Source organism: Lipophrys pholis (assembly GCF_963383615.2).
Source record: "Lipophrys pholis genome assembly, chromosome: 16".
NCBI lineage: Eukaryota > Metazoa > Chordata > Actinopteri > Blenniiformes > Blenniidae > Lipophrys > Lipophrys pholis.
Genome location: NC_137634.1, coordinates 14,002,764 through 14,274,215, shown reverse-complemented (window position 1 = coordinate 14,274,215; position 271,452 = coordinate 14,002,764). Strand labels below are relative to the sequence as shown.

The 271,452-nt window shown below is 41.2% G+C and overlaps 38 protein-coding genes and 1 long non-coding RNA gene across 60 annotated transcripts in view; 27 read left to right on the top strand and 12 right to left on the bottom strand.

Moving 5' to 3' along the window:
- The window catches only part of heatr6 (HEAT repeat containing 6), a 7,393-nt gene extending 2,625 nt beyond the window's left edge, over positions 1 to 4,768 (top strand). The window contains exons 9-20 of the mRNA XM_080482684.1: positions 1 to 30; positions 109 to 315; positions 670 to 769; positions 860 to 1,260; positions 1,611 to 1,733; positions 1,870 to 1,956; positions 2,178 to 2,312; positions 2,396 to 2,518; positions 2,606 to 2,730; positions 2,897 to 2,993; positions 3,170 to 3,374; positions 3,502 to 4,768. The exon at positions 1 to 30 is cut by the window's left edge and continues 145 nt beyond it. Coding sequence (XP_080338810.1) covers positions 1 to 30; positions 109 to 315; positions 670 to 769; positions 860 to 1,260; positions 1,611 to 1,733; positions 1,870 to 1,956; positions 2,178 to 2,312; positions 2,396 to 2,518; positions 2,606 to 2,730; positions 2,897 to 2,993; positions 3,170 to 3,374; positions 3,502 to 4,070 — 2,202 coding nt within the window. The 3' untranslated portion in view covers positions 4,071 to 4,768. The remainder of the gene's footprint in view (positions 31 to 108; positions 316 to 669; positions 770 to 859; positions 1,261 to 1,610; positions 1,734 to 1,869; positions 1,957 to 2,177; positions 2,313 to 2,395; positions 2,519 to 2,605; positions 2,731 to 2,896; positions 2,994 to 3,169; positions 3,375 to 3,501) is intronic.
- A 1,552-nt stretch (positions 4,769 to 6,320) lies between these two features.
- Positions 6,321 to 11,674, top strand: ddx52 (DEAD (Asp-Glu-Ala-Asp) box polypeptide 52). The gene is made up of 15 exons (XM_080482861.1): positions 6,321 to 6,441; positions 6,651 to 6,879; positions 7,407 to 7,546; positions 7,669 to 7,854; positions 7,954 to 8,097; positions 8,618 to 8,729; positions 8,820 to 8,892; positions 9,294 to 9,497; positions 9,609 to 9,699; positions 9,783 to 9,905; positions 9,997 to 10,147; positions 10,491 to 10,566; positions 10,829 to 10,900; positions 11,003 to 11,272; positions 11,516 to 11,674. Exons 1-15 carry the CDS (start codon positions 6,355 to 6,357, stop codon positions 11,550 to 11,552), a joined length of 1,995 nt encoding a protein of 664 aa, XP_080338987.1. The 5' UTR covers positions 6,321 to 6,354; the 3' UTR covers positions 11,553 to 11,674.
- Positions 11,675 to 13,317: 1,643 nt separating this feature from the next.
- Positions 13,318 to 15,371, top strand: rpl23a (ribosomal protein L23a; the record flags this gene model as incomplete). The annotated part of the gene is made up of 5 exons (XM_080482783.1): positions 13,318 to 13,387; positions 14,262 to 14,442; positions 14,657 to 14,833; positions 15,033 to 15,102; positions 15,287 to 15,371. 5 exons carry the CDS (start codon positions 13,318 to 13,320, stop codon positions 15,299 to 15,301), a joined length of 513 nt encoding a protein of 170 aa, XP_080338909.1. The 3' UTR covers positions 15,302 to 15,371.
- Positions 15,372 to 15,811: 440 nt separating this feature from the next.
- On the bottom strand, positions 15,812 to 23,319 carry birc2 (baculoviral IAP repeat containing 2). 2 transcript variants are annotated; one of them, XM_080482781.1, is made up of 14 exons: positions 23,279 to 23,319; positions 22,734 to 22,818; positions 20,737 to 21,711; positions 20,364 to 20,644; positions 19,979 to 20,281; positions 19,533 to 19,821; positions 18,924 to 19,023; positions 18,728 to 18,806; positions 18,590 to 18,638; positions 18,151 to 18,393; positions 17,934 to 18,032; positions 17,528 to 17,683; positions 17,225 to 17,266; positions 15,812 to 16,482 (listed from the first exon to the last, which is right to left on the bottom strand). In XM_080482781.1, exons 3-14 carry the CDS (start codon positions 20,828 to 20,830, stop codon positions 16,289 to 16,291), a joined length of 1,929 nt encoding a protein of 642 aa, XP_080338907.1. In that variant the 5' UTR covers positions 20,831 to 21,711; positions 22,734 to 22,818; positions 23,279 to 23,319; the 3' UTR covers positions 15,812 to 16,288. The 2 variants fall into 2 exon arrangements, with proteins under 2 accessions (XP_080338907.1, XP_080338908.1); XM_080482782.1 differs by lacking the exon at positions 17,225 to 17,266.
- A 3,780-nt stretch (positions 23,320 to 27,099) lies between these two features.
- Positions 27,100 to 35,135, bottom strand: LOC308121742 (transcriptional coactivator YAP1-like). Of its 2 annotated transcripts, XM_080483182.1 has the most exons (9): positions 34,561 to 34,821; positions 33,946 to 34,206; positions 31,611 to 31,810; positions 30,662 to 30,816; positions 29,453 to 29,554; positions 29,103 to 29,203; positions 28,771 to 28,889; positions 28,434 to 28,534; positions 27,100 to 27,473 (listed from the first exon to the last, which is right to left on the bottom strand). In XM_080483182.1, exons 2-9 carry the CDS (start codon positions 34,147 to 34,149, stop codon positions 27,292 to 27,294), a joined length of 1,164 nt encoding a protein of 387 aa, XP_080339308.1. In that variant the 5' UTR covers positions 34,150 to 34,206; positions 34,561 to 34,821; the 3' UTR covers positions 27,100 to 27,291. The 2 variants fall into 2 exon arrangements, with proteins under 2 accessions (XP_080339308.1, XP_080339309.1); XM_080483183.1 differs by lacking the exon at positions 29,453 to 29,554 and having other exon boundaries at positions 34,561 to 35,135.
- Positions 35,136 to 39,665: 4,530 nt separating this feature from the next.
- angptl5 (angiopoietin-like 5) lies at positions 39,666 to 43,473 on the top strand. The gene is made up of 8 exons (XM_080483967.1): positions 39,666 to 39,935; positions 40,668 to 40,833; positions 40,936 to 41,039; positions 41,115 to 41,208; positions 42,104 to 42,207; positions 42,282 to 42,402; positions 42,615 to 42,800; positions 43,088 to 43,473. The coding sequence occupies exons 1-8, from the start codon at positions 39,879 to 39,881 to the stop codon at positions 43,405 to 43,407; spliced, it is 1,152 nt and encodes a 383-aa protein (XP_080340093.1). The 5' UTR covers positions 39,666 to 39,878; the 3' UTR covers positions 43,408 to 43,473.
- A 2,492-nt stretch (positions 43,474 to 45,965) lies between these two features.
- On the top strand, positions 45,966 to 54,818 carry trpc6a (transient receptor potential cation channel, subfamily C, member 6a). 3 transcript variants are annotated; one of them, XM_080482452.1, is made up of 15 exons: positions 46,019 to 46,224; positions 47,058 to 47,217; positions 47,293 to 47,386; positions 47,980 to 48,112; positions 48,921 to 49,221; positions 49,891 to 50,076; positions 50,712 to 50,876; positions 50,965 to 51,208; positions 51,288 to 51,515; positions 52,330 to 52,594; positions 53,289 to 53,484; positions 53,817 to 54,017; positions 54,181 to 54,237; positions 54,391 to 54,466; positions 54,541 to 54,818. In XM_080482452.1, the coding sequence occupies exons 1-15, from the start codon at positions 46,085 to 46,087 to the stop codon at positions 54,669 to 54,671; spliced, it is 2,577 nt and encodes an 858-aa protein (XP_080338578.1). In that variant the 5' UTR covers positions 46,019 to 46,084; the 3' UTR covers positions 54,672 to 54,818. The 3 variants fall into 3 exon arrangements, with proteins under 3 accessions (XP_080338579.1, XP_080338577.1, XP_080338578.1); XM_080482451.1 differs by having other exon boundaries at positions 46,011 to 46,224; positions 47,058 to 47,386; XM_080482453.1 differs by lacking the exons at positions 47,058 to 47,217; positions 47,293 to 47,386 and having other exon boundaries at positions 45,966 to 46,224.
- A 586-nt stretch (positions 54,819 to 55,404) lies between these two features.
- LOC308121386 (rho GTPase-activating protein 42-like) lies at positions 55,405 to 68,430 on the bottom strand. Its single transcript, XM_080482595.1, has 24 exons — positions 68,020 to 68,430; positions 66,388 to 66,483; positions 66,238 to 66,299; positions 64,292 to 64,363; positions 62,709 to 62,810; positions 62,412 to 62,522; positions 61,679 to 61,783; positions 61,436 to 61,565; positions 61,239 to 61,339; positions 60,897 to 61,006; positions 60,723 to 60,801; positions 60,583 to 60,622; positions 60,430 to 60,492; positions 60,268 to 60,342; positions 60,049 to 60,133; positions 59,903 to 59,961; positions 59,674 to 59,779; positions 59,380 to 59,539; positions 59,145 to 59,295; positions 57,322 to 58,026; positions 57,073 to 57,223; positions 56,786 to 56,857; positions 56,604 to 56,683; positions 55,405 to 55,994 (listed from the first exon to the last, which is right to left on the bottom strand). The coding sequence occupies exons 1-24, from the start codon at positions 68,171 to 68,173 to the stop codon at positions 55,906 to 55,908; spliced, it is 2,958 nt and encodes a 985-aa protein (XP_080338721.1). The 5' UTR covers positions 68,174 to 68,430; the 3' UTR covers positions 55,405 to 55,905.
- Positions 68,431 to 75,245: 6,815 nt separating this feature from the next.
- On the top strand, positions 75,246 to 77,500 carry LOC308121317. Its single transcript, XR_013936092.1, has 5 exons — positions 75,246 to 75,359; positions 75,449 to 76,117; positions 76,197 to 76,325; positions 76,399 to 76,442; positions 76,541 to 77,500. It is a non-coding gene; the product is annotated as an uncharacterized lncRNA (long non-coding RNA).
- Positions 77,501 to 81,745: 4,245 nt separating this feature from the next.
- Positions 81,746 to 85,466, top strand: LOC308122149 (uncharacterized protein). Of its 2 annotated transcripts, XM_080483817.1 has the most exons (5): positions 81,746 to 81,820; positions 81,934 to 82,635; positions 82,727 to 82,855; positions 83,651 to 83,697; positions 83,792 to 85,466. In XM_080483817.1, the coding sequence occupies exons 1-5, from the start codon at positions 81,766 to 81,768 to the stop codon at positions 83,909 to 83,911; spliced, it is 1,053 nt and encodes a 350-aa protein (XP_080339943.1). In that variant the 5' UTR covers positions 81,746 to 81,765; the 3' UTR covers positions 83,912 to 85,466. The 2 variants fall into 2 exon arrangements, with proteins under 2 accessions (XP_080339943.1, XP_080339944.1); XM_080483818.1 differs by lacking the exon at positions 81,746 to 81,820 and having other exon boundaries at positions 82,012 to 82,635; positions 83,654 to 83,697; positions 83,792 to 85,431.
- A 1,733-nt stretch (positions 85,467 to 87,199) lies between these two features.
- On the top strand, positions 87,200 to 88,720 carry LOC308122150 (uncharacterized protein). Its single transcript, XM_080483819.1, has 6 exons — positions 87,200 to 87,272; positions 87,359 to 88,042; positions 88,124 to 88,249; positions 88,333 to 88,376; positions 88,464 to 88,573; positions 88,692 to 88,720. The coding sequence occupies exons 1-6, from the start codon at positions 87,218 to 87,220 to the stop codon at positions 88,699 to 88,701; spliced, it is 1,029 nt and encodes a 342-aa protein (XP_080339945.1). The 5' UTR covers positions 87,200 to 87,217; the 3' UTR covers positions 88,702 to 88,720.
- Positions 88,721 to 93,498: 4,778 nt separating this feature from the next.
- LOC308121425 (uncharacterized protein) lies at positions 93,499 to 96,733 on the top strand. The gene is made up of 5 exons (XM_080482655.1): positions 93,499 to 93,571; positions 93,661 to 94,347; positions 94,427 to 94,540; positions 95,535 to 95,566; positions 95,650 to 96,733. Exons 1-5 carry the CDS (start codon positions 93,517 to 93,519, stop codon positions 95,776 to 95,778), a joined length of 1,017 nt encoding a protein of 338 aa, XP_080338781.1. The 5' UTR covers positions 93,499 to 93,516; the 3' UTR covers positions 95,779 to 96,733.
- Positions 96,734 to 99,007: 2,274 nt separating this feature from the next.
- LOC308122077 (uncharacterized protein) lies at positions 99,008 to 101,772 on the top strand. Its single transcript, XM_080483702.1, has 5 exons — positions 99,008 to 99,116; positions 99,206 to 99,892; positions 99,989 to 100,114; positions 100,202 to 100,245; positions 100,371 to 101,772. Exons 1-5 carry the CDS (start codon positions 99,062 to 99,064, stop codon positions 100,488 to 100,490), a joined length of 1,032 nt encoding a protein of 343 aa, XP_080339828.1. The 5' UTR covers positions 99,008 to 99,061; the 3' UTR covers positions 100,491 to 101,772.
- Positions 101,773 to 103,780: 2,008 nt separating this feature from the next.
- Positions 103,781 to 105,887, top strand: LOC308122287 (uncharacterized protein). Its single transcript, XM_080484030.1, has 5 exons — positions 103,781 to 103,853; positions 103,941 to 104,645; positions 104,721 to 104,846; positions 104,933 to 104,964; positions 105,049 to 105,887. Exons 1-5 carry the CDS (start codon positions 103,799 to 103,801, stop codon positions 105,166 to 105,168), a joined length of 1,038 nt encoding a protein of 345 aa, XP_080340156.1. The 5' UTR covers positions 103,781 to 103,798; the 3' UTR covers positions 105,169 to 105,887.
- An 890-nt stretch (positions 105,888 to 106,777) lies between these two features.
- LOC308121498 (uncharacterized protein) lies at positions 106,778 to 109,207 on the top strand. The gene is made up of 5 exons (XM_080482756.1): positions 106,778 to 106,856; positions 106,944 to 107,669; positions 107,737 to 107,838; positions 107,921 to 107,964; positions 108,065 to 109,207. Exons 1-5 carry the CDS (start codon positions 106,805 to 106,807, stop codon positions 108,179 to 108,181), a joined length of 1,041 nt encoding a protein of 346 aa, XP_080338882.1. The 5' UTR covers positions 106,778 to 106,804; the 3' UTR covers positions 108,182 to 109,207.
- A 1,198-nt stretch (positions 109,208 to 110,405) lies between these two features.
- LOC308122256 (signal-regulatory protein beta-2-like) lies at positions 110,406 to 112,920 on the top strand. Of its 2 annotated transcripts, none has more exons than XM_080483979.1 (6): positions 110,406 to 110,493; positions 110,584 to 110,928; positions 110,999 to 111,340; positions 111,469 to 111,591; positions 111,667 to 111,710; positions 111,820 to 112,617. In XM_080483979.1, the coding sequence occupies exons 1-6, from the start codon at positions 110,451 to 110,453 to the stop codon at positions 111,913 to 111,915; spliced, it is 993 nt and encodes a 330-aa protein (XP_080340105.1). In that variant the 5' UTR covers positions 110,406 to 110,450; the 3' UTR covers positions 111,916 to 112,617. The 2 variants fall into 2 exon arrangements, with proteins under 2 accessions (XP_080340105.1, XP_080340104.1); XM_080483978.1 differs by having other exon boundaries at positions 110,411 to 110,493; positions 111,466 to 111,591; positions 111,820 to 112,920.
- A 1,404-nt stretch (positions 112,921 to 114,324) lies between these two features.
- On the top strand, positions 114,325 to 116,932 carry LOC308122067 (uncharacterized protein). 2 transcript variants are annotated; one of them, XM_080483690.1, is made up of 5 exons: positions 114,325 to 114,472; positions 114,572 to 115,249; positions 116,223 to 116,342; positions 116,432 to 116,475; positions 116,577 to 116,932. In XM_080483690.1, exons 1-5 carry the CDS (start codon positions 114,418 to 114,420, stop codon positions 116,694 to 116,696), a joined length of 1,017 nt encoding a protein of 338 aa, XP_080339816.1. In that variant the 5' UTR covers positions 114,325 to 114,417; the 3' UTR covers positions 116,697 to 116,932. The 2 variants fall into 2 exon arrangements, with proteins under 2 accessions (XP_080339816.1, XP_080339817.1); XM_080483691.1 differs by having other exon boundaries at positions 114,346 to 114,472; positions 116,580 to 116,931.
- Positions 116,933 to 118,470: 1,538 nt separating this feature from the next.
- Positions 118,471 to 120,840, top strand: LOC308121503 (uncharacterized protein). Its single transcript, XM_080482761.1, has 6 exons — positions 118,471 to 118,572; positions 118,661 to 119,002; positions 119,081 to 119,422; positions 119,696 to 119,824; positions 119,910 to 119,950; positions 120,402 to 120,840. Exons 1-6 carry the CDS (start codon positions 118,506 to 118,508, stop codon positions 120,522 to 120,524), a joined length of 1,044 nt encoding a protein of 347 aa, XP_080338887.1. The 5' UTR covers positions 118,471 to 118,505; the 3' UTR covers positions 120,525 to 120,840.
- A 682-nt stretch (positions 120,841 to 121,522) lies between these two features.
- LOC308121470 (uncharacterized protein) lies at positions 121,523 to 123,239 on the bottom strand. Its single transcript, XM_080482713.1, has 3 exons — positions 123,168 to 123,239; positions 122,706 to 123,071; positions 121,523 to 122,051 (listed from the first exon to the last, which is right to left on the bottom strand). The coding sequence occupies exons 1-3, from the start codon at positions 123,196 to 123,198 to the stop codon at positions 121,603 to 121,605; spliced, it is 846 nt and encodes a 281-aa protein (XP_080338839.1). The 5' UTR covers positions 123,199 to 123,239; the 3' UTR covers positions 121,523 to 121,602.
- A 4,900-nt stretch (positions 123,240 to 128,139) lies between these two features.
- Positions 128,140 to 132,563, top strand: LOC308122156 (uncharacterized protein). Its single transcript, XM_080483824.1, has 6 exons — positions 128,140 to 128,266; positions 128,441 to 128,767; positions 130,079 to 130,414; positions 130,502 to 130,633; positions 130,719 to 130,765; positions 131,987 to 132,563. The coding sequence occupies exons 1-6, from the start codon at positions 128,224 to 128,226 to the stop codon at positions 132,113 to 132,115; spliced, it is 1,014 nt and encodes a 337-aa protein (XP_080339950.1). The 5' UTR covers positions 128,140 to 128,223; the 3' UTR covers positions 132,116 to 132,563.
- A 2,034-nt stretch (positions 132,564 to 134,597) lies between these two features.
- On the top strand, positions 134,598 to 138,633 carry LOC308122277 (uncharacterized protein). 2 transcript variants are annotated; one of them, XM_080484017.1, is made up of 5 exons: positions 134,598 to 135,128; positions 135,248 to 135,400; positions 136,063 to 136,158; positions 137,004 to 137,286; positions 137,372 to 138,633. In XM_080484017.1, the coding sequence occupies exons 2-5, from the start codon at positions 135,304 to 135,306 to the stop codon at positions 137,484 to 137,486; spliced, it is 591 nt and encodes a 196-aa protein (XP_080340143.1). In that variant the 5' UTR covers positions 134,598 to 135,128; positions 135,248 to 135,303; the 3' UTR covers positions 137,487 to 138,633. The 2 variants fall into 2 exon arrangements, with proteins under 2 accessions (XP_080340143.1, XP_080340144.1); XM_080484018.1 differs by having other exon boundaries at positions 135,030 to 135,128; positions 135,231 to 135,400.
- On the bottom strand, positions 138,156 to 139,717 carry snrnp35 (small nuclear ribonucleoprotein 35 (U11/U12)). The gene has a single exon (XM_080484016.1). The coding sequence runs from the start codon at positions 139,623 to 139,625 to the stop codon at positions 138,903 to 138,905; it is 723 nt and encodes a 240-aa protein (XP_080340142.1). The 5' UTR covers positions 139,626 to 139,717; the 3' UTR covers positions 138,156 to 138,902.
- Positions 139,718 to 141,277: 1,560 nt separating this feature from the next.
- Positions 141,278 to 144,774, bottom strand: bud13 (BUD13 homolog). The gene is made up of 10 exons (XM_080482483.1): positions 144,623 to 144,774; positions 144,389 to 144,476; positions 143,955 to 144,039; positions 143,469 to 143,714; positions 142,903 to 143,198; positions 142,714 to 142,822; positions 142,392 to 142,530; positions 142,095 to 142,276; positions 141,834 to 141,915; positions 141,278 to 141,658 (listed from the first exon to the last, which is right to left on the bottom strand). The coding sequence occupies exons 1-10, from the start codon at positions 144,760 to 144,762 to the stop codon at positions 141,565 to 141,567; spliced, it is 1,461 nt and encodes a 486-aa protein (XP_080338609.1). The 5' UTR covers positions 144,763 to 144,774; the 3' UTR covers positions 141,278 to 141,564.
- A 2,818-nt stretch (positions 144,775 to 147,592) lies between these two features.
- On the bottom strand, positions 147,593 to 149,644 carry LOC308122207 (uncharacterized protein). Its single transcript, XM_080483900.1, has 4 exons — positions 149,512 to 149,644; positions 148,941 to 148,998; positions 148,518 to 148,844; positions 147,593 to 148,261 (listed from the first exon to the last, which is right to left on the bottom strand). The coding sequence occupies exons 1-4, from the start codon at positions 149,599 to 149,601 to the stop codon at positions 148,164 to 148,166; spliced, it is 573 nt and encodes a 190-aa protein (XP_080340026.1). The 5' UTR covers positions 149,602 to 149,644; the 3' UTR covers positions 147,593 to 148,163.
- A 2,964-nt stretch (positions 149,645 to 152,608) lies between these two features.
- Positions 152,609 to 167,970, top strand: nectin1a (nectin cell adhesion molecule 1a). Of its 2 annotated transcripts, XM_080482934.1 has the most exons (11): positions 152,741 to 153,059; positions 161,774 to 161,886; positions 163,105 to 163,363; positions 164,360 to 164,477; positions 164,715 to 164,896; positions 165,010 to 165,127; positions 165,290 to 165,441; positions 165,533 to 165,665; positions 165,769 to 165,832; positions 166,096 to 166,176; positions 166,793 to 167,861. In XM_080482934.1, the coding sequence occupies exons 1-10, from the start codon at positions 153,008 to 153,010 to the stop codon at positions 166,135 to 166,137; spliced, it is 1,233 nt and encodes a 410-aa protein (XP_080339060.1). In that variant the 5' UTR covers positions 152,741 to 153,007; the 3' UTR covers positions 166,138 to 166,176; positions 166,793 to 167,861. The 2 variants fall into 2 exon arrangements, with proteins under 2 accessions (XP_080339059.1, XP_080339060.1); XM_080482933.1 differs by lacking the exon at positions 166,096 to 166,176 and having other exon boundaries at positions 152,609 to 153,059; positions 166,793 to 167,970.
- Positions 167,971 to 170,475: 2,505 nt separating this feature from the next.
- On the top strand, positions 170,476 to 178,868 carry vsig10l2 (V-set and immunoglobulin domain containing 10 like 2). The gene is made up of 12 exons (XM_080482916.1): positions 170,476 to 170,752; positions 171,844 to 172,200; positions 172,850 to 173,125; positions 174,537 to 174,812; positions 175,559 to 175,846; positions 175,930 to 176,184; positions 176,263 to 176,553; positions 176,658 to 177,011; positions 177,678 to 177,800; positions 177,894 to 177,918; positions 178,132 to 178,223; positions 178,548 to 178,868. Exons 1-12 carry the CDS (start codon positions 170,689 to 170,691, stop codon positions 178,685 to 178,687), a joined length of 2,541 nt encoding a protein of 846 aa, XP_080339042.1. The 5' UTR covers positions 170,476 to 170,688; the 3' UTR covers positions 178,688 to 178,868.
- Positions 178,869 to 179,026: 158 nt separating this feature from the next.
- Positions 179,027 to 183,335, bottom strand: chek1 (checkpoint kinase 1). Its single transcript, XM_080482935.1, has 14 exons — positions 183,202 to 183,335; positions 182,889 to 182,954; positions 182,130 to 182,244; positions 181,594 to 181,702; positions 181,390 to 181,454; positions 181,248 to 181,317; positions 180,954 to 181,142; positions 180,665 to 180,769; positions 180,504 to 180,587; positions 180,348 to 180,423; positions 180,106 to 180,271; positions 179,819 to 179,950; positions 179,537 to 179,638; positions 179,027 to 179,391 (listed from the first exon to the last, which is right to left on the bottom strand). The coding sequence occupies exons 2-14, from the start codon at positions 182,951 to 182,953 to the stop codon at positions 179,296 to 179,298; spliced, it is 1,374 nt and encodes a 457-aa protein (XP_080339061.1). The 5' UTR covers position 182,954; positions 183,202 to 183,335; the 3' UTR covers positions 179,027 to 179,295.
- Positions 183,336 to 184,668: 1,333 nt separating this feature from the next.
- Positions 184,669 to 191,998, top strand: LOC308121602 (complement factor B-like). The gene is made up of 18 exons (XM_080482917.1): positions 184,669 to 184,799; positions 185,321 to 185,521; positions 185,609 to 185,794; positions 185,968 to 186,144; positions 186,233 to 186,319; positions 186,491 to 186,630; positions 187,541 to 187,685; positions 188,007 to 188,132; positions 188,398 to 188,508; positions 188,651 to 188,785; positions 189,179 to 189,276; positions 189,488 to 189,620; positions 189,750 to 189,888; positions 189,989 to 190,065; positions 190,310 to 190,410; positions 190,490 to 190,619; positions 190,721 to 190,770; positions 190,871 to 191,998. The coding sequence occupies exons 1-18, from the start codon at positions 184,748 to 184,750 to the stop codon at positions 191,045 to 191,047; spliced, it is 2,265 nt and encodes a 754-aa protein (XP_080339043.1). The 5' UTR covers positions 184,669 to 184,747; the 3' UTR covers positions 191,048 to 191,998.
- Positions 191,999 to 194,391: 2,393 nt separating this feature from the next.
- On the top strand, positions 194,392 to 198,310 carry layna (layilin a; the record flags this gene model as incomplete). The annotated part of the gene is made up of 9 exons (XM_080483381.1): positions 194,392 to 194,454; positions 195,019 to 195,112; positions 195,255 to 195,275; positions 195,401 to 195,698; positions 195,830 to 195,987; positions 196,075 to 196,119; positions 196,200 to 196,256; positions 196,359 to 196,455; positions 197,611 to 198,310. 9 exons carry the CDS (start codon positions 194,392 to 194,394, stop codon positions 198,308 to 198,310), a joined length of 1,533 nt encoding a protein of 510 aa, XP_080339507.1.
- A 1,881-nt stretch (positions 198,311 to 200,191) lies between these two features.
- Positions 200,192 to 207,775, bottom strand: alg9 (ALG9 alpha-1,2-mannosyltransferase). Of its 4 annotated transcripts, none has more exons than XM_080482928.1 (15): positions 207,559 to 207,775; positions 205,014 to 205,149; positions 204,734 to 204,868; positions 204,286 to 204,356; positions 204,066 to 204,154; positions 203,206 to 203,341; positions 203,033 to 203,120; positions 202,768 to 202,873; positions 202,369 to 202,491; positions 202,050 to 202,204; positions 201,824 to 201,953; positions 201,583 to 201,730; positions 201,346 to 201,475; positions 201,120 to 201,250; positions 200,192 to 200,878 (listed from the first exon to the last, which is right to left on the bottom strand). In XM_080482928.1, exons 1-15 carry the CDS (start codon positions 207,696 to 207,698, stop codon positions 200,755 to 200,757), a joined length of 1,842 nt encoding a protein of 613 aa, XP_080339054.1. In that variant the 5' UTR covers positions 207,699 to 207,775; the 3' UTR covers positions 200,192 to 200,754. The 4 variants fall into 4 exon arrangements, with proteins under 4 accessions (XP_080339054.1, XP_080339055.1, XP_080339056.1 ...); XM_080482929.1 differs by having other exon boundaries at positions 207,584 to 207,775; XM_080482927.1 differs by having other exon boundaries at positions 200,197 to 200,878; positions 201,824 to 202,204; positions 207,559 to 207,772.
- Positions 207,776 to 208,519: 744 nt separating this feature from the next.
- On the bottom strand, positions 208,520 to 212,235 carry fdxacb1 (ferredoxin-fold anticodon binding domain containing 1). Of its 2 annotated transcripts, none has more exons than XM_080482932.1 (5): positions 211,942 to 212,235; positions 211,681 to 211,837; positions 210,374 to 210,577; positions 210,078 to 210,220; positions 208,520 to 209,982 (listed from the first exon to the last, which is right to left on the bottom strand). In XM_080482932.1, exons 1-5 carry the CDS (start codon positions 212,117 to 212,119, stop codon positions 209,948 to 209,950), a joined length of 717 nt encoding a protein of 238 aa, XP_080339058.1. In that variant the 5' UTR covers positions 212,120 to 212,235; the 3' UTR covers positions 208,520 to 209,947. The 2 variants fall into 2 exon arrangements, with proteins under 2 accessions (XP_080339058.1, XP_080339057.1); XM_080482931.1 differs by having other exon boundaries at positions 208,525 to 209,982; positions 210,062 to 210,220.
- Positions 212,236 to 212,502: 267 nt separating this feature from the next.
- On the top strand, positions 212,503 to 216,610 carry LOC308121610 (mitochondrial import receptor subunit TOM40B). Its single transcript, XM_080482939.1, has 10 exons — positions 212,503 to 212,838; positions 213,265 to 213,464; positions 213,598 to 213,665; positions 213,752 to 213,844; positions 213,978 to 214,079; positions 214,224 to 214,329; positions 214,502 to 214,624; positions 214,725 to 214,801; positions 215,276 to 215,378; positions 215,455 to 216,610. Exons 2-10 carry the CDS (start codon positions 213,281 to 213,283, stop codon positions 215,592 to 215,594), a joined length of 996 nt encoding a protein of 331 aa, XP_080339065.1. The 5' UTR covers positions 212,503 to 212,838; positions 213,265 to 213,280; the 3' UTR covers positions 215,595 to 216,610.
- A 240-nt stretch (positions 216,611 to 216,850) lies between these two features.
- On the bottom strand, positions 216,851 to 222,222 carry bicdl2 (BICD family like cargo adaptor 2). 3 transcript variants are annotated; one of them, XM_080482937.1, is made up of 10 exons: positions 221,926 to 222,166; positions 220,906 to 221,449; positions 220,145 to 220,360; positions 219,863 to 219,979; positions 219,325 to 219,471; positions 218,880 to 219,026; positions 218,558 to 218,632; positions 217,973 to 218,055; positions 217,728 to 217,842; positions 216,851 to 217,613 (listed from the first exon to the last, which is right to left on the bottom strand). In XM_080482937.1, the coding sequence occupies exons 2-10, from the start codon at positions 221,149 to 221,151 to the stop codon at positions 217,437 to 217,439; spliced, it is 1,323 nt and encodes a 440-aa protein (XP_080339063.1). In that variant the 5' UTR covers positions 221,152 to 221,449; positions 221,926 to 222,166; the 3' UTR covers positions 216,851 to 217,436. The 3 variants fall into 3 exon arrangements, with proteins under 3 accessions (XP_080339063.1, XP_080339062.1, XP_080339064.1); XM_080482936.1 differs by having other exon boundaries at positions 222,075 to 222,166; XM_080482938.1 differs by lacking the exon at positions 218,880 to 219,026 and having other exon boundaries at positions 222,075 to 222,222.
- Positions 222,223 to 222,226: 4 nt separating this feature from the next.
- mia (MIA SH3 domain containing) lies at positions 222,227 to 224,239 on the top strand. Its single transcript, XM_080482941.1, has 4 exons — positions 222,227 to 222,819; positions 222,970 to 223,103; positions 223,242 to 223,352; positions 223,481 to 224,239. Exons 1-4 carry the CDS (start codon positions 222,702 to 222,704, stop codon positions 223,502 to 223,504), a joined length of 387 nt encoding a protein of 128 aa, XP_080339067.1. The 5' UTR covers positions 222,227 to 222,701; the 3' UTR covers positions 223,505 to 224,239.
- Positions 224,240 to 224,939: 700 nt separating this feature from the next.
- On the bottom strand, positions 224,940 to 225,844 carry LOC308121611 (alpha-crystallin B chain-like; the record flags this gene model as incomplete). Its single annotated transcript, XM_080482940.1, has 3 exons — positions 224,940 to 225,131; positions 225,214 to 225,336; positions 225,665 to 225,844. The coding sequence occupies 3 exons, from the start codon at positions 225,842 to 225,844 to the stop codon at positions 224,940 to 224,942; spliced, it is 495 nt and encodes a 164-aa protein (XP_080339066.1).
- A 2,025-nt stretch (positions 225,845 to 227,869) lies between these two features.
- cfap54 (cilia and flagella associated 54) lies at positions 227,870 to 246,425 on the top strand. Its single transcript, XM_080483380.1, has 50 exons — positions 227,870 to 227,968; positions 228,129 to 228,278; positions 228,421 to 228,586; positions 228,754 to 228,812; positions 229,149 to 229,292; positions 229,737 to 229,850; positions 230,169 to 230,264; positions 230,359 to 230,551; positions 230,671 to 230,769; positions 230,889 to 231,004; positions 231,170 to 231,284; positions 231,525 to 231,610; positions 231,755 to 231,892; positions 232,039 to 232,186; positions 232,299 to 232,330; positions 232,481 to 232,606; positions 233,102 to 233,111; positions 233,695 to 233,822; positions 233,946 to 234,140; positions 234,269 to 234,361; positions 234,454 to 234,642; positions 234,720 to 234,838; positions 234,928 to 235,075; positions 235,202 to 235,357; positions 235,451 to 235,573; positions 235,735 to 235,821; positions 237,163 to 237,251; positions 237,334 to 237,531; positions 237,714 to 237,910; positions 237,995 to 238,146; positions 238,333 to 238,542; positions 238,621 to 238,820; positions 239,122 to 239,257; positions 239,608 to 239,737; positions 240,207 to 240,416; positions 240,615 to 240,702; positions 240,857 to 241,027; positions 241,128 to 241,194; positions 241,319 to 241,504; positions 241,609 to 241,695; positions 241,796 to 241,915; positions 242,169 to 242,216; positions 242,611 to 242,752; positions 242,925 to 243,091; positions 243,353 to 243,507; positions 243,703 to 243,811; positions 244,009 to 244,168; positions 244,429 to 244,586; positions 244,843 to 244,989; positions 245,102 to 246,425. Exons 1-50 carry the CDS (start codon positions 227,933 to 227,935, stop codon positions 245,246 to 245,248), a joined length of 6,540 nt encoding a protein of 2,179 aa, XP_080339506.1. The 5' UTR covers positions 227,870 to 227,932; the 3' UTR covers positions 245,249 to 246,425.
- A 160-nt stretch (positions 246,426 to 246,585) lies between these two features.
- On the top strand, positions 246,586 to 256,349 carry LOC308121604 (dixin-like; the record flags this gene model as incomplete). Of its 7 annotated transcripts, none has more annotated exons than XM_080482924.1 (21): positions 246,586 to 246,920; positions 247,774 to 247,903; positions 248,152 to 248,277; positions 248,485 to 248,716; positions 249,492 to 249,584; positions 251,377 to 251,462; positions 251,551 to 251,654; positions 251,759 to 251,842; positions 252,244 to 252,297; positions 252,427 to 252,477; positions 252,601 to 252,705; positions 252,838 to 252,891; positions 252,992 to 253,063; positions 253,167 to 253,238; positions 253,353 to 253,418; positions 253,820 to 253,972; positions 254,191 to 254,254; positions 254,345 to 254,441; positions 254,576 to 254,684; positions 254,839 to 254,918; positions 254,998 to 256,349. In XM_080482924.1, exons 1-21 carry the CDS (start codon positions 246,858 to 246,860, stop codon positions 255,005 to 255,007), a joined length of 1,905 nt encoding a protein of 634 aa, XP_080339050.1. In that variant the 5' UTR covers positions 246,586 to 246,857. The 7 variants fall into 7 exon arrangements, 6 of the variants coding, with proteins under 6 accessions (XP_080339050.1, XP_080339052.1, XP_080339051.1 ...); XM_080482925.1 differs by having other exon boundaries at positions 246,702 to 246,920; positions 251,383 to 251,462; XR_013936109.1 differs by having other exon boundaries at positions 246,731 to 246,920; positions 248,485 to 248,776; positions 254,576 to 254,635; positions 254,998 to 256,348.
- A 924-nt stretch (positions 256,350 to 257,273) lies between these two features.
- dlat (dihydrolipoamide S-acetyltransferase (E2 component of pyruvate dehydrogenase complex)) lies at positions 257,274 to 264,536 on the top strand. Its single transcript, XM_080483171.1, has 14 exons — positions 257,274 to 257,728; positions 258,584 to 258,685; positions 258,766 to 258,890; positions 259,224 to 259,377; positions 260,268 to 260,394; positions 260,509 to 260,690; positions 260,777 to 260,918; positions 261,204 to 261,271; positions 261,477 to 261,590; positions 261,912 to 262,019; positions 262,137 to 262,255; positions 263,145 to 263,307; positions 263,403 to 263,539; positions 263,627 to 264,536. The coding sequence occupies exons 1-14, from the start codon at positions 257,456 to 257,458 to the stop codon at positions 263,754 to 263,756; spliced, it is 1,944 nt and encodes a 647-aa protein (XP_080339297.1). The 5' UTR covers positions 257,274 to 257,455; the 3' UTR covers positions 263,757 to 264,536.
- Positions 264,537 to 265,980: 1,444 nt separating this feature from the next.
- Positions 265,981 to 269,712, top strand: LOC308121360 (immunoglobulin superfamily member 11). Its single transcript, XM_080482542.1, has 7 exons — positions 265,981 to 266,166; positions 266,995 to 267,149; positions 267,250 to 267,316; positions 267,403 to 267,534; positions 267,909 to 268,064; positions 268,710 to 268,832; positions 268,908 to 269,712. The coding sequence occupies exons 1-7, from the start codon at positions 266,103 to 266,105 to the stop codon at positions 269,111 to 269,113; spliced, it is 903 nt and encodes a 300-aa protein (XP_080338668.1). The 5' UTR covers positions 265,981 to 266,102; the 3' UTR covers positions 269,114 to 269,712.
- The last annotated feature ends 1,740 nt before the right edge of the window (positions 269,713 to 271,452 follow it).

Sequence of the window (271,452 nt, the reverse complement as noted above, 5' to 3'; positions counted from 1 at the left end):
ACAATTATTCTCAAAGACCCTTCGCCAAAGGTAAGCCACATCTCCAAGTAACTTTCAATCCTCCTCGGCTTGTATGATCGCGACATGGTCCATTCCCTCTCCCTCCAGGTGCGGCTGTGTGCACTTCAGGTGTTGTCGGGAATTCTGGATGGCTCGCGTCAGTTCCTGGCTGTGGCTGAAGACACCGCCTCCCCTCGAACATCATACACTCCTTTCTCGTTCACGCTGGCCACCACCATCAGAGAGCTGCACCGCTCTCTGAGCCTGGCTCTGCTTGCTGAGACCTCCCCGCAAACACTGACTCAGGTCATAAAGGTACAATATCCTGCTCCTCATTTCACGTCTATGTTTGAGGCCCACACATTTTTCATTTTATTTTCCATTACTGTCATTGTGATGAGCTGCATCTATTGACATGTGACAAGAGAGAAAAGCGCATACAGGATTACTATTGGAACACATCATCAGTAGGGTTAAACTAAAATGTCTCGCAGTGTTCATCTTGAGTCATTGTCAGCGGTTTGAGAAGAAACCATGTCAATTTGTGAGGTTTTGCTGTGTTTAACCAAACGTAGTGAACAGAAACCAGTACCTACTCTCCAGAAGTGAATCGAGGCCTGTGTTGTGGCTTTTGTATCACAGCTTGTTACCTCCTCCCTTGTCTATCAGTGTCTGGCCTTCCTGGTGTCCAATACGCCTTATAATCGTCTCAGACCGGGTCTGCTCACCCAGCTTTGGAAACAGATACGCTCTTACCTGCACCACAGAGGTTTGTATTTTTGTCAGTGTGTCTGCAACTGCACCCAGGTACTGGCGAGAAAGAAAAGCTTCTGATCTCAAAACTGCCCTCTGCCCTCAGACGTTACTGTCCGAGTGTCGGTCTTCACGCTCTACGGGGCTATAGTGACGACTCAAGCGCCGCTCCCGGAGGTGCAGCTTCTGCTGCGTCAGCCGGACGACAGCAGTGGCAGCAGCACAGGCTCCTTCACGCCGCAGAATCAGAACGCAGTCCTCAGCTGGAGACAAAGAGATGGGATGTCCTCGCCAGGCCGTACACCGGTCACGCCATTGCAGCAGAGATCATCCACACAATCCCCGCGTGCTCCTCGCACCCCGGGGGAGGAGGAAAGCTCTCCGCCATGGCTGCTGCAGCTGTGTGTGTCTCTTGTGACTCAGCCCAGAGAGGAGCAATCAGACAGCGAGGGAGCGGGTGGAGGTGCTGTGATGGAGGCCTCACCTGTTCGGCTCGTGGCTCTGCAGGTGAGAGGTGATGAAGAAAGGTGTGATTGTTTGTATCTGCCAGCGTTTGGGTTCACCATTATATGCTGGCCTCCCCTGAGGCTCAACCTGTAATAAGACACTTTCTGAAACTGAGAGCGAACCTGGAAAATGGCTCATTACTGTTTTTGCACCTTTTTATATGGACTGTTTTAAACACTGTTTATTCCACTTTTACTTTACATTTGTTACATGAAATAAATTGCATTGTGTATGTGCTGTACATATGACAAATATCTTAACACTTAGATTGTCAGGGCAGATCTGCTCGCCAGTGTCGGCAGGCCCAAAGTTGTGAAGTGTTGATTTTGTGTGATTCCACTGTTTTCCAGGCCTTGTCCCACTTGGTCCGTGGCTACTTCTCTCTGACCCAATCGTATCTGTGTGAGATCAGCCGGGTTAGCACTCGCTGCCTTGGGGAGGTGGACCCCTCCATACAGCTGCATGGAGCAAAGGTAGCATTGTCTGGTGAACATGTAGACATTAGTCTACCGTCACTCATGTAGTTCGTTGCTGGAAATCATAGTATTCATTCTAACTTGTAAATCTTTAGAAGTTACCCGAGCACTGATATCTCTGCTTGCCATTCAGTTGGTGGAGGAGTTTGGTACGGGGATAATCCAGCAGCACAGAGCAGAAAATAATGTGCCTGAAAGCTCAAGAGTTCCCATAAGTCGGGTAAGCACAAACTGTATCTGTACGATGTGTATTTAATCACAATACGGCTTTTTACACCAACATCTTCATATTGCTTTTGTTAACTTGCCAGAAATACTTTTTACTACTTTACCAGTAAGCGGGTATCTGCTGCATTTTAAACCACCTGAGAAAAGCAACTCACAGTCATAAGAATACGTTTTAAAGTGTTTTTATGTCATCAATGTATCTGCATAATGCAGGTGGTGCAATTTTGGTCCGAGGTGTTGAGTGGTCCCCTGAATGCAGCGCTGCAGAATGAGCAACATCCGACTCTGCAGGCGAGCGCCTGCGACACGCTGTCCTCTATTCTACCCCAGGCCTTCGCACAACTGCCTGTAAGTTCCCCCATTCAATAGACCTCTGCTTCCACATATGATACTGATGCTCACGCTGTTATTTGTGTGATGCTTTGTTCAAGGACAAGACCCAGCTCATGTGCGTCACCGTGCTGCTGGGGCTGACCTACACTGAAAACTATCTGGTGAAGGCTGCAGCCCTCAGGGCTTTAGGAATCTACATACTGTTCCCTTGTTTGAGAGAGGTCAGCACATTTCTAACCCACTGTAGGTGCACTAAGCATGATTTTGTCAGCGGCGTTAAAGTCGCGTAACAGCTATTTGCTTTTCAGGATGTTATGTTTGTGGCGGATACAGCAAACGCTATCCTGGCTGCCTTCGATGATCGGTGTACAAACGTCCGCGCCAAAGCTGCCTGGTCTCTTGGAAATCTGACGGATACACTCATTGTTAACATGTAAGATGGACACAAAAAAAAATCCAAGTGCGAGAATGAAGTAGCGTTTCACTTTTGCATAAAGACGTTGAGAAACGCAAAGACTCATGATATTCGTGCATTTATGAAATGGAGTCATGTATGAACATTTTCACATCAATTAGCGGACCATCATTCTTTTCATCAGGGAATGCGTCGGTGTGGAGTTCCAAGAAGAGTTATCGGACATGCTGCTGCTGAAAATGTTGCAAGCAGCCAACCGAGCTTCAGCTGACAAAGACAGGGTGAGACTTTAGGCAATTTCGCCCAGAAAAAAAAAAGAAATATGCAAGTTATTTCCATTTTCATGTTAATTCTGGAAGGGTCTGTTGGGAAATGCGTGACTGACAAGCATCATCAAGTACCACATAGTGTAATACTTCATTTATGTATACATTGGCTTCTTTTTCCTCAATCCCAGGTAAAGTCTAGTGCTTTGCGAGCACTTGGGAATCTACTTCATTTCCTGCATGAGAGTCAGATGACACGGTCTGCGTTTCAGCGGCCGGTGGAAGACGCAGTTCTTGCTCTGGTGAAAACCGTGGAATCACAGGCCGTGATGAAGGTTCGGTGGAACGCCTGTTACGCCTTAGGAAATGCTTTTGGAAACCCTGCATTGCCACTTGGTAAGTGTCGGGACCCACAGCTTCAGTCCCTGTTAAAATGGTCTCACAGGAGTCACAGTGTTGCTCACTCATGACTCATTGCAACCCCCCCCCCCCCCACCCCCGTCCGTTTGTTTCTTTCCATTAGATTCGGCTCCGTGGTCTCATGACGCGTTCACTACCCTCTGCAATGTCGTAACTTCCTGCAAGAACTTCAAAGTGCGGATCAAGTCTGCCGCCGCCCTGACAGTTCCCGCTCACCGCGGCTGCTATGGAGACGCAGGGCGCTTCAGCCGCGTGTGGTGCTCGCTGGCCACGGCTCTTGAAAACAGCGAGGATACAAACGACTTCCTGGAGTATCGCTACAGTGCCAGCCTGCGGCACACGCTCTCAAAAGCCCTCCTACATCTGCTCAGCGTCAGCCAGCTGCAGGACATGCCTGCTCTCGGGGCATCACTCACCAGCGAGGAGGGGAGGGGCATCAAAGAGCATCTGATCAAGTATCTCAGGGCGGAGGAAGGGGGTGTAGAAGAGGCAGAAGAAGAAAAGGACACGAGAAAGGACAATATTCATCCACAGCAGAGAATTGGAGATCTCGGGCAGACTCTGAACAGAATGAAAGACTTGAGGGCTGACGGAGGGGAAGAGGAGGAAAGCAGTAAAGAAGTGGTGGTTCATTTCCTGGAGGATTTGCTCGAGACTTGTGAAGAGGCTTAAAAAAGAAAAAACACATTTTGTTATTCTTACTTTGTGTCGAGAATCTGACATTTCCCAGATCACAGCCGGACTGACGGGCGGCGCGACGTCAATGCACAACAATTGGATAAAGAAACGACTAAAGCAACGCAGGACGGCCGTAAACTGTATGACACACGGCTGATTACTGTGAACAGCAGATTACTGATTCCACTTCTGATGACCACGATCCATACATAATTATTTGTGTGGCACAGTATTTATATTTTTATTTTAACCATTAATTGGGCAGTGTCTAGTTCTATTGTCCAAACAGTCTTAAAAGCTGCTTCTTTTTGGGGGGAAGCTGTCTGCCAGCTCACTGACTCAGATGAAACAAACTGAAGATCATTGAAAAGTTTTCAAACCCACTTAAGTGCCTTTAAATTGTGTCTGTAAAGTAATACAATGAGGTCATGAATACAACTTTAAAGGGTTTGTTTAAACCTACCCTATATTTTTTATGTTTCGTGTACAATTGTGTTCCGATTTAAACTCGTTCTGCTACAAATCATCGTTTATAAGCATCATTCAATGTATTTGTTTATTATTATTTGTATTTGTAGTTTATTTTCACTTGAGTTGATTAGAAATATTGGAATTACAATCTGCAAACAAGTGCCTGTATTTAGGTTTTTCTGTACTCCTTTAATTAAATTAAAACTAAACTAATCATACCTAATTGATCCCCTTGGGGAAATTCCTTTTCCTCATTGACCAGTCCTATTTCTAAGGTGTGGAGGTGCCGCCACATTGCAGCGCTTCAGGGAGCTGATGGCGGTCAAAGGTCGTGCTCAGGGACCTGCAGTGGTGACCTGTCTGCATCAAACCTGCAAACTTCCAATCTGAAGTCAGCCTCTCTGACCGCCGAGCCACCACTATCCTGTTACCACAATGTTTAATAAATCTTTGTTAAAAAATATATACAATATATCATTCGATATATAATGCTGTGAAACAGCTATGGTGTAATTAGTGCTGTATAAATGAAATCTAAAAGTACATTGTTTATCTTTTTTAGTAATATATTAATATTATATTTTAAAGGGGTCATATTATGCAAAATTCACATTCTAATGGTTTTCCAATAGTAATCTGCATCCCCATAGCTGGGAATGATGCCCCAGAAGTGAAAAAAGGCTTGTCATCTCTCACCCTGACTTGTTTCAATTTATAAAAAGGTGGTGTCGTCCAATGAGAAATCAAACCCTATATAGTGATATAGGGGGTTTAGCCAATCCCAATCAAGGTAAGCCCTCCCTTTGACCCTCCCACAGCTCTGCTCTGGCACATGGCACCACACAGCAGATTCTGAATGCCGCTCATATGATCAGCATATATTCAAATGGATTATAATCCAAGGAAGGAAGAAAGGAAAAGACAGATTTGGGGCAATAAACTTTGAATACAATGTTTCTGGACCAACGAGAAACCCATATGAAAACGTTGAAAAGCTGTATAATATGATCCTTTTAAGAGTAGGTATGTTAAATGTAATATCAATATTTCATATAAAGTGCAAAGTTGTTTTTTTTAAAGTGAGAATGGTGCACTTCAACAATAATAAGTGTGATACAACTGTAGTACTGTAGTGTTTACTGAGGCAAATTTTATTTACCAGAAGGCTGGAATGGAAAAAATCCAAGAAAAGGAAATAGAAAAAGGAGCCTATCCTTTACCATGCCATTCAATGTACTGTGTAACCTGAATAATCAAAAAAGCTACCTTCACAACAAGCACCTCTGGCGAAGTCATGACAGCCGCTCTGACCAGTAAGAAAATCTGTGTGATGGAAATATATGAAAAGCAGCATTTTCATCAAATTTCAACTTGGAGACAATAAATAATGCCAAAGATGAGAAGTTAATTGTCACAGAAATCAGAAAATGGGTTCCTGTATTTTCAAGTTATAGGCTATTGTGTTTTGTTTTTAAGGTTTGTAAAGCATGTTGTGCTACAGAATGGTTGAAAAGTGTTATATAAATATAGTTTGATTTGATGAAATTGATTAGATACAACTTGTTGATATTCTAGAATTGACAAATAAAATCACCTTTTAGGTGACCCTCATTCAAAGGCGTGATACTAAAGATACAATTAATTCATTCGGTTTTCCCCTCTTAAATATATCAACATTCTGAACATATTTGAAGAGGATTATAATGGTTTGTTCTACTCCGCGCCTGCAGGGGGCGGCAGAGCGGCTCTGTGGATAACCCGGATGTTGATGCGTGCCCGTGCGTTTAGCCGCACCACGCGCTGCGGAATGGACGCCTTCGAGTTATTTCGGAAACTTGGAGCTGGAGCTAAATTTGATTTGAAGAGGTTTGGTCAAGACGCCGCTCGTTTTAAGGTAAACTTAGAAAACGTAGTTGTATCCACAATGAGCGAAAAATGTTCATTTAAACCAACTGAGGTTCTACTTTGTCCAAATCTGACTTGTTCTTCTGTGAAAGTGTGCTGCCATGTTCCCGAATGAACATGAGAGGAGAGCTTGACCAAGGACAACAATTTACCCGACTAACACTTTCATAAACAAACACGCTGTGTTTTACTTTGTAGGTTTCTAAACCTCAGGGAAGCGACCCGTCCTCGGACTCTCTCTCTGCGATTGATTACTTTGGCACAAGTTCAGCTAATGGAGGCCAGAGCTTGATCAAAAAGGAGGAGGAGGATGGAGATGAAGAGGAGAGAGAGAAGGATGAAGAGAGCAGCGACAGTGGAGATTCTGGGACAGAAAGCAAGAGGAAGCGCAAAGGAGACACAAGGAAAAAGAAGAAAAAAATGACAAGTGAGTCAGAAGGTGAAGGATGTGTGCTGCTCATGTACGTTCACAGCAGTCCTTATATGAGATGTTGTTAGTCTTTTTTATATCATTTAAAGGTACAGGAGTGAAGTCTGGATATGAAAAATCAACTCTTCTATCATCATGAATGTCATCTATTTTCTGTTGAGTGACATAAACATTGACATTATTCACCTTCTATGCTACATCTTGAGGGCCGGACTGGTGGAATAGTATAATAACCTTTAAATTTAAACATAGTTTTTTTTGGTTGGTGTTGTGACGCATACATGTATACATTTTTTATTAAAATGGAAAAATGCTTGCAATCTCAACAGAAACTGGTTTTGTCCCACGTGTCTTATGTTTGACACGCCTGTTGTAGACACATTGTTGTAATTTCTATGTTTGTTTTGGTTTGTTGTGGGTTATTGTCACTGAGAACTCAACTAGATTCACTCTATAAAGTTGACAGTGGTATGAAGAGACTTAAAGTTGAGAGTCTCACTCCTTGTTCTTCTGTTCGACTGAAGCTGGTGTTGGACCAGCAAAGGACACGCGGGGAAACGGCATCACTTGGACCTCTGCACTCGACCAACCAATACAGAACAACCAGGGTGATGATAAAGACGATTCTTCGCTGAAAAGGCTAAAGCATCTTCATCAGGAAAAGGTTTGCACATGGACGGTTTATTTTTATTTAGATTTTTACAAATGCAAATTTTGAGAACGCTGCAACTGTTTGTCCCTGGAATTTGACCGCTGTAAACTTCTCGTGCGTTTGTTTGATTGCAGGTGAATCGTATTCGTTCGCAACACCGGATAAATGTGCACGGCTGCGACATACCTGATCCAGTGTGCACGTTTGAGGAACTGCAGTCTGAGTATCGCCTAAACTCACGTGTCATTGAGAACCTCAGAGGAGCCGGACTCAACTCACCCACGCCCATACAGATGCAGGCGATACCACTTATGATGCATGTGAGTTCGTGAAAACACATTCAGGGGTTGTTAGATAATGATTACGGGGAGGTAATGTCTCTTGAACTGCCCCCCCCCCCCAATCCTCCTCATCCCCAGGATCGGGAACTTCTAGCTTGTGCTCCTACTGGATCCGGAAAGACTTTGGCTTTCTGCCTCCCACTGCTCGCCCACCTGCAGCAGCCGGCGAACCTGGGCTTCAGAGCGGTTATCGTTTCCCCAACTCGAGAGCTGGCGAGCCAGGTACACAACACACACTCACACAATTACTCACCCCAGCGAGTTTAATGTTAATGTGTTTGGGTCTGACCTCAGCGTCACCAAACATTTAAAGAAGCGGAGCTGACACAAGTCCGACTCGCAGTTTCCAAATAGAGACAATGTCAAAAGATTATGGAGTAAAATCTGTCAAACACATTGATGGATGAAAAACTACTATTACGCAGATCTTTTACTCTGCAGCAGTGAACTGTGAAGGTGGTCGGGGCAATATAACTTAAGTTTCCATTAGTATGTTAAAAAGGAATCACTGTGTTCACATCCAGCAGCCACATCTTAACATTAATCACATTAATGAACTGATCAATATGCTTCTCCTAATAAACACATCAGTCTTCAGCTGTTATCCGTCCATCGTGTGCCAACTTCAACTGCATGACGCTTACATTTAGTCTTGAATTGACTTACAGACTTAAACAGGAGCTTTTTCTCGTATTGTTGTTTCATATTTCATATCTATAGGTGCTGTGTTACTGTGTTTCAGACCTACAGAGAGCTGCTCCGCCTCTCGGACGGAGTCGGATTCAGAGTTCACATCATAGACAAAGCTTCGCTGGCAGCCAAGAAATACGGACCCGAGTCGAACAAAAAATATGGTAAGAGGTTTAATAAATAGATTTTCTTTTTTAAAAAGTGACAGCTGATCACCTTTGCTCACTGTTAACATCCTGTGTCTCTGTTCATAGATATACTCGTCAGTACTCCAAACAGACTCGTCTTCCTCCTCAAGCAGGATCCTCCAGCTATTGACCTCAGCCGGTAACAGTCTGTTTATTTATAGAGTCGCTTCAATATTATATATTAGTCCCTGAGTAATCGGCTCAATTTTTAAAAAAAATTTTCAAAAGTTTTTGGAGCAAACTAAATCAAAAGTCTTGTTGTTTTTTCTTTAATGTCTATATATTGATTTCAGAACATGTAATTTTATTTTATTTTCAAGTTGTTGAGTAAAAAAGGTTTACAAATAAACTGGTAGTTTCTTTTAATCAATACAATGATGGAGAATGTTACCAAATCCTTAGTATGTAGGCGGGATTGCTTCAAGTCAGTCTTTCTCTTTTGTCGTCGTTTTTTTACATTCTCGCTTCTTTTTTTTGAACAAAGCTGAAATATTTCACTGTTTTTTGTTTTTCTTGTTTGTTTGTTTATTTTTGTTGCAGTGTGGAGTGGCTCATTGTGGATGAGTCTGATAAGCTGTTTGAGGACGGTAGGACGGGCTTCAGGGAGCAGCTGGCCACCATTTTCCTGGCCTGCTCGAGTGCAAAGGTGCACAGGGCGTTCTTCAGCGCGACGTGCACTCACGATGTGGAACAGTGGTGCCGCCTGAATCTCGACAACCTTGTTTCTGTCAACATTGGACAAAGGTAATAATCAGCCAGGAGAACTGATTTAATCCGAACCTTTCATGTTCCCTTCCTGCATTCGCTTGAGTTTTTTTTTTTTTTTTTTTTTCTTTCTTCCTATCTTCCACACAGAAACACTGCGGTGGAAACGGTGGAGCAGCAGCTGCTGTTTGTTGGGACGGAAAACGGGAAGCTTGTGGCCATGAGGAACATTATCAAACAGGTGCCGGCACTTTGAGGAGCTTCGTTCATTACAACAATACTTGTTGGTTTCATGTTGTGAAATGACTTTATGCCGTGTTTCAGGGTTTTCTGCCTCCCATGCTCGTCTTCGTTCAGTCTATCGAGCGAGCGCGGGAGCTGTTCCACGAGTTGGTCTATGAAGGCATCAACGTGGACGTGATCCACGCAGACCGCACACAGCAGCAGGTACACCGACACAACTAACAGGCCGACTCGCGGCTCTTCTGCGTCATGATTGTGTTGACCTTCCCCCTCCCGGTCGGCTTCTCCGTTTCAGCGAGATAACGTGGTGAACAGTTTCCGCTCCGGAAACATTTGGGTGTTGATCTGCACGGCTCTGCTGGCCAGAGGAATGGACTTCAAAGGCGTGAACCTGGTGCTGAACTATGACTTCCCCACCAGCTCTGTGGAGTACATTCACCGAATCGGTGCGTTTGGTTGATGGATGATGATGATGATACTGTATTAAGAATTTAAATTCTTTAAATAGACAAAATATACCTGTGGTGTCTTTTACTAATGGCCCAGTTTAGAATGATCAAAATAAGATGAGTATGATGAGTGTCGTCGTGTTTATATGATAGAACCGATCATTTAAAGTGTGTTGAGGCTGCTCAAGGAGTAAACGAACCTAAGCTGTTATTTATATTTGGACGTTGCAGTTGTGGAGAATTGTAGTTAGTCAAAGCCCCTCGTTTAGTTTGTTCTCTCTTCTTGTTCCTCCTGTTTTGCAGTTTGATCCTCAATTCTTTGCATCTTTGTGTTTGTCAGGTCGCACTGGCAGAGCTGGACATCAGGGGAAGGCCATCACCTTCTTTACAGAGAATGACAAACCGCTGCTGCGCAGGTACAAACTGATTCACTTTGCATGTAAATGTTGGTTTGTTCAATACTGTGAGATGACTTTGCATCATCTGAAGTATTGACTGTCGGGTCAGGGGACATAGAGGTGAGACGCTCGGTTTTGTGTTACAAAGCAACAAGGCAAACGGAACATTGCTACTTATAGTGAATCTATACCAATCTGCCAGAATATGAACGCCGACAGGTGAAATTACACTAGTTTTCTCAAGATCTTGACTGAACATGTCTCCCATTACTTTTCACAGCATTGCAAATGTTATAAAACAGGCTGGCTGCCCTGTACCTGATTACATGACTGGATTCAAGAAGATACACAGGTAAGATGAATTAATTCAACTATAAATGCCAAATTTATTGTAAAAGTGTTTGTCTCGTCAATAAAGTTTCAATCCCGGTAACCATGTTTTGTTTCTGTTCAGCAAAGCGAAACGGAGACTTGAAAAGAAACCTCCCAAGAGAAGCACCATTTGCACAACTCCTCGCTTCTTAATGAAGAAGAAAGGCAAACCGCAGAAAAAAACACAGAAGCAGACATCACATCCAGAGCAAGTAGAGGAAAGCAAAGCACAAAAGCAGAAAGTGGAAAAGAAGACAAAAGTCCAGGAGCCGAAGAAGAAACAAGCTGCAGAGAAACACAAGAAGGTTTCTCAGAAGACGAGATCGAATTCTTCAGGAGTCGCCGTCAAAAAGTAAGAAAGGTGTTGACAGAGAAACGAGCAAACCCCTCAATGACTCTCGTGTGTCAATAAACAAAAGTTTTTGCGTGATTTGTATTTCAAAGCTGCTTTTTAATGTTCATTTCTGAAACTTGATTCCTTAATTAAATTTGTATAATCAAAATGAATACATATTTCCTGTTAAAGGAAAATAGGCATAACATAATTCTGGTTACAAATGTAAATGGGAATTGTGATGTAATTTATGTTTTCCAGGAAATTTGTGAAGAAGAAAAAGACAAAGATGGACTAGAAGACAACGGGATGAACAGACTGGATAGAAGATTTTCAATGATCTTTTTTTTTTTTGGGGTCATTTTCATATTTGCTTTGTATTTTCAGTGTGTAAAATAAAGAGTTTTATATGAAATGGTGTTCAATTGTAAAGTCTTTCTTCAAATCTACTCACCTAAGAACAAGTTATAAAGCTTAAAAGCTGGAAATGTAATGTATTTTAATTTGTGCTGAATACTGTGCATCTACCTATAAGTATGTTCAGTGCAGATATTTTAGTTGTGTGTTTTGATGTTTTTTTTCTCCATTATACACAACGAAAACTAAACGATACTTATAAACAGACTTTACTATAGAAGAAAGTGCTAAGTACTGTTGCCTCACCGTGAAAATATCCTGGTTTTATTTTGCACTAGTGCCTTCCAGAGTGGAGTTGCATGTTCTATTGGTGGCATGACCCTTACCGGCTCCACCGCTCTGTGCTATGTATAGTTAAGATTAACTGAATAGAATGGGTTAAATGCAGTTGTTCATTGCTTAAAAATAAAAGATTGGTATCCAGTGCAGGGTGTTCTCTGCCCTTTTCCAACAACCAGCTGTGCTCAAGCTTCAACAATCCCAACATGGAGGAAACTGGTACATAAGCGCACTTAGAGGAGAATCTTGTGGGTAACTTTTGGCAAGTGGGGTGTGTCCTGGGTAAAAACTGAAATAATTATTTGGATATAGAAAGTATCAAGCATGTAAACAACAATTTTTTTTCTTCTGTCAAACTATAATCAAGGATAAAATTAGGTCCATATAATTTGCTTATTGTTAGAATTACATTTACAAACCACTACACTGTAATGAATACTAAAAGGTTGTCCTTGCACTGACTGGAAAAACCCTTTAAATCCTTTCAGTATGAGATAATAGTGAATAAAATCGTCCTTAAATATGAAATATTTGACATGCACTGAATGGCTAGTGTTGGACTGCCACGTTCCCTCGGGACCAGAGCCGGCCCAAGGTACAAGAGAACGTAGCGCCTGCTTAGGGGCCCGCGGGCACTAGGGGGCCCCCGAGAGCAATTAACAAATTATATACATAAATATTACTTTTTATTTTTTGCATGTATGCCTGATGATTTCAACGTGATCAAAGATATATTATTGTACACAAACACAATTTTTGATCAACAGAGTGCTGCTGCTGATGTAGCAAAGGATCTCATATAATTCTGTGGTTTCGAAAATATTAATGGAGCGTCTCGTGGTGGAGCGACTCAGCGCGTACGCAGACCTCAGCCTGCGGTCATAGCGCTTAACAAGACACTAAAGTGAAGTTGGTTACAATGATGTTACGATGAAAAGCTTGAAAAAAAACAGATTTTTAACTATATATCTCACGCAGCTGACAGCGCAGCGCTGCAGCATCTCGAGAGCCACGGCTCCACGATCACGGATTAAATATCGTTCCCTCGTATTATTAACTTCAGGTCCACTTCATTGTGGACGAGTTGTCCGAGCACTGCGTCATGTGCACAAAGACCATTCTTCGTGAGAATAAAAAGCCAGATGATGCCATACTCAATATATATGGACATATACTAGATATATGAAATATATGTAAAATATCAATCAGAAATAATATGTAAAACTACATTGTACAGGATATATTTTCTCCCAAAAATTCAGAAATTTGTCCGGGGTTGCAGTTTTGTGGACGAGTTTTCCGAGAATCCCTCTCCGTTGGGGTACTCGCCTGAACTATCGCGATACATTCACCTCAAAATCTCGCCCATGCTTGACACTGCAGGAAACCCCGTTCCTTCTTCCTTTCTCAACATGGCACCGAAGGTGAAGAAGGAAGGTCCGTCAGTCCGATCATTTTTAATCAATGAATCCTATAGTTAGCGCATCTTTCAGTCAATGTATGTTTTCGATATAGAGAGATGGATCGATTATGTTTTACTTTATGTTATTATATTGTTGTCAGCGGTGTATATATGTAGCCAAGGCTTCTTGCTAGGCTCCGGCATGTATGTAGCAACGTGATGCTAGCTGAGCTCATGTTGACGCTGCTTAACAAAACGTGGTCTTTTTAAGGAGGTCATTTTCCTCCCAAAGGTTCACTACATTTACCACGGCAAAGGTAGAATCACGACTCAAATGAGTTGGGTTCGTGCTGCTTTTTAATATCCAGCTACTATTAGAACACGTTGTGAATTAGCTTGTGTTGCTACTCCGCAGCTTGGGAGCGTCGCTTCAGCTGCTAAGTGTTTGACTTCCCTCGTGTTACATGTAAAGTACAACTACTGTAAACCTCCATAGGCTTTAAAAGAATCACCCTGTGTCGGGAACTAAATGTAATAAATTCGCAAGCAACATTAGCAGTGTTGAGGTTTTGCGAGGAGTAAATATCAGGAATGGGATATTGGATGTGACTTTTAGACTCACAAGATGCAGATTATTGAAAGTAATTGTTCATGACTTGATACGGAAATGTTTAGTTTTCCTACACTCAGATATCAGGTGTACTCCCATGCCGGAGTGAGGGCTTATGTATGCTTGTATTTCACACACAATTAAAGTTTTTCATGACAGCGCCACCGGTTTTTTTTAAAACTATTTAGGAATTCACTGTAGTAATCTAGCTTTTTGATATTCAACATTTAATTGGTACTACACTGTGCAGGTGTTCTCCAGTAACCCTGTGACTCACTTTTAATTTATTTCTGTCTTAGCTGTCCCTGCCAAGACTGAGGCCAAGTCCAAGGCCCTGAAGGCCAAGAAGGCTGTGCTCAAAGGTGTACACAGTCAGAGGAAGAAGAAGATCAGGACTTCTCCCACCTTCCGTCGCCCTAAAACCCTCCGTCTCCGCAGACAGCCCAAGTATCCTCGCAAGAGTGCTCCCCGCAGGAACAAGTGAGTTACCATGAATGTGTAGTGAAACGTTTCAAACCCGGTGCATGTGATGATTATATGCGATCAAAGTATGAAAAAGCATGAGTCCAATTTTACAAACTACTGATGCACCCAGATAGTAGTTCTTCAATAATTGATTCATCGTTGATGTCCAGTGAGGCTTTCGACCAAGCATTGCATGTCTGATTGTTTCTCTACATATTTGTTCCACTAGGCTGGATCACTATGCCATCATCAAGTTCCCCTTGACAACAGAGTCTGCAATGAAGAAGATTGAAGACAACAACACACTCGTGTTCATCGTGGACGTCAAGGCAAACAAACATCAGATCAAACACGCAGTCAAGAAACTGTATGACATTGACGTCGCCAAAGTAAACACCCTCATCAGGTAAAGATGTTGCTTTGGATTTCGTTAGTGCAGCTCAAGCAGGCAATACTATCAGTTTTCTAATACACTATTTCTGACTAATGTAAAATGTGAGACTTGTCTGGGAGCCATTATTGCAAGTGTTTGTCAAACATCTCTGGGATTTTTCATCCAACTCCTTCAATGACGTTTATAAATTCTTGTCTCAACCCATTTTCAGGCCTGACGGTGAGAAGAAGGCGTACGTACGTCTCGCACCAGATTATGATGCGTTGGATGTTGCAAACAAGGTGAGGATTCATTGATCCGGGAACTTGAGTTGAGCTTTTCATTTCTGTGCACATGATGTGAACTTTTTAATATGGTCTGAATGTCTGATGCATTTCAAAGGAACCACTGATGCCAGAAACACTGGCTAGAATCAACTTTCTTGTGTGGATGAACATAATCTTATTAGTACTTTTTCTTTTCCAGATTGGCATCATCTAAACAGACTGGGGAGACTTGTGGATGAATAAATATTTGTATAAACAAAAGTTGTAATTGTCCTTGAATTTGTGAGGTATCTTTACACACTGAAGCTGTTGCACTCAAGAACTATTATGATGGTTGTTCTATGGTTTGTAAATGTATAAAAACCTTTCTAGAAGGTACAAACGTCTTTTCTAAATTGGGCATGTTGGGGGCTTGAGCCGTTTTTGATTTGGGCTGGATTTTAGTCCGTTTATGCAATCTTACAGTATTCTGCCATACTGTTTAAGGGTTACTAGAAAAGACTATTCTAAAGTTGTAGGTTACTGCTTAAACAACTGGCCATGGTATCCATTTTATACTATGAAAGACTCCAGTAAAGTCGTTGGCGGTCTTACTTTAGGATTTTGCTACTTAATGTTAATTCTAAGACCTGCCACCATCATACCTTGACACCACAGGATGATGTCTTGATCTATTACCATGACAGCATCACTATTCAGAAAACATTTGTACAACAAGACACTTCACCAATTAATTGTCATTTTAATTTGACAGATTGGTGGTACATCAGAAAAGGACAATATGGCTTTCTAAATAGGTGAACAAAAAGCCATTTAACAAATTGATTGCCGACGGGTCACCATGCTCCATTATTTCCACAAAATGCAGCACAAGTGATGATAAGCATCCATGGAAATGTATACATGTTCATTTTAAACCAGATCACTGCAGCCATCTTTACCCAGAAATATATTTAGGTGGCATCAGATAATGTTCAGAACTCTGTACTGAATCAGACTTGACATCTGATTAGATTTGGCTGTCTAGAGTTTCATCTAATTCTGCATGAAATCCTGGGAGGCTTGAGGCCACAGAAGCCCTTAGAACAAAAACCCCTATATCTAATACTAGGAAAGAAGTGTACCCCTTCCTACATTAGTCGAATATATTGCTTACATTCAGTCACATTGTGACACAAAACTGGCACAAGTTTCAACCCTGTTATGAGAGGAAGGTTCGAACTGTGCCTTTAACAAGGCCTCTGCAGATTGGGCACTTTCGTAGCGATGGCGCACACTCTTTGCACACCACCAGGTGTCCACACGGGATGAAGACGATGTTGACCTCTTTGTCCATGCACACCTTGCAGGTTCGCTCTTCCTGCAAACGACGCAGCTGCTCTTCCATCGGGAGGTCTGCAAAGAAAGAAAAAGATACATCTAACTTACAATTCAGTTCTTATGAAAACCGTCTTAATGGATTTTATGTTTCAAGTTCCTCCTCCATCTAAAATACATCAAAAACACATTAAAAACTTTAGTTCATACAGTTCTTTACTAAGGTAGTAACACAGACAGCTGCTCTCAAGTTAAAATCTACAACTTAAGCTCAGGAGAAATAGAGGCAGCACAGGACTCAACTTTTAGTTTTTTTTTACAGAATTTTGTGAACTTCTAAATCAAGAGCAGCAAAAAGTAACTGTCATGTCTTAGTATTGAAATATACCTATTTTGCACGTTCCGTTCCCACATAACAAAATGGCACCTTAAGTAACATTTACACCAAATTCAACTGGAGAGTTGCCATCTTATACTCTCATTTTAACATGTACTGTTTGTAGTTTTGCAATACAATGCAATCATAAATAAGATATGCATTTTACATGCTTCTACAATGTAGGAGAGAATAAGTATAGCACATTAGGCCAGTAAGTCAAAGCAAGTATTTGGTTTTTTTTCCAATAATTGAGCAATTCTTCCAGGAAGAATGGTCCAACTTATGCTTTGTCCTGCAGGTTACATGACTATGACCCTCTAGAATCCAGAAAGCAATAACATGACCAGCGTGAAGAAAAGAAAGGCAATTAAAAGTGAAATCTTCTTGATCAGTCAGTCAGGCACAGTTTGTTCTGCCTGAGGCTCAGGAGTGTCCTCATACCTGAAAGATCTTGACTTGGTGATGCAGCTTCGTTTGACTGTGCTGAAAGTGTGAAAGAAACATGCACTTAGCTCAGGATCTGGTGAATGCACAATGGAAATAAGAATCTGTGTCTGGACTGCAGTAAAGCACGCGGCTACAGTTTGATCACAGTGCTTCTGGCGTCCATGACTGAACAGGCTCATCTGAGTACACAAAGTCCTCAATGCCCAAAAATATGTTAAGGTATCGAGTGTCAAAATTAACAAACACAAACGAGACACAGTGGTTTCTTTTTGTGACCAACAGAAAAAAAAAAAATACCCATGAGATCTCTGAGCAGGTGGACGTCATTTTTCTGGATCCAGTTGCGGAAGACCTCGGCAGCAGCGTTTCCCTTGGTGAGGACGAGCTCGATGAGCCGGGCTGTCTGCTGCTGGGCCGAGGTCTGAGCCTGAAGACCACTGAACTCCTCGGCAGCTGCACGTCAACAAGGAACAAACGTTCAAACACTAGAACGTACAGAGACCATTTCAGGGGTGCATGAACACTGATGGATACCGTTAAGATGGTATACCATCAGCAAGATCTGCAAACGATTACGACAAACAAAATCATAACTGTTGACTCACAGGTCTGTGCTACATCAGAATTTTCTTGAGTAATGGAAACAAAATTCTCGAAACGTTGGAACAATTTGCCAAACAGCCTGGAAAGAAGTTGAACATACTTAAGACGTTTTGCTCTCTCAGGTGGTCCAAGACCGGCTCGACGCTCTTCAGACGCTGGATCAATGCTGCCTGGTGCCTCTTCACAAAGGTGAAGCCATCTGAAGAAGAAAACAAAAACAAAAAAAATAAAACACAAATCAAGAAGACATTCTTGTTTGCTGACATAACGATATGGGATGATCTCTCAGCACTGTAGTGTCGATGTACGATGTGCACCTGATGCCATGGCCTCTGCCAGCATCTCCCGCTCCTCTTCACGTTTCTGGTCCTCGGCACTCAGCAGGTCTGACACCAGCTCCTGGACCGTCCTGTAGTTCTCTCCACTGGTCAGGATCTTGCTCTGGACCGTCTGCTTGACCAGACTGCGCTCGAAGCCCATCTCTAATGCGGATTTGATCACCGGGGTGTTCATCATGACGGCGTCTTCGGAGCGCTCCTCTCCTGGAGCGAGATGAACCACTGAGGTGGAGAGAGCGCAGACACACACATCAGAGTTTGGAACCTCACAACACTTCAGAGATGAGACATTATAAACCTTTTCATATGTGAATTTTGCAACAGATTCTGACAAACCTGAGCAAATAAACAATACTGCAGTATATTGTGATACGACGGTGAGATGCTATGTAACATACTTTGATTGATTCGGACTCACCTGGTGGATCCACAAACTCTCTGGAGCTGCTGTCTCCGTTTGTTAAAAGCTTCAGGGGAAAAAAAACAAAACCATTTAAATCAAGTAATTCTGAGCTGCATGACACAAAACAATCAGGAACCTCAGTTTTCTACCAACCTGCTCGAACAGGCGAGGAAAGCGAGCCTGGATCTGGTGAACAAAGTCTTGTCCCTTCTCTTGGAGCAAATACTCACACCTGCGATCCCACAAAAAACAAAAAAAACAAAAAAAAAAAAGACAGCAAATGTTTATTAACCAAGTCGTTTAACATCAATTCAAATAATACCCCAAAAAATTAAAAAACAGCATTTACCGAGGGAACCATTTGGCATGTTCGACCCACGGATCATCTCCAGACTCCCAGCATCGCAGACCTCCATCGCAGCAGAAACACTTGACATCGTCGTTGCGACCTGCAGGTGAAACCAGGTACTTTCAGTGTCTTTGAGCTTTAAGGGGAAAATGTGGTCATTTTGATCAAGATGACAACATGAAACTGACTGCTGTAAAAAACACAAAGAGGGGAAACCTCGTACAGCTAATAAAACAACTAGAAAAGTCAAAATGGGGGTGTTTTCCATCATGGATTATTAAATGAGTCACATTTCAGCGCATAGTTATTATTTGTCCACAAATGCATTTGATTGTATAATCCTGTAGTTCTCTGATGTATTTACCATCAACATTTAAACCGAGTCCAGATATACTGGATGTGCTCAAGCATCACGTCCAAAGTAAACGGATCCCATTTCTCTTGTATTAATTGAATTTTCAAAAAATGTGAGGAGGGCAAAATGAGCTGTAATACCAATCAGATAATACTAATATGTTAGCTGAAATGACTTTTAATCACTCAGACTAAGAACAACTTTTCTGTTATGCAGCATGAAGAACCGCTGCGTCTCTTTCATTCTGTCCGTACCGACATAGTAGAATCCGGCTTTAGCCAGCTGGTCCGGCCGCACGGGGATACGGGACGGCCAGTTGACGAACGTGAGCAGCCTCTCGTCGCTCTGCTGCATGGAAGGATTCGACACATTACTAAGGGTGACGACTCCAGATGACAGCTGCGAAGTTGCCGCCAGAGAGGCAGTTGCTGCGGCTCCGGCTAGCGACACATTGTCGGCTCGGTCGCCGCGGACAAAGCGGCAGTTTGGATAATGCCTCTGGTGCTCGGATACGGCTCTGTCGCCTGGTTCCCAGTTACTCAACTGTAAAGAAGAACAGAACCCTTTGTCATGTAACTGAATTACTTTACTGCCCGAATGAACAAACTCGTCCACTTGTTTTCCAAATATATGATCTCAAACAAGTTGCTTTAAGTAGAATAAAATTAAAACAAAGCACTGATGTGTGCTGGACACACACCTGCCCTCCGCAGCTGAAGCACGCCACGCGGTCGCCCTGGCCCAGGTAGTAGAAACCCGCCTTGGCGAGCTCTGAAGGAGTGATGATGGAAAGCGTCCAGGAGTGGAAGGAGTCCAGTCTGTCCTGCTCCCTGCGCATGCTGGGGTTGTGGCACGTCGGCCTCTGGTGAGACATGTCCTCGACACCGCGTGAGCTCAGGGGGCTGGAGGGAGGCGGGGCAGAGAAGGCCATGTTCAGGTAGCCCACTGGGTCTTCACCCTGGCTCACTGATGGGTTCGGAGCAGCCGGGCCTGGACCAGAAATCTAAAAGACAAACGGAAGCCAAATGTTAAGAATCTACACGAGAGAGTTAAATGCACCCCAGAACTCGAGCTTGTTTTCTTACCGGTATCGCCGGAGCAATGCGAAGTGGGGAGAAGGCCGAGTGAGAGGAAGAGAGCAGGCTGGCTGTGGTGGGGAGGCTCTGGATGAAGGAGCAGGAGGGAGAGAGCTGTCTGTGTTTCTCAGTGGGACAATCTCCGGCCTGCCAGCCCTCTGCAGTCACGTTACACCTGAAGCACTGAACACGATCGCCCACGCCAGTGTAGAACCAACCTGCCCTCGCCAGACTTCGCTCTGTCACTACCGATGCAGGAAAACGAGCATAGGTAGAGATGCGGAAGAGCTCTGGAAGATAAAAAAAAAGAAAAAAAAACATCACAAATAAGTTTGGTAACATAGGACCTTTGGCAAAAATCTAAATAAATGAAGATATGTACCTGAGGAGTTGTCATACTGTAGATCAGGCGGTGGCCCATTTCGACAAAGTCCCATCAGAAATGGGTTGTTTTTGAGTTGAACAAGAGTTTCCATTTTTGGGGGGATTTAAGTTATTTAAATCAAAAGAGAAGTCCTTCAAAGGGAGAGGGGTTTGAGAAAAGCCAGGGTCTTGTTCACACATACAGATGCACTCAGTCAAACAGAAAAGGACAGAAGACAGAAATAAAAGAGCAGAAGAGAAAGGTTCCCTCCGATGAAGTCTAAGAAGAAGAAAGTGATGTTCTCCATCTCATGCCGATGCTTTCTTGCTACAACTCTTCCTGTCAAACCTGCGGCTCCAGGTCTTCTTTTCACTGTTGAAACTGAGACCTGCTTAATACGACCACCATTTAGCAGTTGTCCTGTGAGCCGCCTTTCACACAAGCCGTTACGTCTCAGAAACTTTCTGTTGGGGCTCTGGGTTAGCCTGACATGTCCCTATCAGAGGTGTAACCAGTTTCTAAATGTCTTTTGATGGTGAAAAAAAATGTACTCACTCACGCCTTGACTTTCACTGTAGGAAAGACCTACAGTTTTAGATATTATGACAGAACACCTCTCCTCCACTGTTAAATGCCTTTTTCTTGCCATTTTTTATTTTTTTTTAAAAGCTATAAAACAATACTTTTTGCACACCAATACTGTTCAAGAGATACTCACAAGGGTGAGCTATTTAAACTCTGCTTTTATGCAGTTGTAAGTAATTCACAGTATGCAAGTAGGCATTCAAGCAATATACTACGATAAACACGTGGATGAAAGGTACATACACACAAACATGCACATACAGACCAAGGAATATGTGTTCTCAAACCCCTCCCCCCGAGGTGGACATCTCTTTTTAAGGTGTTTTAAGCCTCCATATTTGAATAGTAAAATCCCTATTAAAAAAAGTTTAAGGTAATGTAGTTAACGTCTCTGTGCAGTTGGCAAACCTGCAGAGAAAACAAAGAAAAGACATAATTATATAATGCTAACTATGCATGCGAATATGGAAAACACACAAAACAGTCCTTAAGAGACGTGGAACATTGGGTCAGGGGGACAACAACAAAGCTGAAAGATACAAAGAATCACACCAGAGAAACAAAACAACTCCAAGGAGACGTAAAATGACCCCCCAAAAATACAACTACATACACTAAACAACAAATGACACAAAAAGCAATCACAGTAAGATGAAAACAGAGATACACTGAACAGCCATGTCTCTTGAATAAGATCAGACTGTGGGCAGGAGTCATTAGAACACTTCTAATACGCCTATATTTTAAATTATTAGAGAAGACTGAATTTGATTATGACTCTTGGTATTGCCAAACAGCGTAAAGCCACACAAAAAAATAATCACATCCTGAAAAAGGTTTTTGAAAGAAGCTGCCAGTATCACCTTTTTTATAGGCGATATGTCTCCATACCAGGGCTGTGATCACATCCCAACCTTCTGACTCTATTGTTTGCAGAAAAATGAAGCTACACAGCTCATCCAGCTCTGAACCCGGCGATTACAGGTTAAATGTTTCTAAACATTTAATAACAGTTCACCCTCTCACTATCAGTCATAATAACATATTTATCAGTATAATTTGATGTTTACTGCTCTGACCTCACAGCTCGTAGCTACATTACTAGCAAACATTTTGTGTTCACGTCTGCTAGCCAAGCATCTGTCACATAGTATATAGTTATACATTTAAACAGTTTAAATTAATTCAACACAGTTGGGAGAATAGCTTCTGAGTGATAAAACCTTTTTTATATATTTCCGAGGCCGTGAGCGTGCTGACGTCTGCTAATGCTAACAACAGCGCGTTACAGCTCGTGACGCGCTGTTGTTAGCGTGCAGCTGCAATGTGGAAGTAAAATAAAAACCTCCAACAATGAGTTTCGCAACACAAAGACAGGCAACCTTTGAATCAGACTAATTATTTCTTCAGTCTGTCACACAGTCACTCACCTCTGTGTCGTATCGCAACACTTCGTTTCGTTCAGCCGGAAAGTCCCGAAGCTTCGTCACGGCCCCCCCCTCTTGCTGCCCGGAGCTGTGGGAGAGAATCGAAAACGGAACGAAAAAACACTTCAGAATGATTGAAATGTGGAGGAATTCCCGGGGCAACACATTATATCTCACCCTCACGTCCTTTCCGAGAGTTTACGAATTAGAACAGCACCCAAACGTCGACTCTTTAAATCAATGACATGAACATATCGGACGATACTCACTATGCTAAAACGAATCTAATTTATTAGAAATTATGTCTTTAAAATACTTGAATATCTCGGTTTGCTATGTTAGAATATATAAAACAACATCATTGACCTGCCATAGTATATAAAGTATATGGAAAGAAAAAAACGTTCATGATATAAGAACATTATCGCTTTTTCTAACACTAATTAGGATCACAAGGAACTATAATGAACCACTCCAACAAAGTTATTACGCTGTTATTGACGTTCATTTATTTTTAAAAATGTAGAGAAATTGAAGGAGATACTTACGGAGATGCTTGAGTAAAGGTCAGATGTTCATTGAGTCAGTGAACGCAGCACGCGAAGAAAAGGCAGCGCTTTAGAACTCCGCCTCAAAACTTTCCACTGCACTTAAACACCACATGACGTCATCGCACGCGCTTGGAAACGCACCTTTTCCCCTTCACGTGAAATACCCCAAGTTTTGTTATTAATCACCTCAAAACACCTAAACCCCACAAAACAGTACCAGGAATACTTTAGGTTTTTCTTTCATTTCTCGACTCAGTCAAACGAAGCAGAACATGATGGACGATAACCTCAAAAGGGGAATAATCAAAATGATCACCTCTTTGAATTTAAGTCACAGAACGGTGAATTTCCAGGTGATATAATATTTTAATCATTCAATTTTTTGTCTTTATGAAAACTGAAAGTTTCTGTAGGACCGAAAGTCCTACAGAGACTTCTTTTATTGATTTGCTGTGACCATGTTTGGCATAAATGTTATTTTTGTAGCATTTCACACCATAGCATAAACACTATAGTGTTCTGCCATTTGTTTTTACAATATATTTAACATTTCTAGTTAGTGCAGCTGATTAAATTTTTTTTTTTTCAAACATAGATCCAATAAGTTATACTAACTGTATATTTGTATTGAAGATCAGTTGTACTCAATGTATTGGTAGCCCTCAGGGACATTAACGCCCATGTATACCCCTTTGCAGGAAATTCCAAATGGCAGTCATACAAAAAAGAAATCCCCGAATATTTCTGCAAAGTTTGATGAAACAACTTTGAAGTTAGCATACTAACGGGTAGAGCAATGGCAATAAACAATATCTGACTATCTGGCTTTTTCTAATTGTATAAAGGTGTAATTTTACACTGAAAACCAGGAAACATTGCCTTAAGCCATTTTCAAAGGTTTAATAAAACAGAAACTCCTTAACACGATTACAATAAAAATGTATATAAACCACATGCATAAAAAGGTACAAAACAAGTCTGATTGACTCCAAACTCTCTGTAAATAGGATAATAAATGTCAATACATGTAACATACATAGCAAGTGTCATGCATGCTAAGATAAATAATAGGCTAGGTAGTGTGTTGCATTACGTGTGTGAACGGGAAGTTGCTCGGCAAGTTGTTGGGTACTTTACTTCAGAAAAAGCTTCCAAAAAGGGGGTCTTGGCTCTGCATCTGGGGATGTAGTGAATGAAGTGTTTACCTCTTTGTACGGTATCGACAACAAAAAAAGGAAGCTGGTTAGACGAAATGCTCTCATCAACAATCAAACTGCTTCAAAATCACATCGAATATTAACACACTGCAGAAACAACCTAGCAGATAAAAATAGATTATATACTTATATAGTTTTACCAAACAAGATTAAAGACCTCTCTGTATGGAGGTTCAATACTTAGTATGATGCTCATGTGAGGAGGAAGAACAGGATCTTTGCTTCGTTGTTGGCTGTGCCTCTCTGAACAGGCCTGAAGTCCATCTATAATGTGCAACCTTTTCCCCTTTCACTTACAGAAAAGTATTTAACGGCAGATTAGTGACAATCGAATATCATAAAAGCACTGAAAACTATAGTTCAGGAAAGGCTTTACAAATTTCGATTCAATTTTTTGTGCTATTTCTCACATCAAATGTATGTATTGGGGAACAAAATTAAAAATATTCTGATGAGACTGAAATTTGCTTCTCCAAAAGAAAACTTTTCAAATCTATAAATATAAATTATAAACTGAAACGATATGAAGACGGAATTTTGAGTAAAGGTGAAAAAGCTTTGTGTACCATCCAAATATTTCAATAATTTTTTGCATTGTTCTATGAAATTAATTGATCCATGTAATTGGAGGCTGTATATTCCAGGACGGGTGTTTGAATGAGCTTGCAGAACCTTAAGTAGTAATATCTGGTTGAATGCCGCGCTTCTTAATGTTTTTCACATCGTAATATTTTATGAACAGCTGTTGGGATCCAAAGGCGATGAAATGTATAACTTGATGATTGTTGCATTGACTTACTACTAATATGAATAATATGTCAAGATTTTTTTTTATCATAATTTCTTTTTTACCGTGGCTTTGTCAACATGATTTCCTCAATAGTAACTCGTCTTTCATGTGAATCGTTAGTAAAATTCAGATTGGGAAACTAAAGTTCATCCCAGACATCAGTTTTTAAAGTTTCAACTGATTCGGCTTCTCGCTGTGTTTGTGTCCTAAAACCTAAAATAAACACCCGAAACAATTCCTTCACGTGAACAACTGATTCGTTTCTCTTGGGACAATCATGTGATGATGATGATGCAAAATGTATCACCACTTCTCAATAAAGTTTCAAAAATGAGCATGTGAGGCGGCAGGTTTCAGACACCACTTATGTTTCTGGGAATACCCAAATGCCTAAAATGATGTGAAAAAGAGCATCTGAAAGAAACTATTTCTATCGCACCCCCTGAAGAATTGTCAGCATAAATTAGGAATGCACACCGATTTGCAGGTGAGGGGATAAAACCTGGCAGAGATGATTACGTACTCTTTGTATGTATTTTCATGGGGAAAGAAAGAAAACACTATGATGCCACTGAATGAATGAATGAATGAATGAATGAATGAATGAATGGACGTTATCGTTTGAATACAAAAGCATTAAGAATATACCAACACAAGAGAGAGAGAAGAAATTAATTTGATCTCGACGTTTAAGGGTGCACATCTAAATAAGTGAATTTTTTTCATTCATATTTCCGGGTGAGGAAAACCATCCAGCCTGTAAAGAGTTTAAAAGATGACGACTGTCCACCTTAATGCAATCTAAAATAACTAACCTCCAATCAATATTATATTTGTGAAGTTAATACTTAATGCTGGTGTGGACAAAAATCATTTGCCAGAAAACGCATACAAAAATAATATAAAAAGGTAATTAGCATAAACATCACCTTAATATTAGAAGCTTCAAAACCGGGGGTTTTTTTTTGTATTGCTACTGCAGTGTATCCTGCAACAACATACATCATGATCATTCAAAAATACAGCGCGCTGGTGGAAATCCTTTCGTGTCAAAAATATACTTTTGAAAGACTGCATTGTTAGTTTATTGTTTGTTTGTTTTCTAATCTTAAGTGTATTTTAGAAAGGCTTTGTTTTCAAAATGATTCTATCAGACTAAGTGATTGTGCTTTTAGCCCTTTAAATTATGTGCTTTTGGAGAGTTGTGCCTTATCTTTTGATTGTGTGCTGGCTCACCACGAGGGCGCGTCCGTTCCTGGTTTAGTGTTTTGTTGTGGCATGAGAGAGGAAAACTTTTAACGTTCTTTGAGCAGACATTTGGTTTTATGCAACCGATGTAGTGTCAAGGCAGATAACTTCATTGTTCTTTTCTTCAGAACTTGGGTTTTTTCATAATACGTGCATGCACATCACTTCAAAGTAACACCACTGAGAGCAGCCGTTTTCCTGCAAGTCATAACTGAGCGTAACTGGGGTTATATTATATATATATATATATATATATAGATATGTTTTTACCCCAAACTTAAATCTTACATTATTTTAGATACTGGTATTGACTATTCAAAATCGAATGCTTGCTGCATACCAGTTCTGAACGAGGAAAACCCGAGAAATCTGTGGTCTAAAATGAGCTGTGATACCGTTAATGACGGACATGCGGAGAATCATCTGAGGTTAAAGACTGTGTAAAAGGGAGTGTTAAGTAACGTGGATGCTCTGCCATGGGTCTCTGTAAAACCAGGTCCAGAAAAAGAGGAAAATACCAGCAGCTTACCACCTTCTTTGAAAGTCAGTTTTTTTTTTTTTTTCATTCCGACAGGGTGTGAGTAGTGATAAGGATCCATTGCAAAAAAAAAAAAAAAGTAGCATATAGTCTCTGCATTTTTTTGTTTTTTGTTTTTTTCTGTACCACTTTTGAAGCCCCCAAAATTCTCAGAAATCCTCAGTCCTTCTTTTGAAAATTTGAGGTCAAAGCATATCTGACCAGTGGCTGTTTGTGTCTATAGCCAGGTGAGCAGGCTGTCTTTGTCCATGTGCGACCCAGGGAAAACGGTCTCCATGTCCATCAAAAGGTCTGAACTCAGACCCTCGGGAATGCAGGGCATTAGCTCCTCGCCCTCAGACATGGGGAGCACCGGCATAGACTCCTGCAGGGACATCGAGGGGGGGTCGCCGCCCTCACCTGATAGAGAGAGAGAGAACAGTGTTAGTGGATTAGATTAACAAACAATTTCAGTTTTGCATGCAACAACCAAGGCCCCATCAGATCCCAAAAAGGTATTTGTCTGATATTATCCCAGCAGAACATTTTGTTCTCAGAGCGCTGGTTCAGTGGAGGCTCCCTTTAGTTTCTAAAAGTAGAATGGAAGGCAAGCGCTTTAAACTATCCAGCTCCCCATTTCAGTTCAGGACAAAAGCACACTCTCTACTTTAAATATCAAGCCTGAAACTTTGCTCTTCGATAAATCTTACAGTTCAGCCTGATTCCAGTCACATTTTCTTGTTTAGTGTCTTCTGACATCAACTTGTTTGTTTCTTGCTCCTCCTGAACCTGTTCTTTTCTCTCTTCCTATCTCCTCGTTGCCAACCAGTACGGTAGAAAAACCCACACATCTCAGTCTACATCTGATAGTTTCTTTAAAGAGAACTTTTCTGTTGCTTATGCCTGTTCATGTTAAAAAAATAATAATTTCCATGCTATTCAATGCACAGAAATACAACATTTCCAGTGCATATGTGCACAAATATAAGAGAAAACAGTGGAAAAAGTGTTCCTGCTTCTTTTTCCTTTAGCTTTGTATTAGTGAGGATATGTTTGGGATGCCAAAATCAGAAATACAATTATAATTGTCACTATTGCTATAAAACAAAGTTTGAACTTCAGTCGTTACTGGACAGTTGTCATTGCATATGACTAATATCTAAAGCATGGCACTGTTCTTACTTCAGGATTAAATGAAGTAACATCTTCAAGCTCAAAAGATCAATACTAAGGCATCATCTCTAGCGAGATCAGCAGGTTGTGCATCATTACACCAGAACACGACTGTGTTGTTTTGTTACTTTTGTTTTACGGATAAACACAAGCGTAGGAACATGTCATGGCTTTTCTTCTCTGTGGCTGCGTGTCCGTCAATATTACCCGTGTCCATTTGATCCACGGAGCTCAGCATGTGGTCCGACGTGCGGGGAAGACTGCTGACGCTCAGCCCACTGTCGGTGCTCTCATTGCGAGAGTGAGCGCTGCGTGAGAAAACACAGAAGAACATCACTTTGTACATGTTCAGCATCCGTTAAAAAAACACCCCAAATTGACACCCTGCCCATAATAGAGAGTAAATACAGATTAAAAACAACTCTGCTTTTTAAAAATGGCTTTCGTCTGTAAGAGAAAATACTTCTTAAAGCTTTTATTCTTCCAATGAATTTTTACAAATGACATTCTGTCACTTCATGGTGGTTAGGGATACTCAACACACCCATTGAGTGTCGGTTCATAGCTTGGGGCTCTAATCCTGACATCCAGGGGCGGTAAGAGTGTTTGTGAGCTCCTGTCATGGTCCATCCCACCGGGCATCTGGTTCCTTCCTCCTGCCTCCTGCAACACACACACACACACACACACATACACGTGAACACGCACACATACAAAGCCCACGTGTGTCACCTAATTCATACAGCAAACAGCCTCAGTGGTTTCATAGCACGAAACAAACTGATAGCAAAGGGAAGAATTCATCAGTGTTGCAGAAAAAAAAACGTGGGATGTTTTGGTGAGCACACTCTAATATTATGATATTTGACCTCTGACCTGAGTGACTTGTGGAGGGAGGCCTTGCTTGCATCGGAGCCTTTCCTTCTCCTGCCGTTGCTGCATTGCCAACCCAAGAAGACCAGGGTTCATTTTCTGGGCTGGAACACAAGATTAAGAAGAGAAAAACAACTTTTTTTTTTTAAACAAGTCTAAAAACATTTTAATGAGACATTTCAGCAATCACATATATGAGAGAAATATTTCAAAACTTTGCGAGCTTTTTTTTTTTCTTTTTTTTTTTGTCGTTGCCAAACAGCAACTTCTGATGGTGGACATTAGAACAAAAGGTTTCTCATTGACAAACAAAAATTGTCAATTCAGCAGACACAAATTTGATAGTGTGCTACCTAGACTCGGGTCGACCCATGTGGTGTTCTTATTTATGTGATCGATGTAGTACACCTCTCCATCTGCAGTCACAGCCTGCTCCCAGCCTTCAGGCAGTGGACCTGAACAGCAGTGAAAGTACACAGTGAGAAGGCAAATGGTAGATGGAGTGCATGGAGCGTTGAGAGAAAAAAAAGTAGAATGCGGCCTACATCCTCTAATGTCTGTGTACCTTCTGGTTTTTGGAGAGATTTCATGAACAGAAGTGAGGGTTAGTGGAAGATGAGGACAGTTTTTTTTGTTGTCTAATCCAGTCGACCTGAAGTGTGTATTTGGCCTGAATGTAGCAAGTGTAAGAAAGAGGAAAGGTAAACCAGCGGAGCTGCAATGGCTTCAGTCTCAAAGGGTCTGTTCAATTAAATTACAATACAGGTGCTTCACAGAAACCACCACTGCCTGCACTGATGTGGAAAAATCCACAGGATATTGGGATTATTTCTCTCGTTGAGTAGCTTGAATTCTATTTCTTGTATCTGAGTAGAGACTGTGCTTTTCTTTTAAAAACCTATTAACTAACTTTGAAGCATTTATTCACCAATATTAAGCTGCTTTGATAGATTATCACAATCATGTGCTTGTTCACTTTATTGTTATTTGACTCAGCTTTGGTATGTTATGTATGTTGGTATATTACTTCACCAACAACTGGGGATTGGCTTTGCTCTTCATTAGTTATACCAGGATTCAATGAATCCATGGAGGTGAACAACGATCATCAAGGATTATAAACAAAGATGTTTGAGTGTTTTTTTAGCGATATAATTATCATTTAAAAGGGACTTCCGACACAAACCACCACCTTTCTTGTAATTTAGTTGAACAAACCCTTTTAAAATTTTGATTCATTTCAAATCAGAACCGTTTCAGACAGCAGTAGGTTAGAAAAACCCTGTTTCCCTCAGTTTAGTGCAAATTTGTTTTTCACCACAAAAAATCCCGTAAGATAGAACGAGCTAACTTTTGTTAAAAAGTTTTTCCTTCATAAGACTCTCATCAGTGTTATTCCACTAAAGTTGGTCCGATTCTTGAATTCGTGCATGTGATCATTCCCACCAAGTCACCAGAGCCATGGGCGTAAAGGTCAAAAGGAAATCCTGAAGAATGAAACCCAGCAAAGACCTGACCCACTGGAGATAGGGCGCATTAAAATAGAAAGATTCAAGCGATACCTGTCTCTGGGTTGATGTTTTGTGGTTGCGTAGTGGGGGCTGGGTTGCTGAGGGAGTGGGCATGGATCGGGGTGCCAGAGATGGGATGCTGCGCTGCAGCCGACTGAAGCTGCGCGAGACGAGGGTCGTGCCAAGTGGTTGTCTTCTCCAGGTGACTGCAAAACACACGACAAGTCTCAACGCATCTGCATCTGTCAAACCGCTGCACCTGATGGATAAGACGCAGGAGGCACGTTTCGGCCTCGGACCTGCTTTACCTGTACTACCAGATGCACGCATGCATCTACACTCACACAGGCACATGCCACTGTTTGTGTTGTTGTAAACTGCAGTGACCTTTGACAGGAGAGGAAAGCCCGTGAGGCTGAAACCGCTCAGCTTGCAGAACCCACCCAAACACCTCTGTCCGACTGCATCAGATTGAGTCCTGGTTTGAGTGTCAGTGTGTGACAGTAAATGCTTCCCTTTCATTTTCGATGGTATATTATTTTCTCCATTAAAATGTATTTATCTATTTCTATTATCGCTACTCTAATTATAACATTTTGGAAAATTTGCTCTTTCAGGGCAGAAGTGGCTTTGATATCAAAGAAGCGAGCTGGTGATCAGAGGTTTGCGGGTTCGAATCCCACAGCTGACAGGTTGCCACTGTGGGTCCCTGAGCAAGACCCTTGACTCCAACTGCTCCCGGCGGCACTGCATAGTAGATGCCCACTGCTCCTTGGGCATAAATTAAACGCAGAGACTAAATTTCACCCTACATCTGTTCTACGTACGACAAATAAAGCATTCTCTTCCTTATCCTTCTCCTCAAAATAAAATGTTTTGGTCATTTCTGCTTTATACGACTCAAAATCAGGCTTAATATGTCATCTTAAGCTTTAAAAATTTGTGATCATTGTTAACCGAAACCCTTTGAGGAACAGGTGACATTTCTTGACGACCTTACTTGAGGAAATAACGTTGGCCAGTAGGCGTCTTGGCCATTTCCCAACCGTGGGGGAGCGGCATGTCATCCGGTATGATCGGTGTCGCTGCTACATCTGCCGCCTGAGTGGAGAGCGAGTTGACTGGCAGGGAGGCAGGCGAGGAATGGGCGCGGACGTGATGAGGAGTGAGGGAGCCGCACACGCCTCCATCCGAACTGGCCTGACGAGAAACAAGCAGGGTTAACAGCTCCGCCAGGAAGCCGCAAACGGCAATCAGAAACATAAACTGGCAGGATGAAAAGATTTGGATTTAAACCAGAGAGAGTGAGACGAGGTGAAAAGACACGCGCTCACAAGGAAGAACAGTGAAATTACTCAGTCTCACGCCCAGCATGTGTCACCTTTCATCAGGTTCTGGCTCCTGCTGTCAGTTATATGAGCAAAGCTGACCCATTTGCTTTCCTTAAAAGTTTGGAGAAATTCCGCCACAGGTGGCCGGGTCCTCGTTTTTTTGTGTCTGCTGGGCCGATTTTAGGGAAAATGTAGATATTATTGATGTCACAGTACATTGGGAAAGGAAAGCTAACCGATTGGATTGTAAAATCCTGCAGTTACAATATTGAAATCAAGGTTGAATAAAAAACTTTGATGAAACTAATAGGATTTCTTAGTTTAAAGTGAATAATCAGAGTTTGGACCTCTGGCAGCTTGGTGGTTAAATATCCATTATGCCAGGTATATTTATTGGTCATCACACATGCAGTGGGACAAAAATGTTAATGACTGACAGGTGAAGTCTGGATCATTCTTGATCTCACCTAGAGATTGAATAATGAGAATCAAGGATTATTTACTGTCGGGCAAATCAAGCATCTCTTGAAATAGTTGCAGTCAAAAGTCAAATCACAGTCGTGTGTCTTTTCTGTCAACAAGATTTTTTATACATTTCACCACTCTAAGCAGTTATTCAGAAAGTGAGTGTGACGTTAATAAGCAGCTACACTCGTGCTGCACAAAAGCCCTGACAAGTGCAAGCTTTGCAATTGAACTTTCAAAAACTGTCAACAGTGGCTGTGTGCATGAAAGCTGGAAGTTCACCGTGGCCAGAGGGACAACTACATAAAGGTACATTAACAGTGTTTTACTTGGTGCAGGAAGCTGATTTTTATTTTCCATTTATTCTCTGGTTATTAAAAACTGTTCACTGAACTGTAGCTATTCAGAAAGCAATTTATTATTTGATTCACATTCGATTTGGAAACTGAACTAGATAAAGCTGTAAAGAAGATTGATGGATGGAGTTTAATTTCTGAAATGTCAGTAATGAATGAACTTTTTTCGATAAATGGTTCAAACTACAAAAAAGCAGTAACCTGTCATATTTAAGATGAAACCTCTTTTTTATTAAATTCGCCCCAAGAATGACTCAAGAACCTATGTTAAGCTGCAATTCTAAACTATTTTTAATCTCTTTTAATAAATCCATAACACCTAGCATTATTCCCCTCTCTGTGTCATCTCAATTGTCAGACTAATTACTTTGTAATACACAATATACTTTTTTTTTACTTTTTAACATACCCAAAACATTTTAAGACCTTAGCTAGATACTTGGAAACACTAGAGTACAACTTCTGCCTATCGTTTAAACTATTATAAACCAAGAAGTTAAACACAAACCCAATATAAAAAACACCTCAAGCTTAAATTTTAACCTGTGTTTTGTTTTTTCCTGTTTTTTTGAGTCCATGCAGTGACTATTTAGGAAACATCCCACAGTATTTCTGACATCTTCCCTCTCTTTCTTCTATTCATATGAATATAATATCATACAAATACTTGTCCCATTAGATTTCCAATCTAATATGAAACTCTCAACACAGGAGGGATATAATTGTTTTGCATGTGAGTCATTCATAAAGATATAGTGAATATCATGAGCAGGTCAATTGTTTTCAATGTTATTCCTTCACACCTAACATAGAGGCCAGGATTCTTTGAGCAATATTGAAATTTTAAGTATTGAAAAACAGGAGAGCATGACATTAAATAGTATTGTAATATTTTGACACACTGTATTTTTAAATATTAAAAAAAGGGATTTGTGGGAGAATAAATGTAAAAATTTGTGGAAGCTCCACCATTTGAATTAAATTACAGGAAAATTTACTTTGGATTCCGTATGTTAAGCAGAGCTGTTGTGTGTGTGTGTGTGTGTGTGTGTGTGTGTGTGTGTGTGTGTGTGTGTGTGTGTGTGTGTGTGTGTGTGTGTGTGTGTGTGTGTGTGTGTGTGTTGTTGAGGGGGGACTGCTTTGTGGAGCAGCCCCGCTCCTGCAGCAGTTTTCTTTGCAGTACTTGTCTGGAGTGTCCGCGGGGATCCGGCTGCCTGAAGAAGGAGTCCGGCAGCTTCCTCATCCTCATGGGCAGGGAGGACGGCTGCCTGGCCGCCTTGTTGGGGTTCATCACGGCGCTGAAGAGGGCCTCCAGCTCGGTCTGCGAGTCCCCGCGGACGTGCACGATCTGCTGCCCGGCTGGAGGCGCGTCGCGGTGCGCGTCCATGTCGGCCCAAAGTTTTTTTTTTTTTTGTGTGTGTTTTTTTTTGGTGTCGAAGTGAATCTGTCCGGGGAAAAAGAAAACGTCCGAGCTCGGTAAACAAACTGGGAGTAAACGCAGTGCGTGTGCTGCAGTTATGATCGGATTTGTTTACACTTTTTTGCCCCCCCCCCCCCCCAACCACCCTGACCCCCCCTTCTCTCTTCCTCCCCACCCCCTCCCACCCCATTTGAACTTTTTTTTTTTTTTTTTTTTTATTTGTCTGACTTTTTCCAAGCTTTTAATATCTTCGGAAGTCATCCGGGCGTGAAAAGTACACCGAACAACTGCGTAAACAAAATCGAAGGAGTGCAAATTAAAAGCCTGGCTCGGTGTTCAAATTAAATCTCCGCAGAGTACAACATGCCTCCCACATACCTTCAAGCAGCCAGACCGTTTACCCCCCTCTCTCTGTATTCCTGCAGGGGGAAAAAAAAGTCGGAGAAATCACGGCCGGGTGAAGGAAAAAAAAAAAAAAAAACACTCCGCCGGGTCCCGATGTCCGATGTAAACCTTCACAGAAAAGACGCTCGAAGTGAAAAAACACACACGCATATGTGAACGTGACGGGAGGAAAGCGACTTGCGCGAGACCTCCAAACTTTTTTCTCATCCAGCGTTCAGTCCAGATTCATGTGATAGTGTGGAGGGGCGGGGTTGCGGGGTTTAAAGCTGCCGCAGTTTGCAGAGCAAATAATTCACTCTTGGGTCAGACATGTAAACTTTTTTTTTTTTTTTTCCTTTTTTTTTTAAATACAAAACTTTAGAAACTCTTGTTTTGACTGTTTTGGGTTCAAAAACATGTCGTGGTCATAATTGACGATTTAGGTGATGAAGTGCAGTTTTCAGTTTGTGAGGGTTTCTCCAGCTGAAGGAGAAGAATCTGACCAACTTCCAGCCACAGAGGAGACGAATGATCCGGATCCCTCGCTCATTTTACTGACTCTCTCGTCTGGGATTTTTTTTTTTTTTCTTTTTCTTTTTTAGGGGGGTTGGGGAGGGGGAATTGGGAAGTTGCACAGAGAAAACATCCGCCCCTGATGAGGCCTGTTTGTCCCGTGCAGGCGCACGCCACTGTCCCGCCCTCTGGTGGAAAACACGCGCACACTGAGCCGGAGCTCAGCTGGCCCAGAGCCTGCACTCAGGAAAAATGTCTGGCTGGACTGGAGCTGTGCATCCACACAGTCATTCACTTGTTTTAGCCTTCGTTTTCCTTATTTGACTGGTTGCAAAAGTCAGTCAAAGAAAACCATGGTACTGATCTCTCTCCTGTCCACCATATCAGATCAATCATATGCATTTTAGTTACATCTTTGAACTTGTGACATAAGAAGCATTAGATTTGAACACAGCTCATTGGGAATCGATGGGCACTGAAACGAAACTGCAAGTCAAATGAAACAAACTTGAAGTCCTAGTTAGATAATCTGCATATATCGTTGATCACGTGAGTGCAGATATCCCTCACAGTTCATGTGACTGTTCATAATGAAGATACCTTGTTAGAGGATGGTCCTTTGCATGTGGCTTTGGCTCTCAGAGATCTGGCATGCCTTCTGGTGTGGAACAGTTCAGACAGGCAGTGTGCCTGGTGTGGCAGGTCATTAGTGGCTTTACCTGCTCTCCTCCCGACCCTGGAGGTGTACAAGTTCTGACGAGAGGGGAGTACAAAAGAAAAGACACTTTTCCACTATTGTCCAAGCCTGTTCTTTTCCCATGTGATTGTAGATCCCGACCACAAAGTGGTGAAAGACCAAACAGCAGCCGTACAAAACGATGTGATGAGATCCTGTGGGAGCCAAATCTCCCCGAGGAAGTACATCCTCTGCAGAATTGGTGGGTGGTTTCTCATTTTAGATTTTTGGGCTGGTACCAGGAGTTTTGGACTAAACCATGGACGGTATTGATCGTGTGGGTGACACAGCTGTAGCTTTCCTGAAGTTAACTGTCATCTCCAATGGGCGACAGCGTGTTGAAGTTAATATGGTTTGAGCTGTACCAGATGATCCACCTCTCACTTTCAAACTTGTCCCATATGAGGCTGGTGAGTGTTTTTGTAACTGACTGCAAGAGCCTGGCAGGAGGTCCATAGGAAGTTCAGCCCTTTCTGAGAGAACCAACATATTACCTCTGACTGTGTTGCGATAGTCCAGATGTTCCCCGATGCGTTGAACTTAAGCACATCTTCAGTGGCTCCACTTGTCTGATAAGCAAACCAGAGATAATCAAACAGGGCTCTGGCCAGCAGTGGCCTCTCAACAATATTTAGCAATACGGGAGTCGGGGAGGTGGACTTGTGCTTTATTCAGTTGTTTGGTTTTCTCAAGATGAGAATAATGAGGAAGTCAATGTTTGAGACCCAAATAAACCCATAAAACACAAATCCACTGACTTGGCAGACGGCTTTGCCGGGATTTATCGACGCTTTGGAGTGGAGATTTTCAGACAAGATGAAGGCACATTATTGCCTAAGATGGGTACTTTGAGGCCATTTGTCTTTTAAAAACATCCTCCAGCGGGGTCACAGGGGGCAACCACGTCTTTGAATTTGTCTGATTTATTGAGGTCCTTGTCCAGCTTCTATTGCTAAAGTGTCCTTGTCTTCTCTGTGGCTGAAACTTCAGAGTGAGTCACAGCAGTTGCCTTTCTAGAGGGAGTGCACATGTCCTCCTCACGGTAGCTGACGTATTATGTCACAGTGTCATTCAGCTCTTCCAAGCCAGTGTCAGAGAGTTTACAGTTATACAGTCAGAGAAACACTTAAAACACTTGGATTTAAGCCAGGTGAGCCAAATGGAATGAACTGTGTGTTACGGGGTTAAAAGAGGGACAATCTCTATGAGTTATATTTAGGTTTTACATTTAAAAAGTTCATTTGTAGTACCCATCTCACCAAGAGACTCTTTCTAAACAGTCCCCTTTCAACATTTCCTACTGACTGAAATAAGTCAGCGACACAATGCGCTGTATAAATTTGCTAGAGTGTGACTGATTAAGTGCTGCGACGGCTTCCTATCTGAAGGAGTTGCATAAGATGAGGGTGAAGAGAAGGTCAGCAGACACTTTTCAGCTGCCCGGCCTGCTCTGAAACCTTCAGTCTGCGAGATGTTGATCCTTTGGGAGACGGTATAACCTCAGTCACCTCACCGGCTCATTTCAAAAGAACACTCCTCAAATAACACAAAATGTATAACCTCAAATGCTTCAAGAGAAAGGCGATCTTTATTGTTACTCGGCATTTTGCAATAAAACAACCCAGTGGCATCATTTTTAAATGTGTTGTTTGTTTTCCTGTGAAGTCTATGAGCAGTGTGTATGTCTTTCTATGGTTACTTGATGGTGATTTCATTGTAAATCTTCTGTTACTCACAAGTACAGCACACTATAATGCACACTTTCATATATTTGATCCCATCAGTGTGAATTACACAAGACTTGTATTTAATCAATGTCAAATTTAAGATCTGTATTTCATTGATTCTTTCAACAAGAAATTTGTCTTGAATTGTTTATAGAAATCACTGTGAAAGTCACGTATATAAGGTATGTTTTCACTTTTTCTTTTGAGTCCCCAAACCATAATATGTATTTTAATTTATTCATACATTTTCTGTTGTTAGGATGCAGATGCATAAGTGAATGTAATACACATAACTGCACTTCAGATGGCAGTGTCTCACCTCAACACTTATAACTAACCTAATTTGCTTAGCATCCCATTTTGGAAAAAATAAATAAATAAATAAATTGCAAAATAAGGGAAAAGGGTCAAAACTTGTCCAATAGATGTCGTTATTACTGTAGTCCTTTGCCAGGCCTGGAGTGTATTGGTATAAGACTACAAAATACTGAGCCATTAATAGACACTTATATATGAAAAATGAAATGTCTACTTGTAGAATACTTTGATAGTGAGTGTACGTACAGGAAGCAATTTGGGGTATTTTAGAAATTAAAAAATGTTAATTAACCAACAGTTTTATATCTTATTTTGATGTTGTTATGATGACAAATGATATTACCATGTGATTCATGCATTTTTACATGTGCTGGTACAGTAGATGAATTTCAATCAGTGTGAGCATTGATGTAATCGTCATTCTCATTCACACACATCGTTTTGCTCTGAAGACAGAAGACCTTTTACTTTCAGAACAACATGTATTACTATTGGATCCACTGCAGGAAGATCTTAATCTTTAACCTTTGTCTATATGTTGATGTCTTCAAAGTGATGTGATTTAGTTAATTTCTAACCAAATAGGTTTTGAGCAAACGTCCTGGTTTTACCTTGAATAACTATGTTGTGGCATTAAATGACATATGAAACAAAAATATATATTGATTGACTTTTATTGCCTCAATTGACCAGTGGATGAAAATGTTGTTTATCCTATAATCTTCATTGTTTTACTCATTTTAGTATTACATAATTTACATTCCAGCACATAAGTTCCTCTAGTGATGATTATTACAGTCAACATATGTGCTAACTAAAGTGTGGTGAAAATGTGGAATGTAACTGAAGTCTATCTTTGCAGTTTGCAAAATCAACATATTTACACACATTTACACCAGGATGCCCTGTGGTTTGGCTACTCTCACATCTGCCTGAGTAATAAGATGTTCATATTTACTGTGCAGACACAATAATGTGTTCATCTTCTCTTTCATTAAAGTGTTAAATGTGTGAAACTTTTGATAAAGATGATTAACGGCACGGTCTTGTCATTCACATGCACAGGCTGTTTTACGACAGTGTGTAACATGGGACAGATGTGGGGGGCCCTGAGGCTGCAGCAGCTTTTCACATTCCTCCCGCTGACCATGGCTGTAAACTCACACAGGTTGGGAACAACTGCAGATCTTTTCTTTGGCACTCCGAAAAAAAAAAGAGAAAAAAGAAGTTTTCCAAGAAAGCGACATGCTTGTCGGCTCCAGCTGGACCCTGAGTCCAATTCACTGCTGCTCTCTGCTGCTTTTCACCTTCTCCACTGGTTAAATGCCCAGTTAAAGTGGAGTAATTGGTCTGACCCTCTGGGAGGCTGTTTTCACCGGTATGAATCAGTGGTCAGAGAGAGAGAGAGAGAAAGAGGAGAGGGGACTCACTGGTGGAAATGTGAGCACAAGGAGCAGAGACACCCTGTTTTCACTGCACCCTACCTCCATTTGCAGCTGGCACGCAACAACACAGACAGAGGGAAAGTGTTTCTCTACTAAAACAAGCTTCTCATTTCCATTTCCACATCTGCTTCTCATGGAGGCGGCAAGATATACCCAGTAAAACAACAATCCCTGCTAATAGACGCACCAACTGGGAGGGTAATAACTCTATACCACAAGCCCAGAATCAGCACATTTGCCCACTTGTCAGGAGTCATTAGCCCACTGATCTGATCTCACAGGGCATGTTGCATGGGAATTTACAAGGAAAAGTAGGAGTGACCGTTAAGAGGCGGGGGAAAGGAAGCAATCAGAAGAAGTGTAGGGAAAGTGAAATTTGACAACTGAAAGGAAGAAATAAAGTATCTGGTAAATGAGGAGTTGTGAAGGATGAAAAGGAGGAGAAAAAGTGCAGACTTCGTGGAAAAATAAGTGTAAAAAAAAAAAAATGAAGGAGTGTCTGCCAGTGACGGAGCAGACCAGGTTCAGCCCCTTCACTCTTAGAGGAAATAATTACAGTCAGTCAGCACTGACATGATGTGGACAACAGCTGTCCTCCTGCTGCTTTCCCCCCATCTGCTTTCCTGCGCAGTATGTACAATATGCATGTCCTGAATGTTTTCTACTTTTTTTTTGGTTTGGTTTGTTATTCAAACTTAGTTTGTTGTAACTAAACTAACTTAGCGAGTGTAAATGTGTCACAGCATGTGTGACAGCGCACATAGAGCTGCTTGCTTTGTTGTCGTTGTGAAGGAATGCGAATTACTTCAAAAAGCTTTTCAGAGAGATTCAGAAATGAAAGATTCATGTATTTTCCACTGGTGCATTAAGAAGTGTGAAACTGTTTTGTTGCGTTTTGAATTTGAGCTAATTTAAACTACTTATTGATATTGAGCGAGCTGAAAAACAAACTACTACTATATGAATATTTCATTCATGGTTTGGTCTACACTAACATCTTGATTTTTTTGTAATGAGGTAGCAAATACAGGTCTTAATACACACATGGTCAGGACTATGTGTGACACAACAGTACGTGGGCATGAACTACAAACTTGTGTTATTTTTCTTCAACAAATTCACTAAGATTAAATATTTTAAAAATCTTCAACAATATAAATTTGCTTTCAAACCTGAATTTTCCTTTTGCTTGGTATAAACTTGACAACATATCTTATACAGTATTTAGGGGGAAATACAATAATAAAAAAATAAGTCCAGTCTGTAATGTAATGTAACTGGAGCCACATTGTTCAGCCCTGCTGCACATTACAGTACACACATGTCAACTTACCACTATTCATCAAATCTCCGGATGGCCAGGACAAAGGAAGCAGCAGCAACCTATCAGATGTAGCCAATGAGGACATTTTGGACGCTCCCGCCAAAGGCCACAAACCTTTTGGTGAGGTCAAAGGTCGGGAAACATGCTCCATCCCGTGTGACATCACAGTGAAGCTGCTGCGAGATGAGAAACACTCCATTTGCGGTAAAGTCTCTTCCCTCATCCACGCCCTCATGTTATCTTTTTACGCCACCATTCTCTTGTCTGGTTGCGACGGTGTACATGTGTGTGTCCGTGTGTGTCCAGGGCAGCTGCAGCAGTCTCTGTTGACGTTCGGACGCAGCACCCGGAAGCTGATCAGGGATGTGATGGAGGAGCAGCAGAGAGCTCTGGACATCCTCAGCACTCAGGTGAACAAAAGAGTCTGTTCACTCCGTTACCCAGTTTGTCAACATCTGATGGGCTGTTTGGGTTCACGTTTCCAGGTCACAGAGCTGATGACAAAAGTACAGACACTGAGCTCTGAGGTTCAAAGAAACAACGTCGAGATGTACTCCTTAAAACCTGTTCAGTCTCATGGTAACACACACGCACACACACACACACACGCACACACACACACGCACACACACACACACACGCACACACACACACGCACACACACACACACACACTTTTCGGCTCCATGACGATGTGTCACTGTCACGAGATGACTTTCATAGACTAGATTAAGAACCAGTGGGCAAAATACATTTCCGGAAAAGAAACTCTGACATGCAAAGAAATTCCACATCAATTTAACTTTTTTTTTTTTTTCTTAAATGGCTTTTGGCTCATTTGGTAAATTGCCTCATTTGGATCTTTTAAAATCTTTGAAATTGTTATTTATTGTTTTGTGACACACAAGCTGGATATTTCACATTTCGGCTAATTGTGTCTGTCTTCTGTTGCTTGTTGTGAATCTCTTTGTAAGTATTTCATCTATCTGAGGCCTCCTTGTTCTACAGCTCTAAATATATTTGTTTATTTATTTATTTTTTGTTATTCTAATTCTTTTTATGTCTGACTTTAGGGTTTATTATCTGAACTGTATAATCTGTGGATTGTTTGTAATATTAAAACAACATTACTGTGCGAAGAACACACATTTGAATTTAGTAGACTTTCTAAAAACAGAGTAAAACACATTTCCTCCACTATAACATTGATGTGTGAAATTACTACATTTATTGTTTAATATCTTCATATGCTTTATTAAGGTAAATTACAAACAGATGAAATCAAAATATAGTTTACAAAATCATTTAACAGTTGTCTGGAATAATTTGCTGACCGAGCAGGGAAATAAATCATTAAAATGTTCGTAAGAGTTTATTTCTTCTGTGCAGTTTATGATCATTAGAAACTGCAAAATGTAAACATTTTTTGAGGGTTTTTGTGTTTTAGGTGTAACCTTGTCGTGTGCTTTGATCAGGACGAGACTGCAGCGACATCAAGGACAGCCTTGTGTCTGTTGTCCCCAAGATTCCCAGTGGAATTTACATAGTCCATCCAGAAAACACTGACTACTCTTTTGAGGTACTTGGACATGATTCATTGAGTCAAACGTGCAGAGTAACCAGTCGTCACTCAACGCAGAGTTTGTGCGGCAGGTTTTCTGTGAGATGGACTATATGGGAGGAGGATGGACGGTGATGCAGAGGAGGACTGATGGATTAATGGACTTCAAACGGCCATGGGCGAATTACGCTGATGGCTTCGGACATCTAGCAGGTTGAACAACACAGCGCCGACGCAATGTTCTTACAGGGAGGTGTTGAGAACTACAGTGAAGTTAGGCTAAAGATTTATAAGTAAAAGACAAATGTATTAAACAGTAGACAATAGGTGTATTTCTTAAGTTCTCACACTATCCTTGAGAGATGATTCACTTATAACAAACTTGTACCTCCCAGTGACTCTCTGCCTTTTGTCTTTGTGTGTAGGAGAGCACTGGCTGGGCCTGAAGAAGGTTTTTCATATAGTCAATCAAAAAGATACTCGCTTTCAGCTTCACATCGTTCTGGTCTCCCACGATGACGTGACCTCCTACGCTTCGTACGACGACTTCCGCCTCGACAACGAAACACAGTTCTTCGGTATACACCTGGGCAGATATGCAGGCAGTGCAGGTACGGCCTGATGTAATATCAATGCAATCAATGCTGGGACAATGTGTAAAATATAACTAGGAGGATGCAATGGTTTTCAGTTCTCAAAAGGTCACAATCAGTTTACTAACATATCAGAAAGACTTTTATCCTTGTATATTAATCATCAGCTCTTTGTCTCAACCTTTTTGAAAATTGACTCTTACAAAATCACAAATCACCCTCAAGGGAATAAATACATCATGGACCTGAACTCAGGAACCAGCTTATTGTGCGTCAGCTGGATTTGTGTTTGCGCTTTGATGCAGGTGACGCATTTCGTGGCTACGACCAGGAGCAGAATCAGGACACGGCTCCCTTCAGCGCCTCGGATGTGGACAACGACGGCTGCAATCCCTCCTGCACCTTCGACAACTCCACAGTGGAGAGCTGCAGCCTTCAGCACAACCAGACGGGATGGTGGTTCAACCAGTGCGGCCTGGCCAACCTCAACGGCTCCCCGGAAGAAGCGGAGCAGAATCACGGCCAGAGGATGCACATTCTGTGGGAAACCTGGAGACAGAGTGGCGTACTATACAACATCAAATCAGTCACAATGAAGATCAGGAGGATTGCAACTAATAACTGAAAGGAAATGCTTCCTGGTGCAAGTGAGAGTTTTAATAAAGTATAATAAATCATTTTGGGGACTATCAAATTCATTGTTTCACTTTTGTTTTCAGTCTTTAACTCCCGAAAGCATAGTTGACTAAAGTTGGCTTCAGAGAAAGAAAGTTATCCTCTTGGTCCAGTGAAAATGCCTAAACAGACCACATCCAGTAGGTGGTGCTGTGAATCTCCCATTCAGAGAAATTGTCCTTTTTTTTTTTTTCCTGGAACTGCTTCTTTTTCTGCTTTCACATCCTTCTTCTTCATCTCCACAGGTAGAATTGATAGTGCTCAACAGCTTTCTTCTTTGAACTGTATTTTTTTAATGCAGCCACTTACATTATCAGTTTCAGAGTATAACAGGCAACTTTCATGTTTATTTAAGCTCAATACACTTCGGTCATACTTTATCAATCAAAGGTGTGAAACATACATTATGGTCCTTGGGACAAAACCTGGCCACCCCAGTGGGATGACCATGCAAAGTCCTGCAATTGCAAAGAAAACGATCCCAATAACCAAAACCTCTTTCACTAATTGACTCACTGGAGATTACAGTATTTTAGTAAAAGTGGTGCACATGATACAACTGGACACAAACCAAAACATCTGCGATGCAGCAGTTAAGTTTGCTGCTTTATTATGATCAAAGTGGTATTAGCATCAAATCAGTACAGTGAAAACAAGCATGCTGAAGGCTGCAGAAATTCGTTGCACAGAAACAAAACAGTAAATATAATTTCAGCCATTTTGGCAAAATTATAGAGCCAAATAAAGCACACAGTGACTTGTATTTTTGGAGGCAACAAGAGGACTTGACGTTGAATAATGCAATAGCATTGTTAGAATACATGAAACTCCTAAAACTGGAATAATTTTTCTATAATATTTAAACGAGTTTTGATGTTGTAAAAAAATTTATTTGTATAAATTCACAATATGTCATAATGTACTCAGAAATCTGTACTAAAATGAAGTCAATGATTTGAAGTTGCTGTTATTTAAACGTTATTATAGAATTTGTAATGTCATTATATCAGAACCAGGAAAAATCATGAGACAGTAAGTGATCTGTGTCGGGAAAACCAGTAGTGCCTCATATATGGAAGTAGTCAGAGAAGAGAAAACATCGAGCAATTAATGCCTGAATCAGTGTGTTACGTTTGGCTCATTTCTGCACAGTAACACACACACACACACACACACACACACACACACACACACACACACACACACACACACACACACACACACACACACACACACACACACACACACACACACACACACACGCACACACACACCACTTTGTTTGTGTGTTTCTGCATCACTGATTCCGGTGATAACACTGTAGGAGCTCTATGTGTGGTCTGGTATGTGCACAAAATGCCAAGGTACATGAATCCACACACACAGAAAAACGACTCTCAAGGTATTTGTCCTGTGCCCCCCAATAAGAGTGTGTATGTTTGAGCTGACAGTATTTACATCCATATCAGAGGTCTGTTCTATTCTGAGGAGAAAGTCTTAACAAAAACGCTAAATGGTGACATTTGTCAAGAGTTTACCCCCTTGCCCTTTTCTATCCTCCTTGTGAAATGTGACACTACTACGCCATAAAATGTCCAAAGTGCCAAATCTTCTGCAATCAGGCCCTTAAAAGGCAATTTTCACCCTTGCAAATTTACATCAGAGACTTGTATTTAGCAGATTCCTTTACATTGAGACATTGGTATTATGTAACGCAAGATTGTGGGTGAAATTAAAAACCAGGCAAAAAGTTGTTCAGTGGTGAAGAAGGGAGAACGAATGGACCTTAACAAACTTTGCTACCAGAAGAACGCTTCTTAAAGTTGCTCAAAAGTGGGTGCCAGTCTTAAACGTGCATTCACATGCTGTGTGTGTGTGTGTGTGTGTGTGTGTGTGTGTGTGTGTGTGTGTGTGTGTGTGTGTGTGTGTGTGTGTGTGTGTGTGTGTGTGTGTGTGTGTGTGTGTGTGTGTGTGTGTGTGTGTGTGTGTGTGTGCACTTTTCCCACACTGGAGGGGATTCAGTGGGGAGTGGGAGCACACAGGAAACAAAGTCTACTGGGAATTTAAACCCTGAGGAATCTCATCTGCTGTTCATCAGACATCAGTCACTGCTGCACACACACACACACACACACACACACACACGCACACAGTAAACATTGTGGTTTGAAATTGCATTTTACTACTGAACCTTTTAAAAATGTGGGTGCCTAATATTTGGACAATATTCGGCATTCACTCTTCTCATTGTCTCGAACAGATGAACCTGTAACTCTGGTGTAACACGGATGGTGATTTCAAAGAAAGAAGAAAAAGTCTCGGGAGTAGAAGTTCCTGAAATAGCTGAGACCAAAATTGCCCACCATTATCAGTTACTCACAACACTGTGGTCCTCTCCACATCTGTAAAGTTCAATGCGTCATGTAAATAAAAGAATAGTGGGACCCAGAAGGATGCATTCTTTCTCAAGGACACACACCAAAAAAAAAAAAAAAAAAAAAAAAACCCAGAGGGGAGGGCGACATTGAAAGGGGGAAGAGAGAGGAAGAGAGCGACATGCCACAGGCACTTGATGACTTGTTCACATGAGTTGGGAGCAGACTCTCTAGTGTTGGACCACCTTCAGGATGAACCACAGACCTCTGGCAGCCCATCGAAACAGCCGGTCTGCCGGGAACAACGACAGCCCCAGAGCCAGGAGTCGTGATAACCTGCTGGTGTGTGATGACTTCGGAGAGGAATACTGCTGCACGGGGCGATGCCTTGGGTAAGTTGTATATTTAACATTTTGACAAGTTATGGATATACTTATTTCATATCCATTTATTCTAAATCTAGAAAAAACCCTAAATTAAAAATAAAGTAATAGAAATCCTTGCAAGAGCTCGACTAAAAACCAAATCTATAGTATTTAAGTATTTAGTTTGCACAACTGAGCAACATTTCTTAACAAACTCACTGAACTTATCACCTCCAGCCAATGGGCGCTCTGAGTGATTCATGTCAGGACTCTGAGAAGACCACTTACTCTACTTTAGACCATATTTCAGTTTGCATCCAAAGTGTTTAGGTTTTGTGATCCTGGTAATGAAGCGAACCCTGTTGCTCACTCCCTTCTGTTTATCTTGATTTTATTTACAATCCACTCTGCAGCTGGACACACCCACTCCCAGTCACAAGCACTCAGGTTTTTCCTTCTGCCTTCATATTACATCTCTTGCCTGATTGTTGTAGTGATAGTGGATGTATGAATGAGTCAATCTTGCATTTCGTAAAGTGTGTCTGGCAGGTAAAACTCTCACACTTACATGCATCTTCATTGAATTTGGAAATGCTTTCTGGTCAAACATATTGATGTTTCCAAAATTAACAGCCATAATATGTCTTGTCTCAAAACTGAAACGTCTATCGTTTTCATGCTTTTTGCTATAAACTCACTTTTTGGATTGACACGCTCATGTTGAGAATGTTCAAGGCAAAAGTTGACTTGACTTTGAGACACAACTCGGAACAAGCGGCTGTGGGGCTGTTTTTTGTGTGTGTACATTCAAGTGGGGACAATATATACAGTGTGTTTATGTCCCCCCGACTCTCTGGCAGCCACAGCAGCACTGAGAGGCAGCTCATGGCTCGTCTCAGCGCTGTTAAGAGACGCCAGGCTCTGCGCGGCCCTGCCTACATGTTCTCGGCTCCCTCCGTCAGCCTGACGGAGGTCGAGCAGCGCTTCCTGGAAGCAGCAGAATACGGCAACATACCAGAGGTGCGTCGCATGCTGCTCCACGTGCCCAGCTTGAACGTCAATGCTGTTGACTACATGGGCCAAAATGCACTGCAGCTGGCTGTGGCCAACGAGCATCTGGAGGTGACGGAGCTGCTGCTGGGGAGGACAGATTTGGCCAGAGTGGGTGATGCTCTCCTCTTGGCCATAAGTAAGACCTGCATATTTTGTGTGTCTGTGAGTGTATGTGTGCATATACAGTATATATATAAACAAAACCACACTTACAGGGTTGATCACACATGAGAGCTGAGATTGGCTCAGATCCTGCAGACATGACATTGTTTTGCATCTAAAGGCATTCAAGGGAAACAATTAATAAACTTTTAAAATAGATTTTCCACCAAATACCCAAAAGCCTACAGAAGGTTTGTAGTTGTATATTCCAGCCTCTCACTCCAATAAAAACGCACATATATTCCTGTCAATAAGAGTACGCCTGATACTGTGGGTTTGCTCAAAGTGTGATGCTAAATCACTCCTGTTGGCTTGAGAATAGATTATACTTATTTATGTAAAAAAAACGTTGGACTTTATTGTTGCCAGATAAATAACCTAACGCTAATATACAAAACCCAACAGTGCACATGAAATGATGGTCCCTTACATAAAAGTAACACTTTAAGTTTAGCTGTAAACTGACGACAAATAAGTGTTGAGGAACTTTGCTTTTATCTCAATGTATTATAAATATTAATGAAAGATTTTAAAAAATCCCAAATTAAAATGTTTTGTGCATTGTAGGTAAAGGTTATGTCCGCATCACTGAAGCCCTGCTTGGACATCCCTCCTTTAGAGATGCCCGGCGCCTGACAGCGAGTCCTGCCCAAGCAGACATGCTGGATGACTTCTATGCTTATGATGAAGATGGGACAAGGTAAGAAAACTACAACAACAGATCTACTTCAACATCTCAGAAACTAGAACACTCAGGAAAGTGCTCATACAGCGACTTTCTGAAATAGTTTTCTAAAACTTACGTGTCTGTGGCTCAGTTGGGGAGTGAGTCTTCTTCCAATTCTAAAAGTAGGTGGTTCAATCTTTGGTGGTGGAAGAGATTGGCGGTCCAGTTGAAGTGTCCTTGAGCAAGACACTGACACACAAATTGTGAGCAATTAGCATGGCAGTATGTTGTGTCAGTATGTGTGAATGTGTGAAGTATTTTAAAATTGCTGGAGCGGAGGAAAATGGACTCTATAAGTGCCTTGAACACTTTACAAGTGAGGACTTGCTTGTAAAACTGTCAGTTTCACGTTTTCACTTTGGCTGCTACAAGTTTCTAACAAAATGTAATTTGGCATTTTGTGAGCTTTGGTGGTGCTCAGCTGGGTGCGTTTAGTCATTTCTAGGCATTTTGCTGAGCTGGTCTCATTGTTACAAACTGAAGTTACTTCACAGAAGTGCAAACCATATGTATTATAACTTAGCAAACTGATTGGAGGAGTAGTCTTCAAGGACTCAAGTGAAGGATTCAAGGAGGAGACCAGTTTGCTGCATTGTAAATGTATCCCTCTAAAACAGTGCTGCATTACTGTTCTCTCTAATGAATAATAGATACTGTAGCGTCGTAAGTGAAAAGTGAAAGTTGAATACACAGAGAAGGTGATAACCACTCAAAATGATAAAATCCTCAGAGGATTCTGATGTCTACTGTGTGAGCTTGCACGTGTTTGTGATTCCCACAGGTTTTCTCACGATGTGACTCCAGTGATACTCGCAGCGCACTGCCAGGAGTACGAGATAGTTTACACCCTGCTGAGTAAAGGGGCCCGCATCGACCCTCCTCACGATTACTTCTGTGGCTGCGATTCCTGTAACTACCAGCAGCAGTTTGATTCCTTCAGCCACTCCCGATCGAGGATCAATGCCTACAGAGGCCTCGCCAGCCCGGCTTACCTGTCCCTGTCCAATGAGGATCCAGTACTGGCAGCCTTGGAGCTCAGCAATGAACTGGCCATGTTGGCGAATATCGAGAAAGAATTCAAGGTAGCAAAATCATTAAAGATCTAGCGAAACATGCCCAATAACTCAGTAGTTCACTAAGAAGTGCATTTTCATTTGGTGTCTCTACTTATGCCCCGAAAACCAGCTCATTGTCAAACACGGAAAAGAAGTATATCTGCCATGTCACTGCCAACCAGATGCCAGTAAACGCTGCCAGTAAACACATGAACATTTTATGAGCATCAAGAGAGGAAGCAGAAACGGATCCTCTGGTCCCTGTTCACATTTGCTCACTTTACACATATATAACAGCTGTATTTTATTGCTGGGCTCACAGTAGGACAGTATCCAACGGGCCTGCTGCAAAAAATAAACAATCAAATGCTTTTGAGGGCATCGACGTCTGAATACACATAGGAATTAATCTTGTAACATTTCTTGGCTTACAGGGTATTCTCTGTATTTTTTTTTTCCAGAGCTGGGTGTCACTAATATCTAGGTTGGACTGATCTTTGAGTGACATTTCTTTTAAGTCCTGCAAAGCAAAACTAATTATTTAAGACAAAATGATAAAGATTTACAATCCCTGCCCGGCGATAATGTCACTGAAAAGCTGTTGAATATGAATACCACCCACATCTGCAACCCAGTCAGATGGAATTCATGTAAAGAATTCCACTAATTGGCAATTTTCCTTTATGATGTTAATAGAACGACTACTGCCGCCTGTCGGGCCAATGTAAGGACTACGTGGTGGGCCTACTGGACCTTTGTCGCAGTACAGAGGAAGTGGAGGCCATACTGAGTGGAGAAACTGACTCAGAAGACAACTACAACATGCCGGGCCGGCCTTCCCTCACCCGACTCAAGTTAGCCATCAAATATGAACTCAAAAAGGTAGAAGTTTATTTGTGGGGATATATTGACTGGTTTAAATACATCACCATAATGAGCTTGTCATCCAGCTCAGTCTTGAGTCTGAAGAATCCACTTCACTACAATGGAATCATAATAGCTGTTTAATCATTTCACAATTTTATTAGAAATTATGTAGCTGTAGAATTTTGTCCATATCAGTGTGTATTTAGTGGATATGTAAACTGACGTTTTCAATCTGAACGGTCTGGATGTTGCATCAATGTTGAGTGTGCAAGGAAAAAAAAAAGCTTTAATGCTGACTTACAATACTGCTCGATGACAAAACTCAGGTCAAAAAACAAATAAATGCATATTTATTAGGCAAATGCATATGTAGCCATACATGGCTGAAAATAATGATTACCTGAATCAATGTAGACATTCTGTCATTGTTTTGAGAGTTTGATGTACAAAATAGCTTTAAGCTCATCTCTCCTACTTGTTTTATCTGTTTGCCAGATACAATTTCTTTTATAGAATTATTTAGTACATTATTTGAAGCATATTCTTCATCTATTCTAATAATGAGTTGATTTAGTTATGGAAACATGCAAAGCTTTTACCTTGAATGAAGCTTTGCAATAAGAACCCTTCATTGTTCTTTTCTCATCCAGTTTGTTGCTCATCCGAACTGCCAGCAGCAGCTGCTGAGTATTTGGTACGAGAACCTGCCGGGCCTGAGACAACAAACCACCGCCATCAAGCTGCTGGTGGTCCTCGCCGTGGCCATCGGACTCCCGGGTCTGGCTGTGGCGTACTGGGTTGCTCCGTGCAGCAGAGTGTGTAACACCTGATGTCACTCACTTTACCCCCGAATCACTTCAGGAGACTTTCCTCTCATTCTTTTGTTGTTTTTCTCTCCTGTAGGCGGGAAGTGTTATGCGCAGCCCTTTTATGAAGTTTGTGGCCCATGCCTCATCCTTCACAATTTTCCTGGGTCTTCTCATCCTGAATGCTGCAGACCGCTTTGCTGGCACCACTCTGTTGCCAAATATGACCCACCATCAGCATCCGGAGATTTCAAAACTTAACCCAGACCCCCTGCTGCTCTACCGTATGACCACGACACCATTCACCTGGATGGAGATCCTCATTATTTCCTGGGTCATGGGTGAGCATGGAAGCATATGATGACAGATGAAACAAGACAAGATAGATCCCTTGTGTCATTTCTTTTCATTCTGCTGCAGGTATGATCTGGGCAGAGGTGAAGGAGATCTGGAGCCAAGGACCGGGGGAGTATCTGGTCGAACCGTGGAACTTCCTGGACTTTGGGATGCTGGCGATCTTTCTGGCCTCTTTCAGCTGTCGCTTCTCGGCTCTGAGACACGCTGACTTAGCCCAGACCTATGTACACGCACACTACACGACGCTGATTAATATCACCCTGCCGCCTCAGATACACTACTTTACTCTGGGTGAGCGTGCTCTCACACCTGCACAGACTCTCACACTGACTTCAGATACCATCGTTCACCTGATATGTAAACAGTTGAAGTGAGTGTGTACAGTGCGGAGCAGATCAGAGGGTGGAAGTCGAGTATCTGATATGCGTCAGCTTTCAGAAGTTACCCAACACACTGATGGCTGAGCACCAGCTGTAACTACCTGGCTGTTCCTGCTTTGATTATGAAGTGGAATAAAAATGCAGACGAAAGGTTGAACAGTGGGTTTTAAAGTATGGAAGAATGAGCTCACAGAGCGTGAACCTCATCGTACAGTGGGTCATAAGCTTGTTCTCACATCAGGTTCTGGATGAATGCCAGACTTCCTAATGTTTTTGCTATTATCAGACATTGTTAACAGCCATGTGGACTCAAGGGCAATAAAAAGCATAATACCCGCCCTGCTAGTTGGATGATGTTAAATTGAAATATCAGGGAAGTTTGTTGTGACTGTTGCATTATACAAACAATAACTAAAGTTCTTGGAATATCTATTTAAATAAAACATTTATTAGTTTTACCCTACATTTAATCATTATTTGTCATGATTTCTATCATGATACGGAATCCTCGGATTATTTTCAGCTGCTGCAACCTGTTTGTGGTTTTCACGAATGAAGTGAATAAATCTGAGCAGCAGTGGCCAAAATGTTCAACTCATTTAAGTTGAGGCTGATAAAATGGACACTTGAGAATCTAATATAGCCTCGAAAATGAAATCCTCAAATTCATCAACCTCAAGCTGTTTTCTGACGTTTACGTGCTGGTTTCCACTCTGTTTCCGCAGCACGTATCTACTGGCTGCCGTCAGATCCTCAGCTGGTATCAGAGGGCTTGTACGCCGTGGCCGTGGTGCTCAGCTTCTCTCGGATCGCCTACATCCTCCCGGCCAATGAGAGCTTTGGCCCACTGCAGATCTCTTTAGGACGGACGGTCAAAGACATCTTCAAGTTCATGGTCATCTTCATCCTGGTCTTTCTGGCATTCATGATTGGCATGTTTAACCTGTACTCCTACTACCTGGGAGCCAAGCAGAACGACGCCTTCACCACGTGAGACATTCACTTTGTACACTGCTGTTGGAAGTAGATCCTGGGAACACAACCAGACTGACTACTAAATATGTCTTTACGACACTGTGACAATTTTACATCAATAAAATGACAAAACTAAACCTTTTGTCGTCTTTGAATAGTCTTTAATGATGAAATACAGAGGAAAAAGCAAAAGTCGTTAAAAATGTCAAATTGACCCTTATGACTCCGAAGAGTTAAGATTCCAGAGTCTGTCAACATTTAAAACAAAACCATGCTTGTGTATGACTCATTGTTATGGTTTTAAGTGTGTTGCAAATAAATTATTGTTCGAGTCAAGTCAAAATGTTTACATGAGTTAATGCTGAATTCTCTAAAATATTTTATTTTTAGAAAATGATCAAATTAAATTCTAACCCATTGTGGGTACATACAGCCGCATTTTTAAAAATCATCATTTAGATTCAATAAAGTTAACTTAATCAGGAAGCACTTTGTAGTCTCTACAGGTTGCTTTCCATGTGGTGGTTAAACAGATCAAAACTCAAACTTCTATGTTAGCACTGCAATGTAAACTCGATGCTGAACTCCGTGAGAATTTTCTTCTTCCGCTTCTCTCAAAGAGCATCTTTAAAGTCTGATGATTTACTGTCTGTTTGAGCTCAGAAATAGTTTTTCTCCCCATGTCCCTTCTCTCTGTGCATCGGTCTAGACTGGAGGAGAGCTTCAAGACACTGTTCTGGGCTATATTTGGCCTGTCGGAGGTCAGGTCTGTTGTGATCAACAACGGACACAAATTCATTGAGAACATCGGTTACGTGCTGTACGGGGTTTACAACGTTACCATGGTGATAGTGCTGCTCAACATGCTCATCGCCATGATCAACAGTTCTTTCCAGGAGATTGAGGTTTGTGAGCGAAACACTGTGTCATCATCCACTTCAGATGCTGAGTCACTTATAAGATGAGTAGACTGACTGAACCCCTTAATTCATATGTTTTCTTTTTCACTGGCCTGGGTGCGCTGAAGTACAGTTTGTACTGTCATTCACACTGGAGTGTGTACAGAATTGCAGTGATATTATATATAAGTAATGTTTTTACATGTATTGCTGAGGTATAAATCGATTAACACCTCTTCAAATTGTTTTTTTTTTTTTTTTAAAGTAACTTTAAGGTACATTTTTATTATTGTCTTCTATCGTCTCTCCTAGTTTGTATTTTCTGTCCTTTCCTGCAGGATGATGCTGATGTTGAGTGGAAGTTTGCTCGAGCAAGGCTGTGGTTCTCCTACTTCGAGGAGGGCAGGACGCTCCCTGTGCCCTTTAACCTGGTCCCCAGTCCAAAGTCCATGGTGGGACTGGCCACCGCCATCAAGTCACTGCTGCTGCAGTTTGCAGAGCGGCACAATGTGGAGAAAACAGAGACACAACTTAACCAGGTGTCACACAATATGAAGCACAGACGAATTGATCCTCTCACAACGCTTTGCTTTGGAGCCTGAGATGTTGCCTGAGCACCTCCTGGTGGTTTCCATGCTGCAGTACAGTCTGAGAAATATCACTAGGTTGTTCACTAAAGAACATTCTATGTTTATTTTCCAGCTTGGTGAAAACAAAAATTCAGGATATGGTGCTTCTACGAGCCCAACCAGATATCAGGTGTGTTTGTGTTGCTACATTTCAGGCAATGTCTCACCTTTTACTCAATGTCTATGTATCTCACTATTGGGCAGAAGTGTTCACCACTATGTCAATGTGTATTACCAGTCATCAAGGTATTTATTGAACATTTTTCTTTGTCTCTGTTTGCAGAAGATTATGAAGCGTCTGATAAAACGCTACATCATCAAAGCTCAAGCGGACAAAGAAAGTGATGAGATCACTGAAGGTGCATTTCAATCAGTGATACTGGAAATGAGCTTCACTATTCCATATGACGGCTCTGCGTCTGTTTCCATCCAGGTGAGCTGAAGGAGATCAAGCAGGACATCTCCAGCCTGCGATACGAGCTCCTGGAGGAGAAAGCACAGAACATGGAGACGCTGGACGGACTGCTGAGGCGGCTGGGAGAGATCAGCACACCGGCACCATAGCACCGCCTGCTTTCGCACCCGACACAAAGGAACATGTACAGACCAGAGTGAAAGAGTCCTAAAGTACACGAAGATGGTGCAGAACAGTAGAAAATGCTGTATGTATGTGAATATGAAATGCAAATATAACAAGCAGATTTTATGATTATCGGCCTTTTGTCTTTATAACACTGTGCAATCCATAAAAGATCTGACACGCACGCACACACCCACACAGGATAGTTATTGGGTCTCCAATGACTATACTAACTCTCAACTAGGTTGAACCGTACAAGTGAAGCGTGCTCCCACTTTTTGAGCACCACAAAAGAGATTACAACCCTGCACACCTGCTTGTGGCTCCATCTTGGTCAGTTTCGATCATTAACGTGCATTTAACAGTCACTAACCTTTCCCATAATAGCTGAGGATCTTAACTCTAACTTTAACCTTAAACTTAGAATAAATATTGTCTTGAGTCCAGCTTGTTCCTGCAAATCAAAGACCTGTTTATTAACGTAAATTGTTGGCAATGGGTGCAAATATTTGTTATTTTCTAGTGCTTCTGCTTTGTCTCTGTGATATAGGAGTGTGCACTGGGGCTTCCAACCCCAAACAGTGACATGCACAAACAGACATAATTCACTTCAGTTCAGACACAAGTTGTTACTATTCCCTCGGAATATCTGTGATCGGAAAAGTTAACTCAAATGCATAATAAATGTGTAAGAGAAAAAGAAACCGTAACTGTTTTCACACAAACTCTTCTTCAGGAAAAAATATTTGTCTTTTATTTAGACGGCAGGAAATGTGAGACACACACAAAAACAAAGGTATTGCGGCAGGATTCCGTCCATAGTTCATACTTTTTAAGGCACAAAGGTGTGAAGACTTCCGTTCTGGACATACAGTTAAAAGATTAATAACATAAATTACCACAAGTGATAAAATAATGACTGCTTCTATGTACCTTGTACATAATTTTAAAAATGACAAAAACATTGAAGTGGAGCAAATAAGGCTGATTGTACATGGTTAGATGTTCACAAAACAAAGTAATATAGGATGTTAATAACATAAAAGGTAATATACAGTACACAAATGATTCACATCCTGCCACAGTAGTGAGTGATATTTGTCACAGTTATAAGTGAAATGTGAAAACTGCACACAGTTCTGACTGCATGCACTGAGGTTTACAGCTATGGAGGGCTCTTTGCAGTGTTCAGTGACCTGCTGCTGACATCATCAGCTGTCAGATGTATATGATGTAGTTTTCAGGTATGAGCCCAGTTTTGCCGTTGTATGTCGCCTGAAGCCATCCGGGTTCCACAGACGGGTAAACTGCAGACACAAACCAAATCCGCTCAACTCAGCACATCAACAAATAAATTAATCATAGTTTGTTTGTTTCTAACTTCTTTAAGCCATACATTTCTTTACCGAATGAAATCACTTTTGATTACACTGGAAACTGCAGTGTGTTCACTGGGTATGAAACAATTTGATCAGTCAACAAAAAGCCTTTATCTTACCATGAATGTGTAAGAAGAACGTTTAGTCATAAAATAGAGCTAAATAAGTTCATTTCTATCAGAAATGTCTGTATATTTGGAACTAATCAAGATCTGTTTTTCAAAGTTAATAACTGATTACACAATAGTTCTTGAAGATAAAATCTAGAAGGTAAAATGTAGTGTGGAAATTATCCAGATTAACACAGAGCTTTGCCTCAAATTCTATAATGTGTTCAAAATAAATTTTTTCCATCATTGGAAACACTAATCTACTGTATGTTGTTCTAAAATGTGAAGTTAGCCAACATGTTTTTTTTTGTTTTCAGATTTTTTTGGGGTGTCTCTCAAACATCCTGTCGATAATAAATGTAATCTGTCGTTCTTCCAATATATCACCAGTCACATCATGCCAGGGTAAAAAGGATTAATTTCTTACCATTTGAAAACAGCGCCCCCTGTGGAAAACTTAATTCATGGCTGTGCTCCGCCTCGCAGGAATAAAGAGCTTTGGCGTCCCTTAGAGAAAAATAAAGGAGAGGCAATTTTTCAATAAACTATCAGGGATTCATCTTTTAATGTGTTTCACTTTAAGAGAGGAGTAAGCAGATTATCACTTACCTTCCTGTGGAACACACGTCTAATGCTGAGGAGAATACTGAACTCTCACGCTGTGGCAGTCTGACTGACAATCTGTAAAATACGAAACAATACGTTATCTGCTCCACCTCAATACAAATTCAGAAAAATAACTGAGTGGGTCACTGAATTGGCCCTACAGCAGTATTTATCTATTTAGTTACAGTATTTATCACGTCGAATGGTCGTGAAATTACATACAACTTATTGCTTCTTGAAATAAAGCAATGATTTGTATGATAATAATGTGAATTTTTTCGGACACCCACATTGATCCAGGCCTCTGGTAGCCATTGCTGGATGGAGCTGCAGAGAGTTTTGTTGTCAGGTTGGGGCCACAGCGAATGCGTGAAGGTTTGCGCCCCTCATGTGGATCCAGAGACATTAGACTTTGCACCGATCCGTGGCAGCTTTTGTAATCTGTGACAGGACAAAAAAACAAAGAAATGAATAGAAAACGTGAGGAGCTAAGTGACTGCCTATTCCATATGACTTTGGGCTCATAAGCAAATACACACCTTCAGAAATGTGTAGAGAGGTGAGAGAGGAAGATGTGGAAAGCCGGTAAGGAAAAAGTGAGGAGGAGGAAGACGAAGAGGTGGAGGCAGTCCTGAAAGAAGTCCTGAGCTGCTGAGAAGAGGTAGAGTCCGTCACTCTGGGTTCTGTGACAGCGACACTGGAGGTATTTCTTTGATCCACCGAATGAGTGCTCTTCAGAGAGGAAACAGACGCTGCTCTCTGGACAGTTGCTCCCTCTTTGAAGGACGCGGCTCGCTCCACCGGCATGTGCTGGTTGGAGGTGGAGGAAATGGACGTCCTTGAAGGGGATCTCGACCCTTTCACAGATGACAGGGAAGCAGCTGAGTTTCCTCCGATGGACTTCTCCACAGCAGAGAGTAAAGAGGACGTGGAGGAGGACATGGAGGACGCCTGCTGGGTTGGAGTGAGCTCAGCAGACGTCCAGGAAGAGGACGCCTTGAGGAGAGGGGAGGGGTCGCTGTCTTCTGCCTGTTTCCCGTCTTTCACATTTGAGGAGTTGTGCGGCGGGGAGCAGGAGGAAGCTGCCGGAGGAGGGGACTGTGTTGTGGAAGGTGAGCTGGGCTCGGCAGATGGAGAAGAGGGAGACGAGGTCTGAGACAAGCCGTTCTTTTCAGAGGAGTGAGAGGAGAGAGACTCCCGGCTGCCCATCGGAGTCGTGCTGGGGCTGCTGCTGAACGTGTCACCTGGAGGGAGACAGACCGAGATTAGACCGCTGGAACCGCATCAAATACGTTTCGTCATTTAGTCACTTTTCCAATGGGGGGGGGGGGGGGGGGGGGGGGGGGGGCCTGTATTCCAGTCACCTTCATTTTCTCGGAGTGATATGATGACGGCAAAAAAAAATAAAAGACTTGTTGCATTATCTTTCAACTTAATGAGTGAATAAGCACAAGATAAAAAAGCCATGAAGCATCAATAGGTTTAAAAATAAATACGTTGAGACAAATTAAACTAAGTCATTCAACAGCTTTTGTGTTTGACTGGTACTTGGGCGGCATTTAGTGAACGTTGCTCTGTCTGTCGGTCTGTGACCTTAAAAATCCAGAACTTCCTGTCTTCACTTCCTGCAGCATTCCTGCTTAATCAATGACAAGAAAGTGTTCAAGAAGTACAAGAACGCAGTAAAAGTGTTTACTTTTACTCCCTTCTTTTCAATACAAATATCTGTATTCGTGATTTGTTTAGATTTTCTAATCAGATTTGTGAGTCTAAGCTGTCGCTTTGGTTTGCATTTTGGAAGAATTACAGTTTTGTATCATTGCATAACTTCTGAACATCAAGTGTGAACATAACTAGAAATGTTATGATCATGGCTGAAAGGGAACCAAACTAGATTTATAATTTAGAAAGCAGCAGCAAATTCCCCGTCCGTGACGTTAACCGTGGAGACCAACGTTTTGGAAAACAGAAACAGCCTCTGGTAATGTCCTACAAAGGGCTACTTTGTACTTTTTTTTTTCAAGAAGCTTGATAATGGCTGTTTTGATCCTCGATAATGAACTGAGCATGTGCTCTTTTATTATAAAACCCTAATCTGAACATTATTCAACTACAATATTAACAAAACTTCTCAAATGTCGTTCTGAAAACAAAGCAAAATGCTTATTTACACACAACAAAATAAGTGATTCCTCAGATTCTAAAAGGATGAATATAGTATTTTAACTTATTCTATGATCTCGTCCTCATGTAGTGACATAAACGAATAACAATAAATCACAGAATACAAATATTTCATAGAAAAAGAGTGAATGTATATAATTGCAGATGTGTCATTCATGAAAAACTGCAGAAAACTCACTGTCATTGTCTGCCAGGCAGAGGGTAGGAGGGTAGAGTCGGGCCTTTCTCTTCCCAGATGAAAGACAGATGGCCTTGCTCCTCCGTGGCGTCGACCGAGAGGAAGGAGCGGGAGGCAGCGGCACCGACAGGTCCGGGGCCTCACCAAAGATCTGACAGAAACAAGCAGTGTGAAACGTCTGTCAGCTGTGTGCGACCTCGCGCGCGTGTCTCTGTGTGAATGTGCACAAACACACCTTGTGGTGGTTTTCGATGATGATCTCCACTACGATGTTCTGAAACTTGATGTTCATCATGGCGGCCACCGTCTCCTCCTGCGACCTCATCAACGTGGGGCCGAAGATCATTCCCAGGTTGGACACAGTCATCAGGTTCTGGTTACAATGAGAGGACACTCTGCACACACACACCCACACACACACACAACAGGAAACCTGAATCTTACTGTCATTAGAAAACAGCATCAAATTCAAAAGCAAGCTTAAATATCACTGGACAACCTTTTCTAAATATGTGCAACAAAAACATACTTGAGCAGGTGGTTGGTTAGGAGGTCCAACATCGTTCTGTTTTTCTCTGGCAGTTTGTAAACAAGAGCATGAATTGCTCTCACTCTGTACTTCTGATCGTCGTACTCTGTTAACCCCCCCCCCAAAAAAAAGAAAGAAAGAAAGCACATAGAAGGGATTACTGTGGTCTTCTTGATGTTATGTCAATGAGTAAAAATTCAACCCAAATATGAATGAAAGCAAGTCTTACTTGCAGCCTTGATGAATTCTTTATGAAGCCTGTAGGTCAGAACCGGTTCTGCCAAACACCTGCATGAACATTAAAGTAAACTTAAACTTCTAATCACTGCAGTTTGAAAAAAACAAACAAACAAACAACCTGCTATGAGAAGTTACCTGAAATAATCCTTCAGACCGCTGGTTATGGTCTTGTTGTCCCAGGCATTTGGATCCAGCTGCATGTCGGAGGAAGCGGTGGAGGCTGCACAGGCGTCGATATTAAACATTATATTTGTCATGTTAGACGTCAATACGCCTAATTTCACGGCGCTGACACACGTTTCTCATAATCTAAAATACACATCATGCAGTAGAAAGCGCAGTAGAAAACCTTACCAAACACACTTGTCATGAGGCGCTGCACTTTAGAGTTGACACCTCCGGTCCTGTACAGCCCCAGAGTGGTGATGCCTGGAGAACCGTTTCAAGTTTAATTCCACAGCAAATTCATTAACAATAATGAGTTTTCCATGTGACTATTTTATTGGTGATAAATACCTCTGGATTCAATCAGCTCGATACACTTCTTGACAAAGTTGAAGCCTGCCTCGTTAAGAAATGCTGCGACAAAAAACACAGTAAATTGACACGTGAAGACCTCAAAAGCAATACTAGTCATTACGCAATGTTCTGACAGAAAAGTGTACTTACTCTCCTCTTTTTTACTGAGCAACGAAGGCAGAGTGTAGATCTGAACAAAGACACCACGAAATGTTAAAAACGTGTCTGTAAAACTTGGAACAGAAATAGAAGCTACGGCTTATTCTATCTAACGGTGTACAGATTCATACAGGCTCTTTTCCATCCATCGCCTCCATCCACAGTCGTCTGTTGGCCTCGGAGAGCGCCTGCAGGGTGATGACTCCATGTCTGCAGAGCAAGGAGAGAACATTTCACCCCCCAAACCTCGATCCAGCAGCCGCATTTCCATTCATAAATAAGGTTTGGTTGTCTCTCCTGCTCACCTTTCAACCACCTCAATGTCGAAGCAAAAGCGCTTGTCGATTGAATCGGTCTTCCTTCGGACACACGAACGCAGTCGGAACATCTCCGGTGCACCATTGGCCACGGCGTTCTGACAACAGAGAGATCAGAGGGTGAAAGACGTCATCAAGATGAACGGATGAAACTGTATTACTTATTATGAGATAACACTGGAACAAAAATAAAAAATAAAAAATAAAGTGATGTTTAGTTGTTTGAGACGCTTCAACAACCACAGTTTCACAGTCGACGACACTTGGAGCTTTGCTGCTACGACTCTTTGGGAAGTTTGCCAGAGTTACTGAGGTACGCTACCAGCTCACCTGTCGGTTGGCTGGTCTGGCCTCGGTGTTGCTCATGGTGAACATCTTGGAGCTCTTTTCATAAGTGCAGTAGTATCTTGTCCACACACTGCCCAATGGACCTGAAAAACACATTTCATGTAGTATTTTTTTGTGTGTGGGTATTTTAGTTCAGTCGATTTTCTCCGCTGCTTGAATGAAGGGGGGATTAAACTCACGTTTCTCCTGTATATAGAGAAAACCTTCCATAGTGAAACAGCTCGGAGCTTTGAAGTCCTCTTCAGCAGATCTGATCCTCTTCATCAGCCTCTCAACCTCAGCACGCGTACTTTCAAAGTTGTTGCGAGCCTTATCAACAAATACAAATATCATGGATTTAAAAGTCTGAGTAGAGGTTTACTCCGCCTCCGTTTCAAGAGAAACATCACAGCAACGGTTCTTCTGGAGTTTGACGCGCTTACGTTCTGCAGGTTGAACTGGAGCTGCTGCTTGTACGGTTCAAACTCACTCGCCAGCTCGTAGCCCTCGTGGTAAAACGTGAACAAGCCCTGCAGGAAGGCGAGTAACTGCAGAAGAGAGGGAGAAATCCCCAGGAAAAGATTAGGTGCTTGCTTGGGGGCGGTAGAAAACAACGGGAGGATTACAAAGAATGAACGTCAGTCATCTGCTCCATCTATCAAAAAACCTTTAAAGGAGAAAAAAAAAAAAACCCTTTCAACTCCTGACTGTTGTTTGGGTTGCTGCTCTTGTTGACTTTACAACAAAGAGTCCGCCCCCCCCCCCCCCCGTCAGCCGGAAGAAATCTCCATCCAGGAAGTGCAGTTCCAGCAACAGGAAGACGGCGTCACTGATATCCATCATTAAAACATGTTTATCACTGCCCAACAGAGTGTGTAATGTGTGTTTTTCAGAATGTGGCTTAGTTGTCTTTCTGTCATCGTGTGCTCACTCATATTTTCCTGTGACGAAACGCCGTGGAGGCGATGACCGGAGTTTCCCTGGATCTTATCAAACTCAGTCTGATGTTCCCTCCATCGGAACGCGGGAACCACAAGCGGCTACGCATCTTTGATTTTTTGTTTTATTAGAAGCAGTATGTCTTTTACTATTCAAAGGTAAACGTCTCCGGCCTTGGCGTTAATTGTGACAGGGCTGTGTATAATAACCCCGACAGATACTGTGAAGGCAACTCACCGGCTCCACAAACTCAAACTTCTTCCTTTCCTGCACTTCTTGGATCTTGAAGACGTACTGCAGAGACGCGTCGTAAAAAACCTGCCTGTCTTTGCTCATCTGTGAGTCAGCCTGCAACACACACGACCACAACACACACACACACACACACACACACACACACACACACACACACACACACACACACACACACACACACACACACACACACACACACACACACACACACACACACTGTACTTACAGTTGCCCAACGCGTCGGAGGCGCTCGTGTTTTGAGAAGGTGAGGGATTATACCTCGTGCAGCTGCGACTCCTTCTTTTTGGACGACAAGCTGAGGTGTTTCTCCAGAACTGAGTAGTACCTTTCTGTCTCCTTGTCAAACTGCTTCTTTCCTTCCTGATCAACACACAGACGCAGAAAGAACATGAAAAAAAAAAAAAAAAACACCCATACATTTCTACTCCACTTTATAAGGTTTGATATTATAATTGGTGTGTAATTCTGTGTAGTTATACCGACTTTTACTTGTTTCATTAAATAAAAAAAAAATCCTTCAATAACAGCTGAAGTAGTGAACGACATCTACAGGGTTAATAACAGTCTCACTTTGCTAAACACAATTTACCACAAATACCAGTGTCAAAATGATGTGCTGTGTGTGAAACTAGTGTTGTTTTGACACTGTTTCATTAAATTCTTGACTCTCCTGGAGAGGAGGAGCCATGAAAGAATCCAATGTGCAAATAAACCCTGATATTAAAGTCATTTTGCGAAGATTTCTGACTCTCGGATCACAACACAAATGAAGGCGGATCAAAGTAAAATGCTCATACAGTCACGTCATCGTCTTGGTGAGGTTGGACTTTGGCCCAGTGGCACTTTGACTTTATCACAATTTGTTCACGTGCAAAAGCAATCCCAGTGCTATCAGCTGACGTCAGCACATCACACATAAATCATGTAAACCTCATTTACTGGAGCCTGCTGGCAGAGGGAATCTGGAGTTCAGTTAGTGGATAAAGAGGAGAAAGATTTAGTCCGTCGGGGTCGGATATCAGGAAATGAAATAGTTTTCAAAATTAAAAAGAAAAAAAGTCAAGTTTTTAATCCTGTAAACATTGAGTAGTTTCTTACTAAATCTAACCTTTCAGAAGTGACTAACTATTAGTCAGAGTTAGGGAGAAAATCCCAACCCAGCTCTGGGGGTTAAGAAGCTTTGACGAATGCAGTGAGACTTCTAATAATCTAAACACAGAAGGTTCTGCCAAAATATCTAAGACAACAGCTCTTTTCCGTAACAGCTGCAGCTCCACATGTCTCTCGTGCTCAGTAACATCACAGTGACGACGTTCTGCTCTCAGACTCCTGCTACATTCTTTAGGCAGAGAAGTCGCTTCCATCAACACAGAGAAATGGGCTGTGGTTTCACTTTTAGAAAAAGCTATAAATGGGACTGGTTCCATTTCTTTTTTTTTTTTTTTTTTTAACTCTGCGCCCGAAACAAACCTTCTGCCTATATCCTCATTTCAGTCTGAACGAAAGACAAAAATAATGAGATAAAGTCAGATATACAACTGGAGATGGCAGCTGAAACCAGACACCAGACTTCTTTTGTGTTTATATTGCCTCTCTGAGTTCAACTATTCCTCTGTCTGTGACGTACGACCCCCCCCCCCCCCCCCCACCCCCCCAAGTGTCCGTTCCCATGACCTATGTGACTGACATTGGACGTTGATCCGCGGTTTATCTGAGCAAATTGGACTCTCTGATCATTGACGAGGAGAAGAACCAGAGCCAGACCACAGACAGAACGTCTGATCATCCAGGATCATCGTCTGACTGTCCTGCAAGGAAACTACTGGTTACTGCTGCTGTACCTTAACAGCTCCGATCTGTTCCTTTCGAAACCTCTCCAGCGGTGAGATCAACACGTCGTCGGCATTTTGGATCTGAAAGAAGAAGAAAAGACGCATAAGAAGCCGTGTTGACGTCAGTATTCAATTTTGAGACTGACTCTTTGTTTAAAAGACGCCACATGAGCCGGTGTCTCTTCGGGGTGCCGTCCTCAAGGCCACTTCTTTTCAACCTCGCTGGGAGTGCAAGTGCTTGTTATTGCACACCAGCCTCACAAGGTTACTATGACGTCCTTGTGGCAGCGGTGACAACATGACGCTGGCTTGTGCGAGTCCGGATTGAAATGACCTTTGACAAATCAAGATTTATGAGAAGAATTATATCTTTTATTTTGTACCTGTGATAATTTACTTTCTGTTTACAAACTAAAAAAAAATAAAAAATGCAACTTGAGTCTGTTGGAGTGGCTTTAACTAACCTGACGTCATCAACAATAGAGTGTATTTTGTTTTTCAACATAAGAGTGTATTTTGTTTTTTGTATTTTGTTTTTCAACATAAGAGTGTATTTTGTTTTGCTCCAAGCAAATACATACATACTATACACAGTTTATTTTTTCAGCTGGTACCACCATAAACCCTGCAAGGGAAATATGTCTGATAAAGAAAAGGATTTTACTATAAAGTATGCTTCAGACAAAGCTTTCGGAGTTTCAATGTTTCCAAATCTCTCAGTAGTTGGGACTCCTCGGACAAATCTTACGTTGTTCTGTCGTGTTGATTTAAGCAACAGACACAAATATCCTCCCAGCCCAGCTTCACTTTCACTTCAGTTTAGTGCCGCTTCAGCGGCCAGAGAAAGATGTGCTTTCTTTGTAAGTTCAGGAGCAGGTAGTGAGAGCTGGGAGACTGAAGCACATTGTCAACTCCTAACAATGGCCCATTCAAGCTGGACAGGTCGGTCCGGAGAGGAGCCGGCCCACCGTTTCCACTGAACCTAATAATACAGACGCTATTATTTCTATAATAGTTCAGATGTAGTGGTGCTACAGTGACAGCAAACACACACACACACACACACACACACACACACACACACACACACACACACACACACACACACACACACACACACACACACACACACACACACACACAAGCCTTTTATGGATTTTCCCAGGCAGTCAGGCCCGCGCTCGGTCTCACAGGGGAATTGGCAGAATAGGTTCCACATGGTTTCTCTGTAACCAGACCACGCACGCCACCACAAAGGCACTCGCACATACACACAGGGCTACACATGAGGTACGACGATGCTGCACATGCGCAGAGGTCTGTTCCCTCACGCAGACGGTGCCAGACTCCACTTACCGACCGCACAAAGGCCTCCGGTTCGTGGTGGGTGGTGGGAAACCTTTCCTGAATTGCTGCCGGTGTGGCTTCTGCATGAACGTGTGAATCAGACTATAGCCAGATACCGATTTCAGAATTGCCGCTTCAGGGCAAAAAGTAAATATAGAGTGATGCTTTCCAAGGGGCACCAGCAGTGCCATTTTTTGGCATTAAAACTTGCCAAAACCGATTTTTTGAGGCATCGGCGTGCATTTTGGCGTGACGCAGGTGGTGTTAAATGAGTTTTTAGGTGGTGATCACCTGTTCGTCTGAGAAATGAAGCGGTGTCATTAAAGGTGGTGGCTAAAACATCAGCAAAGAGGTTTGCACACATTAGATTTCTCATAGGTTGTTTTCAGAGAGCACACACTGTATCTTTGCATAATGTTCTTCTAATTGGAAGAATAGTATAGAAAGATGAAGGAAACGACAAAACTACTCTACTGCCGACCATTCAAAGTCAATTATTATTTTTTTTAAACGTAGACATAAAGGTCTTAGATGTGAACTGTACCATTAAGTTCAAAATCTGCACGTTCGTCACACTTTTATTCAAAGAAAAAAAGACATTTTCTTACCAGCCGTTTTCTTTCCTCCTCCATGGTGCTTAAAAGCTGAGAGAACTCCTTCAAGGACTGAGCTGCAGAGGAAATTAAACACCTCTGGTCTCATCTCACACGGCAAAGTAGCTTTAATGTCGCTGAAACGTCGAAGCATTTTTGTCTCACCGATGTTGACTTCATCATCAGTCTCAGCATCTCCGATACATTCGAACTGGAACTCCTGCAGCGACTGGGAGAAGCGCTGCACAGCGAGAGAAAGACCTGAAGGAAAGAGGCAGCAGCTCACTCAGCCATCATTTTATTTTTAGCTCATTTAATTTCTCTATTTCCACATGTTGCTTCATCACGGTGCAATGCTGCCATACTGGCTAGACATAACATCATCTGTTCCCTCCTCTAATAACCTTCTAATACTTTTTCCTTTGTCAGAGTTCGATAGAACCAAAATGCCACACCCTGCGAGATCCAAATAAACGGCGCTCACGTGTCCAAACACTTCAGTTTTGACTCATCAATCTGGATTCTGTTGATGGATGGACTCAGAACCGCGTTGACATATTTTTACACGGCAGTGTGCATGCTGAACCCTGCAATTAAAACGTATTCAGCAGCACCAGCACTGCAGTAATGAGAAAGATGAAGTGTCGGTTTGGCCGCCTATAAAACTTTTAATGAGCTTATTGTCATGACAGAGTTGTTTAGTCGGGCACTAATGGAAGCGGAACACCTTAAATCATGTTTCCAGCGGAGCTGAAATGAAAGTCAATGAAGGTGAAAGATCCCCTGAGATGACACTGTTGACACTTCTCAAATATCCAAACAGTCTGTCTCCAGCGTGCAGCAGTTGTCCACACTGATCGCCTCATGTTGCAGGTGAGTTACAGAAACTGGGAACGTTGTTTCCGACTTCCTCTCTCTCTCTCTGTTTCCTCATTCATCCGTCTTCTATACTTGAACCAACTGGACCCCAGCGTGCCGGAGCTGACCGGAGCTCACTATGGGTGAAGACAGCCTGGACACCAGACCATCACAGTGAGACAGACTGACAGTGATTTAACCTTGAATAGATATTTCTGGACCGGTTCAGGAAATCAGAGTATCCAGATGAGACGAACATACAAACATATTCTCCCCGTGATGTGAGCACACCAACCACTATATCAATTTCTCCTCTTTTTGTAAATTGAATGCAACTTTCTGCTTTAATATAACAAGTCAAGCAATATGAATAAGTCACAATCTTCTACAAGAAGTCCTGATGGACATTTCTTACCACATGAAATTATTGTTTATAATACAACTACTACTACTACTACTAATACTTTAAGGCTATAGTGCTGGTGGGGACCTTGAACTAGCACAAACAAGTTGACACTCTGGAGCCTGGAGGCTGTGGAATCCACAACTGGAATTTTTACAGCAATTCTTAAATAATAAGTTAGTGTACACCAAAAAAAACAAAAAAAACCCAAAACAAACAACAAAACCTCAATCAGATTATAATCCTAACTTCTGATGTGGTGCAAGGATTGATTAAACTTTGATTAAAATGTATGTTGAAGCCCCGGGAGGAGGAATACGTGCTGTAAATTGCTGTGGCACATACCAAAGCTATATCCTGAGCATAACACTGTAATTACCTTCCTCACTGTGCAGCACATCCCACCCAGACAGCAACAAGAGCAGTGAGCTGCAGTGAAGGACTGATGGACTGGTGGCCTTTGGCTGCTTCTTATCAGGGCACAAGCCTGCGCAGGAACCCAAACACACAAGGCAACACCAAAACAACCCACTCACTTCTCAGGGCCGATATGAGCATGTTTCCATCCTTGATGAGGTCTTTTATGAACCTGTTGGTGCGCTCCAGCTCGACTTCATGGCACTGCAGCCGCTCTCTGAACTCCGGACTGTCCAGGAAGGAATCACTGAACTCCAGCGTCGGTAGACCCATCGAGAAATCACCGCAGCGCCACCCGAAGAGAGAACCGCAACAAACAAACAAAAAAAAAAAAACTCCGCACCGTCAGATCGACACGATCTAACGGCGTTTCAATGCGCTCCGAGAAATACCACAAGTGGGGTTTTTTTTCCTCCCTCAGCTCCGTTCTTTCATGCCTTACTTAACTTTTCTTTTTTTTTTTTCTCCGCAGAACTTCCGGACGCTCAAACAAAACGCAGACAGCTCGAGCTACAGACGCTCAGTCAAGTGAGCCGCCACCAGGATTCCATCTGCCCGTTTGTACTGAGCATTAAGGTAGAACGACCGGAAATAGACCGTTTGGATAGGACATTTCAAAATAAGATAGATCGATAGATAGACAGACAGACAGACAGACAGACAGACAGATAGACAGATAGACAGATAGATAGATAGATAGATAGATAGATAGATAGATAGATAGATAGATAGATAGATAGATAGATAGATAGATAGATAGATAGATAGATAGGACAACTCGTCCACGGATGAGATTTATTTGTAATTTATATTGTATATATTTTTCCATATATCTAGTATATGTCGGTATATATTCATGATAGTGTCATAAAGGTTTGTTTCTCTTGAGAATTGCTCAAATTTATCTTATCACACCTCCCTCACACCTACACTGGCCTGGTTACACCTCAGATCTAAACCCTAACGATAACCCTAAAGGCTTCTTCATAATGAAATATATATCTTGTGTTTTTGTGTCAAATATACTTAATAATCCTTCCAAATGTTTCAAATATACCTTGAAAACTTTCTAATCAATAATGCTGAAAAAAACTTGTAGTGGACAAGATGTCCAGGGTTGCAGTTTTGTGGATGAGTTGTCCATGCACCGGATAGATAGATAGATAGATAGATAGATAGATAGATAGATAGATAGATAGAGAGAGAGAGAGAGAGAGAGAGAGAGAGAGAGAGAGAGAGAGAGATGGATGGATGGATGGATGGATGGATGGATGGATGGATGGATGGATGGATGGATGGATGGATGGATGGATGGATGGATGGATGGATGGATGGATGGATGGATAGATAGATAGATAGATAGATAGATAGATAGATAGATAGATAGATAGATAGATAGATAGATAGATAGATAGATAGATAGATATAGACATAGATAGCTCTTTATTGTCACTCAATACCACCATTGTTAAAAGTTGTAATTTACAACTCCTAGGGAGGCCAAGAACTAGTGAGCTTTACATGAAACATCCAAATCAGTCTTGATGAAGTCAGGCATCATGGAAAAAGACTGGATAACATTGGATCTGCTGGATGAAAACCTCCTGCAGTGTCTAAACAACAAAGCCATAGTAACTCAACTCAGCAAAAAACATCTTTATCTGCTCCTGCTACATGAAATAATTAGACTTCACCCTTCAGTGTCATTGTATCACACTGTCCCATGTCCAGACAGAATGATGGGTCATTGCAGCTTTCTACAAGAGAGCTGTCCCTTGTCTTGAAAGGCCAGTTTCTCCAAAACCTCATCATCAAGGCAGCCACAAACTGTGAAAGTCTGCACATGGTTGTCTGGCTCTTCCCTTATACGATAGAACCCAGTCTGACAAAATCTGGATATAAATGTATATAACAATGTGACCACCTTGGGAGTGACGTTCCTTGTCCATCAACATTTCACAGGAGGTGAATTTCTCGGGCCACAACTATTTGTAAAGGAATCAGCAACTCATAGCCAAGTGCAAAAATTCAACGACATTTTTCTTGCAGTCTGTGAATTTATCTGAGAGGTGAAACTGAAAACTTCCCTGACTTCAGAAGCTCAATGGCGACACCTGCTGGACTGTGTGTGGTTGTTGTAATTTAAACCTTGTTTCACAAAGTGTAGCTTCATGGAACACTTGTTTACTGCTCTAATAATCCAGTTTATTTTAACGTTGTTAGAGTTCGCTTCAACTTCCCTGCATGTAGTTGAGTTAGTGCTGAAAGCTGATTTGCCTCAACCTCAGTGCAGCACAGCAACATGAAAATAAAAACTTTGAGTTTTTTTGGATGGTTGGTTGGTTGAATTATGCGTGGAGGGAAACAGTGGGCCGCTACTGGCGGTCGAGGCCATGAAACAGGCACTCATGGTTTCTCTGAGCACATCTGTATTCTTCCTCCTCTGTCTTTGTCTCTTTTCACATTCTACTTTCATTAGTCGCTTTACGCTGTAAAGCAACAGCAGTAAAGATGCTCCACTTGGTTCTATTTGCTTTTTAGGGCCGCATGAGATCAGAAAATATGACATTTATGTCATTTTTTTTCTCTCACCGTTTTTTTCACCAGAATTAATTTGCTTGATTTTAAAGTTATTTACCTTTTGAATAAGAGAAAGTATGAAATTGCATATATAAATAAGAAACAAGGGGGAAAAAATAGAAAGAATATTGTATCATTGAGCACCAAATGTTATCTGATCTCTTAGTTGTAGCTGTATCCATAAGCTGCTCTTCTGTGTGGACCCTCAGGAAGCAGTTGCTCTTGGATATAAAACACACATGGACACTGCATTTCAGTGTCTCTATGCATCCTGGTGCTTTGGATCGCCGTCTATTTTCAGCAACGACAGTCCAGTGAACTGTGGCATCCAGGTGCACACCAGGGACTGGAATAGGTGTTGCAGGTCCTTTCTATCCCCCAGGAATTGGAGGAATCAGACGGCCTCTCTTACACTTGGTTGTCTTCACACTTCCACAGACTTTCTGCTACGTTTGACCTGAATATGTGAAGCGTCATCTTTTCTTGTCTTCTCATAGCAGTCATTGCAATCTTTCCTGTACATCAACCGTGTATTTATTTTAAGGTTTAAATGCATTGTGCATTCTTCAGTTCTAAAGTGTGAATGTTAAAGCATTACATCTTGCAATCGCTTCGTTACAATTTCGAAACATTTCTTGGTGAAAGGCAGTAACAAAATCCTTCACCTTCTTTTAAACCATATCGGAAAAATCTGCTGAAAGAAAAAATACACAGCGAATATACAATTTCAACAAAACAAAAAGCTCCTGTGCTCATGTTAAATGCACAAGGTCACATTTTCTCCAGAATGAATTAAAAACCACTCAATGGAGGTTTGATAGTGCAGAATTTTCAACAGAGGAGGTCAAAATACTTAAACATTCATAGTTACATTGGATTTACTCTCTTATTAGTAATATTCTTAATATTCTTATCATTATTGAGCCTTTTCAAAGATCACAAATGGACATAAAACACACTACTGAGGCACTGTTTTTTTTTTGCACATACAAAAAAATGTAATCTTTATGCAAAAACTTGTTGGAATTCACCTTAATACAATATATTAAATATGATGCAGTTGTCTTATCTGACTTGTTTTTTTCCTGCTTGTAATCGGCGCCTGTGTGCAGTGAAGCCGATGCTCAGCAGAGAGCAGCAGCCCGCCGACAGTAGAAAGTATAGCATGAAGTCAATCTCCAAAAACAATGCAACATATTTCACACAACACTCATGTGGGAGCAACCACCAGACAAGATATTATTAGCTATTCAAAGATTTGTGTTGCAGACGAGACACACATCAGAGTCGCTTTGAGACTGAGTGTGTGGCAACATGCAGATGTGTTGCTGTGGTCAAATGACAATAAGCTTCCTCATGCATGTTTCTGCCTGTAGATACCCGACAGCAATGCTTCTTTCATTATAGAGGGACTTGGCATTTTTTATTACCTAGAAGTATTTTATTTAATTATTTAAAATTGTATTGTGTTTTGTATGTTTAAACAAAGTTTTCACTTAAATTTCAATTAATTGGTCCCATTTGATATATTTCCTTAATTTTTATAGATTTTTTTAAACAATATTTTGTAATAATATAATACATAAGAAAATAGTTTACTTTAAAACCATGTTAAAAGTCAAATACAATTATAATGAAACATTGTAAACTAAATTACAATTCTTCCTCAATGTATTTGATTTTTTGAAATTCATTGTGTGAGGGTGGCCTCACTTTGATACACTCCTCACTGCAGAGCTGCCAGGCCATGAACCTTTGTGTATTTACCGTATTTTGCACCTCAATACACACCCATCAGCCCTTGTACTAACATCTACGGCTCATTCACATAATCCTGTGCTGGATAAAAGATTCTGCCTCTGCGGTTGGGTTCTTTCACCTTTTTGATGCTGCTTGTTTGTTCCAGTCGCTTTTTTTACATCTCACTTTTCACATCACACTGTTGCACTTTCATATGTCTGAGGCAAAAAATTTTTTATAAAAGAAATACCTGCACGCAATGCTGTAGCTTCATACAACACAAACACTCATGTAACTTGGGGCTGGGACCAAGGAAATAAGGAGGGAGGAGCTTTAAGAGCCCCTCAGAGAATGTGTTCACAATGATTTAATCGTTTACTTCCAGAAAAGATGGGGCATTGTGAATAAGAACAACTAAAACTAATCGTGTAGAAATCATTTATGACCTGTAACACATTTTTCATCCCTCCAAGGAAACCTGAGAAAAAGCACGTATGCACAGGAAGAACATGGATCCTCACACAGGACGGCCTGGCCTTCAGCTCATGACCCACTACAGTGCTGACCACTACACCACAGAATAGCGGTGGACTGATAAATAATAATAAAAAAGTAAAAGCCCTTTATCAATGTCAACTACAACCACAGTGGTACAGTGGTTAGCTTGCTCATCTCACAGCCATAAGTCATGTGTTTGAGTCCAGGCGAGGACAAGAAAATGAAAGAAGTGCGCCGTGTCTGACTTCGCAAAGCAAAAGAAGTCAATGTACTTTTGAAGAGCGCTGCACAAACACATGACAGCACTAAAACACAGACACTATTACTCAATATGTCAAAACCTTCTCCACCTTGTTCTTTGTTTTCATCCTCCATACACTCTGTTTGTATGAAGCATTTAAGATGCAGAACTACTTCCTGTTTTTGATGTAAGGTCTGACTCACGTTTATTTCAAACAAGGCCAGCAAGATCGTTTTTTGTTGGTTTTTTTCCCTCCAAATTTGGCTTCGATTCGTTAGAGAAGCGGTTGACTCAGGAAACAAGATAGTGGATTGTTGGTCAGCAGCTCGACTGAGTGAAATGTAGAAAGCATCACCGCAGAGCACATATACACCATCAAAGACTGCACGGCACATGAGAGACACAGGTAGCAGGCTGCTACTGCTTCCTAAACATTATTGCAATTATACAATCAAAAGCAGAAGAATGAATATGATCTACAGTGAGATAAAACTAAAGCAAGGAAGCAGACAAAAACAGTAAACCACAATTCTACTTTCTCATTCTGTGGTCTTCATACTCATGAACAACAACACATGAACATGCATTAATGCAGCGTTTGTTGTAAGTAGTGTATTACAAGCCGACATCCTGAATCCTGTAACAAAGAGGTCTGCAGACATTACGGCTGAAAGATCTGCTTTGGACCGTTTTTTCATCAAACCAAATCTGTCTGGAGCCACAAAATGTGATTGAACACAGTTTAAAAACGTATTGAAATTATTTCTGTGTATTAAACCCTTCCTGTATTTCTAGGAGCAGTGTCCTGCCACAGTCCAGCGCCCAGAGAGCTGCTGGGGGTCAAAGGCCCTGCTCAGGGACCTGCCAGCTGTTGCCTTTATTTTTTGCTATACTTACCATATTACATTGAATTTTCTTTCCATTTTAACTTGCCTACTTTATTGTTTCACCTGTTTTCTTTAGCATTCTCAACCATTTTACGATATTTTTATCTTATTGTTATTTCACCACTTTTAACTCTTTGAACTTTCGGTGTCACTTTTTTGTGTTGAGCTTCCAGATAAGAATCTCCCAGAAAGACTGATATTCATGCTACAAAATTATAACAAGATGAACAGGCGTCTTTATGCATCATTTAGTGAAAGGCTCAAGGAGCCACTACAGAGGTGCTGAAGAGCCATGTGGTTCTAGAGCCGCTGGTAGCAGGCCTCTGCTTCACTTATTCTCAGCAGAGTCTCCTGATGAGTTACTACTTTCCATTATAATAGCGTCTTTATGTTTCCGCTCCACAACACTTCAGGGTGAATTATGTTTGTACACGACGTCTTTTTAATAACTTTATTACAAAACATTTGATGCGACAGACAATAAAACAGCAGGTCTCACAGTTACTTCGGTTTTAATTCTTGTTGGTTTTAAACAGTTTTAAACAGTGTATAAGGTCTCGACTGATTTTGTGTTCCTTTTATGGTACTGAGTACGCTACGCAGATATTCATTTATCACTGTCCTGTAGAGATGGCTGTGTTGGAGTGTCACACTCATTTCAGTTCAGGTCATTTTTGTTGGCCACAGTTAAACGTTGCCAGAGGATTCAACACACACCTTGGGAATAGAACCGACAAAAGTCAGCTTAAAGTGGTAAGCGTCACCGAATGCAAATGGGTCACCATCAACTAATTATCGGGCAATGTTGATATGAAAACAATTGAATGGACACAGCATCGTTTCTGCAATGTTGCTTCAGAAAACTTTCAGATGTTCAGACGGCAATGTTTTGATAACAATCGCTGTGCTCATGGAAATGCAAGGAAAGCCAGAAATTCTGTAGAGAACTGTAAAGGTAAAGGTAACCTCGTTCTAAATTGGAGCTTATTTTCTTTAATCACACAACTTGACTAATGTAACTCCATGCGCTGATAGGAATATCATAGCTTAGTAATAATATCTACTTTGGCTGATGATGGAGCCAACAGTTTTCAACATAATTAAAAACAAATTACTTCAATTGACTTCAAATGAGTAAAAACTATCCCGACTCCTTGTTTACTTGCGTCTCCCACACAATTCCTTCCAACCCACAGCAAACACAATTCACACGTGTCACAACTGAAACGTAAAAAAAAAAGAAAAGTATGCTTCAAGCAACACATCTTTTTCCCCACTACCCATCAGCGTCTAAAGTACTACAACATGATATGAAAAAATTAGGAGATCAAATCAAAGTACTTGTGTCGATCAGACAAAACGCCAACCTGACTATAGGGCAAGCAACTCGGCTGAACCAATCACAGGCAGTCCTGGTCTTCTATATGAGTTCGCTGCATAAACTACAACACAGGAGGAGTCTGAAGAGCCTCAGAGATGATACCACTCTGCATGTTCGTTCTCAGTAACATATGTAAGTACTGCAGGGATTTTATTCAATTACTTTGTGTGAGCAGAAGTGATACGAGGCTTTAATGTTATTTGTTTTGTTTTTTGGTACAGGTCAGGTGGTTGCTGTTTCCATCTTAATTCAGGAGAGTGGGGTTATAAGAGCCAGGGTTGGAGAGGATGTGACTTTACGATGCTCATATCAAGGAGCTGCAGTCACTTATCTTTACTGGTTTCAGCAAATCCTGATGGACAAACCTCAACAAATAGCAATGAGGATGACATATAACACAGAAGCTACGATTTCTCCTGGATACCAAGACAGGTTTAAAATGTTTGTGCAAAACGAAAAACCCATCAATGATCTCATAATCTCAGACCTTCGTCTGTCTGATTCGGCAGTGTATTACTGTGGGATGCTCAGCTTGAATGTTTTTGAGTTTGGACAAGGGGTTTTCCTTCATGTCAATCCGTCTCAGTCCAACGTCTACATCCATCAGCCGGCATTGATGTCACTTCAACTGGGACATCCTGGAAATTTGAGCTGCACAGTTTACTCTGAACCCTGTGAGGGAGGGCAAACGTTTTACTGGCTAAAGCGAGGCGGATCTCAGCCTTTGGTCGTGTATCCCGACAAAGGATGGTGTGGGAATGAGGGTAACTTTTGTACTTCAGACTTTCTGGTGAAGCCTGCAAGGTCCTCTGATTCTGGGACCTACTATTGTGCCGTGGACACCTGCGGGGAGATCGTTTTTGGTAACGGAACAACGGTGGAAATCAAAAGTAGGCTGGAACCTCATGTCGAACTTGTGGAAACAGCCACTGAACTCAGCTAATAGGACTTTTCTTTCCGAAATGTCAGGGCCTACCAACATCAACCGTTTACTGGTGTTTCCACTGAGCATCGTATTGGCGGTATCCCTTGTTGTGCTCCTCGTCTTGGCTTCTATAATGTATAAGCTGAAAAATAAGACGTGCACTGACTGCAAAGGTAAGGCTTTCACAACAAATACATATTAACGTGGAATTAAATGAATTGCTGATTGCGATATTTTGACTTGCAGGAACTATTTCCCAACACACACGCCCTGCAGCCTCCAACGATCCTGTAAGTGATATTACAACAGACCCATAGAGTCAACACATCTTTGTTTATCTTGTTTCCTGTTCCATACAACTCTAAATTCATCTTTTTGTTCTTACTAGAGCCAAGACGCACACAGTCTTCATTATGCTGCCTTACATGTGGGGACGGACACCGAATGTCGTCATCCAGAGGAACTGGTCTGTGTGTACTCTCGAGTGAGGAACAGAAATGAGTGAAAGGCCACTTTGCAGTTTGAGAGGAGCATAATTAATCCCCAGGACATATTGACATTACATTCTTCCAGTACAGTGAAATCTTTTGAGGAAAGAAAATAAACACGTTCTTTGTCTTGTAGCATTGTGTGAAAAGGTGGAGTACTTCTTTTGGGGTGATTTTCCAATAGATCACAAGGCAGGTTGTTGAAGATTTGACCGTTCACAGTTTACATGTGGATCATTTTGTGCATCTTATTGGCACGCCTGCATTTACAAATTATTAAAAAAAGTTTGAGATTTGATTTTCCTTGAATGATGAATGGTGGTGACAAATCACCTGTTTTTCAAAATAAAGGAGGGTCTAAAATGTCCCTCCTACTTCGAATTGTACATCAGCTACGGTGCATCAGCACACCACAGTAACACAGAGAAAGTTCTGTCTACATATAATCTTCTTCTAAAAAAGACATCAAACAAGCTCATGAAAGTCCCTCCGCTTCGATTGCTGTCTTTGCTACGGCGGACTCTCGCTGTTTGCATTGCACTCATGTGGTAAAGGAGGTGAGAACTACAGAGTTTCCAGAGATGGAAACTTCACCCTCGGCACAGCTCGAGCACACGACGGGCCTCCAGGTCACATCTTCTTAAACCTCAGACAGCCTCATCTCTTGAAACTCTGAGCAGACCAAAGGAAAGTGACACAAACCGGAATAAGACTTTTCTCTTCCTTTCTTCAACATTTTAGCTCGTAGCAATCGAAAATACACAATCTTTATAAGATCAGATGGTTTGCCTACTTATGACAACTCAAATCTTACAAATAGCTGAAATGTTTCAGTTTACGTTTGAATTAAAGAAATGATTAACAAAACAATTGCCTATGAAATGGTATTCATATTTATTAGAAGGACCTGAACACCAGAAAAGAGACTGCAGGAAGTGAAAACACCACATTTTTACATAATCCCAGTGTCCCTACTTTCATTGAAGGTTTATGGCAAATTCTTAACCTGAAGCTCTGTTCTCTATGGAAATTCAACATAGCTCATAAAAGAATGGAAAGCTTTTACTCACACCAACGTTTAGGATTTGATGAGAAAGATGTAACCGAAACTCAAAAGGGATAGAACATCTCATTGGTCATACTTGTAACTACTTTGTGCACAAGAACGTGAACTGTCAAGACAAGATGACTGAAGGATCTCGTATCGTTTTGTGTTTTTTCTATTTGCACTATGCACCACTGACATGTTTCTCCTCACGAATGTGCACTACTTTGTATTTAGTGTATAGAAGAGGAAAGATGAGCCCAAGAAGTGATAATGTAGCCTCCAGAGAGGGGATACCTGAACAGGGTGAAATCTAATTGGAATCTATCTGGGGTTATAGAGAAATACACAGGTTTTTTCCAATCAAGACTATAGAGACCAAAGATCCTGGTTAATTTTCCAATATGTTTGGAACAACCTACTGACAGAGTTCCTTCAGAAATGGTCCCAATGTTCTGGGCAGTTTTGCACATTACAGTGCTTAGTTTAGTGACCCATCCCAAACAACAGCCAGCTTCTGTTTTCTGAGCTATGTTCCCTCTGAGTGACACAAGTGAGCAACTGCAACCATTTGCACTTGTGTCTACTACAGAAATGAGTCAAACTCAGACCGGACCTTCAGACCATCAGCAAGTGCCGTCAAATGCATGCAAAGATTTGTGAAGTGTGCATGTGACACAAATGCACATTTGTAGGACCTGCCCTGAATGTAGGACAGGTTTACTGTAAATGTGCAACACCTCAGTCTCCAAGCAGACGGGAGTTTTTAATAGCTGCTATGCGGTGGAAAATGTATCCACTCGAGGTGTTGGTGCACTTCATTCTGTGCTTCTCTCAGACCCTCTGTGTTGTTTGTGGTCTTATACAGGAAGTTTCTGCAAAGTTTTCATGCACTACACCCACAGAGTACCACTATTGTTGCCCAGGTTATTTTACAACTTAAAATAAATAAAAAACAAAAAAGTTGTGATGATGTATATGAAAATCTCTTTGGGTCAGAGGCAACAAAAGATTGAAAAATCAGGCTCATCAAAGTTACCCACCTCTTATTGAAGTAGTTTATTACTGTTCCAGATTAAGTCTAGTTTTGGACTGGCTTACACCTGCTTTTTTGCCCAGATCTTCACTGTCAAACATATAATTTATAAATGTAAGACTTTCAACAGCAATAAATAAATTGATGGTGATTTCTGCAGGGATGTCTTGTAAGGATTTATCCTTATGTGATGAATATGACATTTGGGATTGCGATTTTCTTTTCTACAGTGTAATACCGACCCTCCAATAGCTGTTAAATTTAAAGATATTGAAAACCATGCAAAGTCTAAAGCCTACAGACATTAAGTTATCAATTGTGTTTAATTTCTATATTATATTTGTGGCACACCGAGTCTAATTTACTGGACGTAAGTCAAATGGATGCATTTTAAAAATCTATGTTAGACAGAGTCGTCACCTCTTTTGCATTAAGAGTGAAACTCACATAATCAACCCATAACACACACTAACACACACACAGTTTGCCAAAAACACCCCAATATATAATTTTTAACAACTCCCTCATATTTCCTTTGAAAGAAAAGCCAAAGCACGTGTTTGCAACAGGTACATCTGTAACAGTTATTGTTGCATTCATAACATTACAACATTGATTTTTACTAAAATATAGCGTTTTGATCAAATTAATATTGTCTATATCCTCTTTGATACTGTTAAGCCTTTCAACCACTTACAAAGCAACCAATAAAATAAAGTGTATTATTTTCAACATTCTAATGAATTAGTTTCAAAGTGTCTGCAAAGATTACGTATAGTTAGAGACTGAGCTTCATCCAGGTCACACTTCTCACAGCAAGACTCTGAAAATAACAGTACACTCAGCACAACCAAACACCTTCAGCTGAAACATCAGCAACTTATTGCTGCAGATTTATTGAAAAGTTCAAGCCAGAGACGTGATGATCTTGTTTTATTCTCATTGGTGTGGTCAACTGTGAGGCTTGCTCTTTTTTTCTTTGTTTTTTTTAAAAGGAGGTCTCCGCAGTGTCGTCATGCGCTGCAGACAAACAGTGTCCCTTTGATGCCCAGGATACTACAAGTTGAACAGATCAACAAAACCACAAAATGCTAAATAAAAAGTTGTTGTTGTTGCCATTATTTCTTACGGTGCTCTGGCTCATATTGCTTTGAATGCGATGCAGCTGTATTGTGCAAAACCCTCAGTGTCAATCAACTTGCTGCGATATAAAAAGGTTAATGCAGATATCACTACAGAAACAAGAATGGTTAACAGAGCATCTAAACAATAGCCATGGTAGCTGTGGTTGAAGTAAACAAAATTAAAGAAGCTGCCGCACGTGATGAATTTTGATCTGTGAGATCACACTGTGACATCCAAGGGTCCATTTTTAGTCTGTGAGGTTTCACTGAGTTGAAATTTTCTATATAATATCAATAAATTAAAGCATTACACTAAATTAGATGTTCCTGCGTCCCGAGGTTGGGAAATTCCCCATGTTGAAACAGCGAAGGAGGAACTGCAACCAAAAGAGTACAGAAAATAAACTAAAATATTCTAATATGAAAAGATGTACAGCATACAGTATAGTATATACACATTATCAGGTAATGTATTCTTACTATAAAATATACCCAATGTGTTTATACATGTAAAATATACTCAATAGAAAAACAACCAGATCTACCTGGTGAAGATCAATCCCCTCTATGTTGATAAACAGCAAGAGATTTCAGTGAGATAAGACCATGACCCAGGTCCCTAAACCCCCCAAAGACTCCTGAACAGTGGGTGGCTGCACGCTGGCTCCTTTAGGAAGGGTTAAATTCAGGAGACATATTTCACTGTGCTGCTTTGCAAGTGTGAGCCTCATGTTACCCAACTGAATAATATTTAAATGCTTTAAACATATGGCAGAGGTAAAGTGGGGAACATAGTGCAGTGACCTTTATTTGAATTGTTGGAGGGTTTTTCATGATGTTAACTGGTCCGCTGCGACGCATGTACTTATCGAGCTGGCTATAGTGCTGCTGCCGCTCAGTCTGGCTGAGTTTGTCCTCTTATGTCACCAGATAACCTTCCCAACAGACCACCTTGGTCAAATATGGCTCAAACATTATCATCAAGACACCATCGGCAATAAAGTCAAAATATCAAATTCATACAACTTTCGCAGAAAGTATGAATCTGCTTTTTCAATGCAAATTTGTTTGTGTAACCAGGTACAAAAACGATATAAGCAGAAAGCTACAAAAAAGTTTTGAACACATTAGCCCATGAGGTGCAATGTTCCCAGACATCTGAACTCTTATTTCGTCATGTAGTCACGGCGCTAGACTGGATTTTGTAGTTATTCTGCAAATGAGCAGACCTCTGGGCAATTCACAATATCTAGGGGACCACTCTTTAAAGACTTTCGCACTTTATTCTGCTGGTAAGGTATCCAGTGTTATTGGTTTGAACAATATGTTGCTGCTCTTCCAGTGTCCACATGCTGAGACGCCACCCTCGCCACCGAGTTAACTTTTGATCTACTTCTCACAGACTTGCGCCGGGTTCAGAGGCAGGAGCACTGAAAGCTTTGAGTCTGGAGGGCGATGTGAGAAATAACAAGACATGAAAAACTCAGACAAATCTTTCTGCCCAGAGTTACCAACGTTTGTATTAAATGACGTTGATTATAGCTCTTTGATTCAGAACAGTTCGAGATAATTGACGAACCATAATCTTTAAAGTGAATATTTGAATGAAGGAAATAGTGTAATACACAGGAGCTTTGTTAGTCATAGTTCTACTACACATTTGGCCTTATGATCCATTTTTCGTACATTTGATCTATTTTACACTAATCTGAACGGAAATGTCTGTCTGATATCTTGTTTCAAACTAAAACAACATTTGATAGCAAGGTTTTTCTAAAATTGAGGGAACAACTGAGCTCACTGTTTCCATCACAAGACATTGAGTGTCACATCTTCGTGAGCCAATCAAATGCAGCCCTCTTTCTGAGGGCAGGGAACCAGTTTTAGACCCCTCACATTTATCAAGACGTCGACATCACGATGACATCTTTGGCTTTCACTCCTCATCTAACTTGTCTTTTTTTATTGATGATAGGTAAGTCTACTTTCTTACAAGTCCACATTTATTTTACAATTATCTTCACTGCAATCACTAAATTAAACTTAATACTCTGAATTGATTACAGATCTTTTTCTTTTTCTTTTCAGTCTTGGCAGCTGACCTGAAAGGTTCCTTACACATCTACCAAGAGAGGGATTTTATATCAACGGATGTTGGCGAGAATGTGACTTTGCCATGCTTCTGTAACCAAAGTATAGTGCTTATGTTCTCCTGGTACAAACAAACTCTCGGACAAAAACTAAACCTTGTCGCTAAGTACTACAAATATAATAACGATGGTGAATTCAGTGATGAATATAAGAACGATCGTAGGTACTTGTTGGATATTGCCGATGGAAAATTTCACTTGATAATCTCAGATTTACAAAAGACAGACTCTGCTACGTACTTCTGCATGGGCACTAGTGGACACGTGTTGGGATTTGGAGAGGGCACCACAGTCAGTGTGAAGGGTTCAGGTTTAAACATCAAAGCTTTGGTTCATCAGTCAGCATCCGAGCCGTTCCGGCTAGAAGATGATGTGACCTTGAGCTGTACAGTTCAAACTGGGAGCAGTTACGGAACACAGAGTGTTTACTGGTATAAAAGCTCAGAAGAACCCAGTCCAGGATTATTTTATGTCAATGAGGGCAACAATGATCAGCTTGAGATGAAACCAAATGCTCAAACATGCCTTTACCACCTGCCAATTGAGAGTCGGAATCAGACTCATACGGGGACTAACTTCTGTGCTGTTGCCTCCTGTGGACATGTACTGTTTGGAGAAGGGCCCAAGCTGGAATTAAAAGGTGAGTAGATAAGTACTGATGACCGTTGATGAGCATTTACATGAATACAGAGATGATTGCCTCAAGGTCTGCAATGTCTGTTTCCCTGCAGATGAGACGAGTTCACCCTTCTCTCAGGTGTATATTCTGAGTGGAGCTTTTGTGTCCACCACCGCTCTCAATCTTTTTTTGGCTTTCTTTGTGTGCAAGTTGAAGAAAAGGGACCACTGTCAATGTACAGGTAACTAACTTTCTGGTCACGCAAACTCTGAGCCAGTCGCTCCTCTCTGTTTATGAGATCAAGTAAAGAAGATGTGAATGGTGCCTCCAAACGCTGCAGCAAACTAAAAGCAGTCCAGGAGAAATAGATAGAGCTGCTCTGCCATGTTAGAGTTTGTATCCTGTCAAATCCATTTACTGTGATGATGATCCCACTAATTTAGGCACAATGTGCTTTTTTACATGACTTCAACAGACGAGAAAACACTTTGTAACTAACTTGAAACAATTAAAGTATTGGAGTTATGCGTGAGGACCCAGGAAGAACAGCCTCCGGGCATTAAAAACGCACATGCCACCAATGTTTCAATCTATAACTCATTTTAAGTGAATGTTCACACTTTGTAGCTGTGGTCAGATTGATCAAATTCTGGAGGGATTGCATCCTTACTTACATCTATTCATGTAGCATCCACACCCAAATGAATAAAACAAAACTGTAGTAACAAAGGTGAAAACAGCAGAGAAGTTTGACAAGGCTGTAAAAGCATTAAAAGTAATGGTGACTCTTTTATATGGCGGTTAAAAGGCTAAAAGCTTCACCTTTGCATTGATCCGTCCAATATTACATTTGTGGAACAAAGAAGTATTACTCCTTGATTCGCACTCATAAACGGCAACAGTTGTCAAGCATGGATTTAATTTACAACCTATAGCTTGGTACCATGTGTATTTTATTTTTGGAGAAACTTTCGTTAAAACCATGAAAACATAGAGAGCCTTTAAATCTTATGACCCTTTTATTTCGCTTTCTAAGCAGGATCGGTGACAACAACCTTGGCTCCTGCCACCACTAATGCAGAGGTGAGAATTACTTTTAAATATAAATATACAATTCTAACATATTTGTTAAAGAAAGACTTTGACTTTTGAAATGATTTGTGCTTTTGTGTTTAAGGGTAATCAAGATGCTGATCGCCTCCATTATGCTGCTCTGAAGAAACAAACATCTCATCGACCCAGAAGGCAGACGGATGATACCTTGACTCAATCCATGTACTCCAGTGTAAAGCTGTAAAATTTGAGTTGAATGGTTGTACTACGACTTTGTCAAGCTTCTAGTAATGTTGAGTGTTGGCAGTATTTCCTCAGCACCATACTTTTATTTGTCTCCAAGTGATTAACACTCATTGGTATTTTGCCACTTTACAAATCCAGGATTCGGCCGTAGGGATATTTCTGCTGTGTTTGTTTATGTGGTCAAATCTGGTGATGACATAATTGCTTGTACAGCTTTCTCTGACTCTGAAACTTTGCTCAGAGGTGGGGGACATTACAGTTTGCTTGTAAAAAATATTCATAATGATTGTACCTTTCCACATTTTGTCACATTACAGTCACAAATGTAAATGTAGTTCATTTCATCTCATTATGTAATAGACCAGCGCAATGTGCCATATAATTATGAAGAGGAAGGAAAACAATAAATGGCTTTTACATTTTTTACAAATAAAAATAAACTGAACAGTGTGGTGTGCAAAAGTATTCATGCCTTCTGAGTCAATAGTCTGTTAGCCAAGAGACTTTTGGGGTACATCGCTACCAGCTTTGCACATCTGGAGACTAAATTTCCCCCCATCATTTCTTGCAATATAGCTCAAGCTCAGTCAGATTGGATGGAAAGTGTCTGAACAGCAATTTCCAATTCATGCTGGAGATTTTCAATTGGACTAAGGTCTGGACTTTGACTGGTCCATTCTAACACATGAATATGTTTTCATCTAAACCGTGCCATCGTGGCTCTGGAAAAATGTTTCGGGTCGTCGTCCTGCAGGAAGGTGAACCTCCATCCTAGTCTCAAGTCGTTTGCAGACTCCAAGAGGTTTAACTCCATGATTGCCTTGTATTTGTCTACATCCATCTTCCCATCATCTCTGAGCGGCCTCCCTGTCCCTCCTGAAGAAAAGCATCCTGACAGCATGATGCTGCCACCACCATGTTTCACAGCGGGGAAGGTGTGTTCAGGGTTGATGTCCAGTGATAGTTTCCCACCGCTTAAAGTGTTTAGCATTTAGTCCAAAAAGATCCATTTTGGTTTCATCCGACGAGATTACCTTCCTCCACATGTTTACAGTGTCTCCAACATGGCCCGTGCCAAACTAAAAAATTTGATTTCTTCTGGTTTTGTTTCAACAAAGGCTTCATTCTTGCGATTTGTGAAGAGCACGACTTATAGTTGTCCTGTGGACAGATTGTCCCACCTGAGTTACACAGTACAGGTGGATTTATATTGAGATTAAGTTGCACACAGGGTAAAGGGGCATTAATACCTATACTTCACAATTAAGCTGCATGTTGTGTTGGCCTACTAGATAGAATCCCAATAAGATACATTGACAAGTGTGGTCGTAAAGTGGCAAAATGTGTAAAGCTTCAAAGGGGATAATTACTTTTGCAATCACTGTACATATTGACCAAGCTCTGCTCTGTTTGTTTTAATGTGATTTCATGTTGAAAGTCTTTACAGTATTAAGTAATTTTCTGCCAGTGCAACAATAAATGAAGAAATAATTGTTTTTTTTTTAAATAAACCGTGATTGTCTGAAAATAAATTGTTCTCCATATTGTGAAACAATTAAGAGAGTTTTGGAAATATTTTTCAAGTGTAAGTTACTGTTGTGTGTTTACTTATTATCAGTCTTTTCGATTTTTAATTGAAAAGGGAAAAATAGTCGAAAGAGTCATGGAAAACAGAATTGTGCATCGGATTTTCATTGACTGATTGATTGATTCCTCTAACAAACGTACATGTACCACCAGGCCAGTTTCACATTCTTCTTTCTTTCTTTCTTTCTTTTTATTTTTTTAGCAGTGGGAATGGTATGGACTAGCTGGAACCAGCAGAATATAGTAGTGCAACCTCACGGATGCCAAGTGCTGTTGAACCCAAGTGAAGAAGAAGAAGGGAAACAGTCATCAGGGACAAAAAAGCCGCTGATGAGAGATAGAGAAACAGTCATCAGGGATGACAAGAGTGGTGGGAAACAATGTGGATAGATAGAACCAGCAGATGGTGGTAATGCAACTTTATGGATGAAAATTGCTATTAAACCCAAAAGAAGAAGGTTCACATTCATTTGTTTTCTTTTCCTGCTGAAACTATAGTACAACTTTTGTTCTTTTGTAAATATGTCACTAATCAGGAATCATCACTTATAGGCAATTGGTCAAAAAAATGGTCACATTGGGTAAACATTTCCAGAAGAAAATGTATAAATATTTGTACTGACAAGCTGATTTGATGACAACATTGCTCGACACAGTTTTTTATTAACTGTTTCATTGAATACGTCATCATGACAGATTCAATCTAAAGCAGCAGGGAAAGTTACAACACTGCTCTTGTGGCATGGAGATAAAATGAGCTTGAGGTCAATTTTATCAAAGCCATCGAAGAACACTTCCTCTTCCTCAAATCGACATCATTTGCTTACAGTCAGGAAACCTCGACACTGTGGAGAGCGACAGCAACGCATTGTGATTCTGGTGGCCCACTTTCCACACCAGGGGTGTCTAAGCTCAGTCCGAGAGGACCGGTGTCCTGCATGTTTTAGCTCTCTCCCAGTTGCAGCACACATGATTGCAATGAGGGGCTCGTTATTGGGCTTTTTCACAACCTTGGTGATGACATCATCCTTAGATTCAGGTATGCTGAAGCAGGGAGAGAACTAAAACCTGCAGGACACCGGCCCTCCAGGACCGAGTTTGGACACCCCTGTTCCAAACCATCAGAATTTTGTCTCACCACCAAAGTTGCCCAGTTTCTTATAAATATTTTCCACATTTTCCAGTTTATTTGCAGCCAAATGCATCCCACCACTTACTTGGTGTCATTTACCTGGATGATCGGAGTTACCTGAGAAACATAAAGTTACGGTGACAATGCAAACACATTTAAACATTTCTTAAAAGTTGAGATTACGAGGCACAAAAAACAACATTGGGACAATTATATTAAGTACTGAGCACCCACATTAGTGAGTACATTGTTTCACCTATACTCAAATCGTACAAGTTACTTTGATTGTTCCACTGCTAAAATCTGGTCAACACCAATGTTGGCTTTATTTTTCATCCAGTGTACATGTTTGTTTTTTTTGGGGTTATTTTTTATCAGTTATTTTGGAGGTGTGAGGAGTTGTTGAGTGCGACAGGTAGCTCTCACCACAAGATTCCTTTTATAGAACAAAAAACGAGATTTAAGTGGCAGACATGTGACGACGTCCCCTTGTTAGCCAATCAGTACAGTCCCAGTACCCTCCTCCCTGAAGAGTGTAAGAATGAATCAAGAGGGTTTTTCAGTCAGCAGAGTATTTTCAGCAGGATGACTCCTCCAAAGTTCGTTTTCTATCTGACATGTCTGCTTTTGGGGAAACTCGGTAAGCTGCATTTTTAACACATACATTTATGGTGAACGTGTCAGTATATGTTTTCAAAGATTCTGTTTTCTTCTGCTTACTTACAGCCAAGATGGATCATTTTAAACAACCGGCAATGGTGCATCAAGATGGAAGTTTTATATCGGCTGACATTGGAGACAGCTTGAAATTAAAATGTTTTGACGACAGTGGGGCTATGAAAGTATTTTGGTACAAGCAGAGACTTGGTCAGAAGCCGCAGCTTATCTGTAGTAGCTATAAATATGGTGAAAATGATTGTTTTGATAACGAATTCCAGAATGACTCACGTTTTACTGTGGCGTATAAAGATAATGAGAGCGTTTTCGAAATTTCACAAGCCCAAGTTTCAGATACAGGGACTTACTTCTGTGCCAAAAGTATTTCATTTATGTTTGAATTCAGCGAGGCAACCGTAGTCAGCGTGAAGGGTTCAGGTTTGAACGTCGAAGCTCTTTTGAGAGCCGAGACCATCCAGTCTGAAGGGTTTGACACTTTGAGTTGTACAGTTGAAACTGGAAGCTGCGATGAAGAACACAGCGTATACTGGTTCAGGAACTCTGAAGAACTCTTCTACATACACGGGAGCAAAAACTCCCAGTGCGAGAGGAAACCCAGCGCACAGGCACTGACGTGTGTCCACAACCTGCCGATAAAGAATCTGAACCGGTCTCATGCGGGGACTTACTACTGCGCCGTCGCATCATGTGGACATATTCTGTTTGGAAATGGAACCAAGCTGGACTTTCAAGGTGAGACCCTGTTTCGATAGAAATAATCTCGTTTGTCGTACAATTCTGTCAACTATTTAATAAATATGAATGTTTCTTTAGGCGAGGCGAACTCTCCTGCTGTGGTGTATTTCTTGAGTGGAGCTTTGGCAGTGACCATCGTCATGAGTGTCGTACTAACGATCTTATTGTACAAGTTGATCAAAAGAAGCAGCTGCCAACCGACAGGTAACTATTATATGTAACTGGAAGCCCAAACCCTCTCATTCATTCAGTTTTTTTGATAATAGGATTTTCTTTTTCCGAATCAGAGTGTCAAGCAAGATTTTCATCTCCTTCGGTGGCCGACGCAGAGGTGACTATCATTACTGCAGTTTGACTGACATATAATAACCTTATGAAAAAAAGGATTCATTATCGACTGTCTATGTTTTGTTTCCAGAATCCCCAAGTCGCAGAAAATCTCCATTATGCGGCCTTAAAAGTACATCGAAGCAACACATCAAAAGGACAAACTGCCGCCAACAGTGAATGTGTTTACTCCAGAGTAAAGTAATAAAATTGACTTTTGCTTGTTACTAATTTCCCTTTTGTGGTATATTGTGGATTTATTTGTACATTTTCTTTAACAGGAACTTTTTTTTCTTTTTTTTTTTTCTGCCCTTAACAGGAACTTTTAAATAAAACTCGTCAGTGTGCCTTTTTTTGTACTTAATAATTTTTGTACTTAAATAAAAAGCTTTTAAAGAGAAAAAATTAGTCCTAATGAAACTTTTGTCTTCGTACGTAGTAATCCAATCAATTAAATTTTACCAAGACGTTCCACTGACATCAAGATCTACTTTACAACGGAGACCTGACCAAGGTAACAGGCACCACAACAGCAAAAGCTCAAGTCGTTTAGTAGATTCTTTATAATTAAATAGCGAATTAGTGTTTACATATTCAGATCCATTTCAAACAGACATTTTTAGAATAGAAATATGTTGTATCAACATAATTGCTGTGCGTATAACTACATAACTATGACTCTTGTGTGTTTGCCTCGGTGTGTGCGTGTGACTTTCTCACTTCCTGCAAGTCAGCAGTTCCCCGAACACCCCTTCTCAAACTAGTTATCCAACCCCTGCTTCTGTCACCGGTCTGGATTATTTCTTATATTTTATATTTTAATAAAAGATCAGCTGATCCACTGGTAATTTGATGGATGAATGGCTTCATAAAACCACCAACTGTAACCATGACGATAAATCTTCCCTCAAAGTGTCCCTTTCTATGCTGTGTGACATTTATTCTCACCTTTCACCACCCATTCCCATCAATATAAGTCTATATACTGTAACCAATATCGTGTTTAGACAGTTGATGAGGTTGAATCGATGTCATCCATCCATCTTTAAATCACTTTTGTCTGAGAAACGATGGCTTTGATAGGTTTAAGCAGCCACAGTCCATCACACAAACTAAATCACGTTAACATCAATGTAACGACACCTATCGACTCGACACGTCTGTGTTTGGATCCTTGGAAGAAACTGGAGCAACTGAAAAAGTACTAACACTGTACCACAATGCTCCCGTGTATCATAAAATGGTGGTTTGGAGGAGGTTTCTGCATATATGCCAAAAGGACGATGCACACTCTGCAGTTGAAACACAGTCGAGGCCCTGACTGATTACACTGTGTGCATCGTTGCGATTGATCATCCCTCGGTAGGGCAGGTTACTCGAGTGCTTCCACGAAAAGAGGCTTTCAAGACAGACCACAGAAGCTCTGCGTGACCAGATGTTCCATTCACAAAGGTGAATGCAGAAAAGCGTGAAGCAGGTACTTTCGGATGCTATAGATGTTAAAGTTAACCAACATGCAGTTTGCTTTCAGTCTTGGTCAGTGCAGAAGCTGCAGTGGTTTCAGTAGGATGCAGCGGTAGCTGCATCATCACATAAGTGCAACCATCTTCAAAGGTGCAACTAAAAATAATTATGAAGGCTGAGGTACCTTGTTATGTCACAGTTAAATGTTGCTGTAAAATTATTATCATAAACAGCAATTATACAGGTTGGTAGAGCAGTCGTCTCTCAATCGGAATGTTGCAGGTTTGATTTCTGTCTCTGCCACCCGACATGCCAAAGTGTCCTTGGGCAAGAAACCGAACCCCTAACTGCCTGTGTGTATGCAGTGTGAGAGTGTGTGGTTGGTGGTGGCCGATGGCGCCGCCTCGCTTCCGTCAGTCTGGCTGAGCGCAGCTGTGGCTACATATGTAGCTTAGGTACGTAGTGGCTCCGTATGGAGCAATAGTGTGTCAGAAAAAATTGTCTAAGAATCACCAATATCCAAAAACTATGTCTGAAAGTTATTTTTTACATTCAATATTTTCCTGAAATCCATGAACAGAAGAGCGGCAATCCCACTGTCTACTTAGCAACTAAGTCACCAATACAGGATTGTATTCTTATTCTTAATGATGAGAACAAAGCAAAACACTCGAAAGCAGGGTCTCCGACAACAATGTCTCCCCAATCATTTGAAATTAGTTTCAAAGTCTTGTGCTCTGATTCAATTATAAAAGGAAAAAAAGCCTGTTAGATTATCGTGTGTGTGGGAGACTTCACTCAACGCCAGTCTTTGCAGTTGGGCTGAAGCTTGCAGAGAGGATGGGTGTATGAACAAGATGGACGGATGAATAAAGAAATTCCAAGATGTCCGATTTCTAGAATTCAAAAAATTTATAAATAAAAAACAAAACAAAAAACAAGCAAATAATTGGGTGTTGTCTTGGTTGGGAATGTTGTTGTACATCTTTTAAAACAGTTCGAGAATTTTATAACAGCTCAGTCAATCAGCTCGATACAGATGAAGGCTGAAGTCTGTTGTTGACCTGTGTCTCTTGACAGATGAATTGAAATCTCAGGTCATGGTCTATTTCCTGATTGAGCTTTGACCTTCACCACCATTCTGGTAGTTTTACTGAGTGGCCCAGCATACACGATGAACCAAAAGAACTGCTTCCAGTTCATAGGTATATTATTTGAAACACGCTCCAATTTCTCAATGTGTCGGTTAAAAATGGCTTTTAAGTCAGTACAACTTTTCGTGACTTCCACAAACAGATGGGCAACACTCATCGAGGTAGGGTTTCCCTGCAGAACATTGTAAAACCTATTTCCAGTGCACACTGCATCACCTATTTTTGACATTCTTTGTTTGTAGGATGACAACCAAGGAACAGACAACCTCCATTATGCTGCTCTGAGCATGAACACATCCAAGAGGTTCCAACAACCACTGCGTTTACTCCAGTGTGAGGAAGTAGGGCCACACCAGCTCTGTTTGCAGTATTGTCTTGGAGATTTAAATGGTAAATGTATTTTCCTGACAGAGCACTTTCTGTTCACTGCTTCATTAGTCCCGATACGCTTTACACTGTTAATCACACTCACGATATCAGTGTTCAAAATATTGAGATTAAGAAATGACGCAGTCTATCAACTGACTATAAATGCATGCAAACAGGATGAAGACCGTGATTTCAAAATTGCACTGCAAGTCTGCAGTCTGTCAAAAAAAACCTTAAAAGAAACGTGAGATGAGCATGTTGAGTTGACATGCTTGTCATTGTAAATTCTGACAATGCCTTTGTCATTCCTTCATGGTAATGTATTGATTTTGTATAAATAAAGTCTCATAATTCAAATGAGCTTTAGATTTTGAGTTGCTAAAGTGACATATATGACAAATATGAGGGTCCACAGCAACAGGTTGTGCTTTTATCATCAACGATGACAAAGTAGGTTTTTCGGTGACAAGAATCATGTGATTGAGCTTGTGCATTAAAGTACCGTGTCCGTGTGGTTTCACAATGCGCCACAAAATATAGCGAGAATGACACGTCTCTGATAGAAACCTCACTGTGTCTGGTTACACTTTTGAATTGCGAAAGAAAGGAAAAAAAACCTCTTCACGTCCATATTTTGTAAGTAGGACATGGAGCGTGACGCGTTGCAAACCATTAGAACGCTGCCGATTGTTTGACGATTGCAGGGAAGTTTGCTTTGCTCTTTTCACACAGAAAGGTGAACACGATGGCATCTGGAATGATTACCGTTTACCTCACGTTACTGGTTATTGGAATATTGGTGAGTGGTGTTTAAATGAATTTGAACCTGAATAATTGATGGTAATCTGAGCAGTCTGTTGGACAGAAGCCAAGGCTCATCTCGTCTGTCAACTTCTATGACACGATGATCACTTTTAATGGAGGATTCCACAATAACTCACCTTTCACACTAGATGTTGAAAGTGGTTATAACCATCTGAAAATCACCAATTTGAGCACCTCAGACTGAGCAGCCTATTTCTGTGCGAGCTCCTACTTGAACACGTTTATGTTTCCAGAGCGCGTTATGGTCATTGTGACAGATTCAAGCATGAAAGCGTTGGTTCATCAGTCGAAGATGTAACTCTAAACTGTGTGCTTTAGTATCTTTCTCCGTATGTGTGATGATGAAGAAAAAGGACTGCCAGTGTCCAGGTGGTTTTTACATGTGTTTCTTTTACACCACACAGTTAATGTCTCGCCAGAAGAACTGAGGTAAAAAACATGAATATCCATAATGCATGATTATGGTTAAGATCAGTTTCTTTACTTTTTTCTTATTTTACATTGTTGATATAATAATTCATTTGTTTCTCTTTAGACAATTACATTATTCCTTTAAGAAGTTCTTTTATAATAAACGTAAGTACAGCTTAGAGACCACTGAGCTTGAATGTGTATGTTTTTGTGCGTTCACTCCAATATTATTTCTTCTATACATGAGCAGATGCTATGTTGATCAGAGAATATATTGCCGACCTCGCCAAAGATCCATAAAACATAAGTATTAACAGAAATCCATTCTGGTCACAGCATCTTGGTTAGGATCTGTGCCAAGTAATAATTAATGGACATGGACATCGGTTGCTATTTTTGTAACAATGCTCTCTGCTCTGCCCCTCTTAAATAAACTAATAATAAATAAATAATAAATACATGTAAATCCTAAAAACGACAATAAAATAATAGTAAAATATCAAATTAAATATTGATCTTGCAGCCAACATGATTGGTGAATGAAAATATCAATCAAATCAGGTTTTTAACTAGAAATGATAAATACACATAGATCAGACAGCACTTGGGCATCGATTCAAGTAAGTAGTTTTTCTTGAGCCATAAATCAGCATATTTTTGCATCTAGAGTTTTTTAAAAGACTCATTTAAAATTGGTGTTTTCACTCACTTAGAGTTTGAATTCAAGGTGTAAAATTGTTATATTTATAACGTATCTTTGACAAAGCGGATCTTCTCAAATTGCTACGCCCTTCAGTGGTCATGTGATCATGTTACACAGGACACACTGTCACACCTGGTTGGCCAATCAAACACAATATTGTCTCTGAAGAGGGAAAGAACGAGCAGCATCCTTTCACTCAGCCCAGGAAGTCGAACGTGATGGCGTCTCTGACGTTGGCTTTTTGTCTTTCTCTTCTGCTCATTGTGGAAATGGGTAAGCTTCATTTGTGACACTGGAACTTGTGATAAACCAATAGACGTTATATTTCTTTGAACGTGTTCCATTTTCTCTGTTTGCTCAAGTTTCTGGTCAGAAACGGTCTTCATCTGATCGTCGGGAGAGAAGTTTTGAATCGGCTCATGCTGGTGAAGATTTGACCTTACAATGCTTCTATGACACTCGAGTTCCTGGAAATATTTACTGGTACAAGCAAATTCTGGGACAGCGACCGAAGTTGATCATGACCCTTCGTACAGAGGACACACATTCTTTTCATAGTGAGATCAAGAACTATTCCCGCTTCAAAATGGAAAACAAAGACGGCAAAGCTCTTTTGACAATCACAGATTTGCACATTTCCGACTCAGCTATATACCACTGCATATTCTATTCTTATCTAAGACCTACTTTTTCTGAAAGCATCACAGTCAGTGTGAAGGGTTTTGGTTCAAACATTAACACATTGGTTCATCAATCTGTATCTGAAATCATTCAGCCTCAAGGCTCCGTTACTCTGAGCTGTACAGTGAACACAGGGAGCTGTGATGGAGAACACAGTGTTTACTGGTACAAAAACCCAGAGGAATCTCCTCCAGTGCTCTTTTACACCCACGGTGGCATGAATGACCAGTGTGACACACAAAGTAACACCTGTTTCTACGAACTGCCGATGGACAACCTGACTCAGTCTGATACTGGGATGTACTACTGTGCAGTCGCCTCATGTGGACAGGTACTGTTTGGAAATGGGACCAATCTGGATATCAGAGGTCAGTAACCTGAGAACTAAACTAAAATTGGGTGTTATGGAAAAAATTTAAATCTAAGGTGAATTCCCTCTCTTTGCAGACGATACTGTTGTTTATTTCTGGAAGGGTGGCTTTGCGTTCACCACCATCCTGAGTGTTTTATTGACTTTCTCCATTTGTATGATTGTCAAGACAAAGAGCTGCCGATCCCCAGGTGAATTTTACTTTTGTTTCTCTTCAATCTTTCAAGTGCTTTTCACTGAATTTAATTTTGTTTAAAGTACTTCTCTGTTTTCTAATGAATTGCTAAATTGTTTATATTTGGTCATAGTTGAATACATTTAAAATACAAACATAAACTAAATACTGTTCGCCTTAAATGACCGAGGAAAGGAAAAGCATGAAGCCTCTGACTTATTTATGCCAATCTTATAAATTCTATGAGAGAACCTACAATATGTGCAATTTAAATATTTATTATTAAATATTTATATTTGTCAGAAGTATTTTACAGCTTTTTTTGAAAGTTATTTAAGCTGCTACATTTAAGTTCATCACTCAGAGAATTCCACAGATAAACTCCCATAACAGAAAAACATCTATGTTGTAGATTAGTTTACCTTCTCTTAAAATAAAATAAAAAAAACAGAAGAGGGAAATGGCTAACTGAATACAAACAGGAAGGCTTTTATTTCCAATGTTTCAAAAACTCAATGTCTGAAATCTTTAAATGGTAGGACCATGTAAAGAATGGATTTGTAGATTCAAAATAACGCCCGTATTGATTAATGTGAATAAATAATCTTTTCTGTAGTTTGATTGGTGAATCTATATTAGTTTTCTACACATTTCCTCAACTCTTATCACATTAGTACACAGTTTTACATCTATAGTCACTCCTCAGTATTAAGTTTAATTTATTCTTTCAAGTTCACCTCAAAGTAAATTTTGTTTTATTTCATCATTTATTATAATTTTTTCGAAAATATGCTTGAACCGTTTTGTTATGATTTTTTATTCTATCCTGAAGCACACTGAAAACATAATGCTTTGCCTAATGAACATTGTCAAACATAAATACCATACCTGAGCATTGTATTTTTATTTCTGCAACACCTGGTTATAAAATAATATTTCTGTTCCAATTCCAAACTATACATCAATATGTTTTTTTTTAATATTTTTTAAACTTCTCCTTTTGATTTCAGGGTTATTTAGTCCTCCGAAAGCAGACGTTAAGGTAAATAATTGTAACCATTCGATTACGACCAAACGACTGTTCTAAATGTATTCTGAAATGAAAATATCTTATTGTGGTGCCAGGGTCAACATCCTGCAGGAAGCCTCTATTTTGCTGCTTTTAGTGTCAACCTGACCGACTGCCCAAGAAGAAAGACGGATCCCACCTGGAGCGCATGTGTGTACTACGGTGTAAAGCAGTCATACTATTAAAAGGTTCTGATGGTTTATTTGTTTGTTTTTTAACATTGTGCAGCGGAAAACAGTGAAGCATTTTCCGGCTTTTTGTTTTCTACATGCAAAGGCAGCAAGGCACATTTTAATGAAAATTATCTAAAGGTACGATTGCCAGTGAATGCCTATATAAGATATGCATTTAAGTGTTGGGTTAGAAATAAATTTCATGGCTGATATGTGTCAGAGATGTCAGTGTTATATCTTAGGAGGTAGAAATGATAAAAAATAAAGTCCATAAAGTCTGAGACTGTTGCTGTGAAACATTGTGTTGCTTCAGTGATCCGGTTGCTCGATGCAGGGAAAATATTTGTGGAGTTTGATTGTTGGTGTTAAAAAGTAACTTTTTGCTCCTTGACAAATAGCAGTTAAAAAGAAAGACATTTAAACAAAACAATAAAAACTATGGACAACTTTTGAATAGGCAGTGGTGGCGTTGGAGTTGGAGTTATTAAGGATCAGAAGTCTGTAGGTTTGAGGAAGACCCTTGACCCCGCTGTGGCGCCGTACTGAGGCAGCCCATTGCTCCCAGCATGTGCAGTTAAGGTTCACTGTGTATAGGATAAGATAAATGCAGAGAAGCGATTTCACCAACGGGATCACTAAAGTACACCTTCTATTTTCTCTTTTTGATGTGGGGGGTGGGTGGGGTTGAGGGCGGCGCTTTTGCGGTTCACAAAATTTGTTAATGTCTTGGCCCGGAGTTTAAGCTTATCAACCGATGTTGAAGTGCATAATGGTAATTCAAGATATGTGTCAGCTCATTATTTCTTAGCGATTCTATCGTTTGTTGAACAAATCATTCAATAGTGTTTTCTTAGAGTAGAGGTTGTGCATTAAAACTGTGACTGCCTATTTTGTGTCTTATCCTCATGTATATCCTTGTATGTCACCTTCACCATCAAAAAAATATAAATACAGTTTTAGACCACTGAGCTTGGATCTTTGTCTCTGTGTGCATTTAATCGAATGTTACTTCTTCCATACACGAGCACGTGTTTTAATGTTGATTAGAGAATGAGGACAGTCTCATCCAGTCCAGAAAATGAAGGAGTGACCTCATGATTGTAAAGCGAAATTATCAGAGGAAACTTTTCACCCCATTATTTTAAAAACATGAATCAAGTCTGATCTGTAAAGGTCATGTTCCTCCACAATGCTTCTGCACAGATCACTGCTGTGAGTGGAACAAAGGGGAAATTCCCTGTGAACCAGTCACTGTTGTGTTTAACAACATTTGACCATATGCATGTCTGGAGCATGATTAAAGCGTGACTATGAAGAAATATTAAACAGGTACTTCTATCCTAAATGAGCTCACGGGTGAAATACTTTCTATCATAACTTCAGGCAGGATTGTGTAAATGTGAGGGCTTACCTCACACATTGCATAAAGGCATTTAAGGTTTAACCTTAATTGAATTATTTTCCTTTCTTTAAGCAGTTGGGCGATCATGAAATATCAAATTAAACAATGTGCAACTAATCACTTTGTAATTATTTGTACAATTTTAAAAAATAAATTCATGTGTGTTGATTTGTTTGTGGTTTTATGTTTTCACGAGTTGGCATCTGGTTTTTCTTATTGGCATCACAAAATTTGCATTGGAGATCAGATCATATTGTCAGCATCACTTTATCCCTACAGGTTCATCTTAACAGCACAATAGAGATTCCTCTTTATGGGGTTGCTCATGTGGGCTTATGGTTTTGGATTAATCAAAATAAACAAATAAATTGAAGCTCCCATGCAAAGTAGAACCCAAAAACCCATACTACACTGCCCTTTAAACATAAAGGCACGTGCACAACCAAGCAGCAATAAAGGTTCACCACGAGGCCCTGAAATCAAATCAAATCAACCTTTATTTATATAGCAGTTCTCATACAATTGATTGTAGCACAAAGTTCTTCACATACTTTAAAAAGAGAAATAAAATACACACACACACACACACACACACACACACACACACACACACACACACACACACACACACACACACACACACACACACACACACACACACACACCACCACCAACCCCAACTGCCTGTATCAGAATATAAAAAAAACTGATGTAACAGTAGCCGAGCACTGATGAGCCAGAAGAGAAAACACCATCTTAGGGGGATATTTGCAGATTAACTGCATGTGTGTTATTTGAGGTCCTATTGATTTAAGACACTTCCTGCTTTTATTCCATAAACTGAAATAGCAAAACCAAATGTTTACTAGACCAACTGTCAAGATGCCCTTTCAACAACTGCAATAACTGCAGGCTAAAGTTGAGCTTTGTCATGAGGGGTTTGTAATCCACACAAAACCTTTTTCCGACCACGAGTACACATAGATAACTCATAATAGTAATGTCACTCAGACATAGGGCCACGTACTCTCTTCTTACAAGAGCCATCAGTGAAGCGGACATTGTGGTTTTCAGCAGGATGCGTGGTTTCACTCACACAAAGAAACAATCCAATCAAAGCACCAAACACCAAAACCTCTGGTTTATTTAAAGTTTATGACCATAAAAAAACATACTCTGCAGATCACTTTTCAGTGAATTTGCCTGCATACTTTTGAAGAGAACTGCATGTTGGCTTTTGTGTGTATGTGTTTAGTTTGCGCTCAAAGAAAGATAGTTATTTTATAAAGACAGAATATGCATTCACACAGGAGAGTGAATTATTATGTTTTGTTTTAAAGCTAAATATTGGAGCTACATGTCTATGGGTTTATCTCTTGATCTCTGCAACGTTTTGGAGGAAAAACTATTAATTAATTGTAGGAATTCATTAATTCATATGCTTATTCATGCATGTCTTCTATGTACCATCTACATTACTGACATTGGACACTGGCTTGAACTGTCGGGGAAGTGTAGATACAGCACAGACAGAACATGATGGGCAAATGAAGTCAATCAAATCTGGAACATGCCTCGTCTAAATATTTAAACCCCACCACCATTTGAAACACTCAGAGTCCATATGTTGATCATATTAAAGCATCACTGTATCTTTCAATTACAACATAAGAATTAGTTTGGATCTCAACATGTGTCTTTGACTTTGTAAATCTTCTGAAATACCATACTTGCCACTACTACTTCCTGCAGTGGTCATGTGATCATGTGATCATGTGATCATGTTACACAGGACACACTGTCACACCTGGTTGGCCAATCAAACACAATATTGTCTCTGAAGAGGGAAAGAACGAGCAGCATCCTTTCACTCAGCCCAGGAAGTCGAACGTGATGGCGTCTCTGACGTTGGCTTTTTGTCTTTCTCTTCTGCTCATTGTGGAAATGGGTAAGCTTCATTTGTGACACTGGAACTTGTGATAAACCAATAGACGTTATATTTCTTTGAACGTGTTCCATTTTCTCTGTTTGCTCAAGTTTCTGGTCAGAAACGGTCTTCATCTGATCGTCGGGAGAGAAGTTTTGAATCGGCTCATGCTGGTGAAGATTTGACCTTACAATGCTTCTATGACACTCGAGTTCCTGGAAATATTTACTGGTACAAGCAAATTCTGGGACAGCGACCGAAGTTGATCATGACCCTTCGTACAGAGGACACACATTCTTTTCATAGTGAGATCAAGAACTATTCGCGCTTCAAAATGGATTACAAAGACGGCAAAGCTCTTTTGACAATCACAGATTTGCACATTTCTGACTCAGCTACATACCACTGCATATTCTATTCTTATCAAAACCTCAATTTTTCTCAGAGCGTCACAGTCAGTGTGAAGGGTTTTGGTTCAAACATTAACACATTGGTTCATCAATCTGTATCTGAAATCATTCAGCCTCAAGGCTCCGTTACTCTGAGCTGTACAGTGAACACAGGGAGCTGTGATGGAGAACACAGTGTTTACTGGTACAAAAACCCAGAGGAATCTCCTCCAGTGCTCTTTTACACCCACGGTGGCATGAATGACCAGTGTGACACACAAAGTAACACCTGTTTCTACGAACTGCCGATGGACAACCTGACTCAGTCTGATACTGGGATGTACTACTGTGCAGTCGCCTCATGTGGACAGGTACTGTTTGGAAATGGGACCACGATTGACTTTCCAAGTAAGTACATTTTCTCACACATCCAGACATTTCTACTGTGCAACCGAAACCAAACAAAAACACTAAAACAAAATAAATGCTCTTTTGAATTTGCAGACAAGGTGAATCCTTGGGTATTGGTGTATTTATTGAGCGGAGCTTTGACATTCACCATCACCTTCAGCATTTTATTGGCTTTCTCACTCTACAACATGATCAAGAAAAACAGCAGCCAATCTTCAGGTAATTTGCATAAAATATTGGAGCTAAGATTTCATTCACTACAACTCGCTTTGAAATAAAATGAAGATTACTGTGTTGCATAACCAGGTGCCAAAGAAGGATTATCATCTCCATCCACAGCAAAGACTGAGGTGACTATCATTTTAAGAAGCTGTAAAACTACAACTAAAATAACTTCAAGCACATTTGTGAACTTTCAAACTTCTGTTAAACTAAAACCAAATTACAATTAACTCTTGACATGTTTTGTTAACAGCCTTTGCAAGAATCGGACAGCCTCCACTATGCCGCCTTAGGCCTTAATAAGACCAACAGACCAAGAAGACAGAGGACCGCTATCAACAATGACTGTGTTTACTCCACTGTAAATGCATAGATATACACATTGGTTAAATGTTAAAGGCTTGAAGTAAATGTGTGTTTGTAGTTTGAATGTTGTAAGTGATGGCAGTGTAGCGAGGCTCATTTAAAAACATTCACCCGGTGTTGGTTTTCTTTGTGTTGTACATTTGACGTTGAGTGTTATTCAAAACTTCTTTAACTGTTTTGTAGTGAGCACACTGACATGTGTAGGAAGGCCAATTAATTTGTACCACAAATAACTACCTATTGTTTTCAACTAGAGGACCAACTGCTGTTATTGCTTCCTCTTTTTAGGACTTTTATGCAATTATGTCCATTTCCGTGTACAATAAATAAGGGTTTCGTAAATCGTTCCCATTAAACACATGCACAGTAGTATATGCAAGGCAAACGATGCAGGAACTAAAAGCAATCAGAAAAAGACATTCTCAAAACTGTCAAAAACACCATAATAATAAAAAATACCAGAAATTAAAAGCTGTGACAAGCTCGGAAAAAGGGGCAATGGCACTCATTTCTACAACCAGAAAAATCCTAAAAAACAAAGGTAGTTGCATCATAAGCAGTTTATTTAGTAACGGTCCAGTAAACGCATCTGAGTAACTCATACTTATAATAAAACCTTTTGCTGGAAAGTTAAGTACAGCCATGTGCCGCCCAGATCATCACCAAACCACCTTCTTTTCATTATGTACAGTGACCTTGAGTGTCTTGAAAGGTGTTGAGAAACAGAATGTATTATTATTAAGAATGAACATCCCAAAAATTAGATTGTAAATTACTTCAGCTGCAATATGAAGATGGCAATAAAAAGACAATGACACTGATCACACTGTCAGAGAAACATTGAAATGTAAATGAAATCAAGCTTAGTACTTTTGCAAAATACAGCCTTAAAAAAGATACAAGTAGAATACATTTCATTGATAATCACAATAAAAAAAATAAATGTATATAAGTAAGTATATGAATAGTGGAAAACTACATAGTTTGACTTTGAATGGCAAAAGTCGTGTCTTGACAGAATGGCCATGCAAGTCAAATTATTGCATCATGTGAAATGCATGCACTTGGTGAACTCTTCACGCCTTTGAACGAAACTCAGAGGATCTAAAATGAGATGTTTTAAAAAAAACATGTTCAACCTTTCACTCACTGCTGAGGTGGCAAACTATGGCAAATGGTTCAAATCTTGTGCATTTGGGGTGCAATCAACGGATTATTACATTTTCTATTACCATATGCTCAGTTCTGTTATTCATCCATAATATGCAAATAAAATATTGATTTTAAGCAATTCAGCTGGGAAGGTTCATTTTCTTTCTTTTATTTTTTTTAAGGCAAACTTTCAGAGGGCTCCACGAAGGTTTAGTGGTTAGCGCTCTTGTTTTTCAGACCAGTTTGTTTCTAAGGATTTCTCAATAGAGTTTGCATGTTCTCTTTGTGTTTGTGAGTTTATCCAGGGTGCTCCCTCAGTCCTAAAACGGGTGACTATGAATTATCCATGGAGAGGAATATGAGAGTGATTGACTGCCTTTCCGTGACAGACTGTTGATCCATGGTGATGGAGGATTGATTAAGTTTCATAGAGGATAAAATATATTAGTTTCCTTGGGTGTGTACTAACTTGTGCAGAATTGTACCTGAAATACTTGAACTGATCACCGAAGGAAACCGCCCATTAAAACTAAGCAGTTGTAATGTTTATAGCTAGCTTATCGACCTTGAATTTAAAATTTTCAGTTACCTTGAGGTATACAACTAATATAAGAAAAAGAAAAATAGGATGGTGGACATCAAACAATGTGATGACTTCTGTTAAGTTGCTGTAGTAACCTAAGTATTGTCACAAACGTGATGAACTACGTTTTGGACAAAAGTAGTTTACAAAGAGTTTATTTTATCACAAAAAGTCGGAGGTGTGGAATCCATTAGGGCGAGGCTAGAGTAGGATCCAAAAACAGGCAAAGTCCCAAAACACGAGCAACTCGGGACACACTAGGGACATACCTTGGGAGTCTGCGGGATGTCTCTGCGCGAGACAAACTTAACGATCCAGCAGTGAATCAGCAGGAGAGGGAGGTACAAATAGAGAGTCATGGGCACATGGAGGAGAAGACAATTGGATAATTGGAAACACAAAGGAGCAGCAGACACAACAACACGTCACAAGCACACATACACACCAAGACACCCAGAACCAATTAACAAACACAAAGACACATGGGAGACAGACACTGACTTCACAGGGATCAGATTGAAGAAACGGACATGCGGATGCAGACGTGACAAGTATATTTGAACTAGTTCTGTTCATTTTCACCCGACCTCAACTTAAGCATCCATTATTGTCTGAATATATCCTTCAATGTGCTTTGCTATTTAAGGAAACAGATATCAAAGCAGATGTAGATGAAGCTGTGCTCATGCTTCCTATATGACACCTAAAGGGGACATTACCAATGAGTTAATCACTAAAACACTGTAATAGAAATGTTTCAAATCAGGTGCAATGAATTATGCTGAACTCTATTATATATGCCACTGTATCTGTCTTATATTAATGCGTTTCAGAGTCAGATAATAATGTATGTGCACAAAGGGTTCAATAAAATACCAGACATGAAGAACAAGTTACAGTCAGTGTGAATCAGTAAACAGACCGATAGAAAGTCCATCTACCAGAGATCCTCGCCTGTGTACACTGGGACCTGTAAAGAAGTATTTGAACATTCAATCCCACATCTTAGGCTTTAATGAACCAATAAAAACAAGAAGGATGCATTTGAGATGAAACCCTACTTCAAGAAAAGCCTGGCTTAGGGTCAAGGTCAGACTAGTTTCCTGTTGGAAATCAGGACCAAAGAAGACTTTGAGAGTTTCACCCCACAGCAGAATGTAGCACATTTGATTAAAAAAAAAAAAAGTCCTGGAAATCTTAGTTGTTGAACTACAGATGAAGTGTAATCTGCTGTCCCTTTATTCACCTGAATTTGAGTTTTGACATGTGTCCTCACAGAGGCTGCTGCAGTGCTCACTCAAAGGAAACAGCTGTCGATCTTTTTCAGGCAACATAGTCACTCAAAATCCAGCATTGTTTGTGTTGGATAAACTTAAACAATCTCATCCATGATGATCTCTACATAAACCATCACACATACCTTCTGTTGTATTTAAGTATGCTGGTAGCACCTCCTTTTAGGAAGCACTGCTGTAGGTGTGTCAGTCTGAGCACATTTTGACCAATCAAGATAAGTCTCACCTCTTCACAAAGTTGAGAGGATCGAGGAGTTTCTCATTCAACAAAGCACTTTGAACACAATGACATCTCCAAAGCAGTTTTTTTATCTGGCATGTCTGGTCTTGGTGGAAACGGGTCAGTTTAGCTTTCTGTTCTTTATATTTGTAGTTTTTAAGTTTCGTAGGCACTGAACTGATTTCTATTTTATTTCCTTGAATGCAGCCCAACCGACTGACCTGACGCCATCTTCACCGCCGCCTCAAGAGAGAATTTTCATCTCGGCTAACGTGGGTGATGAGATTACGTTGCGTTGCGATTATAAAGACAAGGCTTCAAGGTATTACTGGTACAAACAGAGTCCGGGACAGAAACTGAAGCTCGTCTCTTCGTTCTACAAGTTTCAAGAAACCGGGACCTTTCACGATGAATTCAAACGTGAGCCACGCTTCGCGCTGGAAACTGGAAGTCAGAACAATAACTTGAAAATCGCAAACGTACAGCTTCAAGACTCAGCTACTTACCACTGTGCAAGTAGCTTTGCAACTTATTTTGAATTTGATGAGAGCTCTACTGTCATTGTAAAGGGTTCAGATTTGAACTTTCAAGCTTCGGTCTATCAGTCGGGACCTGGCGCCGTCCAGCCACAAGGCTCTGTGACGCTCAACTGTACAGTACATACGAGCAGCTGTGACGGAGAACACAAAGTTTACTGGTTCAAAAACTCACAAGCTTCTCAGCCAGGACTTATTTACACTCATGGAGGCAAGACCAAACACTGTGAGAGGAGCGCAAACACTCAAACTCACATGTGTGTCTACAACCTGCCAATGAATAACCTGACTCAGTCGCACACAGGGACCTACTACTGTGCTGTCGTCTCATGTGGACACATCATGTTTGGAAACGGCACCAGGCTGGAGTTTGAGGGTAAGTCAGCCTCTTGTAGAGTTTCACAGAAAGAAAAAGTGAACAGCTTTGTGTCATCTCTGTTTGGATTGGCAGAAAGGACGGATCGCCTTGTCTCGGTCATTTTCCTGAGCGGAGCTTTGACTTTGACCTCCATCTTCAGTGTTGTGTCAATTGTCTCAATGTGCAGGATGAACAAAAAGAGCAAAAGCCAAACTCAAGGTGGGAACTGCAGATTCTGTATAATATTTCCTATTTAGGAAATCTGACTTCTACATTAAACTCATATTTTTGGATTTTCCCAAAAGAGACTCAAGCCGGATTTCCAGCCAACTCAATGGTAGGTTTGGTAATATTCTTTATGTCACATTCAGAATAGAGTCACCCTCCATTGATTGGTCGCTGTGATTTATTTTGTCACCAGAATTCCCAAGATGAGGAAAATCTGCATTATGCTGCTTTATGGATAAACAAGACAAAAAGGTCGAGGAGGCATACGAGTGACGCAAAGGATGAGTGCGTGTACTCCAGTGTAAAGCAGTAGAGCTGGACATTGTATTTGTCATTGTCCGATACGACTTAGATTTTATGAGGTATAGCGAGTTTGTGACATCAACATTTCTATTTATGTGCTTTTGTCTTGAAACCATCAGCTCCCCTGAGTATATTTCAGCAGCCTCTCTTCTTGTTTTAATCACTGTAGTGTTTCTGCTTTCTAATAGTGAAGGCATCAACGCAACGCCTTAAATTAAGTTGTGACATTTTAGGTACGCTTTAAAATAATTCTATATTTCTTGTCACTAATAAATGTGATTACTTCTCATTATCTTTAAAAGTTTTGACCTCAGATATTGTTTAAAGAGGCAGGCCGAGAAACTCATAAAGACGGCAAACTCTGAAATCCATCCCTAAACCCAATATTTGCTATGGAGGACTTTTTTTTTTGTCCTCTTTAATATTTTGGGCAAAATACTCAAAGACACAAATCAGACACAATACGGGCAACATCTTGCAAGCATTGGTTATCAAGTCCTGCACACTTTTGGAGTGTCTAGCCATTAGAAATAAACAATTTAAGATCTTCTTCACTGATTGGAGTATTAACATTTACACGAAGTTTCAAAATAGTAAATAAATCTGAAGATTTAGAATGAAATGTGTGATGAGACGTTAAAAGATGAGGACAGGAAGATGAGTAACATAATGTACAACATTTTCAATCGTTAAACTATATGACAATAAATAAACCTTACAAGGTACATCAAACCCTCTGTTGTATGCATCCTTTTTTTTTCTGGTATACTATAAACGTTTCTTATCAGCCAGTCAACAAACTAGTTTATTCTCTAAGGAAAGCAGAGCTGTAGTCTCACATCGCTTGTCTCCCACCAGCTAATCACTTTTGTTAGAATTTTGTGCTTTCTGTGTATTTTTCAATTAAAGATGTGCATACCAGGCGGTTTAATGAAGTGGTGAAAAGATGCTTCAGGACAGACTCTAGCTCATAAACATGGTGCAGTTATCATCAGTATCAGGACTAGAAGAGACAGAGCAGCCTGCTGCCTTGTTCCGTCGCGGAAGTTCGTCCAGTACGAAGGACAAAGGCACGGATCCTGGGCTGCTTATTTAAATGTGTTCTTATTAATCAAGGAAATCCTGTGTAAAATCACATGTCCATAGGCAGTAAGCAACCCGATATAGTCAGAATTAAGTGATTTAATGTGAATTCACATCTACAGGCAAATGATGAGGGATGGATAGACATCTCTCCGTGAAAAAAAAAAGCCACAAAGGTTTTTTTATTTTTTTTGCCTCCGAATAAAAAAAATCTTGACTTTGATTTTCGACTTTTTCTGAGGCCACGAAGGTTTTTGGTTTTTTTTAGCCTCCGAATTTATTTTTTTTTTCTTCAGTGGCCCTAAAACTCTTCCATAGTAAAATAATGCCAGGTTGACCTTTAAATTTAAATTTCAACAGGCCTTATGTTTAACACCCCTGATATCGAAGATGGGTGCATTTATCTTGGTGCTCTTTCCTCTTCAAGTTGTTTTTCTCAGAAAATGGGTGTTTCCTGAACACAACAGTCTCTCTTCTGCCAGCCAATCAAACAACATCTGCACTTTTAAAGTGCAGGAAGGTGTGACATTTCTCTCATTCAGAAAAAAACCTGTTAGTGCATAATGGCAGCTTTACAGCGCTTCTGTTTGATGTGGTTTTTTTGGGGACCACTGGGTGAGTATCTCCTCATAGCTTTCACAATAAAATGTCATGTTTTCATGTGTCCAATGTGTATTTGCCTATTCTCTCATTTCCCTCCAGTTCAAACGAACAACCTGGAAACTAAAAATATTCATCAAGACAGTGGTTTTGTGGCAGTTAAAACTGGGGACAACGTCACGTTGCGATGTTTCTATTACAGAGAGATTGCAGTGAGGCATTACTGGTACCAGCAAATTTTGGGACAGAATCCGAGGCTCATCTCCACCGTCTACAAGTATCAAGCAAAGCCCACATTTCATAACAATTTCATCAGCAATTCACGCTTCACGATTGATGCCGAGTCAGGTCAAAATCACTTAACTATATCCGATATTCGTCCATCAGACTCAGCAACTTACTACTGCGCATATGGTTATTCATACGAGTTTGAAATGGCTGAGGGGATAATCCTTGACGTAAAAGATTCTGGTTTGAATATCCAAGCTTCAGTCCAGCAGTTGGAGTCTGACACCGTCCAGCCAGGAGGCTCTGTGACCCTAAACTGCACGGTGCACACTTGGAGTTGTGAAGGACAACACAGAGTTTACTGGTTCAAAAGCTCCGACCAAGCTCATTCAGCACTGATTTACACTCACGGAGACAAAGATTATCACTGTGTGAAGAAAGCCGACATACAGACACGCTCCTGTGTCTACAGCCTGCCCATACTGAGCCTGAATCAGTCCCATGCCGGGACCTACTACTGTGCCGTCGCCTCATGTGGCCACATTATGTTCGGAAACGGGACGAAATTGGACTTCCGTCAGGAGCACCCCTCTACAAAAGGTCAGTATCTTCTTCTAAGTTTTTTATTGCCACTTCCAAGCTCTTTTATATTATTGTCTGTCTGCAGATGTGGTGGCCTCTTCTGTTTTCATATACATTTTGAGTGGGACTGTCACGTTGTCCACCATCCTCCTGGTTTCCTTGTTGTGGCTCATCAGCAATGTTGAAGGTAGTTTTTGCGGTGTTGTGTACATGATGCGTGATGTGGTGAAAGTGATCAGTCATGACCAACATGTCTTTCTGTCCTACAGACATCTGTGCCAGATTTTCCGATCCCTCCGCAAAGAGTTCAAAGGTAATTTCGGTTTTGGTTAAAAAGACAAGAAGTACATTTATGTTCATATCACAGATCTTATATACAAAATGATGTACTCTTTTGTTTGAATTATTGCTAGGATGATCAAAATAATGACAGTCTGTGTTACACTGCCGGGAGAAAGAAGAAGCTGAGAAGATCAAGAGGTCAGCCTGACGACACCTGGAGTGAATGCATCTACTTCAGTGTGGAGTAAAAGATTTCTGTTTTCCTTTGCAAAAGTACGCATGGCCTTTACCTGTTTTAGTAGGACACTTAAATGTACTTAGATATTTTTTTTCCATGTAATTGTCAGTAATCCGTGCGTTTTCATGCAAATATTTCTTTTTAACGGTACAGAGAAGATAATTTTACATTTGTGTGACGCACTTGTAAATTTCATACCGGAGAAGTCCTGAAGGCCACTATAATGACTGATATATAACCGGCTTCATTTCTCTGCATTCTGGTAGTTTGGAATTTTATTAATATCATAAAATGTCTAACTGGCATCCTCACCCATAGTGAGCTGGGATTGGCTCCAGCTCCCTGAGATCCTGAACAGGATGAAGCAGTATAGAAGGTGGATGGATGGATAAAATATCTACGAGTCATAGTTATAAGAAATATACATATCATATCCTGCAAAATGCAACAGGATGAAAATAACTTGAAGGCATCTTTAAATTATTTCTAATGAATACAAGTTTAGCAAAAACATTTTTTCATCTTACTGACTTCATTGTATTAAAGTAATACACTGCCCATATTTCAATTAGAGATCAGTGATGCATCAAGAATTTGGGAAAGGTGGATCTTGAACACAGTGATGAATCAAGTTATCGTGGCACAACACCAACCGTCTTAAAATTATGAAGCAAATTCAACTACTTCCTGATTTTTGCAGGAATGAAACTGCCTAACTGTTTGAAATAAATTTTGTTGGATTATTGTTTTATAATGGACATAATGTTTATCTGTTTAACACCCAGACGCATTCACATTTGCAAATATAACGCACACCAAGGCCTTTACTGAAACATCACCAGGATGCAGCATCTGTTGTTTATCAAATATACCCTGCATTTACTGGAAACAGGGTCCTGTGTGGTATATTGTGAAACGCTTCACTTTGTCAATGTGTATTTGGTTGACAGGAAGAAGACATTGTTTTGCTGACCTGTTAAAAAAAAAAAAAAAAACACCATTGTAGATACGTTAAAAGTGATAATAAATGTATTTCAAAGAAAAGAAAAAAGGACATTTATTTTTTGCATGACAGTTTTATTTAATTCTAAGCAATACCTCATACTTAAGTATCAGACTGCACTCATGAATACTATGTACAGTCAAAGGAGCTTTATTGAGAGGATGAGGCACCAAATAGATATTGAGAAATACTACAACATATATAAAACTACCCAGAACGGCAGAATGAGTTGTTTATTTGCTGCCTTCGCGATGTGCAGTTTTATTTTTACCTGCCTACGGCTATACTAAGAAATATGTTTGAGTCCTTCAAAGCTAGATGGTTTTTGTGTGTGTGTGTGTGTGTGTGTGTGTGTGTTTACTGTTAAAAATAAACAAACTAAAGCTGATTCATGAGCCATTAAAGGTACACAGCTCTATGTATTTAACTAGCTCTTTGCTCTGTGAGTGAAGGGGCCTCACATCTTTCTACAGCCGATCCAGTGCGAAGTGACATGTACTTCACGTTTTAATCAAATCAGCTGTGGTTTGCAGCGAAGCTGCTGATTCCAGGAATACAAGCAAGCTGAAACCAAACTAAATCTCCATCACACTATTTAACCCTTTAAGCAGCAGTGTTTCATTTTATGCCTAAAAAACATCTCTGGTCAGTGAATGTGGGTTGATAAACGAATTATAACACAATGTCGGCATTTTGGGGATTTTTAGTAGTATTACACAGCATCTATGTGTTGCAGAGGCAAACTTTAAAAATGAAACCACAGAGACTCAAGACAGATGTGAATGAGGTGTTGTTTCTTGTCATCCCAGTATTAAAGCCGACATGTGATTTGTAAAATAGAACAGAAAATAGATGTGTGACATCACATTGAACTGACTTGTTAGAATATGGAGAAGGAAAAGGCCATTCCAAGAGAAAGGGAAAAAGAGTAAAACAAAGGTGGTCTTAATGATTTAAGAACATATTCTGTATATCCCATTTCAAAAAGCAGCAGTGTTTTGAAAAAAGATCTAATCGTTAGATGTCAATGTTATATGCTTGTGTACATACTTTGATATATTTGTGATGATGTGCCACAGTTTTACTGCTATACAGAGTATATAACACTTGAAATCAAGTCACTGCTGCTGCGGCCAGTCGTGTTCTACAAAGCGACCAGCCAATCAGACCAGGCAGGATGCAATAAAATGTAGGACAAGTGGTCTACTGAGGAAAACAAAGCTGTGCTGCAGCTGTTGAAGAACTGAAGAAGAGACGGGATACGAGAAGCTTCAACATGATTTGGACATTTTCTGGCATTTTTTTGTTCTGGACTTTATGTAAGTAACAATATAAAACCAATCTACTTCTAAAATGCATCGATCAGAGCCTTGACAGAACGATGATTATTTCCCGTTGTTTCATTTCAGGTGTGGCTCAGTTAAATAAAGTCTCTCAGCCCAACGCATTGGAAACAGTGAAAGTTGGTGACTTGGCAACTATCCGTTGCTACATAATGAGCACAATGTCGAAAAGAGTGTGGTACAAACTGACTGCGGAGAGGAAACTGGAGCTTGTTGCTATGCTGGATGCTCGCTACAATCGCAGTGTATTTGCTGATAAATATAATAGCCGTTACTCTGCTAACTTTGACTGGGCCAACAACCATCTGGTTATTTCTCCAGTTTCACGGAATGACAGTGGGACCTTTTTCTGTGGAATCATGCACCTGAACGACATTCAGTTTGGATCTGGGACCCATTTGATGCTAAAAGGTTTTTCTTTTATTGAATATTTCTGCTGTGTCTAAATTCATGATTCAAATTCTCCTGGTTCTTTTCCAAGGTGTAGAGGTGACCAGTGGCTCTGTCGTCCAGCTTCCCGAGTCACAGCCAGTCCGGTTGGGAGACTCGGTGACGCTCACCTGCTCTGTTCACTCTGGTAAGTGTGCAACAGAGCACAATGACATCAAGTGGCTGAAAAAGTCCAATCTCTCAGCTACGGAGACGATCAAGTTCCTTAAAAATGACAAAACCACCTGTCAGTGGACTGAGAGTGGAGAAACTACGTGCATGTACAACCTGCTCATGAGCAACCTCAGCGCTGAAGACACTGGGACGTACTACTGTGTGGTGACTTCATGTGGACAAACATTGTTTGGAAGCGGGACAAAAGTCATTTTTGGGTGTAAGTGCATTTTGCTTGGACATTGTGTTTGATAACTTCGCCAAACAGAATTCTAATTGTCTATTTTTTTACGTAAAACCTTGAATGAACTAGAACAGTTGGCTTGTCTTTTTATATCCAAATAGCAGATGACATAGACGTTCAGGTGACGAGTGCCACTCTGAGTAACTCGTCGCCCATCATCATCTTCTGCCTTTTCCTGCCTCTCCTTGGATGCATGATCGCCACGGGAATCTGGTGTCTTTCCACAGGTACCGCCTCCTGTAGATGTATTTCCAGTGTGCTCACTGAAAACAGTATTACAAAGGTTTGTTATTGTCTTTCAGGGTCACACGCAGGATCACCTGCTTGCTGCACAGCCCGTGTTGAGGTATCTGCTGTTTGGATGATCATTTGAAGCACCTTTATGAAATAACCTCAGAATCTTGGATTTGTAAATCTTACAAAAAACCCCAAAACAAAACATTTGTTTTTTCCAGGGCCACCATACGGCACACCTCAAGATCAAGAGACCAGAAAGAAGAGACGACACATGGACTGAGTGTGTGTACTTCTGCGCAAAACAGTACAAGTGAAAGGGTTAACATCTGATGAAGGACAGAATCCTGAGTGAAGTTTCCTGTGCCTGCATTGTGATTTTTTTTTTTTTAGCTATTTCTTGATGATCTGGCTCTCTCCCAAACCTGAAAGTATTGTTGGTCATAGATCTGTATGTGTGTGTTAGTGAGTATTCCCTCCAATGGGCCCGAATGGAGTGCGCCGCAACCCTTATCTGGGTCAAAAAGTGAAGATTTCTTTGGTTTTCTCATTTGTTTGCATATTCCAAAATTGTAATTTATCTCCATATCTGACTTAACTTTTCGTCTGTATTTGTTATCTCTGTTTCATCTTAAAAGTATCAATCAACTTAAATTACTCCAAGGACTGTGATATGCAGTTTTATCCACCATCTCAGTGTCAAGAAACTCATCACAAAATCAAAAAGCATTTCAAAAGCGTATAAACCTTATAAAACCTTGCTAATGAAAGATGCTGTTTTGATCTCTCTGTCGTTGCCATTTCTCAAATACCACCTCAGTAACAACACATACAAAAAAATAAAAAATCTTCCTACGGGTATCAATAAAGTTACCTTGACTTTGACCTTGACCATAGGCATCCAGCACAGCCGAGATCGCTGTTTGTGGGAGGTATTGGACTTCAAGCAAGAACCATAAAATAATCCTTTCTGTCTTGTGTTGACATCAACTGATTTTGTAATAAAGAAAATCCAGTGTACACTGTTGGGCTGCATCCTGTTTCCTGTCAATGACAGGTCTCCCTCTTACCCTTGCATGTCGCACACATGAGGGGAGAAAAAAAGTCAAAAAGAGATGAGGCATGATGAAGTTTAGCCTGTATTGTTTTCTTTCTTTCCCCAAACAGCTTTGAATTCCCCTCCTACCATTAATTTGTGGTCTTGTTTTATTTTTGGGCTGTACTTAGCATAATAGTCCTATGTTTGGGTTCAGATCAGTGCTGAAATTGCTTCTTCTTCTATCAAACTTTCGAAGCAATAAAGCTTGTGTCTTTATAATTTTAACATTTTGTGTGGGATCCATTTTTCTGTTATAGTCGCTTGTGAGTTGAGCCTTATTAGTTGAGAGGCTGTTACACAAACTGAAATTAAGAGGCCATCTAATGACTATTTTACTGTTTTGCTTTGATAAACAGGCACAGAGGTACTTTAGACTTCTGTTCTTTTACAAAGCCATTGCAATGATTGATTCTGGTGTTGCCGGTGATAAAGATATGCATTTATATGAGCATGTTACCACACTCCTATGGGGGTAAACCCATATTGTGAAAGACGGTGTGTGTTTTTTGAAACTATGAACAAAAATGAAGCATGAGCAACAAACAGTTTCTACAATAGTGTGTACCTCAGCTCATTGCTTGGTCATTTTACAAAACCTCATCAAAAGATTTAGTGGCATACAGACATGGACAGAAAATAACTTTAATTCACTAAACCTTTAAGCTGGTGTTAAATACATGAACCACATTCTACTGTGAATAAAAAAAACTTGCAATTTGTTTATAAAAATAAACTACCACACCGTCAAGTCTCAGTTGAACTGAAAATCAGCGTACAGAAGCTTTTCATAGATTCACTGTGTTAAAAAAAAACCCAAAAAAACGTTGCCTCTATTTTTACCCTTTAGATAACCAAACAGATAATGGAACGGCAGGGAGGAACCTTTAAAGTCGCCAGCTCTCGGCGTTCAGCTTATGTTTTGAGATGTGTGGTGAACAAGGTGAGAATAACTGAGCAGGTTTCCGCTGGTGGAAACTTAAGTCCTGAATGTGAGCACAACAGGAAGACTGGCCTGTGGCTGCTAAACCACAGTGTACGACCATTTTGTAAATGCAGCCATGCAGAAATCGACGCCATCTCACAGAGGAAGAGAAAATACAGGTCACCAGCATGTTACGATTGTCACAATGTCCAATGCCTTTCATTGTTTGAGTGGCTTCAATACTTAGATTTATTTATAGCCTGTTTAATTATTTTAATTACTCTCTATGAGACTCATAAAACATTCAGTAACACAAATGTGTGTTTTAACAAACTATTCAAACACAAAAATTCCTCCTCCACTTTATTTTTTTATCAGAAATTCTTCTCAAATAATAAACAGAAAAATCTTGCTGGGAAACTTTTGATTAAGCGCATCAAAGGAAAACCACAGCAAAAGAAAACGAATGACTGTTGAGCAACTAGAATCCTACATCCAGCAGTAAGACCTGTCTTTCCAAACACACATTAGACATGGTTTAACCATTGCATCCCTTTTTAATTTACACTTTCCACACAGTCCCAACGTTGTTTGGAGCCGGCTTGCCATTTCTTTTGTGATTGTCTTTAACCAAATACCACTCTCAGCTGTCTGCTCGATGTCGAAGCTCAGGCATGCGCTCTGCATGCACTCAGTTTCTAGGACACTCACAGAGATCAGCCAATCAAAGAACATGTTCTCTATGAAGAGTGGAAAATATTAGAGATTCTGTGCATTCATCACAACATTTAAAGCAGAATGGCACGTCCAAGTGTTCCTCTGTTTTTCTTATGTTTCTTGGGGGCAAATATGAGTAAGTATTGTTTGTTTGTCTGTTTTTGCTTTTTGTTTAGTCTAAAACAATCATATTTGGTCATTACAGTGTATTGCATCATTTTCTTTCTCTCTGCAGCTCATCTGACAGCTTTAAAACTGGCTTTAAAGTTTGAATCGGCCGAAGTTGGGCAGAGCGTGACTTTGAAATGCAACTGCGACATCAAAGATTTGATGCTGTGTTACTGGTTTAAGCAAAGTTTTGGACAGAAGCCCAGGTTGTTGTCCATATTCTTCAGCCACAAAGATACAGGCAACTTCCAAAAGGAATTTAGCGACAATCTACGCTTCCATCTTGATGTTGGACGCAAAAAAAATGACTTGACGATATCAAATCTGAGAATCTCAGACTCGGCAACGTACTTCTGTGCGGCGAGCAATCTATACATCTTTGAATTCTGTGAAGGCATTACTGTCAGTGTTCAGGGTTCAGGATTGACCACCCAAATCTCAGTCCATCAATCAGTACATGGGACAAACCAAACATCTCTCAACTGTACAGTGCACACCAGGAGCTGTGATAGAGAACACACAGTTTACTGGTTCAAAAGCTCTGGAGATACTCATCCAGGACTCATTTACACTCGTGGAGACAGCAATGATCAGTGTGAGAGGAAACCCAGCATACAACCTCACACCTGCTTCTACAACCTCCCGATTCAGAGCTGGAATCAGTCTCATGCTGGGACCTACTACTGTGCGGTCATTGCATGTGGACGCATCCTGTTTGGAAACGGGACGACGCTGGAATTCAAGGGTAACTACTGAATGATGAGAAATTCCTAATACAGTCTGTTCATAACATTGAGAACTTTTGCAACTATTATAACTTTTTATGAAAATACTACATCCTGTTAATTTGCGAATAACCTGTGGGCTTGAGATAATTTGAAGTCGTATTGTTGATAGAGGCATCAGCGACGCAGTTCAAAAGGAAATTATGAGGCAAGTATAATGCTGAAGTACCATTTCGAAGTGGTATTGTTGAGTGGATCGCGGCTGCACAAGCCTTGCCTCTTGGTTAGTCTGCTCATGACCTACAGCCAAGAAGCACAGAAATTTAATCTACCAGTGTGGGACTGTGTATCGGTTTGTGTATCGGTGCGTATCGGTCTTAGATAATCTTGAAACCCGTTTTCAGAAAGATGTGAATTAACATTTTTTTTCTCCTTCATTAGTTGCATAGAAATCATATCAAGAAAACCTCTGCTTGTGGCTTTTACGTCCATATTAATGTTCCTCTGAGAAACATTGTGATTCTATCACTTAGAACCAGAACACATTAAAAAGATGGCATCATTGTAGACACCAATGACCAATTGAATACATAATAAAATGTACAAATACACAAAGAATGCTGCAATAATGCCACAATCAGCTCTCAGAGGATCCACACATCCGTTTATGAACTGAATACTTATCAGGAGACAAGTTGCCTAGAGTCCAAATGGGTTAATGTTGATTTTTTTTTTTTAAAAAGGAGATATATTTATTTACATAACCAGGTTTTGCTAAATCTGCTTTGCACAATTGGTTGCATTTATGGATTTTTCACACATGGACATGTCGTGCAAGTTGCTTGCACATTATTGACAGCAGGTTGGGGTTTATTGTTACTCCCAAAGATCCACAGATTGATGAGCGTACTTCTATTGGGGTGACACCCTCTACCAGACTGAATATGAACCACAGCTCTAAGTATGATGTCTGCTTGTGTCCAACTCCTGTAGGTGAAGCTGAATCTCCTCCCTTGGTGTATTTTCTGAGTACGGCTTTGATATTCACCACCATCCTGGTCCTTTCACTGGCTTTCGCAGTGTACAAGCTAAGTAAACGACTCCAATGTGCAGGTAACTGCTCCAATCAGAAGCTGATTTGTAAAGAATTTAAGACCTTTTCCATCGGATTTGACATTTTCACATGCTGGTGTGTCCAATAGATTCCAGTGCAACATTTTGTCCAACTTCTACCACAAACACAACGGTAAGACAAGTTTCAATGGAATAAGTCAGTATTTTTTCAGCTCCTGTGGAAGGTGTCAGTGTTATCTATGATGCAAAAAATAACATTTTATTCTCCCTCAGCAGCTGAGCGAAGATGGAGAGACCGTTCAATACGCTGCTGTGAAAGAGTTCAAAGGCAAAACCCCAAGAAGGAAAACAGCCACCACGAGTGAATGTGTGTACTCCAGTATTGTGCTGTAGATTTGATGGAGATGTCGCATATACGTTATCTTCCAAATCTCTGTGTTAAAAAAGAAACGCCATCCAATAAAGGCCTTCAACTGAACACATACTTTCCTCAATCATTTCGACAAGGTCTTGAAGATGAATCAGCCACATTATCACAATGTGTTGGTGTGTATTGGGTTCTAAAGACGTTCAAAAAATAAATCCCACCCAGTGTTCCACCATGTAATAAACTTCTACTACTTTCAATTGACTACTTGTTACGAAGTTTAATCTTCTCACAACACCTCTGAGTAATTTTGGTCAAGTCTTATGCAGTGTTCAAGACGGGACGATGCCTAAGATTTAAATCTATAGCAGGTTGCTTGTCCTGTGTGTTGCCACACAAAGATGTAAGAAGTTAAATGTAACCTCGTTTCTTGTGCGAGCAAAGAATGTTTGATGAAGCGACATCCTGCGACAAACCGCAACGAGCAGGCCGAAGGTGGTTTGTTTTCTGTGCTGTTACTATAGGCATATCACCAGAGAGTCTCTCGAATCACAAGATTGAACTAAATCATGTTTGCATCATGTAACCGAAATCTTTGTGAATTCCTTCTAAGGTACTGTAGATCCATGTCTTTATGTTTGACTACAGAAGGTAAATCATAATTTAGGAGAGTGTTGGCTGTATTTCTGATGCAAAGCTAACCCTAACTCAGGAAAGTCCATTTATCACATGGTTGAATACATTGAACATTCACATTTATCTTGCTTCAGTAAGATAAGAGTGTTGGAATTTCATTTTTAATTTCTCAACTTTTGCAAACCATCTGTGGTTGCATGACAAATGATAACCCACCAGACTGCTATCGATGTCTGTCTCTGTGTTTGAGGGAACCTGCTTGGCTGGGATATTTATTTTGGGAATAATTCGAGTTTGGTATGACTATATGAATGCTCAAGCTCTGTTCTTATAAGGGATTTTTTGCGAGGAAGGATTTTTCTTACAGATTTGCAGTCAGGTCAGACACGGGGTACTGGTTGAGGCTGTTCTGTTGCTCGTCACCTTTCATTCAGGAAACTGTTGTTTGTATCCCACTAAAAGCACTATTAATTGAACATAATCTACCATCACACATTAAAGAAACATAAACAACTTCTCTCTACATCTTGAGAATACGGCTGTAAACCATTAACAACATCTTAAAAGAATAGAAATAGAGTTTGTACCCGTATAATAGCTGTTACAGTGGCATTCGGGACTTACAAAGTTAAAGAACCAAATAGGATTCTCCAGTTTGCCTGGTACGGTCATAAACCTGAAGCAATATAAAATACCCATCATTTATTATCTTTGAAAAATAGGCACAATCATTGCAAATTGTTGATTTTATCTGTATAACAACAAACATGGCAACAAATCCAGTTCTCCTATTTATATAGAGAATTAATATTAAGTATTAGGTAGTATTAGGATTAGTTTTTATGTTGCTGTTGTAGCATTTGTTACTCAAAGTTTCAAAGTCATTGCTGTCAGTTTAGTTTTATGAAGTGGAAAATATCACACGTTTTGATATATAAAGCCATCTACAGTCACGTAAGGACATGTGGTTTTCTGAAAACAAAAGAGATTCTATAAACTGATATTGAATAAAGCAACTTTGAAGATGTTTTTTTATTCTTCTTTCTTTGTTCCTTTACGTTTAACAAGCAGCCAATCAGGTGAAGCTGGTTGAATATGAAGAACCAATCAGAAATCTGACAGGTCAGGCTTGTTCTCACACTACTCCTCCAGTGAATCAGTTAAAACTGCTTTTATTGACACTAGGGCGGGAGCGAAACATGAGTCTCCCAGTAAAAAGGATTACGATGATGTCCCTTCTTCTCTCCTCCCTTCTCTGCTCTGTGTGTAAGTCAGCTTGAATACAGTTTTCTGATCTTGTCAGGAGAAAGTATTTCCTTGCAGTGATTATGCGGCTTGTTTTTTCTTCTTTCAGGTAAAGCAGAGTTAAGTGACATCTCTCAGTCTGCTTCTTTCCAAGTTGTGAATGTAGGAGACCCTGTCACTATCACCTGCCGTTTACCTCTTGTCACTAGAGTATCATTTTGGTGCAAGGTGACTACTGGGAGGAGACTAGAGTTAATGGCCATTTTGGACACGTTCTACAAAACAAAAAATGTCAAAAAGAAATCTGACCAATTGTCAGTGACATACAACAACAGTCAAACTTCTCTGAGGATCCATGAAACTGTGAGAGAGGACACTGGAACATACTACTGTGTGGGGATGGAAATAAATGACGTTTTTTTGGGAAGAGGAACTTCTCTAATGATTCAAGGTATAATTTAGGTGTTTGAATCTACATACTTTTTCATTGACATAACAGCTTTGTTGAACTAATCCTTTCTTTTCCGAGGTGTGGGGATGCTCAGCGACACGGTCGTCCAAAAGCCAAACTCTCTATCACTCCAACCTGGAGAGTCTGTGAATATCAGCTGCTGGGTTCGCTCAGTTCACTGTGCAGCAGATCACACCAACCTTATGTGGCTGAAAACCTCAGTTCATTCTGCGTCAGAAATAATTCACTCCTCTGGAAATGAAACCGGCACCTGCCAATCGACTGGAAGAGGTGAAACCACCTGCGTATATGACTATCCCATCCAGAACCTGACCTCTGACGATGCTGGAGCCTACTACTGTGTCGTGACTGTGTGTGGACAATTACTGTTTGGGAACGGGACCAGGGTCCAAATTCACGGTAAGAAAATAACAACACAAGTCCAAGATCTCAGTTTGAGAAAATTGTCATGATCTTTTCAGTAAGAAAGGTTTATGTCTTCTGCAAGAACATCATGAATAAAGAACTAATTGTTTGCAGTTTGCTCGCAATCACCTCAAACTGCAAACAATTAGCAGGCTGCGTTAAAGAGTTTGTCTTGAAGGAGGGAGAGAATTGCATGTTGTGAACATCCATTCATTCATTATTTTACTGAAATAGAAAGTTTGATGCAAATCTTTTCGGTTTTTAAAGAAAACACCAAACCACCAAATCTGAGCCCAGCAGTTGTTGCACTGATACTGTCGAACGGCATCTCGGTGCTGGTGGCACTTTTACTTGTGTGGAGACTTTGCAGGAAACACAAGCGGTCCGTCATTACAGGTTTGTCAAATTATGCATCAGAATCAACGTCTTCATGTACAAAATGTTCTTCGTACAGGAGGGAGTAACATTTTCTTTGTTTTAGCCTCGAACAGATCCAGTGAGGAATCACCAGAAGGCCGTCAGGTAACACATTTATTGCTTTGAGCTTTGTCTCTTTCTTTGGTTTGTATACTGCATGTCAGGGGTTTCCTACCAGAGTGCAGACCCCAGTGACGCACCCGGGGCGGCGCCACTGGGGTCAAAGGTCTTGCTCAAAGGGCCAGAGATTTGAAACTGCAAACGTAAAACACATGCTCGCCTCTCTAAACTTGCCTTTTTTCTTCTGGGGGCGCCTGCATCTGTTTGTTGGTGGCAGTACGTTTTAATACTAATGCTGACTTCACTGTAATGTTTTGACAAATCTGACATTGAAGAGGGGGTCCACAGCCTTTGTTTGGGGGTAATCTGGGAATGGTCCTTTGAAATACGCTTGGAAAGCTTTCCATTTGTCTTTAGCAGATGTAACATAACATGTAACGTCGCCTGAGCTCATATTTGTACAAATAACAAGTGTAAATTATTGTTCTTGTTTCAGTTGAGTGATGCAGCTTCATATGCCACAGTGAACTACACTTCCAGCACCATGTCATGCAGACCGACTCCACTGAAACACAACAGCGACACAATCATTTACTCTGATGTCCGGAGGAGCCAGTGAGACTGAGGGACACGCTGGACTTCAACAACATGATAGCAGCCGTATGCAAAGAAACCAAATCCATGGATTTCTTTTTAAAAGGTTAATTCTAAATGAACACTTCAGGAACATTGTTGTAATTTTTCGATTGCTAAAAAGAAACATTTATAAAAAGAAATCATAGTCTCCCGAGGTGTTTGAACACTTGTATATGTAATTGAGAAGAACTGTATTGATTTCCTTATTCATCTATAGAGGGTAATTTCAAATACAGCACTATTGTCAGTGTCATTAGTTTTTAAAGGGAATTCAATAAAAACATATTTTGAAGTTTCAGTGGTTGTGTTCAGTTTTGACAGATCAACGCTACAGGACAGTGGACTAGTTGATAAAACTCTCTAAATAACACAGAGAAAGTAAGGTTTTCAAATATGGCTGCAAGATGTATTGCAATTTTCATATCGCAAAAGACCGACTTAACAGCAATAGACTGTTTCCATGCACTGTCCATTCATGCTGTACATGTCAACATATTGTGTGAATCAGATGGCGTAAGATGCGATAAGTGTCTGAAAGGTGCTTGCGTCCCTTAAAAACCCATGAAATCGTCATTGCTGTGCATCAAGTCATGAAGTTTCCTTTAATGGTAATCATCTGCAGCAGGGACCTTGATTCTTGTGAAGGTGCCTTTTGTTATGCCTTTATTTTAAACTTTGTGACTGAGCACTTACACCAGTAAACATTAGAAAATGTGGCTTAAAGTCATTGAAAATAAGTGCTTATCTCCAATTTAAGTATATTAAACTAATATGGAAGCATTTGGTAATTTTCACCCTAAAATATGATAAACTTGGATAATGTAATCCTTTCTTATGTGATGGAATACTTTTTGGGGATATTGTCCCACTGGCCACACAAAGTGGGTAGAGACTTTGGGTAGGCCGCCAGTTGCCCATCTCAAAAAATGAAACGTCACTTCTCAATAAAATAACATTGTATTGAACCAACAACACCATTTTGACAAATTTGCACCGTTTAATGGATGAAAAGAAGTTCTAACAAAGACAAACACAACGTGCATTAGCAAGGCGAATTTCCATCACAGATTTGAACACTTCGTTTTGACACAAACAAAGAGACAAACCACCAGCAGGAGAAAGACGACTCCCGTTCTGATGATTGCCAGCCTGGCTAGGATTTTTATCTGCTCCTCGTGGTCATTGCTGATGAGCAGCTCGCTCCCTCCGCCGAACAGTATTTTCCCACAGGAGGCCACGGCGCAGTAGTAGGTCCCAGCATCAGGCAGGCTCACGTTCGTCTTCTCCAGGTGGTAGACGCAGCCCCGTGAAGCAGATTCTGCTGAAGAGGCGGGCTCACTCTGACTCCGGTCTGCATGGAGGGCCCCGAGAAGAGATTTGTACCTGAACCAGTAAACAGTGTGTTCTCCATCGCATGTCCCAGAGTGGACGGTACAGTTGAAGGTCACAGAGTCTCCAGGCTGGATTGTATTGGAGGCGGGTTCCTGGACAATTTCCTGGTGGTTGGGTCCTACAGGAATCAAAAACTTTGTAAAAAAGTGAACTTTTTAAATATCAAGTTTATCAGATGTTTTGTCCATTGTTCTCTTTCAGGGAAAAAGCTTTTGTCTGTGCTTATGGAGCTACTTTCTGAACTATTCGCTCATGCAGACAGTAACACATTGTCAGTTTAAGAATGTGTTGTAATGTCCCACTTAGAGGGAAAAATGACAAATATACAACATTTCTTTGAGAATGATCAGATTTCATGTGTTTTAGTATAATGGGAAAATTGAACCACCTCAGGCGGAAATGTTTGTAGAGCCAGGGTTATAATTTAGTCTATCCAGCATGTTCATGGAGGGTGACTGGGCTCTGTGTAATGTTTGCATGTTCTCCCTGTGCCTGCATGGGTTTTTCTCAAAGTGCAAAGACATGCCTGTTATGTAAATAGCCGACTAAATTATCAGTGCGCATGTCTGATATTGTCTGCGTTTCTTGTAATGTGTAAGCCTCCTATCTTTTTGCAGTGGATTTACAGTCTCACATCTTTATATTTACATTCATTACAAATAGTAAGAGCATGTTCCTAATATGGAAACGTTCATACATCTGGGACAGGTATGAATGGCCTTTTTGAAATTGAGTGTTAAAAGAATTTACATAATACAGAGTGTCACACTACCTTCAACGCTCAGGAAGACACCTTCTCCGAACTCCATGACATTGTTCTGCGAGCTGCCGCAGTAGTAAGTGGCTGAATCTGACAGCTGGACATCAGAAATGTATAAATCATTCGCCCCGTTGTTCTTCTGCACAAAGAAACGTGGGTTCTTCTCCAGCTGGCTCACGGCTTTAAATGTCTTGTCAAATTTGTAAAAAGAGGACAGGAGCTCTGGTTGGCCTCCTACAGGCTGTCTGTACCAGGAGAAGTGCATCGCCACTTGGGTATCGCAGAAACAGTGCAAAGTCACATTTTGCCCGACGGCAGCGGCTCTCAGCCCCGTGTCCTGCTTGATCCCCCTCGACTGGATCACAGCTGACAGGTGAGCTGAGGCAAAAACATACACCTGTCACTATAACATAACACATCATTCAGTGTTTTCAGTGGCACCATGTGTTCAATACATGTCAGAGCAATACTTACATATTCCACAGAGAATCGGGAACAGTTGCATCGTCTCGGAGTTCAGACTTACTGCATGTTTGAAACCAAACAACACATGACAGCTTAACAACGGGGTCACACCTGATTGGTTTAGAACAGGGTCAAGCAAGGTGAAACATCCGTCCTGTCTTCCTCAGAAAATTAATTGACCTGAAGTGAAAAAATAAATAAATAAAAGGTTAAAGATTTCTTATGCTTTAAAGTATCGAACACAAGCAAATAAACTAAAAGTCTGTTGGAGCGTATTTCTAAGGTGCAACGCCAACATTTTACTCCTTAGCTTAAGAAGGAAGCTTTAAGCAACAACACAATAGTGAATGTTAGTGAATGTGAACAAGTTCACTCTTTATGTGTGAAATATGTATATTTCTAAGTATAATACTAAAATGTCTTCATGCATTTGAAGGTATTTCTACAAATTGTAACTCTTCTGTCATATCCAACAAGCACATTAAAAAAAATTGTAAGTGACAAAGTATTTGTACTTTACTTGAATATATTTCTAATGATTTTACATTTCTTCTTACTTTTGGACACAAATATCTGTGCTTTCTCCTCACTAAATTCAAATGACAGGTTCCGATATCCACACTCATGCTAATTTCAGAGTAATCAAATTACATCAATAGTGGCCTAATGTGTAGACTTCTCATTTCTGTATAAATAAATCATGGTCCTCACAATTTAAATGTTTTACAAGGAATTCACTCTGTTTTATATAAAGTCGAGCCACATCATGACAAGGTTTCATTCATTAAATCCAAATTTCTGTTTATTTAAACTGTGATAAACGTCATGATCTGTGTCAGAGCCGAAAAATAAACGGACGCAGTACTATATATAATTATAATGTGTGTGAGTACACATGTACATATGACACCCTCCCACCCCCACAATTATCCCTACTTCAGTAAAGGATCAGATTACTTCACCATACTACAAACTACACACATGAATACACAGAAATGCCCAGATGAATCTCTCCATTTAAAGGTTGAACTTAAATCAGTCCCAACACCAACAACACGTGTGAAAGTGTGTCAGGAAACTAAAACTGTGCCTTTTGGGATAAAATATGATTAGATAGATTTCAGTCTGGTCTAGTCTAGTAAACAGAGTCCTGCAGCGCCACCTTGAGGAGGTTGGCTGAAGTATGTGGGGATTATGATGTAATTTTATATTTGATCTGTATTTTTGTTTGTTTTTTACTGTGCAGGGATTCAAGTAATTAGTGAGTCAGATTATGATGAATGACTCTTGTGATAAAGTCACCAGATTTTTTTTTTTTAAAAAGAGGAAACTTTAAGCACACTTATTCTCTAAATAAAGTTCAGTTCCATAATCAGTACTCCAAAAATAATGTAATAATCTCTGGAATTAAATAAAGCTAGATGGGTGGCGGGCCTTTTTGTCAAGATTGCATTGTTCTATTGCAATAGATCTGTAGCTGTGATGGTTTTTAACTGTAAAAACATGCCATCATAGCAACTGCTGCATTTACACCATCCTCTGTTTTGCTGGGTCTAATAAAAACGGACTCTGTGCTCTGACGTCTCCAGCACCTTGGCTACAAAGGTGCTGCACCTCATATTTGTTCCAACTGGATCTGAAAAGCTGTAGGTTTGACAGGAGGAGTTGCAGCAAGAAAGGCGTTGCTAAGACATCAGAATAAGACAAAGAGGCAGAAACACCACATTTGAAGCACTGAAGACTGGAAGAAGGATTGATGAATCAAAAATATTAAATCTGTCATCAGGCAGGATCTTTGTACGCCATCAAGTAGGCAAAAGGACGGTTCCACAGTGTGTGACATCAACTGTCAAACATGAAGAGGGAAATGTGATGGTCTGTTTTACTGGATCCAGGCTCAGTGACTTGTACAGAGTGAGAGGCACAGTGAAAGAGAACGACCACCAAAGCATGCATTTTGGTTTATAAATTGATTCCTGAGTTTGGTTTTGTCTTTAACTCAATTTGTTTATTTGTTGAATGCTCTTTGTGCAATGAAACATTAAACGGAATAATGCTCCATTCAAAAACTAACAGTGTTTACTGGCTGTAATTCTGATAAAAGCTGTTTCACTTTGGCAGATGATTTAGACCAAACCCAAATGCTCAGCTCTGCATGCCCATCCCACAGATGCATGATAATTTCAAATGTGGCACTATTCAAAAAGGGCAATAATCAGGCTTTCAAATGGTATCAGACTTTTGAGAATAACCATGGTCACAGAGAAATATTCTATCAAACACAAAGTTCCTGAATCTTTGTGCTTATATTTAGTTTGCCAAGAGTTTTTTCAGAGATTTTCGTCACTTATCTTTGCTCGGTAAATATAAATGAACGACGCTCTACATACAGAAGCATTTTCCATTGTGGTGACGGCTCAAAACAGAAGCAGTGCCTTCAACAACAGGGCCATGGCCCCTCAGCTCTCAGCTTCAAAACCACACAAAGCTTTGAAATTCAAGTCAAAGAATGAGACAAACAGATCATCTAGGCCACTTGAGTGAAGCTTCCTGCACATTCTGCAGCCCTGTAAGTTCTAGCAACAGGTCCACCTCCAAACACAACATCATACCTGCAGGAGAGCAAACAATGCAGCAACTGTCCAGAACAATGCAGAGTGACACCAATCCACAGCAAACACCATGATCAGTCATCGTAGAAGCAGCATTTAAAATGACTTTAAAATTTGTTTTTAAAAAAGAAAAAGAAAAAGTCAGAGTGAACTGTTGAAAGTCTACATTTAAAAACCTACAAAATTCAGCTCCAGCAGCATTTGAATGATCAGTTTGTTGGGGGGGGGGGGAATGTATGGATGAATCTGCATATTAGTTAGGCCTGCCTGCATCAGAAGTGCACTTTTTTTTAAAGTTGATATATGTTGAATTGGACCAATTCTTTCTGGTGTTTGTGTTCTGAAGTGCATTTTTTTTGCGCTTTCTGGATTCTTGCTAATTCTATTCATTTCAATGGTTATTTTATTTTAATTGTTTCCATTATTTGACCACACAGTGGAGTAGTGGTTGGACCTGTCAGTCCAGGTGTGGGAAGCTTGAAAGGAGAGTTTGCCTGTTCTAGTTGAATGGGTTATCTCCCAGAGTCCAGAGTTCTACATATGAGGTTCATTGTTGACTGTAAACTCACCTGTGGGTGTGAATGTGTGCGACTGCCTCTTTGCATTTGCTCTGTAATCAATTTGCATGTCTAAAACTGTGAAAAATGAATCTTAAATAAAAATGAATTAGAGGAATGATTACTCCAATCACAATACCAACACTTAGGGTGGCGTGAGAATTGCAGTGTGAAACGTACACACACACACTGTGTGAGGTTGGTGTGAAACATGAGAGACCACAGGAAAGTGTTAGGTTCCGTTTTCTGTGGGAGACTTAAAACACAGTTTCAGAGTTGCTCTGCATTTAAAACTAGACATTATGAAACTGATGGTTAGAAATCACAGAAGGAGGGATGTTTAAAGGATAAATAAGGGTGTTTAGGGTGCTAAGATATAAATGAACACAAAATACATAGAAAACTCACTCCATATACCCTCTGATAAAAGCTCACTGTTGTAGAGCTCTATCACAGAGTCCCGATGGGGAATGGGATCTCCACAGTGTATTTGCATCTCCGTTGCCTCAGTAAAAAAAAAAAAAAAACTAGGTAGAGAGTGGACAGGCCAAAAAAGTCTGGGTTTCCATCCAAACACAATCTTCAGACGAGGAACTGACACAAAACAGGGCGAGGCTTGGTTTAACGGGATATGAGAGCACTTTTATAAGATAACATCAGTGGCATTGCTCAATCGTGTATATTAGATTCCATACCTTTGCTGTACGGGAATTAAACGTTCAGCTTACGATAACTTGAAAGGTACATAGCTGTCCAGCTTTGGGGACACAGATAAACTCGATAAAACAATGTGAGTAATCAAGAGTAACAGACACAGCTTTGACTTCTTTTTCTGCTGAATTGCAACCGAAGTGTACAGGGTTATGAAGTAATTCTCAATCCAGGCACACGCTACTCTATGCCAGGTGTGTCAAGCATATGGTTCATAAACCGACCCACCAGAGGGTCTGATCCAACCCACAGGAAGACTTTGTAAAGTGTAAAAATGACAAATGAAGTATTGATGGTGATTCTTCAATCAAAGTAACTGCTGTTGCTAATTTATGTACCAGAGAAGTTGCTGTTTTAGTAAACTGGAACTGGATTTCACTGTATTTTCCTCAAGGAGGTAAAATATTGACAGTGTGCTCATTTTTCTTTTAAATGTCAAATTGCTCAGGGTTTGTGCATACACGTGAAATTAAAGGTAAACCTTTGATGCCTATTGTGCTGTGACGTGACTGAGGTACTGATCAACACACCTGCTTTTCAGATCACAACATACAGATGGGTGTGAATACATAATAGTTCAAGAAAATACCAATGCAGTTGCAACTCGATGAGAAGACTTCCATTAACATTTATTTCCTGTTTCCACTTCTGGAACATCTGGTGTCTCGCCGAGCCTTGCCTAGTAAATTATGTTTCTCAAGAATGAAGTACTGGAAAATCTTCACGAGGTCAAGAAAGTCCAGTTGTCAGATTTTGTTAATGACAGAGTGGATTTTAGAACACTACTATTGTTTTTTTTCAGAGACTGAATTTGAGACCTCACAGATCACTGTGCAAGCACCTCTGGAAGGTCAGCAAGTGAAAAACTACCTTGCATGCAAGTCTGCTGCACTTCATGCATTTAGAAAACTAATGACACAGGAAAAAAAAAAAGTGTTGCAATGTATTGCCACAGGTCAAAGAAAAGTATAACCTCAAGAAGAGATTTCAGACAATTTTGTATATAAAATATCTTGTTGAATGTTGAAACAGGTCAGATTGTGTCAGTGTCTCACTTCCTTTGGTATGTGTATTGCCACCCACAGTTCTGAGACCAGGCCTACATAATAAACAGTTTTCAGCAGAAGGTGTTGCTCTTGTGTTTGACACTGTTGCTGCAAGAGTCTGAACGCCGCAAAGTGAACGATGCTCAGGCTCATTTTACACTTGAATCTCCTCCTCGGAGCCTGTAAGTATGCTTTATTTAATGATATTTATGAAATTTACAGTATATGTTTATGGTAAACTGTGGGCCAAAGAGCCTCAGAAAAGACTTTAATCAATTGAAGAAAAAAACTATAATAAAAATCCGTGATATTGTGTGAGCCAACAGTGATCACTAACATCTTTTTTTTCCTTTCAGATGGCAGTTTGCTCTATGCCAACCCCGGGGACAATGTGACTTTGCCTTGCTACTATGGTTCCAGGGATACTGCTAACTACCTGTGCTGGTACAAGCAGGTCGCAGGGGCATCGCCTCGGCTCATTTTCACCTTCTACAGACATAGAACAAGTATTCTCACCTTCCAAAACAGCTCTGATAATCGACGATTCTCACTTCATGCTGGAGATGGGTTCTACCATCTGAACATCTCCGATGTGCAGTACTCAGATACTGCCATGTACTACTGCGGACAAACCACCATCCAGGTCACTAAATTTAACGAAGGGATTTTCTTGGCTTTAAGAGGTAACTCATCTATGAATATTTGTATTTTATTGTGGATTAAGGCAATAAATGACAATTGGTTCTTATCTCTTTAAGATATGATTACAAAACCCTGGATCCAAGATACCTCACATGGCTCCCCATACTTTGATTAAATATAAAAACTTACCAAGAGAGGAAATCCAACTTTAATCTGTCTCTTCTGTCTTGTGAGGGGGACCAGACCTCCTTTTCCCCAAGATTTATTGACAGTCACATATTCTCAAATACACTTTTCCCATTGTGTTCTGGAGAAATGTGGGAATTACAATAGAGATGTATTTTGTTATCATAGCAACTATTTCTTTGATCACTTCTATCAATCTTTAACTAGACATGCTACCATATTAGAGAACTCACATTTCTTTGTTTTTCTTTAAAACTTGAAATTGTAAAATGACTTACCGTCACAAAATGTATGACTGAAAAGTTGCGGTTAAATGGTGAGATAGATATTTCTCATGCGCAATGTGTAAAATGCCTAAAAAACTGCACAAAAATAGATTCGCTGTAGTGTTACATTTAGCAAAACACTCCAAAACGCTCTAGTCCAAGGCTTAGCAATTATAGTTCTTTAGTAATAATGATAAAAAAAACATTATGTGAACTTCTTTTTTAGACTGTCTAAAATAAAATAAAAGTATTGATGGGCAATATAATATATGTCTTAGAAAAATAAATCCGCCACCTAATTTCTACTGCAGTCATTATACATATATTTTTCTTTCGATAAATAATTTCTCGCTGACTTTATGTGGTCCGGGACACGTATCACATACAATGCTCAGATCTGTCCTACAGCTCTCAATGACCATAAGTGATGCATTTATCTTGTTTTATAATACATGATATTATAAAGGATGTGGAAACATACTTTCTTCACTTTTTTAAATACAAATCTGTGATAAATTAGAGTCATTATCTAGATTTTTTTTCTTTAGACTACAAATGTGAATTTTGACCATTCAACCCTCCCCAACAGTTTGTGGTTTATGCCAGTGATGTGTGTGGGTGTTTTTATGAAGTACCAAAAGTAAAAAAAAAAAATGGATAAAGAATATTACGAGCCTTGAAATATCCATTTAATCATAATTTTTAATTAGTAGCCACATGAAGAATTAAGTGTGATATACTTGAGTTTATGTAAATTACAGAAACACGCCTTGATTGTCTCATAAAACTAAAGCCTTTTCTTGGTTCTCTGTTAACATGATTTCTTTTGTTCTACATTTGTTCGCCATTTCTACATTTTAAAAAAGCTATTCTCCATTTGAATGTGATTCTGTTTTCCAGACCAGAGTCGCATGTCTTTCCTCCAGCAGTCTGACTCGCTCTCCGTGGCGCAAGGAGCTTCTGCCACCCTGAAGTGCACCGTGCTGCCTGGGAAAGTCGACGCCGAACACAGTGTTTACTGGTTCAAAAAGGTCTCAGGAGAGCCACACATGGGCATCCTGTCTGTCCACTCTCACGGCGGACGATGTGTGCAGAGCTCTGGCTCCGCCGCACAGAGCTGTGTGTACAGTTTATCCAAGAGCGGCGTGAAGCGGTCTGACTCGGGGATGTACTACTGTGCCGTGGCCGCCTGTGGGGGGATCGTGTTTGGGAAAGGAACAAGACTGGATGTCAGAGGTTAGAAAAGAAAAAAAAAAAATAGTTATTGATGCCATTTGTATTTTCATTCATACTAATGTTTCTAAATTCTGTGTGATTCCACAGAGGGTCGGCAGGAGGTTTCCCCCGTCCACATGCATGTTGTCATTGCTGCTCTGCTCATGTCTGTGATCTTGAACCTCATCCTGTTTGGTGTCCTTTGTCAAAAGATGAAGAGAAAAAGTCTTCAATCTAAAGGTGTTATGATTTGTTCTTTACCAAAGAAGCAGTGTGCTGTTTCCACTATTTAAGTGAACGATTACGAAATCTCACTTCTTTAAAGGGTCACAGCGTCAGCAGAGTGCTCCTGAGTACACCACTGAGATCCAGGTCAGTTCAAGCACACTCGTGAAGCACTTACAGGGGGCGGGTGGGTTATTAAAAAAAACAGGCTTACATGTTTAGAATTGTGCTAAACACATTTAAGCCTCCTCAATCAAGATGATTACCATGGTTTGTATTAACTTGTGCCATGACTTTTTCTGTAATTGCTTACATAGCCATAAACAAACCAATATATACACTCACCAGCCACTTTTTCAGGTACACGTTGCTCGTACCAGATTGGTCCCGTTTTGCCTCCAGAATTGTCGTTTTGGCTCAAATTGACATGGTAACATCACAGCATGGACACCCGGTATCATCTGCTGCTGTAGACCATCAGCTTTAACTGCTTCACCCTGTTGGAAAAGCTCAGAGATGCAGTTCTGCACACTTTGGTTGTAACTGGTGGTTATTTAAGTTCCTTTTGTTTTCAACCATCTCCAACCAATCTATTTATTCTGCTGGTGTCAACAAGGCATTTCCCCCCCAAAGAACTGCTGCCCACTGGATCGTTTATTTGGACCAACCTCTGTCAAAGTTGGAGATGAATACCAGTTTGTGAAATATTCAGACCACTTTGTCGAGCACCAACAACCACGACACATTCAAAGTTACTTAAATCACCTTTCTTCCACATCCACTGGCCAAAAAAGAATAGCTGGGATCGACTAGTTTTCAACCCATTATCTCACAAGTGATGATATATTCTCTTTCTTCAACATTTCTTCTTGGTTCTTTCAAAACTGATTACAGTACATTGACGACAATCACATAATAATTAATTACATTGTTCTGCTAATTGATCTGTCAAAATATTTTTTACCGACCATCAGCTCACCCCATTGATGCACTTAACTTGCCTGAGCATACAATGTCTATTCTAAATAGAAAACTATGAAAAATATGGCTCGTGCTCTCAGGAAGTCACATTTCGGGTACTTTTATGACACGATATAGTAGAAGAGGGGTGTTAAATGCAGACAATCTTTTATAGAAATCAAATTATGAAGGTTTCCTAATTAGACTTTTTAAGCTGCAAATGGTGAAAGAAGTGTGATTGTGGTCAGTAGAATGCTCTTCAATATATTTGATCATATCTACAAACTTTAATATCTTTAGGTGACACTGAGTAGTCACAATGAATGTCCTGTAAAGGGTTAAAGTTCTTACCTTTGAAAATACAGTATTGTGGAGTGCCTCATCGTCAGCTTTCTATTTTTTTTACAGAATGAGGAAGATACTGCCGTCCAGTACGTTTCTTTGGACTTCAAAAAGGGCCGTGGTACAAGCCGAAAGAAGAAGAACACGGAGGAAGAGACGATTTACTCTGGCGTAAAACCGTCAGACATGGACTGATTTTACTGTTCAATCATAGCCTCATGTACTGTATGTTCACCTTTGACCCCGTGCATTTTCATTCATCCTAAAAGAAGTTCAATAAATCCATGACAAAAGCAATTGATTTCATCAAGATCTGGATGTGCAGAACTCTGAACTTGGGCTGCTTTTCTTACTGGAATAAATAGTTTAAAACTCTTCTGCTGTCTTCAAGAATCCTGCTTCCATCACATTGCCTTCCCTCGCCTCTTCCGTCCCTGTGTCCTGTCATCAGTCAGTTTTCAATAGTTTGTGTCTTCCTGTCCCTGGTGCCTCGGCAAAACTGATACCTTTTCTTCCTGGATGGAGGAAAGAAAGGTGTTTTTATTACAGCAGCCCAGGACGGCAGAAAAGCAAATTTAAGACAGCACACAGTTATCCGCTACAAGAATTGTTTGGATGAAACAATAAATCACTAAAAACCCTCTGTGTGTGTTATAAACTGGGTATTTGTTTTTACTCTTTCCAATCAGATAAGTTATTCAATAGTTTGGAGTGACTGAACTGCCTTGAATGAGTCCATTGCATAGGATGGCTCAAGATCGTATTGGATGTGTCATGTCAGTCTGTATTCAGAGGAAAAACTGGAGCTATTATATAATGTGTCAAATTATTTCAGCTGGTATGAGTCTGGAAACTCAAAACTTAAGTAAAATTAATCTGAAATCAAGTGGATTGAAATTACAAAAGTCTATCTAATTGTGAAATCTATCCAAATTATCTCCTTCCTGCTGTTTTACCGTAATATTTTGTATAAACAGGCAGATGGAAACCTCGTGGCGGCTCACTTGACTGTGTTTAACTTTTTTTTCTTTTTTTCTTCCTTTTTTTTTTTATCGCCAACAAAAAAAGCAGTAGTTGCAGAGAGCTTGGAGAGGGACAAAACTTTGGAGGCAATAACTCTGTGGGCAAAGACCGTGAGGATCGCTTGTTACTCTTGGAAGCAAGGACTCCTGCTGGTTGTTGAACACCGGGAGAAGTTAGTGTTTCAATTATTATAATAACAACGTAATAACATTAATAATATTAAACTTTATAATATGTATATTTTAAGCTTCCTAACCAGTCTGTTCATCCTTCTCCTGTCGCTCACAAAAACAATATTGAAAGGGTACCCCTGAATACTCTAGTAAAATGGTGTGGAGCCAAAATGAGTTTGAAACATTGTGGAAAATATATGTTTTAAAGGGTTGTATAAGGGAATAAAGAAATACATGTGTATTAGAGGTTTATGTGAAAATCCATGCCAGACAATCTAAATAGATTTAAGAGTTTACATCCATCCCTTCATATTCTACACCACTTTCTCTAACTATAAAAAGGGTTGTTTGGAGCTGGCAGTGACCTCGGGGTGAAGCTGTGGGAGGAGGCCTGTGTGTCTGGAAGAAAACCAGCTCATTTACAATGAGACCCTGTAAAGGCCAGAAATACCACCAAACCAGACTCCAGCCAGGGACATATTTTTCTAGTTAAAAGTGGTTAAAACTGCACCACAAAAACAATTCAAATGAAAACAAGTTGTAGTATTGTCCAGATTAGCATTAATTGCAATATTAGCAGTAATATTCTAAAGAGGGATGCTGCATCATTGATTTTAAATGTGGGTGCACATAATGTTGACAGGATTGCACATAATGAATGCAATCTACAAATGATTATAATGAGTATAACGACTTAATTAAAAAACAATAATTTGATGTATGATGGGATTGGAAAATGACACACAGAGAAGAATATTTAGTCAGATGTCTGGTGTGCCTTGGTTTTCACTGTAGCTGCATTGATATGTCTCAAATAGGGCTGGCAGAGGGTTCCATGCATTATTCAGAACATTGTCTAGGTTAATCCACAATGCTACTCAGATATCTTTATGGAATTACTCCAAATCAAAGTGCATAATCTTCTTTATTAAGGCTCACGTCAGAAAATGACCACGGTATGCCCACGGAACACAGAAAACAACAACGAGACTCACATTGACCATAAGCTGAAGGGGGTTCTTTGGGAGCTGAGAGGCTCACGGTTGTATATACTGTATACTTTCCCTACAGACATGGATTACTTTTACATTTTGAAATGTCTTCTGATTACTATGGTTGAAATTAAAGCATTCAAGCAAATTAAATTACTAAGAAGTGGCAGGTTTCATTTAAAATCCAGAGTCCAGAGGAGAGCTTCAAGTTTAAAACAATAATAAGTATAGAAAACTGATCTTATCACAGCTACTGAGAATAGCTGGCAAATTACGTGTGTGTGTGTGTGTGTGTGTGTGTGTGTGTGTGTGTGTGTGTGTGTGTGTGTGTGTGTGTGTGTGTGTGTGTGTGTGTGTGTTCGTTCTCAAGGATAGGGTTACAAGATTGTGAAGTTACAGGTCAAAACAGGCCCTCTAATGTGAGAAGGAGAGAGAGAGAGAGCGAGAGAGAGAGAGAGAGAGAGAGAGAGAGAGAGAAAGAGAGAGAGCAGTACATTGCTGAGCAGTAGCCAAGTGCTCCAGGGTAACAAGAGAATCAACCAGAAGCACTCTTTATTCCTTTTAAGTTTTTGTCCTTTTTGTCAACCCGGTCTAACTCTCTTCCAGCCAGATTTATTTCATTATGAGACTTTCCCCTGTAAATTTTATACGATTCTCTCATTTAAGAAATGACCTTCACAAGTTGTCTTGAAAAAAATCCACAGCTCAGAGGCTCAAGCTTGCCGGGAAATGTTCTTTCTTTTTGTTCCCCAGGAATTCGTCTTTCAAAGGGATCGTCCAGAAAAAGAAAAAAAAAACAAAACTTACTTTTTAAGCCTGTATGTGAGCAGCTACTACACACGGTTGCTTTATTGTCCCAGTTGTAACTACTGTAGCTGTCACTCAAAGCAGGAGGATAAAACGCCATGACTACTGCAGTAAACAGGCTTTAAGCAGCTCTGTTCACAGCCTTACACACATTCCCACAGTGTGCAGAAATGTCAGCTTGTGCAACAACATTTGTCTTTTTCGACTCATAAGGTAAGTAATGCAGGAAATTCCTTAGAGCAGCGATTACAATTCCAGATTTTAATCTGAAAAATCCTATCTACAAATGAAACTATTATATCTTGTAACTTTCAGAGTGTTTGTGCCATCAGACAGAATAGATTAAAATCTTCTGGTGAAGCCAGTGATCCCGGAGCCAAGAGACAAAATGTTCTTCGAAAATGCCAACCTGCAACACCCTCGTCGACACCATGAATTCTTCCTGCGCTCTCGGCCCTACAGGGGGGAGCTACCAGCAGTGGCAGGTAAGGGTTTGTTTCTATTTCATCCTAAAGTCTGTTTAAATTGTTGATATTCTGAGCTCATTACCAATTTTTAGATTTAGTGCTTCAGATTGATGTGTTTCCATCATAAAGTCGTAATGTCTTTTTCTTTTACTTGTGACTTCGGGCAGCATTCAAATGTTGATGTTCAGCTCCCATCAGAGGAATAACCACAATAACATTGTACTAAAGCAGCCTCATTATTTAATGATCTGGAATTCTGAGGAAATTATGACCACACGTGTGGGAAAAATTCTTCAAACAGAAATGAGACCTGTGGGAATGACTGAGTATCACTGCAGTTACATTCTTTGTAAGTCAAAGTAAATTAGGTTTGAAGCTTACGACCTTAAATTCTTAGTAAATGAGTTTGAGGGTTATTAAAACTGAAAATAGCCGAAAATCAGCCTGATTGGACAGATTTCAGTAAATGATGAGGTGTGTTTAGCAATCACCACAGCAGTGTGCAAAACAAAAGGGGAAAAAGAAAAAAGAGAAAAGAAAAGGCTTTTAGCAGCATCAACAACAAAGTCTAACGTTTCTAAATGGGCTCAACTGAACTCCAGTATTTCCATGACATAGCACAGAGACGGTCTCCAACCAGACACTGTTAATACCCACGTTGCTGCCCGTTGTTTCCTCAGGACTTCTCCTGTACCCAGACACTCCTGCGAAAATGGAAACCACATCACGCGAGGCCTTCTGCTTCAGACCCATCCCACAACGAGACAGAGAGCAAGGTCTACCATCCGGTCTCACCCGAGACATAAAGCACGCTGTTTTGCTTTCAGAAAAGACTGTGGCAGTTTGTGGCGTTTTAATCAAATATGAAGGGGAAGTCATTAAAACTGAAAAAAAAACCAAAAAAAAAAACCACTTGAGAATACTTTGGTGATTACGCTGGGGTAATCATAATATGCAGAAATGACTGCATCAAATCGAGCAAACTACCATCCATAAAAGGTAGTTGATTCAATTCTATCAATGGTACATTGAGGAGAAAGTAAATATGGGCTAAAACATATTAGCAAAATGCCAATAAAAGGTAATATATATCAAGAGCAATACCTGCATGCAAAAGGAAAGTTTTTAAAAAGTGCCCCAAAGATTTTGTGGTATCTGTGGAGGGACACATGGTTGCTAAATGAATATCCTCCACAGATCCTCCTTGTCCAAACACAAGAGAACTTATGAAAACAAAGCAGTGCAATTTGGTGGGATCCATGGAAGATAGCTGTGTCAGTGTTTCGACATTTTATTAATGGCACATTTTAGGGTAACAAAAATAAATGGATTGATACTTCGAAGGCGGAATTAGTTTTCAGTCGCCTACTTGCCAAAAGATAATCCAAATCCATCACTTTGGACCTTTTTGTAAAGCTGATATTGCTGCTTTGTTGATTCCTGTTCTCTCTGTTGACTGAACTAGCTACAGATTTAGAAAAAAATAAAAATAAAACTTAGATGATGAAATGACTTAATCCCACTTTGCTTGAGATTCTATGGAAAAACATCAACACAGCTTTTTTCTAATAAGAAAATTAAACTTAATGCAGCTTTTTAACCTGTTATGGTTACACTTCAGGACACCTGATTGGCCCGGATACACAGCAAGACTTCCACCACTCTCGCTTCACATCCTCAAGACAAACAGACAGGAGAAACAGCAGCAAGGAGAAGGAACTGGGACGGGGTGATGAAGAAGGAGACTATGATCACACAAAGTCAACAGCAGTGAAACGCCAACAAGATACTACAGAGATGCAGTCTCAGTATCAGAAGGATTTCCCTCCTCCGTCCTCCTGGCGCAGGAGGCGAACGCCGGCCCTCCCTCAGCCCGACAACATTGGCATCAACCCTGCCTTCAGGTGAGAGTGGGCCGGTCAACATTGCCGTATCCTGCTGCTTAAAACAAGGAGTAACTGATCCGTTGCTGTGCGCTCTGATTCACAGGATTGAGTTCAACACAGTCCAGAGAGAGACTTACCCCGGTTGGCCTATTGTGAATCGCCGGCTGGCTGGCAGGCAGAGAGAGGCTTCACCTGGACAAAACAACACGACTCTTTGATGGGAGTTCATGCCAGACAGTACATAATCAAAGGTTGCATGTGCACCAGCTTTCCACCTCAGACTGTCATGTGACATGTGTCCCTGGACAACACTGGACATCAAACTCTTTTCTCGTTGTTACTTTCTGTTAGAATAACATTGTATTGGATTTATCCCAGCTCGTTCTTGTGAGCATGTTGTAATTAAGACACATTAGAATCAGAATAAACAGGAAGGGGTCATTATTTTCGTTGCTTTGCTTTACAGCTTCACTGTGGATCAGTACTTTTCAACATAAACTCTTGACTCATCTTGAATTTTACAGCAACAGGTGGTGAACTTCCCGGCAGCAAGTCTATCTGATGAGCTAATGGAGCCATAATGCTGACAGACAGAAAAAAACAAAAAAACAAGAGGATGTGCAGTGGAGTCATTGGAAATAACTTAATAAGCTAATGCTCATTCCAGACCATTAGAGCTGAATATTGATGACTTCAAACATAGTTGAGGTCAGCTTGAGAGAGAACGACTCACCCACTGAGTCACAACTGAAATGTGATCTGCTCTTAATGGCGGATCGAGACGCAAGACACCAACCAAACCAAGACATTTGCTGAAACACAAGAGCAATGACTGTACAAATCTGTGATTTGATAACTCTACAAATAAATCAGAGGCAACTCTGTGTGCGATAATAAATATTTAATATGAGGTGCAGAACAGTACTTTCGCACGAGTGTTCAGCATTTAACCAATCCCCAAGGAGTTTAGGACAGGCAGTATGCAATGATTGAGGAGCATTCAAGGGTTTATGGGCTTTGCTCAGGGGCCCTCAAGTAATGGCAATCAAGGTGGTTTTGGTTTTATTTTCATCATCAAAATCTGCTGCTGGACCAGGGTTGAAACCAGTGACAATGAATACAAGCTGGCACCACTTTCCTCGAGGCAACTATGTGAAATCTTAATTCAATTAAAATAAAACTGAATTACCTACATTTCATTTGCAACCACAAGAAGCAAAGCAACTTAAATTTTGTTTTAACTGCTCTGTAAATACTGTACTGAATATGCTCACTTGGAAAAAAAGGTATGCCATCCTTTCAATAAAAAGGCCAAATAAGACTTTTATTGAACGAGAACATATAATTAAATAAGGTTTTCTTGTGTGTGCGTGTGTGTGTGTGTGTGTGTGTGTGTCACCAAAGATGTTGCAAGGCATTCAAACGTTGGTGCATTACAAACTAAGAACATTAATCAGCATATGAGGAATCTTACTCATTCATTCAGGCTGTGTTACATCAGTTTGTACCACAATGAGAGGAACATGAAGGTTGGAACACATTTCAAACCTAAACCTCAAAAGTGTGACTTTACATCTGTAACAAACTTTGATTTCAGACTCGGAGCTCCACCACTGTTCTCATCATTCATTCAGTCATCTGCGGTCCCTGTGTCTGCTCCTGTCTCTGTACCGGTGCTCCTCCCGCTCTCTGTCTCTGTGTCGGTCCTCTCTCCTCTCTCTGCTTCCCCAGTCAGCCTCTCTGTACCGGTCCCCGCCCTCCCGGTCTCTCCGGGCTCCTCTGTCCCAGTCCCTCCCTCCACCTCCACCTCCACCTCCACCTCCACCTCCTCGCTCAGGCCCCGGGCCAGGACCGAGGGTAATGGGCTTGCGGAAGGGCCTGTCCCGGCCGCCGAACCGCAGCTGTCCGGACTCCTTCTTCCCCCCCAGTCCTCCCCCGAGCCGCCTCGGCACCCAGCCGCTCAGCGTCCTCTCCTGCTCGAAGTCCACGAACACTTCGTGCTGATCGACCAGCAGCTTGTCGGCGTCCCGGCGGGCCCGCACCACCGAGCGCTCCTCTTTGTACTCCACGAAGGCGTAGCACTTGGAGAAGCCGGTGACGATGTCCCGGACCAGCCGGAGCCGCCGGATGTCACCGAACTTCGAGAAGACTTGGTGCAGTTTATCCTCGGTGGTCTGCGGGTTCAAACGGGCCACGAAGAGGGTCAGCAGCGGGTCTCCCACGACGCCCTTGTTGGGCTTGTACCGGGCGCCCATCGCCCTCCACACCGCCCGGTCATGAGGCTCCACGTCCGTCCCGTCGATGCTGCCCGCCTTCAGCGGGTCGTACACCTTCGCAATCCGGTTCCAATCAACCATTTTTACCAGAAAGAGTGGGTCTGGTTTCAAATGTCGATTTCAAATTGCCTGCAGAGTTCCATCAAGTTTACCAACAACATGAGACCGACTGGTGCATCAGGAAAAACACTCCGTAATCAAACGGGAGCATTGCGCTTTATTGGTTCCGACCCCGAGTGTGTCTGAGTGGGACATGCGTGTGCTTTTTATTTTAATGTACAAGTAGGATACATAAATGCACATCGGATTAAAAATGGTTTTACGATATCTCAGGTCCTCTGTAATTTCTTACTCTAGAAACTCGGCTGACGACTGAAAGACAAAATGAGGCTGCAAAGCAAATGGATTAAATATGTACAATTTAATAAATAAAAGTGCAAAAAATACTTTCAATAAATGCACGTGTAGTCGCAATTGTTGCAGAACTCAGTGACCCACGAGCCACTCCTCAGCACAAGAAAAGCACTTAATATAAATAAAAGCATTATAAATGCTATATATAATTATAACGTTGGACAACTTGAAACTTGTAAGGCAGTGGTAATGTTAAGTCCTGCGGGCCAAAACTGGTCCCCCAGAAGATTTATTAAAATGGAATTCTATTTCTATAGTCATGCCAAGGATGACTCCCATAAAGAAAACCCATTCTGTCAATAATTCAGATCTTTCAGCAGATTTTCAAAATTCCAAGGAGACTCTAAAGTGACACTAAACTGAACAAAAAATATTGTGACACACATGTTTAAAGTCTGAGAGACCAAGTGACAAAAAAAAAAAAACCCAACTTTAATTTAACCTTTTCTATATTTAGATGACCTTAACTACACATACTAGGAGTGGTGGCCTGTCATGATGCAGAACTGATCATGGTCAGGGGTCCTGCTTCAGGAGTCAAAGTTCCAGCGGTGGGATTCAAACCCCAAAAACCTACAACCAAAAGCTTGAATCTCTAACCTCATTGCTCTCAAACGTGCACAGCAGTCATGAGAAAACCCTCAGAATACAAATAAAGTGATAAACTTATTTCTCCTTTTGAATACAGAATATACATGATATTTCCTAATGACATGACCAGGGCTCTTGGAAAAATGTTAAATTAAGTTTACAAGTTAAACACTGCCAGCATTTGTGTAGGGCTGTATACGTTTGTCATGTCATTTCTTCAGTCGACTGTTTTGAGATGCAATTCAAAAAAGCTGACCAGATTAAAAAAATGTGACATCTACTGAATCCTAAAGTAGTTATCATTTATATCTCATTAGAGATTCCATGTACTTACCAGAACAAGTATTAATTTGTACACGGTCAATGTATTCATTTAAAAACAGGTTGAAAGCCATGGTTGTCTGTTTGATGGACTACTATGGGTTTCAGTAATGAAAGACTGACTGGAAGCTTTAATTCTGTAAATTCCAGTGAGGTACATCAACAGTTCTCGACAGAAGGTCATCAGAGGTTTCTCCTATGAGATGTGGTTCACGTCATCAGATGCTTCTTGTAAATACCAAACAATTAGTTCCGGTTAACCGACATGCTCAAGTCTGGTTTTATCCATTTGGCTGCAGCGTCACAAACTCAAGACTCCGCTGACCTCATTTTTGAGGCATTAGCTTTTTTCCAGCAGCAGCCGCATGAATATTTAATGTATATGTGCAATGAGGACACCAAGTGTTCAACACTGTATAAAAAGAATATTTAATATTCTGTGAAAAAACAACATTGTTCCAGTTTCACATTCAGACATTACAAAATCATAAAATTCTGTTACTTCACGACTATGTACAGTTCAATCTGAAAACTGACGTACAGTATCAAACCGGTGTGAAACAGTAGAAAAAGCTGCTTCGTTCCTTTTTCAAAAATTAAGTCCCATTTTCCAAGCATGTCTAATCTAGAGGGAGTTTTACACAATATGGTAATTCAATGTACAGTGACACTCTTTAGCTCCCAAGTCTTGGTTTTACATGTCCTCGACACTCCACTTGTAAGCTGCCTCCTGTACGGCTTTTTTATCCGAAATCCGCGTGTAGCGTTTCTTTTCAAATCCATTTGACCTGCAACACACAAAAAAATGATCACTACTATACTCCAACCACACCTAAATTCCCCTAAACGTATGCACCCGACGAGGTTCAACAACAGCTAAAAAGCAGGTATTTGTGCCGTAATGCAAGGCAACGTTGTTTCCAGTGAAACTGCATCTCAAGTATCATGTGTGCATTATTGTACCTGTCAACTCCATCCCAACGATAGCCAGGCATAAGATTGAACCTGTTTGGAGGTGGTGGAGGGCCTTTATATTGAGGTTTTGCTGCAAAAATAAAAAAAAAAAGGCAATTTTAAAAATATTATACTATAAATGGCATGAAACGAACATTCTGCATAAATGATCTTATATTCAAAAGGCAACTCATGCTGCCGCTATCCCACCCAGCTTTCCTCTGAGAGACTGTAAACATATCTGGCTCAAGTACAAGTGATGTTTAAAACCTGGTGTCTTTGTGCTGCGGTCCTTTTTCCGCCTGAGCATTGCAGCCATTGGATCTCCTTCTCTTTCCTGTTCTCTCAACATGCGATCAAGATCCTCATCATCGTGGTGACGTGCCAGCGGCTTCTGGGCTTCATGCAGTGCATCCTCAAGTTTCTGCTGTTGCATCTGGCCCTGGGCCAACCTGTGAACACAATTCAGCTTATGTGAAGACGTATTCGATACACTTCAATGTTTTTATATGCACTTGTCCAAACGTCTTTGTTGTCTTGATATGTGGAAGAATGACATAGATTTACCCTTTCCCCCACTGAGCATATTTCTCATCTTTAGCTGCTTTTTCTCCAGCTTTTTTCTTCTGTTCTTCTCTCTCCGTATCCAAATCCCTCCTTTTGCCACTTTTGTCTCGGAACACCGTCTGGGCATTGCGGGATTCATCTAGTCACAGCAGATCATTGGATCACAATGTCGTCTCAACAGAATGACATCAACTTCACAAAGACTAATCAAGCTATAATAAAAACCCATTTAATGGATGAATCTTGTCAATTCCATGTGGATATGGGTTTGAGCTTTATTACTGGTGTGGGCAGGAAAAATATTTCCAAAAAGTGATCAAACCTTCTAGTGGTTGATTGTGTTTTTCTCTTCGTCGGTTATCTTCATGCTCTTTCCTCAATACATCAACAGAAACCAAACCAGCCTTCCCACCAGAAAGCATCCTGTGGCCCTGGAAAACCAAACAAAACACTCAGCAATTTCAGCACAATTGATACTATATCAACCTCAAAATTAATATGGTTAGCTTACCTGTGGCTGGCCAGATCTACGAGGGGGTGACAAATCTCCATCTGCGTCTCGTCCTCGCCTCCTAGGCGGCGACTGGTCAGAATCTGAGCCTCGTCTGGATTTGGAGTGCATCCGGGGAGGAGACTGGTCGGAGTCTGAAGCTTTGCCTTTTGGTGGCTTTTTCCTCGGTGGTGACTGATCAGAGTCTGAATCAGCCCGAGTTTGAGTCCTCTTCGCCAGTGATGATCGAGAGGAATCAGATGAATGTTTTTTACTTGATAAAGACGAGCTGGGCTTTCTTCGGTCGGGGGATGAATCTGACAGAGCAACCGTTGAATTTGTTAATAACATATAAAATCAGTTTTTTCTTGGTGCTCAAACTCATACTGTAAAATATATAGATTTTTTTTGAATAAAATAATCATGTACACTGAGGTTAAAAAACCATTGGTGTTCCCATTATTACTTGTCAAGTACAAATGCGATGATATATGCTGAGTGAGCTTGTGATTGTTGGTTACGTTTTTCATTGTCGCCAAGGTTTACACAGACAAAAAATTCATTCCACCTCGTAAATTAGCACTCACCTTTACTTTGCACCTTTCCTGACTGTTGCCTCCGAGGCGACAAGTCAGGAGAATCATGGCGACTCCTCCTGGGAGGAGATCCATCAGGTGAGTCGTGGCGACTCCTCCTGGGAGGAGATCCATCGGGTGAGTCGTGGCGACTCCTCCTGGGAGGAGATCCATCGGGTGAGTCGTGGCGACCGCTGCTCGGATCTGCAGGTTGATGCTCTTCATTTTTTCCCTCTTCCGTGTCTTCATTTTCATCAGCTACATGGAGAAGACATATTAAATTAGGGCTGGGCAATTTGGCACATTTTTTTTAAAAGAACAATTCGAGTTTCGAGGAATTCTGGGGAAAAAAAACTCGAATTTGCAAAATAACAATCTTTTTTTAGCTACAAATTCGATAAATCAATTGAATTTTTTGCCCAGCCCAACATTAACTGAAACAAATAACAAAAAACTAGTTTTTACAAGCACAAATGATCACTTCTTCTGTAGCAATACCTCCAATCACTTTCCATCTGTTGCTGGTTCTGAATGCTTCCAGATGTTTTACCTCATCAGGACGATCATCAACCATTTCAGCAATCTGAGTAGACAGCAAGGGATAACGTTTTGAAATGGAGTGACGACTTGTGAAAATCAAAATCTGGCAAAAACTGTTTTTACGGAGTTATCTAGAATGTTTGTTTTCTTATAAAGATACAACAATTTTTGCAGAACTGATGGGAGTGGGAAATACAAACACGTTTAGGACTAAATTGGTATTAATTAGAACCTGAAAAAAATAACATTAATAATAGAGGAGTCTGAATCCAAAGATTTCCCATCATTCTTTGGCTACATGTTGATGCTACAAACAATCAGACAGGCAGCAATGTGTTTCTCACTTGTAATGAATGAAGCTCCTGTTAGCCTGTCAGCTAACGCAAACTTACCACTGGAGCTTCGTCCTCTTCCTCTTCCATCTCCTCCTGCGCTTGGACCAATTGCTTCCAGTCGATATCATCATCTACTATCTTCAGCCTTCAGGAAAAGAGAAGAAAACACGATTTTGTGAAGTTGGACCGTGAAAAGGGTGAAAACGCGCTCAGGGGTTACAGCCGATTAAAGTTAGCTTCACGGCTAACACGCGCAACAACAGCTCGGATTAATCGTGACTTTCCTCTCACCCTTTCTCGGGCACCTTTTGTCGCTTCTTCTTTAACTTCCCTTTGGATTTTTTAGAGTCTTCGTCGGCTGATAGGTATCTTTTTAGGTACTCAGCCTTGGAAAGCTCGAGTCCTTTCCTGCTACCTGTGGAAGCAGCCATAGCTGTGTTGTCAGAGGCTACGGCTCCCGCCAAGGGTCAAGAATACTCACTGTAAAGATGCGCATCAGAAAACCAGAGAAAAACACTTAGGATGTTTATCAAACTTTGATATTCGTCACATCACACACTGGTTACAACATCAAGATTACTTAGAGACACGTTTGTTTTTTAGTTTGATTCTCATAATGATCTTGTATGTATGTATGTATGTATGTGTGTGTGTGTGTGTGTGTGTGTGTGTGTGTGTGTGTGTGTGTGTGTGTGTGTGTGTGTGTGTGTGTGTGTGTGTGTGTGTGTGTGTGTGTGTGTGTGTGTGTGTGTGTGTGTGTGTGTGTGTGTGTGTGTGTGTGTGTTTCTGTTTTAGATGCCCCACAGTCTGTGTTCCCAGAATCCTCTCCTGAAATGTGTGAAAACTTCCTGCAATTCTTCATTGACAAGGTTCTTGTCACCAGGGCCCTGATTCCAGCTCCTGGCTCTGATCCTTCTAACTCTGCTCCTTGTCCGGTTACACTTGACGAGTTTGAGCCAGTGACTTTGCAACTTTTAGGGGATGTGGTTGCACATTTGAAGCCCTCAGGTTCCCCCCGGGATGCTATCCCTCCTCATCTTTTTAAAGAAACCTTCCACAGCATAGAGCAGCTCATCCTCACTATTATTAACTGCAGCCTTTCATCTGGTGTTGTTCCTGTGTATTTTAAACATGCAGTGGTGCAGCCCCTTCTTAAGAAACCAGGCCTTGACCAGGCTGTCTTGGCTAATTGTAGGCCCATCTCCAAGCTGCCTTTTATCTCTAAGATTTTGGAGAAGGTTGTCCACGCCCAGCTCAAGGACTACTTAGAGGAGCACAACATTTTAGAAGTTTTTCAATCTGGTTTTAAACCCCTTCACAGCACAGAGTCAGCATTGCTCAGGGTTTTTAATGACATCCTCCAGGCAAATGATCGTGGTGATCATATGGTTCTGGTTTTGCTAGACCTGACTGCTGCATTCGACACCGTGGACCACAGCATCTTGATGTCCCGGCTGCAGCCCCTGGTGGGCATCCGTGGTACTGCTCTGGCCTGGTTTAAATCCTATCTGGCAGACAGAACCATGTGTGTTAGCCTTGCTGGCTCTGAATCCTCCTCTGCTCCTCTCACATATGGGGTTCCACAAGGCTCAATTCTAGGGCCCCTGCTTTTTTCCCTGTACCTTCTCCCACTGGGCTCTCTGCTCAGGAGACACGGTATCTCTTTTCACTGTTATGCTGACGACAGCCAGATTTATGTCCCACTTAATAAGAAAGATGCCTCCTCACTGTCTCCTCTCCTGTCATGCCTTAAGGACATTAAAGCCTGGATGGCTTTTAACTTTTTAAGTTTTAATGAAAACAAAACTTAGGTGATGGTGTTCGGGCCCAGTGGCTCCTGTAAACCCCCTCTTTTTGACCTGGGTCACCTGGCTCCACATGTGAAGCCAGTGGTTTTGAACCTAGGTTTTAGAATGGACAGTGATTTTAAATTGGACTCTCAGATTAGGGCAGTGGTAAAGTCCAGCTTCTTCCACCTCAGAAGGCTTGCAAAGGTAAAGACCATTCTGGCACGGCAGCACTTTGAAACAGTAATCCATGCTTTTATTACATCCCGGCTGGATTACTATAACGCACTTTATGTTGGAGTCAGCCAGTCCTCCCTCGCTCGTCTCCAGTTAGTCCAGAACGCTGCAGCCCGCCTTCTAACTGGAGCAGGTAAGAGGGAGCACATAACACCCGTTCTGGCGTCTCTCCACTGACTGCCTGTGCATTTTAGAATTCGTTTTAAGATTCTTTTATTTGTTTTTAAATCTCTGAATGGTCTTGCCCCGCCCTACCTCTCTGAGCTGCTCCACGCCTACACCCCTGCTCGGTGCCTCCGGTCAGCTGATCAGCTTCTTCTGGAGGTACCGAGGTCCAAACGAAAGCTCAGAGGGGACAGGGCCTTTTCTGTTGCAGCCCCTCTGTTGTGGAATGAGCTACCACTGCCCGTCAGACAATCCCCCTCACTGTCCACTTTTAAAACTAATCTTAAAACCCACTTTTATTCCTTGGCTTTTAACCATGTTTGAGACTCTGTCCCTGGTTTTATTGTTGCCAATCTATTGTTTGTTTATTGTATTTCACTGTTTTTACTCTTTACTCTTTACTGTACTTTTTTATTTAGTCTTTTATTGGAAAGCACTTTGGCCTCAGCCACAACTGTTTTAAAGTGCTGTATAAATAAAGCTGACTTGACTTGACTTGACTTGTATGTATGTATGTATGTGTGTGTGTGTGTGTGTGTGTGTGTGTGTGTGTGTGTGTGTGTGTGTGTGTGTGTGTGTGTGTGTGTGTGTGTGTGTGTGTGTGTGTGTGTGTGTGTGTGTGTGTGTGTGTGTGTGTGTGTGTGTGTGTGTGTGTGTGTGTGTGTGTGTATGTATGTTTTTTACCAGCTACCCATCGAAATGCATGACATCTTCAGGGATGATTTGTTATATTTATATCTATTAAAGTTACTTCCTGTATAAAGGGAGTTTTTCTTTTCCACTCATGTGGACTTGTTGGGTAAAAGTACCTAAAAATGTCTGTGTTATAATAATACAATTTAATTAAATTATTCTCGATATCATCAATATCGCTTTTCTATCAATGTCATGTCACTATTAGCTTACTGGACCACAGCCATATCTGAATTTAGTGTTTTTGGCACATTTGGGTCCTCTATGTTATGTTTTCTGTGCAACAGTGGTATGACAGTATTTAGTATGTAGAGTTGAAGGTAAGTTGAATCTGTCCCGCTATGACATATGAAGTGTAATTTAGATCCACATGGCAAATGAGGTGAACAATGATGGTGTTTATTTCATGATTTAAACATACAATAAATAAGAAATATTAACAGATATGGCCTTTCAATTGCCAATGAAAAGACACGTGAAATCCCCTCCTTCAACCTTGTGAAACAACAAACAGACCAAGACCAAATATCTATATGTTTACCAACATCAATTACACATTTATTCAAAGTCTGGTAATCTTGACACATTAGCTTTTATAATATACATCACACACACTGTTGGAAAAAAAATGGCTGTGTGTCCTTATTGGAAAACAAGTGCATTATTTTCCATATATAATATACATGTTTTGCAGTGTACTAATACAAACACAATCTCTGTAACTCTCAAGCACAAATTTCTAAACATTCTTTTTGAACAATTCATGAGACATCTTTACAAGTGAAAATAATTCTGCGTCAGTGCTTGATCGAGGGAAACAAAAGGAACAATTCACAAGCTGCTGACAGCTTCTTTTCAGCGTGTTGATGTGGGTATGGACAGAAGCAAGGGTGGCGGCTGGATGTGCGCGTGCCTTCGCATGCCTGCTTGCTTTTCTTAGTTGTTGTCTTTTAGCTGCGTGTGTAATAGAAGAAGAGCAGCACACAAGCGATCCAAGACCAGGAGCTTCTCAGGAATACACTGACAGCAGAACAGAGAAGGACCTGACCTGCAGAGGAAGGAACGTTTAAAGAGAAAGTTTTCTTTAATAAAAATGCATTGGATTACTCAGGGATTCACATATTTTGTTCTTCAAATTTTTACACCATGGACACACACACACACACACACACACACACACACACACACACACACACACACACACACACACACACACACACACACACACACACACACACACACACACACACACACACACACACACACACACACACACACACACACACACACACACACACACTTACTATTCTCCACATTAACTCTAGCAACAACACCAGACATTTTGCACAAGTACGTGGTGTTGTGCGGGAGTGTCTCGGTGAAGCCTTTTTGGGTCATTCTGTATCCATGAGGTTGCAGCTCCTCCACATAGGTTTTATCTTTGAACTGGTTGTCTGCTGATGCACCGGACACGTTGGTGTTAATGACGATCTCCTTGGTTCCAAAGGACCTAGAGAATTCGTAGCTGGGGTACTTGTTTTGCTTGGGCTCAATAAGACAGTCGACTCTCAGGTCGTTGTCTGCTTCTAAGCACACAATGATCGTGCCAGATTGGACCGGGACCAGCAGTACTGTTGCAAAACACACAGAGTTAAGATTAGGACCAAATTATATTGTTTAAATTGGAGCAGAATTATTTATGATAAAAAATAAATATATATTCTCACCTCCAAACACTCCGAATATTAACACAGACCTGAGCATGATGGAACAGTCCCGGTACAACTTTGAAAAACATGCAAGACATGAAAAACTAATAAAAATACTCAAACAGTTATGGCTGTTGGTGATGAAGTGTTTTTGGTTGAGGTCATGTCAGTGTTACATCACAGCAAAAAAAGAACACTGTGCCACCATATAGTAAGGAGGCCAGTATTTCTATTAATAGTTTCAGGTTGTCTCGATGACAACCTGAAAAGTTTGAGATCCTCTGACCTAACGGATCCAACTCTGGCCAAAACTAAAGACAGGAAATGACTGAAAGCAGAAGGTGACGGTCATTTCACTGCACTATTCCTATCATTTACAAAATAAATCCTCTATCAAAGTTTGTGTTTATCAACAGACCAAGCTAAATAATACTACTTTAATGGTAAGTGATGGACTGTTTACCTTCCCTGCAGGGCATTCTCTCTAATCATGTCCTACACATTCCAGCATATTCCATACCATCTTGGTATGATCCAAGCTGTCCCATCTACCTCCTGATGTGGTAGCTGAGCATCTTTGGAGTCTTACCTCGTGCCAGGTCAGGATGATGGAGCAGCTCCTTCCTGCTTGCTCTGGTCTTGGAAATAAACAGCTAGTAGCGGTCGCCTCAGTGTGCATCACCGCAGAGCATCACGCTTCTAACACAAAGTGGGAGTGATACAGAGGGGGAGGGATGGGAGGTGGCCCAGAGAGTGCTGATTCGTCTTTCTCCTCTGCAGTACCTAACATCATAAGCTGAGCAGGCTGTCTGTGAGAGCCAGGGCAAAAACATCCGTTTTTTTTTTTTTTTTTTTTTTAAATTAGTCCATGCTCTGTGACCTTGTCTGTTTTCCTCTCAGGTTCTCTCCTCACTTGAGTTTCAATTGATGTGCCCTCTGGGTATATTGTGCCCTTCGTGCTTGCCATTAGGTGATGATGCACTATAAATAACCCAGGGAAAAAACTAACAAAATGGAGTCATTTTTGTGACCTATTCTCAGAAGTACAAACTCAAAAAGGTATTATAGCCCACTAACTTTTATTTCCCACTGAAAAAAATGCACACATGCATCCAGGCTGAAATTTCTCGCACTGTCATACCGTGTGACTCAGTTACAAAAACGACTCAATATCGCCATCCTAAGGTCAGTGTGGAGAATTACACGTGTCTATGTGCACTTCACTCTGCATCACAAGGTACTAACTCCCAATACTTTGTTACTCTTATCCACTAATGTACACTTTTAACCTACATTTCAACAAATATATACACTTTTATTTGTAGTCTTATTACTATTTGTTAAGCGAATTTCATATGTGTCACACTGGAGCCAAACAACATGAATACTAAGCAGAGTAAAGAATGAGATTTTACCACCAAGAGGCCTTTACTGAATGTGATGTCTGTAAGAGAGAACTCGCATTCACATGGCTGAATGAGAACTTGGATAACAATGATAGAGCAGTTTCTAAGCCAGAACACCTTTCTTGTCCATGAAGAGAGGTTTTAAAATAAAATAACATTTTAAATATGTCTAGTCTCCACCAACAGCAGACACAGATAAATAATAATGTTAAAAATGTGCGGGAAAGAGCTACTTCAGTTATAAACGATTGCGTTTTATTTATTTACATAGTCATTACTGACACCGTACATTGGTTAAGTATAAGGTCACAATGTTGAAAAAGTAGTATGACAGAGTTTTGTGTGGAAGAAGAAAGAAGGATAAAGACCTTTAACAAATGCTTCCCCATGAACACAGCAAGTTAGTGAAATATGCAAACCCCTAAAAATAATAACTAGTCAAAAGGGTTACGGTCAGATAAAAATATGCTGGTCACATGAGAGTCTGTGGAGATAAAACACAATGCACACATGCGTAACAAAACCTGTGTATAACATTTCACTCAAATACATGTAAAAAAAAACCCTCACTGTTTAAGCATGTGTGATTCTGTGAAGTGATGTCACTGAGTAATAAAGACCTACAAAAAAACGTTTACAATAAAGACTAAAGTGTTATCTACCATCAGGGGGGGGTACTTCCTGGTCAACAGGATTTCCTGTAATGACTTCATAGCTGTTTGATTTGCTGATAAGGCCTGTCATAAGACAAAACATCGAAAACGTTTTCATTGGAAGAGGCGGCTCGGCTTTACTTCTCGCTCCTCCTGTGTAGTAATTTTTAAGGACTTCTACCATGAAATGTGCCTATAGGTTTTAAATATACAGTATCTGAACAGAAAGGCCATTAGTTATTCAAAGACAAGGACAGATTTCTCACATTCACACTAATATCGTCCATTTTTTGACAGCATGTCCGAATAGGAATGTTCCGTGTTAAAAATCTCTTTCAAACACATTTTCTGACACTTTCCTCCTACGTGCAATATGTCCATGGATTTTTCTTTTCTTTCTTGTGTCAATCCTCACTTGCCAACACTTGATCTCTGTACAAAACTTTCCTCCTCTGCAAGTCAACTGGGACACCTGGACATACTGGCAGGGACAGAACCTTTAATATCAACTTTATCGCTACTTTTCAGCACAACTCAGACTTTATAAAACAAAGTTTGACACTTTAGCATCATCAAAAGCCAAACCTAAACTACACAGCATACAATTTGTATGGCGTAAATTCACAAGCCTCATAGATTATCTTTGCAAAATGCATTTGCTTTGACTGGAGCTCAATGTGACTCGTCACATCATGAAAATCTTTTAAAGGCCATTTTCGAGTTATCTCAAAAAGGTTTGCCTTGGATGACAACATCTGAGAAGATCAGAACATCTTATGAGCAAATCCCCAAATTTTGTGTGATATTGCAATATTTTTACAATATCACAGGCAAATATTTTGAGTGTGAATGTTAGAAGGGTGTCGCAAACGTATTGCAAGGAAATTGCCAAGTACTGATTGACTACTGTCCATTTCAGGGTAAACACAGAGATACACACACACACACACACACACACACACACACACACACACACACACACACACACACACACACACACACACACACACACACACACACACACACACACACGCATGGTTTTCTACTTTGGCTACTTTGGTCTTCCGAGTAAACCCATGCATACATGGGGGGAAACAATGTGTGGCACCAGGGATTGGCAGAGAGCAGATTGATCTCTGTTTGACAAGCTCACAAGTGTGCCATCATCACACTATGCCTCCATTTATCTTACTCGGGAAACAAAACAGCCATAAAAAACATTGTGCCACTAATATTCAAGTGATTGATACATTCAATATTTGTAACTGGATCATAAATATGTTTTATTACCACTCATTTGTTTTTAATTCGTGTTTTCTTGAAAACATGGTAAAACACGAGTAGTAAGAGGTTGGCACCGATGTATCCAAAGCAAAATTAGTGAATATCACATCATTTATGACAAATTACTTTTTTTCCTTTTTTTTTTTTTTTTTAGATTCCTGTTTTTTATTTTGACCTGGTGCAGAGTTGATTTCCATTAGTGGTAAACTGCAGCTTGATTTAGGAGCAAACTCTCACTGGGACTTAATTCCCACAGATTCGCCCCAGTTTGGCCTCCTAGTTGCGTCCTTTGAGTCTGCCTGCAGTGAAATTGCCTGACTGACACTTTTCTCTCCAAGTGAGAACACTAACCGGCTGGCAGCATGCTGGGCTCAGCCCTCACACAGCCACAGATATTTGTGAGTCGGGACTGGGGGAAGGCTATCTCGGAAATAATCTGCCCACGCGTTAAGCTGCATTATCCCCGCTCAGCCTCAGAGGCGCACAGCGCACCGCAGCTCCGCCACCAGTCAGAAGGACGCGACGCGCCGGTGGCAGAGGAGAAGTGGCCCAGGACCTCTCAGACTAGCTTGATAAATCTTTTTCTCGATACTATTACTATTTTTAAGTCGGATTGATGAGCGGACCCTGGCCGGTGGTCCTCAGGCTGAACCTACGGCGGTGTGAGCGGTGCGGAGGGGCGTGAAACAAGTTCACTCTGGGAATTTACGCACAGCCAGAAGCTGGCCAAGGGTGTCTGGGCATGGAAAAGACTGGACTTTGGATATTCCTGATAACAACTTCTGTTATTCTAGGTAAGATGCTCGACTTTATTGGTGACATTGAATCCTGGAAAAAAAAAGCTTTCATTTTCTTAGCATCACTTCAGATTGCACTGATAAAACTGCACAAATTTACAACAGCAAACATCTTTTTTACACCATTTATTTAACATACACAGCTCAGCTAAGAGCCTACATTGGCAATTGTACAAATCTTGTCATTCACAAAACACCCATTTCACCATTGTTCGTTATTTTATTCAGGTCTATTAAAGAATAAAATATATACTTTCCTATTTAATGCCAGTTATCGATAATTTATGTGAGCCATTTAATTACCTTGCGGTTATTAAATCTTGCCGTTTATTGATCTGCTATCATCAATTATTAATAGTAACATTTCAGATGGCATTGTTGTTTTTTACAAGAACAACTCTGGTTGTTTGTTATTGTTCTTAAGACCTTTATGTCAATGGCAAGACAACAGTGTCTTTTCAAAGTTTGCTGATGAGCTGGTGGTTTAATGAACATGGATGGCAACAAAGGAAAATAATGTTTCAAATTGAGGTGGAAAAGTTAATATTTTGTGACAGTATCAATATGTCCAGATCCGCTGTGTTGGAATAATAGACCAGTCAACTCCTCATTCCAACTGAACTGTGTCAGCAGGTGTGCTGCTGTAGTCACACTAAGATGTGACTGCCACTCCAGATGGTGGTGGCATGTCTTTAAGTGTGCGTGTGTGTGTGTGCGTGTGCGTGTGCGTGTGCGTGTGCGTGTGAAGTGCGTGTGCGTGCGTGTGCGTGTGCGTGTGCGTGTGCGTGTGTGTGTGTGTGTGTGTGTGTGTGTGTGGTTGTCTGAATGAATGAACTAACTTTTGCCTGGCTGTGACAGGTGCAGTTTGTAATAACACTAAGCTGCAGCCAAACATGCAGCTTGCAAGCAGAGTGTTGGCAGTGTAATGATGGAGGGTGGGTCAGTGGGATCCACATTACGCAATGACAAAAGCGATTGTGGCAGCACACGGATGTGCTGAGCTGCTGTGACATCTGCTGTGATTGCTTTTTTCACCCGGTCAGTGATAATGCCGCCTTGTGCCAGTCGAGTAGTAATTTGCTGGTATGCATACGTGTGTGAATGTGTTATTAGTGAGTGTGAGGCCAAGCCATATGTGTAGGATTGTCATGTTGTAGGACAGAGCGGTGGATTAGAGCTGTACAGGGAGCAGAAGGGTGTAACAAAATGACTGCTGCCAAGTCTTGGCCTTCGGCTGATTCAGGCTCCGAGCACCTACACAACTGTCAGAGTGTGTTGGGGGTGCCATCGGGCAGTAGTGGGTAACAAGGAGGTGGACAGGGAAATCTGAAACCCCCTTTCAAATAACTGCCAATATATAATTTTACTATATTACAATGAATTTAAGTCTATTTGATAATCATCTTTCTAAGCAATCAATTAGTGGACCCCCCCCCCCCCCCCCCCCCCCTTGAGAATATTTCTCTGTGCATTGCCCCTCACAACAATGTCAGGATTCCTGCAGTTACCACACCCACAGTGAGTGCTGTCACATGCAGTCACTGATACGTTTCCCCCCTTTTGCATAAAAAGTTTGAAATCCTCCTTTGCAGAGAGACACAGTACAGGCTGATTGAGACCAGCAGACAGACATCCTCATAAATTTTAGCATAATCCACAGACCACAGCTGGAACACACAGACGCTACCCCGCAGAAATAATCCAGCACAAACACACAGCCCTTCTGTCCTATCTGCCTTTTGTCCGCCTCTTTTGTGAATCTATCTCTATCTCCATCGCCCGAGAGTCTGCAAATTTGCAGCTTCCTCTTCTTCGTTGCCTCTCAGCCAGTTGACCTTCCTCGCTTACAGTTTTCCCCATCTCAATCCATCTCCATCTCTCCAGACTTTGTATTCTCCTCTCATGTTTCAAAACACATACAGCAGTCATCATAATCCTGTGAGCTGCCCGCTGAACATCGGCCAAGCCCACACTCCACGTTCCTGCAGTGCCACAGAGATTACACACCCACACAAACACAAGTGGGGTGTGGGTGCATAACTCTCACACACTAACATAAGTGTGCACCCAGATCCCAATCAAAAACAACGAGAGATTATCATTGATTTAGGAGGAAATGAGAAGACAAGGCTTTTTTTTTTTGGGGGGGGGGGGGGGGGGGGGGGGGGGGCGTTTTAATCAGGCTGAAATGGAAAGGGACACACATAATTTGGTAAAGTGGATAAACAAACTCAGCTCCCTTGTTGGTCAAGATTATTCATAAGCTGACAGATTGTGCGATGTCTTTTTAAGGTTAGAACAATAGAAAGACATACAGTAGTGACAACGACTCCTCGGCTGAACCTCAGTCCCTTGAAGTCCATTCAAAGTTATGCAATGGAAGGGTTTTAGTTTTGTGTGTTTTAGTGTGTGAGCCAACGTGACTTCATCCTGCCACAGGGTTTTCCTGCATTTTGAAGACCAAAGACACACTGGGTGTATAATCCCAGATCAATCACAGATTTGATGGCCCGAAGATTAAGTTAATCTTTCTGCCTCTCTTTCTCTGTGTGTTTTTTCATTTTCTCGTCTGACACGAGGTCACTTTTTTCTTCTGGCGGAGAAGTGAGTGAATCTAAAGGAAGATGATGTGTGTTTTTCTGCCAGTGCTACATGGAAATCATTGCAGATTAGAGGAGTATTATTTATTATTATTAAAACCATCATTTGCGGATATAATTCTAACCTTACATGTTCATTGTTTTCGTTCTGTATTTTCAATAATTGCATTTCTTGTTTAAAGCACTCACTTGCCTTAATGTTACATTGTACGAATACGCTGTAATTTCACTCCCATGTAGTAAACAAGTTCAAATAAATTAACCTCCAAATGTATGTGCTTTTAAATTGTGTGTTGTAAATCAATAAATGTTATTTCCTTGTAAGAACTTTCCCAAAATATAGGCAGATTTTTTTTTCCTTCCTTCCTTCTACCTTAACCTTAATTCTAACATTTCACATTCATTTGACTTCTGAGGCTTTAATCAAGCTACATAAATGATTCAGAGAATAACTCAGTCAAAATCACGCATACTCATCATATTTGAGTCAGTCAATAAGTCAAATACATTTCAAACATAATTTCCTCAACTTCACTCATTCGTTTTCCTCAAAATGTGAATATATTTTGTTCTCTTCTACAGGCTCAATTGACTAAAAAACACATTTTGTGAGCACCTTATTAGACAAAGCATATCAGTGTAGACCACTATGTGCAAACTGGAAGGAAATTAATTCTTCATTCGTCAATTTTAATTTCCAAGTCATTTGTGACCTTTTTCTTTTACTGCTTGTATACTCTTTTTACTGTTTCATACAGTATTTTTGGAGAGAATCATTTAAAAAGAAAACAGTCTTAGCAAAGGTTTTTTTTTTAAATATATTAACTAAATGTTTGTTTTTTTCTTTATCAGTGTGTAAATAAACAGTACTTGTTTCCAACAGGATTAGAGATTTATTTGGCTTTTTTTTCTGACATAGTGAAGCAACACCTGCCACTTCCTCTCTGCCTCGCAAAGAAGAAAATGTTAAAATTAGATTGTAACATAATGACAGAGACAGGCAGAGGATATCCACACAGGGGCACGAACAAAAAGTCCAGTTCCGTGCTGAGCTACTCCTGCAGTTCTTGCATGTTGCACGTTCAAGCGTGAAACAATATTCCTATTGTGTCGTTCCGTTCTCATGGCCGCCTCTTGTCCGCTCATGCTGCTGTTTATGGATCATTGTCCCGCTGGCTGCTGAGGTCATTTCCCATACTCCAAACAAAAGAAGAATGTGAGTGGACACAGTGAAAGAGAGGAAGGTGGGAGAAATGTGGGGCAGAAGAATTGTGAAAGTGTGGATGTCACAGACGTAGCCACTCTATGTGCTCGGGCTGCACCTTGAGTTTCTAATCAGCTCAGTGAGAGAGCTCGGTAGGGGGGGAGATTCTCAGTGGGATGTGCGTGTGTGTGTGTGTGTGTGTGTGTGTGTGTGTGTGTGTGTGTGTGTGTGTGTGCGTGTGTGTGTGTGTGTGTGTGTGTGTGTGTGTGTGTGTGTGTGTGTGTGTGTGTGTGTGTGTGTGTGTGTGTGTGTGTGTGTGTGTGTGTGTGTGTGTGTGTGTGTGTGTGTGTGTGTTTATAAGAAAACAAACAAGTGAAAGGTATTTAGGCTTTCTGATGTAAGCCAGGCACTACGTTTGACATGTGGGAGACATCACTGTGCCACAGATATGATCCAAAAGAAGTTGGCATTTTGTGAAGGTACATGATTATGAAGTGAAAATTGAAGCAGCGAGAAAGAGAAGTGCATCAAAAAAAAAAAAAAAGTATAAGTAGATGACTACACGTTGAATACAAAAATGGCAAAAACAAAGGGAAATTGCAATTTAAAAAAAAGGCCAAAACTGATACAATAAATGTATTAAAAAGTGTTTGAGAGGTAAAAGAACATAAAATATCTGAAGAATAAGGTTTTTATGCAGATTCCCCCTTTGAAGAAATAATGAGGTGAAAAAAACTGAGACCAATATTATGATAGAAACATCCAAACAATAAATCTTGTGGTAAATTATTTTTATAGGAAATAATGAATCACATCAAGATGTTATTTTCCCAATTTGCACATTAACAACAAGCTGTCATGAAGCATCAGGAAACACGAGTTGAACTATTTCTTTTGCTACAGGACTGTAAAAACACACATGAACAAACACAATTGAAATGGTTCAGTCAACGTGATCGCAGCAAAAATGTCTTTGTGATGTTGAGCTTCCCATACATAAAGCAGCTGATGCACCGGATGCAGATTCTCTTTAATATCCTAAATGCTGTAATCTACTCCCACTGATGACCCTCTTTCATCCCGGTGACCCACACCGACATACAGTCAATACATTAAAATATGCATGAAAAGCCTGTAAAATCATTCAGTAGTCTTAATTATTATTAAAAAAGACATATTGTTCAGGTTTTCAGCATGACAACGCTCGTCATTATGAATTATTTAATGTCCTTGCCAAGCTTTCTGTGTGTGTGTGTGTGTGTGTGTGTGTGTGTGTGTGTGTGTGTGTGTGTGTGTGTGTGTGTGTGTGTGTGTGTGTGTGTGTGTGTGTGTGTGTGTGTGTGTGTGTGTGTGTGTGTGTTTGCATGCGCAAAAGCATATTAAATGTTTTTTCCTGCTAACGCATCATAGATGTCGTGACCGAATAAATCTGTCCAGTACACAAATTAAAACGATCTCTATCATAGGCTTTGTTCTGTGCTTCGATCTCTCAAGTGATGAGAAATGAGCCAACATGTTTCATGATCTCTTTTCTGTGAATTCCTACATGCTAAGTTGTGTACAATAACGCAGTATTCAACCTCTCTTATTTTTACCCCATCTAAACCTTGCAGTTCTAAAAGCTGAATCTACTGGCATTTAAAGAGTACACGGTGGCATTTTAGCTCCACAGAATAAACTTTTGTTTATCGGAGAGTCGGAAACGCCTGGTGCCGGAGGGCTGCGGTCCTCCGTGGCTTTGACGTGACCCTGCATCAGCGCAGCTAACGGGAATCAAGAGGCTTGTTATCAGTTTGTGCAGAGCTACATCGTGACATTTTTAAGGTGTGTTGGAGTGGCAGGACATTAAATCCATGCAGGATTGTGACCCTCCGGGATCAGGGGTGCCCACCTCTGGTTTCTAGCATTAAATGTTTGTCGACAGACAGAAATGTTCAAACTGTTTCAAGTGAAACATTAAAACGAACATGGAACTTGTTACAATTTGTTTTATTGATAATAAAATGCCCCTTTCTGCTGGTGATCTCCTTTGGGTTTCTTTACAGAAGTCTGTCTGCTTAGTTTAAACATAAAGACATAACAGAGATATGTTGTGTATTCAGAGGCATTTGACTACAAACATGCTTTGCTGCACGAAATGCATTATGAAATAAGTGTGGTTTGAGATCATTTACACCTCCGATTCTGTTTCTTTTGTAATTTAATGACTGAATATTGTTATAATTTCCAGTCTTAAAAAAAGGGGTTGCATCTTCTATGTAATTACTTAAATCTACTTTTTATTCATGTTTCTTTACTGAATTGAAACAAGAGTGCACCAATGGTTTCCCATGATGTTTAAACACTATTTAACATTAAATACAGGCAGGTGGTCCTGCACATGTGTGGTACCCATTAACGTATTGTCATATTTATGTTGGAGGGCTCATTTTTAATATAGTTTCGGTCTTAGCCTACATCCACATCAGGGGGATCACTGGGATTAAATGAGATATACAGCAGTGTGTCATCAGCATAGTGATGCTAAAGCAACAGTGTGGTAGTAGTAACACAGAGTTCAACACTGGACAGAGAATTAACCCGGGGCCACACCACTCATTAAGCTTTGTCTAAGCCTATCAGGCGGCGGACAGACAGCGTCTCTGAACTGTGAGGGGGCTTATGGCTTCATTCGGACTAGTTATGAGTCTGAATTTATAATTGCTCTCACAACAAAAAATAGCTTGAATTGTTCTAATCACTGCATTTCTATAGCAGTGCCACAATAATTAAAAGTACTTTTAAAATGGAATTAAATACTATTCATCCTGCGGGTCACTACATTTATAAAGAAACCGACTTTCTAATCCGCACACCTCATTTCACATTTACTGACTGTCTGATATTGACTTTTATTTCTATCAGATGGGTCTTTTTTGCTCGCGCATAGATTTTCTCACAGCGCAAAGAAATATGTGTGTTTATGAACAGGCAACCTTATCATTGTGTATCCTGTCTTCACTCATAGTCCTCTGGGATGAGCTCCAGCCCCGTCACCCTGAATTGGATAAAGCATTATAAAAGATGAATGGATAGATAATATTAGCTAATGGAGGAAGCTGCTTTCTTTGAAACAGGGAGCTCACTGCTTTCTCCCCCAACACTTTATACCATACTTGTTTCTTTTTTGTTTTTTTTGAAGCCTTCCTGTTGGTGACTATTTTCTCTGTCAGACAGGCCCTTTTCTGCTGTCCCTCTGTATTTGCCCTGTACTAGCTGGGATAGGCTTGAGCCTCACATGACCTTTGTCTGGATAAAGTGGGTTTAGAACTGATGGAAATTAGTGATGTGCTCCACGGATTTTCTGCTTTTCCAATATCAATAATAACGATGATACTATGTACAATAATGTTCATGTTAAAAGATGGAAACCAAAAAGAGACCGACTCTTCTGTTTTACACATATTTCACAAATCGCTGCCTTTTGTCTGAATTGTAAATAGAGTAATATAAACATTCAGTGATTCAATTTTATGGAAATGTATAAACATACATTTCCCTACAATTGCTATGTAAAGTCAAGTGCCATTGTATTTCTTTTAACACAATAATTTATCATGAAACAGACACATTTGCATGTAGCAATATGTTTTGTGCCCATCTGAACTTTGCTTATAGGTTGTGTAACTAATGTGTACTTTTCAAATACTTAAGCTGATTAAATGACTTCCATATGTATCCATTTTTTTTAATGACTCAAAATTGCATGTTTCAACAGTGATAGAAGAATATCTAAGAAGATGTATTAAAGTTTCAATAATTCCATCCATCCATCCATCCATCCATCCATCCATCCATCCATCCACCGACTGGTAAACAGAGAGCATTGCTCAGATGGTTCCCCAGAACCAAATAGATTTTGCTTCTGCAACCGCGACAGCTGTGGCATTTTAGCCTGCTGATACCTGTGTGCTGAGCCCGGAGTCCCCTGCGCCAACTAGGCCCCAAAGGCCTCTTCTTTCAGCTTGACAGCTTCCCGGACTGCTGTTTTTACACCTGCATTAATAACTCCACTTAAAAATCGTTATATTGCTAGATCTTGGACAGGTGTACAATGAGGGATACAGAGAATGACATTTTTTTTGTGTCTTTCAATATACTTACAAATAATCTGGAGATTAGTTTTGGATTATTTGACAGTCTTTACATATTTGAAACACTGAATTTAAAGAACAGTCTATAGATATTTTGTTGGGGCCAAGAACTTCAGAACTAAACGTGCAAAGTTTATGATTATGATGGTGAACTGATGTACTTGACAGCATGATCATCCATTGGTTAATATCGATACCTAACAGCACAGAGGTCTGAGCTTGATTTTTGGCTTGGGTCTTCCTCTGTTCAGTCTGTGTTTGTGGAAATCAAAAATATATACGATATATTATTATATGTTTTTAATTACTGTTTATATCTTATATATATATAGCCACATTTGTTGTGAACTGAATTCATTATATAGTCATTGTTCATCTAAATCGTCAATTATTCAGGAATGCCACCCACAAGAGTTGATTTCATTGCTTTATTTCTGACTGATACATGTAAACACACGTGACTCGTGTACACTCAGTGGGTGTGGATTTGTTAAAGGGGATCAGTAAGTCAGTGGGAACAGGAGCCAAACAAATCATGCTTATTTATACCTCACTTTAATCTGAAACCTTTGACCTCATCTCACCTCTCACGCTGCTGAAATGTATCACCTCTGACAGCTCAGCTCACTTTATAAGCCCGGCCCGCTGCGCTGAATGTGAACAAAGCGTGCCAGTCTGATGCTGCCAACACGTGTTGTCCTGTGTGGGACTGTGTGCCTGCATTTCGTGGGTGAAAGTGTTATCTTGTCTTCATGTCGTGCGCTTCTTGTATAGGGATAAATGGACAGACGGTCGAAATGGACGATGGGAAGTCGGGGTACGTTGGCTCCAAGGTGGATCTCCGCTGTCGGTTCATCAACAGCTTCCCACCTGTGAAAATCTCCCAGGTATTCACCGGCATAATCAACTGTGAACAGGTCGTAATAATTCACTTCCTTTGTGTTCAGAAAATAGCCTTTAAATCAGTGGGAACTTCCAATTACTTTTGAGCTGTCCACAGCTACGCTTTAGACAGAATCTTTTAGTCATTTATTTGAATGAGGAAATTCTAAAAACTTTTCAAAGGAAAAATCCAGCGTGATATTTTTAGATCTTCACCTTCTGACTTCTGATTTTCAGGAAGTTTTTCACATTTTGTCGTGAAGTGTATATTTGTTGTATCTGTAAAATATCAAAACAAGTAGTAGTTAAATAAAAACCGTCTAAATCTGTAGGCATAATTTTATGTGCACATAACTACAAAAAGTCCCCATAGATTTCTGATGAGTTATTCGTCCTCATCTTACCTTTGAAGTCATCTGGGTTTTTTGTTTTTTAAAGTTTTCACCCGCTGCTTGATTTTGATTTCTTTCAAAGAAACCTTCAGCTTTCTAATTTCAACACATTTTCTGCTATTTAATCACCATATATTCAAATACGGGGTGGCCCTAACAATCATATGAAGAGAAACACTGATTAGCAGTGTGGCACTGATTACATACACATTCCTAGTGTTAGAAAATTACAAGTTTTAACATCTCATTTAGATTACACCAGGCATGTGATAAGGAACACATCTTGTGTACACTGTCAGTGCAATTGCTGAGGCCCATATTTAATGTTTTAATCAGTGTGCTTTATATAATCACAACATACACTTATAGCAATACAGACATTTCTTTTTTATTACTGATACAGTCACATCATAAATGTGTTTTTCCCATCATTTAGTTCAAACAATAAAACATACTGAAAAGCCAAAATAGATTTTTCTCAAGTAGTAGAATATTTCACAATATCAAGTGATATACATTTTTTTTTGACGTAGGTGTATATACAATACAGATAAAGCATATCAATTAACGAAAAAGGTATTGGACTATTACCTATCATTTAAAGCCATCAGTCAGAATTAAATGACAAAACTCTTGTTTGAAATCATTGATAGTTGTGCTTGTTATTGTCAGTAAAAAAAAGAGTTATGTGTAACAAATTGTTCATTTGTTCAGTATACTGGCATGCATCATTAAGGTTGTGAGCTCCATAGCAGCTCATCATCCTACCTTTTTTTTAGCCAGACGTCAGCCTTCTTTTCGCCACAATTACCCCCTTTCATCTCTCTGAAGGTAACATGGCAGAAGCTGGTGAACGGCACCAAGCAGAACGTGGCAATCGCCAATCCGTCCCTGGGCGTGTCGGTGGCTCCACCCTACAGGGACCGGGTCATCTTCAAAAACGGTGCAGTGAGACGAAGAACCCCAAATCTCGAGGACACCACGATCACCTTCTCTTCGCTGCGCCTCTCTGATGAGGCCACCTACATCTGTGAATACACCACGTTCCCCGCGGGGAACCGAGAGAACACTGTGAACCTGACCGTCCACGGTAAGCCGGGTGTGCCAAGACATGACCTTTAGCTGAAATGTGAGCGTTTCGTGTGGAATTTCAGGTCTATTGAAAGTCTCATTATTGTCTTGGCGAGGTTTGTCAAGATCCCAACAGCCACAACGTCTTCAGGAAAACAGAACTCCTTTTAAAAGACAGTGGAAAAAAATACATAGCTGCACATAAAAAAAAATTCGGCATTTTCTCTGAAAAGTATTAAACAAGGGGTTGCATGGTGAAAATATCCTGGTTTGAGTCTTTTTGAGTGGAGCGCAGGCTCTCCCTGTAGGTTTTTTTCTGGTTTCCACTCACAGACCAGAAACATGTGATTGAGGTTCATTGGTGACTGTACATTTGCTGGTGATGGTTTGTTAACGCTGGAGCACTGGTTAGTGCGCTCGCCTCACAGCGAGAAGGTTATGGGTTCAAATACATGCCTGGGGCCTGTCTGTGTGGAATTTACATGTTCTTCTTGTGTGTGCCGTCTCAAAACATCCATGTGAGGTTCATTGGTGACTCATTGTGTTTGCCCTGTGATGGACTGACAACCTGTCCAGGGTGTATCCTGCCCTCACCCATAGTGAGCTGTGACCATGAACCAGGGTTCATCATGACCTTCAATCACTGTCACGTGGTTGCAAACTGAAAAACATTTGAATTGTGGCTTGATGGAGACGACAAATTTAAACGCAAAACTTTTTGCTGTGACAAACTCTAAAAAAAGTTTAGTTTGTCCAATCTTTGTTCAAAATTGTTCACATTTTTGTAATGCTAAGCGTTGCTCACACATCCATTGCTGGAAATAAAATCAGAGTCTCTAAATTTCTAAAATTAAGGTTTAAAATGTTCATCTCAATCAAATAATACCTTGAGACCTCAGTGAGAATTTCATTAATTTAAAATGTATTTGAACACACCAATTTATTTCTTAGTTATATATATTTTACATGATTCCATCACATGCGCTAATTTCTTTTGTTCGTTTGATTCTCTCAGTTCGTCCGACTACTCAGATGAGTCTGTCCACACCAACTCTGGTGGCTCGCTCATCCAATCTGAAAACCCCGGTGGCTACCTGCGTCTCTGCTAACGGGAAACCAGCTGGTACCATCAGGTGTGTGTGTGTGTGTGTGTGTGTGTGTGTGTGTGTGTGTGTGTGTGTGTGTGTGTGTGTGTGTGTGTGTGTGTGTGTGTGTGTGTGTGTGTGTGTGTGTGTGTGTGTGTGTGTGTGTGTGTGTGTGTGTGTGTGTTAGATCTGAATCCACAATTACTTTATCTGAGCGAGCAGAGATCTTTATTCAGACTTTTTCATCTCAGTACTAAACCCTTCTCTTGTTCTTATTGTGAGCAGGTGGGAGTCGAGGGTCCCTGGAGAAGTGACCACCAGAGAGTTCAGAAACTCAGACGGGACAATCACTGTTCAGAGCGACTATATTCTTGTGCCCAGCAGAGAAACGCACAAGGAGACGCTCACTTGCGTCACTTCATACAACGAGGAGATCTACACAGACAGTGTGACCCTCGATATCCAGTGTATGTTCCCCCCGCTCACGCCCGACAAGTCTATACTAATGCAGGGGAAAAAACAAGGTGAGATTAAATGTTGCAATATGGGCAGAAAGTAAGGTTTTGCATTTGTGCATCAGATGAGCCAGATGTGTCCGTGGACGGATACGATGGAAACTGGTATCTGAATCGTGAGAACGTCCAGCTGTCCTGCCAAGCTGATGCCAACCCGGCCGTCTCTCTGTATCAGTGGAGACTGTGAGTACACTTCCTGAAATGCTGTCACGGTGTTTGTTTGTGAATATGACTAACTTTTGTAAAGTGCTATATGGGTCTGTTAAATCTTTTTTTTTTGGGGGGGGGGGGGGGGGCTATATAAATGAACTCCATCCACCATTTAAATGTCATCATAATCCACAGGACTAATGGATCCATACCAAGCAATGCTGAGATTCGAGAAAATGTTCTCACCTTTAAAGGGCCGGTCACGTATGACCTGCAGGGAACATACGTGTGTGATGCAACAAACAGCATTGGGACACGATCGGCCTCTGTGGAGATCAGCATTCTAGGTAAAGTCACCTCACTTTATGGTTTATGTTTCCAGTCTGACTGTTATCCCTAAATATATCGCTTTAATTTAGTTGTTTGTTTTTTCTGCAGAAAAGCCTCTCCCACAGATTGCTACAAGTGATGTGGTCAGTGTGATCGCCTTACTATTGGCTGCTGGAGTGCTCATGGGCATTACTATCACAGTTCTGGTGCTGAAAATAAGAAGTAGAAAAAGCAACTCCTCGTACGTAACAAGGCCTTTATGGCTCCACCCAGTGCTTTTTACATATCAGGCCACGTGATGTGTGTCAATATTCTATGTTTAATTCTCTTGTCTTTCTGATCAGGAGAGACTCTCCATCCAAGAAACTGTCACAGCCAGTAAGAAAAAGACCTGCAGACGACATCCAGGTAGACCTTTTTTAAGTGCATTTACATACTGCATATTTAAAGGTACACTTGTTCACGCTCATAATCAAACTTCAATCAAAAGTGATTTCTATGTGCCCACACAGTGGAGAAATCACAGGTCTGTAATGTCATTAGTGGCACTCAATCATACAATGGTTGCAGGTATTCAAGATTAAATGTGCATAATTTCACTCATATATTATGCATAGATTTAATGCAGAATTTGTCAAAGGTGATTTATTTATTTGTTTTATTTAATGTAGATGCGCAACACTTTGAGTTTGATGCCAAGGCTAAGCGCATGACCACTGAGATGTGCAGTGGAGTGAATTACACCGTCTTCTGTGAGTTGGTGTTATACACTGCTGCTCGTCAACATTTTGTTCACAAAGTTGAAATATGGAAGCTGAAAGATGTCAGGCAGCTGCTGTCGCTTAGATTTCTTTGGAAGCTTATGCTTGTTCTTGTAGAAATTCGGAGGAGTGAATGTCTTGATGTGTCAGGGCTGTTTGGGCTGGTATGTCCATAATATCATGACTTACAGTATATGTATATAATAAATTATTTATCTAAGGAAATGACCTTTTCTTCTCTTCCACTCATTTTACCGCAAAGGGTCATTGTGATAAGGTTGTTACAGACTCTGTGTTTCTTTATAAACTATATTTAATATCACCAAATCACAATGTGCGTGTAGCTTGAGGTCAAATAATTGAGATGAATAGATTGCCTTCTGCAGAAAACATTAAAAAATCCATTCGCTTATATCTTTAAATCTCTTTTTTTTTTTTGGTGTATGTGTTGTGTCCTGCATGTGTGTAAGCACAAAGGAAAAATCCACTTATATTTGACATTGCTTCATGGCATTACAGGCGGGCCAGGGACCCCACGCATTATATTGTTTGTGGTTCATGTCAGTCTGTGATTAAAATTTGATTCTGATTTGTCGTTTCTCCACAGCATTCAGGCCGGTTTTATGAAGAGCTTCCAAACACCGCAGACTACGTGAGCTACAGACTGGCCTGTAACAAGGAAGACTACCCGGAGCCCTACTCTCCTCCACTCAACCCCCCTCTGTCGTTCCTGCCCCAACACCCCTACCACTCTTCACAGCCAACGCCCGCGACAAGCAGCAGCAGCACGACCACATTAAAGAACACCTTCTCTCCTCCCTCGCACACCACGGCCATCTTTAAGTACCCGTCTGTGCCGGGTCTGTCCTCCCCTCCTCCAGGAGTGGTGCCGTACACTTTCCCCAAAGAGCAGTACGTCTGAGGCGACACGTCGCACACTGGATCCTCGCCTGCGAGCTGAGAGACAAAACACTGTCTGAACTTCTACATCTCTTTTGAAAAGGCTGGAAAAGCATCATTTAGCCCAGCTGGACTGTCGGCCAGCAGCTCTGCACCGCCTGCCTCGCTGGGGACAGCTCTGAAGGTCCTCTGGAGGACAAACGCAAGCTTTTGTTGTTCTCTCTTTCTTCCTGTCTTATACCATGACGTCTACTGTGTGAAAAGGAAAACCTCCGCAGCATGTTGAAGTTTTAGGTTTGAGGGCGGTCGAGTTAAAGATGATTGACTTTCAGTCGAAAAATGTATATTACATCAGACTAAGAGTGAGGGTCCCTCTTGATGTGGCTGACTCCTTATTTCATCCTTTTTGGATTTTTTTCTTTTCCAAAAGAAGAAATCTAGAAACACTAAATACAATTTCATACTCTTTCTCTGATGCCCACTCTCTGTATCCTGTGTTGTGCACGCTGACGACTTCTTTACTGAGGAGCAGCAGATGGATGTTACTTTTTGGATTTACCTCTTGATTCAATGTACTTATTTTATTGTCCTTGTATTTTGTATCCTTTACCTTTTTTTTTTTTTTGTAAAGAAACAAATGCATTTTTATGTACTGATGACATTTTGTGGAAATTGTTGTTTTTATTTGTGGTATTTGTTTGTTTTAGTATTCATTGACACTGGCTGTTGGATGAACTTTGCATTTTTAGCATTGAAATAAAAATGATTATGTAAACTAATGTTGACAGTTTCAAACTAGACTAAATCTCTTTATCACATATTCATGTTTAATTCAGGGAAAATACTGAAAAGTTTCTAATAAATATGAAGTTATCAACTGAAATTACACAAAACTGTAAATAATACCAGAAGCCTGCACATTAATGAAAATTACAGACATAAGTCATCTTGAGTAAATTAACTGCCATCATACTCATAGATGCTTGTAATAGATATATTAGTATATTAGAATAGTTTTATTACAATTTGTCCCTCAGAGTGATCACAGTTTCAAATCCTCAATCTACTAAAAGGACTGCCATGAATTTTTTAGCAGACATTGATGGCCCTCAGGAGAGAAATCCTGTCTTTTTTTTTCTTTTTTTAAACGAGTGCAACCCACTGTTCAGCTGATGCCTGGAAGTCTCATTCAGCGCTATTGAGTACGTACATTCAGGTGACCACCGTCGACATCGCAGCTTGTTTAACACCGACATCATTTCACTCACAGATCTGTCGCTGAACCACACGACACATCCACTCATTGGCTTAAACTCCCAAAGCCTTAGCCAATTATTTCTAATTTCAGTATCTGTCTCAACAACGACGGGATCACAAGCTGCCTGGACAGCCTTGCGGCAGAAATGAGAGTAGGGCTAGTACCTGCTGATGTTTTTTTTATTGAGGTCCATATGTCGGGCACATATGATATGAGCATGTGTGTACACAAAACATGTCTTTGGACCCATTATAGACAGTTATTGCTACATTTTCATTTGTATAATCTGTGTCACAGCAATCCAAAGACATTTAGCTGAAAATCAATTATCTAAAATATCCACACAGACATACAGAGTATTTTCTATAGGACCTGTCAGTGGCCCAGATTGCCTTGCTTGCACACCGCTGCCTTTGTGAGCTGATGAAATAACCGCACAATGATTTCCAACTCCCAGAGCAGAGGAGTAGCTACAGGTTCAACGTGTCCACCTCTCAGAGGGAGTTCATGAACTTTCCGGTGTTGAGGGGGAGCTTCAGCTTTTGAGGACAGCTCCGTTTGCCCCCGTCACCCTCTACTCGGCTCCTCCAGCTGCATACGTCGATTACATGGGAGGCTTTTTCATTGCAACTGTTGCAGAGTATTGAGTCAATATCAGGAGTCCACTGCTGCCACTTGATGACGTCCAAGTTTCTGGTTATTGCTCTATGCTCTATGCTTTCATGAGTTGAATACGTCATATTTGATCTGAGGTTCAACCCCTTTGATATATCTCCACCTGTAGTCATTCTCACAGGAGGATCATGTGCAGGGACTCATTTGAAGTTTCTCATGATTTAAAACTGGATTTCAATATAATACACCAGTGAGAAAAAAAAAAAGAGAAAACATCCTGTGTTTGTTCAATGGTGGTGTTCATTTTCTTCAAATTTCAGGGGAGCTGATGGGGGTCAAGGGTCTTGCTCAGGGACCCACAGTGCTTGCCCACCAGTTGTGGGATTCAACCCCCATTCCCAAATACACTTACAAAAAAAAAAAAAAAAAAAAAAAAGAAGATTTTTCACTAATGATGTATTATTTACTTTGGTCTCTTCTTATGAATCGCTGAGGTCAGATCAAACTGTGGGCCGTATCGTCTCCAGGCGACCTTCTGTATTTCAGCCATTGTGCATGCCAAGAGATAGAAACTGATCTCTGTCCTGCATTCATTCATGACAAGCGTCTCACGTTACATACTCAGGGCTCCACTTAACAGTCCACCCTCTTGTTTCCTTTGCAATGAATTATACATTCATCACTAATGCCAAGAATATTTCAAAACACATAATGTGAACAAAAGGAACAGGAATTACAGACCATCTTGTATACTGGAGCTCTCCATGTTTAAATGTTGGCATGTATATTTTCTAAATCTATTTTAATCCTAATCCCATTAGTAGAGTTTGCTCTGCCCTTTCAGTCTTTGCATGACCTTTGAAATTAAACTCAAAAGTACGATTCCATGTAAATAATGTGGTCCGTTATTTCTACCACGGTAATATGAATGTTTGCCTGAGCTAACCTCCTCCTCTTCCTCTGATAGCTGCACAGGATAACATAAAAGTGTTTGCTGTTGTTGCACGACATTACTGTTTGAATAAGATCATAAACGCCACAGCAAATATTCAAAAACAGGTGAAACCCTTTGTGAAATTATCTGTGGATGTTGTTTTTATCAGGAGCACTTGAAATAAAAGTGAAATAAATTGTTGAGGAATGTTGATTAAACGTGGCCTCTCTGCTTCATACAATCGTGCCTTTGTGTGTTAATGTGCAGGCGTGTGTGTGTGTGTGTGTGTGTGTGTGTGTGTGTGTGTGTGTGTGTGTGTGTGTGTGTGTGTGTGTGTGTGTGTGTGTGTGTGTGTGTGTGTGTGTGTGTGTGTGTGTGTGTGTGTGTGTGTGTGTGTGTGTGTGGAAAGCTAAACCGTCCACCTGTGTGTCTGTCCTGTATAATGGATGAGCTCCATATCACTGTGTCATTCTAACCCTGCGGCAGAAAAGAAAGAGGGATGGAGGGATAAAGAGAAAGGAAAAAAAACCATTAATTATTAAACCTAAATCAGTTTTAGTGACCCTCCATCCCTTCCTACTCTCAGTCTGATGAAGTCAGTGCCTTCAACTGGATTCTCCAAGAAACCTGTGGATCAGAGACACGGAACAACAAAGTTGTTCGACACATGAGAGACTCGGCAACCAAGAGCAGTTTTTTTCTGAGGACCGAGAACTGAACCTTTTTGATCAGAGCACATTTTTCTGTGCCGGGGTTTGCTTAAAGAGGTTGTTGGACTGAGAATCATCATGATACCATGGTGGCCCGACTGCTAGGGCTGGCCTTTTTATATCTAACTACCACTGTGGACATTACTCATGGTAAGGGCTCAGCACACGCTTTACATATCTTCAGAACAAACCATGGAAACACCATGTTGGATATTTTGAAAATATGTTATGTTGAACAAAAATACAGACTGATAGAAGCTTGATAATGTACATGTCAGTGTTTATACCAAATAGGATCACATTTCTTACAATGTTGAGCTCAAAAGCTTAACGTTTAGACTGTTCTGGAAATTGTCTTTCACATCTTCTGTACTGCCTTTTGTGACCAACATGCAGGTGCATGTCAAACAATTACAACATGATTGAGAAGTAATTTTTTTTCCTGTTATTTCTAAACCTATACCGTACGAATTGAAACGTTTCGAGCATTTTATGAATTTGCAATTGTGCTAACTGTAGCTTCCATTGGAAAAAAAATCAAATTTCAAATATTTGACTTTATTTGTGTCACAAGCTAAAAATAAATGAAAGTTTCACCGTTTTGAAATGAATTATGAGAATAATGAAAGTTTGAATGCTACATTTACAATTTATTGCTACGCACCGGTGTGTTGCAAAAAAAAGACAATGAGTTCAGAATTACAAAAGTATGTTAGTATTTTCATGATTATACTAACATTATACATGCAACATGAACAAAAAAGTGTATTCAGTGGCGCTACTAAAGAGCTCATTGTAGTGACGCTACTATGTTGAGCTCTTCGGTAAACAAATACAATAACTTTCTGACTGATTTTGCACATATCTTGTTGTGGCCAACAACGGTGCATCAAAACTTCACTTGTGTATATGTTGTGTATCTGCAACTTAATAGGGAATACATGTAGATTCCCGACTCATTTATTGTTTGGGTGTAAGAAGAAAAGAATGTGTCCATTGCAGGCAGCAGACTATGGGAATAGATAAGGAAGAAATCATAGCATGTTAGGTAAAACCAAACTAGAAATGAAGAATCCATGTCTTTGAAATGCCTTAACAAAATGCCACGCTATGCCTGAGACCTTTGGTGAAATCAATCCTGCAATTCAACACTGGCAGTGCACACAACACCGTCATCTTCTTTTCCATTGCAGCCACACGCACGGACGGATATTAACATGCATGTCTCCTCTCTCCTTCAGCCATCGATATCAAGCACAATGGAGAGGTGCAGTACCAGAACAGCAGTGTGTATGGCGTGCTGGGCAAAGCGGTGATCCTGGAGTGCGGCCCCTCTGTACCCGACATGTACTTGTGGAGCTTCATCAAGCCTGGAACTGAAACCATAAGAGCTGTGATGATTAACGTGGGGAACGGACCAAGAATCCAGAAAGTGGCACAAACTCTGGGGCAGCTGACCACAATTTCAAACAGCGCAGCTTTGAACATTGACAAGCTGTCTCTGGCTGCTCACGGCACGTACACCTGCCAGGCCTTCTATGAGCAACAAGACGCAGAACTGCTATTAATTTGGTACTCTGTGAAGCTCTTTGTCCGAGGTAAGACACCCTGCACACAAATATACGTTCTCTTCTTAAGCAGGGCCGTAGAACTGGACAATCGTCGGCTATATTATCGATCACTGCAAGCGAGTCAGAAAAGCTTGTGCAAAGAACAATTTGCTGTTTATCCTAAATGGAACAGTTTGAAATATCTTTCTCCAATTTAGATGATACAACTCCAAGCCTTTATCTGAAACCAGGAGAAGTTAAAAGTTGCTCTAAGCGGTGTTTCTCAGCACACTATAATCTTTGTTATGGAAGTTGATTCAACATAGATTAAATCCAGATTAATAGTTCAATTGTCGGATGCTCATTATTCAGTTTGATGGCCCATGACATGGCATCACGTTCACATATAAGAGCATTTTAGATTCGTCAATTAATTTCATATCTATGGAGGAAACTGGGGTACCTGGAGAAAACCAATGAATACACAGGAAAAACATGTAAACTCCACACAAAAAGATCCCCAACACAATCTGGACTTGAAATGGGGACCATCTGGTAATAATAATAATAATAATAATAATAATAATAATAATAATAATAATAATAATAATAATAATAATAATAATAATAATAATAATAATAATAATAACTTCACAGCATTATTCTGTAAAAACACCTGCCTGTGTGTCTGATGCAGTCCCGGTCAGTAAGCCTCACCTCCTGGTGAGCGACGCCTCCCCGGTGGAGGGCTCCAACATGTGGATGCGCTGCAGCCTGGACAACGGCACCGGGCCCATACAATACGTGTGGCAGCACGAGACCCGCGAGGGCAACGTCACCTTCTTCGCCCAGGGCAACAGCAGCGTCATCAATGTGACCGACGTCAACCGGAACCACACCGGCTGGTACCGCTGCGTGGCCAGCAACTCGGTGAACCATGAGACGTCCAACCGCCTGTGGCTGGACACCATCTGTAAGGACTACATTTAAAGTTTCACTTCTCCATGATTTAATTATGATGAATTAATTATTAACGGAAAATAAATGTGTATGTGTTTTATCCGGCCTGCTGGTGAAAAAGCTTTGGCCAGAACATTTTTAGCAAAAAACCTTATTATAGGGATTATGTAATTTTCTTGGGCTTTGACTTTTTTTCCATCAGCAAACGTTTATTTTTTCTGTCATTTGATGTGGGACTCAACACAAAATTAACCTCCTCAGAAAAAGTAACATGTCTTTGATCTATAGGAGTGTTATGCTTCTTTTATTTGTGTAGTCACATGGCACACATTTAATCTTAAATATGACCATTAAATTGCTACCATATGTATTATAATATATATATATATATATATATATATATATATATATATGTATTTTGATTTTATATATGTATTTTGATTTTTTCTTTTTTAAAGGTCTTTGTTTAATTAAATATTGTTTACCAAAACCCAAACATAACGTTTTTTTAAGAAAAGAATCTAATAAATTGTCTATATTTTTCAAAAGATCAAAATATGTAAACTGGACTGATGTTTTGAAAAGCCCAATCCTTTTCAAAGTACAATTTGTGCTGCCTTCAGCGTTGACGTCTTCACAGCTTCACTCTCACAGTATATCTATAAAGTAGTTAGGGAGCAGACGTCCACTGCTTCATCATTGATGTCTGGATTTGGGTTTCAAGTGTCTTGTTATGCCCAACATTATTAAAACAGTGTGACCACCAGTAAACAAGTTGGTAAAACAGTCAATACTTTCATTGGGGGGGGGGGGATGGAGTTAATGTTTTCCTTGACCGTTTTTACACAAGACTGAAGGTCATCCCATGAACTGGGATGGACCCTTCACTTAAATTGTATGATATCTGGTCATCTGTTCTTCTATCATTATCTATTCCTGAAGACTCTTTCTTCTTTTAAGTTGAAACTTTGAATGACTGACTGAAATGCACTTCTCAGGCTTTAGCCACCCCGAAGGTCACTGGCGAGCAGAAAAAAAAAAGCTCTCTTTTGATTACCACACAGCAGCAGACATTTTCTTAAGAAATTCAAGCAATTAGCAACTGAAAACTCAGAAGTCTCAGAGCTCTAAAAGATATTTGATCAAGAATTAATTAACAGCAAGCTGAAAGCCAATCTCGACCAGGATAAAGCTGTCTCTTGGTATCCCTGGCTATAACATGTTTGTCGTTGAGTTTAGTGACAAAAAGCCCCAAACTTTCATGTTCATATCTCATCTTTGATAATAGGCTGTATGCATGAGTTAGGAACACTTCAAACGGCTGCAGGAAGAACGAAGGAAAAACGAAGCAGGAAGTGGTGTTGTGCAGATTACATGTTTGTGTGCTTCATTTCTTCTGCGTGTCCCTGTTTTTCTCTCCTCAGTCGGACCAGATGTGCCCCACATAAACGTGACTCCATATAGTATTACAGAACGCGGCTACTCGGCCCTGGAGAGAGACACTGTTTCCCTTCTGTGTCAAGCCCAGTCCAACCCACCCAGTCAGTACGTCTGGTACTACAACAACAACCAAGTCAACACCGGGCCGCACTTCACCATCACCAAGGTTCTCCGCATGCACACCGGCGACTATGCCTGCCTGGCGCAGAACTCCTACCTCAACACTCGCTCCAAAAAAACCATCAGCCTGACTGTCTACTGTGAGTGTGACCTCTGACCTCGGACTGCATCGACCACCTTTGTCTGTTAAACCATGAGCTTGACCCCTGACCTGCGCTTCTCTGTCTTGGTAGTGAAAATTACAAAGAGACACAGTTAAATCTTTCTCGTTTGTCATTTTCATTACAAGACGATGGGAAGTCTATCCATCTTTGGTTATCATTCATTATCATTAGCTTTGAGTCTCTTCAATACATTTCCCAATCATTTCACTTCCAAATAATCACTGTGTTTGCTGTGCAACGCAGAAACTTCCTTTGCTTCTTTTGTTTTCCTTTTTTTCCATACACCAGTTATCCACACAAAGTACACTTAGAAGCAGCAATTTACACACTTCACGTCTGCATAGCAACACCCAGACACACACAGCCGAGTTTGGAAGTCCTGCAGAGCTATTCTCCTGTTGGGACCGTTGGAGAAGTTGATGGACTCTCTGGCAGGTACCTCGCTGTGATGTCACAGCAATGGCAAGCGTTGGTTGTCTCGAAAGCTGGTGCTTGTCATTAGTTCTCCTGTTTGGATGCTGCGCTTCTAACTCAGAGCATCTTGTCACTCGGATGTTTGATGTCTCATGATAAAGCATATTTCATCTTCTGTAATATTGGTGAAATGGTGCACAACTAATTTTGAATACTCGCACTATAGGAACTCTCTCTGGCCCTAATGACCTCATGTAACCTCCAGTTTGCACATTACTATCTTGTTACTCTGTATTTTATCACCACAGACCCACCTGACGGCTCCCCCTCCTGCTCTGTGGAGCCGGCTTTGAATCACACCTCTCTGAGGCTGCTCTGCTCCTGGCCCGGAGGATTTCCTGCCCCTTCCCTCCACTGGACTGGAGACTTGGTACATGCACAACAAGACGATGCCGACAAAGGGCAGCAAACAAATCCACTCACCAGAACTGCCATGTTGCTGCCCTCTGGAGGCCTGACTCCTAACAACAGCTTGTTTACATGCACCGGCTCCCATAGTGCCCTGAAACAACCTGCAGAGTGCAGCACGCGCACATGTGAGTGCAGAAATCACAGCAAAGAACAATGTTGGTTGCGTTTTCATTTGTTATCTAAACCTTTTACACTTTCCTTTCACCAGATATTCCCCCTGCTGAGCCTGTGTGTTTGGCTTATGTTACTAACAGAGAGTATCTGATGCTCTCTTGCTCCTGGGATGGAGGGGCCCCAAAAGCCTTGCTGTGGTGGGAGGGCCCAGGCGGCCAGAGCAAAGGCGGAGAAGAAAACTCCAACATTCTTGTTCTGCGCTATGGCACTGCGCGCAATGGGAAGCCATACACCTGCCACGCCATGCACCCACTTCTAGTCCAACCGAAGACCTGCAACCTCACACTGGGTCCGTGCCCATTGTCTCAACGTCAACAAATGCCTCACTTGATTTTCAAAGTAGTTAATCGGAGATTCTCTCGTACAGAGGCGCCGGTGTTGTTCACGCAGCGCAGAGTGGTGTCTGTGTATGAGGGAAGTGACGTGCAGCTCACCTGCAGTCTGAGAGCCAACTACCTGCCCACTGACGAAATCACCTGGTTCAACAACCAGGGCGTCAACATCCGAGACACCTCCAAGTACAGGCTGCTACAAACCTCCGCATGGGCCAATCTGACTGTGAGAGACACCGACGAGACCCTGGACAGTGGTGAATACAGGTGCACCACCCACAATGCAGTGGGAGGAACCGACATCAACATCACATTAGTGGTTAATAGTAAGATATCTTTTACACAACGTATATTTATTGTTCAGCTCATAAATGTAATGAGATGCATAGACAGAAGGTGTATATTTGTGTTCTGCTTCTTTCTTTTCCAGGATACCCAATGCCACCCAATGCCACTCTGATCAGGGTGATGTACAGCAGCAAACTCCGCAACGAGGTGGAGCTGGAGTGGCGGGTGGAGAACGAGGAGCAGGGAGGGTGGACAGGCTTTGTGCTGGAGCACCGATGGGTGTCCGAGCGGCCGGGAAGGAGGGACAGCAGGAATGAGTCTGAGGGGCAAGGAGTGGAGAGGATGAGTACTCCAGCCTGGTACCATACCTTCATCCAAGATCCCGATGTCAGGATTCACATAATCGGAAGACTGACGCCAACTGTCAAGTATCAGTTCCGTATCAGACCGATTAACCGCCGCACCATCGGACATCCGTCCTCAACAAAGACTCCAGGTATAGTTAGCAAGTGAGGGAAATATTTATTCTCTGAAAAAAAAAGAAAAAGAGAGCTAAGATTGTGCTACGAAGCAGAAGTTATAATGGATAAAGGCAGAAAATGTGCAGAAAAAAGTTTTATTTTACTTGTTGCTGACAGGTGAGTTAGGACATGTGATGTTATGCTACAATTGCTGTTACACTGACTCTTATGACAATCTAACATGTTTTCTTTTTTGTTGTTGTTGTTGTTGTTGTTGCCCACTTAGGTGAAAGACTCATAAACAAACAAGAAGCACATACAAACAAACACACACAGCTCATATCTTCAACTTCCGCCCTCTATATCTTCTTCCTTTTCCTCTGTGTGTTTCTCTTTGGAAATTCCTTGTGATGATTTTAGAGCTAGATTGAATCATTTTAAGGAAGTTAGTTGTTTAGGTAGTGTAAAGGGTGTTGTCTATCAAAGGTCAGAGGTTTTCAACTCATGTGCTGTTGATTTAATAGCTAATCCACAGCTTAATTTATCATCAAGCGCATTGTATTATGGTTTGTATGGCAAAGAGCTGATGCTCTGAGAGCAGCACTGACATGGGTTGAGAACCACTCCAGATGTTCATAGAACGTGACAGCGGTGTTGTTGAGGTGTACTATTTTGCAAAGTGTAACTGTGATGTGTTTCAGCGGAACCACGCTCCAATTTGTACCCCGCTGTGATCGGATCAGCGATCGGTGGGATGCTGTTTGCAGCCATTCTTACGGTGCTGCTGCTAATCTACATAATCCGCAATCGCAACAACAATCCCAGTGAGTCCCTCGCATTATAAAGATATGCCCTGCAGACCTGTAAAGTCAGTTGTTGTCACATTAGATTATATTATTGTTCTGTGTCTTCCTCAGGGCTGCATGACATGCTGTTTGGCTCGTGAGTATTTGTGCATGTTTGATTTGTTTGCATTCGTGTACCAAAAATAGGAAAAGTCCTGCAAAAGTTATTCCTTTCCCAAACTTATTTACACAAAAACTAAAAGAGCTGATACTTAAATTTTCTTCCTTCATTTCAACCATTTACTTTCTAGATATTGTTTATTACTAATTACCTGGATAAATAGGCTTTCTATTCTTTTGGTGTTTTCAGGCAGCTCAGCCAGTCGAGAGAAAACATAAATTTCCCAGAGGACGAGGTCCATGGGTCGGATGGGGGACGGATTGGTGAATCACCCAGTCCAGGCAAGACAAACACACTACACTTAATTATTCATTTATCCTTTAAGCTCCAAGCATCTTTTGTCTAGACTTGTTTTGGAGAAACAAATGCTTGAAAGGCTGCCATGAGTACCAATACAAGAAAGTAAGTCATCGTCTTGCTCAAGTTTAAAGGTATGGTCTTATATATTCACCATTAATGGCAGCCGCAGTTCAGCTAATGTTCATTCCATCGATACAAATAAAGCGCTTAATATGATCATTTTTCCCATACTTCTATACCAACATGCTATTGTGTTAAACCATCAGCAGTCCACAATACTGAAACATGACTTTTGTCTCTTCCAGGTCCAACCATTCTACCCCGTGCTGCTTCCCCCTTCACCACCTCGCCCCTGAGTGTCCCCCCGACCCCGACAGCCCCTCCCCTTGGAGATGACAACGAGCCCGTTAATGTCACCATCACTGTCAAAACTACTGGCTCCTAATCAGATGTGAGACAGTCATTTTTTCTGGGGTTGACATTTTGGCTGGTTGTCTTTTTTTGGGGGGGGTTCTCCCCGGCTTCAATGACTGCTACTTCCCCTCAACGCCCCCCAAAACTGAGTCATTTCAAGTCTGGATATAACCTAACCAATAATCTCTACAGTAAAGTACACATGTTCATGGATCAGTCTAGTTTCTTTTCTTCCTTCAAAATGGTAAAAAACTGGGTACATGTTTCAGACTGAGTTATTAAGCCTCCATGTTTCCAGGAAGTGAAAACTAAACGAAACACAGTTCAGATAAAACAGTTCGCTCTTCATAATGACTCCTATTGTGTGATTGCATTGCCTGAATCAAAACATTTAATGTACAATGAATGTCTTTAATAATATATTCTTGAAAGGGCTTCACACCAATATGAACACACACACACTAAAAGAACAACTACATAATATTAACCATCACATGAAAAAGACAAGTACTTGGCTCAAGTTTTGCCTCTTCATCATCAACAACACAGAGTTTGCACACAGCAGTGTACAGAACATGTACAATATACAGGTCATCACTTCAATGTCCATTGCAGGGTGCATTTGTTGGAAGCAGCTGCTCAGTTGAGGGGAAGTAAAATCTTCTGAGTGCTGACGATGTCACCGAGCTTCTGTTTTATCTTCACAAAAAGCCGCTTGAACTCCAACCCGTCGCCCTGGAAAAACACAAGAGAGACAACTTAAACAAAAGCAGCGCTTTTTTTTATTTTTTTTTTACACACATTTAATTCAAGTAAACTGAGACAGTAGTTTTACTTTCAATGTGCTAAATAGAAATAGAACATTTATTGTTAGTCTCACCTTTGACAGTCTGAAGTCGAGCATCACCCGCTGATTCATGTCGAGCAAATAAACTTTGAAGATGAGTTTATTGTTGCGTTTGTCCAGCGTGCTCACCGTCACCTAAAGGGGAGAGAATACATTATTATAAAAGGAAACCATATTGGTGGATTATTATAGCAGCTAAAGGAACTTTGGTATATGTGACCTGAAATGGATTTAATAAAAAAAAATAAAAAAAACAACAACATGCATATACCTGCTGAAAACCTCAGAATTATGTATACGTCAGTATGAATGTACCTGTTTGCTGCAGGTAAGTTTGAAGCCAAGTGCCAGGCCTTCACAAGTGTCTTTCAGGGAAGATAAGGAGGCATCAGCATTTACAGTGGTGAAGAAACGAGTCATTCTTCGCACCAATCTCTGCCAGGGTGACTATTCAAAGAAAGAAGGATGTTAGAAGAAGTGGGGGGGGGGGAAAACAACATGTTTGTTGATGCAGGAAATTAGTTGTTAGAATTGTAATAAATATTTATACATTACTCAACAAAAACAACATTAAACCAGCATCGCACCAACTCTGGATTTACCTGACTGGCTCCTGGCGTGCAAAGTAACTGACTCCCCAGCAACATGTGCTCCGGTTTGGTCGGCTGCGAGAAGCTGACCTGGCCTCCGGGTTGACCGATTAATAAGGCTTCTAATCCAACCGCAGCAAGATCAGGCTGAGAGCTGGAAAACTGCATCCTGTCGTCACTACAGAGAGAAGAAAATGGCTGAGATGAGCGAAGAAATGAGACTGAAATAACGCAGGAGGGACGGGAGCTCGGACCTGTTGGAGCAGGACGAGAGTCCCACATCAGACCGAAGACTTTTGTTCCCTCCTGAACTTAAAGGATCCCTCACGCCTACAAAAAGAAACACACACACGTCAGTCCTGTGAGCTCATCATCTCGTAGGGACACGTCATACTAGACTTGACACTCGCCTTGCGTGAACCAGCGGTCCTTCTGTATGTCCGCGATGGTGATACGCGCATTTGGACTCGCCGTCAGTAATTTAGACAACAAACCTGAGGAGAGAGGGTGACTAGAAGGTCACAATAATTTAGAATTAGAAGTAATTAAAGTCATGTGAGTTGGGACTTACTAAGAGGCATTGGTTGTATTTTCTTCCAAGGAGTTAAGAACGTTTTCTTCTGCAGCCAGTCGGAATACTCCTGACAACTCTCAGTCGGCTGGTCCCACGGCAACTCTGGCAAGACAAGCAACACAGACATGGTCAAACAGCCAAGAGAAGTTTCATGAGCATTTTGCTTTTTAAGTAAATGCAGTTACTTTAAACTGACTGATTAACAAGATGGTCAGTGTTATCAGGTGAACAGAAAACATGCATTTCTGAAAGCAGGTTTGAAGGCACTAGAGAGACGTAAGGTTACCTCCAGCCAGCATAGCGGTGAGGACGATCCCACAGGCCCAGATATCAGCAGGCTGAGCTTTGTACGCCATCTGGCTGAGCAGCTCCGGAGCTACGTAAGGTAGCGTTCCACAGAGTCGACTCAGGGGACGCTCATTTCCTTTGAAGCGAAACACGGTGGCCAGACCAAAGTCTGATAGCTTCAGGTCATCTTAAAAAACAAAAACAAACAAACCAAAAAAAAAAAAAAACAGTTTGTGGGTATAATTATGAAAACATGATAGTTTGAACAATTCAAGACAAATCAGTCTCCTACCTTTGTCATTCAGCAGAATGTTTTCTGGTTTTATGTCTCTGTGGGTGATGCCAACACTGTGGAGGTATTCCTGTAAAGGTGGAGCAGGTCAAGACGCGCAGAAACAAAAGCATGAAGTCCCATTGAGATACACTTCACTCACCACCGCCGCCATCAGCTGCAGGAAAAACCTGTGAGCGTCCTTCTCCGGCATCCCCACATCAGGCTCTAACCAGAAAACAAAGCAAACCCAGAGAGGCAGCTTCAACGGCCAAGATGATTTTAATTTGCACATTGCTTCATTTTTGGTTTTAATACATCAGTTTATCTGCTGATAAGAAGAGAAGATTTGTGCCATTTGTTTTACCGATTCTGTCGAACAGCTCTCCTCCGGAGCAGTACTCCAGGAAGAGGTAAACAGTGGGTCCTTCCTTCCGATGGCCAAAAAAACGAACAACGTTGGGATGGCTGAGCATCTTCCAAAGCAAAAATATCAAATGGAGACATCAGCGTGACATTACAATTCAATTCAATTCAATTCAATTTTATTTGTAAAGCGCTAAATCACATCAAACATCTCAAAGCGCTCTTACAATGATAGAGTACAACAGAACCCAACTAAACCCTTCCAAAGCAATCAGATGTAACAAGCAACAGTGGCCAGGAAAGACAAGACAAGACAAGAGCTTCATTGTTTTGAATTGGACTTGATGAGAAAAGCAAATGAAGATTGCTCATTAAAACTAAACATATGACCGTATGCTTTGTAAAATTCTGTACGCAATCTTTCACCCTTTTTTTTTATTTTAATTTTTTTTTTATTTAAATCAACATATATCTCACTACCACAGTGAACAATGTCTTATTTAGCACCAGTTTAACTGAAGGTTAAAGCTGACCTACCTTGTGGACACAAATTTCCTTCCTGACATTTTCACTGCACTCTTTAGCCTGTGAGGTGTCGATCACCTTTAAAGCCACCGCCTCCTCAGTCTGTCTGTTTACCAGCAGCCTCACTCTGACACCGGAGACAACAAAAGGAATGATCAGTTCCAACAGCAAAGACGAGCGAGGGGAGGTCAACAAAAGCAAGACCATGACATTTTAGTTTATTGTATTTATCAAGGACTAAAGCAAAAGTGGAACTGATGAGATCTTCCGAGAAAAACTATTATGTTTGAGTCGAACACATTTATTTAATGGAAGAATTCATTAATAACAATTTAGTCACTGATTAGCTTAATTTGCATGTTCCTTAACTGTGGGAGGATGCTAAGCGTACCCACAGAAATGCCAAAACAGAGAACGTTGCAGAAAAAATTTAATAAAATTACAAAAACTTGGTCCTTACAACAAACAGCATTTTCTTATTCAATGAGCTGAAATGTGAAATTAGTTGTAAAAACAGTGTATATGTATAGTGTATATTTAATCGAATTTATTAAATTGATGTGGGACAAATAACTGAGGTGTGCCACCACAATAGTCTTTATAAATAGAAAGTTGTTCATGTTTTAAAGTTTTAAGTTATGCAGCTTCTTCTGATGTATTCACACTGAAGGCTGACATGTTCTAAACTCAGCAGCATCGCGCTGCTCGAATTCTCTTGTATTTGCTGGTTCTTGTGAAAACATTCTGCAGTGAACAGAGGAGGACTCATACTCTCCGTAGGCTCCTTCTCCCAGAGTCTGGACCAGGTCCCAGCCCTGCACAAAGGGAACCGCCATGCTGCGGCACAAACACACACGGTGAGACTCAGGCGAGCACAACGTGACACGATCTAATAATGATGTATTTATATTATTTTCCACAGCATAGTAAACACCATCAGATCTCCACGTGGAGCCAGATCTCCCTAAACCTGTCAAGATGTCGCTCTCTTGGAGGAGACAGTCAGTTAAATTCCATGATGCGCCACAGGAGCCAGAGAAAGTCGTAAAAGTTACCGACACGCAGTTGGAATAGTCTGTCTCACCTGCACGGCGTTTATCCACAGCAGATGTTTTCCACAGCAAACTTCGAGCAAATACTACGCACACGGTTTCAAAGTCTGAAACTTCAAGATCTCTGTCACGAATCTGGCGCGGGAATGTTTCATTGAGGGTCACTTCCGCCTGGTTCGTCACTTCCTGTTTATATTTGGCGCCCTCTTCTGTCGAACATGAAAAACACACCCTGACCAACGCCGAAACAAACGAGAATGAATAAATTCAAAATCGACGAGTTGAGGCTTTTACAAACTTTTGGACACAATTGTGTTTAGTATATTCACGAGGGATCAATTGATTTTTGTTGATTTGTGTCAAAGTTGAGACACTGAAGACACAAAAAAAATGAAGATTTTCTTACAGAAAACAACTATGAACTTTTCTACATTTTCCTTTCTCAAATACGTGTTTTTTTTTCACAACCTGCTAAGTTGAGTATAAAATACAATCCAATTTAATCTCGAAGTTTCCATTTCAAAGTAAAATGTGTCTTTTAAAGTGCCACTTTCAACCAGCCCCTCCAGTCAAAGCAGTGCAAGTTTACACAATAAGATGGTGTACCGTGTCACTCAAAGAAGCAGCAATAGGAATAAGTTATAAAGCAATGACTGGGGCTCATTACTCAATGGTCTTTGCTGGTTTACACTGTGGCCTGCAGGCCTAAATGAAACTGTTTTTTTCAGTGTGAATACACAATGTGTCACTTTGTAGGATTTCAAATGGCCCCATATGCAAAACTTCTGTAAACAAGAAGAATAGAATAGAACGACAGACTAGAATGGACACATGACTTCGGGTTTCTTCTTTCTGGCTCCCTAAGCTCAGTTGCAAGGAACCCGTTGAAAGTGCTACATGAATCAGCCACAATCACAGTTCAACCAACCTTCTATGGCTAAATAATCAATAGATGAACCAATGCGTCAACAACTAATGTCTCTGGGTTTTGGGAAATGATGAAAATAAATGTTTGTCCTTCTCCTCATTTCCCGATACTCTTTTGGCACCATGTGACTTTGTGTGTCCACATAGCGGAAAATCCAGTTTAAACATAGCAAAGCTGTGCCCTACTTAAATCCGAGACACACTAGACAGTAATATTTGAGAAACCGCAGCCACATTGAGCAGGTAAACAGTACAGCATTCATGTGTTCATAATGTTATTAGTTAAATCTTTTCATTTTGGGGGGGAAAAGTTTCAACATTTCTCTTCAGGTTGTATTTATTTGTACATGTATATCTATTTAACCGTGGGTTCTAAATATGTACAGTTAAAATGTCCCTCCCTAGTTTTTAAAGAATCATTGTTGAATAGTAACTTACAACTGAGGTGACGGTACATTTATAGGAATCTTTCAGTTTTTGTGACTTTTTTGGCATACATTGATCTGCTTTTATTGGTTCTATCGTTAATGATTAGCAGGATGTTTGTTGTCCAGCCTCTTTCTATGAAGATCACAGTTCATTTTGTAATATATCCACAGCTTCTCTGGCCCTCCGTCTTTTATAAATAAGTTTCTCACTTTGAGGTTCAACATGGAAATTTCATGGAGTTTATTTGTTGTTATCTCAAGTTTCCTCTTAATGGGTATGTATAGACTTTTTCCCTTTAAATTAAAAACATATATTATGATTTCAAATGTAAAAATTTCAAATACTGTTTATTTTTCTGAGTTCAGAAGTAGATATTCTATATGATACAGAACAACCATATAAGAATCATGCGAAACAATCATGTCTTGAATATATATGTTAATTGTGAACATTTATTTGATGTGGAAAAATATCAGACTTAATAAGATTTCAAGTCCCAAATTTTCAATATTTCAAAGGCCACTTCATAATGACATTGTATGGTTATTTTAACAAGTATATAACTACATACGAACTATATATATTCCAGTTGAGACGTGTACTTTGAAAGCGGTGTAGTGGTTAGCGCTCTTCACTCATTGAATGCCCCTGGTTCGAGTGTATGTTTGTGGTTTGCCTGTTCTCCCTGTGAGCATTTTAACCTCGAACTCTGCCTTTCCTGCAACAGGAAACATGTATTTGAGGCTAAGAAGTGATTCTAAAATGCAATCGTATCATACAATTTCTTCTTTGGAGGTGGAGAGGTTCAAAGTGACTGCAGTGAGGATGGTATTGGAATTCAGGGGGGCAATTACACACTAAGCAAGGAGCTGCAGACCGGCAGCATGTTGGTCTACCACTGCCCTGAAGACTACTACCCCTACCCGGCCTTGATCCGTATGTGCCAAGACAAGTGGAGACCACCACCCAAAAGATTCACACCGCAGAGTTGCAGACGTGAGTAACATAACAGTAATTCTCACCTTTTTTTTTTGTCCCCCAGGCTGCATGACGACTGACCACTGTTTTTATTTTGTTTCACAGTTGTTGAATGTCCTGACCCCAACGTGCTGGAGTCCGGAAGTGTGTCACCTCCTCAGGAGAGATACTATGTGGGCAATGTGACCACGTATGAATGTTACTCTGGATACGCAATGCGAGGCTCCTCCAGGCGTGTGTGTTTGAACAATGGGAAGTGGAGCGGGCGCACCACCATCTGCAGCAGAGACAGTAAGTCCTCACTTGGAATTGACTATAATTTCAATTCAGTTCAATTTTATTTATTGATTTATTGATTGATTTTTTTTTTTTTTTTGAAAGGTACTTATGTCTCATTTGTGCTTCTTTTATGACTTATTCTGGACATTTCTTCTCATTTATATATGTTTGATCTCTTGTTAAAGCTACAGGTATCTGTGCTGACCCAGGTATTCCACCCGGTGCTACAAGAACAGGAAGCATATTTGAATTTAATGACGTGGTGGAATACCATTGCAACGGCAAATTGTTTTTGGTGGGATCCCAAACCAGAGTGTGTCAGGAGAACGGCCAGTGGACAGGCAAAGAGCCAGCGTGCTACTGTGAGATAAACGCCTGCACATTGTTCCGCATTATTCACCTTTTCACAATTAATGCAAACTTCTGTTCTCATCTGTTTATTTCTTGCAGACAAATACACTTACGACACTCCGCTGGAGGTTTCAGAGGCATTTGGGAGTGCAATCAGAGAAAGCCTCACCGCTTTAGAGTCCACCGGTGAGTTTTCCATGTTGGTCGAAATGTGTGGGTATGCACCAGCATTGTTATCTTTGTTATTCTCGCTGCCTAAATTATAAATAAAACTGGTGGGATCTTAATATCTTCTCATGAGATATTATAGACAAATCATATCGATCTTGTATTTAAGAGTCTGTTGTTGTTGTTCAGATGACACACAGGATGGAAGAATAATCAGAATTTCCAAAAATGGGACGCTGAACATCTACATCGCTGTGGACATTTCGGAGAGCATTAAAAAGGACCAGGTTGAGCAGGCCAAAAAGGCTGTCTTGCAACTTATTTCAAAGGTGAGAAATCTCAGCTGCAACACATCCTGCAGGTTTGTATTGGAATTGTTATTCCACTCAAAGATATAGGATTTCAAATTCTTAATAATGGAAAGGCAGACTGCCACAGAGCTCTGTCTTACAATATGCTGAACTTGCAGTCGGTACCACTGTACTTGGACCAGAGTTATATTAGGATAACTCTGCTGATTGTGGGCTCAGTTTAAGGGCCTGAGGATGCAGGCTGGGTGAAACTACAGACGAGGGCTGGCATTAAGTTTGCTGACTTGTTAAAAAGCATGTTAGAAATACTGCAATCGGTCAGACTAGTCTGGACATTTAATCAATCATTTGATCTTATGAGGAATTAACAGACACAAGACATTGCATTGAACAAGACAGAAGCAGCCAATCATGTATCTGAGTCAACATTGTTATGAAGCGGCTGGCAAACCTCAGTATTTATTCGTTTTTTTGTTTTTCTTCCTCAATAGTACTCTCCATGTGAAACAAGGGGAATGCCAGCAAAACAAACTGAATAATGCATGACGCTTCTTGACACCCGACACACTTTTAGAAGCACATTTGGCACACTGTGCACATGACATGTACACACTTAATCTCATTCAATTTGGCTGCCAGCAGGGCAGCCCATTAGAAGTAAATTTCATTATGAATTACAAATCATAATCTTGACTGATGCCTTTTGGCTCCGGTCCTTTTTTGGCTCGGTGTCAACGCACACTTCAGGAAAAGCTCTCTGCTGATAAATGGATCAATTACTTTCACAAAATAACAACCATAAGCAGTTTGAAACACACAGAGGTGTTGCGTTAACAAAATACCTCACGGCAGTTTCACAAGTTAAACATGTGTTCACAAAATAGTGTCAAGAGTTCGAAAGAGATCATTTTCTTTTACGTGTCCACAGATTTCATCCTTCAGTGTGACTCCAAACTATGAGATAATCTTTTTCGCCTCTGAAGCATTTGAAATTGTCAACATTCTTGACTTCCTTGACGACGGAGTGGATCTGAGCGCCGTCAAGAAGAAGTTGATCGAGTTTTCAGCAGACGGTGAGACAAACACTCTGAGCTCAGATGTGGACATTTTAATCCCAAACTGGAAATTGACGCTTAGTTTTACATTGTGTGTGTGTGTGTGTGTGTGTGTGTGTGTGTGTGTGTGTGTGTGTGTGTGTGTGTGTGTGTGTGTGTGTGTGTGTGTGTGTGTGTGTGTGTGTGTGTGTGTGTGTGTGTGTGTGTGTGTGTGTGTGTGTGTGTGTGTGTGTGTGTGTGTGTGTGTGTGTGCGCCTGTGTGTGTGTGTGTGTGTGTGTGTGTGTGTGTGCGCCTGTGTGCGCCTGTGTGCGCCTGTGTGTTTATGTTTTGGCTCATAGGCAGAAACCATGGAACAGATCTGGCCAATGTCTTCAAAAAGTTCCTGGAGAAAATGGCGATCATACAGATTCGAGCTGGAGAAGCTTTTAAGGAGCATCGCCATGTCTTTCTCATTTTCACAGATGGTAAGGTCAGACTTTCGTTGTCATGCTTGAGCTTGTTTCCTTGAAATAGTTTGTTGGTAACAGGTGTTGGGATCCAGGATTGTGTTAGACAGTGATTCCCAACCTTTTTCCTGAGGAACTCAAATTGTTACCATTGTAAACGTGATTCTATAAAGTTATGTATATGTAAATGCTATATCTGTAGGAATCGAGTGGGCTTCGAGACCTCTCATGAATCTTCGGCGCCTGCGTGTCATTTTAACTCATTGCTGTGTCTCCCTTGCAGGGGGGTATAACATCGGGGGGTCACCCGCACCAACTGTGTCAAGGATAAAGAACATGGTGTACATGAACCACACCTCCAAACATGAAAAGGAAAACAGAGAAGAATATCTTGGTAAGTTTAACTTCTGATTTGTGCACGTTTTGTCCTCCACCTTCTTCATTTTATGGTTACACAACCATCGTTTTGCAGCTTCAGTGCAGATCAACTCGGCAAAGAAATCCTTACTCATCTGCTTTCTACCGTCGTCTTACAGATATTTATGTTTTTGCCATCGGAGAGCAGATCTTGGACAATGACCTGCAGCCACTGACTGCAGGGACCGGAGGCAAACATTACTTCAGAATGAAAAACATCAACAATCTAAAAAAAACTTTTGACGAAATAATTAGTAAGTTTGTTTCCGGATGAAATCTTCTGTTTGTTCTCCATCTATTTGCATGTCAGAATTCACTCCCGCCTGCATCACCCAGCATCAGATTGACACAAGGGAGAGATTATGTTTACAAGAGGAGGCCTGCAGGGCTCTCTTGTTTCCTAAAGTACCCTCTATTATTAATCTGACACCTCTGATGTATCAGAGAGGAACAGATATGATGAAGCATCCCACAGGACATATAATCTATTGTAATGGAATGAACTCCCAGAGCTGACTCTTTAAGTGAAGTAAATGTTCAGTTTCAACATCAAGGTGCTCCTGTACAGTGATGTGTCTATATGTGTATTTTCTTTGTAGAATGTGGGGGGGAAAAAAACAACTTAGTTTGATTTTTGTTGCGTGCAGATGAGGAAGACGTTAAAGGACTATGTGGTCTTCACAAAGATTATGAGGTAGACCTCGACAGGGAACAGTATCCGTGGTACGCATTCATCACTGTACAGGTAAGCGTTATTTCACTCCCGATGTATTTTCATGAAATGTTTCTGGTGTCACAGCAAGGGCATCCCTGGCGCGGCCCAGCCACATGTCCTCTTTTTGGAAATCAAACTCTCTCTATAGCAATGTCTTACGTAAGCTTTGTCTCAGATCCACTGTGCAACAATTTGCCTTCTAATTCCTTTTCACATATTTCTTCATCATTTCACATTTAAGAATGAAGGAGCTCCGAGGAAGTGCTTCGGCTCGCTCGTGACGCCAGAGTTTGTCCTCACCGCCGCTCATTGCTTCAAATTTGGTGATGAACCTCGTCACGTCACAGTTGAAATTAATGATGGACAGGGCACAGGTAATCCAAAAAAAAAAAAAAAAAAAAAACCCTCTTCAGTAAATGGCATCAGTGTTTTCTTTCACACTAAAACAAATTAATGTACTTCGATTATGCGAATATTTACAGTTTCCACTTTTTTCTTTGCAGTCAAAAAAGTCATAGACTTCAGGGAACATCCGAAGTACGACGTTAATGCCAAAGTGAAGGAGGGCGTGAAGGAGTTTTACGACTACGACGTAGCCCTCATCCAGCTGGAGGAAGCTGTTCACATCTCGTCTTTGGTGAGGTGAGCTGCTGTTGCCACCTTAAAGTTGTCGTTTACGCTCGGGTTTGACGTAACATGCACTGTCCTGCCTGCTATGGCGCCTCTTTCAATTCATTTGCAGGCCGATTTGCATCCCCTGCACTCAGGAAACCAGTGATGCTCTCCAACTGGTCGGAGCCTCCACTTGCAAACAACAAGGTGAGGCGATACCATCACATGTGGTGATGTTTTGTTGAACAATCTTGTGCATTCACAGCAGTGAGCTACTCTACAAGTAAGGATGTTGTTTTGGTGCCTAGAAATATTTATTTTCACTAATTATCTAACGTTAACCTAAATTTTCTGAAGGTATGTGAGTGCCATGTTCTCCTCTGGTAATTGTGTGGTCTTGCATTCCGATCAAGGAAAACATTGCTCTGTTCTGTGCATTCTTTGTTCACAGAACAACTTCTGTTAACTACCCATCTTGAAAAACTCAATTTCTTGACAAGGAGCAACACGGGAGTAAGCGAAAAGGATGTCTTCGCCAAGCTTGGCAATAATGTGAGTACTCCCACTGAGCTATGTTGTGCCTTTTGGGTGTGCCAGTACAAATTGAAAATATCTGATATCTTTGATGCAGAGAAAGGAATGTATCAAACATGCACTGGATGCACCGGGGGTAGATACGACTAATCCAGAGGTGGCGGTGACAGAAAACTTTCTTTGCACTGGCGGCCTATCCCATCACAGAGATCATATCGCCTGTACAGGTGTGTTCGTTTCCTGAGCAATATTCTGCCAGCGAATGATCTATGTTCTCATCAACAGTGGCTCATTCTTATGCTTTCCGTGTGTGTATTTGTTGATTCAGGGGACTCTGGAGGCGCCGTATTTAAGAACTATGAGCATCGAACAATTCAGGTGAAAACTATGTGCAGCGACATTCACACGGTAGCAAATATTCAGTGATTGCTCGGACACAAGAGAGACTCGCTGACTTCCTGGTGCTTTTCCCTCACAGATCGGCGTGGTCAGCTGGGGAACCAAGAATCTGTGCACGGCGAGAGGCATGGTCGAGTCAGACGAAACCTCCAGAGACTTCCACATCAATCTTTTCAGAGTTGTCCCTTTTCTCAAGTCTGTCCTCGGAAACGACACCCAGAATGTTTACGCATCGCTTAAGTTTTTGAGTGAATAAGTACACCGGTAGTGAGTAAAATGAATAAAGTAACAATAACTCATTGGCTGGATGATGGCTTGTTGTGAACTTCATGCCCCCTGTGAGCTCACTGCAGAAACGGTTTATCTCTTCGCAGTGGCGCTTCAGTTGAGGAAAGCATTCAGGGCAATGAGGCTGAGTGTATAAACCATCCCCTCCTCACTGAATAAACACGACGTATCAGTCTGGGAAACAGTGCTTGTAAAGCAAACATCATTTCAGGCAACAATTATTAAAACATTTTTATGTTCAAACAGCTTTTTTTGTGAAGCAAATTGCCTTTTCCAGAGCATTAGTTTCCAAAAACAAAGCTTTGTTTCATATAATGATGTATGTGGCACACAGTTGATTTATTCAGAATTGCAGGTTATTGAACGATTTCCCTCCATTAGGCTTTCCCCAAAGCCACATCAATGAAAAAAATGGCTTAAAGAATTACTTTGGGCATTAAAAGGTTTCATCCGAACTTTTTAATGGCCGCTCAGCTTTGCTGATAGAGCCGTCCAGCTCTCCTGGGTCAGTGACTCAGGGACGACTTCCAGCTCCATGTGCAGCCCTGCGCACTGCGGACACTCAGTCTGGAAACGTGCCAAAGTCACATCATTCACATTTAATCTAGTAGAACTTTCTAGATATATATTTTTTTCTTCTTCTAGTGTTTTAATAAAGTTGTTTCTATGTGTTTCTTCCTTTCTAATGAAAACAAATGGATTTTGTTGTTTTTTTTGCTGGTGGTTGTAGTTTTTACAGTCCATTACATTACAAATGATTTACTGCAGTCACTGCCAGTTTTCTGGCTTCAAATCATGTTATTTCACTGTGTAACAACCAATCCTGGGCCTTTTCTCTAAAAATGTGCATTTAGCTATTCTCTTTACTAATGCATATTGGCCATAACCATTATATATAAACATTAACGTTTGGATTGTCTGACATGGTGAACCGCCTCCTTCATGTGTAAGAGAGTTTCTGTGTGTGTGTGTGGGTGGGTGGGTGGTTGATGTACTGGCCTCCCTCTGGGAACATTCATCTAGTTTCCCTTTAATTGGGAGAGAGGGAGGAGCTCTTTGTGATGAGAAAAGAAGGCAGAGACAGAGGAAGACAGACTGTTTGAGGAGGAACAAATGGGGGAAGCTTAATTGAATGAAACCCTCTTCTGGTCTGAGATGCCATAAACAAAGAGGAAATTTAAACCGAGGTCCATTCCTTATTGAATCCCTCCTGAGGAGCCACTAACCCCTCTGTCTTCTCTTCGATTGTCCAGAGCGCCACAATAATGCTGGTGTCCTATATCAAGCCTTCAATTTAAACAAAGCTGAACCCTTCCACCGAAATCAATCCACAGATAAACTGATTAGCCGAATTTAAATAGAGCAGTTTTTCGCATGAGGATAGTAAATTTCGGGGCAGCCTCCCTCAGCATATTCCTGATGTGGCATCTTGCTGTTTAAACTCTGGCTGATCTGTCTCTCTGCAAGCTCTAAATCAACCTTATGGCCCATTTCAGAAATTACTGCCATTAGGAAATGCATACATCCACTTTTCCTCCATTTGTGCCCTGAAAAGCACATCACGTGTCCATCGTCGAACAGTTTCTGCTGAGCCCACTGCTTGAATATGAAATTACACAGAAGAACCAGGAAACCACCTTTTGTTGCTGAAATAGATCCATCTGAACATTTGGCCATAAGTATCTAAAATTAAAGCAAGCCAAGAAAAGACTCTTCTGAAACGTTTTTCCCATCATGAAGGAAGAGGGAGAAGATTGATAACACTGTTAGCCTCGCTGAGCTCAAACACTGGTGACTAGAGTCTATATAGAAATGATATCCTGTTCACCTAATGTGGAATAAAACATAGCTACACTTGGCAGAAGTTGATCATTTAAAGCCAATTCTGACAACGATGTATAACAACACAATGTGCCCTTCCTTGTTTATGATATCCTATTTTTATGTGCATCATTTAATAATACTTTTGGGTACTGCTTTTATTGATTCATTTCCCCTTATTGTCTATTATTGTCTGTAATATATCACTGTTGGGAATTTCTCATCTTATCTTAATTAATTACATTATCTTACCTTACATTCACCACAGTTTGATAGTTGCAGCTTCTTTTTGTCATCATTTATTTGTTAAACCGATTTGGAGAAGATGTTGTGTACAAATCTGCATGACTGCACAATTGCTTCACAGTACATGCAGTGAAAATACTGAACAGCAATAATAAATGTTTTACTCAAACAAAGTATCGCTTCAGCGGAACTTAATGAGAGAATTAGACCTTCCTAAACAGTGCTGACATTTCAGCTGAGCGGTCACAGCATAATAATACAACCATGTACACCTCACTAAGACATCCTGAGTGAGAGACTGTCATTAAAACACATAGGTGGGATTTCTCTTTGAGATGTACTGTAAGTCATAAATACAACATCCAAACATCATGGATGTGGCTTTATGCATCCACAAGTGTATTGTTTTTGATTATTTCTTTGTTGCGTTTATTATTTTTTGGAAACAAATGTGAATGCCATCTCCTGTTGCAATAAGATATCAACATGTGTGTGGCTCCTCCACACAAACCTGAGGTGCCCGTTTGTAAAATGAATAAAAAGTTAATTAATCAATATGTGCTGTTTCTGACTTCAAGCAGCAAACAAGAGTAAACAGCAAAGAAAGGCTTGTTGACTCTTCGTGAGCTCATCCGACATACTGATCTCTGCTGCTTATCCCACAATGGATGTTTTTTTTTTTTTTTTAATAAATAAGGCACCTTTTAAAAGAGAATAATTACAATCATAAAAGATGTATTGCCAAGAGGCATAGATACAACAAAGAAATAATCCATCAAACGTGAATGTTCTTCCAATGTATTTATCCAATATGTTTGTAAGCATTGCATTAAAAATAAAAACAAACATGGATTTTCTTGCTTTTTTGAGTTTAGATGTAATTATGCTTCTCAGCTAAAGTCCCAGACCATCAAACTGACATTATTTCTTCTTTACTTTATCATTCTAATGGACTCCCACTCTATGGCTGATGAGTAATGAGTACAAGACAAGAACAGCTTTGTTTAGTTTTTTAACGTTAAAGATCTATAGATGATTGAAGGCTCTAAAACAGAGGCTTGTCACAATGCAAGAGTTCGTTCGTTGACTTTTATCTTTACCTTCCTGGCTACAAGACAGTTCGAAAATATCATGAGACATAATATTATAAACGTCACCATGTTTGTTGGGCTGCCACAACAATTTTTCAAACTTGACACAAAGTTCCCACAGATTTCATTAACGACAGAAAGAATGATGTGCATCATGTCCCTCCGACTGAAAGTGTCGGCTGTGTTCAGCCGTCTGACTTTTTTCTACCAAAACTGGGTGAGTATGAATGTTGCAAGCCGGGGCTGGGATCCATTTGTTTTTTTCCAAGATATCCCTTATCGAGTTAGAGGAGATCATTTTCATGTAACACTTTAGTAATGATAATACCCAAAGCTCAAGTCATAAAGGAAGGAGTGAAATCTGCCTCTTGTCAGCGTTTACGATAAGAAGCACTTGCATGATTAGATGTCTTGCGATCGATGCAGCCTCTTCTTCCAATCATTAAGGCTGCTCTTAACAGATTGCAGCCCCCTCCCAAACACGCACACAGCGTTTTCTCCTCCTCTCGCTGCACCTCTCTCTGCCTCACATACTCGCTTTTTTAGCACAGTGCAGAAGACCTGCCTCTCTACCACCTCCTTAGTTTTCTCTTTGAATTTCAACTCTTTATAGAGAGTTTTCCTACAACAAAAGCTACAGTTTTCACTTTTTTTTTTTTTTTTTTTTTTTGAAGTTCAGGCAGATTTGATGGGTTTCACCTGAACTTGTCTGGGGAGCAGACTGACTAATGGACTGTGAAATGAAAAAGACTAAACTAGGATACAAGCTTTGGTGGTGAAGAGACATCAACTGACAAAGATGGAGCTGCCGTCTATCATCTTCCATCTCCTGTTTTTATGTTTTGAGCCTTCTACATCGACCAGCCTGATTACAGGTAAGTGAGACACAAAATGCAAAAAACAAACAAAACAAAAAAAAAAAACATAACAAAGATGTGAACTTTTGATTGAACTGCGGATCCATCTTTGGTTTCCTTATGGCCTCACTTGTTGACCCTGGACCTTTGGCTTTTGAAGCAGACATATTTGAAGCCAGGGGTAAGGAACACAATTTTCTTTTATTCCCACAGAATCAGAATCTACTTACTTTGCACATACAATTTCAAATCTACGACACTTTCATATTAAATTTGACTATATGTTGACTATATGTGTGTCTCCAGGTCAGCGTGTGTGCAAGGCGGGAAAAGGAAAGCCATGCTACAAGCTGGCCTATTTCTCGGAGCTCCGCAGGAGGCTGAACTTCATGGAGGCCGAGCTGGCCTGCAGACGGGACGGAGGGCAGCTGCTGAGCGTGGAGTCTGCAGCCGAGCAGAAGATCGTAGAGCAGCTCATCACAGAGCTACGCCCAACTGATGGAGACTTCTGGATTGGCCTCCGGCGTGGCAACGGAGAGGACGACAACAGCTCGGACTGCTCCTCACAGTATTATTGGCTGGATGGTAGCAAGTCCACATTCAGGTGGGAGCTGAGTGACAAAGCTTTCACTGTGTTAAAAGTGCCTTTTTGTGCCTCGTAAAGTGAATTGCTCTGTGCGGATGGTGCTATATATTAAATCTGCCTTGCCTCGCCTCTGTGGATGTTTCTTTCAGGAACTGGCACTGGGATGAGCCATCATGCGGCTACGAGGTGTGCGTGGTCATGTACCACCAACCGTCGGCTCCCCCGGGTCTGGGGGGGCTCTACATGTTCCAGTGGAACGACGACAACTGCGAAACCAAGAACAACTTCATCTGCAAATACACCGCAGGTGCCGCTGCAAGTTCAGCGTTTTTATTTTTTTCTCTCACTTTGAATTGACTCCGATACCACCGACTGTGATTCTTTGTCTCCCCAGACAAGCCACAGGACCCGTCTCCCTCTCCCAACTCCACGCTAACAGGTGAAATAACTGTCCAAATAATGTCTTCTTTACTGTACTTTTCAGCACATAGTAAAACAGTCTGATGCCTTTTATTACAGATATTCTTCCATCGCCTGTTTGGCCGTGGAAGCCAAGTGACCATGCCAGAAGAACAGGTGGCGCAAATATATGTTTTATCTCTCTGAACACGCACACGATAAGCCTGCACGGCGCTGACTAAATCTGTCAAATGTCTGTTGTTTGTGTCTGTCTTTTAGTTGTGAATTTGGTTTACGTCATCATTCCCACCATCCCCCTCATACTGCTGCTGCTGACGGTGACGGGGGTCTGCTGCTTCAAGCTGCTTGGCAAACGGTGAAGATCCCAAACAAAGCAAAGATTAGAGTCTAAAAAACAGTGAAACTGGCAATAAAAGCAAAAATATTGAGTATCAATCATGTTCACGTCACGTTTATCGGGCAGAGAGAGCATGAGGGATTCTATCATTCCATTATACATCAAATGAATTGGTAAAGTCATTTAGATGGTTGAAACTTGTCACTGTATTTATTCTTGTGACGTTACATGGCTTTTAGTGATGAGTAAATTAAATCACAAAGCCTACCCATCAATACGTTCTAACTTCACTTCTCTCTCTGAGGCGCTTGGCCCGTTTATTTTCCTGCCAAAGACAAAAAAATTGCTTCAGAAATAGCTTCTCAACGGGTAGTTTCATTATCTAAAAAGCCTCATCGCTTCTCCGAGACAGTGGGGAACAGCACTTTTTTATTAGCACTACTTAAGTACCAGTAAATAGCGCATTTGCTTGGGACTGTTTCAACAGAGATTCTCCGCACTCTGGCTCACATTTATGGCTACGGGGGACTATTGTGTGGTATGATTTACAGAGCACTGTAATTAAGGAGGACATTACTCAGTACATCAGTGTGGCTCGTTAAAGTGTTTCAAATTACTTTTACCGAACAGGATATATTTTTCGCAAAGGAATGAAATTCAACAGGATTTTTCTTGCTAATGTATTTCTAGGAACAGCTTATAAAGACAATAGCTTTTTCCTGACGTAAAAACTCTTTGAGTTACAGCTTCATCCATCTTCTATAAGGCCTCATTCATGTCAGGAGCTCAGGTTGCTGAGTAATAACTTACTCAAAAACTCTGTAGTCTAGTTCAGTTTTCGTTTTCCATTAATGTCCCAAGAGTCTTTTTCAGTTCAGTTCAGTACAGTTAACTTTATTTATCACACAAGAGGTAATTCATTCAAACATAATCAGTCAACAACATAAATAAATGATCAATCAATCTGTCAAGAAAATGTGTTTAAGCATGGGACAGAAGGAGATGTCCACACATTGCAAGTAGCCCACGTATACGAGTCGAAGCAAGATAAAACCGGATAAGATAAGAGATAAAGCATAAACAGTAAAAACAAGACAATTTTAATAATAAATATAGACAAGAAATAAATAATGTCCTCTAGACCTTGATTGTATTTCTTTGTGTGTGAAACAGTAGGAAAAAGCAGCAGAAGTCAGAAGTGTGCCAGACAGACCCAGGACACTGTCCCAGTCCGGCTCAAACCGACGTCTACAACGTAATTCGCTTGCAGAAAGACGATGACCTGGTTTCAGCTCGGCCAAACACCAAAAACACCTCCTTCCTGTGCTCCTCTCCTGACACACCGACCGGTGACTACGACAACCTCGGGGGTCGCGACACAGAGAGCGGCTTTGTGACACTGGCCAGCACGGAGAGCTGCTTCCTCAACTTTGACCTCAACGACCTGAGCCTCGGGCGCCGTGGCACCCGTGACTTCTACGACACCAGCTTGGGGCGACCGGCGAAGAGGGAGCTGCACGACAGCAGCCTGGGTCGCACTGGGCAGAGGGAGTTTTACGAGAGGAGTCTTGGCCGGCGCACCACCAAGAGTGAGCATTACGGCCCCAGTGTATACGTTGACCACGGACTGTATGACTCCAGCATCAGAGCAGGAAGTGACCTTTATGATCCCAAACTCGGGCCTTCAGTTAAGGGCGACCTCTATCAGACGTACGTCACCAGCAGCAAGGACGCCTACCAAACCAGTTTGGGAACTTACGCAAACCGAAAATCCTACCAGGCGACCTTGGATTACTACAGAAACGGACTGACTCTGGATGGGGGCAGCAGATACTTCAACGAGCAAGAGTGGATAAACAAAGCAAACTACTGATCGCAAGAACAGATTCTTCATTGAGTGTAGAGCAGCATGTGTGTGACGGTGAATGAGATTGAGAGTATTTGCTAAAAACACTACATGCACGTGGGTGCTGTGTCTGTTCGGGGTTGAACATTAGACCTGAAAACATCTTGAAGTTATATTTTATATTTGGCGACAAATGAAAGTACCTCGCTAGTTGGATGGGATCATGCGTCAATTGTGTTTCAGAACCAATGGAGAACCCTTCTCGAAAGAAAAAAAAAAAACAACCTTCTATTGATCGATGCTGGTAATCTGGGTTTAATTTCCTTGAAATTATTTGACACGTCTTTGAAATCTTTGCCTTCACCCGATAATTGCAAGGGTCAATGAATATCAGTTGGTCTTGTGTGCAGGATTCGAAAATTACATTTTAATAATAATGTGACAAAGATCGCGCTCCAGAAATTATGTCTTGTTTCCGCTGAATAATTGAGACCTACTGCTTTCTTTGTAGGTGTTTTCTACTTAAAGTCGTCATAAGATTATAGGAATGACTCCCTCCTCACCAAAGAAGCATCAAAAGATGTGCAAATAAAAAACAAAAAAAATACACAAGAGGAAATGAGAAAAAGCTCGTAATCTAGAGGAAAAAACACTTTGAAGCAGTCTTGGCATAGATTTCTAAATGGCAGCTCCACATGTCAGACAGTTTACAGTTGTATAAAACTCTTTTTATTGCTCCCGTGGGTGATGCATAAAATCTGTTAGAATTATGTCATGTCAGTGAAGCTATAAACTAACGAGTCCACTTGGGATTTTCAGCATGCAGCTCTTCTAAATGTGAATGAATTGAGGCTGTGTTACTTGATTTTAGTACTACAAACCCAATATCTCTGCCAGATGTTGGTTTGCACTGCGGGTAATGCAGTTTTGTTTAGTTTTTTTTTACAAAAAAACTTAAATACAAAAAGAGAACATCGTTTTTCAGATGCATCGATTCTCATTACTTTAAAACCTGTCCATAATCTGTCCGATCTCTATTCATTTAGAAATCTTTGAGGGGGTTTACTGCTGGGACTGTGTGGCTACTCAACATAACTAGACCCTCAATCAATTGCAAAACCGCAATCGTTTTGGACGATTTCCCATGAACAAGTTACTGCATGGGAAGCCTTCTGAGGCAGCCATGAAAACATAAGTACCCCGTAAGGGAACCTCAAAATAAAAATAAATCACATGGACCAATTTTAATTTTTTTTTCCTCCACACGTCTTCATTGAGCAGCTTTGATATTGAAATTGTGTGGGTGCGTGTGTGTGTGTGTGTGTGTGTGTGTGTGCGTGTGTGTGCATAAAAGCCTGTTTGCATGGTCTTGTCATGCTGCCCTTGCTTGATTGGGTGACCTTTAAGGTCACGGACCCTCGTGTTTGCTGCGCTTGGAAATTCTGTTTCAATCACACGTACGCGCCCTTCATAGAGAGACAGGTCATATCCAAGCGATTCAAACACAATGAACCAATACTGCTTGAAGGAATGCTTATTGGTTAGATTTGTATTCTGTATACGTGTTTGAATGTTGCCTTAAAATTGTAAGACGTCAAAATCTTGATACACTCGTTTCATTATTTATTCATGGCACTGTATCTTCTATGGAGGGAATCAAATATGTCAATGTGATATCAGCTTCAGTGCCTGCAGCCCGATGATAGAAACTGGCATGATATTGAAAAATGATGGAATATTTCATCATTATTATTCTTATCTATTCTGAATGTATAATGCCTTGAAATATCTCCTGAGAGAGTGATTTGTATGTTTATTACATAAGAAAATCTTCAAATAAAAGACTAGAACTTAACCTGTGTATGTGTGATGGTCTGATTATACAAACATAAAAAAAACAGGAGGGTCGCCATCACAGTTGATCATGTTTTTATTAACATTCCAAGTTAAATTACTTGTACCCTCGCTTTCATTCAACTCCGCCACTCAATCTGACCAGAGCAGACACTATGACACTGTCCATGTACAGACAGGAAAACACTGAAAGATTCACCATTGAGGATTTATTTTGAACAGGCCACAAATTCAATTGCCTTATAGTAAGAAAAACACTTGCGCATCCACTGTAAGCATTCAGCTGCACTCAGACACAAATTACACAGAATGTCCAGCTGATGCCTGCCAAAGATCTCTGCATACACATTTCCTCTTCACTCTCACGTTCACGCAAGGACACACAGACACACACAGACACACACACGCGCACACACGCACACACACACACACACACAGACACACACATAGACACACACTTGAGCCCAAAAACAGATGTAATGTCTTTAAAGGTTCTGAAATCTCCAAATAGTTCATGAGACAAACACAAACACTTCAAATCACATGCACACTGACAAATGTTACCAGCTGCTGAGCGCTTAGGATTTTGTTCTTGGGGTCGGTTTGAGGGTCAAAGGTCACCCGTGGGCCCGTTTACGCGGCTGCTTTTGCCGCCGTGGTTTCAAGATGACGTACCGCTTGTAGGTGGTGTGATGGTCTGATAAAAACGGGATGTAGAACGCTCTGAGGAGAGGGGACGACCTGGGAGACAAAATGTTTCATTAAATAAAAGCATACCTGTCACTTAAATCTTTTTTTTTTTTAAAGATGGAACTTAGCTGGAGCTCTTGATTTTTTATATTTGTTTTGTTTAATTAGATTCACACTCAAAATCTTTCAAAAGTTTAAAATGAGGATGTTTTTCCTCGTAGCTCTAGTCTCAACCTTCTATTTCCTTTAAGCTATACTAATCGCTGTGTAAACTGTGTGTTTGCAGAAATACCGTGATGCTTGCAAGAAAGGCTTGAAAGCTATGACGGTCCATTCCTCTTTGTTGGCTGAATAACGAGGCTCAAGCGTCGTCTCTTCATCGGTGTCGAGATCCACTAGGTAATGGCACTGCTTTAAATCCGCCTGCACGGAGCCAAAAAAACCCAAAACAAAGCCCACAGTGTCACCTTAATGCTAATAATTACAGAGCCAACATGTCCAAGATGAATGAGCCTCACATATCTGGAAGGCTCCTCCAGGTTCTGGTCGTTCATATTGGCAGGGATCATCTGTGTGGCCTGAGGACCGGAGGCGTACGGCTGAGGCAGCTGCCCCTTAAAGTCCGACTGGATGAACTGCAGTTGCCAGCTGGAAATATATATTAATAAAAATAAAAATAAATACATATTCATATTTTTTTAAGTGATTTCTGGTCCACTTGCGTCTCAGATGTGATTGCGGCCTCAGATACTGACCTATGAGGGAGGAGGAAGCTGCTGGGAAAGCGGTACCACTCTTTACCAACACACACGCCGACAGGTCTGCCTTCTGGGACCGAGTGCAGCGTTGGATCCTTGGCGATGCGGTGAAACTCAGGGTACAGGTCCAGAGGGGCATGGTAGCCTGCAGATAAACAAAGAACAAAAATAAAAAATCACTCCATCTTAAACTTCTCTTACTTTACCAAGGAGGAATATCGTTTGTGTGAAGACAAACCTCTGAAGAGAGCGACAGAGCGAGAGAGTGACAACACTGTGAAGACCACGACTGCACTGAGAGCTAACCAGTTGGATGACACTGTGTAGTGCTCCAGTCGGTACCGCTGGAACAGGAAGTGGTAACATTTCTGCGGAACAGAAGAACAAATTAATCCTACATGTACATTAATGGTGAATATGGGCCTAAAATGTACGACAAAATAAGAATGTGCAGGAAGCCACACCTGTAAAGAGGACAGCGCTACTGCCCCACTGAGGCAGATGAGAGGGTAAATCGGAAAGAGAAAACGTTCCTCTTTATGAGGTCGAGTGAAGAAAACCAGCATCCATAGGTACATGGGGGACAGAGTCAGCCAGTAGGGACGGCCCAGGTTCTGCACTGCAGAAACAAACAAATCCAATCGCAAGAGTAGCTGTTTCAATACATACACAAAGAGTATATACAAATACACAAAAACAATTAAAAAAGTAGAGTACATGGGTGAATATATCCTGACATTTTTAACTAGTGGCGCCGATATAGGATGAAGACATAATCCTCACCGTTGAACCTGTGCAGAAGAGTTTCCATGAGAGCAGTGAGCGGCAGGGAACACAGAGCCAGAGCGAACACCAGGTTGAAATTCAGGATCCCGTTGACAAAGTAAAAATGCCACGGCTCTGTACCTGAAGACGAAACGTCAGAGAGCATGCAAAGATAATACAGCTCAGGTAAACACAGTAACTACAAAAAGCAAGAAGTACATACAGGAACAATTACTGATTGTAACAGATTTAGAAAAAAAGAAAAGAAAAGTCTTTGTATTGCACTGTTAAAATAAAATTATGCCCCAAAAAAAGCCCAAAATGCTACAGAACAACTCAGTGTAAAGTGGCTTGTCTGGTTGAAAACTGCTTTCATGACGGTATAATGTGTCAAAAACATTGAACATGTGTACGTACCATACAAATCGGGACCATGCGGTGTGAATACATTATACAGAAGAATATTAAGAGGAGCTATGACCATTTTGCCATAAAAGAAAGAGTCGACTGCCACCAGCGGCACCTGGGAAGAAACAAAGGAAGAAATGAATGGACGCATTAAGTTAAAGTAGCACAATTGAACAAGTTCTTATTTTTTCTCCCCCCCCTAAAAAAAAAGATCCACACAGAAACTACAGGAGTTCTTGCTTCCTTCACAGGCTCTTGTAAGGAAAAGTCTCACCAGCAGAAGGAGCAGGGCGACAGCAGACCAGAGGAGGAAACTTTTCCATTGCTTCTTCAGCACCAGCAGGTCAAAAGCAATCGGTATACTAAAGGAGCAAAATATACCAACACATGGATTTTGACGAGACAGTTTTTGGGAGTCAAGCTCAAAGCTTCCGTGTCCGGTCGTACCCAATCAAAGCAGAGAATGGCCATCCCACAATGGCACCCGCTGCGACGCCGAAGACGGCCAACGGCGTCGAGTCCTGAAACCAACCCGTCATCGCAACCAGGGTCGTGTACATGCAGAAAGATGAAGGCAGGAATGCTGCGCAGAGAGAGACAAAACAAAGAAGGATGAGTAGAAAAAAAAAAAAAACTGTCAAGGACTCGCATCAGTCTTTTCCATTACCTCCTCAAAGCCTGATGCATAACGGCTTCATGGGAACTTGCATATGGACTATATGAACAATGACAATTAGGGTCAGAAACTACAACATTTCAGATGGGATTTAGTGGGTGCCTTCCGCTCGCTGCTGACGAGTATCCCTCCTTTTTTGAATTTTATTTTTTTTTGAGGAAACGGTTAGCTGAATCGTTAACAAGTCATTGCACACTTTTCCCGCATTTTCCAAACATTTCGATGTGCTTTCTGTGTACGTGCGCTCAACATTGTGGGACTAGATTTGCACCAGAAATCCAGGGGAAGGGGAAAAAAAAAACAAAAAAACGGGTGCCTAAGTTAGTAATCTTTACAGAATAACTTCAAAATGTAGACTTGTCGTTGGGAAAAAGATACACTAATCATTTAAACGTTGAATGCGAATGGGAAGGCAATTCAAAACTGTTCCATTTATATAATTTATTCCTCTATGTAAAATCTACAGTCTTTTATAATAGTACAATTGTTTATGGCACTTCTCTTTAGGTGACAAAGTACTAATGTCTAACTAATGTCTATATAAAGTAAATTATTACACAGTCCATATCCAAAACAATGAAATAATGAAAGACCAAATAATTGACAGTTAAGGTAAATAAATAAAACCAACCTGCGGATGAGCAGAACATGCCTGTGCTCAGGACAAGGAACGCCAACATCAGGCGGCCCACGTGTAAGCCAAACTTCTTACAAACAGCTCTGCACGTCACACAAACCAAGCGAATTGTGACTCTCAATGTGGCGCACACACACAACAACGCATTACGCTCAAGATTTCAAAGTCAAAGCAGAACCAAGCCCCGTTGCATTGAAGAGGAGGATGAACTCACTTGTAGAAATAGACCTCACAGAGACAGCAGGAGAACGCCAAGACACATCTTACAAAGTAGAACACCAACACCTGCAACACAGTCGTAACACATGTTCAAGCACAATGCAATAATGTGTGTGTGTGTGTGTGTGTGTGTGTGTGTGTGTGTGTGTGTGTGTGTGTGTGTGTGTGTGTGTGTGTGTGTGTGTGTGTGTGTGTGTGTGTGTGTGTGTGTGTGTGTGTGTGTGTGTGCGTGCGCGCGCGCGTGTTCTTGCAGGAAATATTACAGAGGAACATTTAGTGACTCGGTTTGTCAGCTGAATAATTGCATACATTTTATTTACGAAAATGCGCCAATGAACCGCTGTCATCCTCCAGGTAAACACACAGAGAAGGTATTAATCATACTGTTGTTCGCCACACAAATTACAACAACTCAAGTTAAGAACAAAGCTTGGAAAGGTTACCTTGTTTGTCTGTAGAACATGGGCATGCAAACAAGCAGGAAGCGCATGGAGCCATAAGTAAGCGTAGGACCTGATGGCATACAGCGGCGAGTATTCCCACGTTTGCATTCCTGTACCATAAAGCAGGTAGTGCATCTGTGAAAACGCAACACGTGAGGATTGTTAATGGAAGACAAGGAGTATCTTGCAGGAATAATAAAGACACACAACGAAAGCCCTCCGGGGGACTGTAAATAAATGCTGCATTAAAGAGACTGCTGATGGGGAGAGAAACACTCACGGGCTCCCAGTAGTTGAACGTCTCATCGCAGTCCGAGATGTTGCTCAGCAAAGCCGCACAGAAACGTGCGGAGAGCAAGCATTTGAATGCAGTCGAGCCTTCCGGAGCCCATACTTGCCCTCCGCGACTTATTGCCCTGTTAGAAAATAAAGCATGGCTGCTAGAAATTCTAACACAGCTCAAAAACGTGCTCATGCACAACAGCTTGGACAAGTGAAAAAGGTATTCATCAACAATAGAAGTAGTACACCTGTTAAGAGGATGTCGTATTCCCACTGTAATTGGGACTGTTATATACACAGTAATTAAAAAGCTCTCCCAGTAATCTTTTCAGGGTGATCCCATTAATATGCAACTAATTACAAAGGGAATCGGACGATGGCGGAACATGAAGTAAATGTCAGCTCCTCGCAGAGAGGCTCTGACCGCTAATTACTGCGAGCACTGAAAGACTGACCGCCACAGAACACAATTCAGCTCTGCCTGAGGGCTATTAAAGGCCTTTTTAAACTAATTACGCATTGTACACTATGCTACACTTTCCATTCAGTTTGTGTCTCATCTTATCCCGAAATGTCCACATTTCATTTTATTTGCATCATAAGAGCAACTGTTGGACTTTTTAACAAACGGTGTACTTCACATTATAAACACATTTAATACTCTCAATATTATTATATCATGACTTGAATTTTTTTTTGTACGAGGCACTTTCGCTGTGTAATATTGTGTCAAAGCAAAGTCATTGGTAAGGTGTGACAATACATTAACAGATTTTGTCACGGTATAAATATAAGGACTTGTTAATACAATCACTTGGTTTTGCTCATACTGCCAAGCCCTTTCTGTAGGAGGAATATTTTGCATAATGATTATTCATGCTGCTAGATTATAAAGTCAAATCAATTTCTAATCAAATTCAAAACTATTCTGTCAAATTTTGTACAAAAGCTTTAGTATTTAGTTTGTCTTGAACTTGTGACATTATCCAGATGTACTTATCTTCTAATTTGTTCTACATACATACGTATTGTTCATTCTTAATATTCTGCAAATATTTGTGTTGAAAATAATTGTGTGAAACAATATGAAACAGCAACATTTGCCGACCCTTTATTATAGTAAAATTCCCCTGAATTCAAGTGTGACGACAGTTTGTTTTCACACTACGTAGTCAGCTCAGACACAGCATACCATATCATTTCATTATCAGCTCATGTGCAGCCTTTTGTACAATCATTCTTTATCTGATTCCTTTGTCCATCTTCTACAAGGCTGTATTCAGCCCAGTTTTCAATCCCAGCTGACTGTGGGCAAAGGGCGCTCGCTCATCCCAGCACAAACACAGAGACACACAGTCTCCCGCAAACACAAAAAAACCGTGGGGGAAAGCATGCACGGGGAGAACATGCAAAACTTTAAACAACAATACTTCCCCAGGCAAGAGACTCATGCAAAGTAGTTGTTTGTGGTTAAACGCTGGACTTAGTTTTTTTTCCACATGATAATATATCATAGCCAATAAAAACGCACAACTCTTATCATACTCGTCAGCAACTTTTAAAGTAGAAAAATCTTTTGAGTCTTTATATCTAGGTTTTGCACTAAAGCCTATTTTATAATTCTTAATTAATCTCCTTTGCATCACAGCAGAGAGGTTATGGGTTCAAGCAGTAAAGTTTGCATGTCTGGTATCCTCCCAGTGTCCAAAAACATGTGTTTGACCTAACAATAGCCCACAGATGTGAGCTTGAGTGTGTCTGACACTGTAATTCACAACAAAATGTGTCTCTATGTTGGTCAAAGAAATCCAGAGAGCTTTTCAATCATATAAATGATAACATTTGCAGTTTCTACTGATATCATTTTGCATTATCAGAGGAAGAGATCCTCATTTCCTCCCATTAAAGAGAGACATCCTCCAGATGTGGCAAGCTGTCTACATGCTCCTTGCTCTTTAAATTTGTCCACAATGATAACAGTGATCCTTGTTTATTTCTGGCAGCATTTCCTTTGTTCACAAACATCATCAGAGTAGTCAGATTAGACGCCTGATCTGCTGCTCGGTCTCCAACCTCGGGTTACGTTTCATCATGACACGTCATCTCACACACTGTCAATATTTATCACGTACAGATCCAATAATGGATCAATAACGACAGCTATTAATACGAGTTAGGCCTCCGCGTCCCGTGTCCAGCACGGTGTTCCATGTCGAGATGTTGATCGTAGATGTGACAGAAGCACAGCTGAGCTGAATGAATGAAGCGGAGCCCCCCGGAACTCATCTATCAGCTGAGACATAAACACAACAGGCTGTGGAGGCTGAAACACCCCCGACCCGCGCGGGTGTTTTAGATCACAGTGAACACACGGATCCGAGTGTGGTTATATGGACGTTAGCATAAGTTAATGTGTCGCAGCGTCTAAAACTTGCTGAAGTAGCCAGCTAGCTAGCTCCCCGGTTCGGGCTGTCAGTCGCACCGGAGCATGGAACCCTCCGCACCGGAGGGGCTTAACGTCCGTCCTTCCGGCTCATACTCACTCTTGGCGAGTCTCTGTCGTCTTACTGTCATCGCTGACTTTCTCCTCTTTCGGGGGCCGAGCTTCGGCGGTAACGTTCACGTTGTTCGCATCTTGTCTGCTGCCTCGTCTGGTGCGCTGCCGGAGCGCTTTCGCCGCCATGTTTACCAAAGCTGCGCCCGAGAGGCGCTTCGTTCATTTTCGCCACTGTTCGGTGTTACGGATCTCCTTGCTGCGCTGTTAACTGATGACCTGCTCCTGAGCGGCGCTTCGTTCATTGTCGCCACTGTTTGGTGTTTCGGATCTACTCGCTTCGCTGTTAACTGATGACCTGCTTTCGATGGCGCAGGTGGTTACAGACAGAAAAACGTGTGAAAGAGGTGCAGTAATTCACGTAGATACCACTTTCTCTGCATATAGAAAAGCATAGAGCAAAATACTTTATTTTAGTGGTTTTCAAAGTGTGGGTCAGTCCTACTCTGGGAGTCGCCAGAGATCTTTTAAGGGTCCGCAATTTCTGTAAAATATCAATGGGATGTAATTTCCATTGATCTATGGAAATTCCAGCACTATTTCTATCCTCTTATCTCTTGATATGAAAGCCTGGCAAAAACAAATACATTGTCACATTAAAACACATTTCAACAGTGAGCTTATTGTATTTGTAATTGAAATGAAAATCCTACCTGAGTGAAATTAAATGCATAACACCAGACAGGTTATACTGTATTCTCAAATATGTATCCAACACCTCCAAACAATATCTGATGTGTAAAAAAACGTAGAAAGTCCAGCATTCAACAAAAACTATACAGCATTAGACAAAGCATGTGCAGTGTGAAGTTATGGGGACATATTGTTGAAGCTCCTCTCACATTTTGAATATCAACTGTCTATTTTCAATTTACAGAAACTATCTTTTACCAGCATTATTTTCTAGCTACATGTGACTTTTAACATGCATTGAATAGTGGACCACAAATGGCTGTTAAATAAGTTTATTATTTTAATACATACACAACACAGCATTTGAATTACATTTAGAAAGACGGTTTTAGCGAGCAATGCCTTAGTTACTGTAAACACTGTTTCACCACAGCTTGTTCGAATAAATGCTTACATTAGCAGTGACAGACTTGTAATAACAATGTCCGAACAATTATAGGCCGATTTCCTGTTCATAAGCAGGTTTCTCATGTTTATTTTAAGTGGCAGCTACCTGATGGACACCTGCAATCGAGTTGAAAGTAGACACTCCAGGTGTTGGTGAAACTGGAGGGCTCTTGTGTGTGACAGAGCATGTGTGTGCGTGTGATACGCGAGTCTGTAACAGTAGCTGGTCTGACTCAGATCAGGATGTGAGAATGTGTCCATAAGTTTAACTTGCTCCACGGTCCCACGACTGGCCTCTCGGACTGCGCTGTAAAACTTGTTTTCCTCCCACGTCGACCCTGTCCAGAAGCTGACATCGAAACTGAAGTGCTCGGGAAACAGGGAAAATGGCCGATAGGGAGTTCCTGGCGAGGGCCGGAGTGAAAACTGTTTCAGAAAACGGGGGTCATGTGACCACAGAAGCCGCCAGTCGGGGAGTGAGAACAGGAGCACAGCGAGGAGGTCCAAATTTAACGACACAGTGATGCTAATATGGCTGTTGTGGCCACTGGCGTTTCTTGCAAACACCTTACCGACTGATCCCACGGGCTGTGCTCTCAGGCACAGACCTCCTTCTTCTGGTAGCAGGGAGACTCCGTACGGAGCAAGCATGGCTTCCAGTTCGTCTCCAAGCAATTTAAATGGCTCACTATCTGAGGGGAAAACACCTTTGAGGAGAAGCTCATGAAAAACAGGCAAAGCCCAGAGTCCAATGGGTACATTTCTGAATACAACGCCACTAATACCAAACAAGAAGTTGGTCACGCCATTGCAGTCTCCACAGCTCTCCTCCTCTTGAATTCCTTCATGTTCCACGCTTTTATTATTCCCTTCAGTCTTGCAGTGGGACTCAACCTTTTTAATTATCTCCTCTTTTTTATTTAAAAGCTCTTCCATCTGAGGAAGCAGTGATGGGCGCAGCAAATAAAGACAATTTTCCCCTTCTGGATCGACATCAAGAGAGCGTGCAGACCTTAAGCATTGTGAGGCTTTGCTCCTCACCCTGTCTTCTTTATCTGTGATCACACCTGCTGCTGACTGAGCCACTTTTGCCTGGTGTTTCTCTCTGTCTGTACAGCTTTGCACATCAGAGGAGAGGTCCTTCTGAAGCAGATGGATCCAGTAGCAGTGTGTAGCGTCAATACCACAGCAGCATGTCTGCAGCTGCTTGGCGGTGAGGAGAAAGGGAATAGTCTCGGTCGTCATGGAGACTGACCACTTCTCAATTAGTCCTTGGAGAAGAAAATCTTGCACCAACTTCACAGGATGAACCGAATCGGAGCAGAGAAATCTCCTATTGAAATGCAAGAGACATTGACAGTACTTTTATGGATCATTATGCAGAGAGCATGAGAATTTCTGTGTTACTGTACCTAAATGTATAATCACTGAGCTCTGCTGGTATGTTGTACTGGACTCGCTCCTCTTCAACAGCCTCCTCAACTTCAAGTGTCTGAGGAGGGGTGTATGGATGGCTGCGCGTAAACGCATGCAGCAAAGCTTTCTCCACATGAAAGCCCTTATCCTGGCTCCTGCACACCAACCACAAATGTATTAGACACCTTCAACATGGAAACATGTCTCTCACACACACACACACACCCCCCCCCCCCCCCCCACACACACACACACACACACACACACACGATTCCTCTCAAACACTAACACTCACCTTTCACCCTTACCTGTATCCAGTGCACTTGTACTGCTGGTGCTTCTCGCTTTCAAAGGGACGGACGTCACTGAGGATCAGATGGGCTTCGGCAGCCATCGCAACCACCTGCCAGCTGTTGTGCCACTCGCGCTTTGGCTGGTCCACTGGTGTCCCACCTTGTCCATTGCACAAGGACACATGAACTTCCCCATCTTGAGCCAGCACATGAACACAACTGCAAGTAAAGAGAAGGGAAACACACATTAAGTATCGTGCAACATGAAAATCCCTGCCGACACATCCTCAGGCAGCTTCAAAGTGAGCAAGTGGGCAAATTCAGTGTGTTTCATGCAACATCAGCAGAGAGAAAATAATTTGGACTTAAATCCATATGTAGCTGGCTAATCTTGCTAAAATAGGCAATGCATTGTGTCTGTAGGACTGTGGTACTTTAAAGAGAAAGTTGGGTGATGTATGCTCTTCAGCCAACCAAACTGGTGTCAATAAGTTTCTGTGTCACTTCGAGTGTAGTAGAGCGCAACTTTGAAATAAGCTAAAAAGCATTACAGTACATTTACAGGCGTCACTGTAACTGTTAAAGTTGATATCGGATCATGGTCTGGTCTCGTTCTGCAATCGGTTTACACTTCTAAAATTTGTCTCCATTCAAAATGCTAATATAGAAACTCAAATGGAAGAATTAGCATTTTCAGACTCATTTAGGTTTAGAAATACTAAGTTTATCCATGAGCAGTGCATCCACTGTGAACAGACTGGCTGCTTGTAATCTGATTGACCACCCTTGTGTGACCCTCAGTTGGTAATAAGAGCGATTTCAATCTCTGAATAAAGTTGTCATTTTTTTATTGAGTTAAAAAATGGAAACAAAACTCAAATCTGACAGGTATGGATGACACTGATTATGGAAAAACCATCGAATAATTGTTAGACTACATGCTAAATGACAAGTTTTTATAGTTTTGTACCATTTCAATTTCTGTTAAACGACTTTATTTTGACAATTAAAAAAACCAGAATGCTGAAATAAACAATGTTCAAGTGCAAACTAATCAATATTGACAATGAAAATCTGAAACACGATGGATGTTAGAGAGAACAACAGAAGAAGATGTGAATTGAATTGAAAAGTTTATTTCTGACACGTGGGCACAAATGAAGTTATTCAAAACAAAAATAAATAAAAACACACAAAACAAATAAACAGAGCAGAGCAAAGCAAAGTAAAAAAAAAAAGTAAATAAATAAATAAATAATGCCCCAGCGAATCCGAAAAGGATGACAGGTGAATGGTATGGATGTGGTGTGATTCCTTCATACCTGAGGAAGAAGTTCCTGAGAAGCTCCCTGTTCTTCCTCACCCCGCTCTTCCTCCCGCAGTGGGGAAAGTTGAACACCACCCGGTCAAACACACGGCCCCGCAGGGACGCACACTCCCCCAACTTTGTGCAGTCCACCCCAAAGAGAACAGTCCCACCTGGACAACACATTTTAAGATGAGGAAAAAAAAAAAGAAAAGAAAAGTGCAGTACAACAAAGTGTGAACCTCTTAACATTCTCGGTCGCGGCAGCAGCGGGTACCTGAGTCCTTGATGATCTGGATGTTGGTGGCGGCCCTGTCGTGCCGCAGTGCCTCCTCCTGATGCTGCAGGCAAGTGGCCGTAACGCTGCTCTCACTCCCCGAGTAGCTCTGACTGACACAGGCAGAAAATGAGAAGTTCCCTTCTCCCACCAGCAAGATGGACCGTGAAGGAGACATATCCGGCAAAAAAAAGTGGAAATGCACACACACACAAAAACTAAAAGAAATCCCTGAAAAGTTGATTGAAGCTCGTCTCTGGCTGCTGTGTCCCAGTGCGACGGGAGGAGGAGACGCGTGTGTAGGAGTGACAGCGACCGCATTCGATCTTCTTCACGGTCAAATTGAATAAAACACGACGTGTTTTTCCATGAAAACCATGTCGTTCCGGATCTAACACGGTCTCGGCTGTGCAATAAACGCGTTTTGTTTTTTCAAGATTGTAGAGCGACGCCGGTGACCTTCTGCTGCTCTGGGATCTTATCTCACCTGTAGCAGCTTGTGCGCTGGACTGGTGTCGCACATACAACGGTCCGACAAGAAACACCATTCACCCCATCTTCATTCTGTAAAAACCTCAAAACAGCAATATGATATATTTAAAGTGAGAAACAGAAAATATCCATCCGTTATTTCAACCGTGTTATAACCGACCTACATCAGGATGCACGTTAATGTCGGGGTGCTTTTTACGAGACATTTGATTTCCCGTGGAGAGGGACACATTTGCAGGGCGGCGCACCTCAGCTGAGGAGGTATTTATTCGCAGCATCAGTTCATCCCAGCATCACTTAAGTACTTTATGAAACCATTTGAAAAAATCCACCTGACAGCTCAACTGATGTGCCATTCTCAGCGCTCCTCGGGGTTTTAGGGTGTCTCGATTACGCCGGAAGAAGGTATACTGAAATTTTCCTCACACATACATGACTTTATTCTGCAGATGCTAAGGTCATGCTAGCTAACGGAGCGGCTGCACCTGCTACTGGAAACTAATGGCCTCTGCATGATGTAAATAATCCTCATTAATGTAGCTTTAGAGTCAATTATCTACAAATCTGCGGTGATATATTAAAAAAAAAAAAAAAAAAAATTGGTCCCTTTTGGCATCTCAGCAGTATGTGTTCATCATGTGAATTTAATAACAGCAGAACTGGTCAAGAAAAGATGTAATTCTACCTAAATTTGTGTTTGAGTGGTGGTGGACAGGATTCTGTTGTGCGTCTGTTTTCCTCGAACAGGACATGCTTTGTGTTTAAAAGCATCATGCCCTGGCAGAAAAGTAAATGACCTTAATTCTGTTGTTGTTTTCCTGTCTTTTGTAGGAAGTGTTGTGCCCACATGGGCAGCGTTCTGGCTTTGTCTTCCAATCCTGGCCATCAGAACTGGCCTTTCTCTACCGATCCCCCTTCATCCCGCTGGGACGCACATCCTGCCCATTGGGACAGTCCACCACGCTGGGAGAGGAGGGATGGCCGCCTACCAAACCCAGGCAGCTTCCACTCTCTCCACAGAAGCTGCAAAGGTACTCGTGATCTAATCAACAAAACTCACTCATATTTGTATGTGTGTGTGTGTTTGCTTGCGTGTGTGTGTGTCGCAGTATGTGTCGATGATTTCACTCTCAGTGGTTTTTGTTCTTCTTTCTACTCCCTCAGAAGTGTTTCCACAACAGATTGAAGGTGTCAAGATGATCATCAATAAAACTCTCAGCAGCTTCTTTAAGGTGATTCTGATTACATTGCAGATTGTTACCTGTGTTTTAAGACGGGGACATCAGATCTATAACTTGATAAATGTGACTACTTCCAGGCCAGTCACACTCTCCACCTCAGCGCTGTGAGTCCTTCGTATTATCGATTCCATGTGGAGCATCTGCAGTCTGATGACTGCAGCAAGGACAAGGTAAAGCTTGAGCCATGAACGCAACTTCGTCAATAAAAGTATATTACTGAAACACTGGGCGGAAAAAACACATGGAACTTTTGTCAGTTTGTCACCATCTTCAACAAACTGCTCAATGCATTTTCATTTTTAGGATGCCCCAGCATTGATCGGTGAGATGGACTCCTCAGGTAGTCTGAATGCTCACGCTCTGCTTCATCTCACTGAACGTGTACGAGCCAGAACGGTGTTCCAGGTAGGAGCCTAACGTCTGGCGTTTGCTTCCAAGTGCAGCTGCTCCATCCCACATTCAGCCACTGTCCGTAAAATAACACAGTACCTTGAAAGTAGCACAGTACGGAAGTACATCGATGTTTGTATTTCTTGATGACGTTTTCAGACCCAGCAGTCCCAGTTTGTAACGTGGCAATTTGAAACTGAGTACCGAGGGAATGACTTCACTGCTGCTGTGACAGTCGCCAACCCCGACATCCTGAGAGAGTCAGGTGAGTAACTGAAGGAAAATACTTTAGTGTGTTAGAGATCCTAAGACATACCTCAGGTCTTTACTGTTTGTATTTTTTGTACCTTTACTTTTCATACTTCATATTAGCAGTGAGGACCTTTTATCTATATAATTTACATCATTCATCACTTTCGTGTCTTTTTCTTCCACAGTTATCCTTGTGGCACACTTCCTGCAGAGTGTCTCCTCCGGTCTGGTGCTTGGGGGGGAACTTGTGTACCATCGTGGGAGAGCAGAGGAAGGAGGAATTTTAACCTTGGCAGGACAGTACTCAAGTGAGATTTCAGTTTTGTGATTTGAATGGAGTTCGTAACTTCTTGATGTCTTGCACAGATATAAAGTTAGTTTTTAACTGTCTGTCGTCTTTCCATGCAGGACCAAACTGGGTAGCAACATTGAATGCGGGGAAAGGAGGCGCTCACGCCAGCTACTATCACAGAGCTAACAAACAGGTATAAACAAAACAAATGAATAGACCAATCAGCCACAACATTAGGAGCAGAAGTGAATAACATAGATTATCTCTTTGTCTGGAAACATTTTAGTAGTTGGGATATACCAGGGAGCAAGTGAACAGTTTGTGAATGACGGACATGCATATGGATTTCAGTGACTTTTTCAAGGGAAAAATTGTGACGTAGTATCATTAAAACTGCAGTTCTTGTTCCATCATCAGTTGTCACTCTTTGTCAAAAATAGTTTAAGGGCGTAAACATGTTGAATCAGGAGCAGGGTAATTGCAGTCAAGGTTCAGTGGTGTACATGGTCCCATGACATCACACCTTCTATTGAGGCCATGCAATGGGATCAAAACAATAATAGGCAGATGGTCATAATGCTAGAGCTGATCAGTGTATATATATATATATATATATGTTGTGTATTTATTGGTTCTTTGGACGCGTGTACAATTGTGTGTTTGTCAGATTCAAGTTGGTGTGGAGTTTGAAGCTAGCACCAGGACACAGGAGACCACAACTTCATTTGGGTACCAGATGGAACTCCCTGAGGCCAATATGGTGTTTCGAGGTACGCTCCAACTCTTGAAACTATTCAGGCCATTTACTGCCCAGCATAATAAGGTCTGTTGTTTGTGTATATGCAGGGATGATAAACAGCCGGTGCATCATTGGAGGCGTGCTGGAGAAGCGCCTGACTCCGCTCCCAGCCACCCTAATCATGGGTGCCTTTGTAAATCACAGAGGTGACAAGCTGCAAGTGGGCCTCGGCGTGAATGTTGGATAATCCTCCAGGGAAACTCCCAATGCAGGAGTTACATTACCCTGCCAGGACGTCCGTCCAGAGACCAGAGGCTTTAAAATGACCTGATCCTGAAAGGTGTGTCAGCCTCACCGCAACATTTCTACTGACTCTTCTTACAAGACTACCTCTTTATGGAGGGGATGTTTTCTGATTTGGTGATTAAAGGATCATTCACTACTGGAGCAGAGGAAAGTTTTAAAGGACAACTGGACCAGATCGCACATCACCTCCTGGACAGTGGAAACAGAAGGGATTAAAGGCATACTCTATTATTATCCTAAAAATGTATTTTATACTTCAGGTAGTCAGAAATTTTATGTATATAAATTGTATTTAAAAATGTTTTTTTTTATATATTTTAACCCCATGACTGTAGTTCATGTATGTTTGATCTGTTTGCCCAACATTTCGAATAATTGGTACATATGAAATCATACAAAAATCTAAATAAAGAAATTTCACAACTCCTCATCAATAACAATATATTTTTACTATTTTTGAAGCGTGGATGTACCAGCACGGTTGAGGTTTTAGTGCGTGTTGTTTTTAACTTTTTATTACATGATACAAAGAGCAAAACAACAGACATTAGAAATAAAACTCAGTGAATCAGTCTGGAAACACAGTGGTCAGCTGCCTCGTCAACTCTGTGTTTGCTTTAATGAAAAAAAAAAAAGATTGTTTGATTAAAATACCAGTATGTTCCCATAAGAATTCTATAGAAGTGTTAGTGTGTGCTTTTTGGGCATTATAGTGTGTGCGCTCCACATACAAACCTAATAGAAAAGGTGTTGCTCTGTATGTGCTAACACTCTGAGGGATGAGAGCGCGGTTAAACCGACCTGTATGCACTCTGCACTACTCACGCTCATTCTGCATCTCGGCAGTTTCACTAATATCGCATACGTATTGTTGATGCATTATGTAATTACAGCATGGTAACAAATGGAAGGGAGTGAAATTCTTTTTGAATTTATTAAAGATGTCATTTCTATCGTAGTCCTTGTCTTTCTTGGCTCCATGTGATAGAAACCAGCAGTGCGTGCCCACTTAAGCGTGAACTTAACCTCAGTAATTACTGCCATTTTTCCATGCTTCTTTAGCTCATTGTTTTGTTGCACTAAGTAAACTACACCCATATCATTTTGCCTGGAACAGACTTTTCTCTTTCCTCTGTACGTGTGTTTCATGATTTATAGACATGTCCATCCTTAATTCATAATATGAGAATTGCAAGTCGTTCCTCACGTTTTCATTTATTTTTTTACACATCGATTCAGCATTTTTATTAGGGTTTTATTATGTTTTTGTCAGTGTACCATCTTTCACAACCAGAGTCAAGCCTGTTTAAATCAGTGTCATTAAATGAACCTTTTTTATGCGACCAAACACTTCCTCTAGAATGGTCAAGTCAGTAATGCATTTGTATATTCATGAACACATCCACCAATTCTTTGAATTTATACAACTTCAACTAAATGTTTTTCATTTTTCCAGCTCACACCTTTGTGCAAATCCGTGTTTCAGTAACTTCACGTGCAGTCACACACATCAGTAGAATTATTTCTTTATGAACTGACAGAGCGATTGAACAATATAAAGTTTAAAATGAAAAACAATCAATAGTAAAAAAAACAAAAAACAACACAATTGTAAATCAATAGTGACTTAAAAATTATTATATACATCTATATAAAGACTGAAGTTACAAATATACTGTACATGTCTGTATACAAATATAAAATATTTTTTTTTTTATTCTGTTACCATGGTACAGTGTCCATTGTGGCAATAAGAGCTCGCAGTGTCTTGGATACAGTCCATTTAAACCGCCTTGTCTCTAAAAAAAGAGAGGAATCCTCCTTTCGCTCCTTCTCCTTTCAGTTTCAAGGACTTGCTTCTTTGGAGTCCAGCCCTGCTCTCTCTTTCTTTCTCTCTTTCAATCTTCCTATCTTCCTCCCTTTGTAGCACCTGTTGATTGATCACCAACCGCATGTCCTCCTGCAGCCAGACAAACGATTCGCATGAGGGGATTTAAAAAAAAAAAATCAAAACACTGATCTAATATAACTGACACAGACATCCACTAGATTGTGATCCTGCTCATGAACCTACCTGCCAGGCTTCTAACTCCTGAGACAGCGCCACCTTGTGTTTGATTGTGTTGAGAAGTTGCTGAGTCAGGGATTCCTTCTCCTGCTGAACCGTGGCCAGTTCACTCTCAAGAGCACTGGATAGTCACGAGAAAATAAGCAGAGCATGTTCAGTTCGCAGGTATAATATTACAGGAGCGAGAGGATAGGGTGAGATGGAGTCAAGGAATCTGCTGTGGCAACCTTTGAAGGGGAGAAGACCATTACCTGTAGCTTGGCTTTCCAGGATTATCAACAAAAGGCCCGATTTCCTCCCGCAGAGTGTCTAATTCTTCTTGTCTTGTTTGGAGCTGAAATTGAAAATTTTGTCAAACCCATTTTTATTTATTTTACATATTTGTTAAATGCTAGACGGAGATTTGAATTTTGGTTACAGTAGTGAGCAACATTCCTTCAGAGCTTCAGCTGTCAATGTATTTCTTGTTCTTTGATATTAATATTGATATTATTATTTTATTATCAATTCTTATTAAATTGATATTAAAACTCTGCAGAGCTTTCTTCAATTAGAAAACTAGGTCATGTGGCTCACTGCACTATCTTGTGGTAGGATGTTGCATTACAGGACTTAGTTGGCAAAGACTACCTGGTTTACTTAACATTTGGAGAGTTCTCATGAATATTTGGATGGCTTTGTTAAAGGTGGTTTTCATTTCAGAATATCACATTCTGTACTTTTGAGGTGAGTACATTTAAGGAAATACTGTGTCACCACAAACACAGGTTTCGGTTCTGATCCTTACAGCATTTGTGAGTGTTTGCATGTGTGTGACTGTAAACATTTGAACTGACCTCTTCTTTCAGTGCCTGAATTTCTTCATCTCTTGCTTGCAGGATTGTGGAGTGAGTTAAGAGAGCGTCTTTGACCTGGGTAGAGGGAGAGATAAACACCACAACAAAATGTGAAATTGCTAAAAAAAAATTATTTTTTTAAAAAAGACGATAACTTCATAATTGCAGTTCTAGAACAAATTGACTAAAGATTCAGATTTTGCAAACATCCAGAACTATATATGTACGGGATAAGAATTAGTACATTTAGTTAGAAGTTAGTACGCAGCTGCCTGTAGACTGTAATGTGTGTGTTTGTGTGTGTGTGTTTCTCTGTGGGTACCTGTGTTTGCTGAATTTCACTAAGCAGAGACAAAGGTGGTGTGTATGTACTGTCCAGGATGCTCTCTTCTCCCAGGTTCAGAGCTCTTTGCTGTAGAGAGTGATTCAAGGTGCGCAACTCAAACACCACCCCCTGCTCCTGCTCTATCTATGTACACACACACACACACACACACACACACACACACACACACACACACACACACACACACACACACACACACACACACACACACACACACACACACACACACACACACACACACACACACACACACACACTGTCAGTAACAGCCAGAAGCACACATGCAGATTAACAGTCTTAAACAAGACATGTTAGTGACTTCTGTTAGTGATGAGTAAGATCTCCCGTGGCAGATCTGAATGTGTTCCTGGTCCTCCCCAGATTCATCTGTGAAAATGGCAGTTAATGTCAGTCTCCTCACCTCTGCTTCTTTATCTTTCAGTTTGATCTGAAGCTCTGACAGTCTGTCTCTCAGTCCTTCCTTCTCCATGCGAAGTCTTTGACTGTCCTCCTGCGAAGCGTTCAGTTGTTTTTCCATGTGTGACAGACGCTCCTGCAAAACTCTGTTCTGCACGGGGAGGAAGGATGACACTGCATTAATGTGAAAATTGTATTTCCAGAATTTAAATATGCTTCTTTTTAACATATTTATTTACAGTTCTGTTTATCTACGTCCCAAATGTTCATGCTTTAGCAAATCTCCAGGAGTTTTCACAATTGTGTGTTGTTTGTGTTTAATCAGTGTCATATAAAAGCAGAGCAAACACAAGAATATAACATAGATATTCCAGCATATGTATTCTAGGACATTTAATTATCTGCTTGCAGATTTCTAAAACAACGTTCCTGCAAAAGCTCTGAAAATCAGCTCTGCATCATTGCATGTGGATCCTGGACAGGTTGGAAACTACTGAAGGTTTTCTTGTGCAAAACAAAAAGAAGTCACGCCGTTAATGTACCTCAGCTTGTATGCTTTCCAATTGTGTGAAGCTGACATTCCTGTTAAAAGATGATTCTTCCATTTCTTCCCTGAGGTTCCGAAGCTCGGTCCTCAAGGCGTGCTCCACTGTCACGGCCTAGCCAGTGAATGGGACAAGAACAAAGATGAGAACGGTTTTTCACGGCAGACTTGAATAGGACTCCCTCAACCTGCTGGACTGCATTGTTGCTTTGTGTGCGACTGTGGCACAACACACACACGCAGCGTGCAGAGGGAATCTGCCCAGGCTGAACAGACTGACCTCTGCAAGCTGCTCCACCAGGCGCTGGTTATGACCGGCGAGCTGGCTCATTTGCTCGGTCTCATCTTTCCATCGGTCTCGCCCCTGGCTGTGGTGTTTCTCCATCTGAGCACTCAAATGTGCCAAATCAGCTGTCAGCTCGGCCTCCCTCTGCCCAGACGTCAGTTCAATCATCTCCAGCTTCCTCTGCAGGACATGTTTCTCCTGCTGCAAGGCCTGAGATAATAAACACTGTGTTAGGTTGTTTCAAGACACAAGCAAAGAATGTAGAAATATTAGGTGGGTAAATTCTGTACATACTTCAATTTGTTTGTCAGTTTTTTTTTCTGAAATAACATTTTGCTATTAATATTCTAACCTCATTGACAGCACAGTCAGACCTGACCCTAACTTAAGTATATTGATGAACCGCATTCATTTCTCCATTTAGATGGGTTTTTTTTATTTTATTTCTTATAAAAATATTTTCACTTAATAATTGTGGCGTAACTACCAGATAATTAGCTTTCTGTGAAGATAATTGTAATTGTCTTGAGTGGAAGTGTTGTTAAGTTTAGACTTACAGGTTTTTCCACATGTATAATCTGAGCACTGCACGGTACAAATCCTTTTGAAGACCAGGTGCTTGTTTGCACCAAAAACATTTCAGTCTTCCTTTTGTCCCGACCAAATGCTTCATAAGCTGTGTTTATAATGTTGTTATAAGTTATATACATAAAAGAAAGAGCAACAAGCTTAGTGCACAGCCTCTCCGTCCTTACCTCAATCTCCTTGGTCGTCAGCTCCAGAGAGGCTGCCAGCTCCTCATTTTTCTCCAGTAAAGCCTGACCCAGCTCTGCGGCTAATATCAGGTCGGTCTCTATCCCTCCTCCACTGTCATTAACACCGGGAGACGATGCCGAGGAGGGGAGCGCAAAAGAGAGAGAGCCCGAGGAAGACGACGAGAGAGGAAAGAAGGAGTCCTCCAGGCTGGGTGTGGGAAGGCTACCTCTCTTGGGTGTGAACATGGCCAGTGACTTGCGGGAAAATCAATTAAAATGCATCACTCTTGACCCAGAACCTGTAACTGTTAACCACCCAGGGGCTGAACAACCCTTAACTAGCAAAAAATACAGACTAAAAAAAAAACAACTTCAAAAAACTCTTCACTTCTTGTTGACACTCCAGTGTAGAATGATTTGACTGGTTCAGTTTTATAACCCTTAAATACGTTTCTTCCACACGTCTTTACTGTGTTTCCAGCGACCGTGATGCTCGTGTCTTTTAAATCTCCCCCGCCTTTAAAACACTTGTTGACAGAGAAATCTGGGGAAAAGAAAATACATTTAGTCACATACAAAATACCATTGGATGAAAATCAGGCCAGTTGTTTTCTGGTAACATAAGTCAGCCTGGCCTATAAGGAGGTCTTTTGTCCGACAGGTGCTTTTGTTACTCCCACTGAAACATCATCTGCACTGTTATCATTCTCCAGCACTCCTCACCACATTCCGAAAGCACTGGACTTCACCTTTTCAGCAAATACAGTAGTTTTGAAATTATGCCAGAAGAGTCTAATTTAATCAGTTTCTGAAAAAGTCTTTAAAGTCCCTTTACTGCTTTGCCAGCATTATAGGGGCTGGTGAGACATTGCTGCCGCACATGATTTTATATCACAGTTGAAAACATTCCTTCCAATATTTGTCAAATAAACAAAATTTGGGTCAAGCCGGCATTGAGGTGTCAGTTTCACAACTCTCCTGCAAGACCTGTCTTTTGGCCTGACGCCACCACAGTCTCACCTGTTGATGCCTCCCATGAAGCCACACTCGTCCTGTTTTAAATGATGGACTGACAATTAAAAATGTGTTCTAATTTTGTTAATTAGAAAACGATGTAAATCCAAGTTCCTCTTATTTACTTTAAAGACTGAAAAGTAAGCCGATCTTACCTGATACTTCCTGGCCAACTCAAACCGAGCAGGTAAAACTCTTCCTGTCTGGTGAGAGTGTGCGCTTGGGAGTGTTTACGCAAGAGAGGCTCAGCTGGTTCCCTTGGCAGTGGAAACATACAAATACAGCCCGTGGCTCCACCTCCTCCTGAGCGCACAAGGTAAAGGGAGCAAAACACAGGGAGGAATGCAAAGAGTATAGAGGAGATCAGTGGAGTCAGACAGGTGATGCTCGGATACAGTGATTGAATAAAGACAGAGGGAACACATCAGTGCTGAAGAATTCACTGACGCAGTTAAACTTCATGCTGTTTGAGTGGAAGTGACGCAGGGCGAGAGATGGAAAATTCAGGACACAAGCAGGGGTCTGTCTAATTTAGCCCAGCAGCACCTCCTTCTCCTCATCTGCCCCCCCCCCCCCCCCCCCCCCCCCCCATCCTGTTTACCTGCTTGAAGGGATTGAAAGGAGCTCTGTGTGTGTTCATTAGGGGGCAGGGAGAGTAGAAAAGGAACGGCAGCAGCTGTTCCTCCTCCTCAGGGTCAGCAAAGAGACAAAAAGGACTAAAGAGCTTGTCCACAAACACCTTTAAGGAGGTTTTACAACAGGCGGTGTACTCACATGAAGACATGGCTTGCAGAACCATATTTGCTCTTGCTGTGTGGCTTTTGCTGGCGACCTCTGAAGCTGGAAGGCAGATGCCTAAACTGGCGGACAAGAAACTCTGTGCTGACTCTGAATGCAGCCGTAAGTAGCAAATTTCTTCCCGCGTTTGTGTCTGCTCTACTCACAAGTTGTTGCTTGAACTAATCTTACTGTACATCTAGGTCCCGGGTTTAACTGTGTCCATGTAATTTCCTTTCCCAATTCACATCAGTCTCCTACATTCTTCTCCAGATCCCATCCTGATAGCTCGTGCTCTGCAGGATTACTACCCTGGAGACTGCAGATTCATCCCTATCAGACAGGGGCAGCTTGTCTATGTTTATGCCCTGCTGAAAGACAGAGGGAACCTCTTTTGGGCTGGCAGTGTGAGTAAAACATTTGTGTGTAATGCAAAATGTCATTTGGTCAACAAAAACTCACCGACGCCACAGAGATGTGATCAATCATGTGCAAGACTAACAAAAGTTAAGCAGTCATCTGAGATCTCGAAAATGTGTGTGCAGGTACAAGACTCATATTATGGGCAACAGGAAGCTCGTGTTGGCCATTTCCCGAGTAGCGTAGTGGAGGAGACACATCCTCTCATGCCAGCCAATACCGAAGTCAAAACTACAGTAAGTGAAGATGCACACACATCTACACACATCTACACACATCTACACACATGTGCATGAGGATGTGTAGCTTTTATCTTCTTCTTTTATTTTTTCTAATTCAGCATCTCTTCTGTTTTTCTTTCCAGAAATGGGACTTCTACTGCAACTGATGTCATCTTTACTCATAAAGAGAACAACTTTCTTGTCAGCTATTTGGATTTGATTCAGATGGTCTTCCGATACATATTGTTGACTAAGTTTATTCTTCTGCATATAGCAATAGTTCATAAATATGAATGCTATAGCACAGAAATGTGTTTAGACTCTGTCGGCTTCATGCCCTGTTTTTCTCTTCTACGTCAGTTTCCACAGCATAACTCCAGACATACTCATCGTTCTATCTTTGTTCATTTTGCAAATATCAAGTTATGGATTGCAAAAATAATCGATCAGTTTTTTTCTTTAAAGTCTACAGTTTCTTTTTCTTCTTATTCAAGCACGGACGTTCAAGCACATGAAAGACTACTGAATAAATTGACCTGTTTGTAATAGAAATCAGTCAAATGTTTTAAGTCAAATAAAGCCTGACTTCATTGGCGTCTCTGAAATGTGCATTACAACTTAAATTGATTTCCATAGTGAAATACAGAACCTTCTAAATAAAGAAACAGAAATGACACGTCAGGCATTTGCATTTAGGTTTTTTCTTCTTTATTCTGTTAGTTTCCTCTGTGTTAATATGCCAAGGTTTTCTTGCCGATATCGCAAAATTATATTTTTTGCATCTACAAGTAAAATGCACTTACTCTCACATACATTCACAGACTCAACCCTTAGCAGCTCAGAGGTGACGCTCCCTTGTGGAAAAGGAGCCCAATAATAAACTCTTTCTGACTCAAAACATTACTTTCTCACATTGTCTGCTCCTTTCCATTTTTGCTCATTCACCCTCTTTCTACTTTCTCAGTGTAGAACAGACCTTTGGTGGCTTTTTGTGACTTAACAAAAATCACTGTAAATTCCTTTCAGAGAACCTCTTCCTCACACATACAGAAACCAGCATTAGATTCAACAAAGCACATTTGGCATCTTACTTGTAGCCACTAACTGTGCACTGTAGATTTTAGTTAACACATCCAGGTTTTTATCATCGGATGTGTGAAATTTGCATATTAAGTCATCACATTTCTAATTGATAAACTTGATGAAAATGGTGCTGCAAGCCAGTTGCAGCATGAAAATATGGAACTTCAGTGCAGGGCATTTTAAAACACCCAAATGCCTAATGAAATATGCATTTAATATATGTAATAAATTTGTGATATGGAAATAGCGCTCTTAACATCCATATACCTCAGATCACTATTATGTGGTTCAGCATTTTAGCCTTTGTTTTTTTTCTTTTTTAGAATACTACTGTTTTTAGTGAAGACACCAGAAAAAGAGTGATCTACAAGTTAGATTCTGTTCCGTTAAATCCCACCTGCACTTTTAGACATTTTTGCCTATTGTCCTACCTAATGGTGCAGACAAAAAGTAAGAGGTTAAATATAACACAAGGCAAAATTTGGGGTTAGTTGTAAGACAGAGTCTGGTGACTCAGCCTTACATTTTTTGCTTCTGTGTCCCATCTTCACAGGAAATAGGAATACCGCGCTCCGGACCAGGAGATGCTCGTGGTGCTGTGATTGTCAGCACACCGTCAGCCGACAGGCTGGATTTCACGTCAGCACTCGACACACCAGCAGGAAGTCTGTACTTCCTCAGAAACTCTCTTGATACATAGCCGTGGTCATCCTGGAAACAGAGTTAGGGAGTAAGATGTCATCAAATCCATCTCATCAATGTTTTTTCGGAAGGTCTCTAAAGTCTGTCTCACCTGTCTTTCTTCATGTTTGCCGTGTATTGTGATGAACTCGTCGCTAACATTGACAGACAGTTCATCGGGGCAAAAATGCTTCACGTCCATGTAAATGACGTAGCGATCTTTTTCCACTCGCATCTGTACAGACAGTGCAGCTGTTAGAAACGGCCTCGCAAAATGAGTCAGCAGAGCATAGGAACATACTGCAGGCTGTTACTGTCACACTATTTATACAAAACCTTGTTGTATCTGTCAAGGTGAATTTTCTCCAGTGTTAGATTTTTGTTACTGTAATGTAAATCAGAAATATGAATCTCACAATGAAGGTGTGTTAATCAAGGAAAAGCTGTAATATATTATGTATTGCACAAATGTATGCCAAGTAGGAGAAATACCCCCGGCTTACAGGTATTTCTTCAAAGACATTCTGGCATTCTCAAGAACATTAATGAATTATTTACCATACCTCACTGTGTCCATTGTCTGGCCAGTTAAACCACCGCATAAACAGAGGACGCATCCAGGGGAAGGACCAAGGGAAGGGCCACGCCAGTGGCCAATCAGTGAGAGGTTCTGCCAAGGAGAGGTCAGGGAATCGATGTGGGAAGCCACGGCGGTACCAGGAATACTGGATGGGAATATCCATGATAAGATTCCAGGAGTGGTGTTAGAGTAGTGTGAGGAAAGCTGATTCTCTTTGAGATTGGGTGCTGGTGTGCTGTCCTGTGCTGCATTTATAGGCCTTCCTCCCCATCCCACCCAGCCTGCATCCAAAACTCCCCATTGATGCACACATAAGATCTCCGACAAAAGGCTGATCTTTCTGGAACAATGATGTCAACTGTTTATCCCTCTATCAATCGCATTGTTTCATCTGTCTGACTTTGGCTGGCTGGGTCTCTCTCTCTCTCTCTCTCTCTCTCTCTCTCTCTCTCTCTCTCTCTCTCTCTCTCTCTCTCTCTCTCTCTCTCTCTCCCTCTATCAGTCTGTCCTGCTGGTCATGAGGTGGCATTGGCTTGTAATACTGCTGATGGCCTCATACTCATTCCCCAGGAAATGCCCCAGTCTGGCGTGTGTGTGTGTGTGTGTGTGTGTGTGTGTGTGTGTGTGTGTGTGTGTGTGTGTGTGTGTGTGTGTGTGTGTGTGTGTGTGTGAGAGCATGTGTGATTTTGTGAGCATTTGTTTGAAGAGTAGCTGCCAGAGCATTAGCCTGCTGGGCTGTGAGTGCCAGAAGCTTTAGGCCTGTGTGTGGAGTGGATGTGTGGCTGAATGGGAACTGATGAGTTCGTACAGGAAAGCATTAGGTGACACTCTATCATTTTGCTGTGAGCTCAGATGTAAAATATGAAGTCTTTTTCATTATTCATCCAATAAATTTATCACAGTCTCTGCTTCATCTTATCTGTCATGTTGTCAAATGAGAAAAGAGCAGGCACTAAGCCTGTATGATTGGCCAACACCAAGATTTAACTGAAATAAAAAAAACAAAAAAAAACCATGATGCCATTAGCTAAAGTTTTAGTGCTTTCCACTCATTTTTTAATCAGTGAAATCCTGGCATTGAGCCATACTATACCAGCCAATAAAGGTTTTATCATCACTGAATCATGTGCAGCATAAATGTCCAATGTATCTTTTAATGGAGTGTCATTTGAATCTTCCATTATGAGCTTTGCAACAACACACTAGTTACAAAAAAAAGAAAAAGCTTTTAAGTGAACGGCAAGCCACAAACCCTTTCCCTGTAGCCATTTCGATGGCATTATTATGATTCGAAAATTAAAGGTTTTTATTCTTGAATTATGGCACGGATATCTTATTTTAGATCGTTTTTTTTGATAATTATTTGATAATGATTTGCAATAAACATAACGCTTCAAAAAGTCACGTACAGACAAAAAGAGAAATGTGAAATGTTGAGAAAAAAAAAAGAAAATAGACTTTGTTCCTTAAATCTACATTGTTTGGTGAATTTGTTGATCTCTCCTCCTGCAAAGCTTCCGTGTGCGCGTGCGTCATGTCCTTCGCGTTGTCGCGAGTTGTCGCCTGTGCGTCGTTACCATGGATACGTGACCTGTCTCCACGGCCACTTTAGCGTTAGCGTACGGAAATGCGTTGGTTTGCTCAAAGTGCTTTTTAAATGGAGTTACCGGCTTCATATTATGGGAATCTTGATAAAAGAAACCCAGTTATTGCAGGTTTCAAACGGGACATGAACTCGTTTATGGCGTTGATGAGACAAATCACTTCAAACAACCAAGATCGCGGCTCTCACGCTAAAGGGTAAGACGTTCAAAAGCCTGTAACACATTACTTAAGTCAAAGTTGGCTTCTCAGTTTTACTCACTGTATTTTTATATAATCCATCAGAAAGTTCCAATGTATGTTACATTAAAAAACAGCAGCATGTTTGATTGATAATTAGCAAAGATAGAAAACAACGTTGTTCTGAACTTTTTATTGCTATGAAGTGTTGCTTGTAATCCCATTACTCTTGTCCTCAATAAATCTGCAAGCAGATTATTAAAACTCGTTTTCTGAGCGTCAGATGAATACATATGTATTGCATGCATAGTCTTACAGTGATTCACCACTTTTTAGTTTTTTTCTGTTTATATAGTCAATTTTAATAATTTGGTATATTTGTTTTTTTTTATTTCAAAGGATTAAAATCCTTGTGGAGATTGGGAGAAAGTACAAACATCGACTGCCTGTCAAGCTATTCCAGGAGCACATGTTGCAGATTGCAGATTTTCTTTATGGATTAAAGGTGAGTGGCAAATGTGATTGTTCAACGTGGTCTATTTTAGAATACCTGCTTTATTCTGCTTTGCAATCTCAACCCAGAATTTGTCCAAAGTGTCTTTTGCATAGCAAATCTTTCCAATTTCCTTTTTCAAATGTCTTCTTTTCCATGTCTTTAATTGCAGTTATTCCAGCTGGCACAGTGGCATGGCTACGGCCTCCATCTGCTGCAGGTCACGTCAGTGAAGATTACGGATATCACAGATGTTGGACACTTTATGGCCAGCTTCTTTCCGGAAGGTTTTGATACAGATCAAGATACCTTTGCTATGAAGGTACTCTCAACTCCGTGTCTGTGTGCTTATATATATATATATTTTTTTTTTGTCTTCTGGAGAAAGTGTTTTTGACATTGCAGCTTTGTGATATTAGTGTATGTGTGTGTGTGTGTGTGTGTGTGTGTGTGTGTGTGTTCAGATACGTGCAATGCTTGGCTGCGCCCTGTGTATTTTTGAGGAAGAGAAGAAGCACAACATCCTGAGCCAGGAGGGACTCAATAAACTTCTTCGTGTGTTGAACTTCATCAGGATCATGATGCAAGCTCTCCAACAAAATGAACTCTTCTCCCACCAATTATACGATGGTATTTTATTGTACAAATCAGTGTTTGTAGATTAATTAAGAAAAAAATGGATAATTTCTATGCTAATTTCAAATTTAGTGAGAAATCCTAACCTGATATTGCTTTGGAGGTTTTTGTCCTTGCTTACTGCTGCACGTCACTTTCTGTTTCATTCTCATTATATCTAGGTTCAGTCCACATTTACTCCATCTGCCGTTACCTGATGACCATGAAGTGCAGCTCACAGGTGCTTTGTTGTAACTTATATTGACAATATTCTTATTTTCAAGTTGTTATAGACTATTTAAATTCCAAGACCTGCTTCATTTCAGCTGTGTTTGCTATGCTTCAAAGAGTACAGGCAAAAAGGTTGAGGTTGCACATCTGATTAAAATACATGACGCTACGAAGTGTTTATTGAAAGTGAGTTGCAAAATTCTGCTTACTCGATTTTTCAAATATTCATTGACCGATTCACGTTCTTCCTGTAGGATTATTATGCTATAAAATGATATGAGATATATTTTCCATATATCTTTCTGTGTCACTATGATACTTTGTCACTTTTTATAATCCCATGCAGGCACTCGAGTACCTCCTGTGGGCAAGCATCAGTGTAGAGATGTCCATTCCTCTGATGACTACAAAGTATCTGCCACTGATGGTCACGCTTTACTGTGCCGTCTGCCACTGTTACTATGACAACCAAGCCGCGGTGCAGGCAGAGGTGAAAGACATCTGAAAGTAGACACCCACCAACACACAGTGATCAAAATAGGCCATTCACAGGCCGAACTAATGAGCCACAACTGCGACATGTTGCAGATCAGTTGGTTTCCTCTTATCCAGCGGGTTGCAGTCTGCTTTGACCAACATTAATGAGGATCATGCATGTGTACTTGCAATGAAATTGATCACTTTGTTGCATTAACATGTATTTCTTTCAAACACACATTGAAAAGATTATTCCTAATGCGTGGCTTGTTCATTGTTAGATTTATTCCTTGTGTATAGACTGTATTCATATTATCGTTTGGCATTCCTTTCATAAATACAGACAAAAAACTGAAGGTGATTTGTTTGAAAAGTCTGACTCCTTAAATTTTGCTTTATGTGTGTGCGTGTGCGTGTGCGTGTGCGTGTGCGTGTGCGTGTGTACATATGCTTTCAGGAATTTGCCAGAAGAGCCTTAGGAAAAATCAACATGCTTGCGAAGCTGGATGAGCAGAGTAAAGTTTCAGCCACCAGAGAGACTCAGAGAGCTTTTAAAGAAGCTTCTATCAAGGCAGGGGCTTTGCTTATGGATGTTTCTTTTGAATACAGTTAGAGTGTTAAAACATGTGAGAGATAATTAACTGTCATGATGATCCGTGTATTTCTCCATCAACAGGATACATAGAACATTTATTTCATGGAATTGTAAAAAAAAAAAAAAACATTTAATTGGGGCTCTGCTTTAACATATTCTACAGCATATTCACTGATTCACGGATAATTGCCGCTCTACTCAGTATAATCACTTCTGAAACTATATGAATATTTCTGTGATTAATGTTATTAGTTATCGTAATAATAGCGCTGCTGTTTTTGTTCTTTTTTTCAGCTGGGGGCCATGATATTTAAGCGGGCAGTGTTTGAAGGCAGAAAGAGACCCAAGTTCTCATTCAAAACCAAAACCACCTTAAAAGATATATCAAGTGTAAGATTTATAGTTTATTGTTAATATCAACCTACAAGTCTGCTTCTGTTTGAATAGACAGTCAAATGATTCTCTTTTTTTGTACATATTACAGGGGCCCTGGCCTCGGACCCAGACAGAGCGCATGCTGTCAGAACTGTTTGACTGCAGAGCAGGACAGTTTTTGGCCATTTTGGAAGCACTTCAGAACAGCAACGCTCGTCCACTTCAGGTGAAGGTGCCAGATGACCTGAATCTGCAGGAGGTGATCGTTGAGCTCCAGTCTGCTGCCATCTCCATACTGTCAGGTCAGCAAAACAAACACTGCAAAAAAACATGCCGGTGCTACAGATTCTTCATATGTCATGAAAGGCATTTAAAAAAGAGAATTTCTTTGCCTCATCTTATTGGCATTCTGTGCGTCAAGGAGTTGCAAGTAGTGGAGAGCAAAGACGTGACGACCGCCGATGCCTGTCTCCTATTGTACTGACACCAACTTCAGATCTCATTGATCAGGCGATCGAAGGCGAGTCACAGTTTCTTTGTCCTTTTTCTTTCACATCACAGTCATGTTGAGGCCTTATGCTGGATGGCCTTTGTTTGTGTGATTAAAAATCAATGTGAGGTGACTGGATGCGTTAGCAGGTGAAGACGCCGTGCCCATCATGTCTGCGGTGAGATTCGTCAAGCTGCTGTTTCAGTACAAGCGACCAGACTCATTCGTCACTGAGCTTGTCAGAGAGATGCTTCACATTTTGTCTGTGAGTTTCACGCAGTCTATTGCCATTGGAAATGCTTTGAAAACAGCAAACATGAAAAGGACTACTGGTCGTTTCAGTCATTTTTCAATAAGTTCTAATTGCGTTGTTGATTTTTATGAACATATTCTATGTGTGTGGGAGCTGATTTGTGTGTCTTGCTGTCAGGGTGTCGAAGGTCACTCGTTCAGGAAGGCAGAGCAGGAGCTTGCGTTGCTCGACAGGTTTAACTTGGTCCTGTCTTCCCAGAGGCGCCCAACTAGAGAGGACAGCAAGACCTCTGGTATTGAAAACTAACCCTAACCCTGATATCATTTACTCACTTAAAGTTCATATGAATAACCAAATGTAGAAAGTTGATGGAAACTGAATATAACTGTATCGCCCATTGACTATCTTTAGACTTTTTATGTTGTGTTTGTGTGGATATTGAAATGGTTACAGGCCTTATTCATCCAAACACTGTAAATGTAATTTAAAGCCATTGATGTTGTAAGCATATCTTTCTTGATGCTTCCATCAGACAGGCGCAAGTCTTCACTGTCCTTAGGCAATGAGCTCATTGGTCTGGTACACACCCTGCACAAGTCTGCCTGTGGCTCTGTTCCTGTAAGTCTGAAGGTTTTGTGTCAATCTGTAATGTGCAAGATATAGTTTTTGATTAAACTAAGTCATAACAAGAGCTAAGAAGAAGACTTTTTCAGTGTGTGCATTTGTTGTATATACTGCATGTCTGTGTTTGTGTATTTGTAGGACGAGCAGGTGGACGGAGACCTTGTTTTGGATGTTGTAGTTTATATGTGGCGTAAAGTGAAGGAGGTGATACAGAGGAATCAACTTTACACCACGGAGTGTACACACCACTTACAGTCCATTGGCAGTTATGATGAGGTATATATTTATTAAATGGTCAACACTGCTACAAGTTTAGTCACTTTTGTCAATCACACTTGGCATATTAACTTGGGTCCATTAATGTAATTTGAGGCTAAATTGTTACAGGAGTTTGACAGTTTTTGACATAATCTTTCTTGCAGTTGGTGTTGTGTCTGTCGATGCTATGCAAGGTGGCGTTGGCCTGCGACCTGGCAGTAGTTGACTGTGTGATGACGTTCGAGATGACCTCAGCGTTGAGGATTCTGTTAGATAGTGCACCTGAACATTTCACTGAAGCACAGCAGTCAGGTGAGACATTATTCCCTTAACATTTGTTAATTCAGTTTGTTTGAACACAAAACAGACCCTGTTTTCTAAACCACGCCTATGACAGCAGTCTTGTTTATAATTTGATTTCTAGAGGGCAGTGTCCAAAACCCTGCTGATGCCAAGGTGAGCCATTGTTCTCTTCTTGAGGTATGTGACTGGGTTGATTGTGTTGGCATTACTCCAAATAAATTCTCAGTGAGGCCAAAGCACATTACGTACATTTAGTGTCAGTGTGCTAAACTGTGCCTTTGTTTTGTTTGGGTGTCCCCTCAGTGCTCAGCCGTAGAGCTGCTTCAGAAGATACGTGAGGTAGCGGAGAGGGGTCGAGAGACTGTGAGATGGGATATGCTGCAGCCACCTCAGGATTGCTCAGCAGTCACAGATTTTGCCTACATGCAGGTATGCAGTTAACCTGCTTTGCATGCAAAATATTAGTAAAAGTCTTTTAAGGTAGGCAATACTTCGAAACAGGATCTCGGGACAAAAATGCCTGATGGAAATTCAGTTTCTCCTGGTTATTTATCTGTCCATCTGTCCATAGTTTTTATTTTTCATTCGATGAAGACATTTCATGATGGTGAAATGTCTGTGTTTTGAGATTAATAAAGTCTGTCTTATATGATCCAAGATAAGTAATCAGGAATCCTCTTCTTCCTATAGAAATGGAATCTTCTTTCTCCATCAACTACTTCAGCATTGTCCTCATCATTATCCGAAAAGGAAAATAAAACAAATGAGATTAGTCTGACGGAAAAAGACAAGATGGAAACGAAAATCGAAGCAGATTTTAAGGATTCTCAACAAAGTCATTCCACATGTATGTACCTGCTGGCCAAAGATCTGCATCTGGAACTTGACCTGATTTACCATAAGGCTTCCCTGTTGCTGCTGCAGCTAAATTCAGGTCAGAGTCTCCATGATACTAACAAGTTAGCCTAATGTTGTTTTTGATACAGATGTGTTAAATTAGTAAAACAGGTCCTTGAGGTAATATAAAGCCAATTAGCATACTGTCTGTATATCATTTAGAATCCCAAATTCAGTTAATTTTTTTATGAAGAATAAAAGCAGAAAAGGTCATACAACTGCACAAAAATGACTCCAATCGATGTGTCATTGAGTTTATTTCAAGGTGAAAATGATGAAGTCAACGCTTGGTTGTCCATTTCGGCTCTAAAACATGCAGGTTTGATATTGCTAGTTTTGTCCCCCAGGGGTCAGTATTGGGACCTAAACCTTTTATATTGTACATGAATTATGGTTGAAAGGTCTTTGAGGTATTTACCTTTGTACCCTTTTAAATAGAGTTACATTTTTTCCTGTACTGGAGACAATATCAAAGGATGTTTGAGATCAGAATTATTATTATTTTCTTTTTTATATTTCACATCTAATTATCTACATAAACTGAAAACAGCAAGAATGACTTTGAATATTTGGTTTGTTTGAATATATTCCAAGTGTTATTTATTTATTTGTTGGTTCAGTTTCTGAGGTTGAAATGTTGGACCGAATCAAAAACAACAAGCTGTCCAGAGCACTTTTCTTGATCCAGAAGGCCTCGCTTGTCTACAAAGACCCATCTGATCGCAGCAAAACAACTAATCTGCTACAGGTTTCACAAGCACATTCACTCATCAAATGCCTATGTATCCATCTACAATCTCAGTTGTGCTTTTGACATGTGATGAATTGAGCATTTGGGAACTGCGACTCGTTTGTTCATGTCCCCTGAAAGGAGGCCTCCACCTTGATTGAAAAAGCGGGCGTAGCGGAGAGAAAAGTGTACACGTCCACTTGTCACACGCCATCTGAAAGACGGAGTGAAAAGAAAACTGAGGGAGCAGAAAATCCTCCACCTCCCCCGATCCTACTCTCACGCACTTATCACTCTTTCACCTTTCTTCCTGCACCTTACAACTTGGAGGAACAAGTGAGATGTGTTTTTTTTTTTTTTTTTCTTCATTGTTATTACGACATTAACTTCCTTTTTTCTGACAATGAGCAAATAGTCTCCACAACATCAATTACTTTCTTTTACTGTGTCATTTTTTGTTTTAGGTGTGCTGGTACCAGCTTTCTGGTCGAGTAGCTGAGGGTATTATGAGAAAGGTTCACCTTGGCGATTGCAACCTGCCAGGAACTGGAATTATGGTAATTTATTTCTACGTACTGTAAACTATCAGGGCCAGTTAGACATATTGTTTGCCTGTGTATATCCTATAAGATTTGACCTTGTTTTTCAGGTACCGACTATATCTGGTGAGTGTGTCCTGAAGGTGGAGGGCCTGGAACCCAACCAGAAGTATGTGTTTGCTGTTGCAGCCTACAACAGCGAGGGCAAGCTACTGGGCAACACTATAGGTGGGACCACATTACCAGTGCTGGCCTCCGTCCCGGTGTCATTGCTCTCCTCATGGGCTCATTTGGCTCAGGTACAAAACACACTAGGCTAAACAAGCACTAGACAAACGGGGTAAGATTCCTACTCTGGCTTTACTCTTCCTTTCAGGTGGCATTTCGAACAGAGCAGTTTGCCATCGCGAAAAGAGCCTGCAGGGAACTGTGGATCCACTATACCGACACTGACTCTGAAGCCAACAGCCCAGAGGATGGATTTGCTACCACGCGGTGAGGAGGGACACACAAACACTGCAAAGATAATTCGAGTTTTCCATTTGGTTTGAAATGTACAGATAACTCTCTTCTCTTTCCCGTAGACTCCATAAACAAACACTACATTGCTCCTCTCCTCACCTGTGCCAGTTGTTCCTCTCATCCATCTTTATTGAAACTGAGATCAACATTCAGCAGGGATCACTGTATTGTAACTCATTCAGTGAAAATGGACCAGTTATCTGGGAGCAGGTCAAAGATTCTGTGAAATAACGAGATTGGCTTGTGAAAATAAGTTTAATGTTATTTTGCTTGACATTAGATGAATACAAGTTGTATTTATTTGTATAAATCGTCTGTAATTATTTGTGTATACAGGAAGCCAGACTGGCTGAATGTGAGCGAATGCTCGTCGCCATGGATTTGGCAATGTGTTTGAATGATGGTGGCGCAGCTTTACAAGCCGCTGTCGGCTGTTACGGCCTCCTGACACCTCTAATCTTCCATCAGATCATTTACCGGCCAGTGGTTCAAGTGTGTACAAATCTCATCCATATGTGTTTTGACAAACAGCGTGACACAAATGATGCACACAGTAAATGGCGTGTGTTTGGTTCTGATATTCAGGTGCTGAAAAAATGCTTGGTGGTTTTGGAAGAGAATTCGGGTCTGCTCAAACAAAAATGGATCGGAAACACCACAGAATCCATCATGCAAATGATAGCCTGCATTACTTACTACCTATCAAAGGTATATATGGTTGAAGAGATGTAGTTTATGCATTTGCTACTAGTTATTATTTTTGTGGAAGGCCCATGAGTAATTTCACACCATATGTCAGAATCTGAAAAAAACATATTTAGTTTTTATGTCTTAATTACCAACGATAACCATTCTGTACTTCCTGACAGGCTTTGCGGATACTACGGGAGCCTGAGGTAGCAGCTGCGGTGATGGACTGTGGCCGCAGGCTGCTGCAGGAAGTCTATGAGACCCAGGTGCAAATCAACACAACAATACAGCTCCTAAGGATGTACAGTGTGACACATCTGAAAAGTTGATATCTATTCCATAACTTATTTTAACTTCTCAATTACTGAATTAAGGGCCACATAGCGGTTATTGGATTAGTGGAGTGCAACAAATCTGAAATCACAACATGATATTACTATAGATAGCTAAATATGTGATAGTCATAGCCCCTTACAACTTTAATGCTCTCAACGTGTGTGTGTGTGTGTGTGTGTGTGTGTGTGTGTGTGTGTGTGTGTGTGTGTGTGTGTGTGTGTGTGTGTGTGGGTGTGTGTGCGTGTGTGTGTGTGTGTTGTAAGAGAGTATCTAAGGGTGTTTTTAAGGGTGACACAAAGATAGGTGTTCAGCTGGTGGCACTGCATATGATGGACAAAAAGGGAATTTCACCTGAAGCTGTTCCCACCGCAGAGGCTGGTAAGTTTGGTTTGACTTAAAACTGCAGTTGTTGATGACATAAATGTTTATATTTGAAAAAAAAACCATTTGACAGTGTAGTGATCTTATAATTTCCAAAGAATAGAAAAGTCACCTGCAAGAAGCTGAGAGTGAAGAACACAATGCAGGATTGTTTTCATGTTTATTGTTTTCCATACTACAATTCTCCCATTGACATATATCACACTGTTTTATTAATATTTGTCAAGCAAAATAGCCTTCATACTGAAAAAAAAAAAAAAAGTCTTTATTTCTTCAGAAATTTCCAGGCCACTGACTGGCTGTGAGGATCTCTCCTTGCTGTATGAGCTGATCTCCATTAGCACATTAAACGACGCCTATCAAGACGGTGAATGGCACATCTTTACGAAAAACAATAACAGATGAAAATAATAGATTATTGTTGTTCATTCATATGTGTGTGTGTGTTCGTGCGTGTGTGTGTGTGTGTGTGTGTGTGTGTGTGTGTGTGTGTGTATTCTTGACAGTAATGACGCTCAAACACGCGTCATGTTTTGCTGAGTTATCTGCACTACTACTCCAAAGAGCGCTGGAAGAAGGTCATCAAGATCTTGTGTTAGATTGGGGGAAAACCATAATCCAAATTCTTTCCACGTGAGATTTTGCAAATTTGAAAAATACATCATTAAAAATGTCAACTTAATTTACTTAATCGTGGAATTTATGAGTCTAATTTATTTCATAGTTCAAAGAAACATGTGGAGGGAAGCAACCAGACAAATCGAAGGAATGTCGTTCAGGCTTCAAAAGGAAATGATGCACCCCAGGTGAAAATACAAATATGCAAAAGTTACAATGCTTGCTACTTAATCACAATAGAAAACACATAAATCATGTTGTTTTTCGCCTAGCGGAACAAGGACTCATCAACTGATGAATTAAGAAAGAGACTAAAGCAGATGATGCCACATGGCATGTTGAAGAAAGTGAAAACGAACAGGTACAGTATGTCTGCCGGTGCCTGTCTGTTTATCTGTGAGATGACATGAACACGTAACCTGGACGTCTTTCTGTGTGCGTAGGGAGGTGCACCTCGTGGAGAAACTCCTCAACACGATGTCTTTTGCAGTGCAACGCAACAAAAATCAGCTTCAGCGGAGGAGGCTGTGTCGTGAGCAAAGTGTGTGGAGATCACATGTGAACTACGTGATGGCTCAGGCACATTTAGCACTTCTTTACCAAGGCCTGGAGAAGTCGCACGGAGGAGCCCCGCAGCACAGGTCTACACTTGATGCCAGTTACATTAAATGTTGAAATGACGATACGTTTTGTTACTTCTAGTCTCTGGTGTGACATACCGTAGTTTTAGTGAATATTCCCATTAATGTAGATCGCTGAACATGGTATATTCAGTGTGTGTATATACACCTTTAATCTGATTTACTGTTTTTGCTTTGCTCAGGTACAGCCAGTTAAACCCTTTGTACTTTTCTCTGGCCTATTCTGGCTTCATGATACAGAGAAACTCACTGGAATGGCAATCTTCTGAATATGCAAATGTTTTTGAGAGACCCTCCTCTCACTCTGGTACACTGAATGATGAAATGCGTGTTCACAAGAACAAAAAGAAGGACAAGAAAGATGGAATTATCAAGGAAGGTAGAGGAAGCAATGTGTAAACTTTCTTAACGCTCACATAAAGAGGTGGCCGTCTTTCATAATTTCTCTGAACCTCCCGTCCAGATGTCCATCGTGATGATTCTGTCAAGGAGGAGAGTAGTGACAGTGACGAAGGTTTCACTAAACCTGTGGAACAGCAGGTTGAGACACAGGAACAAACTGTTGCTTTTCTGGATTCACTCAACAAAGTTGCTTTACATCTTCGGAGAGCCATGGTATTGTTCATGCATGCACACACTAAGCATAGCACGACTTTCGGATAGAAACCACAACAAAGTGGTGCTATTATCTTATTCAGCTGCATGTTTTACAATATGTTCTGTATGTGATTTCCCCATATTATATTTTGTACATACGATACACAATTATGCATGCCGAGATGATTTTTCCATTCATTCCAGGTGCTGGCGCATCGTAGCAGCCATTGGACCACTCTGCAGTTGGTTTGTCAGACGATGTGGGACCAAAACTCCACAATGACTCTCCTTGTGCAGAGGACATCTGAGCTTGAGAGTCCCCCTCCTGTCACTGCAGATGAGCTCCACGGTGTCTTCACCCCACTGCTCGTGCTGGCGACTGATCTCATCATGGACATGCTGAACAAGCTCGGGGTTTGCGAAACTCACCGGTATTTATACACACGTTGATTCACCCAGTAAACCTTGCATCTTCTTATTTACTCCGACTAGCTCTGGAGCTTATATGACAGGGAACTGACCGAGGAGGAACTAGAGACTAATCTACACTTCTCAGCACCACTGCAAGACCACATACAAGTGGATCCGCGTTGGGTTCGGACCTTGGTTTTGCACACCCTGGAGAAGCTCCATGACAGTGGCAAGTGGGAAACCCTGGCCCATTTTGCCTTATTGTTCAACTCATATACACGGTGAGTAATACAGTTTCAATTACGGAAACACCAACAACTGACAGGAAGGAGTTATTATCACAAGGATTCTAAGGGGAGCTTCTTAATATTCAGACTTAAAAAGATGTAAATTGTAAAGGGCTTTACTTCTTTTTATATATATATATATATATATATATATATATATATATATATATATATATATATATATATATACCGTATATATATATATATATATATATATATATATATATATATATATATATACCGTATATATATATATATATATATATTTCTGTAACCATTGGTACATGTGTTCCAGAGAACGTTACGCCATGATGGTAATCCCTCTGCTCCTTGATGCTCAGAGGCGGTTGCTTGAAAGAATAAGTTCTTTTGAAGGACCTGCTGTCCCACAGCCACACCACGTCAAGACACATGAGATCACTGGCATTAAGGTAGTGACATCATACATGTATACCTACACACCGAATTGCATTGTGACAAGACATCGTACCCAGTAAATGTCAAACTCTGACCAAGTATGCTTTGTCCAGCTTTAAATGAAATTATTGTTGTGTTCACTGAAATAGGGAAACCTTTTGATGAGCAATATATAACACTTTATTTATCGATAGCAAAATGGAATATGATCTTGAAATAAATCAGCATAATAAATGATTGCTTTACAAAACAGCGATTTGTCATTTACATAATTATGTTCTTGTTCTCTCTTTTTTATTCCATAAAATAAATTTTTGAGGGGGTAAAATTGACTTCTACAAACTAAAATGTCTCTGTGTTCCAGGTAACTTGCAGAAGCTATGCAGACTGTGGGCTGCTCAGTGGGTGGAAAGCTCACTCTGCACAGAAACAGGCCAATTGCAAAAAAGTGTCATTCAGACACATCACTCCTCAGCAAGCGGCTGAATTTAAAGGTTTGCGCCGGTAATCACATCATTACTGACTTTGAGCAGAGCTGTAATATGTGTATTTTTTTTTAATGGATGAAATCTATGTTTTGTGTCAAAGATGCTGAGATAAGGCTCTCCATGTTTAATGTTCGTGTTCCTCTGGATGTGGGCGACACGCTAAGATGCTACAATGAAGCCCTTGAGAAAAAACCACATTGTCTTCAGGTGCTGCAGTATCCTCGCTCATTGCTGGCGCTGCTTCTGGCACACACACAGCCCTGTGAGTTTAATACTACACCAACACACACACACACACACACACACACACACACACACACACACACACACACACACACACACACACACACACACACACACACACACACACACACACACACACACACACACACACACACACACACACACACACACAAACTCAACTCACTCACTATTCCAAACTCATATTGTTTGTGTTCTTTCCATTTCTCTGAAGGCTTTGTGACACAGTTCCAGCACTGTGAGAGCAGAGGGCTCAGCCAATCAGCAAGCCGGGTGGATTTCTCTCCAGTGGTTAATCGCACACCAAACTTCCAAAGTTGTGATCTGACAGAAGAGGACTTCAGTACTCCAAATGCAATCCACGCCCTCTCAGTTAGTCCTGACCACATGCCAACTGTCCTTGCTGTGTACTCCGAAGCAATAAGTAAGCGTGCAAAGTACTTACAGATTACAAACAAATACTTTCAGCCACTCATTATATGAAGCAGCAAAGTATTGACATTTTCAATGTTTAGGTACTTTTACAGCAAGTAGGAGGGAGCAAAGTGAGGAGAACAATATAGTTATGTGTTGGGCTCAGAGATCTCACTGGTCTTCCCATTTTTGTTCATCTTTTCATCAGAATATCTCCATACGAACAATCATGAATGCCTGAGAGTTCAGGCACTGCATGAAATGGGAAACCTCCATTTCTACAACGGAAACACACGGTCAGTAATCTCTGTCGTGTGTGTGTCTGTGTGTGTATGTGTTCTGGAGCAAACCTTTTTCTATTTTGTCCATTTCCTTAATGAAAATTGAGCTTGTGATATTTTTTCTTTCATTCTTAAAACATGTCTATTCTTGCTTTTTCTTCAACTGCAGGGCAGCCCACTCCAGCTGGAGTAAAGCCGTAGACGGTGCCCTACACTGCCCTGGAGTCGTAGACAAATGGGATGGCGTGTCCTATGGGAGTGGCTCCACGCAACAAACTCTAAGACAAGCTGGCATTTGGGGATGTCTGCAAGCGGCTGTCCTCACTGCCAAAATAGCACAGTAGGTTACACTGAGAGGTGTTATTGACTTCATGAACCTTTTCTCTCTGTATTGGCCCTCACAACCAACCTGATACTGAAGGATGTATTTTCATCTTCAGGTATATCTTAACTTTTGATGTCAGTCAGCGGACCACATGTTGCCTCCTCTCTGCTTACCTCTTTAAGGTAATTTTTTCCAGGATATTGCTAATCTCCCTGATGGTGGTGATTTCTGCTTTTGAATGGGCAGCTTTGTGCTTTTTGGTGCTTGGTTTCTAATAAAGTGTGTATTTCTCACCAACTTCTTTAGTGTGTGCTGAGTTGCTCTATGGCTCAACCCCAGACCGACCTCCAGTATGCTTCACACAGCATTGTCAACGAACTGTTCCCTGGCACTGATCTTTTCTCAGAACGCCACGGAAATCACGTCAGCGCCCCTGTCACAAGCCTGAGTTTCATTTCCCACTGGCTGTTCACCAAAGGCTACTACATCACGGTACATAAATAAACACTGTCAGTCTGCAATTGAAATGTTTCATGATAAATACTTTGTTTTGATTTTTTTTTGGTGTGTGTGTGTGTGTGTGTTCGTAAATTTAGGTGCTGCCTGTAATCGTTCTTCACCAGTACTTTGTTGAGAATGTGTGCAGAGATGTTCAACGCACTGGTGACTGCAAAATATTGAAGGTCAGAAAATGTCTTCTGCCACATTATGTGTACATTTTCATTCATATATTGTGTTTTTTTGATTTATTTTTTTTTAATCCGAGTTGGATGTTTCCTACAGATATGTGTCCTGACTCAACTGTGTCTGTTCACTGAGGCTGTGAAGGAGACGTGTCAGCTCATACAAGGAGTCAGTGTCCTTTGGCATGATGGACACTACATTGCTCGAGCTAGTCTCAAAGTATGAAGCATACCTTTTCACCTTTCTCTGTCCTGGTACCATAAAGTCTTTCAAATAAGAAGATTTCAGTATCGTGGGATTATTATTATTATTATTATAATATGTATTAGGATTCCCTTTTGTTACATCTGATTTGTTGAAAAGAGAATGTAGTGGCTCACTTTCAGTCAGGTGTTTATAATGTACCATGATTGTTAACACGAGTTTTCATACATTTGAGACCATGATATTAATTCCAGTGCTTATTTTACAGCCCGTGAAGACGTTCTACAGTGACAAGCCTCTTTCAGACAACGTGGAGGTATCTCTTTTATAATGGCGTGTGTGTGTGTGTGTGTGTGTGTGTGTGTGTGATGAAGATATCAGGATTTCCATGTAAATTAAAATGTTTGAAATGAATAAAATCACAGAAGTCATTTTAAAGACTCTAAAATAGCTATAATGTATTACTATAAATAATGTGGTCATTTATTCCTGGTAAGGGTTAGACTTACTTGCTCACATAAATGGACAGACACACAGATACACTAACACAACCTTCCAACTTTACAAATAAAGCAACGTATATTTTTATTTCTGTCTTCGCGGTGCTTTTTGAGTCATACGTTTGCCCCACTTGGTAGATGCTAAATATCTTACTTACTCCAACTACTTTTTGTCTGTATAATCTGCTTATATGTGCTCTTTGTTGTCAGGCTTTGAAGGAGCTTGTGAACAGTGACTTTTCCGCAGAGGTTCGCACGTTGTATGGACCCACACTGTGTGTTAGATTGAACCTTGCTCGTGCTCAGCTTGTCCTGGCACTTGCTAACTCTGAATGTGGCAGTGCTGTGCCAGGTCTGTAACTGAGAGTTTTTTTTATTTATCATTTTGGTTTTTAAGTTTGGATCACTTGACTGTGTTTTAAACTAAGCATTTTGGAATATTCATATACACATGAAACGTACATAATGTGTTGTTCACAGTGGAAAAAACTGTATTTCACTCACTTTATGGAAATGTCTTTTAGCTTCTGCTGAGGATCAAACTTCTGCCAGCCCACAGTTTGGTTTGGCGACCTCACAACAGCAAAAACAGGACACCAAGGACATTGAAAGCTCCGGCCAGAAGACAGAGGAGCAAAACATTGTCACTGCTGCCTCTGAGAAGCAGAAACACAGTCTGGAGAGCATTAAGGTAAAAGCTACACAACATTTAGGATGTTTTTTTTATTTTATTTTTGATATCCTGTTTCAAACAATGAAAGAGGAAGGACTAATCTAACTTTCACATTAGAAATGTTGGAGTTTACCACAACAAAATCAAAGTCACTGCCAAATATTCTTTTGAAGTGTATTCTGGGGCAGAGCTGGAGACCTTTTCTTCCTGGCACATTGTAATTTCTTTGGAGTAAATAATTTGACATGTTTGTCCTGTTTGTCTTGTCCTCTGTTGCAGTTGTTCTTGCTCGAAGGAGTGTCCTCTTTGTTGCACTCTGTCTCGCAGCAACTCACATCTCATTTCTGTAGTGAAATGGAAAACCTGGAACTGACAATAGAATTGAATCTTCTAAAGGCCAAACTCCACCTGCAGCGAGGACACCCCGTACTGAGGTAATATGGCCTTACGCATGTACTCTGTATGCACGTGTTCATATGAGTTGGTTACTTCTATTTAAGGAGTATTTGCACAGATTTAAATTTGAAATGTCTTGTACACAGTTTGATTCTGTATGAACCAAGTCTTTCACAATACAACGTGCCGGTATAACACTTGCTCATGTGCACACATTGTATTTGTAATTTCAGTACTGAGGTAGCAGTTTCATCTTTGGAGCTGCTGCAGACATCACGATTACTTGATGAAAGATCCGTATCTGGACTGAAACATGCCAATGATTCTTCAGGTGCCCACAATGTAAGTGCATAGCATAATTATATTACTTTCTTACAGTCAAGATGAATCCAGTAAATAGTTAAATAGTTCAAAAGTCAAATACCAAACTAAAAGAACCTGCAATCAGTGAAAATCTACTTTTTGTTTTCCACCTTCCCTACATTACAGTTTCTTTTGTGTTTATTTGACATTTATATGTGTTGTATCATGTTTTGAAGGATGATGAAGACTTTAGTGTGTCAGAAAACCTCCAAGTAGACTGTCCGAGAGCAGTTGAGGCGAGTGAGCGAGTCGGAGCATCTCTGTGGCTGCGTTGTCGTTTGGCTTTGTTCCACGGCCTGACTGCCTCCGCCCCAGGCAATACTGCTCCGTTACCAGGTATGGTTGGGTTTTTCTATTTTTTTTATCAGATAAATTTTTTCTTTTCCCAAGGTGTTTGTGTTATGTTGATATGTAAGTATCTGCTTATTATCACAAGAGTTACAAACAACAAAATAAATGACTTTTTTTTTCTACTACCCAAAACTAGTACTACAAGGCTACAATATGGGTTTTACTTGTGTTTGCTCATAAGAAAATAAAGCTGCATCGGAGTATTTAATATAAAGTGTGTGCATGTCTTGTCATTGTCTTCTTAGATAGAAACCATAATGACGAGGCGGCTCTGGTGTTACATGAGGGTATAGAAGAGTGCACACTGTGGGGAGACCACGATACTCAAGCCCTACTGATGGTCGAAGGTGCTGAGCTGGAAGCAAAGAGAGGAAGAAATGAGGGGAGCATGGCAATGCTGCAGGTACCAACAGAAACGCCTTTTGTCTATAGATTTACAACAGTGAAACTTTGTACATGTTTTAAAGTAAGAAAATTGGTCACGTCAAAAAAACAATAGAGGAAAACAATGTATTTATCCCACAGGAAGTTATATGACTGACACAACATTTTTTGGATGTGTTCAGCAAGCTATATGTCACGTGTGTGTGTGTGTGTGTGTGTGTGTGTGTGTGTGTGTGTGTGTGTGTGTGTGTGTGTGTGTGTGTGTGTATGCGTAGAAAGCAGTGAGCATGCTCTCCGGAAGAACACATATGCCACCAGGATCCATTGTGACTTTAGCTCGAGCTACTTTGCTCCTCAGTGACCTGCGAGGCGTACAGAGCACCACGCTTCTGCAGCTCACGCAAAGGCTTCTGAAAAACCAGGTACCCAGACAGAAACATTCATTCACGCCCACAATATACACCTGCACTTTTTCTGAGATGAGGCAAAGACCTCAAAAATACACTTTTAATGTTCTTTCTCATTTTCTTTCAGCTGTCTGTCTTTGGTCAGACCGTCACACTAGTTGATGGGAAGATGTGTGTCTCTCCCCCTGGACCAAATAACATCTACCTTCCTTATTTACACTTGCTAAACCAGACCACTCTGCGAATCGGTACGGTCACAGTAGCAGCTTTGTAAGGCAACACTGATAGTCCAGTGACTGACCCGTCATCACCATCCACTTCAAGGCAGAGTTCTCTTCAGCGCAAATAGCCTCAGAAATCTTCTCAAGCTTTTTCCTCAGCAGGGAACTCAAGCCCGACTCACCCAGAATGACTGAGAAGATGTTTCACTGCTCCGTCCCAGTCAAACATTCATATTAGGAGACACTTGTGTGTGAGTGCAGACGATGTTTTAGAGAGATTCAGATTGTGGTGGCCATCACTATGCAGGGACACATGTAATCATCTTTATACACTATATCACATAGCGCTGCATGTGGATAACATTGTTGAAAATGTTCTATTGTTCCTTGATTCAACTCTGTACTTTGATAATAAAATATTGCTTAGTTGCAAAACACTTTGGGAATAGACAGGTCACAGTCTTTTCATGTCTTTTCTTTTCTTTAAGTAATCATTTTAAAACATGTTGTGTTAAAAAGGAAGTAACTGACTTTGCAAACAAGCTTGAATGATCTGAGTTCAGTGGTATGAGAAATCCATGCATCCATCTCTATAACACTTTATCATAGCAGGTGTTGCAGGGCGCTGGAGCCAATCCCAGTTTACGGTGGGTGAGAGGAGGGCAGAGCGCCAGCCCATCACAGGACAAACACACTTACACTCGTGCCTGGGGGAAATCAACAATTAACCTCCCATGCATGTTTTTAGACGGTGGGGAGGAAACTCGTGTACCTCGAGGACCAACCCTCCCACCCCACCACCCCCCAAAAAACACACATATGGGAGAACATGCAAATTCCACACAGAAAAGCCCAAACAGTACTTCGCTGTGAGGCGAAAATGTATTTCAGTTGTCAAATTCATCTAACAAGTGGCACTCAAAACTAACAGTATGAGGTGGGTTACTTGTTTCTTTGATTGTTGTCTTGTTTTGGTTTTTTTGTTACTATTTATATAGTGATAAGCTCGAATAGAATGACACACTTTGATTTGAATTTCTTTACATATCAAAACATTGGAATTAAGAACAATATAGATCAGTCTTTTGACACAGATCAGCCTTTTAAATAATCTATAACAATCTGAGAAAAGACATATTATATAACGCGATTAACTGATTAGGTTGTAATTTCGATTTAGTGTCAGTATAATACTGGTATTTGATCAGAAAATAAACCGGACGCACTGCAAATGACTGGTTTAATTCCTGTGTGTTAAGTCAATTCATGAGACTTTATTTGTGTTAACTCTTCGACATAAAATCCTGCATTCTACTAGAAATAAAGAAGCCGACACTTTGATTTGTTCTCATGTAAAACGTGAGCAGAGCTGAGTTCTCTTGCAATATGTGATCCAGGAAGTGTGACTTAATGTGAAGCTGACCACCAGAAGTGCTGCTTTTTGGTTAAAGGTGGTAACTTTGCTGCGGCTGTAATGATGATGATGATGATGATGGTGATGATGAGGATCAGATCAGAGTAACGGGACCGAGCTCAGCTCAGCTCGCGCCTCACTTGTCTCGGTTTGTTGACGTCTGCAGCGGTACGGAGGCGGTTAGTAACGGCGGGTTCTGCCCGTCTGTCCACGCTGCCCGTCTGACAGATGGGTTTTCTGGTGCGAAGATGATCGCCTCACTGTCACGAGGGAGTTTGCTGGACGAGGTTCTCCACGGCGGCTTCAACGAGGTAACGTGACGTCCATCAAGCCTTGTTCAACTCTTCTGCTCGAGTCTTCACTTTAGCTCCGAACGAGCAGCCGGGGACAACGGTTACATCTGCTAGCCGCAACAGCCTGAAGTTAGAATTACATGTTTCTACGAGTTAAAGACAAATGTGAATGTTGTAATCGCCGTGTCGTGTGCGTAAAAGTGCATTTTGGTGCGTATTCTGGACTTACACCGTCATGTTTGACGTGAAGTGGTGCAGTGATGTTTTTGCTAACTGGTAGTGCCAGCACTGAGGCGCCGTGTAATGAGTTGTTTTGTTTTGTTTACTTTTTGACTTTTATCCAAACCACAAACTCGCTGAACGACACAATTAAACGACATTATGAGGGTGTTTTTAATCGAAATTTGTGCGTTCTTTGTGGCGTCTCCCGGACGACAGGCGGTCACGTGACTGATGGGGACCGGTGGAGGTGGAGAGACAATCAGTCAGACTGGAGGAGAGAGAGAGAGAGAGCGAGCGAGCCACAGACAGGGGGCGGATGTTATCAGCTTTTTGGTCACAGCTCTCTCTCTTTTCACTTCCGTTTGCTCTGGAAAGACTGATCATGTAATTAGTCCCCACCAGCAGAATTAAAATTCTTTCTATCCTCCGGGACAATAGGGTGACCCCCACCTCATCCCCCCCCCCCCTCCCTCCCCCTGGTCCTGTCCCCTGTCCCAACATTTCAAACAAAGGACCATAGTCTGAGCCTAAGCTGTGTGTGTGTGTGTGTGTGTGTGTGTGTGTGTGTGTGTGTGTGTGTGTGTGTGTGTGTGTGTGTGTGTGCGTGTGTGTGCGCGCGTGTGTGGGGCATCTGATGGATGGCCTGCAGCAGCAGCTGGCAGCGTACGTTTCCTGGGTGAATTCCCAGCTGAAGAGGAGGGCAGGCCTGAAGCCCATCGAAGACCTCCGGCGTGATCTGCAGGATGGCGTGGTGCTCACGCAGCTCATAGAGATAGTTGGTAAGCACACAAGGGCATGTCCAGTCACGCTCGCGTAGTAATGTAAATTAGTGTCACAAGATTTGTCTCTTTCAGACCGTTGCATCTTCAGCATTTGTCTGTGAATAGAACTTACTGATGGATGAACACAATATAAATGAAATTGAAATTGTATTAAAAAGTGATCGCTATCGTTTGCCATACTGTCCCTATATGACAGGATTGCTCGTGTTTTTAATCCTTCCTTCAATTTCATTTCGACTTTGCAGCTGGGGAGGTGCTGGAGGGAGTGTACGTGGCTCCACAAAACAAAGACGAGAGCAGGAAGAATGTGGAGGAAGTCTTGCGGTTCATTTCCTCTAGACACATACGCATGCCACACATATCCGCCAGAGGTAAATCACCCCAAAAATGTTCTAGGTTTCTCGCCCTCATCCTTCCTTTCAACAAGCGTTCCGAACATCTTCTGTTTATTGATTCTATATTGCAAACAAACAAATTCAACTCCAAAGCTCTGAGTGCATCAACATTGTGACAGTTCTACATCTTCTAATGTAGATGAGTAATATTTTTCTTGTCATTTGTCCCCTGTCCGTTTGCAGACATTGTTGATGGCAATCTGAAATCCGTAATGAGGATAATTCTGGCACTGGCGGCCCACTTCAAACCGTCGGCCAATCACAGGGCTGCCGGAGGAAGTGGGCGGGGCTTGACAAGGGGCGCTGCCGGCCACGACCCTCTTTCCACTGTGGCTCTGGCTCAAGGTGCCGCTGCTGCTCTGGCTTCAGCTCGACTTGATGCGTCGCTGCCTGCACGCTGCACACGAATCCACAGGTATGCTGGCTGCCAACGTCTTCAACAAGGACCAGCTCAATCCAAAACACACTTCACGGAGTATGTTCTTTTATTATGAAGATGTATTTCTGCACTTCAGACACCTTTTCATAAAGTCTCAAATTTACTACCTGAAAAAAAATCAATTGTAACTTTATGAGTTAGCATTTATCATAAAAAGCAACACTTCAACACTTCTGTTGCAATGAATAATGAGGGAGTATTTGTGACAGATTGTTACTGCTTCGTAGTAGAGCTGAATAAAAATGCAGTAATATGCATCTGTAATATTATTAAACTTAAACATTTGTAATAGTATCTCTTTAATAAGTGGACAACCTAGAAAGGGCTCTATACATATTCTGTTAAGAGAATGTCGAACTGAATTCAGTCATTTTGAGTGATACATATCTCATCACAATGCTGGTGTCAGTGATAATAGTAACACTATTTCCATCGAGCAGCAGAGGTGGTGATGTTATTGTTGAGAAGCTAGTGGCCGTCTGTACTACAGCGCCACATGATGATGAGGTTTGACACACTTCTGTTCGACAGTTGTGCCGTTTAGTTGCAGCTTTCACAGCTGACCTGCTCAACATGTGCACGTCCAGACACAATGAAGTCTCCTCAAGCATGAATCTGCAGTGTGAGCTCATTGTTTCTGTTGCACAGTCGTCACAGTCTTGTCTTTGCTGCCCCCTGGTGGACAAAAAGAGGTAGCATTGGTATGTCATACAGAACACGAACAACTAATGTGTTTTGTGTCTTCTTTCAGTGGCTGGGTGCCAGATGGGGACAAGAGTGTGCGTGTTCGGGCTCTTGTTAAGCAGTATGAAAGAGGATCCCCGGACGAGCATGCCAGTAGCAGGTAATCAGCTCTTCATACCAGCAAATGTCTTGTTTTAGTCAATTGGTCAGAAAGTTTAGTTTGAGTGTACATTTATTTCAGTGCTCTCTTAATTTGAGCAGAAGGCATTTACACACTGTTCATTGAATCAGTCTACACACGCTGTAGGCAAGAATAACCTAGTGACGGTTGCATGGACTTTATAGTTATAAGAGAAATATATTGTATGCATGTTTAAATAGATATAAGAGATGATACTTCTCTCCCTCATATTCAATTTACTACCCTGTTACAGGTATAATGTTCATGTAATTAGTTACTGTGTCACATAATTATGTTTCCATTTGCATTGTGGGACTGCAATATTTTTAAACAAAATATTTTCACACCAGACTGTAGAAGAAGTCAGTGTTGTCTGAGAACAAACTCCACTTTGTTGTGAAATTGAATCAGTTCATTGGAATTTTATCGCCCGCAGTTATTGTTATGTAACCTCTTTGTAATCTGACATCTCTAACAAATATTTTTATACACTTTGCGAACAGTAGGATACACTGTGTGTGTGTGTGTGTGTGTGTGTGTGTGTGTGTGTGTGTGTGTGTGTGTGTGTGTGTGTGTGTGTGTGTGTGTGTGTGTGTGTGTGTGTGTGTGTGTGTGTGTGTGTGTGTGTGTGTGTGTGTGTGTGTGTGTGTGTGTGTGTGTGTGTGTGTGTGTGTGTGTGTGTGTGTGTGTGTGTGATACGGCAGGATTAAAAAGTGAAGGTATTAATTACTTGTAGGCTGATGTTGCAGTTTGGTCATTTTACTTAATGCTCGCATCACATGTGCAGCCTGGAGGAGTGATGCTGAGCAGTGTCTGTGATATTGGTTGCCATAGTAACCCAGATCAAGCTGGAGGGTGAGGGGTTGGGCGTATCAGCAAGTGGAGAATCGTAAATTGTCATGAGTTTTAGCCACAGACACTCAAGACTGAATGAGGGAGTGCAACTGGGGCTGCTTCTGAGTTGCTATGTGCAGGTCGAGCCGCCTATAGTTCACTATGGGGGCGACTCAGATTAAATGGTAAGGCCAGACCATGAGACGCTGCATGTGCATGCAAATTCCACAAGTTTTTGTGAATTCAGGCTTGTTTTGATCAGTTTTGCGGCGCTAATACGCGAGAAGAAATGGAGCTAGTGCTTGTACAATATTACGATTTTTTTTTTTTTTACATGTCAGATTGCTTGATGTCTGTTTAATACAACATATGTCTCTAATGTGTGGCAGATTTTTTTTTTTTACGTTTCTGTGATAATGATAGACTCGGCATGTGTAATAATTCTGAACTTTGGATATGATCTGTCTCCCATCACAAACGATGTTCCAGTGAAAGATTCTGTTCAGCTTGTTTTCTCAACCCAAATCGGTGGATAAGAGTTCAGACGAATAGCAACAGTCTGACATCTATCAGCACAATGGAGACCCCGTGACAAATGAATCTCGCTAAAAGCCAGAATGGTACTTTTTATGTTCTTGGCACGGAAATGAGTTTAACAGAGTGTATCTGTAGCCTGTTTTTTGGATTTGCATACGTGTACTATAGTACTATTGATATTTGAGTCCCATCCAACAAGCTGTATTATCTCACATCCTACTACATTGACCGGTGCGGGCAGGTGTGTGTGTGTGTGTGTGTGTGTGTGTGTGTGTGTGTGTGTGTGTGTGTGTGTGTGTGTGTGTGTGTGTGTGTGTGTGTGTGTGTGTGTGTGTGTGTGTGTGTGTGTGTGTGTGTGTGCTGATTCAGTGGATTAATGAGTGCTTTTGCCCTCTGTGAGCCTCAGCACTGTCAGTCCACTGTCATCACCACGAGCTCCACCGTGCAGCCACCCAGAGAGACCGCCGCAGGAACAGCAGAGCAGTGGTGAGTTCTGTCAAATCACAAGCTCTCCCATCGTCTCCTCTTTACGAGTCTTGAAACTTCCTAGTTAACTGTGCCTCGTGCCCCGTAGACGAGTCTTGCCACATTGTCGTGGGAACGTCATGGGAAGATCCTCTCAGTGAGAGTTTGGAGAAGGAGGTGCAGGAGGCACGTAAGATGGTGTCTGCTTTACAGGTACGAGCTCTTCATTTAGAAGATGACCTAGGAGCTGCGGCTTTAAACGGCCAAAGTACAAACTGCTCTCACATGCTTTCTTTTCTTTCTTTCTTTCTTTAAAGGCGCTGCTGCTGCAGGGTTCTCTCCCTGAGGACGAGCAGGATGTGTCTTTGACTTTGGACCAAGGCAACTCTGAACAGCAGCTGGTACCTTAGTTTGTGTACTTAGGTTTTTTTTTTTCCACTTAATTTTTTTATTTTATTTTAATTCGCTTCATTTTTCTGTCCTGCTCTGCTCATTCTTTCTTTCTGTCTGGTGTCACTCTGTTCTTCAGCTCGTTTTCAGTGCAGATCACATTACTGTTCTGTGTGTGTGTGTGTGTGTGTGTGTGTGTGTGTGTGTGTGTGTGTGTGTGTGTGTGTGTGTGTGTGTGTGTGTGTGTGTGTGTGTGTGTGTGTGTGTGTGTGTGTGTGTGTGTGTGTGTGTGTGTGTGTGTGTGTGTGTGTGTGTGTGTGTGTGTGCGCCACACGGTGACATGGGTATCGGTTTCCCTTTTTTCCTCCTCCATTGTGGCTCCCACACACATCCCTTTCTTTTCTCTTTCCAGGTCGTCATTCGCAGTCGCTTGGATCAGAGTATGGAAGAAGCTCAAGAGCTCAAGGTAAACTTTTCAAATTCAGTATTCAATTTTCATTTATTTATTTTTTTAATCTGCTCTGCCTACTGTGTACCAACTCCTGCCATGCACACAAATTAATATTTAATTCTCTGCCTACGCTGTTTGCACCAGAGGGAACTGCTGCGCTGTAAGCAGGAGATGAGAAACCTGCAGGGAGTAAAGGTTGGACAAATCAACAGTTTTCCTCTTTCTGCTCAGATTTATATGAATGAATATTCTAATGATGTAATTCCAGGACGAAAGTTCCTGGTTCAGTAGTTTGACCTTCTGCTGGTTGATTCCCAGGAGGCTCAGCAGCAGCGGCTTTGCACTCAGGAGGCGTCCATACTGCAGATGAAGCAGGAACTTCTCCGAGCCAGCATGACAAAGGATGAGCTCACCAACCAAAATGTACGGGATATTTTAATACTGCTGGTATATTCAGCAGCTAATGTCCACATATCAGTTTAGGTGAATGCTATTTCTTGCCTGTATGAAAATAGTCTTCATCAATGCAACATCCTCTCTCCTTTGGAAACGCAGGCCGAGCTGCAGTGGAAGCTGGAGGAATGTAACAGGCTGTGGGGTGAGAGCAAGGTGATCGACGTCAACTTAATGACTTCTGTAACTTATGTCCTTCATGGCTCCTTCACACACTTACTTATTTAAATATTTTCTGTCTGTCTGGTTTATGCAGAAGGAGATCGGACAGAAGGACAGGCTACTTCAACAATTCAAACACAAGCTAGAAGAAAGCCAAAAAGTGCAGGTACCTTGACGACTGTCGGGAGTTTACATGGAAGTCATCTCTGATTAATGTTCTAATCGTCGATATCAGTTCCTGTTTTGATGGCTGATTCTGTCTTTGACAGACTGAATTGCAAACGGAGTTGGAACATAAAAACGGCATGCTTCAGCAGCTGATGTGCAGAGACCTGGAACAGGTACCACTGGTTTTTCTTCTCCGGTTCACTTTTGAAATATATCTCCACTATGCAGTCATGTACTGAGATATTCATTTCACAGCTGATGCTTTCCTTTTTGTTCCCCCCCCCTAGATCCCCAGTGAGACAGAAAACAATGGATATTCTTACTGTGGAAATCAATCTCCTTCCACGTCGGGCGTGAGTATAGTTTCTTTTGATAAGATTCCTCTGCTCTTTTACCAAATGAAACCCCAGAAACACCATTTTTTTTAAATTTACATTTAACTATGGTGCTCTAACTGAGTGGTTTCCAACCTTTTCTTTTTTCTTTTATTACCAGGCTGGTGTGAGAACTAGCGAATTTATTAGTATCATGTACAAATTTAACTTTAACAACCTCTTTGATCTCTGGAAAATCCCACAAGGGGTCTATCACATTGCTATAGATAACATAACATCCGGTATTTGAATGATTTAAAAAAAGGTTTAACGGAACAGAGATGGCATTCACACCAGCGTGAGACTAAACAAGCACTTGGTTGTTCTTGATTAAAAAAAAAGAAAAGAAAAAAGATGGATTTCTGTGTTTGTGCTTGTAGCAACAGGCAGATGAGGTTCAGCTTCTCAGAGATGCACTGAGGAGTTTGAGGAACAACTTCAGAGACCATGACCCTCAGCATCACACACTGGACACCCTGGAGCAGGGCATCGTATCGCTCATCGACAGACTGCACGTTCTGCATAAACACAAGGTACCAGCTCCGTGGGAACAACCACACCAATGTGGCATGAGATCGTAAAGCCGACAGCATGAATGATAAATTCTAAAAGATTTAATTATGTAGTTGAACGGTCTCTGTAAGCATACATTTATTTCTTTTTTTATAAAATCTTAGTAGGTGTTGCTTTTCGGGAAATGTGCAATTTTAAGGTCGGTGCTGCCGGCTCATGTTTCTGTGAATTTCCCCAGGGAACGGGGAAATCTCCCAGAGCGAAAGGTCAACACACAGACACGGACTCCTGGCCTTCCTCAAGTAAGAGCTTTGGATATGTCCCTGCTGCACATGCAGAAATACACAAAATGTTGTTGCGCCGATCAATTTTGTGTTTTCATTTTATTTCAGAGACGTGTCAGTCCCACAATGGTTCTTCTTCATCGACAAAAATCCTTTATTTCACGGGGAAATCCCCCACGCCCTCCATGATCAACATACCAAAGAGGTGAGGGTGATATTTTATCATTGTCCGGCAAAATGTGCTGCAGAAAAAGTACCGATTATTCCAGCACATGGAAATAATTAGGAACATATGAGATGTCCCAACATGTCCTAATTCTGTTTGTGTGCGTCCTGCAGGCTGGGTGAGGTGACGCTCAAGGATGTCAAAGCAGCCGTTGATCGAGAGGGAAGCTACAGGTACCACTTTAAGGCCCTGGACCCAGAATTTGGTACCGTGAAAGAAGAGGTGGGAAAAGGCCATGGATGGATAACATGGATAATAATTGTAAAATTGTTGCACAGGCTGCTAACCATTATAGTTGATACTTCCTACCTGCAATCACTGCTTATAAGGCGTGGTGCTCTCATGAGAAAAATAAAGTCTGTGTTTTCATGTCTAGGTATTCTTGGATGGAGCAGTAGTTCCAGGCTGGGAAGGTAAAATCGTAGCCTGGGTAGAAGAAGACGGTGGCGAAGAAAGGTAACACAATATCACGTCTGTGTTGCTCACTTTATTTCACTAACCCCCAGTGGTAAGGAACTATTTGTCCTTCTCTTAGGCCGCTGTAGGGTCACCCTGAGACGGTGCGGCACTTCTATTTAATGATGGCGGTTGTTCTGGTCCCAGAAGCAGCACATTGAGCCAACTGTTCAGACCAAGTGGACACTTTGTCTTTAGACTGGAACTAACAGAATACTATGAGATGTTTGAGCAAGAGATTGGAGTTAATCAGCTGGTGGTGAACAAGACTGATCACACTCGTTCTTCTGGAGAAAGTTTGAATCTGTAATCAATGTCCAGAATATGGTCAAAGCCAGTGCCTTACAGGTAAAAGTTATTTCCATCACAGCCTTCTCTTTGCCAGGTTGGAACTCCAGCATCAGAATTGGACTCAAAGACTTTGAACTAATTCTGACCATTAAAGAATGTTAATGTTTGAGTATTATCTCTGGCTGAAAGAACAGGTTTGCACAGGGAACACATTTGTTTCTCTGTTTTTTTTGCTTTTGTTTTAAATCCAGTTCGCCGTTATTGAGTCGTGTCTTCAGTCATTCTTGTGAATGTAGGTTGCACATACAGTGTTATCTAAGACAGCAAGCAATATAATAACAAGCTGGATAGAATGACAGAAGTGGACATGCCACTCACAGCAGCAATGTGAGATTACCTTTAGTGCGGTTTTAACAAAGTTAGACCTATTTCTGACAATATGGTCAAAGTAGATGAACTACTTTCTCCGCTGTATTTTTCATGGCTTGCATATGATGGCAGTAACAAAAGAGTTTGAAATGCAGAATATGTTGCTAAAATACACAAGAAGGACCAATATGTGTTCAGATTAAATTGGACCTACATGTGGATGTGGTTGTCAGTCACACCAGCATGGATATGAACCGTAACATCCTGCAACTGAACCACTAAGTAGAAATGATGCTGGAGCTTTTGTTTTCATGTAGGAATACAGGCAGACAACATTTTGTATAGAGTTACTGTATGTTTGCTTTCACCTTTTTCTTACATATTTGAATATTTGTTTAAAGAGAGATTATGAGGGGTGGATGCTTGTATTTATGTTCGTGTGTGTGTGTGTGTGTGTGTGTGCGTGTTCGCACATGTTCTGTCTTTCTCTCTGCTTGTAATTTCCCCTTTGGGATTAATGTGTCGTTTGCCTTCATTGACAAGCCAACAGAAATATGCATCAGTTGAGTTATTGAGGCCTGTGTGAATGCCGTGACTGCCTGTACTGACAAATGTACAATTTTCAAGTGAAGGTTTGTTTAGAATTTGTGTTGTTTACTAAGTTGTTGTTTTTATTTCTACAAAATATGGATTTTGTAAATATGAACCGTAAATGGCCTTTTTGTTGAATGTTACGAAAATATTTTGAAATAAACCTGAAACCTGGTTTGTAAAATGATGGTGTTTGTGATCTTCATTTAAATATTTGTAAAACTAATTTCATGTCACTGGTTATTGCTTGAGATTATCATCGTATTCTTTATAGACAGATAAAATCCAAATATTTTTACATTTCTTTGTTATTTTACACTTTAGTTTCCCCATAGGGCTGTATTAGATTTGTATTCAGGGACTGAATTTAAAAGTTTGATATGACTTTAATCTTGAATATTGCATGTTCTAATAATCAAGCCATCTGATGTGGATCCATGTAACAAAAGTTTGTCTTAACAAATCCTAACCAAATTCCCTGATGTTTCATGTTAAGTTGAAACCATTTTTTTCATGAAAACATACAAGTAAATAAAAAAAAAAATTATTCTAGTGTCTCATTTGGCCCCAGAAGTCTGTTTTGTACTGACAAGATAAATAAAAATCACCCATTCTTGTTATAACAGTTTGAAGCACATTGCCAGAGATGCAGATGTATAAAACAGTTGCATTACTTAACAAATCCAGTTTTAAAAAATGTTAACAAAAAACACAGAAAATCTAAGAATTAAGGCTCCCACCATGTGGCCATTCGTGTTACTGCAGTACATTACACGCTTGCAGCTCTAATTAAGGACAGTTTGTGGTTTAAATGAACATGTTTTGAGATCTGTAACACTCTTTAGTGATTGTTTCTATGTGTTAGAAGTGCTCAGAGGGGCTTGTTTGCTTATTTCCATGTGTTTTATGTGTTTAAATGGGTTTTGTTTATGTTTTATGTATTTGCTTCTGTTCAGAATTATCTTATTTGTTTATTTACATGTGTTATATGTGTCTCCTTGTGTTCACAAGTGTTTTGTTTGTGTTTTATGTCTTCGTGTTTCTAGTTTGTTAGATTTCCACAGGTTGGGATTTGAACGGTCTTGCTTTACGACAGCTCCTTCGGGTTGACGGCAGGGCACAGAGGAGAGCCGTAAAGCGCAGTGTTTTGGGCTGGAGGAGGTCATTAGAAAGTGAGGGCTGAATCTGAGTCTGAAGCCTCTCTTCGGGACAGAGACTGTCGGAGGAGCCGCCGTGAGACCAACACGTTGTCTGCCATCTCTGTGTAGTGTTCCGACCGCCGCGACATGCTCCGTCTCATCCTGCGGGTCCGGCCGTCCTCCGGGCTCTCATGTCCCCGGGTCTGTCCCCGTGTCCTCCCGGCTGGGCCTGCAGCCTCTCCGGGGCTCGGCTCCGGCTCCGGTACCGGCTGCTTGAGGCGTCTCCACCGCGGTGCGAGCTCCCGGGCCGCCGTGTCTCTGGGCTCGGGCTTCGGCCGCAGAGCGACCCTGCTGCGGTGTCCTCAGCTGGCGGGCGGCGCTCAGAGCAAGCGCTTCTACAGCCTGCCGCCGCACCAGAAGGTAACGTTACACCGAGCCGAGCGGCTCCCGGGCCCCGGGCCCCGGCCCGGGTCGCTGCGTGTCCCGGGGACTGCAGCTTGACCTCTCAGCTGCTCGCCCCACCACGGAGCGGCTCCTCCGGTAGAGGTTAAACCGTTAAATACGGGGAAGCACACAGCTAGCATAGCATAGCATAGCATAACTGTAAAGTCCAGGTGACAGTTTGTGGCACGAGACAGTGTCGCTCCAGCCTTCTGGACGCTAGTTAAAGTCTCCACACACCACAACGACCTCCAGGGCTGCTGTCACATGATAATCTCATTCATTTCCTTTTTTCACGTCGCTTCAGTGCCCCTCTCTCATCCAGCCTGTGTTTTCCGGAAATGACCACAATAAAGTGACTCGTTGAGTTGGTGCATCTGATCTAATGCATGTAACTCAAGAGGAGTGTAAAGTTAAAACCATCTGCAGTGTGAAGATCAGCTTTTGATAACTGAACTAAATGATGATAGATGGTAAAAGAATGAGATAAAACTCATCAGAGGAGCAAATCACCTAAACTAATAAGTCTGCCACTGTTTTTTGAATTTGTATTTAAATTCAAGTTATCACAATCTAACTGAAGGATCCTTGTGCATGACCTCCTTGTGCATTTTTAAACTTTGACATGCACGAGCTTTGTCATTATTATTATGGTGTCTAGTATTTTGGTACAGTACATACTAATGTCGGACTGTCCTTAATCAAATCATTGTCCACTTGAAGGCTTCTCTCTATGTCTTAAATTGATATTGCAGTGATATTTATAGTAAATGCAATTACTTTGTCATGACTCTTCCAGATGTTTACTCCTCTTATTTGCTGTCGGTCCATCAGGTGGAGCTTCCTGCGCTGTCGCCCACCATGCAGACGGGAACGATTGCTCGCTGGGAGAAGAAAGAAGGAGAAAAAATCGGCGAGGGAGATCTGATAGCCGAGGTCAGGAGCTCTGTGTGTTGGTTTCCTCGTCCAGGAGGACCCTTTCCTTCTGCCCGGCTAAAAGCTTTGTGTTCCTGTAGGTTGAGACCGACAAGGCCACCGTAGGATTTGAGATACTGGAGGAGTGCTACCTGGCGAAGATCCTGGTCCCTGAAGGCACGAGAGACGTCACTGTTGGAGCCGTAATCTGCATCACTGTTGACAAGTGTGTTTCTGTTTCCCTCCTTTGGCTTTTATAGCATTGCTGACTCTCTTTAGCGAATCATGCTGTGTTAGATTTTGGATTTTTTTTTTTCTTCTAAAAACTCACAGGGCACCTTAAAGTCTGGATGCAGTTGAGCTTCGTCTGAATAACTGTTTAAAATCTGCGTGTGTGCGTGTGTGTGCGTGTGTGTGCGTGTGTGTGCGTGTGTGTGCGTGTGTGTGCGTGTGTGTGCGTGTGTGTGCGTGTGTGTGCGTGTGTGTGTGTGTGTGTGTGTGTGTGTGTCTGTGTGTCTGTGTGTCTGTGTGTCTGTGTGTCTGTTGTTGTTCCCTGCAGCCCCGACTTGATCGCAGCCTTCAAGGATGTAACGTTGGACTCGATCAAAGCCGCCGGTGCCACTCCTTCACCCGCTGCTGCGGCTCCTTCCCCTCCTCCCCCCGCCGCCGCTGCTCCTGCCGCCCCAGGCAGCTCCTACCCCACACACTTGAAGGTAGGTGTGATTTTTACACAAATATACGGCCGGGTGCAGAGAGAGAACTGAGGAGTTTGTTTGCGGCCACAGAGTTTTTGTATTTACAGCTGTGGTTGATTAAAAATTTTCATTCATGGGATATAATATTTTGAGCGACGAAAAGAAACTGTATTTCACAGGTTTATCTGAATGGATCTTCTTGTCGTTCAGTTTTCCATGTTACCATGGTTACCATGGTTACCATGGTTTTATAAAAACAGAAATAACGGCAATTTCAACACGACAATCTTAGGAGGGGAAAAAATAAGCTGAGCCTCTTTAATATGTTAGAAGCTCCTTCAGCTTATGTCTCCAATACACAGGGTCCAGGTACATTGTGATAAAGTAAATATATTAAAGCTTAACAAAGAAATACATTAAAGCAAGTAATTAAGAATCTTAAGCCATTTAGATTCTAAAATACTTTAAAACCCGTCACATTCTCTCTCACACACTCGTCCTTTTCATTGGATCAACTTTACTTCTCACTTCACTGCATCACTGCAGAAATGAATCCGCGATTAATTTCAAGGAGCAATTTTCACCTCAAACGGCTCTAAATGTGAGTTCAAGGGATTAAAACAGTGTAAAAAGGTACAGGCTCTATTATGATAAAGGTAATGAAATGAGTCTATAGTTTATTCAAAAGCCGGTGGAAATGATAATGTTTTACATCCTGATTCAGAAGAAGAGCCTGTGTCAGGTTTCATTAGGAATGAAATTACTGGGAAGCTTCATAAGTTTCAGGATTTGCTTGAACCCAAAAGTCAGACTGGAAACTGCAGATCGAACTTCCTTCCTGTGACGTCTCACCAGCGAACATGGAAGCTTCAGCTTCTCAAGTGTGTTTGTCTGTCACTGGGCTCCAGATTGCACTTCCTGCCCTCTCCCCCACCATGACGATGGGAACCGTGCAGCGCTGGGAGAAGAAGGTCGGGGAGAAGCTGAGCGAAGGAGATCTGCTGGCTGAGATTGAAACCGACAAGGCGACCATCGGTAAATCCAGGCTGCTTCAGGCGTCTCAGTCCTGAGGTTTTGTTCTGTCGACGCCGCTCCTCCTCCTCCGCCGGGGGAAACCTCACCTCGTCTCTTTCATGTGTCTCCGCCAAGGCTTTGAGGTGCAGGAGGAGGGATATCTGGCGAAAATCCTGGTGGCAGAGGGAACTCGGGATGTTCCCTTGGGAGCGCCGCTCTGCATCATTGTCGAGAAAGAAAGCGACATCGCCGCCTTCAAGGATTACGTGGAGACGGGTGGAGTGGAGGTTTCCACTCCTCCTCCTGCTCCAGCACCGGTGAGACAAGACTCTTTACTCTCATTGAGAAGTTCCAAGTGTGATTTTCTGCCATCACTTCAGAGTACCCGGTGTTTATTCTGTAGGCTGCAGCTCCGGCCGCCGCCGCGCCGTCCCCTGCTCCTGCGGCCGCCGCCCCGGCTGCGCCCAGGAAGGGCCGCGTGTTCGCCAGCCCGCTCGCAAAGAAACTCGCCGCTGAGAAAGGAATTGACCTCGCACAGGTCAGCGGTAAGTAACTAACCAAAAAAATAGAGATGCACCTGGTTCAGATTTGGGTCCAAGATATTCTCAGAAAGTTTCTTTTGACTCTCTGAAGTTTTAATTGTGGTAATTCTGCCCTCCTGGTAAAACAAGAGTCACTTCTCATCGTGATACATGTGTCAGATTTTGTATTCTTGATTCTCAAAGCCAATAAGTTTCTGAATAGTAAATCAATTCTATGAGAAAATCACCTTCCTATCGGCCATAGTTTTCGTCTCTGTTGACTGACCTGGATGTTTGTTGTTGTTTCAGGCTCTGGTCCAGACGGACGCGTGACCCGGAAAGACATTGATAGTTTTGTTCCACCAACGGCTGCGCCTGTAAGTTTGAAGTTGTATTCAGGCACATTCAGTCTGTTTTTTCTCTCTTTTGCAACACTTTCACTTATCAACATCTTTTAATTTGCTGGTTTGAAATCAAACCAAATTCTTCGCCTGTTGTTTTTTTTGGGTTTGAGGACGAACTGAGAAGTTTGCGGTTCCTCTCTTCACTTTTGTTGCTGATGAAAATCACTTGCGTTGGCAGGCTGTAGCTGCTGCTCCCACTCCAGCCGCTGCTGCAGCTGCTCCTACACCTGCTGCAGCTCCCTCCGCACCAGCTGGCACCTTCACAGACATCCCCATCAGCAACATCCGCAAGGTGAGAACTCGCCAACTCAAGACTTTTTGTCGCTCCGCCACATTCAGGATGACATTGTCTCCTCCCGTTTGAAAGTCCCCCTGCCACCCGGTGGGCACCAAACTCCAGAGGCGCTCCGTCTTTGCGGCGTTGCTGTGTTGATGGCTTGGAGGCAGACGTCCTCGGGAGTGTTCGGTTCTGTTATCTCAGACTGGCGCCGCCACATTTTGCCCTGCAGACGCCCACTCCATTCAACGGAAAGAGCCGGATTACCACACCGTACCCCTCGCTGGGATTAACTCCACATCAAAGCTGAATTGCGTTTATTTGTCTGTCCTGCAGGTCATTGCTCAGAGGTTGATGCAGTCCAAGCAAACCATCCCCCACTATTATCTGTCGGTAGATGTGAACATGGACCAAGTGCTGGAGCTCCGGAAAGAGCTGAACACGGTGAGTGGTTGTAGTTCTCAACAGATAAGACTTTTTTTTTTTTTTTTTTTTTAATTGTTCGAACTAAGATAATCAGTTATTTGCTGTCTAATAAACGACCTTCGCTCCTCTCTGCAGGAGGTGCAAGCTCAGAATATCAAACTTAGCGTGAATGACTTCATCATCAAAGCCAGCGCTCTGGCCTGCCTCAAGGTTCCCGAGTGCAACTCCTCCTGGCTCGACACGGTCATCCGCCAGTGAGTAGATAAGCGTGAACGGCCACATCCAAACACATACACACGTTTACTTAGATCAGGCAGGAAGGAAATTAACGTTTGGTTAAGTTATGATTTCCTCTGAGATGTTTTCTCAGAATCCGATTCATGTTCAATCCTGACTTGTCCTGAAGATTTTTTTTATAAACTAACTCGAGTACCTTCAGTATGTTGGCAGGTACAAAACAAACTTTCTGCAGATTCTGACCATGATTATAAGTAAGAATGTGCAGAGCAGTCAGCAACAAAACCGTCAGTGTAGAGCTCATGGAGGGGTGCAGGATTTCTGTCTTCAGACTGCTGGAAGTGTCTCGTCTTATGTGTGATTAGATCTCGAGTCCTCATATAAAACGACCCTGTATATCACAGGATTGTTTTATATGCCGGAGCCGCATGTTCAAGATAACTACAAATAAACATGAGGTGATCGCCACCCGGCACACAGTCACACCCATGAAACACACTCGTCTGAGGAATGGACACGTACAGTCAGACAGTCAAAGAAAAGTCTGATGTTTTAGAGGCGTCTTGTCTTTACAATCTGGAGCTGACTCCTCCCTCCCAAAACAACCTCACTGCATCAGAGGAAGCTGGTTCTGTACTGGAAACCAATGAACAGTCGTGTGACTTTATTGAACCGTTGCTTTTGTGAGAGAAGCAAACAAAAGAAAGAGTGTGCAACAGAAAGAGGCGTGTTGTTCCAGAATAATAATGTGACCTATTTATTGGTTGTATTGGTCTTAATGATGCAGTTTGACAGCTGAGCCAGAAGAGGGCACTCTAAGCATAATTTCTAAACTCCAGAACCTAGAGTAGATTTGTCCAGGTTACCGCCCTCTCAGTCTCACCTGTACTAAACTGATGTTTCCAGGAATCACGTGGTGGACGTGAGCGTAGCCGTGAGCACGGCCAACGGTCTCATCACGCCCATCGTGTTTAACTCCCACACCAAAGGACTGGCCGCCATCAGCAGCGACGTGTCGGCGCTGGCTGCCAAAGCAAGAGACGGCAAACTGCAGCCTCACGAGTTCCAGGTGCGGCAGATGATGCTACTGTGGTTCAGGCTTGAGCTATAAATAGAGGTTATCAAACTGAAACACCTTTTTTTTCTCCCCCCCCCCTTCAACAGGGAGGAACATTCACAATCTCCAACTTAGGGATGTTTGGCGTCAAGAACTTCTCTGCAATAATCAACCCTCCTCAGTCCTGCATCCTCGCCGTCGGAGGCTCAGACAAACGACTGGTTCCTGCCGATAATGAGAAAGGGTCGGTATCCTGATGGTGCTGCTGCTGCGTCGAGGTGAAGCGCAGTCGAAATGGAAGGCCTGACTCGTCTCCGTTTGCGTCTTGCAGGTTCGACGTCGCCAGCATCATGTCCGTGACGCTGAGCTGTGACCACCGGGTGGTGGACGGAGCGGTGGGCGCGCAGTGGCTCGCCGAATTCCGCAAGTTCCTGGAGAAACCCGTCACCATGCTGCTGTAATGGGACTGTAGTTGGCACGGCGCCGCGGCGGCAGGCAGGGGGGCGGGGCTTCTCGCCGGAGAGAACCCGACCCGGCCTGAGCCGGGGCGGGTCCTCCTGCGACCGGCTCGTCTCCCACCAGGCCACTCCCAGTTACCCTGAAGGGGAAGAGGCAGAACTCACTCCGCTTACCTGTCTGTCTCAGCGTCTCTCCTGTCCACCTTCGTCCTGTCTCGCTCTTTCTCGCTCCTGTTCTATTTATTGTGGCCCCGCCCCCTCCTCACGAGAGACCAGAATTAGGTATAAATTTCCCGCCAGAGTACAGACTGGACATGCGTCACTGAAACCGAGTTAACAAAGGGAAATGTTACATGTGGAACCAGCTATCCCAAATTTGTGCGCGTGTTTGTGTGTGTGTGTGTGTATGTCTGCACACTTTCAAGTGTGATTTTGTGTGAATATGTTAAAAGATGACGGGAGTCTGTGTGCTTCCAGTCTTTTTAATCAGAGATTGTGGTTTTTGTCTGCTTGCAGGCGACAGGATGGAAATAACTAAGTTATTGTGCAGTCCAGATTCACACACACTCTATTAGTGGACACACACACATATGGAATATTTTATTTTTTTGTTCTTTCTGTGGGTCGATGCTACACCGTGTATATTCTCCACTGTGGACGAGCACAGTGCTGTATATATATACTGTACATATATGGTGGCGGCGTAGGAGACCTCACCATATAATTTAAAAACTGTATAGTCCTGAGTGATTCTTTGGAGGCGCTTAAAGAAAATACTGAACAGTTTTGCCAATTGTCTCTTCATTGGGGGGGTGCTTTGTTTTATTTTTTTTTTAGTCTCGGAAATGTTCTGTATTTCACAGCTGAAACGCACAAAGCTGGTGCTGGACGTTCAAATAAATTGGGAGAAGTCAACCTGGTGCAATAGGCTCTTTTGGTTTGGAGTTTTATTTTGAAATGGAGCTGAAATGAACAAACAAAGACCCTATTCAGTCTATATTTTTAATATGTGTAAAAAGGTTTTAGGGGTGCAATAGACTAAACCTTTTTATATTTCATCTTTATTATTGTTTCACAACTGTTTCATATCAACTCAATAAATAATTCAGCCCCTGAGAACAGGCTCAGACTGACACTTCATTCATCAACATGTTGTTCGACCGGACGTGCTTGAAACCAAGACCTTATTTTTCAGAGTATAAAGTCAGCGTAGTTACATTTCTATAAAAAAGACGGACTTAACGATGAGAAGGCAGAAGTTCAAGCAAACTTCCATTTCCGCACCACATTAATTACTTTAAATCCTGAACTGCAGGTAGATTCAGATGTTGACTCGCCTGAATAAAATTCAAAATACATCTTGAAATAGAATATTTCCTAAGGTTATTTTTTTAACTAGCGACCATAATTCTCGCCGTCGACGTTTGATGACGCTTGACTTCTCAATGATAGTAAATCTTTAATACATTTCATTTCTAATGCACTTTTCATTTAAGAATCCCAAAGTGCTCTAAGCAGATTACAATCTTTAGCACACACAGCTTAATGAAAGGATTCAGCTCTAATCTCCAAGACACAGTTTACACAATCTCTTATTACATCTGGAATCTCGCGACTCGAGTATTTGTTCGCGCTTCAGTCTCGATAAGATGAAAATCAAAAGCAGAACGTACAGAACCGTTTATGTTTTAAGTGTCTCGATTTGTACTGATAAAGAAAATAAAATGAATGTGTATAGAATAAAGTAGATTAAGGTTCAGTTGGCCTCACAGTTCTGTGAGTTTGTCAGGAGAAGATTGACCCAAAGTTTGTTGTGAGGCACATTCTCATCCTCAGAATCAGCGATCGACTATATAAAAATCTAAACATATTTTACAGGCATGGACATTTCCAACTTAAAACTCCAGATTGTGAATGATCTCATCTCATACTATTAGATGTCAGCCCGAGCAGGAAGGCAGCTGCGCGTCTTAATGCTACACTAACTAACTAGACTACAGGGTCATCATCACGCCACTGCAGCCGCCTCAGACTCAAACCACCAGAATAAAAGCTCCACCTGCAGGTTCGCTTCATTACAGGCTGCCTCCTTGAACATATGATGAGATCTAATGAGACCACAGAGGGAAGGGAAACTGATAATAACGGAGGGCGGGGCTTCATGGATTGCATGGTTCTACACATTAATCATGCATGCCTGGGTTGCTGGCCACCAGCTTGTAGTCAGGAGAGAGGGAGAGAGAGGGAGAGAGAGAGAGAGAGAGAGAGAGAGAGAGAGAGAGAGAGAGAGAGAGAGAGAGAGAGAGAGAGAGAGAGAGAGAGAGACTGTCTCTGGCTCACCTCTCAGCCATGGGTTCTTCTGGAGGATGGACGCTCTGGACCTTATGTGTGTGGTTCACTGTTCGGGAGGCTGGTGAGTCACAGCTCACACACACAAACACAAACACAAACACATACACATACACATACACATACACATACACATACACATACACATACACATACACATACACATACACACACACACTTTCTCATCAGACCTGGGAAACCACAGTTTTATTTAAAGTTACAGCTTCGTGTGATTTGATGCGTGTGCAAGTGAACAGCTCCAGTTCCAGAGACTCCTGCTGGTTCAGTAAAGTGTCACGGCTCCACACAGACCCGAGGATCAGTGGCTGAGATGGTTTTGTCCTTCCTACCGCCGCAACTAACTAACTACTACTTAGAGAAGCTCACTGATATATTATGAAGGAGATAGCTTCACAAGTACATCATTAATATTGAATATTATACACTGTCAAACGAGCCAATCTAGATTAGGCTACTACCTTTTCAACTCTGTAGTTACAGCGAGTTAAAAGTTCCTATCTGACATTCCAGGTCTCATTTTGAAAGGTTTGACATTGTGGAGGCTGGGGTGGAAGCAATGCTGTGAGCTGACTGTGCTTTCACAAACACGTCCCGCTGAAGTGGACTGTTGTTTCCCATCGGCCCGCGATCGGCTTGGCTCGCTCTCAGACCTGTCAAGTGTAATTAACAACCAATATGCACACTGAATTCCCCCCACACGTTTACTGACAAAAGGCCTGGGGGTGGCAGAGAGGAGGAGGAGGAGGAGGAGGATGAAGGGGAGGAGTTAATTATGACAGTCATGGAACAGGAGAGGGAGGCGGCCCATCAACAGACAATCACAATCTACCACATATAAAAGTCAGACTATACCTTCTCTGTCCTTTCACAGCGGCGCTCAGCGTGTCGGTGCCGGAATCGGGCCTGGAGGTGGTTCAGGGGGACTCTGTGGTCCTGCCCTGCTCCTTCTACGCCTCCACTCGTCTCTCCAGACTCAACGTCATCTGGACGCTGGCTCCCTTCTCCAGTCCAGAAACCCCCATCCAGGTGAAGCGACTCTCGAGCTTCCTTTAACTCACCTGTGGCTGTGTGACCCGTGGGCAAGTCCTGAGAAAAAAACCTTTATGAGAGACGTCCTTCCTTGCAGGTGATCGTGTACGACCACGGGCAGGTGATTGAGGACCCCTCCCTCACTGGCAGGGTGGGCTTTACAGGTGAGTCCAACACTTCACCCCGGCTGCGATCAGCTCCAGCACTCTGGACGGTCAGAACTGGACTCTTGTCATTGAACTGCCTGCAGGTATTCCCGCGAGTGCAGATATCATCCTGAACGACACGCGGGTGTCCGACGCTGGGATCTACCGCTGCATGGTCAACAACCCTCCAGAGCCTGCAGAGGACGGCATCGGAGAGCTGGCCCTGAGTGTGCTGGGTGAGAGCGTCACCAGTTTGTAGGGAAGTGCGAAACGTACATGTGAAGTCACTATTCCTCCATCGTTTATTAATTCGGTCTGATATTGATATATATATAGGGTTAGGGTTAGGTGCAAAAGTCCTGGAAGTGCATTAATGAGCCAAACAAAAAGTGGATTACTCTGGAAAGTAACTTTTGCATCACGTGCCTGTGAGCCGAGCTGCTCTATAAGAAATGTGAACACTGGTCAAATCTGAAATGGATCTTTTCAAAAGCAGCCGTCAAATCACCTGTAATCCTTTTCAATTCAACTTTGAAAGGGCTTACTCGTGCCCCTCTTGTGTGGTTTCCTCTCACGGAGACGTATTTCCTGTTTCTCATTTGGTCTGTAGTGCCGCCATCGCTGCCTGCATGCCAGTGGGACGGAGACATCGACGTGGGGGGGAGCGTCAGGTTGTCCTGCTCGGTGGCGGAGGGCGTCCCCACGCCCGAGATCCGCTGGGACAAACTGGACCCCGAGGAGATCTCGCTTCCCATCCAGGTCGAAGGTCAGTGACACGAGCGGGAGCTGCTTCGGAGGCTTTTTCTGCGTTCTTACAGTGAACGCACGAGTCCAACAACATGGCGACACTAAACAGTCCTGAGGAGTGAACTTGAGTTTAAGATGCATTTAATTTAGAGATGATCACGATTTCAGTCTTGTGAGCTTCTAAAGGAGGGAAAAGTAAGTTTTATTGCAAGTAAAATCAATGAACATCTAGAAGTTTGTGGAGTCGGAGCTCTGATCTCACACCTCTTTTATTTATTAGTTATATTTAGTAAAGAAATATGAACAAACTTGAGTAAATTCTTTCAACTGAGACGGATAGTTTAGTATTTTACTTTAATTCCAGATTCCTGGTGGTGCCCCGAAATTCATAAAAAAACTAATTTAGTCAAATTAATAATTTAACTAAATAATTGATCAATTAGTTTTGGTAATTATTAATGAGTAAATAACTATTTATGCCAATGAATAATTTCAGTTCTTCAAAAATTACTTTGTGATTTCTTACTTCCAGTAATCCATTACTTCCAGCAATTTACTGCTAATAACCAAACGTAAACCCCAGCGGTGGTTTCTAAGCTTTCACTCTTCAGACCCTTCCTGTCCTCCAGGCGTCTCTCCAGTGACCATGTCCCTTGTCTTCCAGACGATCTTTCAGGCTCCGTCCAGATCATCAATGTTTCCTCTCAGACGTCCGGCATGTACCGCTGCTCGGCCACCAACGTCCTGGGAACGGAGAACTGCTACGTGAACTTGTCCGTCTACAGCAGTGAGTGTCTCTCTGTCTCCGTCGGGGCGTCTCCTCCCCGGTCGGACGATAACAGGAAGCCGTTGTGTGTTTCAGCCCCGGATGCTCCGTCGGGGATCCTGCAGGGTGTGCTGCTCACCCTGTCCATGAGTCTGGTGCTGCTGGCTCTGCTGGTGCTCATGCTGTGGCTCCACCGCACGGGGCAGGACGGGAGGCGGAAGGAGGCCAAGGCGGAGGAGGACGACGAGTGTTACAACGAGATCCGCTACACCCCGTCTCTCATGAAGCGCTCTTTTGTTTGATCTCTCGGCATCAAGAAGTAGCCCGGGTGTCAGAGTAAAGACCGAGGTCCATCTAGATAACTTCTTCTACGATCTGTACACTAAATAAACTCCCCAGCTCTGAAAGGTGTGGGTGTTTTGATTTTTAATTCACAGGAATGTGTTTATCTCAAGCTTTACCTCCGGTTCCACCAAATCTCAGAGCCTTCCCAAATTCCTCACACGGAACTTTAAGTCACAAAAAGAGAAACTCAGAAAATTGTCATCGAGAAACTCCAATAGACCCGAGTGACAGTTCTGAAGGTTACAAGTGGTTCAAGCTCAGTCTGAAAATCGCTGTTGGCTTCGCAAAGGAGGTGAGAAGCTGACGTGACACTTAGGAGTCAGACTTTATTTAAAATGTGGGGGGGAAACAGCAGAGCTGGACTGTAGGTGGTGCTGTAGGACCGGTTCTGTCAGGTCCAGACTGAAGATTTAAAACAGGTTTTCTTTTCCTAGTTTGTTTCAGTTTATGTTCAAATGACATTTTTAACACTGGAATATGTGTGGTATATATTCTAATATAACACTTGCAATCAGTGCATGTAGTAGCAAGCTACTTTAATAAACGTCACTTTATCAACAAGGTCTTGAACATTTTTGAGCGGCGAGCTGACCTTTCGATAACTGCAGGTATTAAACGACCCTCCAGTCGAACAGCCGGCGCTGCGTTTTGTCGTTTTCATCAGAGCACAAAGACGCGGCAGCGCGCCGCATGCAGCAGCCTCAAGCTGACACAGTAAACCGAGTCTGGAGGTAAAGTTGTCCTGAAGTAAATCTGAGCTCAATACTGCTGGATTTAACTTCCTTTAACGAGTTTTCACAAAACAGTAAGTTGACCCCCCTCTTATTTTTCTAAGGTTTCATCATTCTGACGTGTGAAGCAACTCAAAGATAAGTAAAAATGTAATTTCAGTTAAAAAAAAAAAAAAAAAGATTTAAAGGTGAAAGAAAACACCCGAAACAGCTTTGCAAACAAAGACACAAAAAATCCTTTAATTTAAATAGGAGGGGGAAACAAAAAAAAATTCACATAAAAAACTGTACAGAACATTGAACAGTGACCTAACGTTCTTAAATAAAAGACCCCCCCCCCCCCCCCCCTTTCCAACCCCCTCCCTCAAAGAATAACAAAGTGGGATGGTGTATGATACATCTTGTGCAAAAGAAGTAATTGATTCTTCCCAGACTGAGAGTGCCTCTCTCCGCTCGTCTCGGCGACGGGTAAACACAAGAAACCCTCCCCAGAACCTCCAATGTAAAACAACCCAAAAATCCAATAATAAAATAGATTTATATTTTAAATATATATTTATATACCAAACATGCTGTACATAAGTTCAGAGATTATAGGAAATCCCTTTTTCTTTTTTCTTTACACCCAAGTCTGTCCTTGTGCTTTCCCGACTCCCAGCAAAAGAAGAAGAAGAAGAAGAAGAAGAAGAAGAAGAAGAAGAAGCAGCTCCCTGTTGCTTTGGATACAAAATGAATGAAGAAAAAAATAAAAAACAAAACAGGACTGATCACAAAGTCTCAGTTTTTCCTGAGTCGAGGGAGTTACTCACGTGATTCGAGGGATGCAGACACTTTTTCACCATAGCTTCTTTTCATTTTTTTTTTTTTTTTAAATTTAAACAGTTTCTTTTGTCACCCTTTTTTAAGATGTGAGGAGTTTTAATGCGAGAGCGAACGCAACTTTTCCAGCATGCTGAACATTTGTGGATTTAAAAAAAAAAGAAGAAAAATAAAAAGGAGCATCTTTTCCTCCTTTTGTCGCGTCGGTGTGACTCGGTACTCCACCTGCCAGTTTGCAGTCACACATCTTTTAGTTTCGTTTTTCTTAAAGCCTCTTTCAGTTCAAAACCTCTTCCCACAGAAGAATTGGATTCATTTCCCGCATGACAGACCCTGAGAACACCGGCCTCTTTCCAGGTCTCCTCCAGGGGGGGGGGCTTTGGTGGGATAGCGGCTTACGACCATTAATGCTATGGCACCAGCTTATCTCTGAATCCTTTCACCTCCACCGACCAAGTTTGAATTCTGGGGAGACTTTTTTTTTTTTTTTTTTTTTAAAACCTGTTTCATATTCTACTTCAAGCCGCCGAGACTCTCGATCAGTGTTTTTTTTACATTTTTTTTTGTATTTGATTTTCACAGTGGTCGAACAAAACAAGTGCAAGAGCGGAAAAAGAAAACCCACTTAAAGTGACTTGTCGGGAAATACTTCCAGTTATGTCGGAAAATAAAATAAATGAAAGCCACTGGTGTGATGATACGAGTGTGAAGACACCGAGCAACTGAGGGGGGAGGAGGCAGAGTTC

Coding starts and splice junctions, on each gene's coding strand:
- ddx52 (XM_080482861.1), top strand. CDS start 6,355: ATGGACGCCTTCGAGTTATTTCGGAAACTTGGAGCTGGAGCTAAATTT. Junction 9,498..9,608: donor TCTGTCAACATTGGACAAAG/GTAATAATCAGC, acceptor TCTTCCACACAG/AAACACTGCGGTGGAAACGG. Junction 9,906..9,996: donor CAGACCGCACACAGCAGCAG/GTACACCGACAC, acceptor TCTCCGTTTCAG/CGAGATAACGTGGTGAACAG.
- birc2 (XM_080482781.1), bottom strand. CDS start 20,830: ATGGAAACTCTTGTTCAACTCAAAAACAACCCATTTCTGATGGGACTT. Junction 18,807..18,923: donor CATGCCAAATGGTTCCCTCG/GTAAATGCTGTT, acceptor GTGGGATCGCAG/GTGTGAGTATTTGCTCCAAG. Junction 17,684..17,933: donor GAGAGAGCAAAACGTCTTAA/GTATGTTCAACT, acceptor GTTGACGTGCAG/CTGCCGAGGAGTTCAGTGGT.
- LOC308121742 (XM_080483182.1), bottom strand. CDS start 34,149: ATGGACGCGCACCGCGACGCGCCTCCAGCCGGGCAGCAGATCGTGCAC. Junction 31,811..33,945: donor CCCGCGGACACTCCAGACAA/GTACTGCAAAGA, acceptor GTTTCTCGTCAG/GCCAGTTCGGATGGAGGCGT. Junction 28,535..28,770: donor TATGAACCGACACTCAATGG/GTGTGTTGAGTA, acceptor TTTCTCACGCAG/CGCTCACTCTCGCAATGAGA.
- angptl5 (XM_080483967.1), top strand. CDS start 39,879: ATGATGTGGACAACAGCTGTCCTCCTGCTGCTTTCCCCCCATCTGCTT. Junction 41,040..41,114: donor TGGACATCCTCAGCACTCAG/GTGAACAAAAGA, acceptor TCACGTTTCCAG/GTCACAGAGCTGATGACAAA. Junction 42,801..43,087: donor CAGATATGCAGGCAGTGCAG/GTACGGCCTGAT, acceptor GCTTTGATGCAG/GTGACGCATTTCGTGGCTAC.
- trpc6a (XM_080482451.1), top strand. CDS start 46,085: ATGAACCACAGACCTCTGGCAGCCCATCGAAACAGCCGGTCTGCCGGG. Junction 50,077..50,711: donor TCAAATATGAACTCAAAAAG/GTAGAAGTTTAT, acceptor TTTCTCATCCAG/TTTGTTGCTCATCCGAACTG. Junction 53,485..53,816: donor GTTCTTTCCAGGAGATTGAG/GTTTGTGAGCGA, acceptor CCTTTCCTGCAG/GATGATGCTGATGTTGAGTG.
- LOC308121386 (XM_080482595.1), bottom strand. CDS start 68,173: ATGGGTCTACCGACGCTGGAGTTCAGTGATTCCTTCCTGGACAGTCCG. Junction 59,962..60,048: donor GGTCTGAAGGATTATTTCAG/GTAACTTCTCAT, acceptor ATGTTCATGCAG/GTGTTTGGCAGAACCGGTTC. Junction 59,540..59,673: donor CTAACCAACCACCTGCTCAA/GTATGTTTTTGT, acceptor GTGTGTGTGCAG/AGTGTCCTCTCATTGTAACC.
- LOC308122149 (XM_080483817.1), top strand. CDS start 81,766: ATGACATCTTTGGCTTTCACTCCTCATCTAACTTGTCTTTTTTTATTG. Junction 82,636..82,726: donor GCCCAAGCTGGAATTAAAAG/GTGAGTAGATAA, acceptor GTTTCCCTGCAG/ATGAGACGAGTTCACCCTTC. Junction 82,856..83,650: donor GGACCACTGTCAATGTACAG/GTAACTAACTTT, acceptor TCGCTTTCTAAG/CAGGATCGGTGACAACAACC.
- LOC308122150 (XM_080483819.1), top strand. CDS start 87,218: ATGACTCCTCCAAAGTTCGTTTTCTATCTGACATGTCTGCTTTTGGGG. Junction 88,250..88,332: donor AAGCAGCTGCCAACCGACAG/GTAACTATTATA, acceptor TTTCCGAATCAG/AGTGTCAAGCAAGATTTTCA. Junction 88,377..88,463: donor CTTCGGTGGCCGACGCAGAG/GTGACTATCATT, acceptor TTTTGTTTCCAG/AATCCCCAAGTCGCAGAAAA.
- LOC308121425 (XM_080482655.1), top strand. CDS start 93,517: ATGGCGTCTCTGACGTTGGCTTTTTGTCTTTCTCTTCTGCTCATTGTG. Junction 94,348..94,426: donor GACCAATCTGGATATCAGAG/GTCAGTAACCTG, acceptor CTCTCTTTGCAG/ACGATACTGTTGTTTATTTC. Junction 95,567..95,649: donor CTCCGAAAGCAGACGTTAAG/GTAAATAATTGT, acceptor TTGTGGTGCCAG/GGTCAACATCCTGCAGGAAG.
- LOC308122077 (XM_080483702.1), top strand. CDS start 99,062: ATGGCGTCTCTGACGTTGGCTTTTTGTCTTTCTCTTCTGCTCATTGTG. Junction 99,893..99,988: donor GACCACGATTGACTTTCCAA/GTAAGTACATTT, acceptor TTGAATTTGCAG/ACAAGGTGAATCCTTGGGTA. Junction 100,246..100,370: donor CATCCACAGCAAAGACTGAG/GTGACTATCATT, acceptor TTTTGTTAACAG/CCTTTGCAAGAATCGGACAG.
- LOC308122287 (XM_080484030.1), top strand. CDS start 103,799: ATGACATCTCCAAAGCAGTTTTTTTATCTGGCATGTCTGGTCTTGGTG. Junction 104,646..104,720: donor CACCAGGCTGGAGTTTGAGG/GTAAGTCAGCCT, acceptor TTGGATTGGCAG/AAAGGACGGATCGCCTTGTC. Junction 104,847..104,932: donor GAGCAAAAGCCAAACTCAAG/GTGGGAACTGCA, acceptor TTTTCCCAAAAG/AGACTCAAGCCGGATTTCCA.
- LOC308121498 (XM_080482756.1), top strand. CDS start 106,805: ATGGCAGCTTTACAGCGCTTCTGTTTGATGTGGTTTTTTTGGGGACCA. Junction 106,857..106,943: donor GTTTTTTTGGGGACCACTGG/GTGAGTATCTCC, acceptor ATTTCCCTCCAG/TTCAAACGAACAACCTGGAA. Junction 107,670..107,736: donor GGAGCACCCCTCTACAAAAG/GTCAGTATCTTC, acceptor GTCTGTCTGCAG/ATGTGGTGGCCTCTTCTGTT.
- LOC308122256 (XM_080483978.1), top strand. CDS start 110,451: ATGATTTGGACATTTTCTGGCATTTTTTTGTTCTGGACTTTAT. Junction 110,929..110,998: donor GACCCATTTGATGCTAAAAG/GTTTTTCTTTTA, acceptor TTCTTTTCCAAG/GTGTAGAGGTGACCAGTGGC. Junction 111,592..111,666: donor AATCTGGTGTCTTTCCACAG/GTACCGCCTCCT, acceptor ATTGTCTTTCAG/GGTCACACGCAGGATCACCT.
- LOC308122067 (XM_080483690.1), top strand. CDS start 114,418: ATGGCACGTCCAAGTGTTCCTCTGTTTTTCTTATGTTTCTTGGGGGCA. Junction 114,473..114,571: donor TTTCTTGGGGGCAAATATGA/GTAAGTATTGTT, acceptor TTCTCTCTGCAG/CTCATCTGACAGCTTTAAAA. Junction 116,476..116,576: donor CTTCTACCACAAACACAACG/GTAAGACAAGTT, acceptor ATTCTCCCTCAG/CAGCTGAGCGAAGATGGAGA.
- LOC308121503 (XM_080482761.1), top strand. CDS start 118,506: ATGAGTCTCCCAGTAAAAAGGATTACGATGATGTCCCTTCTTCTCTCC. Junction 118,573..118,660: donor CTCCCTTCTCTGCTCTGTGT/GTAAGTCAGCTT, acceptor TTCTTCTTTCAG/GTAAAGCAGAGTTAAGTGAC. Junction 119,951..120,401: donor AATCACCAGAAGGCCGTCAG/GTAACACATTTA, acceptor TTCTTGTTTCAG/TTGAGTGATGCAGCTTCATA.
- LOC308121470 (XM_080482713.1), bottom strand. CDS start 123,198: ATGCAACTGTTCCCGATTCTCTGTGGAATAT. Junction 123,072..123,167: donor CCCGATTCTCTGTGGAATAT/GTAAGTATTGCT, acceptor TTTTTGCCTCAG/CTCACCTGTCAGCTGTGATC. Junction 122,052..122,705: donor TGTCTTCCTGAGCGTTGAAG/GTAGTGTGACAC, acceptor TGATTCCTGTAG/GACCCAACCACCAGGAAATT.
- LOC308122156 (XM_080483824.1), top strand. CDS start 128,224: ATGCTCAGGCTCATTTTACACTTGAATCTCCTCCTCGGAGCCT. Junction 128,768..130,078: donor GATTTTCTTGGCTTTAAGAG/GTAACTCATCTA, acceptor TCTGTTTTCCAG/ACCAGAGTCGCATGTCTTTC. Junction 130,634..130,718: donor AAAAAGTCTTCAATCTAAAG/GTGTTATGATTT, acceptor ACTTCTTTAAAG/GGTCACAGCGTCAGCAGAGT.
- LOC308122277 (XM_080484017.1), top strand. CDS start 135,304: ATGTTCTTCGAAAATGCCAACCTGCAACACCCTCGTCGACACCATGAA. Junction 136,159..137,003: donor ACAACGAGACAGAGAGCAAG/GTCTACCATCCG, acceptor GTTACACTTCAG/GACACCTGATTGGCCCGGAT. Junction 137,287..137,371: donor GGCATCAACCCTGCCTTCAG/GTGAGAGTGGGC, acceptor TCTGATTCACAG/GATTGAGTTCAACACAGTCC.
- snrnp35 (XM_080484016.1), bottom strand. CDS start 139,625: ATGGTTGATTGGAACCGGATTGCGAAGGTGTACGACCCGCTGAAGGCG.
- bud13 (XM_080482483.1), bottom strand. CDS start 144,762: ATGGCTGCTTCCACAGGTAGCAGGAAAGGACTCGAGCTTTCCAAGGCT. Junction 144,477..144,622: donor CAAAAGGTGCCCGAGAAAGG/GTGAGAGGAAAG, acceptor CTTTTCCTGAAG/GCTGAAGATAGTAGATGATG. Junction 143,715..143,954: donor CAGATGGAAAGTGATTGGAG/GTATTGCTACAG, acceptor TTCTCCATGTAG/CTGATGAAAATGAAGACACG.
- LOC308122207 (XM_080483900.1), bottom strand. CDS start 149,601: ATGCACACTGAGGCGACCGCTACTAGCTGTTTATTTCCAAGACCAGAG. Junction 148,999..149,511: donor TCATCCTGACCTGGCACGAG/GTAAGACTCCAA, acceptor TGTTTTTCAAAG/TTGTACCGGGACTGTTCCAT. Junction 148,845..148,940: donor AATATTCGGAGTGTTTGGAG/GTGAGAATATAT, acceptor GTTTTGCAACAG/TACTGCTGGTCCCGGTCCAA.
- nectin1a (XM_080482933.1), top strand. CDS start 153,008: ATGGAAAAGACTGGACTTTGGATATTCCTGATAACAACTTCTGTTATT. Junction 165,442..165,532: donor TGTGGAGATCAGCATTCTAG/GTAAAGTCACCT, acceptor TTTTTTCTGCAG/AAAAGCCTCTCCCACAGATT. Junction 165,833..166,792: donor GACCTGCAGACGACATCCAG/GTAGACCTTTTT, acceptor GTTTCTCCACAG/CATTCAGGCCGGTTTTATGA.
- vsig10l2 (XM_080482916.1), top strand. CDS start 170,689: ATGGTGGCCCGACTGCTAGGGCTGGCCTTTTTATATCTAACTACCACT. Junction 176,185..176,262: donor GACCTGCAACCTCACACTGG/GTCCGTGCCCAT, acceptor TCTCTCGTACAG/AGGCGCCGGTGTTGTTCACG. Junction 177,919..178,131: donor CATGACATGCTGTTTGGCTC/GTGAGTATTTGT, acceptor TGGTGTTTTCAG/GCAGCTCAGCCAGTCGAGAG.
- chek1 (XM_080482935.1), bottom strand. CDS start 182,953: ATGGCGGTTCCCTTTGTGCAGGGCTGGGACCTGGTCCAGACTCTGGGA. Junction 182,245..182,888: donor GGAGAAGGAGCCTACGGAGA/GTATGAGTCCTC, acceptor CTCCGGTGTCAG/AGTGAGGCTGCTGGTAAACA. Junction 180,424..180,503: donor GGACCGCTGGTTCACGCAAG/GCGAGTGTCAAG, acceptor TTCTTTTTGTAG/GCGTGAGGGATCCTTTAAGT.
- LOC308121602 (XM_080482917.1), top strand. CDS start 184,748: ATGGAAATTTCATGGAGTTTATTTGTTGTTATCTCAAGTTTCCTCTTA. Junction 185,522..185,608: donor CACACCGCAGAGTTGCAGAC/GTGAGTAACATA, acceptor TTTGTTTCACAG/TTGTTGAATGTCCTGACCCC. Junction 188,509..188,650: donor AAACAGAGAAGAATATCTTG/GTAAGTTTAACT, acceptor GTCGTCTTACAG/ATATTTATGTTTTTGCCATC.
- alg9 (XM_080482927.1), bottom strand. CDS start 207,698: ATGGCGGCGAAAGCGCTCCGGCAGCGCACCAGACGAGGCAGCAGACAA. Junction 203,121..203,205: donor CCATTCTCTGCTTTGATTGG/GTACGACCGGAC, acceptor TTGCTCCTTTAG/TATACCGATTGCTTTTGACC. Junction 200,879..201,119: donor CCTTTCTTGCAAGCATCACG/GTATTTCTGCAA, acceptor TTTGTCTCCCAG/GTCGTCCCCTCTCCTCAGAG.
- fdxacb1 (XM_080482931.1), bottom strand. CDS start 212,119: ATGTCTCCTTCACGGTCCATCTTGCTGGTGGGAGAAGGGAACTTCTCA. Junction 211,838..211,941: donor CCAGATCATCAAGGACTCAG/GTACCCGCTGCT, acceptor TGTGTTGTCCAG/GTGGGACTGTTCTCTTTGGG. Junction 209,983..210,061: donor CTCAGTGATTATACATTTAG/GTACAGTAACAC, acceptor GCATTTCAATAG/GAGATTTCTCTGCTCCGATT.
- LOC308121610 (XM_080482939.1), top strand. CDS start 213,281: ATGGGCAGCGTTCTGGCTTTGTCTTCCAATCCTGGCCATCAGAACTGG. Junction 213,845..213,977: donor ATGACTGCAGCAAGGACAAG/GTAAAGCTTGAG, acceptor TTTCATTTTTAG/GATGCCCCAGCATTGATCGG. Junction 214,330..214,501: donor CGACATCCTGAGAGAGTCAG/GTGAGTAACTGA, acceptor TTTCTTCCACAG/TTATCCTTGTGGCACACTTC.
- bicdl2 (XM_080482937.1), bottom strand. CDS start 221,151: ATGTTCACACCCAAGAGAGGTAGCCTTCCCACACCCAGCCTGGAGGAC. Junction 219,472..219,862: donor TGGAAAGCATACAAGCTGAG/GTACATTAACGG, acceptor CTCCCCGTGCAG/AACAGAGTTTTGCAGGAGCG. Junction 217,614..217,727: donor AGGAGTTAGAAGCCTGGCAG/GTAGGTTCATGA, acceptor GTCTGGCTGCAG/GAGGACATGCGGTTGGTGAT.
- mia (XM_080482941.1), top strand. CDS start 222,702: ATGGCTTGCAGAACCATATTTGCTCTTGCTGTGTGGCTTTTGCTGGCG. Junction 222,820..222,969: donor TGCTGACTCTGAATGCAGCC/GTAAGTAGCAAA, acceptor ATTCTTCTCCAG/ATCCCATCCTGATAGCTCGT. Junction 223,353..223,480: donor ATACCGAAGTCAAAACTACA/GTAAGTGAAGAT, acceptor TTTTCTTTCCAG/AAATGGGACTTCTACTGCAA.
- cfap54 (XM_080483380.1), top strand. CDS start 227,933: ATGTTGCAGATTGCAGATTTTCTTTATGGATTAAAG. Junction 240,417..240,614: donor TGTGTACTCCGAAGCAATAA/GTAAGCGTGCAA, acceptor TCTTTTCATCAG/AATATCTCCATACGAACAAT. Junction 242,217..242,610: donor CTCTTTCAGACAACGTGGAG/GTATCTCTTTTA, acceptor CTTTGTTGTCAG/GCTTTGAAGGAGCTTGTGAA.
- dlat (XM_080483171.1), top strand. CDS start 257,456: ATGCTCCGTCTCATCCTGCGGGTCCGGCCGTCCTCCGGGCTCTCATGT. Junction 260,691..260,776: donor CTCCTCCTGCTCCAGCACCG/GTGAGACAAGAC, acceptor TTTATTCTGTAG/GCTGCAGCTCCGGCCGCCGC. Junction 263,308..263,402: donor TGCAGCCTCACGAGTTCCAG/GTGCGGCAGATG, acceptor CCCCTTCAACAG/GGAGGAACATTCACAATCTC.
- LOC308121360 (XM_080482542.1), top strand. CDS start 266,103: ATGGGTTCTTCTGGAGGATGGACGCTCTGGACCTTATGTGTGTGGTTC. Junction 266,167..266,994: donor GTTCACTGTTCGGGAGGCTG/GTGAGTCACAGC, acceptor GTCCTTTCACAG/CGGCGCTCAGCGTGTCGGTG. Junction 267,535..267,908: donor GCTGGCCCTGAGTGTGCTGG/GTGAGAGCGTCA, acceptor TTTGGTCTGTAG/TGCCGCCATCGCTGCCTGCA.